The 231,420-nt window shown below is 36.9% G+C and overlaps 6 protein-coding genes, 1 non-coding gene and 1 pseudogene across 14 annotated transcripts; 3 read left to right on the forward strand and 5 right to left on the reverse strand.

Annotated features, from left to right (window-relative positions):
* Nucleotides 1-24,258: 24,258 nt before the first annotated feature.
* GPRC6A (G protein-coupled receptor class C group 6 member A) lies at nt 24,259-43,854 on the forward strand. 3 transcript variants are annotated; one of them, XM_032407398.1, is made up of 6 exons: nt 24,259-24,452; nt 27,216-27,519; nt 29,511-30,347; nt 37,152-37,364; nt 40,350-40,473; nt 42,740-43,854. In XM_032407398.1, the coding sequence occupies exons 1-6, from the start codon at nt 24,259-24,261 to the stop codon at nt 43,852-43,854; spliced, it is 2,787 nt and encodes a 928-aa protein (XP_032263289.1). The 3 variants fall into 3 exon arrangements, with proteins under 3 accessions (XP_032263289.1, XP_032263291.1, XP_032263290.1); XM_032407400.1 differs by having other exon boundaries at nt 29,511-29,822; XM_032407399.1 differs by lacking the exon at nt 37,152-37,364.
* Nucleotides 43,855-66,381: 22,527 nt separating this feature from the next.
* On the forward strand, nt 66,382-74,964 carry FAM162B (family with sequence similarity 162 member B). The gene is made up of 4 exons (XM_032407382.1): nt 66,382-66,605; nt 66,748-66,856; nt 70,329-70,437; nt 74,121-74,964. The coding sequence occupies exons 1-4, from the start codon at nt 66,425-66,427 to the stop codon at nt 74,217-74,219; spliced, it is 498 nt and encodes a 165-aa protein (XP_032263273.1). The 5' UTR covers nt 66,382-66,424; the 3' UTR covers nt 74,220-74,964.
* An 11,676-nt stretch (nt 74,965-86,640) lies between these two features.
* Nucleotides 86,641-136,272, reverse strand: KPNA5 (karyopherin subunit alpha 5). 3 transcript variants are annotated; one of them, XM_032408002.1, is made up of 14 exons: nt 136,022-136,272; nt 130,686-130,819; nt 129,183-129,284; nt 128,965-129,064; nt 127,847-127,941; nt 124,751-124,882; nt 122,734-122,822; nt 110,324-110,423; nt 100,331-100,494; nt 98,302-98,380; nt 96,566-96,691; nt 95,415-95,542; nt 92,553-92,731; nt 86,641-89,227 (listed from the first exon to the last, which is right to left on the reverse strand). In XM_032408002.1, the coding sequence occupies exons 1-14, from the start codon at nt 136,023-136,025 to the stop codon at nt 89,040-89,042; spliced, it is 1,620 nt and encodes a 539-aa protein (XP_032263893.1). In that variant the 5' UTR covers nt 136,026-136,272; the 3' UTR covers nt 86,641-89,039. The 3 variants fall into 3 exon arrangements, with proteins under 3 accessions (XP_032263893.1, XP_032263894.1, XP_032263895.1); XM_032408003.1 differs by lacking the exon at nt 110,324-110,423 and having other exon boundaries at nt 100,331-100,453; XM_032408004.1 differs by lacking the exons at nt 100,331-100,494; nt 110,324-110,423 and having other exon boundaries at nt 136,022-136,271.
* Nucleotides 136,273-138,316: 2,044 nt separating this feature from the next.
* Nucleotides 138,317-166,102, forward strand: ZUP1 (zinc finger containing ubiquitin peptidase 1). 4 transcript variants are annotated; one of them, XM_032408009.1, is made up of 10 exons: nt 138,317-138,559; nt 139,862-140,434; nt 148,373-148,483; nt 150,367-150,488; nt 152,174-152,342; nt 155,266-155,454; nt 155,892-156,057; nt 160,245-160,396; nt 161,467-161,687; nt 165,590-166,102. In XM_032408009.1, the coding sequence occupies exons 2-10, from the start codon at nt 139,876-139,878 to the stop codon at nt 165,635-165,637; spliced, it is 1,737 nt and encodes a 578-aa protein (XP_032263900.1). In that variant the 5' UTR covers nt 138,317-138,559; nt 139,862-139,875; the 3' UTR covers nt 165,638-166,102. The 4 variants fall into 4 exon arrangements, with proteins under 4 accessions (XP_032263900.1, XP_032263897.1, XP_032263901.1 ...); XM_032408006.1 differs by lacking the exon at nt 165,590-166,102 and having other exon boundaries at nt 161,467-162,518; XM_032408008.1 differs by lacking the exon at nt 165,590-166,102 and having other exon boundaries at nt 138,327-138,446; nt 161,467-162,518.
* Nucleotides 146,598-147,922, reverse strand: LOC116634671 (annotated as a pseudogene).
* LOC116634825 lies at nt 151,926-152,063 on the reverse strand. Its single transcript, XR_004300056.1, has one exon. It is a non-coding gene; the product is annotated as a U4 spliceosomal RNA (small nuclear RNA).
* An 850-nt stretch (nt 166,103-166,952) lies between the features above and the next one.
* On the reverse strand, nt 166,953-180,927 carry RSPH4A (radial spoke head component 4A). The gene is made up of 6 exons (XM_032408005.1): nt 180,072-180,927; nt 178,449-178,683; nt 173,270-174,010; nt 172,004-172,154; nt 170,804-170,921; nt 166,953-168,497 (listed from the first exon to the last, which is right to left on the reverse strand). The coding sequence occupies exons 1-6, from the start codon at nt 180,749-180,751 to the stop codon at nt 168,254-168,256; spliced, it is 2,169 nt and encodes a 722-aa protein (XP_032263896.1). The 5' UTR covers nt 180,752-180,927; the 3' UTR covers nt 166,953-168,253.
* A 25,100-nt stretch (nt 180,928-206,027) lies between these two features.
* On the reverse strand, nt 206,028-206,459 carry LOC116634296 (transmembrane protein 230-like). The gene is made up of 2 exons (XM_032407419.1): nt 206,366-206,459; nt 206,028-206,311 (listed from the first exon to the last, which is right to left on the reverse strand). Exons 1-2 carry the CDS (start codon nt 206,457-206,459, stop codon nt 206,028-206,030), a joined length of 378 nt encoding a protein of 125 aa, XP_032263310.1.
* Between the last annotated feature and the right edge of the window lie 24,961 nt (nt 206,460-231,420).

A 231,420-nucleotide genomic window follows, 5' to 3' on the forward strand; every position in this document is an offset into this window, starting at 1 on the left:
GAGTCCCACATCTGGCTCCCTGCTTAGCAAGGAGTCTGCTTCTCCCTCTGACCCTCCCCCCTCTCGTGTGCTCTTTCTCTCTCTCTCTCTCATTCTCGCTCTCTCAAATAAATAAATAAATAAATAAATAATCTTTAAAAAAAAAGGATCTGTTAGACTCTTACCAGATAAAAATCACTAATTTGGACAAACTTCACAGGCTTATTCTTAAAATATGAACCATACTTTTGTAATTGTCCTGTAAATTTCAATGAATTATATCTTGATTCCTTCTTCAAGTCTCATTTCTTCCTCCTTCAAACTTGGTTGTGCCATATTAATTTAATTTTTTCTTTCTTTATCTCTCTTTTGTGTTTATTGCATGTAGGATGAGAAGGAAATAGTAGGAAATGGGGAATGAAGAGGAGAAGGGAGAGAAAGGGTTAAGAAATGATTGAAAAGACTGAAGGAGTCAGTAAAATTAAAAAAAAAAAAAATGAAAGATGAAATTCATCCAGTTAGTTAGAAGTTAGGAGACGGAGCTGATGGCTCCAGTCTCCGTATGGGCAGAACCATTTTTTCCAGAACTGCAGATCAATGTGAAAGGTAAATTAATTTGGAGAAAATCCAGGAAAGGGCTTTTCTAGGCAGCTACAACCGGATTACATCTGGGCAGTGATCAGGGCCAGGCAAGGGAGTGTCTGGTTGGAAATGCAGTGAGTGGCGGGCACTAAGGTGATTTAAAGGAAGAATCAGTATTTCCTGGTGACTAATGGGTAGGTCTTGCATGGAACAGAAAAGTTATTTCTCAGATTGCAGTCTTTAGGAGCTATCAAGGAAAATAAGAAGGACTTTCCGTGTAAAATAATTGCTCAAATAGTGGCTCTGGGCCCCAGAACTCACTATAGGCATTGCCAAACACAATGTTACCAGACAGAGAACTCATGAAAAACAGCTACCTCTTTTCCCACCATCATTCCAAAAACAGACATGTGTCTTAAGCTCAGAACAGGGACTTCAGCCTGAACTGGGGCCCAGAGCTAATAACAGCACTGAACCATAAGTGTCTCTATTGAGAGCTGCTGAAACCCAGCCCAGTGTCTAGACATTTCATCATTTTCCTCAAGGCTGTGAGAAGATGCTCTTCTTGATTTGTAACTCTCCATACTGTAAATCCTACTGAGTGACTGATGCAAGTATGTTTATTTGTTGTTCTATATGTTGTTTAGGAAAATAGAAATGCATTACACTCATAACTTTCCTCTAGGTTAAAATTGTTTCAAAATAAAATTTTAAAAGTGTGGTAAGCTTTTTTAACTTTAGTAAAAGTTGACCTATACTTGTTTATAAAAAAAAATATTTACATAATTCTAGGGGTGTCTATGTATACATAAAATATGTTAAAGCCAAGGATATATGTGTTTTTATTACAATGCTACTGTTAAAAATGGTAAGAATACATTTAAAATACTTCAATATTCACTTCTCTAATTAAATTAAAGTCACTCTATTTTTTATGGAAAGTTTACTTTGTTCAACCTTTACATCCAGTGTCTCCAGTAACCTTTATCCTTCACATATAAAAAACCACTTAGCTCTCTCTCCATTTCCAATTAAAAGATAGTCTAATGATCTTTTCTAGATTAATATAAAACTAATTATATGTTTGCAATAGTGAAGAAAGAAAATAGGCTAGGTTAGTCTGTATATAAAAGTAAGTAATGTGCTGCTTTATGTGTATCTGAGATCTTCTTATATTGTATTATATATTGCATATATTATAATAAATATAATAAATAGCAAAAACATGACTTACAATTCAAATTAAATATTAAATGTATATGTTAAATAACAACTGATACATAGTAGATATCTACCAAATATTTGTTATAAAAATGAATAGAAAGTAGTGGCAACCCTCTATCTTCTCCTTCATTCAACCAAAAATAATTTATCATGACCTGGGGGTTCAAAAATAAGGAAGACATGACACTTCTCCATTCCATACTCTCGGTGTAGTGGAAAAGGCAGATATATTAGAATACAACATGATGAATATTAAAAGGGTGATAAGCACAAAGTGCTTTAGGAGCACAGAGCCAAGAATGACCAGCTCAGGCAAGGGCAGCCTTGGTCCAAGAAGGACAGGCAGAAGGTTTCATAGAGAATATAACATTTGAACTAGTCTTGAAGGGCTGGTATGCAATCACAGGTGGAAGACAGAAGGAACAGAATGTGCACAGGCACAGAGGCAAGAAAGACAAGGCTGGTTGAAGGAATCAATAGCTGGGTGCAGTTGGAGGATAAGGAACATCATGGAACATGAATGATCATGAGTTAAGATCAGATCTTGAAGGCCTTGTTCAAGCTAACAAATACACATGATAACTAATAATAACACATCACTGAGGGGTTTTAGGAAAAAAGTATAAAGAATGAGTGGATTGTGAGGCAGGGAAATTAGGAAGACCATGTGATAAAACAAAGGCCTGGCCTAGGACAATGGCAGTGAAGACAGAAAAAAAGAGGTGATTCAAGAACATAATAAGCATTGATACATGGTGATTGTGACAGATTTTTACAGTATTGGCCCCTTCAGTGATTCATGAATCCTTCATTTATGCCACTGAGTAATCCCATCCTATGTTGATTCTGAGCTTGGCCATTAGCAGACATCAAGCAGAGGCTTGAAAAGCATTTATGCATTGGGGTTTCACTTCTCTCACTGATGCTGAAAACCCTGAGACCATCACCATGTGGCCAAGCCCAGACTAGCTTGCTAGAAACATGTCATACCCATTACTCTAGTTACCAGCCAGAATTAACCAATAACTAGAACCAACTACAAGACACGTGAGTGATGTTAAATGAAGCCATTTTACAATAACCAGCCTCTGGCTAACTTACCAGCTCAGTGCAATGTCATAAGTGAGGCTTAGGAGTAAGCTCAGCCCAAATTTCTGGCCCATAGAATTGTGCACTAAAAAATAATTATGGTTTCAAGCCACTAAATTTGGGGGTGGTTTGTTACATAGCAAAAACTAAGTGATACAGTAATGGATTAGTTGATAGTTTATCTCCTTGGATGCCACAAAAAGTTGGTTGAACTGTAGAACTTAGGAGTAGCAGCAGCGAGTGGGAAAAAGTTTGAAGAGTGAGTGTGGACTGATTTTGTTTGGTTTTCATGGTGTTTTTTTGTTTGCATTTGTTTTTTAGATGAAGAATAGAACTCAAAGGTGAGGGAAGTTTTGAATAATCAAACTTACTTCAAAGGGTTCATATAAAGATCAAATGCAATGATATACACAAAAACACCAAAAGAAAAATAATTGTTACCTTATAGGTCTGTATATATGTGGATTATACGTACTTTATTTTCTATTTGACTTTAGGAATTCACACATTCCTGTGTGAATGTGGCTATACACATACAGAGAGAGAGATATACACACATCCCATTTTGGGGAGAAACAACTTGGGGTGCCCCAGTACACTTTAAAACAGCTCCCTAAAGTTTCTTACTATAGGAAGGATATAATTTTCACAGGCATGATTCTTCTACTTCCAAACACAGAGAATTGTGCATTTCCTTCTTCAAAATGAAGTGTCCACACAGTGTCCACACAGAGACACATGTTATGGGTGTGTGAACCCTAAACCCTCCAAATAAATTAAGCATGTTTAAGGCTAAACAAACTCAACTCTATTTTTGAATTTTTTAGTTATAATACTTACCGCATATTTTCCTAGTGGCCTTGGGGCTGGGGTGCCTATTATTCCAAATAATAAGTTATATAATCAGATATGCTAGTTTATCAACATTTAATTTCAAAACACAATGTGTAGTCTACAAGAGGAAGACAATAAACTGTTTCATGTCATATCAGTGTTCACTTGGGAGAAATGGGCAAGACCAGAATGTTTTTCAGCCTTAATATTCCTATCATAACAGGGCAAATAATTGAAATTAGAAGACTTATATTGTAAGCATAAAGTTTTAGTCATGTTTTACCTACTGTCATGGCTAATATAGAAGAAACTAGGTGATCTAAAATTTAAGGCAGTATGCATGATTTCTCATAAATTTGTTTTTAATAGTTTGTAATCAATAGATGGTTCCAAACTTTTCTTCTCAGTGTACTTCTGTATATCACTCCTTAATTGTGAAATACACTCTAAATGTTTCCTTTATTTAGAATCCCTCTTCCACGAATATTGAAGATTGTAGTTTTTATTTCTTCTCAGTCTTCCCATTTTTTTGTATTTTATAAAAGAGACATGTGAAGATGCTGATTGTAATCATTTTGTTGTATATAATAATTTGATTAATAATTATTAGTAATTTTGCTGAATACATTGCTTTTTAAATACAATATTGAAATCAGTAACTCTTTTCAGAACTCATGTAATTTCTCTAAGCTACACAAGATTAGTTTTGCTTAAACTGTTAATTGTGTAACTATGCCTACTAACTCCAGGCTGTGGTTCTAAGATTGTGTATACAATGCATTTATTCCTCATGCCTCACTCTGTCTGAAGGCTTTTGAGCTCAACGCATCATCTTTACGGAACAATTTATCAATTGGAGTTGCTGAGTAAATGCTACTCTTTCCATAACTGTTTGTTTATTTATTTATTTATTTATTTTTTTATTTGGGTGCCAGTAGAGGATAAATAATGAGAGAATGGCATAATAAATTAGGTCAAGAGAAAAGATAGTTGGTTATATCTAACATAAGGATTAAGATGATACTTCTTGAAGTTGGACCATCTGCACCAGCGTTATCCAAAGTACATGTGAAATATGCAGATACCCACCTCAGACCCGGGGAATCACTGCATAAAATGGATTTCAGCAATTCAGTGTCTTGTATTATAAATTTCTCCCATTAAGACAAGGAAAGTTGGCCTTTAGAAGACGTGAGGAAGGATAATGTGTCCCAGCCTAAGTCATAGTCTAAAATCTTAGAGAGATAATAGAGGATGCTTTCAGGCAGATTATGGCTCATTCGGAAAGACAGTGTGGAGGAAAGAGTGAAAGGAGGGAGGAAGGAAGAGTGAAGTGGGCAGGCTGAGGAATGAGAAGATGATCACAATCTCCCAGTAGCCTCAGTGGTGTTTTCCTGGTTTTTCATACCATGGTTGATGTAGAAAATGGCAATGTTCTATACAGCACATTGGGGTAAACAGATGAGTCTGCTCCTAGAAAGGAGGAAGCAGACCAGAGATTCTGAACACTGCAAGAGACAGGGGATCAATGCCATCTCCATGCAGATACCCTGTTGGGAAAATGCTCCAGGGAACATCCATCTCTCTATTGGTGTTCATCACTGCATGCTCTCAGCAAAGGCTGGCACTGGCTTTATCTTCTCTACTTTGAAGAATAGGAAGGTTAATACCAGGATGTTGCAGGACCATTTTCCAGCTCCTTGTAAAGAAGGACATGGGAGAGTTTCCCCATTTCCACAGTCAATTATGGAATCCTATTAAGTGGATATAATATTACATGTAGGACATTTTTCTTGATTACTCTATGCTATTTACATTTGAATGAAATAATTTAATTGTTGTATTAGAAAGCATGTACAATTTATATATCTTGTCTTTTCAGTTAGCTATCTATGATGATATGAAGTGAAATTTTAAGAGAATTTTTATTACTTTACATAAAATATGAGACTATAATATAAATAACAAAATATAAAATAAGAAAGTACAAAATATATAGAAAGGCGATAGAACTTGTTTTAATCCTTAGATGAAAATTACTTACATGTTGGCATCTTAAAAAAAAAATCGTGTATTCCAGATTAAAAAAATGAATAAAGATGAGGAGAAGAAATCAACAAGAGATAAAGAAGTAAAAAACCAGCTTTGATATTAACTTTTATAAAACCAAAAATAGCTAAAAACATCAAATGATTAATATTTCAAATAAAAAATGCTTATTGATCATTTTCCTAAATTATGTAGTACTAAAAACGTGAGTTTCCATATATACATGTCAAACTAGGTTGAATTTTAGTTCAACATTATATCTTTCAACGTTAATCGGGTGCATCAAAATAAATCAGAATATATAACTTTGAAAATAATGCATCAACTTAAAAAAAATTAAATGGCACATAGTACTAAAAGTAAACTATAGTAACATTTATACTAACATGGAAAGCAAATAACGATCACACATTTTGGGTTGATCTACTTGTAATTTCTGTTTACTCATGTCTCCAGAAACCTAACTCATTGACAAGTAGGGCCACTTAAAATCAGATGTTGCATCTTAAGTTGCATATTAAGCCTACTCACCAACTGACAGTAATGTGAACTAAGCTTCAGTTTTATGAACTGAATAAATAGCTACTTCATCCTTACAGCATAGATATTATAACTACTAATTTTTAACCTAAATCACATCAAAAAGGTGGTTGATGATCTGTTTCTAACTATGAGTTAATTTTGAAGGGAGACATGAGAGACATAAAAAGTAATTGATCCCTCCAGAGATAGTAGGGCAATTATCAAGGTCATTATATGACTTGCTAGTGGACCACATAAGGAAAATTAGACTAATGGAAAATTCTCCTACAATGTTTCCATTAAATAATCTATGGATTGCCAGCTGCTTTCAGAATTCACTTAGAGTTAGAAATAAGAAAATTGAAGACGACTATAAAAAAAAGAAAATTGCAATGGTTGAGACAGGAAGTGATCAAAGGTAAAAAGAAGAGTTTTAGTTGAGTCAGGGTCATGGTAAGGACGATTTCTGTTTTGACCCTGTTCCAGTGTACTGGTAATTACAAACCTATGGAGAGAAAAGGTAATTCCACAGTGCCAACATATGGCATATGTTGGACTTCCAATTGTTTCATCATCCACTTTGATGTGAATGAATCAAATATTAAGCTAGAAAAATTGGTACTCATGAAAATTTGTGGAAATATGAATGCATGTCATAGATAATAAAATCCTAGGTTTAACTTTTTTCAAAAATTTTTAAAGATTTTATTTATTTATTTGAGAGAGAGCACAGAGGGAGAGGGAGAGGGAGAAGCAGCCTCCCCGCTGAGCAGGGAGCCTGATGCGGGGCTTGATCCCAGGACCCCGGGACCACGATCTGAGTCGAAGGCAGATGCTTAACCAACTGAGTCACCCAGGCGCCCCTGCGTTTAACTTTAAAGTTAAGATTATAAAGTGATTTTTAAAAAACTCATGACCTTCCAATGTCTTAAGATTCACTGCACCAGAGAATGGAAGGATATGAATAATATCTTTACTACTTCATTCATTGAGCAGTAGGCAGGATGTGCTCTCTGTAGTGTTAACTGTGGAAAACCCTGCAGGAAATGGAGCTCCCTCCCTGTCAGGGATGCACTTTAACTCGTGTAGAGAGAGAAGAATACATCCAGGCTTGCTGAGTAAGCAGGCTTCTTAGTTTCACCCAACAAACCATCTCTGCACAACAGATTAACGACACCCAAAGAAACCTGAACTCACATTCACCTGTGTACAGTCCTGAAGTCCAGCAAGGAAATAAGAAATGCTGATAAGAATATGGAGAATGAGACAAAGGGAAATGGAAAAAAAACAAAAACTAAGTGTTGATATATTTGAATGCAAATTCAAGACCCAAAGGAAATAACCAAGATAAACTGAAAGGAGTAGATTTTGGCACAACTAGAAAAACACATGGTGGAATAATAGCATATTGAATCCTATGAGCCAGAATAGAGGAGCATTCCTCAGGAATGAAAGAATAAATGTAGAGAATTTATCAATATCTATATTATTAATAGCATATAACACTTTGCTCATAATGTTTATTATAGGAATTCATTAACTTATTTGGTTTCAATAATAACATATCATATACCAAACACATTATGGGCAATATGTTAAGTACTTTATACCTTATGTCATTTTATCTTCACTGGTTCTATGAGGTAGGTGCGAATATGGCTTTTTGACAGATGTAGAAACTGAGACTCAAAAATGGAAGTGACTTGCCAAACATCTCATGATTAGTAAGTGAGGAAACAGGAATGAACCCAGCCCTGACTGATGTAAAGGTTCATATCTTAATTATTACAATGCCAAACTTGTTGGACCCCCCCACCAACACAAGCACCAGGCCTGTCTCATACATGCTTGGACCAGTGTTTCTCAGTCCTACCAACACACGTCCCCACCCCAGGCCCCATTTTATAGCAAATGTTTTGTAATATTCTCCTTACTACACCAAAAGAAAGTTACAGTAAACTATATACATATATTTAGTCAATGTAATGTACTGGCTCTAATATAAAGAGTAAACTAAAGAAAGATTATTAATAATAAATAATAGGCATTTCAACAGATACATGCTCAGGCATGACAATGCTAAAACACTTTATTAAGAAATTTGATGTTTGCATCTAAACATAGAATCACCATAACGGAAGAGTAATACACACACAGAGCTTTTTTGGTCACTAAAATACATAAGAGGTATTGCCATTGGTAATGCAATTTTCTGAGATAGTAAGCAACTGTTGTGAGATTTCTATGCAAAATATGGTCATTATATTAGCATAAAACAAAGTAGAATTCAAGACAAGGAATATTATCCGAGATAGAGACATTGCATATTGATAAGAGGGGTAATTCTTTAAGACCTTAATATGTATGCATCTAATAACAAAACTTCAAAATTTGTGAAGTAAAAACTGAGAACTAAAGGAAGAAACAGAAAGTCCACAATTATAGAGATTTTGGCATTCATCTCTTAATAATTAGTAGAACTAAGTAGACAAAAAACTAGTAAGGATATAGAAGATCTGAACAAAACTATCAAGCAACTTGATCTAATTGATATTTACAAATCACTGTACCCAACGATTATATACACATTTCTTTTCAAGAGTATGTGGGACATTTACGAAACATACTAACCTATTAAGAAACAACTATCAGCATACTTCAAAAGGTTGAAACCTTACAGGGCTTATTTTGAATAGAATTAAATTAGAAATTAGCAACAGAAAGATATCTAGAAAATCCCCACATATTTGGAAATAATACATTCCTAAGTAATACATGGGTCAAAGGGGGAAAAAAATCACAAGAGAAAAAAAATATATTTTAACTAAATGATAATAAAAACATAATCTATAAAAATTTGATTTTGAACAAAAATTGGTGAGATTCAGCTATTGCAGTACTTACAGGAAAATTTATAGTTTTAAAATGACTGTACTAATAAAGAAAAAAGGGTTTAAAATCCGTGATCTAAGTTCCTATCTCAAGAAGTTAGCAAAAGAGAAGCAAATTAAAACCAAGTAAGTAGAAGGAAAGGCATAATAAAAATATGAGGAAAAATTATTTCAATAAAAAACAAACAAACATTAAAGAATATTCAGAAAGTTGCATATTTGAGAAGATTAACAAAAGTTATAAACCCCTAGCGAGAATAATTTTTTAAAAGAGTAAGATAAAACACAAATGACTACTCTCAAGTATAAAAGAGATCCTACTATAGATCCTGGATATAGCAAAAGGCAGTATTTATGAACAATGTTTGACCAATAAATTTTAAAATCTAGACAAAATGGACAATTTTTTTCCAAAACACAACTCATTAACGCTGATTCAACAAGCAATGGAAAATCAGAATAGCTCTATTCTATTTTTAAAAATTGAAATCACAATCAAAACTTTTTCCATAAAATTACAAGTCTGAATGGCTTCATTAGGGCTTCCCATCAAATATTTAAAGAAAAAATAATGTCACTCACACAAATTTTCACAAAAATAGAGGAGGAAATACTTTCCAATTCATTTTATAAGTTCAGCAAAACCCCACTACCAAAAGCTGACAAAGACATTACACAAAAATTTTCAGCAAAATTGAATCCAACAAGATATTATTTGGATGACCCATTATGAAAAAGAGCTTTTATTCTGGGAATGCAAGCATACTTTGACATTCTAAAATCAACCAATATCTTTCACTACCTTAACAGAATAAAGAAAAACAAACATCTCAATAAACACAGAAAAGGCATTTGACATAATTCAACACCCGTTCAGGTAAAAGCACTCAGCAAACAAGGAGAGTTGGGATTTAATTGGGCTCACAAGGGAGGAAACCATTAGAGAAAAAAAATTAATAAAAAATTAGCTGAGGCACTGCTTTGCCTATTGTCTCACAAAAGGAATTGCATTGGTAAAATTGCTTTGCAATTTAGGTTTGCAAGCAGTCACAAAGGTGGTGAGGATGATGATGATGGTGGTGGTGATGAGGACAATGATGGTGATCGCTTTCTATTTGGAAAACTGTTTGTTCTCAGGATTCAAAGCCTTACCTACTGTCTTTGGCTCAAAAAAATACAGTACAGATGTCTGCACATTCAGAAAATTCAGATGAGCTAAGGTTTAACATACTTTTCTTTCTAAAGCTAAACTATACTTCTGGAGGCCCCATATCTGCTCAGCGGTAAATAATGTAACCTTATTAATTCAAGGTAAACTCATCTACTCCAATAATTAACAAATATTTACTGAGTATTTATATGTGCCGAGCACTTGAGATTCATCAGTGAAAAAAACAGAAAAAGATCTTGTCTTTAAGAAGTTTCTATTCCAGCCAAGAAGATAGACAATTTAATAAAATTATGAATAAACAGGTTGTATAATAAGTTAAAAGGACATAAGTATGGGAAAAAGTCAAAATAGTACCAGATAAGTGGGATCAAGAGTGCTGGGGGTGGTGGGAATGGGGGAGGGGGGTAGGATAATTAATAGCATTAAATAAGGTGAGCAGGGTAGGCCTCATTGAGATGGTGACATTTGAGCAAATACTTAAGGGAGGTGAGGGAGTTAGCCAAGTGGCCATGCGGAGGGACAGTATTCTGGGCAGAGGAAACTGCTAGAGACATTAGCAGGAACATGCTGAGTTGTTTTTCAGGAGAGCAGAAGGCCAGTGTGGCAGGAGATGAATGAGCAAGGGGGACAGAAGCAGAGAGCAAAGTTAGATAAATAATAGGGACTGGATCATGTAATGCCTTGAAGATCACTGTAAGAACTTTGGGTTTTACCCATTACTGAGTTTTGGACAGAGAAGGGACACGATCTGACTTATATTTCAGTGTTCCCTCTGGCTGCTGTGTTGAGGATGGACTGCAGGGAAATGTTCTGGGTATCTATTGCTGGCTAACAATTTACCCCCAAAAGAGTCTTATAAAACAAGCACCATCTTATTATATCTCTTGATTTTATGAGTCAAAAATTCAGGCAAGTCTCATCTGGGTAATTCTTCCGTTCCATGTGGCATCAACTGAGGTCATTTAGTGGTATTTTGCTGATGGAGGGGCTGTTCCGGAGAGTCCAAGATGGCTTCTTCACTCACGTGTCTAGTGTTTTGGACAGTTGGGCTGAGACCGTCCACTGGAGAACCTACACATAGCCTCGCCGCCATGCAGGACTGGGAGGACTGGAGTTTTACATAGAGCTGCCAGGCTCCCTGACTGTTCCAGAATCAGGAAGTCGAAGCTGCCCATTTCTTAGGAGTCGGGCCTGAAAACTGGCATAGTGTCACTTCTGTGACTTTGTAGGGATCAAGGAAGTTACAGAATTAGCCAAAATTCGAGGATAGGGGCCACAGATTACATATCACATCTCTCTAAGAAAGAAATGTCAAAGAATTTATGGCAATCCCTACAGTCTATCCTCTGACCACAAATTACTTATATTCCTCCACTTGTAAAATACACTCCTTCCTTCCCTAAATCCTTAAGTGTACATTCTCTTATAACACCAGCTTCAGGCTCAGGTCCAGCATCTCATTGTCTAGATCACAACCTTGCCCCATCTTCTGCTTCCCCCAACCTGTGAGAACACTATCTAATAAGGGTGGGGAATCTGCTTTGATATCATCATGTATTTTGTCAAATCAACTTTACAAGGCAAATACTTCTTGCTCCATTGTCTCTGGGCTTCATCTTTGCATTCTTTTCTCTCACAAGCCCAAGCCCATCAGTATCATCAAAAACTGAAAGTCTTGGCTTTAAGACTATAATGTCTTTGCTAATTTTTTTCAAATCTTTTTTTTTTTTTTTTGAAGCTTATTCAGAAACATAAATCCTTCCTTTTTGTTTATCACCATGAGAAAATTAATGTCACAGTGCAGAATGGACTGCCTGGGGGGAAGACCCAGGGCAGAGAAGCAATTTAGGAGGCCATTGCAATCCTCTGCACTTAAGACAACGTGAACCCAAGATCCTGCTTTGGACTGGGTCCATGATTTGTTCTCTTGCCCAGTGATAATGTTGAAAATGATTTCTTCCTTAAGGTATACTGACTCGATCCCAAACCTATTTTATTATTCTGTGGTTTACCATGTCATAAAGCTCTTGAAAAGGTCCCTAACATCAAGTAAGTGCTCAGTGCACGTTAATCATTGTCATTATTAGTAGTAATTTATTTCTTGGAAAACTAGGAATTTTCAGTTCTTTCAGTAATTGTAATATGTCATTCTGCAGAGTTACCAGTAGGTGGGGATGTTGAACAATATTTTTCTGGGTTGTCACTTGTTCCTGACTTAAAAAAAAAAAAGGCCTGCGAATAAACAGCTGCCCTATTATATTGCAAAATCTATTTTTAATGAAAATTTTTTTCAAAAATTATAAATAAATTTTTAAAGGTTTCAAAATAATTCTAAAAATGATTGGATTCAGCCTAGAAGGTGAACTCTGGAGCTCCTGTAGAGAGAGCCTCTCACTGCCTCAGGTTGTTTCAGCCTCTCGCCTCTTGACTGCTTAGCGGATTCTAAATCAGTATCTCATCTCAGTTTTGGGCTCAGGGCTTCGAGAGTGGATTACAAAATACAAATAATGAATAACTGCCTGTGTCTGACTCACTTACTGAAAATATTAGAGTAGAGCCTGACTTGACTTACTCTCCTTACATTAATAACAGCTATTAAGCCACTACTGGTGCTAGGTGCTAGGTGCTAAATTAGGTGCTTTCCACACTTGGTAATATTGCATCTGCAGAGCGGCCCTAGGAGAGCAGGATTATTAGCTCTATTTTACAGATAAGGGAACCGAGAAATTAAATTACTTGGCTAGGTTCATTCAACTACTAGGTGGTGGAGAGAGAATTTTAACTCACCCTTGTTGACTCATATTTCATTTTTCGTCTGCCTAATAAGACATCAAAATTCATTTACCGATTTTTAAAAGAGAGACTAAGTTTGGCATGTGTGTTGTAGGTCATACTTCTGTTGAAATATCTAATTGATGGCCTGTTTCATCCTTGGTTTCAATTCTGACTGAAGAGCCTAAAGATTAAGTGAAACTAGCAAATATTATCTCTCCATCGAGGAAACTACAGCGCGGGACAGCAAATGTAGCTTCTGTCTCAGGGTGGGGGTTTGTTGGCATCTATGGAAGCTGCTGGTTTAACAACAAAAGAACAGTTTTCCTGATTTACCCAGAGAGTTCTTTCCTTGAACTTGTCATCCTGACCTAAATGAGACACTATTTTTCTCTGAAACTTTAGGGAATAACAATGGAGAGGTATCTGAGAAGACAAGAGACAGAATGTTAGAAAATATTTTAAATTCATGTGTTTAGCAGACTTTATAAAGAACCCCTTAAATCAATAAGAAGACGGACAAAACTCATTTTCAAATGAGCAAAACCCTTAGAGCATGCACTTCATGGAAGATATCTCCATGTGGCCCTATCCCTCTAGGGTGAATAAAGGCTGAGAAGTGAGAACCCTGGGAGCTTCAGAGGGAGAGGAGGGGTCTGATTACTTAGCTCAACCCAGTGTATCCCATTTTATTTAGATCAAAAATCCTTTTATCAAAGGACAACTAATAACATCTTAAGGAAGTTTAGGAAACACTGACTTAGAGATTTTATTCTTTTTCTCTTTTTCTAGTAACTCACATAAAATTCTCTATTCGATTTTCCTAGTTCCCATACTAGGAAGTCATCAGACACCTCCCTTTGCTAGGATTCTCTCATTCACTGAAATGTTAATTCACCAGTGTTTTGTTTTTTTGTGTGTGTGTCCCCTAAAAGATGTTTTTCTGAAGTGGAGTTAAAATTTTTGTTTACTTTATAATCACAAGAAAATGCTTTCATCATTTCTTGTTTACTATAATAAATTATAGTGGTTTAAACTAACCAAGAAAGTGAAATGTGAAAATACACTAAGAGATAGTAACAGAGTTCAAAACTTGAAAAATGTCAGCTTTTATTCTTTTCCTGTTTTCCTGTTACTGTCTTTGAGGCCAAATGAGAAAACTGTTTGATCTTTTCATTTTCCAAGATGGACATATTCTGTTATTGTTAGGTAAACACGAAGACAGAAGCATGAAGACCAAATTAAATGTTTCAGCCACACCTCATTAAAAATTATATTTACTACATACTTAGTAAGAGAGAAGACGGTTTGCATTTTACCTTTTATCCCATTTTATCTGAGTATTTTGGGATAAATATAATAATAATACAACGATACTGAGAAATATTATATAGTTTTCTTGAGCTTTTATCTACCTCAAGTTACAGTCCATATAGCCAAGGAACATGACCTTCTGAATCTGTCCCAGTATCCTTAGTGTATCTGTGGATGGAAAGGAAAGGGAAAAAAACATGAATTTTAGAGCTGGCAGTTTTTCTAGGTAATGACGAAAGCAAATTCTGATGGCTCTACTTTTTAAATATATCCAGAATATGACTACTTCTCACTTTCTCCGCTGTTAGCAGATTCATCAGAACCAGCATCATCTTGCCTAAATTATTGCAACAGCCATCAGCTCACCTCCAATCTATTCTCAGCAGAGATAAAATGATCCTTTAAACATGTAAATCAGAATATATCACTCAACTACTCAAAATCTTCCAGTAAGTTCCCATTTTAGAGTGAAAAGCAAAATCCTTCCAATGATTTTCAAGGCCTTCATGATATGGTCCCCTGTCATTTCTCTAATTCATTTCTTACTACTTTCCCCCTTGTTCTCTTTTTCTCCAAATATGCCGACCTCCTTGCTATTCTCCTTCTTCGGGTTTTTCCATTCACCTCTACCTGGATAACTCTTCCCTCCCACATCCACAGGGTTCCCTCCCTCATTTTTAAATCTTTTTTTTTTTAAGATTTTATTTATTTATTTGACAGAGATAGTGAGAGAGCACAAGCAGGGGGAGCAGTAGAAGGAGAGGGAGAAGCAGGCTTCCCACTGAGCAGGGAACCTGATGTGGGACTCGATCCCAGGACCCTGGGATCATGACCTGAGCTGATGGCAGACGCTTAACCAACTGAGCCACTCAGGAGCCCCCCTCACCTTTAAATCTTTCCCCAAAGGTCATCTTCTCAGCAAGGCCTTCACTGATTAGCTTGCCTGACCAAAATTCCAACCCTACTCTGGAACTTTCTATGACCCTTCCTGCTTTATTATTCTTTATAACCTTCTTAATACCTTCTAAAATATGATAAAACATACATTTTGTATAATTGTTTCCCTTATCCATTAGAATGTAAACTTCATGAGGGATGTTTTCCTTTTTCCTGTTTTGTTCACTTGTGTTTTCGAAGCACCCAGAACAGTGCCAGAGACATAGTAGACACTCAGTAAGTATTTATTTAATAAGCACAGTTTAATATGCTTCTCTCCCAAGAAAGGAAAGCATCTACAGGCAAATGAAAAGTAACTTTGATCAACTGCCAGCTCACTGTCTGAGGCTAATTTAGATAAAGCATGCCTCAGAATAGAATTGCAAGTACAAATGATCCAAGTTCTTCCTACACTTCCCTAAAGCACTGAGTTGCTACATAATCAGTTTGCCTTTGATAGTACCTCAGGAAATTTGATAATAGTCTGTCAGCACATGATTCAAAGGGGCACATGCACCCCAATGTTTATTGCAGCATTAATAACAACAGCCAAATTATGGAACGAGTCCAAATGTTCATCGACCAATGAATGGATAAAGAAGATGTGGTGTGTATCTACAATGGAATATGACTCAGCCATCAAAAAGAATGAAATCTTGCCATTTGCAACAACACGGATGGAACTAGAGGATACTATGCTAAGGAAATAAGTCAGTCAAAGACAAATATCATATGATTTCATTCCTATGTGGAATTTAAGAAACAAAACAGATGAACATAGGGGAAAGGAAGGAAAAATAAAATAAGATAAAAGCAGAGAGGGAGGCAAATCATAAGAGACCCTATAGTTAAGAGGACAAACTGAAGGTTGCTGGAGGGGAGGTGGGTGGGAGGGATGAGCTAAATGGGTGATGGATATTAAACAGGGCACTTGTTGGGATGAGCACTGGGTGTTATATGTAAGTGATGAGTCACTAAATTCTACTCCTGAAACCAATACTACACTACATGGTAACTAACTTGAATTTAAATAAAATGTCTTAAAAAAAGTCTATCAGCACAACTATATATATAACTCAACCTCATCTCTTATTCTCAACTCTCATTTTCTACTTCACAGACTTAAAGAATTACATACCTTATTTCTACAGTATTTGAGGACAAATTGATGGATTCAAAGAGCTAAATTGAAACAACTAATCAACTGACTCTAACAAAGTAGGATTCTATAAAGCAGTCATAAGTAGAATTATCTTTCTAGGGGCGCCTGAGTGGATCAGTCGGTTAAGCAGCTGACTCTTGATTTCGGCTCAGGTCATGATCTCAGGATCCTGGGATCGAGTCCTGCTTTGGGCTCCCCACTAATGGTGAGTCTGCTCGAGGATTCTCTCTCTCTCTCCCTATGTCCCTCCCACCGTACGCTTTCTCTCTCTCAAATAAATAAATCTTAAAAAAAAAGAATTAGCTTTCTAAATTAATTATCTGTTACACTGTCTTTTTCAATCATAATAGAGAGGTTTCTATCTATTTTTTCTCAAGAGCTCTATTATCCCTTTGTACAAGAAGCTTTGAAAAAAACTCTCAATGATTGCTTGCCAACTTCAGCAGCCAGATCTGCAATAATTCACCAACCTAGTCTAACCAAAGTTGTCTGCCTTTGTTTGAGGGATTAAATCTGTTGATCGTCTGGAATCTCAAGGGAGAAGACCTGCGCTTGTCTCTTCCACAGTGTCCTATTTCCCTCTCCAAATCACCAACCTCTTACTCTTGCTTAGATCGATGTGAGACCGGTACAGGCAAATATTTCTGTTGCTGAGCAATCTTGCAGTCTTTTCACTGGTAACCTGTTCATATGCCAGTTTCTGATTTTGTTATCTATTACCTATCATTTACTTCGGCCTGTTCCTTGCTGCTGAATTGAAACTAAGAGCGGCACACAGAGCACATATAAAAAGTTGTTTAACCTTAAAACACAAACATGTGACACTCACAACATGAACTGTGAACTTAACGGAGTAGGTTGAAAACAAATAATAAGTTGGTAGTGAACAGTCTGTTGGTCCTGCAATCAGCCAGGTGCTTACTAGGCTGCCTCATTAAGAGTGCAGAGCAGAGAACGAATAAATAGGGAAGCAGGTGTCACCAATTCCCCAAACAAGTCATCATTCTGACATTACAAACTGGGGAAAACCAATGTGAACTTGGAGTTCCTGCTTTTAGCTTGTGAATGGTCTCCACTGATATGCAGCTTTGAGTTCCTCTGAGTGCTGCAGGTTCTCAAAGCAACATCCACCCAGCTAAGAAGGGCAGTCAGGCTGTAATCACACATTTCTAGGCTGTTCTGACGTACTCATTCATTTGTTCAACAACTCGTTAGTGAGTGTCTACCATGTGGCTAGGCACTGCATAAGATACCGGGCATAATCAAGTAAAAATATGGACATAATCTCTGTCCTTATAGAGCCTTAAAATATAATGGAAGAGATGCACTGTAAACAAATAAATAATCAACAAAGATGCACTGTAAACAAATAAATAATCAGCAACAGATACTAATAAATGCCTGTGAAGAAAACGAATACATTCTCTAAGGGAGTGACGTTTAAGCCAAAATCAAATACAAGAAGGTTGAAAATCCTCTAGTGTCAATATCTGCAAAGTAGAAGAATGTCTTTATACTTTTTCAACTTTGAGCCCAACACGGCAAACTGGGTAAGAAGGACCAGGCTTCTCGCCGAGGTAAGCATCCGTTGTGTGCAGAATGTTTCTTCGGGAATGTGGGGATATGGTGGCACAGTTTGTAAATTCCTGAAAAAAAATTTTTTTTATAAATTAAGTAGTACTTATTTATCATAGAAAAAGGAGAGCCAAGTGGTTGACTTGCACTATGTCTAAACACATCAAAAAACTGATTGGAAAATTAAGACATTCATTCAATCAACAAACTGTATCAACAGCACTTGAAGTGGTGATATGGCAGATTCGTTTTTCCTTTGAATTTACAATTTAGTTTGATATTAAAAATGGCTTTCGAGTACATGCAGCTTGTTATGCAAAAGACTAAAACCTTTTAGTTTTTTAATAACGCCACTAAAAATAAAATAGAGTTTGCAATATGAGAGAGTCAATTAACACATAAGAGAAGATTGAGGCAATGACTGGATACTGAAGTAGATCTGTCAGGATTTTGATTTCCTTGCCTATTTTACCACAGGTGATGAGATGGGCAAAAGAAGTAGTTTTGTAAGTGGAACAGTAATAGCAGAAGGGGAAAAATAAAATGCTGCCTTACCATTCCATGTGAGACTATACAATGTAGATCTAAATGGTAACCTAATATATTCAAGTTCTTCCCTTCAGCAAGAGGGGAAAAACACACACACACACACACACACACACACACCCCTTCAAGTCACAATAAAACATTTTAATAACAGTATCTTTTATATGATTTGTGGAAAAAATACAATGAAAATAGCTCTGAAAACTGAACACCTGGCCTGTTCTGTGGGAACATTATAATCAAACACTAGAGACTGCCTCTCCTGTTTAGCTTCACCAGGAAATAAATACCCTTCACTTCATTTTGTGGTAAGTTGGGGAAGTAAGTCCAGGGTTTTTAGGGTAGTGATCTAGTTGTGTTCTCCTCTGCAATGGGTGAGAAGTGACTTGTGGATCATAACGGCTCACATAATCTTTTGACTGGTGGTATTAAATGGTGATGTGTATCAAGCAAATGATGAAGCTGTTGGTGGAAGACCAGTGAGGATGGTTCGAGTTACAAATGGGTAGCAACAAAGGCTGGATCATTATCTCAGAAAACATTCCTGGGTTTCCTGGGAAGCAAGGCTTAAATAGAATAGACAGTGTTTTTAATTTTCCTGGGGGTAACAGATCAATTTGATGATCTGATAAAAGCACCAAATGCTCTCCCCAGAATAATCCACATATGCATGTTCACTCAAAATTTTTACACAATTTTAAGGGATTCATAGACTTCCATGAACTCCATCCATAGACCTCCAGGGATGCCCTAAGTAGGATAATATCTCTTCCATTTCATATTAAAGGAAGTTAGAGACCTAATGTTAAAACTATATATGAAATGGAAAAAAAAAAACGCTAGGAGAGAAATTTTAATTATAGACAGCCATACAGCAGAGAAGATGATGTAGGATGGAACAGAAGTGTTGCAGTGATAAGTGACAACTCAATATGGAATAGCACAGTGAGGAAATACGAGACAAGGTGGGTAAATACAAGGGAACAGGGGAACTGATAGGGGAAAGATTGTTAAGAGGACCAAATTTGACTGTTATTTTATAACCTTGCTAAGAACCATCTCTGATCTTATTGATCTATTTGAAATCCAACTAAATGAGATAAATTTCTTAGCTATGCAGTCAATGGGGTTCACTGGGGACTTAGGCCTTTGCCACGTAATTTTACCCTTCGCTGAAGTTTTACTGAACTCTGTGATTTACAGAACAATGGTATTCATCTAGCACTCCCTGCTGTTTATGCAATATGAATTGATATTTTGATTTTTGCAAGTGAATGATAATAATAATAGACTATAAAAATGCTGATCATATCTAGTATGTACTCTAGCTCAGATTAGCTTACTGAGGCTCATCTGCTATGAGCTTATTGACGACTTGTTAAAAAGATCAAACTGAGCAATACACTTGTAATGCTGCTAAATGCATCACAAAACTGTATTTTTTCAGAAAGACAATAAATTATGAGATGTACAAAGACCTATCAAACCCTATCTCAGCCCTACAAAAAGTGTCCATCTAGTTGAAGAGATAATAGTTAAGCACACAAAAAATGAGGAAACAGTAAGAAAAGTAAGTAAACATGAAAGACATTAGCACACTAGATGCCAGTTGAAAGCGCCTGATCATTGGATTCCTGGCTCAGCCCTGAGCGTTGTGTTCCTAAGGCTGCGATCTCCTGTTACAACTCACTGATAAGGGATTCTTGTGAAAGAGAAGCACACAAGGAACATAAAAAACCACTCAAATTTCATGTTGATCAAATAAAATGTCATTTTGGTATTGTGCTTTGAATACCTGCTTGTTGTAGCTAAATATATTCTTGTTAGTGCAGCCCTGAAAAAAAAAAAAAATAACTACCAGCGATGGACGATGTGGACTAATGGATCAGAACTCTTAAACTCTGTTTGTCTTCCCCCCAGGCTGTAGATACTGGCATCTACCTGCATAACATTGGGGTGGGCTTCTTTCCTTTCAGGGTGAGCACGCTGAGCTGTTCTGTCAGGCTGTCTCTGTGTGCGGTCACTGCCTGGCTAGTGTGGCCCAGAAGTCCCCCCACGAACCCCTGCCATGCTGGACCTCCCTGCAATTCCTCTTGCAGATAACCGAAATCCACTGTTTAAATTGATTCCTTTAATTTTGAAGATGGTTCTGTTTTTAAGATCTCATTGCAGATGCAAATAGCACTGTGGTGTCATTATTAGTATGAAATGTAATGAAGCATGAAAGAGGGCTGTGGAGTTGGGGTGGACGGGTGGAAAGCTGTGGTAGCAGGAGAGAAAGCTCACATGCTAAGAGCTGACAGGTGTCAAACTTACTGACTAGAAGTTTCTTAGAGTGCTGATGCCATACTGTGAGCCTCAGGTCCCAGAGGGCCATTTCCAGCTTGACCCAGTCTTCACAGCAGCCTTTTAGCTTTGGGGGTGGGGCTGGGGGTCAGTCCATCACCAGTGCTACAGACAAATGATGACAGGACAGAGCATCCCTACTCACTGAGTATATGTCCCTACTGTACTTGTCCAAGCAGGGCAATGGTGTCTCTATGAGAATATGTGGGTGGTGCGATCACTTCCATACTATTCCCTTTAAATAATATTAACCAGATAGCGCTTCACATCAAGATAGTAACAAAGAAACACAGAACCTTGAGATCAAAAGGAGGAAAGAACTACTGCCATCAGTAATTCATCTCTCAAACCTTCTTCAAGAGTTTTTATCCTTCAGAAACTGTTGTTTAAAAAAGATCTTTTGGAATAGCAGTAGTTATTGCTGTCATGACATGTCAAACATAAACAAGTGTTTGTATTTTTTTTAAAGATTTATTTATTTATTTACTTGACAAGAGAGAGAGAACACAAATAGGTGGAGAAGCAGGCAGAGGGAGAAGCAGACTCTCCGCTGAGCAGGGAGCCCGATGGGGGACTCGATCCCAGGACTCTGGGATCATGACCTGAGCCGAAGGCAGACGCTTAACTGACTGAGCCACCCAGGCGCCCCTGCAAGTGTTTTTAAATAGCAGAAAATATGGAATAACTTTAGATTCAAAATTATGGCTAAAAGTGCTGTCCCTAGTCCAAAATTACACCTTGAAAATGACAGAAACCACGACAGTGAAGAGAATAGTAATAAATAGACTCTGTATCTTCCTTCAAGCCTAACTCAATAATGATTTACCTTCCAGGGAGACAATAACCAACCAGTGGTACTATGACAAGCATCATCACTACTACCAGGCATGCATTTATGGTGTTTGAGAAAGAGCTCTGGGCAATGCCAACTGTAGAAAGCACTCCAAATTTAAGAATTAATAACTTTCAGTTTGGTTTTGGGAAGGGGAAGGTGGGAGCTGCTATGTTCCGAATGTTTTGTGTCTTCCCGAAATTTACATAATGAAATGGAACCCCAAAGGTTGTGGTACTGGGAGGTGGGGATTTGGGGATGTGATTACATCATGAGGGCAGAGCCCTCCTGACTGGGATTAATGCCCTTATAAAAGCAGCTTCGAGAAAGCTCCCTGGCCTCTTCTACCACGTGAGATTTATAGCAGGATCTCACCAGATATTGAACCTGACAGTGCCATGATCTTGGACTTCCCAGCCTCAAGAACTGTGAGATAAATGTGTGTTGATTATAGGCCACCCAGTTTACGGTATTTTTGTTATAGTTGGTCCTAATGGACTAAGACAGGAGTTAATTATTGAATGCCTACTAGAATACAGGAGCTTTACAGATCAATTCAGCTCAAGTCTCAAAATGTATCTATGAGAAAGAATAGCCTACCTATTTTATAAATTAGAAAATTATTGTTCAGAAAAGCGTAGTAACTCATTCATGGTCATATGCTAAATGGTGGGCAGAGCCAACCAGTCTGTCAGATTCCAAAGTTTGAGCTCTTTCTGCCACATAACACTGCATTTTATAGGACAAGGGCTTGCAAAACCTTTTTTTCCCACCTTTAGAAGGCTCCTTTATAGAAACAGATTTTCCAACTTTGATTATATCTATTAAAATAAGAAAATGTGATTTCTCTTTAATTTTTATCAGATAACAAAGTCCCTAAATATTGTTAAAATTGCAACCTAAGAGAAATCATTGGTCCAACTTTGTCACTGATTTTTCAAATAAATGTCAGGTTTGAGCAATAGGGTCACAGGAGGGTCATACCTTCAGAATCACTCTGAGTTATTTAATATCTATTATATACTTTTGCTGGACAATGATCTGAACTTACTATTTTTTATTATATTTTTGCCAAAATCATGTTTGAATTTGTAACTACAGCAGATCTTACAGGTTATCTGAGAAAAAAAAAACTACATTGATAAAAACAAATATATCCATTGCACACATACATATACACAAATGAATAATAAGATTAAGAGGTGCAAAATGCAATTAGTATACATTTGAAGAGACTTCAAACCCATGTATATTAAACTTTCTGAACAACTGAAGTTAACTGGTTTGGATCCTAAGAGAAATCCTGCCAGTGGTAAAACGTAGGACTTAAGGAATGTTGGACACTGTGTGAAGAGCTGTGACCTCTCCACTTTTCAACTGGTGTAACTCCACGTGTCAATGGAACCTAAGGCTAATCTGGATGATGGAAAACACTGTAATAGCCATTGTATTCTTTTATCTTCCGAAATTCTTCTAAACTTGTCTGCGACCCATCAACAACCTGGCTGTATGGGGTTTGGAACTGCCTGCCCATGATATATTCCTTCTTAATCCAATGTCTGGAAAAGATTGATTTTAAAAAGGAAAGTAAAAAATTTTTAACTTTTTCTTAATGGTTCCTAACACTGAGGTGTATCTATCCCTGAAATCCATTAAATCACATTAGTTCAGATTCCTAAGCATTTAAGAACATGTAGACTAAAATTCATTCCAAATTTATAAAAATAAAATCCACAGACTGTGGCAATGTCGACAATCTGTGACAGACCTTTCTTGTTCAAAACCAGACACTATCAGGTAAGTTTTGTCTCAATTTTAACTTTGCCCATTATCACCAAAACTACTTATTTCTAACACATGTATACTGAAAGTGATAAATACTTACACTTAATTGAATTTCTTTTTTTTTTTAAATGGAGCTTTACTGGAAAAATAAAAGCAGAATGCTATTTTCCTAAACAGTTTATAAACAACACTGAAGCTTTTGGGCCTTGAATACAAGGAAATTTCCAAATACTTTGGAAATGCAAAACTGTTCATTGCTGAAGTGGGAAGCCTTTCCCAAACTGCTCCCTCTTGAAGATTGTATATTCTACTTCAAAAGAAATGGCAACATGACCCAAAGCCCTGGGCATATCAGTGAAGTAAGAGTACTATCCCAGCGAGGACCTGTGTTTCTAATTCTATGACTTTTTTCCCAGCATGACTGCTAGTGTCCATCTCCAACAATGGAATGTTAGAGTCTGATATGTTCTTATTAGTGAAGAACTGTTTTGACTATCATCAAGCACCTGAAAACTGAATGTTTCCAGCCTTTGACCCTGCCCTATATCTTACATGGTGTTTACAGGTGAAATAGAAACCACGTTGTTGGCACTCTGTGAGCTTAGTGATTCCTAAGAACTCACATGAACGGAACAAATGAGATCGAAGCATGGCACTATTGATCATACCGATGACCTGCTTTGGGAGTACTCTTGCTACTTCCCAGCCTTGTCAGACCCCTGATGACTTTGTGGCTGCCACTTCTCCAGGACATATCATGATCGGAGGTTTATTTGCCATTCATGAAAAAATGCTGTCCTCAGAAGACTATCCCAGACGACCAGAAATCCAGAAGTGTGTTGGGTGAGTAGAGTCTCAAAGAACACATTTAGATTTCCAGATTATACTATGAGACTAAGGCATGTAAGCATTCACTTGTATTAACATCTAAATTATTTTAATAAAATTTAAACTCATATATTTTTAAGTTGCATATAGTTAGTCTGGCAATCCTTCCTTAAAAGAGAAATATATCAGCCCTGTATGTATAATCAACCGCTAAGTCACTTGAGAAAACCAATTAGGAGACACTGTAGCCTGTCCACAACAAACATACACAGCACATTTCTATTTATATTATATATGTGTATGTATTTATTATATATTAATATTAATGTATATGAATTTATATTACATTATCTATTTATACTATGTATTGTTCATGTTTATATCCCCCACAACATGCATTTTGTTTTAAATGTGAATGTATTATTTAGTTGTTTGTTTAAAATGGGCTACATTTAAAATTTCTCTCTACACTAGCATTTTTGTCAATGTTGCATTCATTTCATTCTTGAAATTATCAAATTCTTTCATGATAAGTTAAGGCCTTACTTCAACTTAATGTGTTCCTTCTTCTTTGATGAACACTTTCCACTGAAAGTTTGACTGTAGAAAAGACACGGCACAGTGTACTATGGAAAAGTAAAGCTGGCAGAGGATGTTACAAATGGATTTTCTTTAAGGAGAGCAGGATATTTGAATTCTAATTTCAGTCTGGGAACAAACTACAAAACATTTTGTAGACTTAGGCAAATCACTTAAACTTGTTGAGTTCCAGTTTCCAATTTTCTCTTCTGTAAAATAAGGGCCCGGATAACTTGGGGACACAGGCTGCATCGGCTTCTGTTGCTATCGCAAATGTGATCACCATGCTTCCTTCCCCTCAGAAATCCTGCTTTCTATCTTGATGATTTTGTATGTAAATTTAACCTTCTCTTTCCCCCTCCCTTTCTTCTTTCTTTATCAAAAAGTATTTACCAACTCCTCTAAGAATGCTGTCAGATAAAATGTGATTCCACATCACACTAACATTCCTTCCTGTCATTCACCCTAGAAGTTGGGAGCTTTGAGCTACTGTCTTCTTAAATGTTGGTTATCAGGAATACCAGCAAATACCTCAAGATAAATAATGAAGATTTTCAGAGCACTAAATTGGTACCCAAAGAATGACTGCAGATTTGAGGCCCACAATTATAGGCCAACAGTTAAGGATGGAAAATATGAAAAAATCATTGATCTAATAAGCAAATTTATTCTGAAAAAAAAAATTACTAACTTGAACATCCTTTCACCTTATTGACACTCCTTAAGAGAAACAGTATTCATTCAGCACCAAACAACTATTTATTAAGTGCCTACATTAACTAGGCCCTATTCTAGGCACTGGGATACAGAAGTGAATACACCAAAGAGGTTTAGACTCTCATGGAGCTAACATGGGGGGACCCTGAAAATATACATTTTAATTGTTATACAATGCATTATTTTTATTATGATTCATTACATTTACTTTTCTTTCTTTCTTTAAATTAAAAACTTAATGCTGATTTGCCAAACTTCACTTTTAGATAGTCTCCAATGACAAATAATATTATTAAAATACTTTATCATAATTCAATGAACTAAAAGGACACTTAAAAATATCAAAACCCTGAACAATAATATTCTCCTCTATGAATGGATAAAGAAGATGTGGTGTGGTGGAATATTATTCAGCCATAAAAAAGAATGAAATCTTGCCATTTGCAACAACATGGATGAGTCTAGGCAGTATAATGCTAAGTGAAATAACTCAGAGAAAGACAAATACCATACGGTTTCACCCATTTAGGAAACAAAATGAACAAAGGAAAAATAAAGAGAAAACCAAAAAGCAGACTCTTCACTATAGAGAACAAACTGATGGCTAACAGAGGGAAGGTGGGCAGAGGGATAGCTGAAATAGGTGAAGAGGATCAAGAGTATACTTATATTCAGCACTGAGTAATATATGGAATTTTTGAATCACTATATTGTACACCAGAAAGTAATATAACACTGCACGTTAACTGTACTGGAATTTAAAATAATAATAATATTCTCCTTTATTCATTTAAAAAACATTTGAATCTTTACTATATATTAGGTACTGTTTGCAACCTTTTGTATATGGTGGTGGATGACATAAACTTAACAGTAAATCAGTAAACAAACAACTCAGTGCCCTGAAGTAATCACAAATCAAGAAGTCAACTGGGAAAACCCACCGAAAGAGGAAATAGCTATGTTTCATAACTAAAATAGTGTGCTTTATCTAGGGGAAAGCTATAGAGCTTTTACCCACAGCCTGTTTTATATGTGATTCTTAAGAGTCTTATTAATCTGGTTTCCAACCACAATAGTTTAGAAGCCAAAAAAAAAAAAAAAAAAGCCAGGCTAGTGAGTCTAAGGAGTAGATATAAAATGGACAGCAATAAAATGGTGACACCTAACTATAAGACATATCTTCATACTGCAGAATACTAAACTGAGTATTCAAATGATCCCAAAATTAGTCAAGAAAAAGTTAAATCCTGTTCCACAGACTCTATTTAAGAAACTATATACCCTTTAGAAAGGTTTCCATCAAGAACTATTTTTAAATAAATGGAGTTTAGTGAAGTTTACCCTTTAAGAGGTAAGCTTTACTGATCCAGAAATTGTCTATTGTAAGGCAGAGGTGTGAATGATATGAGTTACCATCATGTCTATAGAAGAGTTATGTTCTGATTTTCTAAAAAAAAAAAAAACCTTGTTTCCCAACAGCTTTGAAATATCAATTTTTCTTCAAGCTCTTGCCATGATTCACAGCATTGAGATGATCAACAATTCACCACTACTATCTGGAGTCACACTGGGGTACGAGATCTATGACACCTGTACCGAAGTCACAGTGGCAATGGCCGCCACTCTGAGGTTTCTGTCTAAGCTCAACTGCTCCAGAGAAACCATGGAGTTTAAGTGTGACTATTCCAGCTACATGCCAAGAGTTAAGGCTGTCATAGGTGCTGGCTACTCAGAAATAACGATGGCTGTCTCCAGGATGCTGAATTTACAGCTCATGCCACAGGTGGGTTTTGTCTTACTGCCAACATTGGTTTTGAGCATATTCTTTATTATGAGAGGATCAGGGTAACCTGGGAAACTAGTTATGGAGTTGCTTTTACTTTAAACTTTCTTTCTCTTCAGTCAAAGAGGGCATGGTGCCTATTCTGGATAGTATAGTGGACAGAGCAGTAAGGGAAGATAGTCTCCCTCAATCCATCAGATCGAGTTTCTGAAGGTTCTCAGCAGGATTCAGATAAGACCAAAATCTCTGATTGCCTCAACTGCCTTGTTTCTGAAATAACATCAGTTGGGTGCTATGAAGAAAACTGAAGAGAGACTGGGCGGTAAGGGGACATGCAGGTCAAGGAACACTTCTTGAAACTCAAATGAGAAGGGACAGCCAAGGGAAGATGGGGAGGAGAGGACAGCATCTACGCTGAGAAAACAGTAAGTACAAAGTTCAAATGCTGAAGAATAACAAAAGGTCAATATAGCTAGATCAGGTGTATAGAAAAGAGTGCGGTAAGAAGAGCATTTGCAGAGATAAGCAAGGGCTGGTCATTCAGCATCTCTGAGACTCTGAGAGTTCCATTATATAGCCTAGTGAAGTTGATTTTTAAAAAAGTTTATATTCAAAATGACAAAACAAAAGAATTACTCCCCCAAATAGCTCAGAGATAAGGCTTTGGCTCAAATTTTCTAGACTCTCTATAATGCTGGTTAGGTGATAAGTAAGAAAAGTAGACTATTTTTAACAATGATTATGTCATGTAAAAATGTCATTTCCATGACTGACAACACTAGACAACACAAAAGGAAAGGGGACTCTCCGCAGGGGACACTGATTTTACTGAAGCCCAGGTGTCCAATGTAGATGAGCCCAGCAATGCCAAGTATAAAATGTAGGTCTGCATAGCAATGTCAGGAAACTAAGATTTAGGCACAAGATTTAGACACACATCCACCGTGTGCCAATATCCATTTAAATTTTTTCCTTGAATCTTCATAAGAATCTTATTATTTCACAGGTAAAGAAATACTAGCTTTACCAAATTTATTGAAGTCAGGATTCTGACAGTTTGTCTGACTCCAAAGCCTACTGTCTTTCCACCATACCAGGTGGCTGCTATAAATAGTGGAAAAAACAATCACTGAGCAAGTGACACAGTCTGGAAGGTAATAATTCCCCCTAGAATAAAATTCCCAGAGCTGTAAATCAAGCAAAGCTTTGCACATATTAGGTAGGTCTCCCAAAATGCTGATGCTTGTTTAAGTACATCAGGGGTCACAAAACTATAGCATGTAGATCAAATGTGGCTCTCAAGCTCTTGAGCTGTCAAGTAAGAATGGCCTTTACATTTTTTAAAAGGTTGTAACAAAAAATACTATATATATAAATGTATATCTGTATACATATATATATGTATATATGACAGAGACCATATGTGACCAACAAAGCTTAAAATATTTTATATCTGGTCCTTTATAGAAAAAGTGTGCTGACCCCTAGGCTAGATGATTATTTGGCTGGATGATTTATTTTACCTAGAATAAAAAATCATCAAAGTTGTCAATTATACAAAATGTTGAATACACCAGGTGTCCCAAAATGCATTTTGCTTATTTGACCAGCTGCATTTTTCCTGTATTTATCTCTAAGTATTTAAATAATATTCACTATTGGCCTTGGCTTGAGATATAAGATAGATGTAACTAGATACAGAAATGTAGCTGGAGACAGAAGATAGAGCCTGAACCTTCAGAGAGCTTGTACTGTACACAATATGAAATGATTGAAGAACAATGACTCTAAATAGTCACCATTTAAATGTCACGATTTAAGCTATTTATAAGTAGAAGCTATTTATAAAGTAGAAGTTCATTGAAGGGGAAGAATGTAAAGGACCAGAGAATTTAGGAAAAGATTACAGAAATTCACCGAAATGAAAGAGAGTCTGAACAGCCACCTGGAGTTCCTCAACACCGTAACTAAAAGAGTCTATCAATTTCCAGGTGAGTTATGAATCAACCGCAGAAATCCTAAGTGACAAAATTCGCTTTCCTTCATTTTTACGGACTGTGCCCAGTGACTTCTATCAAACTAAAGCAATGGCCCACCTGATTCAGAAATCTGGATGGAACTGGATTGGCATCATAGCCACAGATGATGACTACGGACGACTGGCCCTCAACACTTTTGCAGTTCAGATCGCAGCAAATAATGTGTGCATAGCTTTCAAAGAAGTTCTCCCAGCCTTCCTCTCAGATAATACCATCGAGATCAGGATCAATGAGACACTTGAGAAAATCACAGCAGAAGCCCAAGTTAATGTCATTGTGGTATTTCTGAGGCAATTCCATGTTTTCAATCTCTTCAGTAAGGCTATAGAAAGGAATATAAATAAGATCTGGATTGCTAGTGATAATTGGTCAACCGCCACCAAGATTACCACCATTCCCAACATTAAAAGGATTGGCAAGGTTGTGGGGTTTACCTTTACAAGAGGGAATATGTCTTCTTTCCATTCCTTTCTTCAAAATCTGCATATATTTCCCAGTGAGAATAATAAGCTCTTACATGAATATGCCATGCTCTTGTCAGCCTGTGCATATGTCAAGGACAGTGATTTGAGTCAATGCATTTCCAACCATTCTCAGGGGACTTTGGCCTACAAGGCTAACGAGGATATAGAAAGGAACTTCTCCCTGAGAAATGATTTCCTGTGGGATTACACCGAGCCGGGACTTGTTCACAGTATCCAGCTTGCGGTGCTTGCCCTTGGTTATGCCATTCGGGATCTCTGCCAAGCTCGAGACTGTCAGAACCCCAACGCCTTTCAACCATGGGAGGTACTAACTCACACAGCCAAGAAAATTCCCCTACAGTCATTTTTTTCCTTGAGTTGATTTGCAAATATTTATATTAACTGCTCTTAATCGTATTCCTTTTGTAAGTAGATACCTTCAGTGAATAACCTGCATTTCTATCATTAGCTCTTTGTTCTTGAGGATAATAGAGTTGTTATTTTGCCTTCACTACTACTACACTGACCCACTAAAGTGGTGTTCTTTTATTTTCCAAGAAGATCCAGTTGATAGAAGTATTTTCCGTGAGTTTATGGATTTGTATCTGATCTTACAGTTTTTCAATACTTCATATGAATTATTTCTTTTAGTGCTCTTGACAAACACAAGACTGGGCATGTTTAATGGTCCTTTTTTTTTTTTTTTTTTTTAAAGGTTTTATTTATTTATTTATTTGACAGAGAGAGACACAGCCAGAGAGGGAACACAAGCAGGGGAAGTGGGAGAGGGAGAAGCAGGCCTCCCGCCGAGCAGGGAGCCCGATGCGGGGCTCGATCCCAGGACCCTGGGATCATGACCTGAGCCGAAGGCAGACGCTTAACCATCTGAGCCACCCAGGCGCCCCTTAATGGTCCTTTTTATTATCACTAAATATTATCAATGAGGAAACTAAAGCTAGAAAGTACTAGAAATATGACTCTAGTCTGGGTCTTCTGCCTCTATACCCTTTGTTTTTCGTGGTGTCTCTGGTAGTTTATAGTCTTCAAAGCCTTCAGCTACAACTCTTAGGACAGTCTCCCTAGGACTCCAGTCTTCCTCAAATGAACGTTGTGAGATCAATCATAATAATTCCTATGATATCTCAGGTTGAAATGAGCCACAAATTGCGGGTAAAGGAAGTCTTTGCTTTGCTTTGATTAATTTGTAGAAACTCAAATTCAAGCTTAATGTGACCCTTTTTAGTAAAAATTTTACACTGTGCTTTTTAAATGCCGATAAACAAGACATTTAAAAGCAAATTGTTGCTTTATGATGATAAATTTTACTCATTAAAACAGATTTCTCAATAGTGTGTACTCAAAGACAAACTTGTCTGTCTTGATGCAGAATTATGTTCCAAAAATGTATTTATTATAAATGTGTAAAGGAAAAAGAAGGTGAAAGGAAATAAGACTCAATTCTTACCATATACATGAGTATCCAGGACAGGCTATGTCTACTTTTGTCATTTTTACTTTAAACACAAACACAAGCTCCAAGGTCTGAGGTCATCAGCTTACATTTGGGTGGATCATGTGACAGTCATAGGGTGTTTCAAATTGCTCATTTTAAAGCTAGTTCTGTAAATGCAAGGCAGAAAACCTAATGAAGATGGAAGACTAGAGATGAAGATTTTTTTTAAGTTAAAACTATCTTTTTAAAATATATACACTTATGTCTAGCTATTTTAAGATGTCTGTTTGAAAACACACTCTTTGTAATGTAAAATTTTAATGAGGGATTGGTAAAAACTATAAATTAAGTGAACCACAATAATGAAACCACTACACAAAATTTTAGGAATGAGAGGTTGAGAAGGAGTAATAGAGAGAAATTAGACATTCCTGGAGACAGGATAAAGGGAAGGAGACATAAGGAGGCTCGTAAGGAAAGAAAAATACAAATAGAGCTATTTATCCACTAAAGATCTGGGAAAGTATTTTAAATCAGGAATAAATCTCAGACTTGAGAAAGTAAAAAAGACTTGAGAAAGTATAATCTAAGCAGAGTCTCCTAAAATGTTTTATTTAAACAGTAGGAGCCTGGGGTTGTTCTTTATTCCCCTGGGAGCCTGGTTATCTAGAAACAAATGAAAACAGATTGGAAAGGAGGAATATGTGAGTGGTTTGCTCCTTTGATCACAATGTGAGTAAACCACATCTGTGCCAGATTCAGTGGGACAAATAATGCTGACAATTGTCTTTTTATGAAGAAATCTCCATACACTTTAAATTTAAAAGATCAGCAACATTTAGGGTCACTAATCAAAGATACATTCTTAAAGATTATTTTGACCCCTGGTAAAATTCACTCATATTTAAATATTACTTTCTAAATAATTTTACGTTCAAATAACTTTAAAGGAGTTTTTCCCAATATTTGGGGATCGCTCTTACTTTGGCACCACATTTGATGACATCCGTGAGCAGTATTCAGGAATGGCGCAATCAGAATTGTTTTACTTCAACAGACTTTTAATGTTACTCAGATGTGCATGAGGATACCACCTCCTTGTTGTGACCGGTGATTTGGGGGTTTTTGTTTCCTTTACTTATGATGAGGTAGAAAGTAGTAAGTGATGTATGTGGGATGACAGAATGTCTAATAGTCAACTTTCTAAATCATACATTGATTTAGCAAATATTTATTGGATGTCTCAATGTTCCAGGCATTGTGTTGAGTGTTGGAAATATTCCGGAAAACAAGACAATTCTCTTCCTAAAGGAGTCATCTGTCTACTGGTGTATACAATCAAACAATTAAGGAGCTGATTACAATGCAGAATGATGCATTACTATGTTTCATAGAGACACAAAACGGCAGAGAAGCACATAACTGAGGCAACCAATCCAGTATTAACAATTCAGAGAATATTCTCCAAAGATCATGACATCTCTGGAGAATATGATGGATGGGTAGGAGTTAGCCAGGACAGAAATACTCCGAGAAGGGAGAGAAAACATGGCATCTTCAGAGATAAGAAAACAGTGCCAAAGAATCGGAGTTTTTTGTGGAAACTACAGGTAAATGAAAGTAGAGAGATTAGTGAAGGATCCATCATTAGGGCCCAATCAATCACAGCATCTCAAATTTTGACGTGCAGTTGAATTGCCCAAGAATCTTACTATCATGCATATGCTAATTCAGCCGGAGTTGGGGGGATACCTGAAAGTCTGCCCTTCTAACACTCTCTCAGGTGATGCTGATAGTACTAGTACAGGGACATCCTTTCAGTAGAAAGTCTGCAAACTCTGTTTAAAGGTTTGGATTTGATAGAGCAAAGGGGAGGCAATTAAAGATATTTTTAGACAGGAAAGTCTCGTGATCTGCTTTCCACTGCAGAAATAGCATTTCCACTGTGGTGTGCACTGACTAGAGGGACACAAGACTAGAGGCAGAGGGACCAATTTGGTAATCCAGGCATAAAATAAGGATGGCTTATCGTCCAGGTACAAGTACTACAAGTACTGTGTGTGACAATGAGCATGGAGACATGCATACATGGATGTTTAAGAGGAAGGATGAGGAGGATCTGGAGATAGATGGGGTGTAAAGGGCGACAGACAAAGAGAAGCAAAGATGTTGCAAGTGATTCCACATTTGGACAATTGGTACCATTTGTTGAGATGGAAACAGAGAAAAGTAGAGATCTGGTGGGTATGAAGCTTTCTGCTTTGGAGATGTTGAATTCGAAGAGCGTCTGAGACATTCAAGTGTAGCAGTGGCGGTCAGATACTAGTCCAGAAGTCAGAAGAGACATGGGCTGAGAAGATAGTGATTTTGCAGTGATAAGGAGACTAATAACTCATAATTTTTTTAAAGATTTTATTTATTCATTCATTTGAGAGAGAGTGAGTGAGAGAGCATGAGCAGGAGGGAGGGGCAGAGGAAGAGGGAGTCCAACCCGGGGCTCAATCCCAGGACCCCAGGATCGTGACCTGAGCCGAAGGCAGAAGCTTAACTGACTGCGCCCCCTGGGCACCCCAAGAGCTAATAACTTTTACGGGCTACTATAGTAGACATTGACATGTATCCCCTCTAATCTCCATAATATTCTGGTAGGTCCACAGGTTCACGCTCCTTACACTCCGTCCTAAAGAGGTGGCAAGAGGAAATGTTACTGGGGACCAAGACTTGCAGCCGTTTAGAGATGGAGGGGACCTCCACAATTAGGGTCTGGCCCACAGTCACCCACACAGGTAGCAGTGAGACTGTCCCAGCCTTAGTCCAGGGTGCTTTCCACTACAGCATAGAAAACTTCCTGAAAGGAAAAGACATGGGTTGGGCACCAGACAGAGAAACAAAGCCATGTCCTCTGGGCCTCGAATTTACTCACCAGCACAGTTTCATTAGGGAGATGTCGTGGACATCCGAGAAGTCAGGGGAAAAGGAAAACAACATTAACCACAACAGCTTCAGCAGTGTGGCCTCCTGGCCTTGCATTCTCAAAGAACAGGTCATTGCCCTCCACAGGGTGAATGCTATAATCATGGAAAGGCAAATCCCACTGTTTAAGATTTATGGTGTTAATTCACAGTGACTTTCAGAGTCTCCATGAAAAAAATAAACAATTGACAGAAAAAGCCTTCGATAACTTCATAACCAGAGCACCGATGTTCAAAACTTACCTTAACTCGGAGCAAATGTTCTGTCTTACTTACCAGGTCAGGAGGGCACTGTTTTGTTTGCCTCTACCGTCTCTCCTGTGAGGACAAGCATACAGTTATGCTAGTTTATGTACATCATACAGCGTTATCACTATTTACAGAACGGGTATGTGTCAGGACTTTACCCTGGAAAACCTAATTAAGTGCAGGTAAAGCCAGGTGGAAATTATAGTTCCAAACTCGAGAGTTGAAGAGGATCTGCTCCCTAAAGAAGTGAGTTTTCTGGGGCTCATGTGTGTGAACTGCTGAAGGAAGGAAGAGAAGAAAATATTGCAGCACACAGGTAGAGGTGGAAACATTGACGGTAGGTCCTTCCTTCCTTTTTTAAATTTTTGTTCCCATCATATTTTTTCTTCCAGGCAATTGCTGGAAAAAGCTTTTGTGTGTTAATTCCACCCTGTTAGATCTGATATCCTGCTTCTTTAAAGTAATACTAATCAATTTAACATTCATTAAAAGAACTAAGAAATCTGTGGGGACACATAATAAAATCAATATACATTGCTTAGAGATTTTACCGAAGTGACATTTGGTCACTGACTTGATATCATAACTAATATATTTACCTTAAAATATAACTGGATTTTCTATGTTCTAATGACAAAATTGAAGGAAAGAAACATTCATAAAAGATCAACTGTGAAGGAATAGAATAATTCTATTCAAATAGAGTAATGTCTGCCCCATTCCACAGATTTTGCGCACAACACAAGCCTCATAGACTTAGAGGAGTAGGCCCAGCGTGTTTGAGAGGGTATTTACTTAGCTGTCATTATATATCAGGTTAATGGTGGGGCAGGGTGTTCCTCTTTCCCAGTCCAGTATTCTTCCTCTGCAGCACAAACTCAATAGAGCTGCCCTATTTGTCAGTAAAATATTTCCTGTCCTATCTGCATTGCATACAAGTTCTTACTGTACAAATTGGGTAACAAGACAAGTAATTTTTCACTGCATTTCTTTCCTCTCAAGCTAAAAAATAATCATTTTATGAATTACATTGGAAATAGAATTTAGAGGTCACTTTACTAGACACTCAATCACTGCAACAGATTTGAAAACCATTGGAGATAGTAAGATCCATACCTCTCACCAAATGGAGTAATAAAATATGGACTTAGAGGGCAGGCACCAGCAGTACCTTCCACCCACCAGCTCATCTTCTCTGGTGGGGAGACACCCCGAGAACAGGGTGCTGTTGTCACTGGACTGTCTCCCACATTTGTACCTCTGTCCCCATTGTCCTCATTGTGGGGGTGGTGAGCATAATAACCACTGGCTCAGATTACCCACTCAGGCTTGGCCAAGGATCCAACTGTAGCTAGAAGGAAAGAATGAATTCTATAGCTCCAGAAGACACACTGATGACTGCTTTTGAGTCAGAAGGAAAAAATAAGAAGATATTGAATTAATATATTGTTAGATGCAATGGAAAGACCTGAAAGTCAAAATGTGTGTTCCCAGGGCGCCTGGGTGGCTCAGTTGGTTAAGCGACTGCCTTCGGCTCAGGTCATGATCCTGGAGTCCCTGGATCGAGTCCCGCATCGGGCTCCCTGCTCGGCAGGGAGCCTGCTTCTCCCTATGACCCTCACCCCTCTCATGTGCTCTCTCTCTCTCATTCTCTCTGTCTCAAATAAATAAATAAAATTAAAAAAAAAAAAAATGTGTGTTCCCAGATAAGGCCCTTCACCCCTTGGCTGGTGGTGCTCATCTAAGAAAAGAGGAAGATGATCCTTGCTCACTGTGTTTCACTGAGTTGTTACGGGATAGAAGGATATCACACTTCTGAGTATTAGCAAGTAATATATGAATGTCAGGTGGCATCATTAATTGATAGACTCAAAGTATTTTTATTTATTTGTACAATATCCCTATTAGTTAATTAACAGTATTAATAGATATTAATCAAACCTTTACTAATCTGTGCCCAATACGGGGCTAAACTCTTTATATGTTTAATTACATTTAATCCTTACAATAGCCCTATAAGGTAGGTTTCATTTACTTCATTTTACAGATGGGGAAGCTGAGGCTTAGAAAGAACTGTAAGTGTCAAGACCACATCACTAATGAGATATAGAACCAGGATTAAAGCCCAGGCAACTGTCCCATAGGACCCATCTTGAAATTCTATAACGTGGAAAAAGAAGATGCTCAGATCCCAGTTTGATAATCTAGAGAAGCTGCCCGCTGTAAACATTAGCTTGATTCCTCAAATTTACAGAGCAAGACTTTGGCAGAAATAAGGCTAGAATTCTCAAATTGTTGCCAGGTAGTTAAGAACCTTCTCAACTAGTTACCACACTCATTGATCCAGAATGTCTTTTTTCTACCTCTTAAGTGATATTCCTTAGAAGGCAGTGTCATAATCGGGATATGGATACATATTTCTATTAGTGTTTGTTTCTATTTTTATATTTTATAGTTACTTGATATACTAAAAAATGTGACATTCACTGATGAAGGGAATTCATTTCATTTTGATGCCCATGGGGATATGAATACTGGATATGACGTTGTGCTCTGGAAGGAGATCAATGGCCACATGACTATCACCAAGATGGCACAATATGATCTGAAGAATGATGTCTTTATCATCACGGACCAAGAAACAAAAAATGAGTTCAGAAACCTTAAGGTAATTTTGTGGTAGCCTGCTTTATAGCATTCAAATCAAATGAGTACCTCAGTTGCAAAAGTGCCACCAAAACCTCCAATGACCCTGCCTGTTTACTGTCCCAAACTTCCCTCCTCAAATTCTCTGGTCAACTTGTGCCTCCCTCCCTTGTACAAGCTCTCTTCATCATCCTCATTTGACCAAAGCATTATCCTGGTTAAATTCAACTCTCTACCTATTCAATATGGCCCCCATATAGCTGAACTTGGCAAAACAAAAACAAAAATAAAAACACCTTGTTGACTATTTTCACTTTAAATTCATGATCTCTAACCTCCAGTGGGCCCTTAATGCTGCTGGACAATCGGACTATTACCCTAGTCCATTAACTCACCCACCTTCCTAGATAGCTATTCCATGATTTTTCTTCTCTCCTCTGACTCCAACACACCTTCCCCATCTCCACTTTCAGTTGACCTTGCTTCATATGTCACTAACAAAGCTGAAAAAATCAGAAGAGAATGGCAGTGTCACCCTGCCGCCACATCCACCTTCCTTCCGGCACTGTGGGTGGAATGTGTTCCTGGCCAAGGTCAGCTCCTCCCTTGACCTCTGGATCCCAACCACTTTCCACCTATTCGATGATACTGCTCGGCGATTCTCCACTCTCTCCCATGTCCTCAAGAATTTTCTTTTCTCCACTATCTACATGATGACATAAATATGCTGTTACTCCTTTCATCTTCAAAAAAAAGGAAAGAAACTCCATTGATCCCCCATTTCTCCTTCTATATACTGCCCAATGCTTTATTTCTCTTTATAGCAAAAGTCCTTGAAAAATTTAAATACATTCAATGGCCCGAATTTCTCTCCTCCCATAATTCTCTTGAATTCTCTTCAATTCTTTCTATCCAGTTCACCAATGTTAATAAATCCAAACATCATCTTACTTCACTTACTGGTTAATTGTTCTCTCTGTAAGATGCTTTCTTTCTCTGTTTCCACAACACCATGCTCCCTTAATTTTCTTCCTCTGTCTCTGGCCACTCCTTCTTAGTCTCTTTTGCTGCTTCCTCATCATTCCAGCTGCCTATAAATATTGGCTTACCCAGAGCTCAGAACTGCTCCTCTCCTGTGTCTGCACTTTTCCTTAGTGATCTCATCTGGGCTCATGGATTTAAATAATGTCATTCATCATATAGAAGGCAGATGACTCCCAGCTTTTTATCTTCTAAATTTCAACCCAAATAAATATACAACTGTGTAATTGACATCTCCACCTGGGTGTCCAATAGTCCTCTTGACTGAGTACCTCCAAACCTAAGCTCCCAAACCTACCTTCATTTCAATAAATGGCAATTTCCTTTTAGCGGCTCATGGAAAAACCTGGTGGAATCCTTGTCACACTTCCTATCCAATCTAAGTTTCACTTTCAAACCCATAGTCCAAAACATCAGATAATCCTAAATCTTTTGATATCCCAAAGTTATTAATACCAGACTTTAGAGTGTCTTTGCTGTCTCTTGGGGGTGGGGAGAGAAAGAAGGTCTCCCTTTTATCCCCTAATGACGTCCTGCCTGCTGAAAACCCAGATCAGGATGTAACCGTGTTGAGAAGAAGAAAGCCACTGCTTGTGGACACAGGGCTACCAAATCTTGGCTACTTTTCTCTCTCAGCCATATCATTTTCATCTCCCAGAGAAAAGACAAGTTAGCTTAGTCCTTGGATTATGTTCCTGGCTCAGGAACAGCTATTAAGAGAATCTAGACAAACCCTCATTTACCCATTTTGCTTTTGTTTCCCGAAGGTAAGGGTGAAATAATAAAAGATTTATTTCACAAGATATGCCACGAGATAGGGACTGTGAATGGAAAAAAGGCACAGCTGAAGTGCAAAGAATTATTAGTTAAATTGGAAAGGCCTTCATAAAAATAAGATGCTACATATGATTCACATTGTGACATGCACAATTATAACCTAAATTCTCAGGATTTTTAAAATATTATTTATATATCTAGGGTTGCCCTTTTCACTAATACTTCAATGGTTCTAAACTCGAAATTTCCACTGGCTTTCTAAAAGATTTTATTTATTTATTTATTTATTTATTTATTTATTTATTTATTCATTTATTTAAAGAGAGAGTGTGTGTGTGTGAGAGTGGGAGGAGGTGCAGACGGACAGGGAGAGAGAGAATCTCAAGCAGACCCCCACTGGGCGAGAAGCCTGATGCGGTGCTTGATCTCATGACCCTGAGATGATGACCTGAGTCAAAATCAAGAGTTGGATGGACGTTCAACTGGCTAAGCCACCCAGGTGTCCCTCTACTGTTTTGTTTTTGAAGACTAGACTGGACAGAGTCCTTGGACAGCATGATTAATAACCTTCTTCTAAAGAATATAAAAGCCCAATAAGTTACTATTTTCTTGTATAGTTGAACTCTTTATGCAACACAAGATTGGAAATTTCCAAGCCATTGTCTTCTTCTTTTGTTCCATCATTACACATCTGTCCCTCTACTAGGGATTTTCTGAAAGAGTTAATTTCCCTTATTTGCTTACAGAAGTTATTAATGCAACAAAAACTACTTCTTCCTAAGGCAGTTTCACTGTCTGAAATATTTTCTGTTTTTTAAACTTGTTCACATTCCTCCAGATGACAAAACAATTCTGTTTGCTATTTTTTTTAAAGAGACTAAAATACTATTTAGTAAATGTATCTTTAAATTAAGTCAAGGTTGGAGCACCTGGGTGGCTCAGTCAGTTAAGCATCTGCCTTCAGCTCAGGTCATGATCCCGGGGTCCTGGGCTCGAGTCCCGCATCAGGCTCCTTGCTCAGCGAGGAGTCTGCTTCTCCCTCTCTCTCTACCCCTCCCCCCTGCTCATGCTCTCTCTCTCTCTCTCTAATAAATAAATAAAATCTTTTAAAAATAAATTAATTAATTAAGTCAAGGTTACTTAAGATAAATCTTTTAAAAATCTATTTGAGATTTCTTTCACTTTGCAGCAAATTCAATCTAAATGCTCCAAGGAATGCAGTCCTGGACAAATGAAGAAAACTACAAGAAGCCAGCATATCTGCTGCTATGAATGTGTGAACTGTCCTGAAAATCACTACAGTAACCAGACAGGTAATTATAGTCACTACAGCATGTGCAGTGACACACCTGAACCATTTCTCCTAGGCTGATTTTTTTTTTACATGAGTCCTATTTTGTTTTATTTTTTTTTTCATTAAAAAAAGAAGCATTTCATCCTGCTAGATTAAATTCCAGTGAAATTTCATTTAATCTTGGAATTTGCTCTATTATATCAGCAGATGTATAACCAATACATAATAGAGACATAAAAGTAACTTTACTTCCAAGGGAAGTTGTCACCCCCTCAACTGGACTTCCTCTCTCGCATCTCTCAAAACCATGTGAATTCTGTCAATTTTTGTCCATGTATCCCCCACATAGACATGCCTGCCTTGTAACTGGGGCACAGTAACTATAAACAAATAAATGCTGAATTAGCTAAACAGAGCATGATAGAAACCCAGAGGTGTGTATACCCTGGAGATCTCATTATTCCTACCAAGAAGCAACGGTAAAGCCTAAGAAGAACCTTCTGTGAAAGGAAGGGATGAACCGTTGACATAGATGAGATGCTACTGATTGTTTGACAAACCTATCTTTAACAATTTTACAAGATAGAGCAAAATATACAAATTAAAGAACAAGAATAAGGTCAGCAGCCTTCAGGGTCTTAAAAGGAGCTATCAGCACTTTCCCTGGAGTTAAGCCTACTTTAAAAACATCGTGTTCCCTTGTTTACTGTTGCATCCCTCTTCATCTATAACAGCTGAGAACCTGAGAACTGGAACAATTCTCAAATGCTTACTCTTTTTTCTCACTGGCTCCAAGGGGAATGTATCGCAATGTTAATATTCCAATAGTCATGTTCTGTCATTATCTCACAAAAATGCCACTTGTCCCAACCTGAGATGGGCTCCGCTGTGTAAATAATTAGGTATTGGGGGTTGGATTTTCCAGGTAATATGGTGTCTAGCAGCTGTCTGCCTAGTGGGATAAATAAAAACGAGAGTATGTGGCATTTCTTTCCCATAAAGATGTACACGAATTTTCAAAATATAATTTGGGGTTGTCTTTGGACAACCAGGGAAAGAACAAGTGTAGAAGACTGCCTTTCCTTTGGAGGAAAAGCAAGGATTTAGGGTGATCTAAGAGGACATTCTCTCCTATTGTTCTCCATGTCTCCAGGGCACAGCTCTTGTACAGAGACAAGGCATTAAATGTTCGCCAAACAGGTGAAGAAGAGAGCACATGCTAGCAGTGGCAGTTAGGGGAGGACGGAGAAGAACGGGTATTTGTAGGGAAACAGGGCTTAGAAAGAGGAAGAGGCTGGAGAGGTAATGAAGTGTATAGACAGACACACAACCTGACTTTGAGGTTAAGGAAGAAGAAAACGCGGGCCCCGTATAAAATTGAATGGGCACTGTGGAGTGTTCTCAGATGGATGCCCAGAGAGGGGCTTCTGGCAAGAGATGGGACCCCATCTTTAGGGGGCAAGACTGGAGAGCAAATGCAATCACATTCCCAGAGACTCCGCTCTGATATCAGCTCTTCATGCGGCCCTGCCACCAGAATCAGCAGAAATCACTTCCAAGCTTATTACTGCCTGTGTGAGAGACTCAATTTTACTGATCTCCTAGACAAAAAAAAATTAACTTTAATTCTTCATTCACTGTCACTGGTTACAATCTTGCTTTATCTCATTTTTAGGGAGCTTTTAGGGTGACCCAGCCATATTTTCTCTGCTTTTAAAAGAGCTGCTTCCTTATTTACAATAGCAGTTCTCACTACATTGAGTGTCTACTGTGTGTAACACTCCATGCAAAGCATTTTATATTTATTCTGTCACTGAATGCAGAACCCCAGTGAGGCAGAGTCTTTTTAAAAATTTTTTAAAGATTTGGAAATAGACTCAGAAAGTTCAATTTACTTATTCAAGATTATGGGAGTCATAAGTGATAGAGAAAGGGACTTGAGATGCATCCAATTCCAAAGCCCTTCTTCTTAATAGAGTTTGAATAGCAAGTTTCTAAGAGGCTAGTATCTATCCTGAATACACTGATTTCCTAAAGACTCACAGCCCAGCTGGCTTTTTCTTTTCTTTTTCTTCCCCTCTTTTTCTTCCCTCGCCCTCACACTTTCTCTCTTGACTTCTTTTGGGTTCTGTGCATGCTTTATTTCAGTAAGTAACCAATATGACAATGATCTCTATCCCTTTTGTCCTCGGGACTATAACTGAGGAGTCTCATTTGTAGCATCATTGTGGACAATCACCTGGTTTAACTGTTTGCAATGTAACTGAATCTCCTCTGTCTTTTAGATATGGATCACTGCCTTTTATGCAACAACGAAACTCACTGGGCCCCTGTAAGGAGCACAAGGTGCTTTGAAAAGGAAGTGGAGTATCTCAACTGGAATGACTCCTTGGCTATACTGCTCCTGGCCCTCTCCCTACTAGGAATCCTGTTTGTTCTGGCCATTGGCATAATATTTACAAGAAACCTGAACACACCCGTTGTGAAATCATCCGGGGGATTGCTGGTCTGCTATGTGATCCTTCTCTGTCATTTCCTCAACTTCGCCAGCACGGGCTTCTTCATTGGAGAACCACAAGACTTCACATGTAAAACCAGGCAGACATTATTTGGTGTGAGCTTCACTCTCTGCATCTCCTGCATTTTGATGAAGTCCCTGAAAATTCTGCTAGCCTTCAGCTTCGATCCCAAGTTGCAGAACTTCCTGAAATGCCTCTATAAACCCATCCTCATCATCTTCACTTGCACAGGTATCCAGGTTGTCATTTGCACCATCTGGCTGATCTTTGCAGCACCTGCTGTGGAAGAGAACGTCTCCTTGCCCAGAGTCATCATCCTGGAATGCGAGGAGGGATCTGTCCTTGCATTTGGCACCATGCTGGGCTATATTGCCATCCTGGCCTTCATTTGCTTCATATTTGCCTTCAAAGGCAGGAAATTACCTGAGCATTACAATGAAGCCAAATTCATAACATTTGGCATGCTCATTTATTTCATAGCTTGGATCACATTCATCCCTGTCTATGCAACCACATTTGGTAAATATTTGCCAGCTGTGGAGATTATTGTTATTTTAATATCTAACTATGGGATCCTGTGTTGCACATTCTTTCCCAAATGCTATGTTATTCTTTGTAAGCAAGAGACTAACACAAAATCTGCCTTTCTCAAGATGATTTACAGTTACTCTTCCCACACTGCGAGCAGCCTTGCCATAAGTCATGTTTCACTGGACTCCACTAACAGCAGCATCACAATGACCGATCCCAGCTCTGGCAGCAGGTCTGCAGCCTGGCAGGAAGGCAAGGATCTTCAGGCACAAGCATTTGCACACATATGCAGAGAAAATGCTACACGTGTATCTAAAATTTTGCCTCGAAAAAGAAGTTCAAGTATATGAAAGCATCCTTAAGAGATGGCATGTCCTAGAATAAAATGTGTCTAGGATCTTTGTATTTAAAATGTGCATTTATTTTCCAACAAATATATTCTATGTGTTTCTTCACTGCCACCATGTTCACCAATGCTCCCTCTGTCCAACCACCTGTTTAACAAAGAAAATAGAGCCCTCGCCCTGAAACCGCCTTCATTCCTCCATCTGCCTCCATCTTCACCCCGTTCCTCTTAGGCACATTTCTATTCAAAAGTAGCCCAGAATACATCATCCATATTATGTCCTCTGTCTCCTCTTCTCAAACCTCTTCATATGGGTTCTCCTTCTCTCCTAAAGCATCTTTATCTTCCCACTTCCCCTGCTTGGTCCAGTTGAACAAGCATTTGAACAGTTACCATGTGCCAGGTGATAGGCTAAATACGAAGGTACAAGAAGGATCAAGGCATCCTTTCTTACCTCAAGGAGTTCAAAATCCTTGACAGTTACATATTGACATCTTCATTTCAGTGTGGGGAATTCTAAGATTGCCATGTGCATGGGGCACTGTAACAGTATAGTGACGTGGCACTTAGCCACCCTGGGGGATGATGAGGAGCTTCGAAGAAAGCTAAATAAACGATATGACATTTAGGTGAAGTCTCAAAAGATGAGTAAGAGTTAGTTAATCAAAGAAAGTATAGAAATCTGGTCCAGATAAAGGGGGAAAGCCCGGGGCAGCAGCAGAAAGTGCCAAGAAGGTGTGCTCAGGGGAGTACAGTCATTTGGTATTTATAGAGAGGAGTCCTGCTTTGTATGTAGAGGTTAGGTCATGAAGGAATATCACAGACTGGAGTCCTTTTATAGTAAGTTTAGGTCTTTATCTTGTGGGCAGAAGGTCATCAAGATGACAGGTTCAAAGTTCCATTTTAGGAAGATCACTCTGAGACAGGGTAGATGATGGAGTCTAGTTGGGAGAGGATTAGGATCTACACTAGGCAATAGAGAAAAGAATATGAATATGTATTTAAGCCATATAGGAAGTGGTAATTTACCTGAAGTAGTTGCAGTATAAGCTTCTAGTTTAGTTTATTGAAGGATATGTGCAATGCAGGAAGAAGACTGGTATAGAATAGAAGATGGAATACTGAATTTGAAGTGCCCGGAGTAATTTCAAGATGTATCAAGTGTTCATATGGATATAAGACTCTGAGCGCAGGGGACAGGGCAGGGCTGCTGATAAGGATTTGAATGCCATGTTCACATTGTCACCCATCCTTATAAAACGGATAAGCATATAATTTAACATTGTCTCCAATCTTGACGTCCTCTTTAACTACAACTTTCTCTCTCCCTCCTCTTCACAACTGAATGTTTGAAGGAATAGTGTCATTATTGATTTGTGACCCACTGAGCCCACTAGAATCTGGCTCCTAGTTGTACCACTCTGCCAAAATAGTTCAGAGAACAGTTGCCTGTGACTTTTTATCTGTCGGATTCAATGGTCATTCTTAAGCCTCCATCTTCCTTGAATCTGATAGGCATTTGTGGTATAATTTCTCCGCCTTGAAATTCTCCTTCTTCATTCCCTACATGATTTTCTAAAGCTTTCAGTTATTCAAAACTCTTCAATCTGATGCAAAGGCTCTTTTGGTAATCCCCAGAGTTCTACCCGCAATCTAAATCTCTTTTCTCTCCACACACTCTCTCGCTACAATATCATCCATCTTCATACCTTAACTTGGACCCAGATAACTTCCCAAACCACATCTCTGGTCCAGGTCACTCTAACCAATCCACCTACTTGTCCCTTGTACTTTGACTTGTCAAAGTCAACATGCCTAACATTTAATCCATTACTTCCTTCTCCCGGCTCCTCCTCCTATTTTCCACTTCTCAGCATGTTGCACCACCTTTGGACTCATCACAACCCTGCGGTTCATCTTATTCATCTCTGATCCCACCATCTGCTGCACCCTTCTATGCCTTTAATTCATCATCTTTTATTTTCTAACTCCTGAATTTTCCTCAAAACCTTGTCTAGATCTCTATCCCTGTCATTACCTCCTTAATCTGGGCCTTCCTCTCCTCTTGCATAGATGTTTACAACAGCTTCCTAATTTGACTCTGGTCTTTCATTTTATTTCAAAGACAGAGAACGTCTCACTAAGGCTTCCACTCATTTCCACCTGATGTATTTCTAGAGTAAAAACCTCTCTATGTTACTCAGTTGTCTTAAAACCTGCAGTAAGTCAAAACTCCTTATCTTGATGCCCAGGCTTTCCACTTCCAGTACCAGTGGCTGCCCCTTTCTAGCTGGTACATTACCATTGAGAAATGGCCACCTGCTTGTGATTGTCTGTACCCCCAGCATGCTGCTCCATGCCTCACAGTCGGCCTTTCCTCTTGGCCTATGATGGATGTCCTTTCCACCCCTGTCCTCCTGGAACACTCCAGCTAATCCACCAGACACAATCAAGCTTCTCCCCTTCTACCAGGCCATCCTTTCTGCCGTTGTCATGACACCTGCTACACTTCATCACATTCACTTGTTTTTATTTTAATTGATTCAACTAACACTTAACAAGTGCCTACTATATACCAGGCATAATTCCATGCACAGGGAATATACAGTGATAAGAAAACAGACAATTCTTTCATCTCAAGGAGTTTATATTCTGATGTTTTCACCATTTTGCAGTGAGCAATCAGTTCTCTTTTTGGAGTAACGCTCTTGGCTGCCCTTTCCTCTCTACTACCACTGCTATCATCACCCCAGTTTAGGCTCTCGTGGTTCCATACCTCTGTTGTTGAAATAGTCCAAACTAGTTACTATCCAAGACTCCCCTTCCATTATATACAATACATCACCACAGATTGATCTCACTCAAGTTAGTTCCAATACCATCATTCTCCTATTCAGAAAACTTTAATAACCTCCTATCACTTTCAGAATTAAATTCCCCTACCTTGCTAAGCAAGATCTTCCACAGTCTTACCCTGACATAGATTGAATGTTAAAAAAAAACACCCAAGATATTAATCCTAGTTTACTGCTTAACCCAAATGTATTCACATATAATACGATGATAACATCTCATAAAATTGTTAAGGCTAAAATATCCTGATGTACATGAAAATGTTAAGAAATGAGTACTCTGTTTGTTATTTCACTGACTCATTGCTCTGTTGATATGAAAACTGTTTCTCCTATTGACATGAGAGCAAAGCTGTAGGAGAGCCTCCAGATTCTTGAGTGTGATCACACAAAACACAAATCCCAGCACTGTTGTGTCAATAGAACAATGAAAGGAATATTGTTTCATAAGAGTTGTAACTTTTACTACAGTTATGTAGCTTTCAACAGTTATTCCAGATTAAAAAAAATGCTATTTAACATAAGAAATTAAGTTCTGAATTCCTTGATACTAAAACTACATCTTTGCCATCATGTAAAACAAACAGCAAGAGAATGATTATGGTACTTTTCATTTTTCTGTCAACTTTTGAGGCTCTTAAATTCAATTGAGTGTAAGTTAAATAATTTGCTTACTCCTTTTGGAATAAAGTGGGGTTTTTTTCTATTATAAAGCCAATATCTAAACATTATTAAAAAATAAGTAAATAAAAATAAGCCAAAACTGACACACAAAAAAAGAACCTATAACTCTATGACCAACCAACAGTCCACCATTATATAAGTAGTCAACTTTTTACAGGTTGTTTTAATCAAGTCCAAATCATTATTCAGATAGAAACATTCCCATTGGTCAAGGCAAAGTGATCTAAGAGTGGGGGATCATTTAGAGTTCATTGACAGACTGGTTCATATAGTTATCCTCTTACCCTGATCACAGAGATACACTTACTAAAATATTTTATTGCTAAAGTGCAGGGTTAAGGGAACAATACACATTACACCATAGTCTTTATTGGCAGGATGAAATCAGAAGCTGGTCAGCCCAAGCTGTGAGGATCTCAAGAGCAAGGTCCAAGTATAATTGTTATCTGTGCATTCATACAAGGTGATCCCCAAAATTAATAATCAATAAGTGCTGAATAACTTTAATGTTCTCACAAATATTCTTAATGTCTTGATCAGCACAGTAACTCAACAATTTTTTTTCCCAACCTTCACCTCTCATACTAGAGTCTCCACAGCTCTTGAGCTGTCTTTAAGCCAAACCTTCAGACAGCCCCTTACTGCCATTATCAACAACATAAGACTTCCAGAAAGTTAAAGTAGAAAGCAGTTAATTGCAGAATCCTTAAAACTTGGGTTAAAAGAAGATGAAGAATAAACATATGAACAATTGAACATAGAACATAGAAGTGGTAAGTGGAACTTCCCCTGTGACATTAAAAAGAAAGGAGTGTGCCCTTCCTCTACTTCCGTCCCCCCCTTCCTGCTGGCTCTTTTGCAGAAGTGGAGCCGCCATCTTGGACCCTGAGATGCGATCTGCCAGCTGAAGAGGGCAGAGCAACAAGACTGAAGAAGCCTTGGTCACCAACACTCTGATGTTGCTTTCCAGCCCTGGATTTCTCCTGCTTAGGAAAGCAAACAGCCTGTTAAATTCATGTGTGGGCTGCCTGTCTGCTCTAATAAATGGCCAAGTCACAAAAACAATGTGAAGAGTTGGAAGACTGAACACAGCAAAGAGATGCATTCACATCCAAGAGCCCCTTGTAGGAAAATCTCAGGTGATTAAAATTTCTTACATTTTACAACTTCTGCTCTTACATAATTTTTCTGATACCTGGCATTACATTTCCACCCAAATTCAGATTATGAGAAAATGAAATTTTGAAAATTCCAGACCTACCTGAAAAGAAATTAATCAAATATTTTCTCATTTTTACAAATAGCCATCCTTTCATATCCATAAATATGTGAACTTGATCTGTTTCTTGCTTGTTAGACATCAAAGGTGTGACTAAAAATGTATAAGCCGAAGTGTAAAATCTAGTCTGCAATTAACCAGTGGGTCTGTGTTAAGAATATTTCTCACCTAAAGAACTATCAATTGTAGATACTAAGGTAAAATAGAAAAGCTAGAGCCAGGTTTCGGGAGTTAGCAGCGTAAAACAAATGGAATCTGGCATATTAGAAAAATTGCTATGTCCTTATATGAGACTGAATAGAAGCGAGAATATCTAGTGAGAGACCACCATGTTGGTAAAAAGCACAGGAAAACTGTTGGTGGGTACAATTTATTTATTATGTTTGCAACCATCTATTTCCAAGATCTAAAGTGGATTTTATGAAAAGAAAATGTATTTAATAAAATTCTTATGAATAAGTATTGGAGTGGGACAAGGCAGATAACTGAAATCAAGGCAAGGAATAGTGGTTGCTCTTGTACTCTGGACATCGTGACAGACAAAAGAAGTGGACACCATGGCCCTCCACAGGCATAACCTGCAATAATCCTGGAAAGTTCGTAGCCTAGGAGGTTCGTTTTCTGGTTTCAGCTCCTTCTGTATTTGCTCCATAACCTTACAAGGCCCCATTCCTCTTCAGAATTCTTTGAGTAACTATCCACTCTACGTGCCCCTGTAAGGGCTGTCAATCACCTGGAGCACCACAGTGGTGGAAAGGTGGCTCACACTGAGACGTAAGAGTCCTTCTGGGTCCTTTCTACCCTTGGAGGGAGACTCTCCCTGATTTCAGTTTGTGAATGATAAGCCTTCCAACCATCATCTTTCCTGTCACAAGAAGGAAACCAGTTTGACACAGGAGATAATGAGATTAAAATTAAAAGCGAAGCAGAGCCAAGTGACAGAGAGGAAGAAGGAAGGGCCAAAGGAAAGAGGGGGGAGGTGAAGGGGAGGGAAAGGGGAGAACGAGGGGAGGGGGATGAGAACATTTGAGTACCTTGATCTAGCAGTGCCCAAAGCTGAACTATCCTTAGACTTTAGCTGTGCCCAAAGCTGAACTATCTTAAACTATTGGCTACAAGAGGCAAAATTTTCCTGTTTTTCTTCAGCTTATTTTTTGGGATTTCTGTAATTGAAGCTAAAGAACCATGACTAAAACCCTTGTGCTTCACATCATTAGTTACATGTTCCCATCTGTAAAATGAAAGGCATGGAATAAATTTATTTCAAATTTCCCTTTTCAGCCTAAAATTCTATAGTTCTTTTTTTTTTTTTTAAGATTTTATTTATTTATTTGACAGAGACAGAGATAGCAAGAGCAGGAACACAAGCAGTGGGAGTGGTAGAGGGAGAAGCAGGCTTCCCCCTGAGGAGGGAGCCCGATGTAGGACTCCATCCCAGGACCCTGGGATCATGACCTGAGCCAAAGGCAGACGCTTAACGACTGAGCCACCCAGGCACCCCTTCTATAGTTCTAACTAGATGAATATGTGAACTCCTTCAGGACAGTGATACTATCTCACCTAGTTTGGTATCCAGAATTTCCAATACTTCGTAGGCTCTCAATAACTATTTCTACTCTCTAAGCCTATCCTTTATGAAAAATTTTTGCTTACTTATTTCCCATTTATATCCCCAATAAAGCAGTGTCGGATACCTGTTCCCCAGTCTCCCTCTCCTGAGAAGGGAGCTAAATAATGTAGTTAAATTACTGAATGTGTTTAATCCCCAAGTGAGAAATACACATTGTACTGCAAATCTGATTCCATGGGAAATACAAAACTCCAAAAGAGTTATTTATTGTTGACATAGACCAAGCTAGAGAGAAAAATGATTAATCATTCCATTCATAATGAACTTGAAGATTTGATATTTCTTGATTTCTGTTGGTGGGAAACAGAGAATATTTTAAAGGATTTACTGGATTGGTAGATTTAAAAAGTATAATCCAAGTTTTAGAACTTGTGCTCATGCTTCTGTTAATGTCAGGGCTTTCTTTTCTTTCAAATGTACCCCCTTCCCCTCAAAAAAAATATATTTATATATACACATCAGTGCTTGTAATGAAGTTCTAGGGGAAGCCCAGAAAACAGAAGCTACAAGTCAGATGCACAGCCAAGGCTTCCAGTGGTGATCGAGGGAGGAAAACTTGACTGTCCTATCTTCGTTGGGCGTGGAAGAGATGAAGTGCTATAGGAAAGCAATGCCTGTCTGATTCTCAGTTTCTATACAATGTAAGCGTTTAATAAATCACACGCCAATTTTTATTTTCTAGTAATTAAGCTCTTCTCTATAACCATATACAAGGGGTTTGGATGGGAAAAGTGAAGGGGGAAAGGCTGGTCACAGACCAGTCTTTTCCTCACAGCAAACACCCTCTGGAACATTGGGAAAAGGCATGCCATACACATACTGTCCTCCCCAAAGTTCCTTGCCAGCAACACTTTCGTGTTTCCTTGTCCTTGGTATTACCTTTGTGAAATAACTTTAACTTCTTGAAGGAACATTTGTTGATATTTTTGCCAAATCTTAACTGTACCTTAGTTTTCTTATGTGAAAATCCAATGATAAAAATGCTTGTCCTCTCTACCATATAAGGTTATTATGAAGATCAAAAGAGATAATGGGCATCAAAGTGCTTTGGAAGCTATATATCACTACTCAAAATATTATTACTACCCTCATCACTGTCATTATTTGTTTTCACAACAAGCTGGTGAGGTTGGTAACTATTACCAAGGAGGAAATTAGGGAACAGTGAGATTAAGTGTCTTGCCTAAATTCCCACAGCTATTTGGTGGCCAAGGTGATATGAATTCACACACCCTAAGTTGCTACTAGACCATAAAAATTCATGTACACTGAACATCAGGAAGAGAAAAGATCTCCAGAGTTGTATATGAACACCTTTTTTTTCATGCCTTTGACCTAACATGCCTAAACTTTTGAAGAAATATGTTAAATAACTTTACAGGCATCCGAATCAAAATGCCAAGGTAGAACCATAAACCTGTTTCTCCAGTGAATCAACCAAAACCAGATATGGAACAAGAGGTAAGGATGTGTTTGTTCCACAGAATGTTTACCCAACCATAAAAAGACAGATATTCTCAGACTTTCAAAATATGTTAAATTTACTAGTTTGGAAATAGGAATTATTATTATATGCTGTAGAGGGAAGGACAATTCAGAGCAACTTTTTAGAGGCCAATTTGTCAGAATGTATCACAATTAAAGCAACAGTTTCTGACTTAGCAATTCTTCTGTTACAAATTTAGAACTCAGATATAAATTCTCAACTACACAGAGATATATTTATTTAGAGGATGTTCTTTATAACAAGCCTTATAATAATAAAACATTTTTAGAAACTTGAAAAAATTAAAGGTCCATAAAGAATTTGCTAAATAAATTATAACACATTTATTCAATAAAAGGCTGTTCCACCATTTGAAAAAGTGAGGTAAGTTTATAGGAACAAATATTAAACGACCCTGCCATCCATTATGAGTAATGGAAACCAGTTTCAGAATAGTATAATTTTTGCGTAGATAACAAATGCAAAGATTGGAAAAACAAGTATCTAACTGTTAATACAAGTTTTCCCTAAAAAGTGTGTGACTGAGAAGACTTTCACTTTCTATGTTTTATTGTCTGAATGTTCATTAAAATGAGCATGTTTTATTTCAAAATAAAAATTTAAACAAAAATAATTTTTTAACCAGTCCATTCATCGATTTGGTGATATCCCAATGAAAATCATAAAAATATGTTTTATGTGATAAAAACAGAAAAATAAGTGGTAACGAATATTCTAAAAAAGAATAATGATAAAGGTGGGAGAAGTGCCAAGCATCACGAGTCCTTCCAGATAAAGTAACAGTAATTAAATGATGCAATACTGACACAAAGACAAACAAATAAGTTAGAATTTTAAAACCCAGATAAACCAACTTATATATTATGTTGAAGTGTTCAGTGAAGTAAGAATCACATAATTCCAGGGCGCCTGTGTGGCTCAGTTAAGTGTCCAACTCTTGATTTCGGCTCAGGTCATGATCTCAGGGTTGTGAGATCGAGCCCCCACGTCAGGCTCCCTGCTGGACATGGAGCCTGCTTTAAGATTTTCTCTCTCCTTCTCTCTCTGTCCCTCCCTCCCTTTTCTCTCTCTCCCTCTCTTAAAAAAAAAATCACATAATTCCAGGCAAGTAAACATTATTTAATAAATAGAGAGGGAGGGGCACCTGGGTGGCTCAGTCGTTAAGCGTCTGCCTTCGGCTCAGGTCATGATCCCAGCGTCCTGGGATCGAGCCCCGCATCAGGCTCCCTGCTCCGCAGGAAGCCTGCTTCTCCCGCTCCCCCTGCTTGTGTTTCCTCTCTCGCTGTGTCTCTCCCTGTCAAATAAATAAATAAAATCTTTTAAAAATAAATAAATAAATAAATAGAGAGGGATAATTATAGTGCAATATAGAGAAAATTGATTTAGATCTAAAACTTATACCCCAACTGAACTCCCTGTCAATTATTTGGTTATAGAAATATAGAAAGAACAAAAAAGAAAAGAAAAACATTAGTTACAAAAAATAAAGTTATGCTAACATTTCCAGACTTTCAGTAAAGTATGAAGAAACATCCTAACATTATATTACTCAGACTTTTTAGTTTGTTTGTTTGAACTATTTCCTTAAGTCAATTTCCCAGAATAAAACTCTTGGCAAACAAAACACACACATTTACATGGTTCTTGACAGGTGCTGGGAATCAAATTCAGAACATGTTTTGACAAAGATGAGAGTATTTACAGACAGAATTAAACAAGATATCTGACCATCCAGAACATCATACATTCTATAAACTACAACATATAAAATTACATACAACCTGTATCCACCACAAAAATAAAATAAATTATAACATGTCTTTGTAACTAAATATTAAGATGCCACACACACAAAAATATATATATAAAGATGAGGCTAAAGATAAAAAATGGTTTACGAACTAAGTGAAAAATTTTCAATGTTAATGGGTACTCTAATTAGAGTTCTGTATAAATGTAGATAAAGATTCTCAAGAAGCATAGAGGGAGAGAAAATATTCGTGTTGAGAATGTGAGAATATGGGATAATTGCGTGTTACCTTTAATTTTATTATAACAATATATAATATATTTAAATAACCTAATGGAGTATATTGAAATGTTCAGATGATAAGAGTAAGATTGTTCTCACCAACCTGTAATTCCATTGCCACTAGTTTGGCTGTGACTGAATACCTTGAAAGTACAACTGCTTTCACATCAATAAATACCAGTTTCAATTGTCTAGAAGCAAAAGTAACATGAAAAAGGCGCGATGCCTAAAACCACATATATTTTTAGTGGAAATACTATCACAGAATGTCTATTAGATTAATTCTGGGGCAGAAGGGGCATGACACTATGCTCATAATATGATTCCAGGAACGTCACAAAACCACTTGGTAGTTCAGGCTCCACACTAAGCAAAATAGCTATGGTAGCCTCATTTTTTCTTCTAACACAAGACAATAGTCTGTACTTAGAATTTTTACTACCAAAAGAAAAAGAAAAGAGACACAAAGTACATATATTTGAGCTGCAGAACAGATTGTGAGTTAGCTGAAGGCAGGGACAGAACTCAATTTCTTCATATCCCAGGAATTCAGTAAAGTGCCCCTATTTTGCAGATGTGTTTGTAGAACATTTTGACATACTACTGCCACCTGGTGGACAGTTATGTTTTTACTTTTTATTTATAGACCATAGAATAACTGGAACGGAGACTCTCATGAACACTTTTAAATAAACATCAATAATGATGTTTCCACTTAGACCAATACTGATTAATACAGGTATTAAACTATATATTTTATTTGTTTACTGAACATAAGAAATTAGGAAATGTTAATGTAAAAATCTTAAAAGCAAAGATTCTTTGAATTGATTCTTTGAAAAAAATACAATTTTTAATATCGGCAGGGAGATAATTCCTCATTTTCAACTCTCACACATTTTTCTTCCTTGGAGATAAGTGATTATAAAAATTGTCCTTTCTTCACAAATATTTTAATTATAATGCATACGAACAAAATTTTCATTGAAATATTTTAAACAATTTCACCATTTATTCATTCAGCATTTTCCGGTGCTTACAATACGCACCCTTGATGCAAGTAACAAGAAAATTATTTTGAAATATTTCAAATATGTTCTATAATTCATGCCTTGGCTCATAGATTATTATAATAAGCATTAAATACCCTCAGGTCTTCCTAGCTTAACTGTGCTAACTCAGAACTAAATTCAAATATTTCTCTGATGCCAAAGAAATACTTGTGTTATCAACATATAAATGAACATTTAACATATAAATGAAACAATATTTAAAACTGCACAATTTTTAACAGTTTTTATTCTAAGTTTTTTTTTTTGCATCATCTAAGTTTGATTTCCTGGGACAAAGCCTCAGTTGCCCAGTCCTGATCATAGCTAAGATTTGCTTCTAGGAATTATGTGAGGAGCTGGAACATCAGAAACAAGGAAGACCTGGTGAGAAGTACAAGCTTCTTTAACATCAGGCCAAAAGCATGCTGCAGGTGCTAATGCATTGGTTACTGGCATGGAGCGACTCTTAGCCATTACCAGCCGAGCTGATGATGCTGACACCACCAGAGAATTTGCACTTCCCCAGATGCAAACTCCACTCTTCCTGGAGCACTGGAAGATGAGATGAACAGGAGCATAAGGAATAACCAAACAGAAGACTAAATGGGTCTGAAGTATATATTCTCAAGTGATTTGCCGCTGGATTCTTGATGAGCTACTAAATACGCCTTTGTGTTTGCCTCAGACTAAAGGAGAAAAGGAGAAACCTGCTAAGCTGGGCATCCATTAATCATGGTGTACTAATATTTAAGATTAAAAACAAACTAACAGTTGCTTCTTTAATGTCTGAGAGTTTTCTGCTCTTTCACCTCTATTTCAAATTTCCTTTTAAGAGATATTTACATTCCCTGTCTCCAATTTCTCTCCTCTGGGGAAATATATTTTATCATCCAAACAGGAACATTTTGAGAATGAAAGAAAGCACTAATAGTAAGTATTCAGGACAACAGGCATCCCAACCCCTTCAGGGATTCCCATCCTCTCCTAAACCCACTTCAGTCAGGCTCCATCCCCCACCACTACACAGGAAGTGCTCTCGGTAAGGTGCCATGTTGCTAACAACTAAAATCACCAATTCTTCATCTCAATTTTACTGACCTTCAGTAGTATTGAGTTCAGTTGATCACACTTACTCCTTAATACTTTCTTTACTTGGGTTCAGAAACACTGCACTCCTTTTTCCTTCTTCTTTCAATCAAAGTAGATGCTTGTTTCACTTTCCTTTGCTGGTTCCTCTTCTAATCCTCTATCTCTTCAAGTGGTAATGTTCCAGGACACAGTCCTTGGTCCTTTTGCTATCTACACTCATGCTCTTGGTGATCTCAACCAACCCCTAAGTTTTAATACCATTCATATACTGAAAGATCTCTCCTTCATGTCCTAAACTCTAGACTTGTATATTCATATGTCTACTTCACATTTCCACTTGGATATCTAATAGACATCCATGATGGTTAATCTTATGTGTCAACTTGGCTAAGCCATGATACCCGCTCAGGTAGTTGGTCAAACACCAGTCTAGATTTTGCTGTAAAGGCATTTTTTTAGATGACATTAACATTTAAACCAATAGACTTTGAGTAAAGCAAATTACTCTCTATAATGTGGATGGACCTCATCCAATCAGCTGATGGTCTTAAGAGATAAAGACTGAAGTCCCCCAAAAAAGAGGGAATTCTGTCCCCAGTCTGTCCTTGGACTCAAGCTGCAACACCAACTCTTCCCTGAGTCTCCAGTCTGCTGACCTCCCCTGCCAATTTTGGACTTGTCAGTTCCCACAATCCCATAAACCACAAGCAATTTTCTTAAAATCTGTCAATCTTTCATCCTCTTTCTCTCTGTGTCTCTCTCTGTCTCTCTTTCTCTCCCCCTCTCTCTCTCTCACCCTCTGAATATATATATACATACATATGTATTCTATTTCTCTGGAGAACTCTAATACATCTTAAACTCAAAATATCCAAAACTGAACTACATATCTTGCCCCTGCCCAAGCCCTTTTCAACCTACAGTCCTATATTCTTTTTGTTGTTGTTGTTAAAGATGTTATTTATTTATTTGACAGAGAGAGATAACGAGAGCAGGAACACAAGCGGGGGGGGGGGGAGAGGGAGAAGCAGGCTTCCAGCCAAGCAGGGAGCCCGATGCAGGGCTCGATCCCAGGACCCTGGGATCATGACCCAAGCCAAAGGCAAATGCCCAATGACTGAGTCACCCAGGCACCCCTACAGTCCTATATTCTTCTCCATCTAATGACAACTACATCTTTCAAGTTTCTTGAATTGAATCTTCTCTTTATCTCATACTCCACCATCATTCCCTGTAGAAACTCTGTTGACTTTTGACTGAACATTCAAAATATATCTACCCTATATAAAACTGCAATCTGTCTTCTATCCTGGCATTCTGAATCCTCCTTAATGTTATATTTGAAAATACTTTTTTCATACAACTTTTAACATACTAATTTTCCTATTTACAATGTTTAGTTTTTACTCTGTTTCCTCCGAACAGAATAAGAATCTCAAAAGAGCAGAGGTCTGCATTTGAGTCACTGACATCACAGTACTTAGGACTGTTTTGTCACACAGTAGGCAATCAACAAATATTTAAAAATAAACAGTAGAGTTGAAAAATAAACTTGAGAAAAATCTCTAAAAGTAAGTTAAAAGACAAAGAGGTGGAAAACAGTAGAAAAAAATTAGAAGACCTCTCTAAGAAACCCACATCTACATGGTTTCCAGAAATCAAGTACAGAGAAAATGATGGATGGAATTTACCAGAGAAAGATTTCAAGATATTGCCCATTACTCTCATTAGTAAGTAACATGAGTTTTTGAAAACAGAATCCAAAAAATGCCAAGTGCTTTGGATGAAAGAGATCCATGCCAAAGCACCGCATTTTGAAATTTCAAATCACCAGAGCCAGAGAGAAGATTCCAAAAGTTCTTTAAGGGGGAAAAAGAAAGGGCTTACTTTAGAAGATAAAGAATCTGAATAACACCACACTTCTCAACAGCAACACTGGTGCTAGAGTTCAATGGAACAATCTTTAAAATCGTAATTTCTTTTGTATTAGAATTTTATGCTCAGCCAAGCTTTTAATTAAAGATGAGGGTCCTTTTAAGAAATTTACTGGTTAAATGAAATTTATTAGTATATCAAAAATAATATAACAAGCAGCTTTTAATACAAGCACCCAAAGTCATGATGGTGTACTTAAAGGAAGAAGGAAATTTGGACACAGAGACAAACACACAGGGGAGAAGGACAATGTGAAGACAGAAACAGAGATTGCAGAGATGCATTTATAAGGCAAGGAACACCAAACACTGATGGCACCCACCAGAAGCTAGAAGAGGCAAGGAAGGATTCTCTCTTAGAGCCTTCAGAGAAGCGTGAACCTGCCAATACCTTGATTTTGAACTTTTAGCCTCCAGAACTCAAAGAGAACAAATTTCTGTTGTTTTAAGGCACTCGGTTTGTGGTAATTTGTTACGGTAGCCCTTGCAAACTAATACACCACCCGAACTTTAAAGACAATTGTCTTAGTCCATTCGGGCTGCTACAACAAAAATCCCATAAACTGGGTGGATTACAAACAGCAAACATTTATTTATTGTAGCTCTGGATGCTTGAAAGTTCAAGATCAAGGTGTTGGCAGAGTCCCTGTCTGGTAAGGCCACTTCCTAGATGACCATCTTTTCCCTATAGCCCCACATGGCCAAAAAAACAAGGGTGCCCTCTTGGACCTTTTTAATAAAAGTACTAATTCTATTCATGAGGGCTTCACCCTAATGACCTAAAGACCTCCCAAAGGCCCCATACCGCCACCGTGGTGGTTAGGATTTCAAGAAATGAATCTTGGGGGACACAAACATTCAGACAATAGTACCAATATTAGATTTCATGGTGAAACTTTAAACGTACTCCCATCAAATTCAGACACAGAATCCACTATTATGCTTTCCTATAAACATTGTTCTGGAGTTCATAGCCAATGGTTATAAGGAGGTATAAAAGTGGGAAAGAAACCAACTGAAATGCCTTATTTTGTTGATAATATAATTATATAAATAGAAAATTCAAGAATATGTGCAAACCAACTAACAGAACTATAAGAAAGTTCATCAGGATCAATGGATACAATGGGTAATAACCCATCAGACATTATTATTGATGAAATATTCATTTCCCAAAGCAACAAAAACTATAAGGTACCTAGGAATAAATCAACAGAAATACAGTATTGCCCTTATGGAGAAATAACTATATTTCTGAAGGATATAAAAGAAAACCTGAATAAATGGAGATTTCTAATCACGAATTAGAAGACTTGCTATCATAGAGAGGTCAATTTTCTACAGATTAATTTCAACACATTTCCAATAAAAATCTCAACAGGATTGACAAACAGATTTTAAATGTATGTGGAAGAACAAAGAGTTAAGATACTCTTGAAAAACAAAGGAAGGGGATCCAAGGTAGCATGGCAATGATGAAGGGACAAGCAATCCAACCAATAAAACACAGAAATGAAAGCCAGATCTATGTTTTGGCCACATAAAAATCAATGCAGAAATATGGGTGGCTCATTAAATAATGGCAGGAAAAAAATGGCTCTCCTTACTGGAAAAAAATAAATTAGATCCCTAACTCACAACATACACAAAACAATAGGTGCTAAATATTCCCATGTCTCAAAGCAAGGTGCTGGGCCATCCACGAAGACATGAAAAAGAAATCACCACACAGAACTCTGCGGTTTACAGCGGACATGTGGACATACACACAGATGCCCACCACGAGTGCTGCCTCTCTAAGACGAAATAAAAAATAACAGCAAATATGTTTCCCACTCTCCCTTGCTGCTGCTATGCCACCATATGAAATTTTGGTTTCGCAGTGACAAGTGCAGGGAACTAGGCAGAGGCAATGTGTTCTGGGGATCACCAACAACAGTTGCCCAACCGGGACAGAGGCAGGGTGGCTCTGGGTCAGAGAAGGCAGAGCTGCCACCAGGCCAGTTCTGTGTGTGCTTCCGAGAGCAGTTACTAGAAGCTTAGCTGCACTCCTCCAGCATTCCCATGATACCATGAGCTTTACACTATCCATAATAATCCTCCCGGTTGGGCGCCTGGGTGGCTCAGTTGGTTAAGCGACTGCCTTTGGCTCAGGTCATGATCCTGGAGTCCCAGGATCGAGTCCCGCATCGGGCTCCCTGCTCAGTGGGGAGTCTGCTTCTCCCTCTGACCCTCCCCCTCTCATGCTCTCTCTCTATCTCATTCTCTCTCTCAAATAAATAAAAAAAAAAAATCTTAAAAAAAAAAAAATAAATAATCCTCCCGGTTTAGACAAATTTGACATATGCAAAAGGGCACAGAATCCTTACCACCTACCTTACGAATATTTAAGACGTTGGACAAGCCAGGAGAGATGGATGTGTTTAAGAGAGAAATTTTTGGAGAAAGCTGTTTGAGTGCTTAGGAATTTCCCTCATTCCCATACGGGATTGGCAGGAAGGGGGTGGAAGAGAAATTCTTTTCTCTCACTTCAAACCCAGGGAGAGAAGTTCTGGAAAAACCTCTTGGAGAACTTGACACACGTACCCCAGAGTTTGACCCATGACTAACACATTTAAAGGCAAAAGGTTGTGAAGGAAGCCATCTGTCCAGCAGCAGAGAAGAGAGATGTTTGCATCAGGAGCCAGCCCTACCCCCACCGAGCGGTGGCCGGCTGTGCACAGTACCTTTCAGGAACCTACAAACCGCCCCCCCCCGCCCCCACTGATAAAAAGGGTCAGCTTCTGACAGCCAGTGAAGATGGAGAGTACCTACATCAGATCACAAAAAAAAAAATCTGTCAAGTAAGACCTTTCTTGTCCCTTGCCTCTCCTCCCACCCCTTCTTTCCAGATTTGCGGGAGCCCTGGGGGACCTGGTGAAGGGGATGAGAGGTAGGGCCAATCAGAGGTGGAAGAGAAGCAGAAAGCAGGGAGGTGATAGATAAGAAACTGACCACACACTCCCATCCCTGGGGCAGTCTTTCAGCTTGAAACAGACCTGAGCTCCAAGAGGGAGGCCAGTTTCGTTTTAAATAAAGCCCAGAATATTTATCATTACATTACATTTGACATTTAATTTCTAAAATGACACCATTCCTAGATTCAGAAATTTCATTTCTGGGGCGCCTGGGTGGCTCAGTAGGTTAAGCGTCTGCCTTCGGCTCAGGTCGTGATCCCAGGGTCCTGGGATGGAGTCTTGCATCGGGCTCCCTGCTCTGTGGGGAGCCTGCTTCTCCCTCTCCTCCCCACTTGTGCTCTCTCTCTCACTATCTCTGTCTCTCTCTCTCAAATAAATAAAATCTAAAAAAAAAAAAAGAAATTTCATTTCTGGTATATACCCCAAGACAAACTATTACACATGCACCCAAGGAGCTATGTCAAGAATATTCATTGCAGCATAGTTTATAATAATAAAAATTCAAAAAACAGGAGACTGGATGAAGAAATTAATGAACAAATAAAATAGATGACCTTTAACCTCTATAACATTCTCGTAGGCTATTCAGTTTCAACCTTAAAAAATTTCCCTAGGTTGGGCGCCTGGGTGGCTCAGTTGGTTAGGCGACTGCCTTCGGCTCAGGTCATGATCCTGGAGTCCCTGGATCGAGTCCCGCATCGGGCTCCCTGCTCGGCGGGGAGCCTGCTTCTCCCTCTGACCCTCCCCCCTCTCATGTGCTCTGTCTCTCTCATTCTCTCTGTCTCAAATAAATAAATAAAATATTTAAAAAAAAAAAAAAAAAAAAAATTTCCCTAGGTTTTGGTTCTTTAACCCAAGCCTGACCTCTTGTTGGAGAGCTCTGGTAATTTAAATGAGTTGTGCTAATCATCTGTACCAAATTCTGTTGTATATCTTTATTATCATGATCATAAATAACAATTGTTTCCATTTGTAGATGGTGGTGTCATGAGAAGTATGAAAAAAAAGACTTAGTCTCTGCCCTTTTAATCAGCTCTGCCTAGATATTACTATACTTCACACTGGAAATCAGAAAATCAGTATGAGTAGCCCCAAGTAAAAAGGCTTGAAAGAGGAAAAAAAAGAAAATTCTTTGATAAGTTGGGGTTTTTTTATCCCTGAATAGGCAAAGCACTCAAACAAGTCAGTTCCCAATTTCTGAGAAAACATGACCACCTAAGTCAAGAGAGAGATAAGCAGCTGAGAGAAGCTGACTAAGATTTGTACAAATGCATGTAGGACAAAAGATAATTATCTTACAGGAATTTGGGGTGGCATCATTCACATTATGATTATGAACAGCCTTCTTTAATTGTAAGTATATAGGAAAGATATTATATTGCACATTTATAATGGGTCTGATTCATTTTGCAAGACCACTTCTCTATATGTGTCTGAGGAGGGTGGTGTAGACGGGGAGCTGGAGAAGCATTCTTAAATCATCTTAAAATTCTATTAAAGTATGAAGATTTGAATTACATAAAGTCATATTACGCCTCAAGGGTAAAAAGTCTGTAGCAGATTTAGACCTTGGGACTGTAAAATGCTGTGTCACAAGAGATTGTTACCAGGAATTTTGGAGTTTGAAATTGATCACTGGAGGACGACTAGAGGCTGCTTCATTATAAAGTGATTAGGCAATTGCCTACAATCTGACACATGCAAGAGTCTTAATAGATATCGAAGTAGACGACAAAAATAACCTTTCAGCCAAAGAATGTGAGAGACATGGCCATTGCAGATGCCCCTTCACTGTCCTGGGGCAGTCTGCCTAAACAGTACTTAATAAACATATATGCGTTTCAGATTTGCTATTTCCAGAACAAATAAAAGCCATGTATTATTGAATAGTACAGGAGCAGTTAATCCTACCTGCTCTCTTCTGAATGCATTGCTCAGACTAACGTTTAGAACAATGGGACAACAAGCGTCTCATCCAGCCAGAACTCAAGCTATGTCCGGATGAGCACTGGTTACACACACAGTGCCTACCCCGCCATCCAAGCCAGAACTAAATTGTGATGTTAACCAACAGCTGCTGCACATCCGTAATAGCACACAATAATTCTATGGGACCTACCTACCTGTGGTCAGTGACATTTTAAATGTCTAGGGATATGACAAAGGCAGAGAACTTGAATCAGACTTCGCAAAATATCAGAGCAGGAGACTTTGAAAGAGTCCTCCCTGTCTCATTATAATTTTTTTAGGGTCTTCTTTGTAGTCTGTAGATAGGGATGTGGAGTGTGGGATTAGAGAGGAAATAGGGAAGAGACTGGCCCCATGAAAGTTTTACATGATTGCATCTGTGTTTTAGAAAACTATCTCTGGAGGCTAGGCAGAGAAAGGATGAGAGAAAGAATTGACTAGGGATGGGGAAAAGGCTTTGGGGGTCATTACAATGGCACGGTTGAGAGAGAATGAAAGATCGAACTACAGCAATGAAAATGGGAATTAAGAAGAATAACAAGAAGATCTGCATGTAGGAGCTCATTAATGGTTTTTCAGATCTCATTTTGAGTTTCTGCTTGTGCTGTAAATAGGTATGCTTAATACCTATTGGGTTGCTGGGCCGCTGCCTGGACCAGGTACTTAAATAAGGTTGCCCGAAGCACTGGAGACTCCAGTGAGTTGGGTCTACAGGTAAACTGTCACCTTAGAACTTTCCCTACAGACAGACTGGTAGGGGACTGGAAAACAAATTAGCTAAGGTCCAAGCCCTCTTTTGGAAGTAAGGCCTTTTCTGATGAGGGAATATCATCCTAGCCAGAGTGGGGCTTCTCAGGGACAGCTCAGTGGTAATCTTGGCATCTCCTGCCTTAGCCCAGTGGGAAGCACACAGTAGCTCTCGCTAATAAATAATAATAATAAAATAATTTAAAATTTACCCACACTTTCCACTCAGTCTACATAATAGCCTTATTTAAAATATACTCCTAGTTTTAACAGTTTTAACAGTGTAACTAAATTAACCATAAGAAATGGAAACATAAACCATCCGAAGAAATGGAAACGTAAACCATACTAATCAAAAACAAGCCCTGAAGGAACGAAACTGAAAACAGTATATACAAATCAGATGAACCACGGGATTGAAAAGTAATATAATATAGTACACAATGGGTAAACTAAAACCACCACGGATTAGTAATAAGCTCTGTAAGAGGCAAAGAGTTTTATTTGCTTACCTGCTGCAACCTCAGATCCTAGCACACGGGAAGCACTCAGTAAATATTTGTTGAATGAATAAATAAGCCGTCCTGGTTTTTAAAAAAGAAAGAAAGAAAAGAAGGAAGGAAGGAAGGAAGAAATATAATTAGCTACAATTAGCATTTTCTTCTATTAGACATTGATGTATTTTTTTTTTAATTTGGTCCAATTCTAGAACTAAAGAAAACATCTCCCATGCAGCTGTATTTTTTTTTTATGTAGACCACTGCCAAATAGTGATATTTTAATCCCATAAGGAATGGAGAATAGAATGCAAATTGTTCTTTTTCTCATGATAGAAGCTCTTATTCTTTTGCTCTGTCATTCTGCAATTCTAGAGAAGCTGGAGATAGAAAATCATGTGTAAATGCTTGACATTTAGTTCTTTCCAGGGAAATAAACTTACTTGGCTATTTTAATACTCCTTGGTGAACTATTAGTGATGGGTTGTTTCCCAGAGATGTTTTTCTCAGAAACATGAAGAAAAATAAAATCTTAAAAGGAAAAGGAACATGTCTGAGCAATGGGAGAATTTTCAAGTAGCATATTCCTGGAACAATCAAATATGATCTATGGCAACATACTTCGTCAGGCAGGAATTCACTCAGTTCATCATGTAGCACATCCTCAAATACTTCAGTCTTTTCTTAAACTAGCCCAGACAGAGTCTGTTTTATTATTGAAGACTTGCACTCATTTATTCACTTAACAAATACTTATTAAGGATTTACTAAGTGCCAAAATTTTCAGCTACATCCTAAGCATATAGTGTTAAATAAAACATAACCCTTAACCTTCCAGGAGGGCATAGCCTCCGACAATTTGCTCCATGAGATTTCACAAGTTAAAATGCCCTTGTGTTTTGGGACTAGTGAAACAAAAGATGTGAAAGGAAGAAATGATAACATCTTTTGAAATGTTATTACGTGCCAGGCACAGTTAGAGGGGTATCCCTAGCCAAGCTTTCTAAATAGCTTCCCCAATCCACCCCTGCTTACTTTTTTTTTTTTTTTCCATCCTGCGTTTTGTTTCTTCCTCTACTAATTTCCACTTGACATTGTTCAAGGCTCTATCCCCAGCTCTGGGAAGTAGCCAGCAGACAGTACCGTTTTTTGTAGTCATTGCATGAATGAGCTTGAGACGTAGGAATACTTTTACAAATGAGACCAAGACTGATCACATAAATGATTTGCTTATGATTGTGAGACTCTTAAGGCACAAATCAGGGGCTTCAACCTTTGTATGAAGGCAAAGCCTGTGTTCTTTCTACAACCACTCCTTTAAATGCATATTTCTGTACCGACTCTCCTCTTTCGTTAAGCACTGTTAGGTGAAAAACACTTGGAGGTTCAGGGATCTTGCCTTCAAGAGCCTGACAGTCTGCTTAGGAAGAGATCCAACTAAAAGTGTAAGGCAGTGTCTGGCTCTGGAAGGAACCTCAGAGACAATAACAGGAGGAGGCTGAGCTGGGCCTGGTGCTGGGTCCTGAAGAGCACCCTTACCTGGCTGGGGTCTGTTGCCGGAGAATAGGAGTAAGCAGAGTAAGTAAAATCCTTCAGAGTAGACAGCTTTCCTACAAGCCCTTTCCCTGAGTCCCTGTTTCCATTTAGATGCCAGAGAAGAGCGGATTCCCCCCACCCCTTTTTTTGCAGAGGGAAAATGGAGGAAGGCAGAAGAAAGGCTCATTTTGAAGAACGTTTGGAGAGTTTGTGGTCTTAAGAAGAAATGAAGAGATGGAGAAAAACAAATTGCAGCAACTGAGGTTGTTTTGCCTAGGAAAGAGAAAAAGTATGGGAGTGCAGGGTGGGATGAGGAGCCAACTTCAAAATCTCTCTTCATGGGGAATTCAGAAGTTTGTTGCATGTCCTCACACTTTCTTGGAAAACATCTGGCGTGTCTTGCCCTTGAAGGACTGTTGGTTCTTTTTGGAGGAGAGGGTTTAGATTTACTCTCTTGATACCAAACAGTGGAACCAAAGGGTGAAGGCCTGATGGAAACGCGTTTCTACTCGACACAAAGAAATGCCTTTAAAGGGAGCTGCAGCCTCAGGAGGTGGTGAATCTGCTCCGAGAGTTTTCCAGCAGAGACAGGTCTCCCCCTGCGCCCCGCCCGCCAGGGAATCGGCCCCCAGGGTCGTGGCACCGGGTCCAGGGTCTCAGGCCGGGGGCGGGGACCGGGAGCGAGCGTGCACGTGCCCGAGGCTCCAGCTGCGCGTCCCGGGCTCCCCTGGGAGCGCCGCGGGGCGGAGCGGGCCGGGGAGCGGCGGCAGAGCTCTGCCGGCGGCTGGGAGCGCGGGAACAGGGCGCAGCATGTTCGCGGCTGTCGGGGGCCTCGGGGGCCTCCGGCGCCTCCGCCTGGGGCGCATCTTACGCTGGGCCCCGGGAGCGCACGGAGAAGCCGCGCCCGGGCCCATCGCGCCTCTGCGGCCTCGGGGTCTGCCCCGCTACTGCAGCGGCCGGGCGGCCAGCGGCTCTGAGCCCCAAGGTCCAGGTGAGGCCGAGCTGGGAACGACCTGAGAGGGAGGGGGTGCGGAGCGGCGGGCGAGGAGCCGGGGCTGGGGTGAGGGAGGGAGTGGAGGCGTGAGTGCGCTCTGAGCCACTGTGCCGTCGGTCAGTCGGTTCCTCCTCAGCAGGAAAGGTCCACCGGGTCCCCGCCGAGTACAAGCCTTCGCAATTCGATAAGAAAATCCTGCTGTGGACCGGGCGTTTCAAAGCGATGGAGGACATCCCGCCTCGGATCCCGTAAGTGTGGCCTGCGCGGCGGCCAGGTTTCGTGCGCGTGGGGGGTGCGCGGTCGATGCACGTCCCGACCGCGGCGCGCCCTGGAAAGAAGGCGGCCGCAGCGCTTCACAGCACCTACCACCTTAAGGAAAGTACCTCCCCAGCCTCCCCCTAGTGCGGTTCAACGTCAAATGCCTTGACTGAACAGTGGGCACCTAAGCTTACAAGGAGATTGGTGAAGTTGAGCGAAACCCCAGAAGTTCGGTGGGCACTTCCACCATCGCCCAGATACCAGCCCCAGGGAGCTCAGAGCCGCAAGGCAGCGGAGTGCTCAGGCCACACGGAAGGCATGGTCCGCGCGTGCACCTCGGGTGCCTGTGGGGTCCCCAGAGAGGGAGAGGGGCTCTGCCCGGGGAGCAGCTCCCTGCTCCACCCAACGAAGGCTCGTGGCTCCTGGGAGGACTAAAGGGCCTCTGGGAAGAAGCCGCACCCACGCGACCTCCTTTTTGGGGCGGGAGAAGCCTGGTGTCCCTGGTTCTGCAGCCCACCGAGTGCCGGCTTTACTCGGGTTAGGACCCTCGGAGCGTCAGCATCGCTGGCCTCTTCACCATCCCGAAACCGAGATAGAGGCTCGCTTAAATGATAAAACTCAAGCTGACAACTTCACCCCAAGGGTAAATTTAACCTGTAAAAACCATCTTTCTACAGTTTCAGTTTATGCAAGCCCAAAATACTTCCCAGCATTTTTTACAAGGGAGTGGATTAAAAAAAGGGAATGAAGGGAACTAACAATAAAACCAGTCTACTACTTTTTAAGCTGATCTTTTAAAAAAAATGAGACTAGAACTATAATATCAAATAAGGATTTCAGATGTCCTGTATATAATTTTTATACAATGTAATCAATGCCTAGTAGAATGAATAACGGAAACTAGGCCTACATCTTGTTCTGCACGTATTACCTACACTTTTTAAAATTTAAATTTAAAGTTACATTTGTTTAAATTGAAGTATAGTTGACACACAATGTTACATTAGTTTCAGCTGTACTTGTCTACACTTTTATTACTTTGTAATTTACTAGGTACCAAAAGCGTATCAAATAAATGGAAAAAAACCATGTGATGGGAAATGTTCGGTCAATAATGAATTCTCAAACATTTTATCCCTTTCTTGGATCAAATTATTTAATGAGAAAAGGACATGGAATTTGAAATAACACAGAATTTGAAATCTGTATTCAGCATTTATTCAACCACAGAGACACTTTTTAATATTATAAAACAAATACTGTTTTCTTTGAGATCTGTAGACTCTGAACTACAGACTCAGCCCAAAGCAGAAATTATCCTCAGAAAAGCTAAAATACCATCCTTAATTTTTTGGAATTCTGAGTTTTAGTGCTATAACAGAGTAACCAATACTTCAATAATAAATAAAAATAAATAAACTGATAACTAAAAAAAAGAATGTAAAGAACCTGCAGTATTGTAAATTAATGCTTGTCAAGAGGCAGTAGGCCCAATATTGCATTAATATAGCTCTATGTGTGAAGAGAACCATTTTATGGAAATAATTTAATTTCCCCAGGATCACAGTCAAAAGAAATGTTATAAACAGGAGAATTTAACTTCAAATAAGATGTCTAAGAAAGGAATTATAGTTTGGTATTGGAAACAAAGTATTTGAATATTTTTCATTGTGCTGTTTTCTATAATTTTTTTATTTTTTTATTATTTATTTGAGAGAGAGAGAGAGTGAGCACGAGAGGGGGGAGGGTCAGAGGGAGAAGCAGACTCCCCGCTGAGCAGGGAGTCTGATGTGGGACTTGATCCCGGGACTCCAGGATCATGACCTGAACCCAAGGCAGTCGCTTAACCAACTGAGCCACCCAGGCGCCCTGTTTTCTATAATTTTTTAAAGTATTGCTGTTGAAGAGGGATATGCCTCCCAAACTAAGTTTTAGACTTACAATGTGAACAGCTTTCACTTAGTATGCTCTTAATGGACATGTAATTAACAAGTGACCTATAATTTTTGTATCATACACTAATGATATTTAATAATAATGCTTTTTCTTGTTTTTTCAGCACAAACCTAATTTGGTATAGCAGATCAAAGCCAGATGGATGGGTAAAAAAGATCATATCTTCTAGGCTCCATCTGGAACAAAAGTCAGCAACAAGTATAATCTAATAAAGTCTTCATATTCACCTGTTTGCAACTAACATCTTAAAACGTACATTAATCTGTCTCAAATTTAAGGAAAACAGGCTAGATATTGGCTTGCTGTGCTCTTTAAACTGGTGGAAAAGTTAAAGAAAAAGTTTTTCATTTTTAAAAGAAATTGCAACTTGTCTTTCTGAAATTTTTTTTCAATGTAACCACATTCTGTTTAAACTTGACATTAGATAAGAAAGGATACTGCTGCATACATTCTCAAGAATCATTCTTTAATCATGTGTATCTATAAACTACCACTTCGTATTATTGCAAATTGTTAAAGTTTATTTCAGTATAAAAGGCTACAGACACGATTAGGTTTGTAACCCTGCTTTGTTAAGTAGCATTGCTAAAATCTTAAACAACTTGCCTGTAACTTTATATTAATAAATAAGTCTCCCCAGTATTCAAGGAAGTATATAAAATTTCAGAATAATAAGAAAACGAAGGTGACTTTGTCTTTTTCTTCGACAAATCATTGTAATTTTGATCACTTATTTTGAAAACTTCATGCAAAAGCCACAAAGGAAACACGTTTTCTCTAATAGTGGTCCCCACCGAATGGGGATAGGATGGGAGGGGGCAAGAAGGGATCGGGAGCCCAGTGAGAAAACAAAATGAGGAAAACGAATTTTAAAAAAACAACGTGTTTAAAACTAAAAAGGAGGGGTGCCTGGGTAGCTCAGTCAGTTAAGGGCCCAACTCTTGGTTTCAGCTCAGGTCATGATCTCAGGGTCATGAGATCGAGCTCTCCTCAGGCTCCAGGCTCAGCGCACAGTCCGCTTGAGATTCTCTCTCGCTCTCCCTCTGCCCCTCCCTCCCACCACCACACTCTCTCACTCTCTCAAAATAAATAAATAAATAAAATCTTAAAAAAAAAAAACTAAACTAAAAATGAAGCCCACTTAATAACAGAAGGGCCAAATGAACACGAGTCATAGACATATATAGACTTAAATTCTTACCTTTACCCTGATCTGTGACAAAAAAATGAGAGTCAGGCCATAATTTTTAGTAGTTATATTTTGAGCAGTTAGAAACTAAATATACTACACTGTAGTTTCATGGTGACTAACATTAATTAAGACCTAAATATACCTGTAATTTGAAATTGGGAACATAATGGGCTAGCCTTTGGATGTCTTCCACATCGGTAGTTGGCATTCAGGGAAATTTGGGGAATATTTACATAACAAATGATTGTCTATCATGCCAGTGAGAAAAAAGCAGATTGCTTCAATTAATTAACAGAATACACATCTTGGTTTAGGCCAGAAATGATAGATGCTGCAAGAAACAAGGCTCGGGTGAAAGCTTGTTACATAATGATTGGACTCACCATTATCGCCTGTTTTGCAGTGATAGCCTCTGCCAAAAGGGTGAGTATCTCTTTAAAATAAAGCTGGAATGGTGAATTTTAAGAAATATTATGAGCTTTGTTCTCAATTTGGGGATTATTGCTGTGTTTTCAGTGTAAGCACAATTTCAACTTAAACACCTTGAGCCACCCATAAATATCTATCCTCCTGGAAACAATTTTTTTCATGAAAATTTGAGTCCACAAATGCAAACTACATGGGCAGACAGGAGGAACAAAAGTTTGTTTCCATTTATAAGATGAAAACAAAAACAGGACAGTTCATAGCCTGGTTAAAATCTGCACAAGAAGTTTGTTGTGTGAAAGTTACCCAGACTAGATTGTTCCCTAAGTCATGAACTCAATCAGAGCTGTCGTATAGAATCATGAAATCGTCAGAAATGGCAAAGGTTGGAAGTGATCAAGGCCGACTTGTTTGTCTGTATCCTGTATGTGAGCCCTTTGCTTGTCATCTCCAGTACGTGTTTTCTAGAGACAAATTAAGAGCTGATTACTCTAATTGTGTTTTTTGCTTCCCCAAATCCTTTCATCTGGTGATCAGTTTTTACCATGAAGAGCAGCCCCACAAATATTGGGAGACATCTAACACATCCCCATGAGTCTTCTCTGCTCCAGTCTTAATTTCCCTATCCCTTACAACTTCCCTCTATTTTGAGCTCTCCTCTAAACACACTGCAGTTTATCAGTGTCCCTCTTCACTGTGGCATTTGCAACGGAACCCATCAGAGCACCACTGCAACTTCCTTGTTTGTGAACTGCGTCCTGGAAGCGCAGCCAGAGTTGGAACTAAGTTTTGGCAGCCGCATCACACAGAAGAGTTTGCTTGGATCCGTACATCTTCACTCTCTGGGCGTGTGTAGCCGATTACCATTCTCCCTCTTACTTTTCAGGTTTTTGAGAGTATTTGAGCCCACTCATTCACATAGGGACTGAGGCTGTAAGCTTACTGATGTCATGTACATATCCATTCATTTCTATTAGCATGGCAGAGAACTTGTGCTTTGAAATGATTCTCATCAAAGGGGAAATTTCTTAAATATTTCTTAAATATTCAAACATAGAAATAAAGAAATTTGGTCATCTCTTGTTTATAACCTACTGTAGATAAAATGACTGTCCACCAAGGTGATGATTCTCTAGCTCCTAAATGACAGACTAGAGCCTGACATTGTCTGGACCCTCCTTGTTTTATAATATCTTCTCTTTGTTCATTATGCTCCATCCACACTAGTTCTATTTTTTTTTTTTTTTTGCTTTAAAATATTTTATTGGAATCCTTTCGATAAAAACAAGTATTTATGTTAAAGAAATTTAACATAAATTTTGTAATGTTCAATTAACATAAATTTAAGTAATAAATACTTAAGCATCTCAAAATTTCTGGGCAGTTTCTTTCCTCCAGTAAGTTGACAGCTGCTCACACAGGGTAATGCAGGAAAGCTAGATGGAAGCTCCTAGGATCTGCCCAACACCAGATAAGAGATACCCTCTGCGTTAACAAAACCCGTAGTAGCCAGGGAGAAAGGACGCAGCTCTTCACTTCTCATCACAGCCTGTAGTTTCAAGTGGCAGCAGCCATTACCTAGGCATCACAGACATCTCTCCACAGCATCTCTCCCAGAGGGCGAATTCCAAACTTCAGCCCTTCAGCTACCTAGGCTTCCTTCTTTCCCCTCGCCTTGCCATAGCTGGCTTATTCTCACTCCAGTCAGAGACCTTCCCTGACCACCCCCTCTAAAATGGCCTTGCCCAAGTGCTCACTATTTTATCATCTTCCCAGCTGCTCATGAGTAAGCCATTATACATCAGCAATCCTCTTGACTCCACTTTAAAATATACCTACCATTGGACCACTCCTCACCATCTCTCCTGATACCACCCTGGTCTGAGATAACTAACATCTGTTGCCTAATGGATTGCACTATCTTCTAATGGGTCTCACGGTCTCCCTCTTGCTCCTCTCCAATTCTTTTGTTTTAAATAATCAATGCATATGCTTTAACTGAGACTGTGATAGATGGAGGTGGAGAAAAGTTTAGCAATTTGAGATATATTTGGGGAGGTAGAAAGGGTAGAACTTTGAAGTAAATTTGATGTGGGAAGAGGAAAGAAAATGGAAGAAAGAAACCAAAAAGCCTGGGTTTTTTACTTCAGCAACTAGGTGGATGGTACCACCATTTGTGGAGATGTGTAAAGCTGGGGAGAGAACTGGTAGGCATGACAGGCAAAATACACTAAGTTCCGTACTGTGGGTATATTAAGTGTGAGGGGCGGATTAGGCATTCAACAGTATCTATTAATTTTTTTTTATTCTGCTAAGGACTTTGTACACTCTTCAGTCTAAGGACCTATATACAGTTTCCCTCACTTCTGAAAAGTCTAAGCAGTCATAACTTCAAATAGGGCCCCTTCACCCATTCTGTCTATTCTTTCCACCTACTATGCATGTGTGTTGGAACTTCTAATTCGATTCTCCATGTCTCTTAACTTTTTTTTCTATTTTTGGTATCTGTATCTCTGTACTGCACTTAGATCATTCCCTCAGACCTATTTTCTAGCTAGAGGTTTTTTGTTTTGTTTTGTTTTTTTTAAGATTTTATTTATTTATTTGAGAGACAGACAGACAGTGAGAGAGAGAGAGCACAAGAAGAGTGAGGGGCAGAGGGAGAAGCACACTCCCCACTGAGTGGGGAAACCAATGTGGGGCTCAATCCTGTGACTCCAGGATCATGACCTGGGCCGAAGGCAGACGCTTAACTGACTGAGCCACCCAGGCATCCCTCTAGCTAGAGTTTTTACATCCCAGTTATGATGCTGATCATCTTATCTTTTCAGAGGTGATTCCCCCCTCCGCCCCCAGATAAATGCCTGGTTTCCTTGCCAGTTCCTTGGGCTAGTAAGAGAAATTCTAGTCATTTCAGTGGAGTATCTGATACTTCCAACCCCAGATCCAAACTCTGGACTCACCTTTTGGGGGTAGAGATTAAACTCCCAGCTCACAGCTGTTAAAACCAGTATTTTTGGGGCGCCTGGGTGGCTCAGTCGGTTAAGCGTCTGCCTTCGGCTCAGGTCATGATCTCAGGGTCCTGAGATCGAGCCCTGCATCAGGCTCCCTGCTCCGCGGGAAGCCTGCTTCTCCCTCTCCCACTCTCCCTGCTTGTGTTCCCTCTCTCGCTGTGTCTCTCTCTGTCAAATAAATAAACAAAATCTTAAAAAAAAAAAAGAATTAAAACAAAAAAAACCCAATATTTTCCCCTAATGCCCCCTGCCTGAAACCATTCCTTCCCATCCTGGCCTCAGTCCTTCTTATTACCCACCAATTCTTGCCTTTTGAGTTCTTTCCATTTCGGATACCTGAGGATTTCCCTTTCTTGATTTTGAACATAACTATTTGAAAATATTTTTGTTATTTTTTTATCCAAAAAATATGTCTTTGTGTGCCAAGAGAGCCAGGGCAGATTTCTGATGTCAGTTGTCCTATTGACTAGAAGTCTCGCAACTTACATAATTTTTTTTCTATACCAAAGGATTATTTTTCTTGGATACTATTTGTGACAGATGTTTTAAGTTACTTTTCTCCTTTTCACAGAGTATCTGCTATGTATGTCTATCTGAAACACAAATCCTTTCCAGCGGAAATGATGCTTTGCTTTGTTTTTTGTTTTTTATTTTTTTATTTTTCAGGCTGCAGAACGACATGAATCCTTAACAAGTTGGAACCTGGCAAAGAAAGCTAAGTGGCGTGAAGAAGCTGCATTGGCCGCACAGGCTAAGGCCAAATGAAATTCTAAGTGACACAGTGTTAATCAGAGGATCATTACTATTATCAAAAACAATAAAAGATAGGTAAAATAGAATATTTAACAAAATAATTGCGATGGTTTTATTTGGTAAAGAGAAGCACAAAGTCTTTTTATTTTTACTTTTTAGTAAAATCTTACTGAAGTGGAACTGTATTCAGAAAAGTGCACAGAAGTGTATATAGCTTGATACATAGTGATCACATAGTGATCACACCTGCATAACCACCTCCCAGGTCAAGATGCGGAACACCAGTAACATCTCAGAAACCTCCTTTCTGCCTTCTGTCATTCATTACCCTCCAGAGGTAATCATTGCTGTGTTTTGTCACCATAGGTTAGTTTTGCTTGTTTTTGAACTTTATGTAAATAGAATTACACAATATGCACTTGTGAGGATGGATTCTTATACTCAACATTATGTTGTGAGATCCATCCACAAATTTTGTGTAGCATGAGTTTATTCATTTTTATTTTGTTATAGTATTCCATTGTATGAATATGAGTCAGTTTATCTGGGTATTTGTTCCAGTTTTTGGCCAAGACAGATAATGCTATAATGAGCACTCTGTGTATGTCATTCACTAAGCGTTCTTTAAAATCTAAACTAATTTTCAACCAAAGTACCACTATATTTGGGTAGGACTCTTACATTGATTGAGAGGAATGTAAAACTATCAACTTTAGATTTTGTTAAGTTAAATATATATGTTAAGGTTTCTAGGGTAACAGGAAAATATGAACTCTCAAACAAGTAGAGATTTAAAAAAAAAATAGATGACTGACTATAGTCAAAAGGCAAAAAAGGGGGAAGGGAAAGAAAAAGAGAATAGAAAAAAGAGAAACAGGACAAAATAACATGGTCAAAATGAATCCAGATATACTGGTAGTCAGAATAAAGGACACTACTAGAACAATAGAATACTGTATAGACCGTTATGAGAGCTAAGATTTATAGAATAAAAAATGGGAATTTTGTCAATGGAGAAATGAAACCAAATGGACACCTAGCTTCAATACATTAACTTTGCTAAAGCTGGTTGATTCATCAGTGGAGAATTAAACCAAACTATCAGCCAGTTATTTTATCTTTTAAGGCAGAATTGCCTTATGGCCAATTAGTTAGGCTGTAAAAAGATTTGAAGGGAAAATGTTTATGGCAAAGATGTTTACAGAAAAATTACCTATAACAGAGATCGGGAGCAGGACTTCTGTTGTTAGTCCTCTTTTGTTTTAGTCACATCATTTTATTAACCAATCTGTTCCCTGTCACCTATTTTAACAGTAAATCCCTAGACCAAAGGTTTTGTGCTCTTTCATTCTATAAACTGACTGCTTTTTTGGATGATGGCCATTCTCTAGTGCACTGTACAGAAGATTTCACCATGAAAAGCTGTGATTGAACCTTCAATCTTATCACATTTTCATCTTGGCATAATAAGGCTGCTATGTCTTCAGCTTTCAGCATTAAAGTCCATTGTTCCCACCATAACAACTGAAAAAGAAAACATTTTCAGTTAGGTTTCAACTGGTTATGTTTTATTTAAATTCAGTCATATTATAAGCTGAAAATAAAATTTGTAATAACTATTATTCTGGTTTTTTAACACATAAATATACAAATTCTCACCTGAACTTGAAAAATGTTATACTAATTCTAAATTTGTATGCACAAAGTAATGTAGCATCTAAATACATAAAAAACAGAACTACAAGGAAAAAATGGACAAGCCCACCATTATCTTGGGAAATTAACACATCTCTCTTAGAAACTGACAAATTCCACTGACTAGTAAATATATAAAAGATGTGAATCAATTAATAATACACATTCTTTTTTAGCATGCATGGAACTTTCACTAAAACATCACATACAAAACCATAAAGCACATTTCATCAACTTTTGAACTTCATGCAATCATATCACAACTTAGAAATTAATAGGATGATGTTTTTATTCACTTGTTTATTTATTGTCATAAGGTTTTTAAAGTGTGATTTTCTAAATGACTCATAGGTCAAAGAGTAAATCATGATAGAAATTTAAAAATGCTTAGAACTGAATATTAAGAAAAAGCTATATATCAAAACTTGTGGAATGTACCTGAAGTGGTAATTCAAAGTAAATTGTTAGCCTCAATATGCTTTTCTTAGAAAAGAAAGGTTTATAACAAATGTATTAAACATCCCTAGAAATTTGAAAAAGAAATATAGAATAAATCCAAAGGGAATAAAGGATTGGAAATTACAAAATTAAGAGCAGGAACTAACAAAGTAAATAAAAACATAGAATATAGAGGGTTGATTTAACTGAATTTGGCAGAGTCTTCAAGATAAAAGATAAAAAGTATAAAAAACAGTTTAGAAATGATAAAAGGGATGAAAGCCAAGGTACAACAGAGATATTAAAAAGAACGTTATGAATTGGTATGCCATCTTCTGCTCTGGCCAAAATGGAGTAATAGGGATAAGATATACTCTCTTGTCTGAAACAACTAAAAAATTGGACAAAAACATGAAACAACAATTTCCAGACATTGAGCATCTAGCAATGAAGGGCAGTGATCTGTGAAATAGAGAAAATAAGTTAGTTGGGCCTGGTAATTGCTCCACTTTACTGCCTAAAGAGTTTCAAGACTACATGGCATAGACGGGAAACCTGGGTGGAACCTAGAAGTCTCTCAGAGTTGAGGAAAAGAGTCAGGAGGCCAGGAAAGATAAGACAATTAGATTTCACAGGCTAGGGAACCAAAGTGAGAGAGCTGTACAGAGAGCTCTAGAGATCTGCAGCTGAGTGTTGATGACAAGTGACCACTACACATGGTCATGTAAAGAACGACGTGAAAGAACAAGGTGAAACCATTTTTGGAGCTCACACATGGCCAAGAATAGTTTGAGTTCCACCAGCCAAATTAGAAACTCTCATATTTGACAGAGAAGCAGAGTACTTAGAATGGTATTACCTCAGTAGTAAAATAAAGGCTGTTCTGTGCCTGCCTTACAAAGTTTAAAAGCAAAAAAAAAAGTTTAAAAGCAAGACCGTAAAGTATCAAATTGTCTTCAAGTAACTTCATTGTGTCCCATAACAAAGCTTAAGAATAGATGTAGGAAACCCAATATCTAATAGCCAACAAAGTCACATTCACAATGCCTGGTATCCAATAAAAAATTACCAGACATGAAAAGAATATATGCAAAATGGAAAATACAAACCATAATGAAGAAAAAGAATAAAAAGAAACAGACCAGATGATAGAATCAGCAGATAAGGACAACATAACAGCTATAATCATACTTGCTGTGTTCAATAGAGTACAGGAAAGCTTGAGTATAAGAAACATGGGAGATATGAATCAGACCCAAGGAGAACTGCTAAAGATAAAATATACAAAGTCCGACATGAAAAATACACTAATGGAATTAAGAACAAATTAGACACAACAGAAGACAAAATTAGTGAGTTTAAAGACCTAATTACCCCATCCCCCCAGCCAGCTCCCCTCCAGCAACCCTCAGTTTGTTTCTTATAGTTAAGAGTCTCTTATGGTTTGCCTCCCTCTCTGTTTTTATTTTATTTTTCCTTCCCTTCCTCTATGCTCATGTTTTGTTTCTTAAATTCCATAAATGATGGTATTTGTCTTTCTCTGACTGATTTATTTTGCTTAGCATAATACCTTCTAGTTCTATCCACATTGTTGCAAATGGCAAGATTTCATACTTTGTAATGGCTGACTAATATTCCATTGTGTCTTTATCCTTTCATCTGTCGAGGGACATCTGGGCTCTTTTCATACTTTGGCTATTGTGGACATTGCTGCTATAAACATTGGGGTGCATGTGCCCCTTTGAATCACTATTTTTGTATCCTTTGGATAAATACCCAGTAGTGCAATTGCTGGGTGATAGGGTAGTTCTATTTTTAACTTTTTGAGGAAACGCCATACTGTTTTCCAGAGTGGCTGTACCAGTTTGCATTCCCACCAACAGTGTCAGAGGGTTCCCCTTTCCCCATATCCTCACCAACATCTGTTGTTTCCTGAGTTGTTAATTTTAGCCACTCAGGAGGGCACTTGATGTAATGAGCACTGGGTGTTACACGCAACTGATGAATCACTAAATTCTACCCCTGAAACAATACACTATGTTAACTAAAATGAATTTAAATTAAAAAAAATAAAGACAAAGCAATGAAAACTACCCAAACACATAGAGAAAAAGAAGTGAAAAAAGCATCAGTAAGCTGTATCACTATTTTGAGAAGCCTAGTATAAGTGAAATTGGAATTGAAAAACTATTTGAAGACGTAATGGTTGAAATGTTTCCAAAATTGATGAAAACTATAAACTCATAGACCCAAGAAGCTCAGCTACCTGCAAGAACAAGAAACATGAAAAAAGGCAAACCAGGACACATCATAACCAAATTGCTTAAAATCAGTGATGAAGAAAAAAATTTAAAAGCAGCCAAAGAAAAAGTTAACATTACTTACAAAGGAACAAAGATAAGAATGATAGAAAAATGTTGTCAGAGAAAGGCAAGTCAGAAGACAGTGGAGCAGCATCTTAAAAGAACAAAATACATCTAGAATTCTATACCCAATAGAATTGCCTGGGTGACTCAGTTGGTTACACATATCTGACTTTTGATTTCAGCTCAGGTCATGGGCTGTGGAACCTGGTTAAGATTTTCTCTCTTCCGGGGCGCCTGGGTGGCTCAGTCGATTAAGCGTCTGCCTTCAGCTCAGGTCATGATCCCAGGGTCCTGGAATTGAGTCCTGCATCAGGCTCCCTGTTCAGCGGAGAGCCTGTTTCTCACTCTGCCTACTTGTGCTCCCTCCCTGTCAAATAAATAAAATCTTAAAAAAAAAAAAAAAAGATTTTCTCTCTCCCTCTCTTAAAAAAAAAAATCTTTCAAAAATGAAGGTGAAGTTAAGACTTACTCAGGCATACAAAGGGTGATGGAATTCACCACCAGCAAACAGAATACAAAAATATTAAAAGTCCTTCATGTAGAAGGAAAATGATACCAGATGGAAATCTATATCTACACAAAGAATTGAAGAGCACTAGAAATGGTAACTATGGGGGCAAATATAAAAACTTTATAATTTTTAAACCTCTTTTAAAATAATAGACTAAAGTAAAAATTTATGACTAAACCATGAACGTATTATGGGATTTATAACATATAGAGAAGTAAAATGTATGAAAACAATAGGACAGAGGCAGAGAAGGAGAAAATGGAAGTATATTTAAGTTGCTTATACCAGTATTATCAAATAGAAAAATAATGCCACATATGAAATTTATAATTTTCTAATAGCCATGTTAAAAAGTAAAAAATAATCAGTAAAATTAACTTTAATGGAACTTAATCCAAAATGGCCAAAACAGTATTTTAGCAAGTAATCATAATATAAACATTATTAACAACATCTTTTGCATTTTTTCCTTTTTAAATTTTTGAGATCCAATGTAGATTTTACATCTCAGTTCAAAGGCTAAATTTTGATCGGAAATACTTGGTCTATATTTAGACTTCATAAAATGTATAGAAAAAAAAAAAAAGATTCCCTTACCCAAGTTGTTCCAAATATACTTAGGTTTTCTAATAACCAAGTGAAGTTATCAGTTTTTATTTTTAACTTGATTAAAATAATATTAAAAGTTCAATTTCTCAATGGTACTAGCCACATTTCAAGCGCTCAAAAGTGCAGTGTGATATGTGATATGCTTCCATATTACTTAAGAGTAGCCAAAATTAAAGATGCCTATTTTAAAGCCTAAAGCAACCAATAGAAAATGAAAAACAAATATAGATTTACAGCTAATAAGTCAAAAAGGAGATGAAATGGAACCCTAAAAAATACTTAATCCAAAACTAGGTAGAAAAAGAAAAAGCAGACCAAAAAAAAAAGGGGGGGGGGACAAAAAGCCTGATGGTAGGTCTAAACTAAATCAATAATCATGATAATTGTTAATGATTTATAAACACTCCAGTTAAAATGCAGATATTATCAGTATAAAAAAGCAAGACCTCTTTGTTGCCTACAAGAAATCTTTATAAAGGAGGAAATTAATTAAAAGTTTTTACTTTTGGGGCACCTGGGTGGCTCAGTCGTTAAGCGTCTGCCTTGGGCTCAGGTCATGATCCCAGAGTCCTGGGATCGAGCCCCGCATGGGCTCCCTGCTGCGCGGGAAGCCTGCTTCTCCCTCTCCCACTCCCCCTGCTTGTGTTCCTGCTCTTACTATCCCTCTCTGTCAAATAAATAAATAAATAATCTAAAAAAAAAAAAAAAGTTTTTACTTTTGGGCACCTGGGTGGCTCAGTTGGTTAAGCGACTGCCTTCGGCTCGGGTCATGATCCTGGAGTCCCTGGATCGAGTCCCGCATTGGGCTCTCCGCTCGGCAGCGAGTCTGCTTCTCCCTCTGACCCTCCTCCCTCTCATGCTCTCTCTGTCTCATTCTTTCTCTCTCAAATAAATAAAATCTTTAAAAAAAAAATAAAAGTTTTTACTTTTTAGATGGAAAAGATATACCATGGAACACAAAGTAAGTAGGAGTAGCTATGGTAATATCAAAGTAGATTTTAGAACAAAGAATATTATCAAACATAAAGAGGGTTATTTGATAAAGGGGACAACTCATGATAACCAACGTGTGGAAACAACCCAAATGTCCATCAACCAATGAATGGATAAATAAAATGTGTTATATCCATACAATGGAATATTACTCAGTAATAAAAAGGAATGAACTATTGATATATGCTACAACATGGACAAACATTGAAAACATTATGCTAAATGAAAGAAGTGAGTCTCAAAATAAGACGTTCTACAATTGATTGTGATAGTTACACATCTGTATGAATATAGAAACCACTGAAACCATTGAATTGTGTACTTTAAGTGGATAAATTGTATGGTATGTAAGTAAATATCTCAATTAAAAAAAAAATTTTTTTTAAAGAAAGCAGCATGTCCTTGATACCTGAACAGGGAAAATTTAATGTAAAAAGATTAGTAATGAGGGATTGGCTACTAGAGGTAAAGAGAAGTCAGGTAAATAACAGAAGCAGTTGTAGGGAACAACCACTATGTCCAAGGAAGGAATGAACTTGGAATAGGGCCCTCTCCTCCAAGGCTAAGATTCAGACCTCGTTGGTATGTAGCATTCCTGGATGGCAGCTAGGTTCTTTAGGTGTCTCAGGCTGAGGCTGGCAAACAGAAAACTGTCCACTGAGGTGCCAACAAAACTCACCAGGAAGTTGCTCTCAGGGGTGCTGGAGGAACTCCCTAGAATGTTTGCTTGCAAGGTGCTGCTTAATTTTACTGAGAAGTTGCCCACTGGGGTGCCTGCAAGGCTCATTGCAAGCCTGCTGGAGCACCAGTGAAACAAGCTGGGCAACTACCTACTGGCTGTTTGTGCAACTTGCTAGAAAACCGGATGGAGGGGCGGGGCACCTGGGTGGCTCAGATGGTTAAGCATCTGCCTTCGGATCAGGTCATGATCCCTGGGTCCTGGGATCAAGCCCCGCATCAGACTCCCTGCTTGGCGGGGAGTCTGCTTCTCCCTCTCCCTCTACTGTTCCTCCTGCTTATGCTCTCTTACTCTGTCAAATAAATAAATAAAATCTAAAAAAAGAAAAGAAAAGAAAAGAAAAAACCAGATGGGTCACTGGTGTAACTCTCCAGTGAGCTGCCCATAAGAGTGCCAACTGACCTTGCTGGAAGCTGATTGGAGGTGCCAATGAAACTTACCAGGAAGCTGCCTGCAGAAGTACCACTGCAACCACACTGGAGGTGAACCCCGGAAGACTTCTGCACAGTGGCTGAGCATCACAGGAGCAAAAACTAAGAAAAGCACACTTGCAAGAGGTCAGGACACTTCTTCCTCCTTCATGTCTCTCCAGTACCTTGTACTGACACAGCTTAACATCGTGCCACTTGGCAAAGGAGAAATGTTCACAGGGTCCAGTACCAATATCACAAAGTAGGTTGAGGAGGGGTGCATTTAGAGCTTAAAAGCAATAAAATGGTAAATGACATATTGGGTTTATCTTAAAATAGGTCAATACTGGAAAGTCTATTTTTCAACATATTAACAATGGAAAACCATATGCTTATTCATGATGCAGAAAAAACACCGGATGAATTTCAACCCCATTCGAGTTAAAAACAGAACAAAATAAAAACCTTACACTAGGAATAAGAATACTTTTTAAAGCTGACAAAAACTATCTACAAAAAAACCAGTCAATTCTCATTACTCACGGGAGTTATCGTATAAAGTTGCTGCAAACACTGAATTAGCAAGTACTAAATCATTACTCCTTGGGGAAATACAGGGTTAGATTCCTGAGAGCCTCTGGTAGCATTTTTGTCAACTAAATACATAATCTGTTCTATGTGTGTTTCTGCTTAAAGACTATATATATGATTCATTAACGCTGAACTCACAGCCTACAGAAGCGTAACTCATGCCTAAACAAAACCTAGCTAACATAATGTGTTTTTTGTTAAGACACATCCCTGTTTTCTTGTACTTAGGAACACTAGACAGCACTTCAGCATATTTGGAGGCCATTTTAAACAGAAAAAAAAAAAAAAGTGCAAGAAACGTAGCACTAAATAGATCAGGAAAGGATAGTTGTTTATAGTATGAAAGCTGAAATAAGAAAGCAGAGCATCGTTTTGTTCAACCTCAGCTGGGAACATGTGCCCTGGGTGACTCAATTTTTTCACCACTCTACACAATGTCCACAAATAACCTTGAAAATGCCCTGAATATTGATTTTGGGTAGGCAAATTTTATAATAAAGAATCTGCAAAAAGCAAGAGAAACTACACTGACTACATCATATTTTGTGGTGCAACATTAAAGATGTTAAAAAAAATAAGAACAAGTTTAAAATGCCTGCTACTATTACTTCTAATCAATATTGTACTAGAGATACTACATAATAAAATAAGAAAAAGAAACAAAGATTTGAAATGAATGCCATTATTCAGTTACTATTGTCTACAGACACCCCAAATCATCTATAAATTGGAATTAATTTAGCAAGGTTGTTAGACGTGATTAATATATAAAATTCAATTACATTTCTACACCCCAGCAGCAAGCTGGAAAATTTTAGGTAACAAAAGATAATTGTTTTACGACAATGAAAAACATAAGGGAGTTTTACCTTGGAGTAAACTTTAAAAATGTGAATGATCTTTGTAAAGAAAACTACAAAATATTTTTTTTGAAATACAGTAAGGAAGCTCTAAGTAAATGGTAAGCTATAACTTGTTCATGGATAGAGTTAGTATCATTAAGATGTTAATTCCTCCAAAATTATCCTCTAGATTTTCATCCAAAAACCCTATGGGGCTCTTAACCGAATTTGAGAAGTGAATTCTTTATGTGAAAATGCAAAGAGCTATGACAATCCTGAAGAAGAACAAAATAGAAGACTTACCTTATCAGATAATCATGATGTAGTCACAAAATGGAATAGTATACAGCAAAGAAAATGAACCACAGACGTATACATCAATGTGAATGCATCTCAAAAGATGTTAACATTGAGCTAAATAAATAATGGAATATGTAAAATATCCCATTTTATACATTTCAAAAACAGGGAAGGGAAACTATTTTAGGGATACATAAACATGAGATAAAACAATGAGGAAAAGCATAGGAATTATTAATATAATCCAGAGTAATGGTTACAAAGGACTCATAATTTAAGTTGGGTGGTGAATATGTAAGCATTCATTTTGTTATTCAAACTGTCTTCTTTCACATTATTCTCTTTGTGTATATTTTATAATAAAACAATTTAAAAGATGGAATGCTCAGAAAATGGTGAGTCACGTCAAAACCCTAAATAAAGTGTACTAAATTTTGTCATGCTATTTTAGATTTTAAAAACATGTTAACCATAACTGAAAAAGAACAGGAGAGATCCCTCAAAAGTAGCCTGTAAGTTTAAAACATTCAATTTTTAGGGCGCCTGGGTGGCTCAGTTGGTTAAGCGACTGCCTTCGGCTCAGGTCATGATCCTGGAGTCCCTGGATCGAGTCCCGCATCGGGCTCCCTGCTCGGCGGGGAGTCTGCTTCTCCCTCTGACCCTCCCGACCCACCCCCTCTCATGTGCTCTCTCTCAGTCTCTCTCTCTCAAATAAATAAATAAAAATCTTTAAAAAAAAAATAAATAAAATAAAATAAAATAAAATAAAACATTCAATTTTTAAATAACAGGCACCTTTGGGCATTATACATTAAATTCCCTCAACTGCCTACTGTCTCCAAATTAAAATGGTTGTGCATTAACTACTGAGCATTCCAAGTTGTTTATTTCGTGGGGTTGCCCCCAATCAACATTTTAGTTCTGGTGGTGCTTTACAGCCAGTGCAATTATTTCAAAGTTCTATTTCATAACAGAATGGAAAACTGAAATGTTAAAGTGCTATTAATAATGATATGATGTATGTTTCCTAAAACTTAAGCTACTGAAACAAATACAAAAATTGTTTGATGTGCTAAAAGGGAGAATCATGTGCTCACTGAACTTAGTCAACTCTTTGATATGAAAGGAAAGGAAATTAAAGAACTCTTAATCATAGGAAACAAACAGGGTTGCTGGAGGGGAGGGAAGTGGAGGGATGGGGGAATTGGGTGATGGACATTAAGGAGGGCAGTGATGTAATGAGCACTGGGTATTATATAAGACTGATGAATCATAGGCCTGTACCTCTGAAACCAATAATATATGTTAATTAATTGAATTTAAATAAAAAATGTTTAAAAGTTTTAAAAAAAAGAACATATATAAAATTGAGCAAACACATCATTAAAGGATGTACTTAGGAATTTCTGGGAAGGGAATGCCACTGCATATTTAAGTCTTTTGATTGACCTGTACATTGTATCTTCATACATTTTCAGGAATTCATTTGTCACTAGAATTGCAGACTGCCTTATTGAGAGTAAGGTACCCTAAAAATAACCGATCCAATTACTTTCACTACTGATTAACATAGTTTCAAATACTGAAGGAAAAGCCAGGCAACGCAAAAAACAACATAGTAGCAACAGAAGAAAACAAAAATATTAGGCTAGGGAGGCTTAGGCTTGGCTACGGTGTGGACCATGTATCCCAGAGTTCATTAATAAATTAAATCGGACATTCCCTCTGATTTCTATTTATCAGGGTAAAACTCTACCCCTTAAATAAATGCATTATATTGCATTAAAATAACAGAAAAGGAAAAAATAATCTCAAAACATGTGAATGTCTGGTAACTTCCAAAGCTTGAAGTACAAAGACAAATTTGATATATAGCAGAATATATGTTCTAAAATAAAAGCAACATACTGTTTTATCGGATATGCTACAAACAACAATCTGACTGGTTTTAGAAAGTGGATGGAATTATAATCAATGAGGGCATCGTTTTTGTTCCATTAGGAATACACCATCCTGAGAACAAATGAAACAGACACATTTATATAAATGCAACTGTAAAATAGTATTTTATTATTTTTAATATAGTGCTGTAACATTTCATAATATTGCATACTGCTCAAATGTTGGTTTATTTAGTTAGGCAAGAATATCCTCCCCTCATCCCACTCCCCAATTCAGAATTTAAAGACACATTATCCTTGTAGAGCCCTACCATATTGGCTCCTAATGTCACATTTCATAAAACAGTAATGCTATGAACTAAAATGAGTAAAGGTTAACAACAATTACTTTGATTTCACAGTTTCACAAAGCAGCCAGTAGATTGTTGAATTCAGAACAGCAACAAAAATTCACTAAGACTTTGTATTAGAGTTACCTTTTCCATAATGCTCCTTCTTAAGAAAAAATATGAGGCAAAGGTAATGCTTCTTTTAGTCCTTTATTCAATAAATCAACTTTACCTTGCAAATAAGTTTTACAATTACCAAATGATGTTATTTCTGTGCCAGCAGATATTTTATGTGTGTGTGTGGGTTTGGTTTTTTTTTGTTTTTTGGGTTTTTTTTTTTTTTGCTTTCTTGTTCTGGTGCTACCAGTTAAGTGAACAAAATGACACTAAAAATTAAGTTCTAGGAACACCTTTCAAAATAAAACTTGTTGAAGAAAACCAGGCTAGTGAGTCAAGTACTTACAAATATAAAACAAGCATAATTGCATAGATTAACTAGTACAAATTCAAATTCAGACAAAATAAAACAATGAATTTAATTAAATAAATGTAAAAGGCTCTTTCAAGTGTTTTGTTTTTTGCATTAATGTTGCATGCGTTTCCCCTTTACAAGATGTTTTAATTTTTTTTTTTTTGGCACAGTTTCTCTTAGGAAAGCAAGATAAAAAAAAAGAAATTTTTTTCCATAAGGGTAAGTGAAGATTAATGAAAATATATTTTGGAGCATTTTAAATATTTTATTTGAAAAGAGTAGTCATATATAAAAAAAATTTTAGTAACTAAGTATTTGCTAGTCTTGGTTCAATGAAGTCATCATCATCATGTCCATAGCTGGTCCCAACTATTAGACAGAAACTTCCTCTTGCATTCAAATCTAATCAAATTAATTACCCAAATAACAAATCTAAGAAATTAAATATAATTCTAAATTTAGATGCTTAAAATATAGTCATACTCTGTATTTAGAGATATAAGGTTTGTTTTACTGGCAAAATTTAAAAATTATCCCCTCAAAAATCATTTTATATGTGTGTGGGTATGTACACACATATATATTATTTTTCCTTCTATAAGAACCATTTTGTTTGAAAGACTTGGCTTAGATATTTATTAATGTGACTACAGGGTCCTCAAAATAAAAGCAGGCACAGCTGGTTAGTTTATGAATTATGCTGCATTATCAAGTTCGATTAGAAAGAGTGGAATACCCTGTCACCTGATACTTAGAACCATCTGTACCACAAAAAAATGTTTATCTCATAAATTCACCATCAATTTGGTAATCTTTGATATAACTACCCTGTTCTTTTGACTATACATAATGCAAAAGAAAAACTTTTTATACTAAACTTTTTAACTTCCACTACAATAAAATGGGCACAGATACAATCCTCTACTTAACAATATAAAAGAGGTTTGGCAGATACAGTCAGCATTATGGACACCATTTAAACCTGTATTTTATAGCTGTAGGTTTTAAGTGTCTTGCCAAAAGCATAATTTCATGATACATAATTTACAAAGTGTCATACTATTTAAAAGTACTCCTATATACAATTTCTTCTTGTAACATGCCTCTGATTTCCAGCAGAAACATTATAAATGCTATCATAGATGAAATCTTTCTTTACAGAATAGACTATGAATCATATCAAAAATGCTTTAGTTCCCATCTTAAAACAGTTGTAAATAAGTATTTTAGGTATATAATTGGAAGTGTAAATAGCCTGCATATAACTATAAATGAAAAGACTGAGTTCAACAGTACCATATCTGCTTAGAAAGCTCTACCAAGTACAGCACTGTGAGAATAACACATAGACAACATTTACATATGTATCTATAAATAAATATATATATACTTTTTCTACTGAAACTTTTTTTTAAAAGCTTCATGTTTTGAAGAGGTTTTTGCTGTTAATACGTAAAACACATACATTATATTGACCAATCTGATACAAATGTAATTTAATACACTGATTTACAAGCAGCAGTATGGCCCTCCAAGTATTATGAAAAATGAAAAAAAAATTCCTAATATAGATTTCAACTATATTAAAGAATCCTTAGCAATTTTCATTAGTGTCATCCTTTAGTGTCCAAACATTAAGAGCATTTAATAAAATTTAACACATTAACAAGGTGATTTCTTCAGGATAATTTTGTCAAAGTACCTAAGTTTATTATTACACAAAAAGTGAAACTTTTCAATTACTGCTCTGAAAAAATCAGAGAAAGAATTACAGTATTATTTTTGCTATGCAGCACTACTTTAGATTCATGATGGCATCTCTCATGATGCTTTTTAAAATGAAGAGTGAAAAAATAATAAAACACTATTTCAAAAATGGTAGCATATTTGGTCAAAATACAAAATATACTAATATAATAGCATTTACATGTTAAAAACACAAATATTTAAATGTGTAATCATTTTAATGTGTTCAACATGAAGAACAGCTTTTCTCTTCACAATTGCCACATTTTAATTGATTATCAGTACAATACTTACATGTTTTATAAATAAATTTTACAGGTTTTCTCTTGTAATTTTTTTTTTTTTTTTTGCAAAGTATAACCTACAGCACAGTGATTTATAATTTAAGGTAATAGATATTTTCACATTCTAATTTAGCTTTTACACTATTTCATGCTTCTGAAACTTTTTTGTTTTTGCTTCAAGATAGAGGTAGATTTAGTAGATTGGGCGTGTCAGACTTACTGCCAAAATGCAATTATCAGCTGTACTGCTAATGTGCAGTTTCCAGATGCTAGAAAAAATTCAGAACCATATGTAATACTTTACCCAAAGTTCTCCTTTTCAAGCTTAAGTTACTAAATAATTTCATATGTATTTAATTGCTCACAAATAGTTACAAAAAATAGACAAAACAATAAAAACACAAATATAGGTACACCAAAATAAAAACAAAACTATAACGAAAGATTGCATCTGAATGGAAACTTTTTTGTTTTGCTTTTTAAAAGTGCATCAACTTTTTCTTTTCTGTTCTAAGTAAAAACACATCAAACATTCCTACTGACATTGTAACAAAGAAGATATCTCTGAAACTATCCTTTGTAGCCATTAATTTTTCCTCCACCAAGTTAAAGTTGAAACCCTTCCATTGGTGCTTCCTGCTGCTGAAACACGAACTGTTGCTGACTTTCATCCACCTGAGGTACAATGCTGGGGTCATCTTCCTCTACACCAAAGTAATGTTCAATCAGATCAAAAGCCTTTTGGTAAATTTCCTGATTTTCATGGCTTTGCAGAAATTCAATTTTATCCAGACCTGTTTTATACATATGTATATATATATATGAAGAAAATTGTTACTCAAGTTTCATCAGATATTTGAACCAAAATAATGAATCAATAGCATCTGTCAGTTCATCAGCAATGGGGTTGTTATTCTTATCTAATTTTTGCATATACTGATAGCCAACACCACTTACGTCTTAAACTTCAAGAATGACAGCATAAGGCAGTGTGGTATGAGGAAATAGCACAGGCCTGGGAATAAAAAAATCACAGGGGCGCCTGGGTGGCTCAGTCGTTAAACGTCTGCCTTCGGCTCAGGTCATGATCCCAGGGTCCTGGGATCGAGCCCCGCATCGAGCCCCTCATCGGGCTCCCTGCTCAGCGGGAGGCTTGCTTCTCCCTCTCCCTCTCCCACTCCCCCTGCTTGTGTTCCTGCTCTTGCTCTCTCTCTCTGTCAAATAAATAAATAAAACCTTAAAAAAAAAAAAAAAAAGATCACAGACTCCACCTTGCTAGCTGTGTCATTTTGCCCAAATAAGTTTGGTTTCTCTATACATTAGTTTCTCAATTTTAAAATGACAGTTTTAGAGTATGTAACTCCAAAGGTCCTTTCTAGAGTAATTATGCTATTTATAAAAAGCACAAAAAGGATAAGCACCAAAACAAACACAAATGAAGAAACTAAAAGGTGAGCAAACTAACACACACACACATTCTCTCAGAGAAAGAGCCAGAGGAGATCAATATGGAATGAGTACTATTTACAAATCCATGTAGCTACTGTATATATACCAAAAGTACAAACTATAAGTGAAACTGAAAAAGCCTATTTTTACAAAATAAGCAAAATCTAGAGCACTCTATTTTATTGCTTACAAGAAGAAAAATCTACACTAAGTCTGGGTGATGCTGAATATATTTTTCATTTAATTACAGGTAAACCTCTTCAGTTATATCATTGCAGAATAGTACTGGAAGTACCAGCCAGAGCAACTAGGCAATAAAAAGAAGTAAAAGCCATCTAATTAAAAAAGGAAGAAGTAAAACTGTCACCATTTGCAGATGACATGGTGTTATATATAGAATATCCTAAAGACTCCACCAAAAAACTTAAAACTAATCAATGAATTCAGTAAAGTAGCAGTATACAAAATCAGTACAAAAATCTATTGCATTTCTATACAACCATAACAAACTATCAGAAAGAGAAATTAAAAAATAATCCCACTTACAAGTGCATCAAAAAGAATAAAATACCTAGGAATACATTTAACCAAGGAGGTGAAAGACCTGTACATTGAAAACTATAATGAAAGAAACTGAAGACAATATAAATAAATGGAAAGATATTCTGTGCTCATGGGTTGGAAGAATTAATATTGTTAAAATGTCCATACTACCCAAAGCAATCTACAATCTACAGGTTCAATATACTCTGTATCAAAATACCAATGGCATTTTTCACAGAAATAGAACAAACAATCCTAAAATTTATGTGAATATATATATATATTTAAAGATTTTATTTGTTAGAGAGAGAGCACACAGAGGGAGAGTGAGAGGGAGAAGCAGACTCCCCAATGAGCAAAGAGCCCGACGTGGGGCTCGATTCCAGGACCCCGGGATCATGACCTGAGCTGAGGGCATGAAGGCAGACACTTAACTGAACCACTCAGGTGCCCCTATATTGAAGTACAAAGAACCCCAAATAGCTCAAAGCAATCTTAAGAAAAAGAACAAAGCTGGAGGCATCATACTCTGATTTCAAACTATACTACAAAGCTGTAATAATCAAAACTTATTGGCATAAAAACAGATCAGTGGAATAGAATAGAGAGCCCAGAAAGAAATCCACATATAAAATCAATTAATTTACTACAAAGGAGCAAAGAATGTAACATACAATGGGGAAAGGGCAGTCTCTTAAAAAAAATGGTGCTGGGAAAACTGGACAGTCACACACAAAAGAGTGAAACTGGGCCACTAATGTATACCGTACACAAAACAAACTCTGAATACGTTACTTGAATGTAAGATCTGAAACCATAAAAGTAGAAGAAAACATTAGTGATAAACTATTTGACACTGGTCTTGGCAATATTTTGGATTTGACACCAAAAGCAAAGGCAACGAAAGTCAAAATAAACAAGTGGGGATTACATCAAACTAAAAAGCTTCTGCACAGCAAAGGAACCCATCAACAAAATGAAAAGATAACCTACAGAACAGGAGACAATATTTGCAAGTCATATACCTTAAGGAGTTAATGCCCAAAATATATAAAGAACTCAGCACCAACTGAACACCAAAAACAAGCAATTTGGTTAAAAAATGGGCAGAGGATCTGAAAAGACATTTTTCCAAAGAAGACAGATATCCAACAAGTACCTAAAAAGGTGTTCAATGTCAGTAATCATTAGGGAAATTTAAATCAAAACTGCAATGAAATAATTACCTCACCATCTGTTAGAATGACTATTATCAAAAAGACTAGAAATAACAAGTGTAGATGTGGAACAAATGGGACCCTGGTGCACTGATGGTAGGAATGTAAATTGGTGCAGCCACTATGGAGGTTCTTCAAAAAATTAAACTACCCCCAAAAAATAGAACTACCACATGATTTAGCAATTCCATTTCTGGGTATTTATCCAAAGAAAATGAAAACACTAACTGGAAAAGACATCTGCACCCCCATGTTCATTGCAGCACTATTTACAGTGGCCAAGATATATAAGCAACGTAAGTGTTTACTGATGGATGAATGGATTTAAAAAAAAAAAAAAACGGTATATATGTATATAATAAAATATTATTCAGCCATAAAAAAGAATGATATCTTGCCATTTGTGACAACATGGATGGACCCTGAGGGCATTATGCTAAATAAAATAAGCCACACAGAGAAAGACAAATACCATATAATCTCACATATCTGTAAAATCCAAAAACAAAACAAAAAAATAACAAGCTCATAGATACAGAGAACAGACTGGTGGTTGCCAGTGGGGCAAGTTGGCAAAATGAGTGAAGGAAGTCAAAAAGTACAAACTTCTAGTTATAAAGTCATGGGGATATAATGTACAGCATGAGGACTATAGTTAATAATATTGTATTATGTATTTATAAGTTGCTAAGAGAGTAAATCTTAAAAGTTCTCATCACAAGAAAAACATTTTGTAACTATGTATGGTAATGGTTGTTAACTAGACTTATTATGGTGATCATGATAGTTTTACAGTATATACAAACACTGAATCATTATGTTGTACACCTGAGACCAACCTGTAATGTTATATATCAATTAAAAACAAAAAGACTTGACTATAATGATACATTTTGAACTGACTGCTTACCATATGCTTCTTCAATGAGAGCACAGTATGGATTAATGCCTATTCCATTCTGCTTAGATTCTTGTTCTCCAAGACGTAAAATATTTTCAAGTCCATTTAAAGCCACTTGGACTATTTTAGAGTCCATAACAGTCAATAGGTCACAAAGTGGTTTAATGCAACCTAAGGCTACCAAATACCTTCAGAGTGATTAAAAAAAAAGTAGAGAAAAAAAAAAATTTAAAAAGACTTAAGTATTATTTATAGCAAATATTCTTCAGTGAAATGTTCTACAAACAATTAAGAAAAGTATTTTTATACAAACTCAAACATTAAAACATTTAAATTTTCACTGACATAGGAACCTGAAAACTTCTTTCTACTCTCCTATTTTCATTTAACATAATTAGCAATAAATGAGATAACAAATATTACAAAAATATACATACAAGCAAATTGGTACTTGGGCTGTTTCTGCATGGCATATGAGTAGTACTAAGAATAACAGTGGCTTCAAGGTGCTACTATTTAAAGGTGAGCCTATGTACACACACTGGGGTCATATGGGAGTAGGTAGAAATGAAGAGGGAGAAGGGACATTCAAATCAAATTTCCCACAAAAACAATCATAGCTGATGCTCTAAAATACCACCTGTGCTTCAGAAGCATATAGAAGGCTTCTAGAACTAACATAACACAAAAAAAAAAAAAAAAAAAAAAAAATGCTTCTAGGAGCAAAACACGCTATGTTGCGAATAATTTTAATAAACAATGTTCACAAAAGTTATTCCACTCGTTTTTTAATACTTTGTCCTTTTCTAGTTTTTATTAGCTCTTTTCCATTCTCTATAATATAAAGTGACTGATTTATTTCCTTGGAAAAAAGTCCATTAAGGCTAAAGGAAAAAAAGATGTACTGAAGCCAGACTGCATGGCTTCAAGTCCCAACTCCACTCCTTATTAGTTGTGTGACCTGGAGTGACTGCTCTGTGCTTCAGTTTCTCCATCTTAAAATGGGGATAATAACAGTACCAAGCTCAGAGAGTTGCTATAAAAATACAGTTAAGCATTCAATAAAAGTTAAGTTTCCACTTTCCTTTTTTAAAAAAAAAAAAAAGTACATACCTTCACTAGAGCACTCACTTGCCAAATACTATACTATAACTAATCAATATATTTGTTGAATGAATATCTCATAGCTGTATGAAGTCAAAGGACATAAAGTATATGACAGCATTGGATACTCTCCTGGCACTCAATAACTGAAATGACTTAGCACAACAACTGGCAATATCAGACATTCAATAAATATTAGTGGCATGCATGCTGAAATCAATCTGAGATCAAGATCTCCTCCCATATATGTAGAATTAATGAAATGGTGAAAATGGTTAGAAAAAATAATGATCTCAGTTTGGACACTTGATTCATATCAATAAATTTAAGTAATAATATATGGACTAGACATAATAATGAATAATTTGAAAAAATACAACTATTTGTAGGTGAACAAAGAAACTTTGGTTCCCAAAGCAGATAAAAATTATATTAGTTTATAAAAAAATGCAAGCTAGAACAGGGGGAAGATCTTGTTTTATTACTCTTTATATTCATAACATAATGAGATGGAAATGTAATGGAAAGAGGAAGAATGAAAAATAAAAAGCAGAAAAGATGTTATCAACATATAGAAATATAAATCTAAGACACCAAGATAATAGCACAAATGAAGGCAATAAGACAAAGATCTCACAACAAGTTATTTCAAAATCCTCTCAGTGATTTTTAAAATAGCTAGTAGCCTTATTTCTTGTTTTATAAATTAAGACATAAATTAAATACTCATTAGAAAATACTTCCTAAACAGTCACTTCAAGAAACCTAAAAAGTCCTGAGTTTCACAGACACATCCATAGAATAAGAAAATTCTGTAGGAAGTCAGGCTTTTATACAAGTGCGAAGTAGAACCTTGCTATGGGGGAAAAGAGAATAAAAGCACAAGATAATAAGAAATTTAGGAATCAATTCTGATCATAAAAGTTGTGATGATTACAAATAACGATAATAGCAGCTAATCTTAGTAGAGAACTTAATGTTTAGGCACCATGTTAAGCACTTTAAATGTATGAATCCCATTTAATTATCAAGAGACTACCATAAGGTATTATCTGTTAATCAAATTCATTTAAAAAATGAAAAAACTGTGGATTAGATAGGTAAAATGGTTTTGTCAAGGTCACACAACCTTTACTGAGGGAACAGGATTTTAAAGCAGCCTGACTTCAAAGCCCATGTACCTAGTATTTATGTTGTTAGTAAAAGAAACAAGTAAACAACAAAAGGCCTATCAAAAAAGCTACCATAAAAAAGAAAAAAAGAAAACTAGTATAGAGAAAGAAAAGATACCATCCACAGGTAAGGCTAACAACTGACTAGGAGAACATCACTATACAAACAAATGTCTATATCAGTATTTAATTTTATTTTTAATAATTATTTTAAATAAGTGGATGTTCAAATCATTAGTCATTTCTATATAATAAAGTCACATGCACGTGACTCTAATGGTATAAAAAATATTTAATGTCCCTCAGAGTATATTTTGCAAATTAATATAAACTGTTCTTTTTCAGATTTTTAATCTCTGATTTTTCATAAATAGTCTGCCAAGGCAAGTGATGTTAATTATCCTTTACTGAAAAAACAAAACAAAACAAAAACTACTGTGAATGAATAATACAACTGATGTAACAAATGCTTTCATTTCACATTAAAATGACTTACAAATAATGCTTCGGTTTCATCAACAAATAAAAAGTATGTAGTACTTCATTTTGTCCCATTTACATTTAAAAAAATAAATTAAAAAACTCTGTATCACACCTTATTTGTTCCGGAGTACCTCCTGATGTTGCATTAGTTATAGCCCAAGCTGCTTCTTTCCTGGTGCGAAACTCTGCTTTCTGAAGAATCTCAATCAAAACAGGAAAAATATTTGCATCTATAACAGCCTGAGGAGGAAAAATGATAAACAGTGCCAATACTGTTTTAAAAATGTTATTAAGTAGAGAAATTTTAAGACCCATTGGCTTTAAAATGTCACATCACGCTTTTTGGAAATAAAAATCGTTGGAAATCTTTCTAATCTTTCTTTCTTTTTTTTTTTAAAGATTTTATTTATTTATTTGACAGAGAGAGAGAGACAGGGAAAGAGGGAACACAAGCAGGGGGAGTGGGAGAGGGAGAAGCAGGCTTCCCGCTGAGCAGGAAGCTTGATGGAGGGCTCAACCCCAGGACCCTCGATCATGACCTGAGCCGAAGGCAGAAGCTTAAAGACTGAGCCACCCAAGCGCCCCTCTTTCTAATCTTTCAACAAACTTTCATATACTTTCAAGACTGGAAAATATATTAACAGAATATTAATTTTAAAGATGATAAAGCAGGGGCACCTGGGTGGCTCAGTTGGTTAAGCGTCTGCCTTCGGCTCAGGTCATGATCCCAGAGTCCCAGGATTGAGCCCCAAATAGGGCTCCCCATCTGCTTCTCCCTCTGCCCCTCACCCTGCTCATGTTCTCTCTCACTCTCTCTGTCTCTCTCTCAAATAAATAAAATCCTTAAAAAATAAAAATAAAAAAATAAAGATGATAAAGCACAAGGTAGATACTTGATCAAAATGGATAAGTAATTTTTGACTCAAGAAGCCTGATAAGACCCTAATAAATCATTACTTAAAAGTTTTGAGAGGAAGATTATTACCTAACTTATTTAAAACTAATAAAAATCAATCCCTTTTTAAGACTAGCCATACGTGTCCAGCACCGTGGGCAATTTTATACACACACCCACACACAATTCCTCCCTAGACCACTATAAATGAATGTTATTTTAGAGGACAAAAGGCCATGTTCTGTAAAATCCTTCTCAAGAATTTAAGTAACTCATTTAAAAAAAAAAAAATCACTGATAAAATGCTGACTTTTGTCCAAACTGACTTAAGAGATCTTCCTGTTTTCTTAGATCTGAAAGGTATTTACCTGAATCTGAGCTCTATTTCCAGCAGTGATGTTAGAAACAGTCCAGCAGGCTTCTTTTCTGATTGATTCCTTTGGGCTACTCAATAAGTGTAAGAGACATGGTAATGCAGAGCAATTCAGAATTACCTGAAACAAAAATCAGAAATGGAAACAAAGTTTTATAGCAAAAAACTACAGAAAGATAGACTGATTTATAAAAATACAAAAATCACTCTTGAAAAACTAAATTAAGAAAAAAGAAATTCCTCTCAAAGTAAAACTTAGGTACTTGCTACCTTCTACTCTTTCCACTTCGCCAAAACTTGGTGCAGTAAAGCACTCTGTCAAACCACTAAAATGAGAATAAGCGGGACACCAGAGGTGTGTCCTTCATGTTTACGAATACACTCAAGAATTCAACTGATACAATTCAAGAGAGATTTAGTGACTGGTCAGGATCCAAACTCTAGTTTTGCCAAATGAGATGATGAAAAAAAGATGATGAAACAGTTTGAAAGTACCTAATTCCGTAACTGGTAAGAAACCTCAATGTATAGAGTAAGTCAACTTTCTTCATTAAAATTTTTTACTGTTCCACTTTTCTTTTGTAAAGAAGTATGTTCTGCTTTGTCCCTTTACATTCTTCATTCCATGGCATAATTAATTATGTTCCTATTTTCAGAATACCCACAATGATTTACATTAAATTTACTTAGTGAAGAATGTATGAAACAGTGTACCAAAATTCTATTGAAGAGTGTTATGTTTAGAAGGGCATTCTCATTTAAAGAGATATTTTAAATTAGTAACTATCAAATTACTAAGGATCAACTATTTAATAACTAATATATCTAAATAGGATTAAATAAGATTAAACCTGTAAGATAATATGTAAATTAGAATAAAGTTTAAGTTATGGTGGCAAGCAAAGGAGAATCTAATGTGTTAGAGTTTAAGTTTCTATCTTCAAGAAAGATTGCTCCAGATCTAAAGTCAATCTTGACATTACACCTTTTCTGGTATCTCACCATCCTCCAAAAGACAGAGAGACAGACAGACACACACACACATAGTTACTAACCAGGAAAATGTTTCCTTTCTATCTTTCCTTCCATTCCCATAATCTAGGTCTTCAATCTACTATAAAAGGACCTCCCGCTTCCAACCAACCCCATGTTTAAACTATTTATAATTAATCACCCTTTCACTAACAGTTCCTTCTCCGGTCAAGCTTAATGTCTCTTAAATACAACCCGCACATGTCTGCCTTTGTACCTATGTTCACATAAATCTCTTCTAGTTTACTTAAGTTCTTCCCCAACTTTAAGATAATAGCTTTAATTCCAACTTCTTCATGGAATCTACAAAGATTTCTAGGCATAGTGATTTCTTTTTTAAACTTCTATAGTGTTTACTGACCAACCAACTCTCAGCAAACATACACTAACTTGGGTAATTTGCTTTGCTTTAATATATATTTTATCTTCAATTTTATTATAAATCCCTCAAGAGCCAACCTCCTACCTTGTACTTCTTTATATCGATATAGATCTAGGATAGTGCTTTCACATACAGGTATTCAAGGTTGAACACTTATCATCAAGAATATGCTGTCACATTATAGATGCCTATATAGTTATGGTAATGCTAAAGTCTTGATTAATATGTAACCAAGTATGAAGTATCTACTATGAAACTAGATAAATTTCTTAAAATCCATTATCTTAACAATTTATCATATTAAAGTCTGAACTCACCTGTGTTTGAATATCATCACCAGTCACAATATTACCAACTGCTCTTAATGCAGGTGATACAACTTTATAATCATTGTGCCTAAAAATAATAAAAATATGAACTTACATACTATGCAAGAGTTAAAATTTACAAAAAATTTGCAAGAATAATACAAAATAGTCCTGTATACTCTTTACCCGGAGATCCCACTCAAGTTTCACTAATTATGCCAGTAATACTTCTGTAATAAAGAATCTATATATTAGACCCAACTGTCATGTCTCTAGTCTCTTTCAATTCAAAACAGTTCCTATTTTTTCCTTTATTTCCTGATCTTGACATTTGTAATGATCATAAACGAATTATTAGGTTTTGTCCAATGTTTCCTCATGATTAAGATACAATTTATATACTTTTAGCTAAGATATCACAAATGCAGCCGTCTTTTCATTACATAGGATAGCATCTGATACCTGTTTTGTCCACAATAGTAGCACTGAACTCGTCACTTAAAATGGTGTCTGTCAGATTTCTCTACTTCAACATTACTGTTTTTCCCTTTATAATTAATATTTTTGAGAGGATATTCTTTTAGACTATGTTAAATCCCATTCCTTATCCCACTTTCACCAACCACTACTTTCACCACTTCTTGATGTGTATTGTCTGAATTATTATTAATATTGTTGCCAATGATAATTTTGTAATACCATCATTATATGCTTTTTCAGTCTATCTATTGATGTACCTACTTATTTTAGTGTGGACTCATGGATTCCTATTTTATTCAATACTCTAATATATCACCATAATTTATTTTAATGCTCAAATCATCCGAAGTTTGGAAGTTTGAACGGTTGGAGTCCCCTTAAGTGGGTTTCTGAGTCCTTTTGATATTTCTCCATTCTTTGAGCACTTATTACTTTATGGGGTCATCTTATTTTTTCTCAATGCCAGCCCTAGAATCAGCCATTTATCCAAGAATTTTGGTTTCTGTTAATGAAGAGTAGTTTTTAAAAACCAAGATTTGGTGTGTTCAGCTTTTTAGTACAGAAGCGTCACTGCTCACAGGGCCTTTAAGAGCGCATGTGCGCGCACGCACACACATATCTATTTATTTCTACATCTCTTTATGTTGAAAGCCATGAGTTCACATTGATATCTCCAGTTCTAATCTAATACCATAAGATTATTCTGGCTTTCCTCCTTTCCATATTTGTATCTCCATTCTCTTAGAATAAGAAACTGGCTTCTGATCCAGCTAGGCTGTTATCCATCATGTGTTGTTCCAGCCTGCTTGCTATTCTGCTCTAGTGGGTGCCATCCTCAAGCTTGAGCCCTGATCCCCTCATTGGACCTGCCTGCCTACCCTCCTCAGATGTTGTCTTTGGATTAGAGCCACAACCCCTTATCAGACCTTTCTTCTTTGTGCCATCTGCTTTGTTTGAGCCTACCTAATGGCTTTTTGACAAAAGGAAGTAGTATAATAAATCTTTTTAAAGAAAAAGATAAACTATCTTTTTAAAACAAATTCTCTTACAAGTTTTTAAACTTCTTTTATAAAAAAAATCTGTTCTTTTTAAAGAAGGTAGCAATAATAGCCTAGCAAGTGAAATACTAAAACAAGTGAAATACTAAATGTTTTCACTACATGGACTTGTACACAAATTAGTTACTGTAATGAACAACTAACTAGATTACTGGTTCTGTGAGAGCAGGTACCGAGTTCTGTACTTCATTAACAATATGTTGTACAATACTCTAGCAGGTAACAGGCATTCCGTATATACCTGTTGAATTAAGTCCCTGCCATTCATAAAAAGATTAAAACTAATGAAATACATTCACAAAATTATTAGTTCCAACTAAAGGATGAGATACAAATTTAAAAAGGTCAACTTTTCAGCATTACAGCTATTCTGAAAAGTGGGGTTGATGGCTTTTCAATTCTTCTGAAGATAGTCACTCTCGAGATATTTATAAAGCCATTACTCTAACTGCTAAATTTAATACACAATCATACAATTATTAATCATAAATTGTAGTTACATCAAAAGTTCCACCAATCTTCGACAGACTCCAGAATCAATGACTGCTTGAATTTTATCATTGGGTCCATCAGAAAGATAAGAAAGGGCCCAGCACACATCTGCTAATACATCTGGGTCACTGCTAAACAACAATCGTGACAAGACATTTAAGCAAGGTGAAACCTGGAAGAAAAGAGCCAATATTTAACAATTTTCTCTAAGACTGAGTTTCTTTAGGAAAATATAGAAACCCATTTTAAAACAAAACTAATGCTATAAAAATACCAGAGAAATTAAAACATTCTATTGTTTTAAAAAATTATGATCATATATATGAACATGTAACTGATTGTTTCCAATTAATCTTTTTTTTAAAGATTTATTTATTTATCTGAGAGAGAGAGAGAGGGCACAAGCTGGGGGAGGGAAAGAGGAAGAGAGAGAGAGAGAAGAGAGGAAGCAGACTCCCCGCTGAGCAGGGAGCTCAACACAGAGCTCGATCTCAGGACCTGAGATCATGATCTGGTCTGAAACTAAGAATCGGACGCTTAACTGACTGAGCCACCCAGGTGCCCCTCCAATTAATCTTACATTAAGTAAGATATGTGGTAATTTAAAAGTTTTAAGAGTAATGAAATACATATTTGAGATCCCCTATGTTTAAATCACACACATAACACACCCAAAAAAGGCATACCAAAGCTAAGAGAAGTAAAGATGTTTTAGTTAGGTGTTTAATATGATCATGAAATATGAACCAACTGAAATAAACCTCACCCTACTTATTACATGTACATTATTGGAAACAAATAATAATCAGTTGAGGACTAAAGGTGTAGAAAATACAAAAAGAAATCTGAAGGATTTTTAAATGAAAGTCACTAATAAACTGTACTTCTTAATGTACTGAAACCCTGAATCAAAAAAAAAAAAAAAAAAAAGAAACCCTGAATCTTCAATTACAAAAAAAGGAAAAACCACATACATGACAACAGGTTTTAGTCCCTCTAGCATTAATATTACAACTACTTAGTTGTGAAATGAGCATATCACTTCACCTCTCTGAGACTCAGTTTCCAAATCTGTGAAACAAAGGCCGAATTAGACAAATTCTATGATCCTTCCTTTCTCAAATCAGACAGTCCTAGATTCACTAGCTGTATGACCATGGGAAAATTACCTAACATCTCTGAAATCCAATTTCTTCATTTATAAAAGAGGGATGAAACAGTACTGTTAAATTAGTAAGAATGCATGTAGCATCTTAGAACAGCACCTGACATACAGTAAGCACAGAGATGTTCGCTCTTTTTATTGCCATGATCAGTATTGATTCTATATTCCTTAAAGTTTTTTTTTAAGAGTTGTTTTTTTTAAGGGCGCCTGGGTGGCTCAGTTGGTTAAGCGACTGCCTTCGGCTCAGGTCATGATCCTGGAGTCCCTGGATCGAGTCCCGCATCGGGCTCCCTGCTCGGCAGGGAGTCTGCTTCTCCCTCTGACCCTCCCCCCTCTCATGTACTCGCTCTCTCTCATTCTCTCTCTCTCAAATAAATAAATAAAATCTTTAAAAAAAAAAAAAAAGAGTTGTTTTTTTTAAGATTTTTATTTACTTATTTGACAGAGAAAGAAAGAGAAAGGGCACAATCAGGGGGAGCGGCAGGCAGAGGCAGAGGGAGAAGCAGCGGGGAGCCCGCTGTGGGGCTTGATCCCAGGACCCTGAGATCATGGCCTGAGCCAAAGGCAGACGCTTAACCAACTGAGCCACCCAAACGCCCCAAGTTGTTTTTTTTTTTAATCAGCAACCTAAAGTATCCCTCAGATAAGAGCTGTATACTAAATTTAGATGTGCCACAAATAAAGAGTAATGACAGCTTTTTTAAGGTTCTAGTACTTAAGATGAATTTTCTCTTTACCTCTATTTTAAAGATTGCCAGTACATAAACTATAACCTTCTGAAAATACTTATCTATTTTCTCTGCTGGGCCCTTCTGTACAGATGACCCCAGGGCCCAGGAACAAAAAAAACAGTTTGCTTACAAAATAGATGTGTTTGTAAGTTAGTAAAACAAATCTGCACAACTGGATCCTTTCCAAACAAACATGCCTTCACCTTTGCCAATGACCTCCTCTTCCTCAAACAGAGAAATGTGAGAATCATTTAAAGCAAATATAAATTTTTGAGTTAAAAAAATCAGCATACTGATCCGTATCTTTTTACTGATTTAAAAAATGAAACTATTACAGCATTACAGATTTCTAGTTTTTTTTTTTTTTTAAAGATTTTATTTATTTATTTGAGAGAGAGAATGAGAGAGAGAGAGCACATGAGAGGGGGGAGGGTCAGAGGGAGAAGCAGACTCCCTGCTGAGCAGGGAGCCCGATGCGGGACTCGATCCCGGGTCTCCAGGATCATGACCTGAGCCGAAGGCAGTCGCTTAACCAACTGAGCCACCCAGGCGCCCCACAGATTTCTAGTTTTAAGGGAGCAAAATAAAAACACTTCTGAGCCACTGTCTTCTCAGAAACAAGGGAAAGAAGAAAGAGAAATACAAATCCGATCTCTGAGGAGTGCAGCAGACATCTGTAATCGTGCCCATAAGATATCGTGGACAGGATTATAAGTGAGGAGAGAAAGGTGACACCTCTATGCCTGCAGAGGGAACTACCAATAAGAAGAAAGCTAATTTTAAAAAACGAAGAAGAAGAAGAAAGCTAATTTATCCTCCAATCATCACCCCAAAGGGCCTCAAGAATCAGAGGTGCCAGCTATCACAGAAGGCACAGGAGAGGAATGATGCTAAAACAGAAAGAAAGCTTAAAAAGCTAAATGAGAAAGAGGTTAGACTACAGGTAGGTGTCTAATATTCTCAATGCCAGCAAAGACTAGAGGTTTATTTTAAGGAGAAACTGAAAAACAAAAAGTGAACTACAGAAACTGAACTTGAGGTATCAAAGACAAGTTTGAAATAAAGCATGAGAACAGAAATCACAGAGATTAAATAAAAGTTTACATACTGACTGATGAAAACCTGTAGTCCTCTTCCAATGCCCAGCTCCCACATCTCCAGTAGTATTATCTACTCTACACCTCAACCCAATCTATTCACTTTGCAGCAGGAGACTGGAAAATCTGTCTCTGGAGAAACAGAATGGTCTCAGAAAACATACAGAAATTCTGAATTCCTCAAAGAAGACATCGTTCTGCCGCCCAATTACTCTATAATGAAGCCCATGAAAGGACAAGTCTATACACCCACCTCTATACCCATTTTCCATTTAGCTTTTAGTGTCTGCCTCCTAAGTATGTCCAGAGTGCCCAGGATCACAAGTTATATGAGGAGATCTCCCAGTAAAAAAGAGACTAAAACAAACAAACCACAAACAAAACAAAAACATACAAAGAAACAGAGACACCAGAAAAAAGAAAACTTCAAAAAAATTATAAATCCTCAGGTAGATAATTTGCTGGGTCCATAAAAAAAGCTGTAACACCTATATAGAAAAAGTCTATCTAAAGATGAGCAATCAGAGAACAAAAAAAATTCTTGAAAATATGATTGTGAAGATAAAAATTTCAAAAAAATGTGAATGATAAAATCTCTCATAGAAAATCACAGAAAATTTACCCAACAAAAGTCTTAAGCCCTATTAATGTGAATTACACTGTAAGTTTGGAATACATAAGTAAACAAAAAGAGACAAAGATTCCTAACTCTAAGGAGTTTATATTTTAGTGGAAGAAAGATTTTTTTAAAAAAATTAAATAGGTAATAAATTTTTAAAAACATGTATTATGTTAAAAGATGCTAAGAAAAAATAAGAGTAAAATGTGGAGGTCAGTGGCTGGGGTAGTAAGAGATTACATTATTATGTAGGGTAGTCAGAGTACAGCTCATGGAAAAGGTAACTTATAAGCAAGCACTTAAAGAAAATGAGGGAATTATGTAGATATTAAGCATTAAATTGTAGGCCAGTGGTTCTCAAAGTGTGGTCCATGGATCCCTGAGGGATTCTTGAAACCTTGGGGGAAGCAATCTTTAATGCCAAAATTTTCATAATTATACTAACACATAATTGGTCTTTTTCATTTTGTTGACATTTGCACTAAAGCTATAAAAGCAATGGTGGGTAAAACTCAGCATAAATCAAGGCAGTGGTACCAAAATGTACCACAGATCTTTGTATTCTTTATGTTCACATACTTGCAAAGAGGCCGGCGGGGGGAAGGGGGAGGGTGCCTATTTAAGAATTACCTTGTAGAAGCAGTAAAAATTACTAATTTTATTAAATCTCAATTCTTGAATACATGTCTTTTGAAAACATTGTGAGATGAAATGGGAAATATGCATATATATACACACACACACACATATATATACATATAAAATATATTTTAAAAATATATTTGCTGGCCTATTTGAGAACCAACTGCAGACGTTATCATGATACTTCACCCCTACATCCTTCAGCATGTATCTCCTAAGAAAAATGGCATTTCTTTACATTCTTCTAAGACATTGTTATTGTCACATCCAAAAATTTTTCATTGGTACAATAATATTATCTAAGATCTAAAGCAAATTTAAATATTTTAAGCTAGAACTTAATTTCAATCCATGATCTAATCAATAATTAAACACTGCATTTACTTGTTATATCTCACTAGTATCTTAAAAAAATCAGGTTTATTGAAGTATAAACTACAGTAAAAATAATTCTTTTCAGGTGTACAGTTCTAATGAGAGTTTTGACAAATACATTCAGTTGTATAGCTACCACCCAATCAAGATACAGAATATTTCTATCATCTTTAAAACTACCCTCCTGTCCCTTTTAGGCAATCACGGATCTGATTTTGTTTCTATAGTTTTGTTTTTTCCAAAATATTATATTAACGAAATATACAAGATATAGCATTTGTGTGTGGCTTCTTTTGTTTAGCTTAATTCTTGTGAAATTCACTCATGTTGTTGCATGTACCACTAGCTTCTTCTTCTTTATTGTTGAGTTATATTCCATCATACGAATGAAACATAATTTGTTTATCCATACACCAGCTATTATACGTTTGGGCTGTTTCCAATTTTTGGTGATTATGAATAAAGCTCTCATAAACATTTATGTACAGGTCTTTTTGTACACATACTATGTCCTCTTCCTTGGGTAAGTACCATATTGCTAAATAGCACAGTAAGAAACTGTCTTCTTACTAAAGTGTCTGTGCCATTTTACATTCCTATCAGCGATGTTTAAGAATTTCAGTTGCTATCCATCTTGTCAGCACTTGGTATTATTAGCTTTTTAGATTTTAACCGTTCTAATAGGTGTGTGCCGTCTTTTAATCTTGAATAGCTCCTCAGCCTATCTGTGTGCTTTCACACCACTGATATTCTTAGAGTCTGGACATTTATTTCACAAACCGTTCCTCAATTCTGATTTGTCTTACTGTTTCCTCATTATTAGATTCAGACTAAACATTTCCAGCAAGAGCGTTACATAAGTGATGATGTGTTATTTTTAGTCATGACACATCTGAAGGCACATAATGTCAGTTTTCCCTTTATTAGTAATGTTAAACTTAATCATTTGGTTAAGGTGACTAAACTCCACCAGAATTCTCAGCAGTAAATAAAACTCCCTCCTATCCTCTTTGTAATTAATAAATACTCTGTAGGGCAATACTTTCTAACCATGTCAATATTCTGTTCCCAACGATCTTTCACCTAAATGTCATAGAACTCATTGATGATTCCTGCCTAAATCAATTATTAGCATGGTAAATGACTTTTCTAATATGAAGTCCTTCTACAAGTATTAATTGGGATTCTTCTGTTAAAAAGAGCTTTCTTTCCCCATTTTTAGTATTAGGATAGACTCACAGATTCTTTTTTTTTTAAAGATTTTTACTTACTTATTTGTCAGAAAGAGAGAAGAGAGTACGTGCACACACAAGCAGGGGAAGCAGGAGGTAGAGGGAGAAACAGACTCACTGCTGACCAGGGAGCCCGATGTGGGACTCGATCCCAGGACCCTGGTATCATGACCTGAGCCGAAGGCAGACGCTTAACGACTAAGCCACCCAGGTGCCCCTAAGGAAAGGAAATACTTTTAACACATTGAATAAAAAGAATCTGGGGTGCCTGGGTGGCTCAGTCAGTTAAGCATCTGCCTTCTGCTCAGGTCATGATCCCAGGGTCCTGGGATCGAGTCCCACATCGGGCTCCCTGCTCAGCAGTGAGTCTGTTTCTCCCTCTCCCTCTGCCTGCCGCTTCTCCTGCTTGTGCTGTCTCTCTCTGTGTCAAACAAATAAATAAAATCATAAAAAAAAAAAAGTATTTCCTTTCCTTAATTCATCTTGATCCTCAAATAGTACCAAATTTGGCTAAAGGAACCCCTACCTGAATATACTTCAGAAGTACAGCCAATAGGATTTACTGATGGAGTGAATGTAGAGAATGAGATAAAAGAGAAAGCACGCAAAAAATGTTAAAGTACCTCATTTAATAATGGAAGATGAAATTCTATTAACTGATATGAAAAACTGTTGGCACAGAAGATTCTGGGGGAAGAGAACAGGAATTACATTTTAAATATGTTAGGTTTAAGATGTCTATTAGGTATCCAAATAAAGATGCTGAGTTTGGAGTTAAAAAGATCTGAGCCAAGCACTGAAATCTGGAAGTTGCTGGCATGTGGATGACATTTAAAGTCACAGAATGGGCAATATCAACAAGAAATTGAATGCAGATAAAGATAAGAAAAAGCCAAAACCATTCACTTTGTACTCTCAACTTTAGTAGGAAAAAGAGAAGAGGAACTAATATATGAAACTGAGAAGGAGCAATCATTGAGGTAGAAGGAAAACTTGAGAGTAGTGGCCTGAAAACCAAGTGGAAAAAAATTACATAGGAGGAAGAAGTGATCAAATATGTCATATGAAGGCAATAGATCAGGTAAGATGAAGACTGAGAAATCACCACTGTGATGTAGCAAGTCATTTAAGATGAGGTCTAAACATTGACCCCTGGATTTCACAATGTGAAGACACATGTGCCCTTAGTGAAAGCAGATTCAGTGCAGTGACTGAGGGAAAATTCTGACTGGAGAGGATTCAACAAGAATGAAAGGAGAGAGAGTAGACAATGAGAATAGACAAATGAGGAATTTTGCTATAAAAGGAAGCAAAGAAATGGGGTGGCAATAAACATGGGAGCTAATAGGGCTTTCAGGGACTAAGAAAAGATTTAACATGAGAGAAATAACAGTATATTTCTATAGTATTGAGAATGATGTAGGAGAGAGTAAAACAATTACCAATGTTGGAGAGGAAAGGAGTGATGCACCTGGAGCGATGACCCTAAATAGGGAAAACAGAAAGCTATGTAGTGTCCAAACAAAGAAATTGACTTTATAAAGAAGCATGGCTAAAGTAACCAACAATGACAGGAATGTATAGCAGTACAAATGATGACAAGATGGCAAATGTAATGATGGTAGTAATCTATGGAAGTTCTCTTCAGAGTGCTTCAATTTTCTCAGTGAAGAAGCAGGGTCATAAACTAAGAGTGAGGATGGAGAAGGAAGTAGAGGTAGGACGGAAGAGAAAATAAGAAACAGTCTCCTAATTGAGAAATCCTTTTTTTTTGCCAGCTGTTAAAGTAGTATCTACCATTATAAATGTGAATTGGCCTGAAATTAAGATAACCACATGGCTTCTCAAGATTCATATAACTTCTGAAAGTCCTTAATGTTCCATTAGATGTCTCATAAAGACAATAATTTTTTAAAAGGAAGCTTAGAAAAATGTGGTTTAGACTACCAGTTTTACAAATTATAAATTTTATAAATTTCAATTTTTTTCAAATAAGCAAATTCTTCAGGAAAAGCATCTCTATGAGACAGTTTTTAAAAATGAGTCCTTTATAATAAAGTAGATGATTGTTATTATAAAAATTTTAAAAAATCTTTACTGCTTGTCTATGGCTAAAGAACTCTTAAAAACCATGTAATATAATTACACAAAAAGATCTCAAAATTTAACAATGCCTAAGAAAAATTCCAATACTAAGTAGAAAAAAAAGAAAAATGAAATATGGCATTTTAAACTAATTATATATTTACAACTATTATCGCATAATTATTATCTCAACATATACACATAGAGATGCACACTATTTTAAAAGCAAAGGGTAAAAACCTCCAAATTCTTAAAAGGAATGTATTTTAAAGAAATTTAAAATGAAAAGCAATGCATAAACCAAAGTTCACTGAGTAAAAACTCAATCAAAACACAGTTATCCCATACCATTTTTTAAGAGGTAAAATAAAGAAATTACTATAATTGCTAAAACCATGAATCTATATATAATTAGCAAGCCAATTCTACATATGCAAGTTTAAACCTACAAATAGCTGGTGAAGGATTCACCATCATCAGTTGAATTGACCCTTATTATCTCCTCAGACAAAATATGAACATTTTTTTCCTTTCAATTCTATAATAATCATTGCTAAATGATGTTTTTATATAGAATGTTTAAAAAAAAAAAAGGTCATCAAGGGATACTTGCATACCACATAAATATTCTTTTCCTTGTATTATACTCAGTTCAAATACTCATCCCTTATCCCTCTAATATTAATGTGAAAATTATAAAAAATTCTTTTAAACTAAAGCCATTGCTGCAATATTATTTCATAACTTGCTTCCTTGGGGAGCAGTGGTATATAGTTTACTCAAAACTTTTCTAAGATATATATCTACTAAACCAAATTTCTGATTAAAACAGTAATTTGGGGGGTACCTGGGTGGCTCAGTAAGTTAAGCATCTGACTCTTGATTTTGGCTCAGGTCATGATTTCATGGGTCATGAGATCAAGCCCCGCACTGGGGTGGGGGGGGCCCATGGTCAGCATGGAGTCTGCTTGAGATTCTCTCCCCCTACCCCTCCCCCCATGTGCATGTGTGCCTTTTCTCTTCTCTCTCTCTAATAAATACAAGTCTTTAAAAAAAAAAAATTTTGTTCCCTCTTTTATTTTTAGCATACTTTACAATGCTTTAAACTAGCTTCTTAGTCATATTACTTACTTGTCAATAAACATGGAATAGAATAGGCATGGATGGTTATGGAAAAATTTTATGAATTATGATTGAACCCATAACATGCTATGGGGTGTGGTAAAAGATCAACAGATGATGGTACCAATGAGATTTTAAAATCATGTTGGTGGTTCAGATGAAATGTGGCTAAAATGATCATGCATTTTTCAAACTGGAATGGGAAAAGTATAAATGAGAAGGCATACCAATTCATGCATCATATTTTTCAATTAGGAATTTATTATTTTTTGCCCCAAGAAACTTTATCACTAAATCCTCACCAGATTTTGAGCTCTTCTTAGTGCTACAGTCAATGTTGCCCTTTCATTCATAGATACTGAATTCAAAAGAAGTATAATGATAGCCCAAAAATTTACCTACATTCTGTCTTTTTAACATCTTATTGGTAAGAAAATAGAACTAGATTGGAAACTTATTAATAATCTATTCTTTTAGCAGAATATGAGCAGATGGGGAAAAAGATATTCTAAACAGATAAAAAGTACACTGAGAAAGCACAAGCCACTGTGGACTAATTACTTTTCCAATTTTACAACTAATAGTGGACCTGGATGAATTACCTTAACGCTTTTGGGGCCTTCAATTTCATTTATAGGATATAAATGAGAAGAACTAGACTAGAAGATTTCTAAAGTCAACACTAACATACATAAACATCAAGTGACAGTGGTTGCCGAGAGGCAATCATGAGGTAAAATAAGAGTAGAAAGGGAAACTTCCTTTCTATTATATATCTCTAGACTTTGTATATGTGCAAATATTGTCTAGTCAATAAAGAAAAATTGCTAAAAAACGGCATAACGTTCCTTCAATCTCTGAAAGTCTATTATAAGGAGACTTAATTAAAAGTTTATGTATATAGATTCCTTAATTTGTATATTTTACTCATACCTTACTAAAGTTTGGAGGAGGGTTTTTGCCTCTACATAAATTTGAGAGGGCCCATACGGCATTTCTGGTTGTTGTAAGTCTGTTTGAATTTGTTAATAACCTGCCAAAAAAAAAAAAAAAATAGAAAAAAGAAAATTGTCACTTTACATTCATTTCTTCTTTTTAGCTATTTTATATCATAAACTATAAAAATTCTCAATATACTTTATAACACAGTCAACGTGGTAAAGGAAAAGGTAATTTTAAAAAATCATTATAAATATATATAAATATATATTTAGCAATTATATATATATATATATATATATATATATATCACTGCTTTATTTTTAAAATTCTGAATCTATGATCTGAATGGATCCTTAGAAGACATAAAACGTGTTCAAAATAAAGGGTGTCATGGAAAACTGACTTATCTGCTTCTGTATACTTTATTTTTTTTAAACCTTGACAGAATTATTGTTTTAAGTCACAATATAAAGTAATAGATAATGCAATTTTGAATATGAAATCTTTACACTGGGGCTTTAGGGGAGCAGAAAAGGGAATGCATAAAGTCTTACCAAAAGTAGCCTAAGCATTACAAATTAAGACCAAATTATCCCAGTAAAAAAAAAGAAAAGATACAAAATACTGGGTTTGGTACTTAAAATTATTTCTATATACTTTAAAAAGAGTATTAGGATTCTGGGAGAGAGAAGAAAAGATGGCGGAGCAGTAGGGGACCCTATTTCAACTGGTCCCCGGAATTGAGCTGGATATCTACCAGACCATTCTGACCACCCACGAAATCAGCCTGAGATGTAAGAAGATCTGGATCTCTACAGACAGAATATCACAGGCGGTTGGTTTCGAGGTACAAAGCGGGGAGCCGTGATTCCGCGGGCAGATATCGGAGGATAAACGGCAGCGGGAGGGAGCCTGGCTGTGGGGATCCTACACCGCCGGTGAGCGACAGCCTCGCTCACTGGGGACAGGGCACAGACTCGCAGATCGGTAGCGGCGGGGAAAGGACTTTAGGGCAGCCCCTGGGGCGGAAACCCTAAGCAGCGGGGTCCTGCGTGCGAACTGGGAGCGGCTGGCGGTTTTAGAAGCACAAAGGGCAGAGACGTGCCCCGACCTGGAAGCAGGACTGGGAGCGCTGCGGAGGGGCGCACAACCCAGGCCGCTGCAGTTTATAGCAGCACAGACAGAAACGGAGACAGTGTGGCCTGGAGAGCTCACTGAAGAACAGACTGCGATCTCTCTGCTCTGAGGCAGAGGGTTGGAAACGGTCTCTTCTGCTCTGACTCTCGGAAGAGACGTGGAAAGCCGCCAGGGAAAGCCGCCAGAGAACAAAAGCCCCAAAAAACTAATTCCCACTGAGCCCATCCCCCACCACAGGGGGGCAGGGCAACTCTGCCCAAACAGGGTTGCCTGAGTAACAGCGCGGCAGGCCCCTCCCCCAGACGACAGGCTGGGAAAACAAGAGGCCAGTAACCCTAAGGTCCCTAGAAAACAGGTGCATCTTGCTTGGGTTCTGGTCAATAATTTGGACTCTATACATTCCCTCAACCACCCATCAACAGAATGACTAGGAGGAGGAACCCCCAAAATAGAAAAGACTCAGAGATTATGACTTAATGCTGCAGATTTACAAATGGATGCAGATATAACCAAGATGTCGGAGACGGAATTCAGGCTAGCAATTGTGAAGACAATAGCTAGAATGGAGAAATCAATTAATGGCAACACAGAGTCTCTAAGGGCAGAAATGAAAGCTGAATTGGCAGAACTTAAAAATGCTATCAATGAGATCTAATCCAACTAGATAATCTAACAGCTAGGGTAAGTGAGGCAGAAGAATGAATAAGCGACCTGGAAGACAATGTAATAGATAAAAAGGGAAAAGAGGAGGCCAGGGAAAAACAACTCAGAATCCATGAAAATAGAATCAGAGAAATAAAGTTACACCATGAAGCATCCCAATGTCAGAATAATTGGAATCCTGGAGGGAGTGGAGAGAGAGGACTAGATGTATTTGAGCAAATCGTAGCTGAGAACTTCCCTAATCTGGGGAATGAAACAAACATTCGCGTCCTAAAGGCAGAGAGGACCCCTCCCAAGATCAAAGAAAACAGGCCAACACCCCGGCATGTAATAGTAAAACTTGCAAATCTTAGAACCAAGGAAACCATCTTAAGGGCAATTAGGGGGAAGAGATTGCTTAAGTACAGAGGGAGGAACATCAGAATAACGTCAGACCTATCCACAGAGACCTGGCAAGCCAGAAAGGCCTGGCAAGACATATTCAGGGTACTAAACGAGAAAAACATGCAGCCAAGAATACTTTATCCGGCAAGGCTTTCATTTAGAATGGATAGAGAGATGCAGAGCTTCCACGACCGGCAGAAACTGAGAGAATATGTGACCACTAAGCCGGCCCTGCAAGAAATATTAAGGGGGGTTCTATAAAAGGAGAAAGACCCCAAGAGTGATCTACAACAGAAATTTACAGGGACAATCTATAAAAACAATGTCTTCACAGGCAACATGATGACAATTAATTCATATCTTTCAATAAGTACTCTCAACGTGAATGGCCTAAATGCTCCCATAAAACGGCACATGGTTGCAGACTGGGTAAAAAGACAGGACCCATCCATATGCTGTCTACAGAGACTCATTTTGAACCTAAAGATACATCCAGACTGAAAGTGAAGGGATGGAGATCCATCTTCCATGCCAGCGGACCTCAAAAGAAAGCTGGGATAGCAATTCTTGTATCAGACAAAATAGATTTTAAACTAAAGTCTGTAATAAGAGACACAGAAGGACACTATATCATTCTTAAAGGGTCTATCCAACAAGAAGATCTAACAATTGTAAATATCTATGCCCCCAACATGGGAGCAGCCATCTACATAAGCCAACTGTTAACCAAAATAGTCATATTGATAACAATATGTTAATTGTAGGAGACCTCAATACTCCACTCTCAGCAATGGACAGATCATCTAAGCAAAAAATCAACAAGGAAACAAGAGCTTTGAATGATATACTGGACCAGATGGAACTCATAGATACATACAGAATATTCCACCCTAAAACAACAGAATACTCATTCTTCTCAAGCGCACATGGAACTTTCTCCAGAATAGACCACATACAGGGTCACAAATCAGGTCTCAACCGATACCAAAAGATTGAGATTATTTCCTGCACATTCACAGACCACAATGCTTTAAAACTGGAACTCAATCACAAGAAAAAATTTGGCAGAAATTCAAACACTTGGAAGCTAAAGACCACTCTGATCAAGAATGTTTGGGTCACCCAGGAAATCAAAGAAGAACTTAAACAATTCATGGAAATCAATGAGAACGAAAACACATCGGTCCAAAACCTATGGGATACTGCAAAGGTGGTCCTAGGGGAAATACATAGCCATCCAAGCCTCACTCAAAAAAACAGAAAAATCCCGAATTCACCAAGTAACTCCACACCTTAAAGAACCAGAGAAAAAGCAACAAACGATGCCTAAGCCACGCATTAGAAGAGAAATAATTAAAATTAGAGCAGAGATCAATGAATTAGAAACCAGAAACACAGTAGATCAGATCAATGAAACTAGAAGTTGGTTCTTTGAAAGAATTAATAAGATCGATAAACCACTGGCCAGACTTATCCAAAAGAAAAGAGAAAGGACCCAAATTAATAAAATTATGAATGAAAGGGGAGAGATCATGACTAACACCAAGGAAATCGAAACAATTATTAGAAATTATTATCAACAACTATATGCCAATAAACTGAGCAATCTGGATGAAATGGATGCCTTCCTGGAAACCTATAAGCTGCCAAGACTGAAACAGGAAGAAATTGACAACCTGAATAGGCCAATAACCAGTAACGAGATTGAAGCAGTGATCAAAAACCTCCCAAAAAACAAGAGTCCAGGGCCTGATGGATTCCCTGGGGAATTCTACCAAACATTCAAAGAAAAAATAACACCTATTCTACTGAAGCTGTCTCAAAACATAGAAACAGAAGGAAAACTTCCAAACTCATTCTAAGAGGCCAGCATTACCTTAATCCCCAAACCAGGCAAAGACCCCATCAAAAAGGAGAATTTCAGACTGATAACCCTGATGAATATGGATTCCAAAATCCTCAACAAAATCCTAGCCAATAGGATCCAACAATACATTAAAAGGATCATCCACCATGACCAAGTGGGATTTATCCCCGGGATACAAGGGTGGTTCAACATTCACAAATCAATCAATGTGACAGATCACATTAATAAGAGTAGGGAGAAGAACCATATGGTCCTCTCAATTGATGCAGAAAAAGCATCTGACAAAATACAACATCCTTTCCTGATTTAAACTCTCCAGAGTATAGGGATAGAGGGAATATTCCTCAAGTTCATAAAATCCATCTATGAAAAGCCCACAGCAAATATCATCCTCAATGGGGAAAAGCTGAAAGCATTTCCCCTAAGATTAGGAACACGTCAAGGATGCCCACTCTCGCCACTATTGTTCAACATAGTACTAGAAGTACTAGCAACAGCAATCAGACAACAAAAAGAAATAAAAGGTATTCAAATTGGCAAAGAAGAAGTCAAACTCTCTCTCTTCACAGATGACATACTTTATGTGGAAAACCCAAAAGACTCCACCCCCAAATTACTAGAACTCATCCAGCAATTCAGTAATGTGGCAGGATACAAAATCAATGCACAGAAATCAGTTGCTTTCTTATACACTAACAACGCAACTGTAGAAAGAGAAATTAGAGAAACGATTCCATTTACAATAGCACCAAAAACCATAAGATACCTTGGAATAAACCTAACCAAAGAGGTAAAGGATCTATACTCTAGGAACTATAGAACACTCATGAAAGAAATTGAAGAAGACACAAAAAGATGGAAAAATATTCCATGCTCATGGATCAGAAGAATAAACATTGTTAAAATGTCTATGCTACTCAGGGCAATCTATACCTTCAATGCCATCCCCATCAAAATTCCAATGACACTTTTCAAAGTGCTGGAACAAACAATCCTAAAATTTGTATGGAATCAGAAAAGACCCTGAATCACCAAGGAAATGTTGAAAAAGAAAAACAAAGCTGGGGGCATCACGTTGCCCAATTTCAAGCTATACTACAAAGCTGTGATCACCAAGACAGCATGGTACTGGCACAAAAACAGACATACAGACCAATGGAACAGAACAGAGAGCCCAGATATGGACCCTCAACTCTATAGTCAAATAATCTTCGACAAAGCAGGAAAAAACATGCAATGGAAAAAAGACAGTCTCTTCAATAAATGGTGCTGGGAAAATTGGACAGCCACATGCAGAAGAATGAAACTCGACCATTCTCTAACACCATACACAAAGATAAACTCAAAGTGGATGAAAGACCTCAATGTGAGACAGGAATCCATCAAAATCCTAGAGGAGAACACAGGCAGTAAACTCTTTGACATCGCCCACAGCAACTTCTTTCAAGATACATCTCCAAAAGCTAGTGAAACAAAAGCAAAAATGAACTTTTGGGACTTCATCAAGATAAAAAGCTTCTGCACAGCAAAGGAAACAGTCAACAAAACAAAGAGGCAACCCACAGAATGGGAGAAGATATTCGGACAGATAAAGGGCTGGTATCCAAGATCTATAAAGAACTTCTCAAACTCAACACCCAAAAAACAAATAATCAAGTCAAAAAATGGGCAGAAGACATGAAAAGACACTTCTCTGAAGAAGACATACAAATGGCTAACAGACACATGAAAAAATGTTCATCATCATTAGCCATCAGGAAATTCAAATCAAAACCACACTGAGATACCACCTTACACCAGTTAGAATGCCAAAAATGGACAGGGAAAGAAACAACAAATGTTGGAGAGGTTGTGGAGAAAGGGGAACCCTCTTACACTGTTGGTGGGAATGCAAGTTGGTACAGCCACTTTGGAAAACAGTGTGGAGGTTCCTCAAAAAGTTAAAAATAGAGTTACCCTATGACCCAGCAATTGCACTCCTGGGTATTTACCCCAAAGACACAGATGTAGTGAAAAGAAGGGCCATATGAAACCCAATGTTCATAGCAGCAATGTCTGCGATAGCCAAACTGTGGAAAGAGCCTGGATGCCCTTCAACAGATGAATGGATAAAGAAGATGTGGTCCATATATACAATGGAATATTACTCAGCCATCAGAAAGGATGAATACCCAACTTTTACATCAACATGGATGGGACTGGAGGAGATTATGCTAAGTGAAATAAGTCAAGCTGAGAAAGTCAATTATCATATGGTTTCACTTATTTGTGGAACATAAGAAATGGCATTGAGGACATTAGAAGGAAGGGAAAAATGAAGAGGGGGGAATCGGAGGGAGAGATGAACCATGAGAGACTATGGACTCTGAGAAACAAACAGGGTTTTAGAGGGGAGGGGGAAGGGGGGATTGGTTAGCCCGGTGATGGGTACTGAGGAGGGCACGTACTGCATGGAGCACTGGGTGTTATACGAAAACAATGGATCATGGATCACCACATCAAAAACTAATGATGTACTGTATGGTGACTAACATAACATAATAAAATTTTTTTAAAAAGCATGGAAAAAATAAAACAGAGAGTATTAGATTACATTTTTTTAAACCATGAAAATAATATGTTTCAGGAAGTAAGGAATACAGGGTCAAATTGAATGAAGATCAGCTACTGAGAAGAGATGTTTGTTTTGAACAGACTGTATTTTTGATCTGCAACCTGTTACAAGTATAGAGAAACTAGGTTTTAAAAAAGAAATCCCTATTCTGTAGTAACCTCAGCAAAAATGGTGGAGACAGTAACTCTGGCAGCCTGTCCCCCCACAGAAACAACCAAAAAAACTTGTAAACTTTGTCAGAATCAACTTTATCAGAACTCTCAAAGATAGTCAAAAGTTTATAGGATCCAAGAAAACTGTTAACTAGGAAAGGGCTGCAGTGTGGTAGGAGAGATTTCAGGCAGTATAATTTACCCTTGACCTACTCCCTCCCAAGTCTGGCAGCAGTCTTGAAGAAGCAAGCTAGAATTCCCACTGTGAGTTCCGGGTTCCAAAAAGGAGCTAAGGAAACTTGTTTCCAAGGAACTGTGTTTGTTTTGATCTGTGTGGGTGCTGCCAGAAGGATGGATGCAAGGGGCTTGCCTTTGCTTTGTCTTACTGGGAACTCTTTCATTAAGATCACCTGATAAATTCTCATCAAAAACCATGGAGGGGCAGGCGCCTGGGTGACTCGGTTGAGGGTTTGACTCTTGATTTTGGCTTGGGTCATGATCGCAGGGTCATGGGATTGAGCCCTACACTGGGCTGTGCACTCAGTCTGCTTGTCCCTCTCCCTCTGTTACCCCCTCCTGACCCCCAGAATAAGCACAGGTACACACGTGTGTTCTCTCTCTCGTGCTTGCTCTCAAATAAATAAATAAAATCTAAAAAAAAAAAAAAAGAAAGTGAATTACTACTGATTTTCCAGAAATAAGAATATAAGTATAAAAGAATACTACAAGCAATAGTAATCCAACAAATTGAATAGCCCAGAAGAAATGAACAATTAGAAACACATAAACTACCAAACTGATTCAAGAAGACACAGAAAATCTGAATAGGCCTACAACGATTAAAGATATTGATCAGTAATCAAAAACCTCACAATAAAGAAGAGTCCAGCACAAGATGACTTCACTGGTAAATTCTGCCAAACATGAGAAAAACTGAATCCTTTTCAAACTCTTCCAAGAGATAGAAGAGAACATTTCCAAACCTGTTTTATGAGCCAGCATTACCCTAATACCAAAGCCAAAGACATCACAAGTACAGACCAGTATTTCTAAAAAATACACATGCAAAAATCTTCAACAGAATCTAAGGAAATTTAATACAGCAACATATTAAAAGGGTTACATACTATGACCTAATGGAATTTACCCCAGGAAGACAAAGATAGTTCAATGTACAAATAATAAATAATAAAATACACATTAAAAGAATGAAGGGGAAAAAAAACCAAACATGTGATCCTGTCAACTGATGCAGAAAAAGCATTTAACAGAACCCAACACTCTTTCATAATATCAACAAACTAGGAATAGGAGCAAACTACCTCAACATGATAAAGAACATTTATGAAAAATCTGCAGCTAACAACATATTCAATGGTGAGAGTGGAAGCTTTTACTCAAGATCAGAAACAAGATGAAGATACCTGCTTTTGCCCTGTTATGCAACACTGTCCTAAAAGCTCTAGCCAGAGCAATTAGGCAAGAAAAAGAAATAAAGGCATCCAAATTAGAAAGCAATAACTGAAACTGTTACTATTCACAGATGACATGATCTTATATAAAGAAAATCCGCAACAAAACCCCACTAGTGCTAATAAATGAATTCAACAAAGGTGCAGGCTACAAGATTAAAACACAAAAACCAACTGTATGGCTATACACTATCAATGAACAAGTCAAAAAAAATTTCATCTAAAATAGCATCAAAAGAATAAAACTTAGGAATAAATTTAACCAATTCTGTACTCTGAAAACTAATTCATATGGAATTGCAAGGAGCCCTGAATAGCTAAAACAATCTTTTTTAAAAAAGATTTATTTATTTGAGGAGTGCCTGGGTGGCTCAGTTGTTAAGTGTCTGCCTTAGGCTCAGGTCATGATCCCAGGGTCCTGGGATCTAGCCCCGCATTGGGCTCCCTGCTCAGCAGGAAGCCTGCTTCTCCCTCTCCCACTCCCCTTGCTTGTGTTCCCTCTCTCGCTGGCTCTCTCTCTCTGTCAACTAAATAAAAATCTTTAAAAAAAAAAAAGATTTACTTGAGAGAGAGAGAGCATGCACGAACAGGGGGAGGGGCAGAAGGAGTGGATGAGGAAGACAGAGGGAGAGAGAATCTCAAGCAGACTCCCACTGAGCACGGAGCCCAATGCGGGGCTCAATCTCACAACCCATGAGATCATGACCTGAGCTGAAATCAAGAGTCAGACACTTAAGTGACTGAGCCACCCAGGCACCTCAATAGCTAAAACAATCTTGACCAAAAAAAGAAAATTGAAGGACTCACACGTTCTGATTTCAAAATTTACCACAAAGTTACTGTAATCAAAACAATATTGTACCATTCAATGAGGAAAGAATACTCTCTTCAACAAATTATGCTGTGATAAGCAAATGCCCTCACATCATTTTAAAAAATTAACCCAAAATGCATCAAAGATGCAAATGTAAGAGCTAAGACTATAAGACTCTTTGAAGAAAACATAAGGGCAAATATTCATGACCTTAGATTTGGCAATGGTTTCTCACATACAACACCAAAAGCATAAGCAACAAAAGGAAAAAAATATATAAATTGGATTTCATCAAAATTAAAAACTTTTGTGACTCAATGGACACTATCAAGAGTGAAGACAGCCCAGAAAATGCAAAAAAAAAAAAAATTGTAAATCATTAATCTGATAAGAATGTATTCAGAATATATGAAGAATTCTTACAACACAGCAACAAAAAACAAGTAACTGAATTAAAAATTATTCAAAGGACTTAATAGACATTTCTCCAAAGAAGATATAGATATAGTCAACAAACCCATGAAAAGATGTTCAATGCAAATCAAAGCAAAATGAGATACCACCTCACACCTACAAGGGTGGCTTAAATCAGAATAACATAACAAGTGCTGGTGAGAATGTGGAAAAATTGAAACTCTCATACATTGCTGGTGGGAATGTAAAATGGTGCTGCTGCTATGGAAAATAGTTTGGTGATTCCTAAAAAGTTAAAGATAGAGTTGCATACAACCCAGCAATTCTTTTCATAGGTATATACCTAAAAAGAATTAAAAAGTACTGTTCAAACAAAATCTTGCACTTGAATGTTCAGAGGAATACTATTTAATCAAGAGGTGGAAAATAAATGACCATCAACTGATGACTGGGTGAACAAAATGTGGTACATCCATACAACAGAATGTTATTCAGCCATAAAAATAATGAAGTACTCATACATGTTATAATATGGATGAACCTTGAAAACAATATGCTAAGTGAAAGAAGCCAGATACAAAAGGTCACACAATGTATGATTCCATTTATATGAAATATCCAGAATAGACAAATCCATTGACAGCAGATTAGTGGTTTCCAAGAGCTGGGGCTAGGAGGAAATGGGACATGACATCTTAATAGGTATTGGGGTTTCTGTTTGGAGTGTTAAAAGTTCTGGAACTAGATAGTGGTAATAGGTACAAAACACTGTTTAATGCCAGTGAACTGTACATTTTAAAATAGTTAAAATGATAAATTTTATATGTTATGTATATTTTACCATATACAAAAAAAATCTGTTCTACAGGTTTTCCTATAGTCTTTGAAGCCTCCTAAAACCATAACTCATTTAGAAATAAAATAATTACATTGACTTTCTATATCAGGGGTTGAGAAACTTTTTCAGTAAATATTTTAGGCTTTGTAGGCCTTTCTCTGTAGCAACTATTCAACTCTGCTGATGTAGCAAGAAAGCAACCGTAGACATTAAGTGAGCAAATGGGAGTGATTGTGTTCCAATAAAACTTAATTTACAAAACAGGAAGCAGGCCAGATTTGACCTGAGGCCTGTAGTTGGCCAAGCTGTGTTGTTTACTATTCTTTATCTGTGTTAATGAGGTTATCATATAAATTAAAGTCAAATTAAATTAAAACAACAAATGTGTCAGTATATGAAATCGACAGTAAAAGATTTACATTTGCTGAGAGATTTACGTTTACTGCAGTTATGTTTACTGAGAATCAAATGAAGTAGAATAAAACAAATTAAAACTCACTCAAACAGAATTGATAAAACCATACATTAATAGAAATTTTACATTTACTTAAGCAATAACTAAAATGTGAATTTCAATGTGAACAACAGATAATCCATAATCTTAATCTTAATAAAAGCCAATAACTTTCTTCCTTTTGCCCAACTAAAGTGAGAGCATCTGGTAGCTAAGTTGACATAATTTCTTTTTTACTACTTTTCTCAATTTGTTAATGAAACTTTCAAATTTTCTAACTTTTTAAGCCTACTCATTTTCTGAAATTTATTATATTTGTAACTAGCACAACATAGCTGAGTACTTTTTCTCCATTAGAGCTTTATTTTTTAGTTTGGTTTCTTTGGTCATGATTAAAACTCCTTAGAACATTTAAAGGAATTAGAACTAATAAATGCTTACTTACTATTTCAGAAACCATTACCAACTTGAGATATTAACAAATAAGAAAATGAGACAGAGAGCAAAAGTAAAAAGAAACAAAGTGCTCAGTTAACCTATGAACCATATAATCAGGCCAGAAAAATCTCAAATTGAAAATTTAAGAGATACTTTTAATAGTATGAATTTCAAAATAACTCTGATATTGAACTCTAAATCAGTATTTTCTTTTACAGCTCAGCTAAATTTTCAAATACTGTGGAACATTAACTTTGAATAAGCCCAAAGTTAATGACATTATAGCAAGTGGTTCAGTGGCCTGCACATAGTTAAGTATTCAATGTTAGTTGAGTGAAATGCTGTGAAATCACTTGGTCCATGGAAAGTTACTCTCTCTAAAAGAATAAAATATCTTTTGCAAACTCGTAACTAAAAATTTATTCTTCCTTTCAATTCTTCAGCTTGAAAAGAATGGCTAATAGCATAGAAATGATAAAATTTTCCTTTTAACCATCTCCTCAATTAGTTTTTTCTTTTTCACTACTTGCCAGTAGCATCTAGTCTAAAAAAAAATCCTCTTAGTGAATGTTAACAAAGATGAATAAAGGAAATCCACCTTTCAAATAATTTTACGTATTTTCTGTAAAGGTCCTTACATTATAGGGTAACTGCTTTTTTAAAAAGTGTGTAATGTATTTGAAAAAGAAACTACTAGATAAATCATTTAATTCTAATTCCAAAAGAAAAATGTCTTATGATCTTTGTTCTCTGAACATTTCAACATCAAATATAAAAACCTGATATCCTAAATATATCATCTGTTCATGTACTAAAGATTCCCTTCTTCAGCAAAACTTAAATTTTTATTGTATTAAAAACTACTACATATCCTTATCTTGTAGAATTATTATTTCAGCACAGTAAGCATCAAGTACACAATAAACACTGTTACGTATAACTTAAGAAAATATAAAAGACAGAAATGATAAAATTGGAATTTTTTTTGTTTGCCTTACCTACCTTTAAGCTATTGCTCTTGCAGATACAGCTAAACATACCCCAAATTTAAAAGCACCACTGAAGAACATAATTGTGTATGTAGAATTATAGTGTAGAATATATAGTTTTCTTCTCTAAAACTAGTATTAATTTAATTGTGATAAAGTACTTACTCTAAAAGAGGTGGAAGTATTTCACAATTCAAAACAAAATCTCTGCATTCTGCATTGTCACCAGCAATATTACCAAGTGCCCAAACAGCCTTAGAAAAATGAGAAAAAAATATTCTGTTACAATATCTTAAATAAGATGCTCTCTCTTAAGAATGAGATTTTAGTACAAAATGAACAAATAGTTTCCAAGATGTTAAAAAAAAAAAGTGCTAGTAGGACAGTAAAGAAAGTTTAAAAGTACCATTTACTAATATTTTTAACCAACTAAAGGATAGGGCATTAAAATTTTTTCATTACATACTAGTGAAATGTTTATTCTGTTCAACAAAGAGATAGTCTGTCTACTCTGAATCTACATGGAAAGACAAAATATATCAATTTAGTGAATTTTGCAATTACCTATTCTAGAGGTTTGCTCCTATGCCAAGTAATCCACTCACTGGGAAGGGACTCATTTGTAAAAGAAGGGAAGGAGAAACAAAATATAGGAAAGCGAAGTAAAGCTACTACAAGAATTAGCTTTGATTGATCTCTGAAAATAAGTTTAGAATTAGTCCAGGTTCATTATAATTTTTTAAATAATTTAGGTAAAATATCAAATTATTCACTTATTAAATTTCAATTAAATGACAAGTTATGCAAAATATCATTTCATTATATGCTCGCTTCAAATTTTTCAAGTAAGTGCAAAAGTAGACATAAGTTACTTTTTCAATTGGGAAAATTTTAACATTTAAAACATGGGTTAATAGGGGCGCCCGGGTGGCTCAGTCAGTTAAGGCTCAGACAGTTCATTCAGCTCAGGTCATGATCTCAGGGTCCTGGGATCGAGCCCCGCATCAGGCTCCTTGCTCAGTGCAGAGCCTGCTTCTCCCTGTCCCTCTGCCTGCCTCTCTGCTACTTTGCTCACTCTCTCTCTCTCTCTGTCAAATAAATAAAATCTTAAAAAAAAAAAATGAGTTAATATTTTTAACATATTTTTACTCTAGGCCTAAGTTTATTTTCTATCTTTTAAGAAAAATCTTTTACAAGACAGGCGCCTTAACCAACTAAGCCATAGAGCCCACCTTAAGAAAAGTCTTTTTAAGTAATGACATTTCTCACCCTGTGAAGTCTAACATTCTGTTGGTGGGGAAATTAGTATGTATAACTTCTTTGGAGGTCAACTTTGAAATACATAGTAAGAACTTGAAAAATTTTTCTTTTACCAGGGTTAAAGTCATTTTTCCTAATGAAATAATCAAGACACACATACAGATTGATAATGATGTTCTTTGTAATATTAGTAAGCTAGAAATAACTCTAATATATAACTGAGAAATATATAAAAAATTATGGTTCATACCTGACTAGATAATGAGTAATCAGTAAAATTTTCTTGGAAGAATAAATAATGCCATTAGAAAAGGCTCCCAATATCAATTAAGTGGGGGAAAAAGAACTCCGTGTGTATATATATATAAAACTAAAACAGATGAATATATATATATAAGATATATATAAAACTAAACAGATGAATGGAATGGTAGATCAACAGATCAATTTGCCATAAAAATAGTTCAAAACAAAAATACCAAAACATTTTATTTTATTTCATTGGTACAAAGTACATGTGATTACATTTTCCCTATGAGAATTTATGTCTATTTAAAAACAGTTGCATTGAAAATAATGTGATATTTTAAAAAGAAACAACAAAATAATCTATGCACATGCAAAGAATAAGGAGTCAGACCAGCCCAGGTTTAAAACTTGGTTCAGCCATTCACTGTGACTTTGGGTAAATTACTAACTTTCTGAGTCTCAGTATGCTCTTTTATACGCAGGAATAGTAATTTCTGATACCTGAGATCACACTTACAGAGAACCCAGGATTATGCCTGAGACAGTTCATTCTGGCTTCCTTCTAATTTGACACTGAAGAGAAATTACTACATTTTAACAAATGCAATGCACATGCAACTCTGAAGAGAACATTAAAATCTAGTAAACATAACCATTCAAATTAGAAACATACCTGCTCTTGCACATCTTCATGCTCTGAATTAAGAAGTTTGATAAAAATTGGAACAGCCCCAGTTTCAATCACTACCTTGGTATGCAGAAAAGTTCCAGATGCTATATTAGTTAATGCCCATGCAGCTTCAAACTAAGGAAAAACAGAAGTAGAATAAATGAAAGCACCAACGAATTGTCAGAAAGAAAGGGAAGAAGGGAGGGAGTAAAGAGTTAGCTGGACAAGCCTGAAAGAGTGATTTATGATTAATAAGATTAATCAGATTTCATAAATAAAACCCCTTAGTTTTAAAAAAGGACTCAATTTGGAAAAATAAAAACTGAGAATATAATGAAAATTTTCAAAATCATGAACAATAAATGAACATATCTGAAATTATATTTCCCAGAACTCCTAATGCTTACTATTTAGTGAGCCAGGTGTCCTAAAGCAAGCAGTTTAAAAATAAATGAGACACTACTAATAGAGCAATAGTACATTTATGGAACTTAGAATCGTAAAAGGTACTTTTGTTTCCTTAGGGATGGATCATCTAGTTCCAACCTCCTCATTTAAGAAATTAAGAAAAGTAGAAGGCCAGAGACTTAGATGATTTGTTCGAAGTCAAAAAGTTCACTATTAGCAGAGCCACAGGCAGGACTTGTATTCCTGTAAGCAGCAGAACCTCTGAAAAGCCACTCATGTCAATCTACTTAAATTTGGATATACTTAAATGTGATGGATTTGTAACGGAAGAAACAGAAAATTCAACCCATGGCTCCCAAACGATAAACTAGTGAATAACTGAAAATGATCTACAAATCCACAGGCAAACTAAGGAGTGACTATAACTTTAAAAATATTTGACACAGACAACTCTTCACATGAAAGGTACATATCACTATGATTAATAATATAAAAACACATCCAAAAGCATTACTGAAAGGCATGAAAAGTAGTTACTATTATGTGTAAGACTAAATTTTTAAGGGAGGAATTTATGTTGAAAAAAAAAAAAAGACCATAGTACTAACCAATTATAAAGAAACAAACTAAAGAACAATTAAAAGTTTACTCCATAAAATTCTCCTAGGTATCCCCAGGAGAAAGCATTAAAGAAAAATGGTGAATTCACAAGCTGACAAAACAGATAATTAAGAACAAAAGGAGTGATATGAGTAAGTGGGGAATTGCAGAAAACTAGAGAGCATGACTATGATTTTTCTATAAAGAAGGGAAAAAATGAAAAAATGGAAGTAACTTTCTAAAGTGGGGGGGGCGAGGCACAACTATTCAGCCCCACTAGACCTTTACTGTGTGGCAGCAATGCCAACTCTTCTGATTTGTCAAAAGGCGGCAAAAATCTGGATTTTCATATGAAATTCTCCAATATTTTAAAGGCCAATATCTAATTCACATTTTTAAAACATATGCAGGACAAACAAAACTCGTTTGTAGGCCAATATGGCCAGTAGGCCATCAGTTGGGAGATCTCTTCAACAGACCAATAATCTGAACTAACATATTTTATATGAATGTGGGTAGTATGGCAAAGCTATAGCTATCCCAAGACCATACTGTTGAATTTCATTAAGTTTTAACTTCAGTGATTAATAAATGCCAAAGTCCCCAACGTTCTTCTTGAATACTCTATGCTTTTTGCACATGCTGTTCTCACAACAATTAATTTTCCTCTTTTCAGGTTCATCCAGAAAAGGTTCATCCTCATGACTAGCCACACAATACTACATTTGTGAAGTCGTCTTCAACTTCCCCTACACAGATGAGTTATTACACTGTGCTCCTAAAGCACTTTGTTTATAGCTCTGTTATAGCACTAAGCATACTATGGCATCACAGATCTGTTTACATGTTTGTCTTTCCCAACAAAGAGTGAAGAATGTCTGCAAAGGAACAATATTTTAATTTTGTAATACAATGCCTTACACACAATATATGGCTAAAACTAACACTCAATTTTATTTATTCATATTTACTCATTTCCTCTTTCATTCATTTAGAATTAAAAAGCCAAATAATAAACTAAATATCAGGAGACCTGGGTTTTAGTCTGGACTTGGGGCTTAAATATGAAGCAAATGGACTAGAAGTCATGACCTCTAGCCCTTACAGAGCTAACACCTAAAGACTTTGAAAACTAATGGACAGTATCACTATATATAACATAAAGTGGCTTTTTCCTCAGACATCCTTATTGTAAACACTCTCAAAATTTTTCAGCATAAAAATCATGATAGGTAATATTCATGTGTGCAACACATTCCTTTGCTTATTATCTAAAATGTGAGGAGCTTTCCCAAATTACTCAGATCAGTGGAACACTATTCTAAGTTGTAATTTCAACAACTATTATTCAAATACCAGTAACAATCTTCCATTACTGACAATAGCACCGATAAACTATGTGCAGGTCTTGTGCAATTCCTGATAGATATAATTCCACACTATATTCCTACTTAAGAATATATATAGCAATGAAATCAGGAAAGCAATCTTTCTTTAAAAAACAATAAATATTTGTGAACTTCAGTAATTTACTGTTAGCAGCCAATTATTTGGAAGACATAACTGACACTACAATATAACTGAGAAGTAATGCTCATTTGGACAAATCTAACTTTGGTCACATTTTTAGTAGATTTTATTGATTTCATTTTTTTGGGTTTTTTGTTTTTGTTTTTGTTTTTTTTCCAAAAAAAGAACTAATCAGACTAATGTCTTAAAAGGTAAAAGAGTTTATATTAAAAAGTTACAACTCTAATTAACTAAGAGCCAAAAAAAAAATCTACCCATTAACATTTTAATTTGAGGTTTTCTAAAACGAAAAAGTTATTAAAGGTTGACAACTACAAAATTTTTAACATTACAAATGACTTTATATAGTTTTCCCAAAATTGTTTTAATGAAATAACAGTCCCTAGAAAAAACTAGCATTGCAAACATGACTAAGGCAAGACAGGTGGCACTACCTTTTCCTTTAATTGCCAAGTATTTCCTGAATGTTTACAATATATTTAGTATTGTAGAAGTTCACTAGAAACTTTAATCATATGTTATTTCTGGAAAGAGATTAAGAAAGAAAACTTTAGAACTCACCTGTAAAGTACAATTTTCATTTCTTTCAAGAAATTTCACAAATCTCTGTACAACTCCTGGTTTCTGTATAACCTGATCAATTGGTGGATTAGGTTCTAAAAATTAAAAAAGAATTAAGTTATTACATAGACACAAAAAGACAATAACCTGGTCCCTGTGTCAATTAACAGGATGCACAAAATAACTCTTTCCTAGGTTTCAATGACCAAGTTTAAAAGCCTTAGGTGGATTTAACTGAAGTAAACAAATGTTCTCATAATTGCAATGTTTACTGAAAAGCAAATTCTTTTTCATTAATCACAGTAAGAAAAATTTTAAAATATTTTCTACACAAATATTTAAATATTATAAGTTGAAGGCTATTTAGAATGTCATCTTCACAACATGGAGTATTTCAGCCTAATACTCAAAACACCAACTGACAGATAATCTTCCCCCTAATCTTTTATTAGTATACCCCACTTTCCAGGGATGTCTCCTTCCCTATCAGCCATTACCTAATGCTTCTCAGCCAAATGATATTCTATTCTGTCGGGGTATCATTCTATTCTGTCAGGGTATCATTCATTATTCACAGAAATACTACTGAACTATATAGGATTCTTCATAAATTTTCATGAAATGCAGAGGCCTTTTGAGAATCATAAAATCTCTAGGAAATTTTAAAACAAAGATATGCAAAATTAAAACCAAGATATTTCAGCTACTGGCAATCTAAGTATCTATCAACAACTCTTCCTTCTCTCTTGGCTTCAACAAAAAGTATGCTCCTGTGGTTCTCCAGGAACTTCTCTGTTAGTGCTCCCTATTTATATAACAAAAAGGATAAAAAAGACTTCTTTTAGGGTTCCCTGGCTGGCTCAGTCAGTACAGCATGTGACTCCTGATCTCAGGGTTGTGAGTTAAGCCCCACACTGGGCATTGGAGCCTACTTTAAATAAATAAATAAACTTTATAAAAAAATAGACCTTACTTACAAGTATATTTTAAAGAAAAATTAAGACCTACTGACTTACTGACAATGAAAGTGTCTTAAAATAAAAAATATCTAATAAATAAAACTCTATTATAGAACCTTTTAATATCAAATAAGCAAGCATATTGAAAATAATTCTTGCCTTTAGAAAGCAGCTTTCTAAATTTCTGTGTTGCTGTTAGCTGCTGATCAGCATTGTTAGAAAAAATCATCTGAACCATATCTGAGGTGATAACTTCTTCCTAAAACATAGAAAGTATAACTTATCATTTAAATATTTTACGTGAATAATTGTTGCTATACCTACTACTTCTGAAATATTGTTGAAGTATAATTTGAAATACATTTTTGTATATCTACCTCCGGAATGGGCACAGTGGAACTGATATCTGGATCCTGGATAGGACTTTCTAGCATAGATTCATCATTTCTGGGCAAAGAGACATTTCTGCGTTTGAATAACTGTAATAAAGAGAAATCACTTTATACACTGGGCTTTCCATAAAACACTGAATTCCCATAGACTTATATTTTTCATTTAAGTGAACAAAACAAACTGATCATTTAAAATTCTAAATATTTAGTATTTCTCAATCACTGTACCATGAAGACCTAAATTATCTTTGAGAAGTTAAACTCTCCTGGTTTGGTTAGCTCTTACCTGCAGATTGCTTTGGGTCATTCTTAATCTCAGATCTTTAACAATGGCTGGTCCCATAAGTGGAGTACACATTTACGTTTTATAGCATTTGAAAAAGCACATATGTTCACACTGGTATATGAGAAGTCTAAGAATTTTTCTAAGAAAATCTTAATAAAAAAGCAAATTAGTTACATGGGAGAAATACTGTGGTATATTAATAAACACATATCAGATTAATAAGGAATAGAGAACTCTGAGGAAATATGGCCCTATCCTTTTTATTTCAGGAATGAATAAAAATTAAAAAAAGGAAAGAGAGGAGGAATGAGGCACAGTGAGGTCACTGAGTGGGATTTATGGATACATTTCCTATATCAAAATAGAGAAGAAAAAAATCTGGTATATTCTTTTTGATAGCTAAAGAAATACTGCTCTTCTTCAACCAGTATACAGTTCTTTCTAATCATTCATTCAACAGATTTTTTTTTTTTTTTGAGTCCCTACTATAATAAAGTAGGGACTGTGCTAGGTACTATAGATAGGGAGATGACGAATCATATTTCTAAAACAGGCCTTTCTCTACTTTCATCACTGCTAGTTCTTTCTACACATCAGTTTTTAATTCATGCATGTGAGGACTACACCCTCTTAATTATAAATACTTCTAAATTTAAGTATATCTTGGAATGAAAAATATTGAGATGCACTCTTTGAACTGTTTTTCTATTCCTTATGTCACATATATAAAGTTCAAAACAGAGAAGGCTAAGAGAGCTAGATGGCTGATGAGACTATAGAAGGAATAGTATGAGTAGCATAGGAAGAGGACTAATTAGGAGCAAGAACTATGAAAAACACAAAGCAACAAATGAATACAATGTTTTTGGCGGGGGGGGCAAATTTTACAAGGACAAATGGAAGTGATCTACATAGGCTCAATAGTAAAAATTTCTTAACACTGGGATAAAATATGATTAACATAAAGGTTTATCAATAAAACAGAAAAGCTGTTCCCTTCAGTGATTAGAAACAGCACAGGATTCTGATTCATGAATTACTCCTGGAGTCTAGTAAATTAAAGAACAGATTTATTTATATTCAATTTCCTAAAAACACTTTTTCATTTTAAATTATCTAAAAATAAGCAATAATAATGTAACTTCTAAAATCTATATATTGATGCTTCTGTGTTAAACATTTAAATATTTTAAAACACCTACCTGCTCTTCCCTTTTTTGTTTTCGAAGCTGTATTCCTTCTTCTTCTCTTCGTCTACGCATCTCTTGGGGATTTAGGGCTTTATTCTTGTAACTTTTCATTCTATAGTTATCTTTCCCTGGACTAGCCATGGCATCTTAAGGTTAGGAAAGAAGAAAACAGATACTGATATTCTCAAAACAACATGAGATGTTTACTAGGAAAATTAAGTTCATGCTTACTACTTAAATAGACTGACAAAATCAATTCTGAAAATTATGTACAAAGAATACATTTCCCTCATTCCCATATCAAAATTGGAGCAAAGTGACCAAATATTTTTGGACTAAACTATCAAACAAATAATAGATTTTGGTCTGAACACAGATAAAGTCATTACCCTAACTTCACTGATTTTAAGATACACTCCCCAATGCCTGGTGTTTTAACCTTTCTGAAGTGGGATGCATCTTAAAATCACTGTCACTCAGGATATAATCAATCATGAAATAGTTGGGTAAAAAACTTCTACAGCTCCTGGCAAGATCAAAAGATAGCCAGAGTGAAGTATCTTATTTTCAATGGAATATGATCTTAGGCTTCAATAAGCATCCCTCAAATATTTTGGGGGGCCTGGCTTCTTTAATTTACTTAAGGTGCTGTCTTCAGAACTAAGGCTGCATAGGTCATGACTTCAGTCATGACTGCAAAAATAATCTGCAATACTAGGGTATAATTCTTTTTAAATACTGAAATACTTGTATACTTTATTTTAAGTAGTTTTATTATAAATGTATTTGAAAACATTAACATTTATATAAACATATTCTTATAAGTATATTTATAATATTTTACATAACATTTTACATTTAAAATAATAAGACAATTTTACTTTTAGAAACCAGAGAGAATGTTGTGATCAATTAACACTTAGGAAGTAAACAGAAGAAAAGGAAAGGCTGGCATTTATCTGCCATCTCTGATGTCGAAGACAGACTACTGAACTCGTAAATTATACTCTAAATAGTAAAGTACACTAAAACATATGCATTAAATCCTGAGAGAGCATAGAAGAAATAGCAACTAACTGTGCCTTAGGGAGCTCTGATGGTTATCTTAAAAGAGCAAGAATTTGTCAGGGAAGAGGATGAAAAGGGAAAATCGGGAAGGAAGAAGCATTTCAAGCAGAGGGAATATATGCAAAGGCAAAGGGTTCTTGCAGAAGACTGGCATAAACACAAAACAGTAAGAGATTAAGCGTGCCTAAACGAGAAGATTTGTGGGAGAAAAGGCAGGAAGTAAAGCTAGAAAGGTAACTAAGAACACATATGGTTCCTGCAATCAGGCTGAGAAATTTGGATTTGGTCCTAAGTAACAATTAAAAAAATTGAAAAGAACATTGTTTCAAACTTTGATGATGAAGACCTGAACTAAATTAGCAGCTGCACTGAGACTGGTTGATTTCCGAAACACTGCAGAAATTGATTCAATAAGAATTAGAGACCAAATAAATGTAAGGAATATGTGGTCAAGAAGAAAAAGGAGATTAGGATGACTCCATGGTTTTTAGCTTGATCTATTTCAGTATGGCAACAAAATAAGCCAAGACAGGAAATAAAGATGGAGTATCAGAGTGATGGTTTTGTTTGATTGCCTGCTTGTTTTTGAGGTGAAAACAATGAATTGTTTTATTTTTAAATTTTTTAAAAATATTTTATTTATTTGTCAGAGAGAGAGCGAGAGATGGAAAGAGAGAGAGAGCGGCAAGCCCAGGGAGAAGCAGGCTCCCTGCTGAGCAAGGAGCCCGATACGGGACTTGATCCGAGCACCCTGGGATCTCGACCCAAGCCAAAGGCAGATGCTTAACCGACTGAGACACCCAGGTGTCCCTATTTTTTAATTTATATACAGTAAAAAAAAATCACTCTTTTGGTATAAAGTTCTATGAATCTGACAAATGCACAGGCATAAAACTATCACAATCAAGATACAGAACAGCTCCATGACCCCTAAAAAACCTGGTCATGCTGCTCCTATTAACCCCTCTCCCACCCTTAATACCTGGTAACCACTGATTGGTTCTCCATCTTCACAGTTCTGACTTTTCTTGAATTTCACCATAAATGGAATAATAACAGTATATAGTCTTAAATTGGCTTCTTTTATTTAGCACAGTGTATTTGTGAGATCCATACTGTTGGCATATATAAATAATTTATTCCTTCTTATTGTTGAGTAGTATTCTATTGCATAGATACTCCACAGTTTATCCATTCATTAGTTGAAGGACATTAAGGTTGTTTCTAGTTTAGTGCAGTTATGAATAAATCTGTTATAAATATTCATGTACAGGTTTTTGTGTAAATATAAGTTTTCATTTGTCTCGGGTAAATATTTAGAAGTAGGACTGATGGATAACACGGCAAGTGTATGCTTCACATTTTATAAGAAACTGCCAAACTGCAAAGTATTCCATCAGCAATGTATAAGACTTCCTGTTGCTCTATGCTCTGCCTACACTTGGTATTGTCATATTTTGTTGGTAATTGTAGCCATTCTAATAGATGTATAGTAACTTTCATTTTAAACGTGTTATACTTATAAAATAGGGCACATACAGGAGATTAAGACCTAGGACGGTTAAAAGTATGGGTCAAGGGGCGTCTGGGTGGCTCAGATGGTTAAGCGTCTGCCTTTGGCTTGGGTCATGATCCCAAGATCATGCTCAGCGGGGAGCCTGCTTCTCCCTCTCCCTTTGCCTGCCACTCCCCCTGCTAGTGCTCTCTCTGTCAGATAAAATCAATAAAACTTAAAAAAAAAAAGTTTGGGTCAAAACTCAGGATCATCCAAGATCATGCAGAGCTATAAAAGAAAGATGGCCAAGGGAGAAATCTTGAGAATGTTTGTTTACCTTTGAGTGGGGCAAAGGAAACCAAAAAGAAATAGGTGAGAGAATCAGAAGAAAGTAAGAATCATGAAAAAGAAAGGAATTCAAAAGACAAAGGAGTATTTCATTTGTAGTAGTACTAAAAACAAGCCACTCAATTTATTCATTCATTGATTCATCCAGCAAATATAAGTGCCTACAATAAGCCAAGTACCACATGAGGCATAAGATTTGATAATTACTGGTAAAGATAGGGAGAAAAATTTCATTAGTGGTGGAGCTAAAAGTAGAATGGAATAGACTGAACACTTCAGAATGATTTAAAAAGTATTTTGTGCCTTTGAATCTAACACATGTAAATTCTAGCAATTAAAGTATATTTATAATCAACCAAAATCCTTCCTTATAAAGTATTTAATGAATTGATTTCAACAATATGTGTAGACCTACAAATACTTATCATTAGAAACAGTTCAATCTAACTTTATTAGTAATAACAATGTTCAGCATTATTCCCTAAGTATTTCATATATAAAAATTCTGTCTCATTAATAAGAGGTTAGGCTCTGGGAAGAGAATAACAGAGATGAGTTCATTGTAGAGCAAACTGGGCTTCAACATTAGTTGTTGAATTATGCTCAATAAGTATAAAATATTTTAGCAAAATGAAATGTTCACAGCAATAAGCCTCTTAATATTTATCACCTACATTAGACTTTTCCAGGCCATTGGCCTCTAACAGCTTCTGATCACATATCCTCATGTATGCAAAATATATTTGTGCATTCATCTTCAATGTTTATTTATATACAAGTATTACTAATCTAATAATCTATCCCATTAAAAAAGTAAAGAAGGGCATGTGTTGTGATGGGCACTAGGTGTTATACGCAACTGACGAATCATTGAACACTACATCAAAAACTGATGATGTACTATATGCTGGCAAACTGAACATTAAATAAATAAATAAATAAATAAAATTAGTAGAAAATTTTTAGAAAGGAATACTTTTAAAAGGTAAAGAAACAAGTTTTAATATTTTCTCCCCATACCTGATTCAATTACCTTGTGCCTCCACAACCTACACACTGGACACTTCTTCTAAAACCATTACTCTAGGTGACCACATTAAAACCTTTAATATAAATATGTTAACCAAATAAAATCTACCCCCAACAACTCATATATCATTTGTTCCTTTTTCTGAGGTAGTACTAACTTATTTAACACCTGCATCCTCACTGCAGTTGCTTTAAAAGGGACATAAAGTCCAAGAAAAATCATTTCTAAAGGTGCCTGACCCAACAGGATTGTTCCCTTTTCTGGAAAATAACTTTAAAAGACCGTATTTCAAAGGTTGCTATCTCATACAAGTTATTTTAAATATAAGAAATGCTATTCAGATACTTCAAATCCGCAACAGAGGGATTTTTTTCTTTTTTCAGTCAAAAGCTTATTTTTCACTCAGCTCTTTCAAAAACTGTTTTGAGGTTGGGAAAGTAACTGGAATTCGAACTTCTTTTAGTATCTATTAACAGAACTTCTTGTGTCTCTAAAGACTCCATTTCTACGGCCTGGGTGCATATTAGTACAATTAGACATCGGTACCAAAGTGCTGACTAGAACCCCTACAACCAAACAAGCAGTACTTAAAGACAGAAAGGGGAGAGCTGTTTCTTGTTTACCAAGGAAGAAAGTCGCTTTATGAATCACTGAGTGTAATTAAGAGACATCAAATCAGAGGTTTAAAAAAAAATTGTAAAATGTTTTAAAAGCCTAACAGTAAATACTGATGTCGTATTCTTTTGAAGTATCACTATCCCGTTTCACAGCTTTCAAATCCTTCATCTCTTAGGCATTACCGAGGAAACACTTATTAAATTTTCATCTTGGAAGGGAGCTGACAGGCTATTAGAGAGAAGCATCTAACCCACCCCTGCCGGCGTCCACACTGAGCCTTCCCAGGCACCTGCAACCAGGTGGAGGAAGGCAGCTGGCGGAACGCGACGGTGCGACAATTACCACCCGCCCCAGGGCCACCACTGCCGTATTCTGGACACTGTGGAACTTCTAATATGCTGCGGGACTCACACAGACGCTGAGTCCCAGGAGTGAATGGCAACGTTTGACAAGACCGGCTACCGAGAACAGGAACTACTAAGGCGCGGAGAAGCAGAACGGCAGGAGGATGAGCTCGGCTGCTTAAGCCTCCTTCCGAGGGCCAGCCTGGCTGCCTGCGAGGATCTGTATTCCCCGCACCTTCGCGTCAGCAAGGAATAGGTCCGGCTGCCACGCCCCCGCCACCGCGGTCTCCCTCAGGGGAACCTGAGGAAAAAGACCTGGCAGCATGGCCTGGTCCTCAAGCCTTCGCAAGGAAAGGGGTAAATAACAGTGGCCCCTGGAACCAGTAACTCCCAAAGGGACCAAACCCGAGGTTCACCCAAACTGGCCTGTGTCACTCCCACTTACCCATTAATGTGGCAATACACGGTGTCTTAACTTCCCAGCTCCCGGTTGCGGCGTCCGCTGCAGGTAACAGTGGGGTCGCCACTCCGCCCCTAGCGTTGAGCGTAACGACAAGGTTCGCAACTCAAGATGGCGGCTACCTGCGCCCCTTCCCCGAGACCCCGAGGCTCGGCTCCCAGAAGCCCTTGCATGCGGCGACCGCAGTGGTGGCGGCTGCGGCTGCACCGACCGGCGGAGGGGCGGAGAGAAGCGAGCGCCCCAGCTCCACACCGAAGGAGGAGCCGGCAGCTGCGCTAACTCCGGGATTTTAATAGGGCGCGGTCGCGGTGGCAGCACTGTGTCCTACTGCCCTACTCCTCTGTGCATTCATTCACTCATTCGTTGGTTTAGTTTGTTTATTCGGTCCTACAAAATAGTATTGATGGAGGGCCTAATCTGTGCTAGGCACTGTTTTAGATATTAGAGCTGCTATAGTGTACACAACGGAAAAATTCCAACCTCGTGGAGCTTTGCAGAGGCTCTTTCCTTCTTCAGCTGCTTTAACCTCTTCCTGTATGTCCTGCTCATTTGTTTCAAGCTTTTCAATTTGCCATTTATTTAAAATTTGGATTCTATAACATCTGTGGATTTTTAACAAAAAGGTAGTCACTGATATATGAAATAAATACTTTCAAATAAAGAATTCTAAATTATTATAACACACATAGCTTTGTAATCCACCCTAGAGTTCAACAAACAGCATTGAAAAGAGACTATCTTCTAGAATATAGAAGATAAAAAACACATGATTCCTGCCCTGAGGAAGATCCTGTTTTCTATCTCTTGTTCTTTTAGTTTTCTTTTCTGAGAAATTTCTTGGGTTATCTTCCAGCTCTGGATTTAGATGGATAGATGATAGAGATAGATAGATAGATAGATAATAGATAGATGGTAGGTAGATAGATAGATAGATTCTGCTATTGTATTTTTTAATTCTGCTATTGTATTTTTAATCCCAAGAGCTATTTCCTATTTTTGATTCAGGAATTAAATATCTTTTTTTTTTTTTGTCTCTCTGAAGATATCGATTGTAGTTTCCTTGAAGTATTGTTTTTTCCCTTCATTCATTGTCTCTGATTCTTCAGAGTGTTTTTCCTTTTTGATCATTTTGGTTTTCATCTTTCCTGCCACAGCTGTATTCTAAAGCCTGGTGATCTTTGAGTATCCATTCATATTTAAGAGTGAGACACTAAAGAAAACTATTGTAAACTTGTGTATCAGCTGATTGTTTACTTGCCAATTGTTGCCCTCCCTACGGAGTAATAACATGGGATCTTGGCTGTTTCATTGGAGGACTTTCTAAAAGCCCTTATCTGTAGGTCTTTTCTCTCAGACCAATGATTTTCCCTGGAGAAGAATTTTCTAATCTTACTAGAAGGCACATATCAGACATCAGAATGTGATGGGGGGGGGGGGATGGCCTCATAATTCAGTATTTAGCTTTCACTATTCCCCACTTACAGTTCAACACCTTGACACCCCCTCCCCCCAACTCTTAGCTGTGCATTTCTGACTTAATTGCCTTTCTGGTTCGTTTTCTTCATGAAACCAAACCTATACCCTTCTGTTTTGGAGGGAAAGATCAGTCACTTGGCAAGCTGGTAATGGAGGAAATCTGGAGGTAGGGTGCTAACTGCTCCTTATTCAGACTTTTCAGCAAAATGTTCCTCTTTTCAGGCCCAGTTTTAGTATGTTTTTTAGAAGTATCTGGTCTTTAATTTTTGAACATTTCCAGAATTCTGGTGTATAAACAGATTTGTTTTTGTTGACTTCTCTTAGGCAAGTTAGTTACTACTCATCCATCCTTTTTCTAGCTTTCAAATGTTATTAAAATCTCATTAGCATTTATTTTTATTATTTTTATTCTGTCATTTTAGTAGATTTTGAGAGGCAGGGAATATAGATGTACATGTTCAGTCTGCCATATTGAACCACAAAATCCCTAACATATTGTACATTATCAGATTATGCCACTCTCCTGTTTAAATATTCCAATAGTTTTCTACAAGAGCCTACATGATTTGGCCCCTGTCTTGATATACCGTGGCAGTCAGGCCCTAGGGTATTGTGTACTCGTGTAATGTCCTAGTACCCGTCATAGGAACTCATTCTGAAAATTCTCAGAGCCTTGTGTGCCTCCTAGTAAATTTAGAGTCATCACCCTGAACCGAGGATGCAAAAAAGACTACGACTCCCAGAAAACACTACAACCCAGACCGGCGTGGAGCAGTGCATGCTGGGAGTCTTTTCCTTCCGGTTGACAGAGGAAAAGCTTTTTTGAATGTGATAATGGAAGTGAAAGTATTTTGGAGGCGCTGGTTCTTGTCTTGGTTAACTGTGAATCTCTGGGTGTAGGGAGGGCCTGTCCCAGTCTTCCAGGCCGGGAAAGGTAATCGGCGCTGAACGTGTACTTCTCTGCGGGAGAGCCAGACGGCGTCCGCGGCCGACCCGAAGGGGAAGCCAACCATAAGGCAGTGTGGCCGCGGCCGGATCTTTGGGCCGGTAGGAACTTACGGTCCCTTCCCTTATTCCCCCGGCCTCAACTTTGACCCAGTCAGTGTCTGGGCCGGTTTCGGGTCCTGAACATTGGCGCGGACTTTTGGGCAGACTGGACCTTGTGGCATTCGGCCTTTACGGCTTCTCTCACCTCCTGCCCAGCCTGTCACCTGTCATAGCCTACTTACATCTCTCACCCACTTGATCTGATCAGAGTGTTTGGGAGTTCAAGCGTATCCCTCTGTCTAGCTGTGTCCCAGCCTCGGGAAAAGAAGAAACTGACGTTCTTTCCACTGGTGGTTTGGGAGAATTTCCTTCTAAAATCGGAAACTATTTTCACTTGTCTGAAGGGGAATAAGAAACATAAGGACAATGTAGCTTCTTACAAAGCTAAATTTATTCAAATAATGGGAATAGTTTCCTTATTTTTCTTTTCGTTTTTAAATAGTCCTTAGCTGAACGACATAGGAAGGTTGTGGCTGTGATTGCTTTTTTAAAAATTCTAAACAAAATCACCTTTTGTCCGTACCCAGTACTTTATTAGTCCATAAAACCCTAAAGTGACTGCTGATTTAGTACAGTTCATTTTATAGACCAAACCTCAAAGACATGAGCTGTCTTACCTAAAATTCTGAAACGTGAGATTGCAATGCAGTTCTCTTGGTTCTGGAATCTGTGTTCTTTGCTACCATGGTCACTCATTTTATTTGGGTTGAGAGGACAGCGTTTGGAGTTTGACTGAGTTGGCATTTTGGATGACCATTTTCTGGCCTTGGTGACCTATGGGAGCCAGGGTTTCCTCCATATAGGATGATAATAATGCTACTTAAATTACTTTGATATATCTAAAGCTCTTTAACCGTTAACTCCTGTTAATAAGATGTATTTATTTACCCTCCCCATTGTTAACAACTTTAAGTTTCTGTATTTAGATTGACCAGTTGATAAGATTTCTTTTCGTTTTCTCTTAACTGACTTACCATACTTGGGCAATTTTATAAACATTATTTTCTTCTCTCCCTCAGACCAGACATGCTTTTTGAAATATATTAAAAATTATTTATTTTAACTTGAACTATTATTGCCTTTATTTTATTGAAACCCTAAACTTAAAATACAGTAGAGAAATTTTGGTTGAGATTTATAATGAAGTTTGTGCATTTGAGGAAACGTTAAGTACATCGAAAATATCTTCATCCAAATATTCCAGCTTTAAATACTTGTTAAAAATTTGTTTCAAATCATTTTATAGAATGCATTTTTTTCTTCAGTCTTTCAAACTTAAAATAATATTATATTCTTTTCTAGCTACCTGATGTACTATGCTTTCTTGTGATATTTGTGGTGAAACAGTAACCTCAGAACCAGACATGAAGGCTCACCTCCTAATTGTTCACATGGAAAATGAAGTTATATGTCCATTTTGCAAGTTGTCAGGCGTGAATTATGATGAAATGTGTTTTCATATTGAAACTGCTCATTTTGAGCAAAATGAACTTGAAAGAAGCTTTGAGAGGATCAATACAATACAGATTAGAACTTCAGATAACAGGAAAGACACCTTACAGTGTAGAATGGAAGTTAATTCTAGTGTCCATTCAGCTTGTGCATCTAATCATCAAAAAATTTCAGCTCAAAGCCTGCCTAATGATGGTACTTTAAAACATAAAGCCTTTTATTCGGAGAACTTAACTGAATCTAGAAAATTCCTTAAAAGTAAGGAAAAAGAGTGTGACCCATCTAAAATAAAAGGATCAATTTATGAAACAACGTATAGTCCTCCCGAATGTCCGTTCTGCGGAAGAATAGAAGATTGTAGTCAAGATATGGAAAATCATGTGAAAACAAAGCATGCTGATCTTTTAGACACTCCATCAGAAGGTAAGATACTCATTTTATGTAATAAGTAACAGTAGTGTCAGTTTAATATGTGGTGTCCTAAAAGTTGGTTTGTAAATCAGATTACTGCAAATGTGTTTTTTTTTAATTCAGCTTATAACGTTGTTCATTTGCTATTATTACAATATAAAAATACAACTGTGGAAAAGAATTTTTTATTCAGATAATAAATGTTTCAACCACACTGAGAGTAGTTTTAGAACCTTTCTGAGGAGGAATATACTAAGAGTCCATTTTTCAGAGGGCATTCTCTTAACACTAGCCCAGTGGCATCTGAACTGTCTTGGACTCTGATTTTCTGTGGTTCTGAGTTTCACTCCCTTATGATCAGAGAACACACTCTATGATTTTAGTTCTTTTAAATGTGTTGAAACTTGTTTTATCTACCAAGATATTGTATATGATCTATCTTGGTACATATTCCATGGACACTTGGGAAAGAGAAATGTATTCTGCTGTTGTTGTCAATGGTTGAGTGTTCTAAATTTGTCATTTAGATCATTTTGTTTGTATTCAGATCTTCTATATCCTTTCTGATTTCCTGTCTAGCCTTTTTTGAAAGGAGGTTGTTGAAGTCCACGGTTATAATTGTGTATTTGTCTATTTTCCCTTTCAGCTTTCTCAGGCTTTATCTGTTTGGAGGCTCTGTTGTTGGTGAATACAGTACATTTAGAATCATCTCTTTTTCTTTACTGTTGAATTTTAAGAGTAATTTGTTTATTTTGGATATGAGTCCTTTATCAGATACGTGTTTTGCAGATATTTCTCTCCGTCCGGAGCTTGTCTTTTCATTCTCTTAACAGTGTTTTTCACAGAGCAGAAGTTTTAACTTTTAATGAAGTGCAACTTACTTGATTTCTTCATTTATGGATTGTGCTTTTGATGTTGTATCTAAAAACTCATCACCAAACCCAAGGTCACCTTTCCTATGTTATCTTCTAGAAGTTTTATAGTTATGAATTTTACATTTAAGTCTGTGATTCATTTGAGTTATTTTTTTAAAAGGTGTAAGGAGAGTCTAGATTCACTTTTTTAAAATTAATAAATATTATTTTTTAGAGCAGTTTCAGGTTCACAGCAAAATTAAGGAAAAAGTACAGAGAATTCCATGTACTCACTGTCCTCATATACTCACAACCTCCTCCACTATCAATATCTGTACCAAGTGATACATTTGTTATGATCAATGAACTTACACTGACCCATCATTATCACCCAAAATCCATAGTTTCCATTAAGGTTCATTCTTGGTGTTGTATATTCTATAGGTTTTGACAAATGTGTAATAACAACTACCCACCATTTTAGTTATCATGCAGAAGAGTTTCACTTCCCTAAAAATCCTCTGTGCTCCATCTAGTCGCCCCTCCCCAACCCCAACCCCTGGCAATCACAGATCTTTCTACTATCTCTGTATTTTTGCCTTTTTCAGAATGTCATTGGAATCACACAGTATATAGCTTTTTCAGATTGATGTCTTTTACTTAGTAATATGCATTTAAGTTTTTCTCCATGTCTTTTCATGGCGTGATAGCTCTTTTTTTTAGGGCTGAATAATACTACATTGTCTGGATGTACTACAGTATATTTATCCATTCACCTACTGAAAAACATCTTGGTTGTTTCCAAGTTTTGGCAATTAGGAATAAAGCTGCTTTAAATATCCACATGCAGGTTTTTATATGGACAGCATGTTCTATTCACTTGGGTAAATACCAAGGAATGTGATTAATGGATTGTATAATAATAGTGTGTTTAGTTTTAATAAGAAACTGCCAGGGGCGCCTGGGTGGCTCAGTCGTTAAGCATCTGCCTTCGGCTCAGGTCATGATCCTAGGGTCCTGGGATGGAGCCCCGCGTCGGGCTCCCTGCTCAGCGGGAAGCCTGCTTCTCCCTCTCCCACTCCCCCTGCTTGTGTTCCCTCTCTCGCTGTGTCTCTCTCTATCAAATAAATAAATAAAATCTTTAAAAAAAAAAAAAAAAAAAAAAAAGAAACTGCCAAACTCTTTCACAGTGGCAGTGAATGAGATTTCCTGTTGCTCCACATCCTCACCAGCATTTGGTATTGTCAGCGTTCCAGATTGTGGCCATTCTAATATTTGTGTTGTGGTATCTCATCTTAATTTAATTTGAAGTGTTCTCTCATAAACATAAATGAACATCTTTTTGTATGCCTCGTTACCATCTGTATGTCTTCTTTGGTAAAGTGTCTGTGAAGGTCTTCAGCCCACATTTTAATCTGGTTTTGGTTTTCTTATTGTTGATTTTTAAGAGTTCTTTGTATATTTTGGATAACGGATCTTTAGTACATGTATCTTTTGCAAATATTTTTTCCCATTCTGTGACTTGTCTTCTTATTCTCTTTGACAATGTCTTTTGCAGAGCAGAAGTTTTTTATTTTAATGAAGTCTACCTTATCAATTATTTTGTAACTTCATCATGCCTTTGGTGTTGTCATCGCCATATCCTAAGTCATCTAAGTTTTCTCCTATGTTATGTCCTAGGAGTTTTGTGGTTTCACATTTTAAGTTTAGGTCTCTGATCCATTTTCAAGTTACTTTTTGTGAAGGACGTAAGGTCTGAGTCTAGATTCATTTTCTTTGCATTTTGATGTCTACATGTTCCCGCACCATTTGTTGATAAGATTTTCTTTCCTCCATATTTCTGTCTTTGCTTTGTCAAAGATTAGTCGACTGGGCTATTAGTCTATTTCTGGGCTCTCTGTTCTTTTCCATTGATCTATTTGTTCTTTTTTCAGTACCACAGTGTCTTGATACTGTAACTTTATACTAAGTTTTGAAGTCTGGTAGAGCCAGTCCTTTGACTTTGCTCTTCTTCAATATTGTATTGGTTATTCTGGATCTTTTGCCTCTTCATATAAATTTTAGAATCAGCTACTTAATAGCCACAAAATAACTTGCTGGGATTTTTTATTGTGATTGTCTGGAATCTATAGATCAAGTTGGGAAGTATAGACATTGTGGCAATATGGAGTCCTCCTATCATGAACAAGAAATATCTCAACATAGTTTTTCTTTGATTTCTTTTATCAGAATTTTGTATTTTTTCTCATGTATGTCTTTATATTTTGTTAGGTTTTTACCTCAGTACTTTTTTTTGTATTAATTTGCCCAGTTGTCTCTTTCAAGGAATTGGTCCATTTCATCTAGTTTACAAATTTGTGGCATAGTTCATAATATAACTTTATTATCTTTGGAACATACATGGGATATGTGATGTCCCCTTTTTTATTTCTGGTGTTAACAATCTGTGTTCTCTTTTTTCTTCGTCGTTAGCTTGGCTAGAGGCCTTTGGTTTCATTGTTTTTCTCTATTGGTTTTCTGTTTTCAATTTCATTGATTTCTGCTCTATTTGTTTTTTTAATTTCTTCTGCTTATCTTGGATTTAACTTGTTCTTCTTTTTCTAGTTTCCTGTAGTGGAAACCTAGGTGATTGCGTAGAATGTTATAAATTTCCTTCTAAGCAGTGCTTTTGCTGCATTGCACAAAATTTAAGTTGTATTTTAATTTTCATTTAGTTCAAAATATTTTAAAATTTACCTTGAGATTTCTTTGGTACATTATTTAAATGTGTGTCTAATCTCCAAGTATTTGGGGATATTTCAGATCTTTCTCTTAATTTTTGTTTATTTCCCTTGTAGTTTGAGAGCAGACTGTTTGATTATAATTCTTTAATTCTTTAAATTTCTTAAGCTTTAATGGCCTAAATTATGTTTGATGGCCTAGAATGTGGTCTGTCTTGGTGAATATTTTATATGAGCTTAAGTAGAATGTGTATTCTGCTGTTGGATGAACTTGTGTATAAGCATCAATTATATTCAGTTGATTGATGGTACTGTTGAGTTCAGCTATATCCTTACTTACTTTCTGCCTGCTGGATTTGTCCACTTCTAAAAGAGGAGTGTTAAAAATTCTCTAACTGTATAATAGCAGATGCGCCTATTTCTTCTTGCAGTTCTGTTAATTTTTGCCTCATGTATTTTGACACTCTGTTAGGCCCATACACATTAAGGATTTTTATGTCTTTTTGGAGTATTGAACCCTTTGTCATTATGTAATGCCCCACTTTATCCTGGATAACATTCCTTGTTCTGAAATCTGCCCTCTCTGAAATTAATATTAGCTGACTCCCAGATCTTTGTTTGGTTTTGGTTTTGGTTAGTGTTAGCATGATGTATCTTTCTCTATCCCTTCACTTTTAATCTATATTTGTATTTTTTTAAGATGTATTTATTTATTTTTGAGGGGGGGTGTGAATAGGCAGAGGGAGAGAATCTTCAGGTAGACTCCCCACTGAGCACAGAGCTCACGTAGGGCTCCATCTCACAACCCATGAGATCAAACCAAGTTGGATGCTTAACCAACTGAGGCACCCAGACGCCCCTCTATATGTATATTTATATTTAAAATGAATTTCTTGTAGACAACACACAGGTAGGTCTTATATTTTGCTCCACCTTGATAATCTGTCTTTTAAAGTGTATGTTTAGACCAGTGATGTTTAAAGTGATTATTCCTATAGTTAGATTAATATACCATATTTGTTATTGTTTTCTATTTGTTGCCCTTGTTCTTTGCTTCTTTTTTTGTCTTCGACTTTTTTCCTGATTTTGTGGTTTAATTGAGCATTTCGTATGATTTTATTTTCTCTCCATGGGGAAAAACAGTTCATGCATGTAGTCTTTTGACCCTATTTGGCCACATAAGAATGATCCTTAGGCCTAGAACACTTTCTTCTCAAGAGATAGAGTTCTCACAGCCTGTGTGTGGAAATATCTTTCCCTGTTTCAGGCAACAATATATACTCCTTTGTTTTGCTTAAGCATGTGTGTCCTATGGCACCTGAACAGCCTTAATGCTAAATCTATCCTCTGCTGGAAGGAGATGACATCCTTCATTCTGTGGTGCAGGAGAGGTGTGTACAGACCAATTGCCCTGTGTTGGCTGCTGGAAGTGACCCACTGGCCATGGCAGACTAATGTCTAATACTGAAGAAGATCTTGCTCTTTCTCTGTTTACTGTGCGTCACGTGTTCTGTCCAGTACTTGACAGCATTGTTTTCCGTGGCGATTCTGATATCAAGATGCATTTGGACTTCTACTCCTGATAATAGGCAAGAGATGTCACTTGCTCAGTACTCTCCTTTCTTAGCATATCAATTATACTTGTTTTTACTTTTTTAGTGCTTGGCCTAGAGTTTGCGGTATACATTAACAACTAATCCAAGTCTGCTTTTGAATAACGTTGTATCACTATATGAGTACAAGGACCTTATAATAATAAGATATTCCTAATTCCTCCCCGTCCCTTGTGTCATTGCTATCATTCATTTCAAGTAAATGTAAGCACACATGTATATACATATATACACACACACACACACACACACACATAATTTAATACGTTGTTGCTATTTTTATTTTGAATAAACTTACCTTTTGTATCAATTAATGCGAAAAATAAAAGTTTTTATTTTATCATCTCCTGTTTCTTCCCTGATGCTCTTCCTTTAAGGATATCCATGTTTCTGACCAATATAATTTTTCTTCTCTCTGAAGAACTTCTTTTAACATTCCTTGCACAATTTCCCTCAATTTTTGTCTGAGAAATTCTTTATTTTTCCTTCACTTTTGAGGGATAATTTTGAATGGTACAGAATTTTAGGTTGGTGGGGTTTTTTTTTTCTTCTGGAAAATTTAAATATTTCACTCCTCTCTCTTATTACCTGAATGACTTCTGAGAGGTTGTATGTAATTCTTATCTTTGTTCCTCTATAGGCAAGGTGTTTTTTCCCTCTGGCTTCTTTCAAGATTTTTTATCTTTGATTTTTCTGAAGTCTGAATATGATGTGCCTAGATGTAATTTTTCGTATTTACTGTGCTTGGTGTTTTCTGAGCTTCCAAGATCTATAGTTTGATGTCTGACATTAACTTGGGGTATACTCTCAGACCTTATTGCTTTAAATAATACTTTTGTTCCTTTCTTTCTTCTCCTGGTATTCCCATTTTGTGTATGTTCTACCTTTTGCAGTTCTCCCACAGATTTTGGAGATTGTGGGTTTGTTTTTTTATGTTTATGGGGGGAGGTTTTGGGGGGAGGGTCTTTTTCTCTTTACGCTTCATTTTGGGGAATATCTCTTCTCATCTCACACTCAGAGATTCTTTCCTCAGCCATGTCCAGCCTGCTAATAAGCCCACGTGTTTGATCTCTAGCATTTCTTTCTTTTTTTAGGATGTCACTTCTATTAACTTTTGAAGATTTATAGCACTTAAATTATGTTTGCTTAAATGTATGAAGGTTAAAAAAATTTTTTTCATAAAATACAAGAGCACCCAATTTGGTCATCAAGTAAAAGTAAAAACTGGGTTTCCTTTTAAAATTAGTCCAAGGTAGCATTTAGGAACTTAGTTGTAGGCTGCAGTGTTGACACCATGACAAAGCCAAGTATAGGGTTGGGTCTGGTTTTGTTTGGTTGTTTTCAGTAGCCAGTGCTCCTGGATTAAGTTCTGAAAATGGTCCAGTTGTAAGGCAGAGATCTATTTGGATTCCACCAGAGATATGTTCCTTGAGTTGGCTGCTGCAGGATGAGGCACATTTTCTGGGACCCATGTCAACTACCTACTAGTCATCAAGGTAAAAAAATTCATCGTCTCCTCCTTGGTATTCCATTCCATGGAAATCAGCTCAGTATTGCAAGATACTTCAGTTCCACCAAATCCTTTCACAAACTAGGATCTTTCTTATGACCTATCTGTGACAATTTCCAGTGTAGCTCCAAATTTTTAATAGTTGTGAGCAAACCATTCCAGGAGGGACATATTCTCAATCAGTTCATGTTCCTGTCCTGTCAGTGAAATGAGATTTATCCTTCTCTTATTCTTCAGTTAGATAGAGAATTTTCTCCTCTTCTGTGCCTTGGCAATGAAGAACATTTCTCATAATATCCAGATTTTCATAAACTGTTAGAATCTCTGCAGCTCCCACTTGCAAAGCCTTTAGTGTATCTTCATCTCCAAAACAGTACTTATCTGTCTTCTGGCTGCTTTCACCAAAATGTTGAATTAATATCTCTGTTTGAATGAATTTTACCTCAGTAGATAACTCAATGGCCTGGTTTCCATTTTCACCACCATAGGATATATCAACTAATTTTAAATCTTTTGACTGCAGCATCTCTCCAAACATATCAGATTGACTTAGTTCAGTTTTAAGGTCAGCTGATCCACCTAAAATGAGACCGGTCACATTCATTTTGTGGAAATAAACAGCTGTCTAGCAGTCTCAGCTACTTTCTAAATATAGTTATTCCACTTCCAGACCAGGCCTTACATGTATGGATTGCTCGGCTCAGTGCTCAGGGTCCCTCTTCTATGCCCAGTATCAGTCAGGTCTTGGTTTTTGCAGATGTACTGCTTCTGGCCTGGGCAAGCTACACCTATCTACTTGCCATGCTGCTTGATGGATGCAGCTCTTTGATCTCCTGCTCCAGCTAGGCAGTATGATCCCAATTCTAAGCTTTATGCTGAAGGCTTTATGCTGAATTTTGTACCTCACCATTTAGTTTGGAAGGAGGGTGCTGATAACTTAGCCCCTAAAATTCATGCGTAGACTGGCCCCTACTTACCGTTTTGATTTTCCTTTATACTTTTCTTTTCTTGCTTTGACTACAGATCCGAATATTTATTATTAATTTTTTCTTTTATTATAGTGGTAAGAGAGATGTGTGCTTATGCTCAATCTTCCATTTTGACCCCAGAAGTATAAAATAGCTTTAAATCCAACTACGAAGAGCTTTTACTTATTTCATAAGGTTAGTGGGCAGTGGACAATCTTTGACTTAGGGTGAAAAAAATCTAAAAGTTTTAAAAATAAAATCAACTGAATTATATCTCTAAAACAGACCATGATCAACCACTGTATGACTGTCCTATGTGTGGGCTCATCTGTACAAATTACCATATTCTCCAGGAACATGTTGACTTACATTTGGAAGAAAGCAACTTTGGACAAGGTATGTTGATATGTTTAAAAATAAGAATCTCATGATTTAATTTCTGCTTCCTAGGATATATCTAATTTTTAGGGAAAAAAGCATACTGGTTAAAAATAAATTTGTCCCTTTAAAGAATTCTAATGTAACTTCAACTTCTTTTTGGAAGTTGTTTCACAGAAAAGTTGTATAGGATGAACTGTTTTGAGCAGTAACTAAATTAGTGATTTTGCCCTCAGAGTTTTGCCCCAGAACACTAGTATTTAGAAGACAATGAAATATGTACACTTTAAGAAATCTGTTTGCTGGGCGCCTGGGTGGCTCAGTTGGTTAAGCGACTGCCTTCGGCTCAGGTCATGATCCTGGAGTCCCGGGATCGAGTCCCGCATCGGGCTCCCTGCTCAGCAGGGAGTCTGCTTCTCCCTCTGACCCCCCCCCCTCTCATGTGCTCTCTCTCTCCTCTCATCCTCTCTCAAATAAATAAATAAAATCTTTAAAAAAAAAAAAAAAAAAGAAATCTGTTTGCTGAGGTTGAGGCCATTCTTTCAACAGCTAGAAATAACTGAATTTAGCATCAGGTCAGCAAAAGTTGTTGTTGAACTAGGAAGCTGCCATATGGCACTTATAGTTTTTTAAAAATATATGAACTGTATGATTTAAATGTTTTTCAAGTTCATTTCCAGTTTGCCCAGTTTCTTATATTACCACTTACTAGTTTTGTAAGTGACTATATAATTTTTTCTCTGTTCGTTATCTTTTTGAATAGTGACATTGATCATTGTGGTGCCTTAGAAGTAGGATTCTGTGAGTTTCAGAGTCCCATTGAAACAATATAAAGTAGACCCTAAGAGAAACCAATTGTGTTCTACTGGATTTCATTTTCTTAAGGTACATTGATATCTCCTGTTAATTCAGGGGTCTTCAGTACCCAGTATTAATGATCCTAATACCAATCAGTGATCTTCATGAGTAATATTTCTTGCTCACTCAGCCTAATCCCAAAATGAGAATCACTGGAGCAAAGATGTAACAGTCCTCTTCTCCAGTGATTCTCTGCTGACTGCTGTGGAAAAATAACCCTCTGAAGCTGAAAGTCTGATAATTCTTTTGTTTATAATAGGCTTTGTATGGGTACATAAATTATTCTATAAGCCTATGATAGATAATGAAAGATATGTCCTGACTAAATCACTGTAGATAGTGTCAGAAGTATGCTAAAAATCAGTTGTAAATTGTTTATCTCTGGCAGTGGAAGTGGGGACCAAATAGGAAGATGTAGTAGAGACTGAGAGATTTGAAAGGAAAGAAAGAATATTCAAATACATAATTCAAATATCAAATTGGAAGTCAGGAAGACCAGATCCTGGCCAGAAGCCACTGACTAATATATCTGTGGGATATTGGGTAGAGAGGAAACAGGGCAACATGTTGCAAAGTTGTACCATTTGTTTGAGACCAGACTGTAATTAAGCTATACTTGGCAGACATATTTTTATGCTCTTCATTATTTCCTTTTCTCCCCCCAGTTTATTTTAAAAGCCAATCTTCCTTACTTGTATTAATAAGGAACACCAATGAAGAGTATTACTTGATTTCTCTAAGTTCTGGTTTCCTTAGGAAATAATACCTACTTCCTAAGGTTGTTATGAGGATCAAATGAGATAATTAATGAAAAATGCTTGTCACAGCCTACCTATTCAGTGAATATTAGTGATTTAAGTGGAGGTTCTACCCTGTAGAAGCCATTCAAGTTCTGCTAGAAACAGTGTGTCCGTGACATCATAGTCATGAGTAAATATCAAAATAATAGCATTTATTCCATTTAAAAGATATGAGTTAACATATAATAGGTGAGATTTGAATTCAGTAGTTATTTTATTCTAAACATTAAAAATATCTAATAGGCATAGATAGAGTCCAATGTTCTAGAGATCTAGAATTGGCTCACCAGCTCCAACAAGAAGAAGACAGAAAGAGGAGATCTGAAGAAGCACGACAAGAAATGGGAGAATTTCAGAAGCTGCAGGTACAAAAATTAATAACAATTGTAATATTTTGCTTTGGTAGAGTTCTTATTTTTCAAACATGCTGTCAAGACTGCAGCCTATTATTTTTGTCATTGTTGGTATACAAAATACTCTTTTTACATACACATTTTATAATTCATAACAGCTACCACTTATAAGTACTCATTCTGGTCATGTACTGGGATAAGCACTTCATATATAGTATCTTAAGATCATCACAACAGCTCCCTAAATGACAGATGAGGAAGTAAAGACAAAGTGCTTACGTAGCTAGTAATTTGTTCAGGTTCAGACTGTATTAAATGGTAAAGCCTGGATTCAAACCTATGTTAAATTGACAGGGCAGATTAGGAAGCAAGTACTCAGAATTTAAGTGTTTGTATAGATAGATACTTAAAAGAGAAACTTAGAATTAATATCTCCTGTCTGAATGTTAAATTTTTTTAGTGATTGCAATTCAGGCATTTAAAAAGAGCCATTTTTAATAGAAAATCCAATTTTGGTGGTATTTGAGACTTTATCTTGGGTTGGTGGTATCTGCTGAAGTAAACTGGCAGCATCTAGTATATTTTTAATGCATTTAAATTTTTAATAGATTTTTCTACTTTTTTCAGTCATAATTTTCTGTGAACTACTACCTGTGCTAATAATGCTCAGAGTTTCTAAAAACTTTTTCTATGTGCTAATAGGGTATCGTTTGAATAAAAAGGGCTTATGATTGAATAGGTTTGAAAGTATTCAGTTAAACAGGTTTGTATACTGCAAGATTTCTCAAAACCTTTAATATGCTAATGTGCATTGTACATACCATAATTTCTCAGACCTACTTCTGAGTTTTTCTTTTCAGATATGTTACACATGACTATGTAATTCTCATTGTAGAATATCTAATGTAGGCTATTTTTCTCCTTGGTGATTCATTTATTTGCAAAACATTTTCCCACCAAGATTCAGAGGAGGAAAAAGAGTTGGCTTTTCCTCAGTTTTCTTTGTCTTATATAATTTTGAACATTATCAATACAAAAAGTTTCCAGTATTTAAGGGAGTTTGTTAAGTAACTTTGCAAGTTGTTTAGATCTCAAAAACTTTTTCCATAGAGGCTGTGTTATACATTGGAGATTCTCTATCCAGTGTGCAAAAAAACATAGTTAATTTACTATGTAGAATTACTGCCTGAATGAATTATGGATTAAGTAGGCCTTCATAGGCTAGCCTGGAACCAAATAATAAGTACTGACAAGTTTTCTTAAATAAATCAGTGGTATGTTCAGAACTCATCTGCCTTTTTCCATACCTTTAGTAGGAAGACAGGATTCTCTACCTTCCCTAATACAAAGAAAGCAAATCTCTTGCCCTGGTAGTTGTTAACAGAGAAAGGCTGTTACTAACTTAGGGATTTGTGTGTGTATGTGTTATTTATCTTTAATAAAAATCTTAAGAAAAATCTTTAAATAAAAATATCTAATAAAAAATCTTAATCTTGTATGAAAGTCTATAAACCAGAATGTTTCAATTAGCAATAATCGCACCTCGGATAAACCTCATTGGCTATGATCCTGCCACTGCGCAAAGCTATAAACCAGAATGTTTCAAAGTACATTTCCAAATAAATAAAATTGTAGTAAGTTTCCATCCTCATCGAGGTAAAGGGACATAAAAAGTAAGTCATTTTTATATTTGATAGAGACAATATGGTTTAGATAATTCTGGAGGATACAAACAACAGCAACTACGAAATATGGAGATAGAAGTCAATAGGGGAAGAATGCCTCCATCTGAATTTCATAGAAGAAAAGCTGATATGATGGAATCGCTAGCTATTGGTATTGATGATGGAAAAACAAAAACTTCTGGTGAGTACTTAAACATCATTATTTTAGTATTTCATGTAACAGTGAAGTAATAATCAGGATTTTTTGAATTTTGCTTAATTTTAATTATCCATAGTTTGTATACTTTTAGGTGAGACTATTCAAATAATTTTTTTAAATGTTTTTGTTTAAACCTCTGCACTTTTATTTTTTCATTAAATAATTCACTTAAAAATAATTTACTTTTATATTGTGTTCATTTACTTGACATTTGAAAATGAGCCTTTTAGAAGTTTTTATTGAGTGATTACTATGTTCTAGATCAATGCTGTGTGATAGAAGTATAAGCGAGCCAAATATATATATATACGTATATATTTTTTTAATTCCAATAGTCACATTAGAAAAAGTAAGAAAGAAGGATGAAGTGAAATTAATTTTAATATTTTAAACCCTATGTGTCCATAATATTATTATTTCAACATATAATCAATATTAAAAACTATTAAATATTTTGCAATCTTTGTACATTCTTCAAAATCCAATGTGTATTTTATACTTTACAGAGTATTTTTATCTGGGCAAGTAACATCTCAAGTGCTTAATAGTCACACTTAGATAGTGCCTACTATATTGTTTTAGTATAGATTTAGACACTAAGATCTTTATATATATATATTGCATCATTTAACTCAAAACAGACATTCACTTGTATACTTTTACATTTTTCTGGATTAGTTAATTGTGATTTAGATAGATTAAATTACTTTCCCAACGTAACCACATAGCTATTTATTGGCCCAGCTACTATTCACAATCATATCTGCCTTGCTCCAAAGAATGCCTTTTCCATGATGTTTTTTAAGGTATCTTTTTAATATACCTATTAGTGTAGTAAAAAAATTTATATGAAACAGCTTTGTTCTTGCCACAGAGATTCCTAATCTTACTGTTTTGAAGCTGTAAACCTCATATGTATTTTAAATCCCTTGTGCATCCCTTTCTGATTCTAATCCCTCCTCATCCACAAGGAGAACCGATATCCTGAATTTGGTATTTATTAGTCTCATATACTGTAATGCTTTTACCATATATGTAGGTGTCCATAAATATATGTAATATTTTAATGTTTTTAAACTATGTATAAATTGATATACATCTGTTTCTATTTGGTCTGCTCAGATATGTTGATTCTTATAGCTGTACTTCATTCATTTTGACTCTGGTATAGTATTTCTTTGTATGAGTTATACACAACTTATTTACCTGTTTTCGTGGTTGACAAACATTTAGGTTGTTCATACAAATTATGAATAGGTTTTTTTTGTTGTTTGGTTGGTTTTGTTGTTGTTTTTTAATCCTTAATGCCCATTATCCATTTACCCCATCCCCCACCCACCTCCCCTCAGTTTGTTCCCTTTTGTCAAGAGGTCTTTTTTAAGAGTTTCTCTGTAATGCATCCAGAACTGGAAATACTAGGTTAAAGGGCATATACATCTCTAACTTTGTTAAGGTTATTGCAGAATTGTTTTCCAAAATGATCATAATCTACATTTGCATCATTGTATTCTCACTCACACTTTGTATGGTGACACTTTTTAATTTTTGCTACTCGTTTTTGAAATTTTAATTTGCATTTTCCTAATTACTCCTGAGTTAGTTTCTTCAGTAAAAAACCTATTCCCTTCCTTTGTCTGTCCTCTTTTGGGTTGTCTTTTTCTTATTGATTTGTGGGAGTTCCTTCAATATTCAGGACACTAATTTGTTGATTATATGAAATACAAATGTCTTCTTCAATATTTATAATTTACCTTTAAATTTGGTATATGGTATCTTTAATTAGAGTTTTAAATTTGAATTTAATCAAATTTCTGCCTTTGTCTTTATTTATATCCTAAGTGTCTTGTTTAAGGAAATCCCCCAACTCTGAGGTCATAAACATATTCCTTTATATTTTCTTTAAACATTTATACTTTGCTTTTTATATTTCTACTTTTAATTCACTTGGGATTTATTTGTACATAAGTGTGTATGAGAGAGAAGGAGCGAGAGAAAGAGAAGGTGTGGATTTAATTTTTTCCCCTTATTTATAACAGTACTTTTAAGTTCTTATTACTGATGTATCTCAAGCAATAAGAAAGGAAAGCAACTCTGTACTTTCCCCACTTATCTGTAATTTCCTATGCCATATATTTTCATATCCATGAGTCTGTTTCTGAAGACCATCTTTATATTTCTTCAAGGGTTTCCGTGTAAAAAGGTTTCTGTGGGATAGGACATTCCAGCAGATGTGGAATATGATTCATTAGGTTATACAGGAAGAAAATACTAAAATTTCTATTTGTTTTTAATTTATGTCACTCTTTAATTTCTATTTATGCATATGTTTAAAAATTACTATAGAATGTAGTAGAGTATGTATAATTTAATACTAATATATCTGTAGAAGATTAAAGAATACTGCTCTGTAATGTACTATGTCCTTTTTGTAAACTGCTTTGAAATTCAGTGATTGTGTGGCAAAGATTTTTATTTTTATTAGTTATGCAAATGTTAATTGAAGCAGCTATTAGTTAAAGCTATTATTTCTGTTTAACAATAGATTATAATTTAACAAAAGATATTGGAAAATATCTAAAGAAATTTAGGGGCCAAGGATAAAAAATTTTATTTTGAGGAAATTTTTCTTTGGCAGTTATATATGTTGTGGTTGCTAAGACCATATTACCTAGACAGTGAGGCACCATTGTCTTAGTATAATAAGTAGTATGCTAGTGTTAGGAAAACTTGCATAGTAGTAATAAGACGTGAACAAAGGTTATAACAGTAAAAAGATAAAGAAGATGGAATTGACAGGATTTAGATGGGGCACTTGAGGGAGAGACTAATATTAGAAATATATGAGACAGCCATCAAAGATGATAGGTTATCCTTGTAAATCTTTTAAGTCTCTTTTTTATTTTAGGAATTATTGAAGCACTTTACAGATACTATCAGAATGCGGCCACAGATGTGAGGCGCGTGTGGCTTTCCACAGGGGTGGATCACTTTCATTCATCTTTTGGTGACAAAGGTTGGGGTTGTGGTTACCGAAATTTCCAGATGCTGCTTTCATCATTACTGCAAAATGATGCTTATGACGATTGCTTGAAAGGTATGTGAAATACAATTCTCTGAACGTGTCCACTGATACGTAGTTGGCCCTTGAAAAACATGAGTTTGCACTGCATATACGTGGGTTTTTTACAGTCTAATATTGTAAATGTATTTTCCTTATGATTTTTTCCTTATGATTTTCTTTGTTCTAGCTTTATTATAAGAATACAGTATATAATATGTATAACATATAAAATATGTGTTAATCAACTGTTCGTTTTATGTTTATTGGTAAGGCTCCCAGTCAACAGTAGGTTATTAGTAGTGAAGTTTTTGGGGAGCAAAAAGTTATATGCAGATTTTCAACCGTGCAGGCTATCAGTGCCCCTAACCTCCCTGTATTGTTCAAGGATCAACTGTACATACAATATGGAATGAATTAATATATAGTACTTTAGTAACTATCATGTAACATGTTTGCTTGTATAATTTTAGGTATGTCAATTCCTTGCATTCCAAAAATTCAGTCTATGATTGAAGATGCGTGGAAGGAGGGTTTTGATCCTCAGGGTGCCTCTCAGCTTAATAACAGGTTACAGGGAACAAAGGCCTGGATCGGAGCATGTGAAGTATATACACTTCTGACCTCCCTAAGGGTAAAGTATGTACCTGAAAACCCAAGTTAAGGTTATTGTCATACCTGGGAGGTTTTCTTTGTTGTTGTTTTTTTCTTTTATCAAAGGACAGTTAAAAAATAAAATTTAAGTGGCACTAAAAGGCTTATACTAAAAACGAGCAATTCAGTCCCTATCTTATGTTCTTCTCTCTTCTCAAGTCTGATTTCTCAGACGCAGCTGTTACTTCCATTGTTTCTGAATAATATGCTTTCAGGGCTTTTTTTTTTTTTCTTTTCTTTTTTTGGTTTATCAGTTTTAGACATTGTTGCATTTCCCTCACATTTCTTACCTGTGTTCACCCTCAATCCTTTTATTTGGTTAATAATTAATAATTGTATTAATATTATTCATTTCTGATTTTATTTCCTTTCCTGAAAAGCTTTTAAAAATTTGCCTTGAGTTAAGAATTGTCTTTTCTTTTCCTTTTTACTATTTGACTGCATCATGGTCTCAAACTTTTTCACAACCTCCACTTATGTAATCTGAGGCACTCCTATTCCTGGACACTTCTTCCATGAAGCCCTCCATTGTCTTTGCTCTAGTCTCCTAGATTCCCTTCAAAGCTGTAATCATGTAGCATTTCTTCATTGTTTTCTTGAAGTAGAGCCGGGACTTTTTTCTGGATTCCATGTCTTTATCTTTTTTGGATTGCTCTTCTGCTTAAACACATCTTTCATTAGCTTCCTAAGAAAAGGTGCCTAGTCCTTATTACTTAAATGATAGTTTGGGTGGCTGTGTTATTCTAAATTCAAAATCATTTTCAGATCAAATTAAGTTCTTACTCTGTTGACTTCTAGCAATCAGTGTTACTATTGAGAAGGTAAGATGTTATCTGATTTTCATTCCTTTTATGTGTAACCTATTTATTTTCTCTGGAAGTTTTTTGCATCATCTCTTAGTCCTGCTATTATGAAATTTCACCATGAATGTGGGGTTTGATTCATTGTATTAGGCATTTGTTTTTCCTTTTGAATCTAGAATTGTGAATTGTAAGATCTCAGTATAGTGGTTAAGAGCTTGGACTTTGGAGTCAGACTGCCTACAATTGATTCTAGTTTTCCTGCTTATTGGCTGGCTGTATGACTTAATTTGTCTGCAGCCTAGTCCCACCGTTGATAAAAAGAACATGTAAATAGTAACTGCTTCATAGAGTTGCAGTGATATTAAGTGAGATGATCAAGTGCTTAGAACTGTGACTGGCATGTAATAAGAGCTCAGAGTTAACTGATAATTATGATTCCTCCATTTTCTTTATTCTTCTTTCTGGAACTTCTGGTAGTTGGCCACTGAACTCCTTTGACTTTTTAAGTTTATTGGTCATGTTTCATTTTTTATCTTTGCTTTTTGTTTCGCTATGTAGATTTTCTCAGCTTTATCTTCCAACTATTCTATTGAAATTTGTATCTTAGCAATCATGTTTTTAATTTTAAGGGGCAATTTCATAGCATCATAGTCTGTTATGGTTGCAGATTTTTTCCCAACATTTTCTTTCTTTCTATTCCTTGCATTTTGTGGGTTTTTTCCATGTTAATTTGTTTTCACTCTATTTATTTTAGTCTTTTGCATTTTGAAGGCTTTCTTCGAACTTTTGTAAATCCCTAGTTGTCCATTCCTAAAGTGAGGATGAGGCACTAAAAGATCAGAGGTCCTATAGGATTACATGGAGCTTGCATATGAGCAGACTTCATTTATAGAGTTTTAGGGGAAGCTTTCTGTTTGTTTGGGGAACTCTGAAAATTTTAATATAGGAAGAGATCTTTTCTAGGGGCCATTCAGAGAAGAATTCTCCACTCTCCTGACTAGAGCTCCTGCATTGATGGAGGGGGTAGTTAAGCAGTGATTTGCCTTCTTTATGCAAATTTTCAATTCATTTCACATTATACCCCCATTACTACTCTCCCCAATACCTAGTGCCTCTAAGCTTCCAGCCTCTCTGGGATTTTAAGACAGTTGTCTGGTTTTTTTCATTCACTTTTATGTTTCCTTTTCTGCTTTCATTTTCCAAAAGTGCAGGGCAGTTTGGTCTGTCTCCATTCTCTTTGTCTTTAGCTGTTTGAATCATTTTCTCCTTCAGTATTACGTTGTTGGGCTTTCAAGAGGGAGCAGAGATAGATGCTTATGATCATCTTTAATGGAAAGTTTGCCTTTAAACTTCATAGCTCTGTGTTTTCCTTTATGTTTGTTTCACATCATTTTTACTATATTAATTAATTAGATTCAGAGGTGAAACTATTTCTTAACTTTTAAATAGAAAAACTTTGGGGGTGCCTGGGTGGCTCAGTTGATGAAGCGTCCAACTCTGGATTTCAGCTCAGGTCATGATCTCTAAATCAAAAGGACTATTTTAATGTCCTCTAACTTTATTTTTTCTTCTTGCCAGTCTGTTCACACTTTCAGATTACATATATCATATCATATACTAAGTTTTCAAGTCATGTTTAAGGGAAGGAAAATATCTGTCTAAAATACCTGATATATCCAGCTGTTTTCTTGGTGCCTGAAATAGTTTAATTTTTTAGTAAAGCCTCTTTAATACTATGCTCTGAATTTTTTTACTACTTGTTTAAATGTCTTCCTTTCGCTGTCTATGAATTATATTCTGTAGGGTACTATTCAGATTCTAAATCTAAATATGCAGTCAATTTCAAACCCAAAAGTACTGTAGCTACTTTTTAAACAATTTATCCAGAAGTTCATTTCAGCATTTAAAACTCAGTAGTAATCAGTTGAATGTCAGCCTCAACACTAAACTTCCTGAGGCTAAGGATAGCAACCATTATAATTTTGGTATATTTGGAGACTTTGTCAAGAGAGACAAGGAAGGACAGGATATCTGTCCTATACTTTAAAGTGACAGAAAAGCTTTTAGTTGCTTTTGCTTATAACCGAACTTTTATTATTTTTTTAAAGATTTTATTTATGAGAGAGAGAGAAAGAGAACATGCACAAAAGTGGGGGGAGGGGCAGAGGGAGAGAGAGAATATCAAGCAGACTCTTTGCTTGGTGGGGAGCCTGACATGGGGCTGGATCCCACAACCCTGAGATCATGACCTGAGGAGAAATCAAGAGTTAGACCCTTATCCCACTGAGCCACCCAGGCACCCCTTGCTTCTACCCGACCTATTAAAAATAGTTGCTGAGAAGTGTCAGTAGTGCTTCTGGTTAAAATAATTTCATTAATTCAAGGCTGACTTCCTCTTGAGGAAGGAATACCACTGTGATCTAGTGCCAAATAGCAAATAGATAAATGTATGTATGAGAGGAGTACATACAGGGTTTTTCTGAGATCTTTGCAGGTATTCTTTTCTTGTCTGTTACTGGAATTTGTGAGAGCCAAGAGGAAAAATAGTCAGGATATTTTTGATAGATGTGAATGGCTATTGCAGAATTAAAATTAGAAGTCAGCTTCTAATTGATCATCAGGTTTAGAGACTTTAGAATGAAAGTTGTGTCTCAGATTACATGTAGATGACTTTTAAAAAACCAAGTATGGGGGCGCCTGGGTGGCTCAGTCGTTAAGCGACTGCCTTCGGCTCAGGTCCTGATCCCTGGGTACTGGGATCGAGCCCCGCATCGGGGTCTCTGCTCAGCGGGAAGCCTGCTTCTCCCTCTCCCACTCCCCCGCTTGTGTTCCCTCTCTCGCTGTGTCTCTCTCTGTCAAATAAATAAAATCTTAAAAAAAAAAAAAAGTATGGTCCTTATTTACTCTTCATAGAGATTTTGTATGTCAGAAAATGTAACTTTTAGGGCGCCTGGGTGGCTCAGTTGGTTAAGCGACTGCCTTCGGCTCAGGTCATGATCCTGGAGTCCTGGGATCGAGTCCCACATCGGGCTTCCGGCTCAGCAGGGAACCTGCTTCTCCCTCTGAACGTCTCCCCGCTGTTTCTCTCTCTCTCTCTCTCAAATAAATAAATAAATAAAATCTTTAAAAAAAAAGAAAATGTAACTTTTGTATCAGTCATCAATCTTATTAAATCTTATTTAAATAATTATTTCTTCATAAAATGACATTTTTCCAGATACATAATGAAACTTATATTCATTTTCTTCTTAGGAAAGTATTGATGAGATAAAATTAGTTCTAAATTAAAATTTTTTTGTATTTGATAACTCCATTGGTGAACATGTTTTAAAAACTATTTTCCAAACCATTTTGTCAATTTTTTAATAGATGCCGCATTGTTGATTTTCATAAGTCAACTGGTCCTTTGGGTACACATCCTCGTTTATTTGAATGGATATTGAACTATTATTCTTCAGAGAGAGAAGGGAGTCCAAAAGTAGTGTGTACATCTAAACCTCCAATCTATCTTCAGCATCAAGGTTGGTATAACTCATAGATGATAAGTATAGCTTATACCTTTAGAGGATAACTAATTGACTTTTGCTTCAGGACAGATTAAGATTCAGATAATAGGGAAGAGGGGAGTATTGTGACGTTAGTCTGATTTTCAGAGCTACATTGTCATTATGGTACCTTCCTGGGTATTGAAGGGTGCTATCCCTTGTATATTTCAGGGCCACCTGGTTCACTTTCTTGTTCATCCCTTACTTCTTTATTTTTTAGGTCTTCATCTATGTCACTTCAGTGAGGCCTTCCCCTATCACCTTATTTAAAATTCCATCTTGTTATCAACCCCTCACCACTGGCATTTTCTGTCTCTCTTCCCTGCTTTATTTTTTTGCATCTAACATAATAATATGCTTAATTACTTAACCTTGTTTATAGGGTATTCCTTCCTTTTAGAGTGAAAACTCCATGAAGACAGGAATGTTTGTTCTGTTTGCTTCTGTATAACTAACTGCCTGGAATAGTGCCTGACACATGGATACTTGATAAACTTTGTTGAATGGATGATTTGAATCAACAGGAATAGGAGCAGTAAATGTTGGGAATTTCATCATTTAGGAATACAAGCTGTAAAGGTTAAACCCTCCCCATTGAAATTCTAGTATATATAAATTTACTTTTGTTAATCTTTTGGATTCATGAGAGATTTTGTTCTGTGGTAGATAATTTTCAAATGCTTTCATGCATTTGAAATAATGCATTTGAAATAATTTGGATAAGAAGAATCAAGGGATTAAGAAAGAAGAACTAAAATAATATGGCACAATAGACATAAAATTTTTTGCATTGAAGCCTTTAAGAAAAGAAAAATTGAACAAATGAAAACTGAAGGTTAGGAAATAGAACTAAAACTATTTGTGTCTTCAGAGTGAGAGTACCTGTCAGAGGGACTGACTTTATTTCTGTTCTAAACACACATGTGCACACACTGCATACAGAGAATATATATATAGTGTGTGTGTATTTAATAACATGTCTATATGTATAGCAATAGACAGGAGACACACACATATATATAGTTTTTTTTTTAATTTTTTGATAGGTCATAGTCGAACAGTTGTTGGAATTGAAGAGAGAAAAAACCGAACATTATGTTTACTAATATTTGATCCCGGATGTCCTTCTCGAGAAATGCAGAAACTGTTAAAGCAAGACATGGAGGCTAGCAATCTCAAGCAACTTCGGAAATTCGTGGGAAATTTAAAACATAAGCAATACCAGATAGTGGCAGTAGAGGGTGTTCTTTCTTCAGAGGAGAAAGTTGTAAGTATCTACATATTTGGTTATGTGAAGCTTGAACCAGTTGAACTTACAAGTTTAAAGTTTTTAGTTATAATCAATGTTAATCCCTTTGTATCTCATTCTGCATTATTTTGGTTTTGTATCATTTAATTTCTGGAGTGGACATCTTTGAATTTCAAATGCTACCTAATGACTTCCAAATACTTTACTCAGAGCTTCATAAAAATATTTACTCTTATATAATTGTTAATAACATATATGGTAAAGAAAACCTCACTTAATCCCCGGAGACCTAACGCATATTGGTCTTAATAATTATGGTTTATTAAGTGTGATTCTTGTAATTATTGAGACTCCATCTTATGCATTTGGGGTTACTGGATATACACAGTTCTAGAATTTAAGTTCAGTACAGTTGCCTCTTTATCCCTTACAGTTAAGTGGTGACTGGTATGTTCATAAGAATTTCTAGGGATTGAAAATCCTCCACTTGGTATAAACTGAAGCTATGTAATGGCATATCAAGTCTAGAAAATGCACAGTTCCCAGAATCTTAAAAGAAAAAAAATGTCCCTATTAGACTACTCCACATGATTTGTTTCTCTCTGAGGAGAAAAGAGAGGACTAGAGAGGAGCATTTATGAAGAGTAACAGGATTACAGGGGAAAGCACTAAAATTACTTGAAATGAGAGAACTAGAGTTCATCTTTTCAGCCTCAGAACTTGGAATATAAAGGCAAAGATTGTTTCAGAGGTTCTTCAGTTTAATTATATCTCAAAGGTTTCTTTGCCATGACATAAATGCCAAAATTGCATTCATTTTTTCACCCTATCATTAATTTGGCTGCATAAAGTTAGAGATTAATTTTATTTATTTATTTATTTATTTATGACTTTTAAAAAGACATATTTTTATTTTATTTTATTTTTCAAAAGATTTTATTTGAGAGAGCACGCATGCACACACAAGCAGGGGGCGGGAGAGGGAGAAGTAAGCTCCCCGTTGGGCAGGGAGCCCCAGGACCCTGGGATCATGACCCAAGAGGAAGGCAGATACTTAACTGACTGAGCCACCCAGGTGCCCCTATATTTTTATTTTATTTTATTTTATTTTATTTTATTTTATTTTATTTTTATTTTATTCTTAAAGATTTTATTTATTTATTTGTCAGAGACAGAGAGAGAGCACACCAGGAGGAGTAGCAGGCAGAGGGAGAAGCAGGCTCCCTGCTGAGCAAGGAGCTCCATATGGGACTTGATCCCAGGACACTGGGATCATGCATGACCTGAGCCGAAGGCAGATGTTTAACCAACTGAGCCACCCAAGTGTCCCTATATTTTTATTGTACTTCCAGTGTTGTTAACATACAATATTATATTGGTTTCAGGTGTACAATATAGCGATTCAGCAATTCTATACATTACTCAGTTAAGTGTGCTCTTAATCCCCTTTACCTAGTTCACCCATCCCCGCATCCACCTCCCGTCTTGTAGCCATCTGTTCTCTATAGTTAAGAGTCTGTTTTTTGTTTGTTAGAGGTTAGTGTTAATAGTTATAAATACCAAGATGCTTGTTCATCAACAGAGCATAGGTGAGGTTAAATATTATCATGGAGCCTAGCTGAACATTTTAGTTAACTTTCTGGTTTTAGAAACTGAGACATTGGTGTTAGAATACTAAAAATGTGCATTTGCTACTGTTCTTCTTCTTTTTTTTTTTTTTTTTTGAGTCATGGAGAGTAGCTGTGTCTTTAACCAAAAAAATCAGAACTTGGCTGACTGTGTACAATGCCGCCAGATAGAGAAGAAATAATAATATGATTATAACTGTAATATTGATAAAGTAATACTTTATAATGCTTGCTTTGTGCTAGGCACCATCCTAACCATTTTACACAAATATTAACTAATGTAATCTACACAACTGCCCCATGGAGTAGTCGCTGTTATTCCCATTTTACAGAGGAGGATGCCTAAGCTCAAAAAAGTTGTATCCTGGGCACCTGGGTGGCTCAGTCGTTAAGCGTCTGCCTTCGGCTCAGGTCATGATCCCAGGGTCCTGGGATCGAGTCCCACATCGGGCTCCCTGCTCGGCGGGAGGCCTGCTTCTCCCTCTCCCACTCCCCCTGCTTGTGTTCCTACTCTCGCTATCTCTCTCTCTGTCAAATAAATAAAATCTTTCTAAAGTCACACAGCTGCTAAGTAACAAGAGGCAGGATTCCAATTCAGTCTATTTACATCCAGAGCCCTTCTCTATATTGCTTCTTCTGGGAGGATACAAAGTCTCATCATTTCATGTTTGCTAATTAAGCTTGTATGTGAACAATTCACTTTTATTGAAAAGATAGGACAATATATTTTGAAAAATGAAAAGAAATCATCAGTTAACATTGTTTTCGCATATTGCTTTCAGGCTTAGGTTTTTGTTTTTTCCTTTTTTTAAAAAAAATCACTGTGTCTTATAGTTATTCTGCCATTTTTAACAGTGCTTGTATACATTATAGGAATTCAGCAAATACTGATGTACTGATTGATCTGCATATCACCAGATAGAAACCTGCGTCTTTTACTAAGGGCACATTAATGATTTTACTTTTTATTTCAGGGTGATTGTTTTTTTATAGCTCATTTTAAAATGTCTTTTTCCTCCTAAGTGATAGCTATAATTTTAATTGTAGGAATTTCAGAACAAATTTGGTATTTTAAAGTATCCCAAAATGTAGACATTTGTAACTGCATTTTATGTTTTGTTCTTCATATTTGGAGTTAATTATAATATTTTAATCATGCAGCTCTTATTCAAGGAGAGGATTCGGGTTTCAAAGAATTGTTTTTATCCTGACAGCTGTCCTATAATTACCATAATACATTTCTGCCATAAATACATTTTGAGTATCTAATAATTCCAAACTGTTGTATATGTTTGAACACTTGTTTAGGTGAAAGGATTTATGTTGGAAAATATCTCCTAATGCAATTCAGTTAAGTAACGCAACAAACCTATTTAATAGCCATTTTCCTCAATTCTTTTCATACATTGACATGTTGTAGTTAAATTCTGTCACTGCATTCTTTGTTTTCCATTATGTAATCTTGATTTAACTTTGTTTTAAATTAGCTTGGTATAATATACCTTGATTTGTAACTCAAGTTGTAAAAATAGAACAAATGTTTCAAAGGTCTTTTAGGGGCACTTGGGTGCCTCAGACGGTTAATCATCTGCCTTCAGTTCAGATCATGATCTCAGGATCCTAGGATCCAGCCCCCTTAGGCTCCCTGCTCAGAGGGGAATCTGCTTCTCCCTCTCCCTGTTCCCCCTGCTTGTGCTCTCTCTCTCTCAAATAAATGAATAAAAATCTTAAAAAAAAAAAAAAAGTCTTTTAAAGTGACATTTTTAAGACCATAATGAAGGAGATAATTTTCTTAAAGGTTCTCTGCTCACTGCTCTCTCTATCTCTCCTTCTCTGTATTTATACATGTCTATGACTGTGATCCATCATTTTTACTTTTGACTCATTATTCCTTAAAACAGTGAATTTTCTTTTTACTTTGTTTTGTGTTTATCTGGTATTTTGTTTAATTTTTTTCTTTCTTTTTTTTGGTTTGGCTTTAAAAATGTTTATTCCTGGGATGCCTGGGTGGCTCAGTCAGTTAAGCACCTGACTCAATCTCAGCTCAGGTCTTGATCTCAGAGTCTGTAGTTCAAGCCCCACGTCAGGCTCCATTCTGGGTCTGGAGCCTACTTAAAAAAAAAAAAAAGTTTATTTCTAATTTCCTAGGTTTGAAGTTGTAATTTTTCTTAAGGAATTTTCATTATCTTGAAAAAATTTCTAGATTTTATTTTTTATATTAGATAATTAATATATATTCTAATAATGGACGTATTGCTTAAAATTAACAGTTCTTTAAAATTCCTTTTCAAGGCCAGGAGACAAGCTTCTCAAGTTTTCACAGCCGAGAAGATTCCTTGAAGAATTAAGCATTTCAGTGATCATGGAATTTTACTTTATTTTCCAAATTCAGATATTAAGGTCCCTAATACAGCTTACGAATCTGAATTCCTTACTCAACTTACAATTTAATTTCTAAAACATCTAAATCACACCTCGTGTACCTCATTCTTTAGTAACTATTTCAATAAACAATTTTGTTTGCATTATGAGTTCTGTATTTCCTCTCATATCTATGTGTTAGAAACTGGTTTTGTATGATAATCATATGTAATATTTATTGGGTCCTTGTGTTAGGTATTCTTAGTATTTTCCATGTATTAATTACTGTAATCTTCAATTCTGTGAGACAAATTCTGTTAGTCCTGTAAGGAAGCTGAAGCTCTGCAAAGTTTGTAATTTGCCCAAGAAAATGATTGTAATCCAGGGTGTGAACCCAGGCTGTCTCACTTCCAAGCTCTTACATTTGGGCATTCTGCTTTCTTTTGTTATAAAACATATATAATGAAATTCCCTCCTCCTCACTTAGAAATTACCTTAATATTTAACAGGTATAGCTCTAAAAAGAGGGATTTGCTTTTGTTAAATATTTATACTCTTACCCATACAACTGTGAATTAGAACTTTGGGTTTAACATGTCCTGTAGGAAAGAAACTTTCAGATTCATGTTGGATGTGTCAAGTAAGATTGCAGGCAGGAATCCTACTTCAGCCAATTTGAGCAGAAGGGAATTCACTGAAAGATTATCAGAAGCTCAGAGAATACACCAGTAACTAGGAAACTGTGCTGGAACAAAGGCAATTCTAGAGGCTAGAATGTGATCTGATTCATAGCGGAACTATCAGGTTAGGAGCCGAGGTCGGATGTCTCTGCTCAAAATTCAGATTCTAGAAAGGCCACATCTGATTGGCATGAGACTTTGCCATGGGACAGAGGCAGTTTCTCAAAAGGAAATCAGAGTAGATAAGGAAATGGATATTATACAACAACAACAAAAAAGCAACACGAAAAAGGAAGAACATACTTGAATACGGTTTTATGAATATTAGCTACTCCATCAAATAGTAAAAGCTGCACTCCAAGAATGAATAATATTGCCAATTAGAAAATTCTGGAAACCATCTTTCCTAATACTCTGTCCCTCAGACAGGTAACCAGGTTTCTACTTTACCTTGTTTCAAGCCACCATTACCTTTTATCTAGATAATGTAATAATCTCCTAACTGGTCTCCCTGTCTTGATCCTCTGTCAGTCAGTCTTCCACGTGTAAACCAAATGTTTTGAAATACAGATGTGATTTTGTGACTTCCTGGTTGAGTCTTCTTCATTGCTTCTGGATAAAGTCCAGACATTCCACACAACCTGGGCCTTGCTTACCTCTCCAGGCGCATCTCTCACCACTCTCAAAGTTCTACTCCTTCCAGCCTAAAATCCTTTGCCAAAAAAACAGTTGATGCTGCCTAGGACCCTTCATGCCATAGTTCTCCACCTCTTGGAAGTGCTTTCTGCAAGGCTCATGTCTGGATTAAATGCACCTTCTAAGTTTTTGATAGCAGTGTTTTTCAAAGTGTAGATAGATCAGTGATCTGAGAACTGCCAGTCCTTGACAAGATAATTACAGAAATTAGAATTGCTGTGATATTTTATTTTACAAAAATAATGGCATTGGATTATAATTTTTATTTTTAAATTGGTACTTCACAGACTTTGAGAAACACTGTTCTATGGTACCCTGTGACATTTTTATCACAATACCTGCTAAGTTGCAATCTGTTCCTATTTTCTATTTCTCTTTTCATATTCCCCTTCTTGAATGGAAGCTCTAAGATTTCAGGAGCAATGTCTACTTTTTAACAGTAGTCTCAGAGTGCCTGGCACATAGAGGACTTAAAAATACTTTTTTAGTGAATGGAAATAATAATTAGTTTTAGAGAAACAGTAGTAGAAAAACTGTAGTCTGAAGTCTTTGGATATCCCAGCTAGCCATCTCTGTGCAGATCATTTTTCCCCAATCAGATCAAACCAATTTCTATAGGATAAAGGAGTCAGACAGAACATTTTTTAAGAAGTAACAAGTAACAAGTTAAAATTTTGAGTGTTCCCAGCCTTTGAGCAGGTGATAGAATTATAAATCCTGTCCTCAACAAAACAAAACAAAAAACAACCCACCCCCCATACAAACATACATACACAATATTTGCATATAGTATCACAGACTGGTTAAAAAAACATGCTCTGATTCAGGGATTATCAATAATTTTGGTCCCAGCACCCACTGACAAATATTAAAGTCCCCAAGAAGATTTTGTGGATTACATCTTTCCATGTTTGCCATATTAGAAATTAAACCTAAGACTTTTTTTTTCTTAAAGAATACACATTATTCTATTAGCTATGGCCATTAGAACAGCGATATAAGAACATGTCATTTAGCCTCTGGGAAATCCATCGAGCGTCTTTCTAGAAGTACATATTAGCTATTGCACATACGAAATTCCAAACCTGACATTTTCAAGGAACGACATTTTGCACATGAATAGTTGCCAATTTTATGTAATTCTACACTACATATTATATATGTAAAATCGGGTCCACACAGTGTATGTGTACCAGTCTCACACAAGACTGGGCTGATACTATTCTTGGTCATAATCTTCCTCATCTTCATCTTCCTCAGTTTCTTCCATTTCTTCAACTGGAAGAGCAGCTGCTTTCTCCTGTATGGCTTTAAAAGCCTGCTCTTCTTCCACACTAGGATCGTCCATTTCTGTAATTTCGGCTCCACTGGGGTATTCTTGGTAAACTGGTGGTAGAGCTGGGGGTGTATAGTTGTCTGGACTATATTTATGACCCCAGCCTATGTAGAAATTTTCGAACTTTCTATAAAGTTTGAAAAGGAAGTAGATGATCATTATATCATTTTTCAGTAAGAAAAGTTGATCCTTCTCTTCTGTAAAAGCTGGTCACTCTCAGTGTCATAGTCCAATAATTTTAAAACACTCCATTTGAAGTGCTGGGGATGAACTAGCCCTCAATGATTCTTCTACCACAGGACACTACTGTGATCCAAAGTGCTTAAGCTGGTTAAGAGGCTGGCCAGACTCTGTCAAAATGTACCCTACACCTAGACCACCATCTTTAATCATTTAACTGCTATTTTCAGGAAAAACAAAACAACTAAGTTAAAAAGTTACTAATCCTCTTTAGAGTTAGGAAGACTTAAAAACTTGCCAACCTAGCAAATTGTTGGTATGGCGGAGGATGCTTGTGATTGGTTACAAACGTGTGTGTGGTGTTTCAGGCCCACCCAATATGCAGTTGTTAGGCTTTATCTGGCAGGCCTTGCGGGAAAACTGCTGTTTCCATGCCAAACTCGATGCCCAGCCAGTGCATTGCAGTCTCTAAAGGAAAGTTCTAGTCAAGGACTCTGACCCATCCGGCCTGCCATGCTCTTTGCATAGTTGAGTTCCTAGCACAGCTGCCTTCACTCTAGGTCTTATCGGAGGCCTTCAGCAAAGGTCTTCAGGTGCCTCTGCCAAGGCCTCCTTACGGGGTTGTGGAAGGGGGGCACCTTAAAGACACTTCTCTCTACTCTGACTCAGTACTCGATACTTTTTCACTTCTAGCCCTTCCCCCCACCCTCCACCAGCTCCCTGGGCCCTTGAGGCCATAAAATTGCAGAAGCCTGATACCTGGGGACTCCTCAGTGAGATGACCTCTACATCTACACTGACCCACCGGCCTTCCATCGGTGTGCCATTCCATGAAGGAAAACGGGACAGGAGCAGTCAGAGTTTTCTCTTGCTTATATTGTCACAGTAAATGATCAAAAGCTTAATTCATTTTTGGCTTGTGACTTTAATGGCATCTCTCACATTTGGCCACTCAGCTCTCTCTCCAGCTTAGCTGAGCTTCTGACACTGGGTTCCCAGATGAGAAATGGAAGCATAATACAAATGCAAGTGTATGTTCTGGGTGAGGGATAAAAGGACACTGAGTATCGGGGCGCCTGGGTGGCTCAGTCATTAAGCGTCTACCTTCAGCTCAGGTCATGATCCCAGGGTCCTGGGATCGAGCCCCGCATCAGGCTCCTTGCTCCGTGGGAAGCCTGCTTCTCCCTCTCCCACTCCCCTGCTTGTGTTCCCTCTCTCGCTGTGTCTCTCTGTGTCAAATAAATAAATAAAATCTTAAAAAAAAAAAAAGGACACTGAGTATCCTCTTGATCCTAATTCTCTTGAAAGTGATAGCTAAAATAATACATATTTTAAATTATTTTTCATCAAGATATCCAACAAAAATTATATGAGATTCAAACTAAACAGTGCATAGAACTATCTCCATTAATCCTAGAAAATGAGTAAGTCTATTACTGAAATAATCAGAATAAAAACCATATTAGGACAGAAGTCTGAATTACTCTAGTGTTCTAAATTTGACGCTTTACTATGTAATATAGATGTCACTTGACTGAATCTTACAGCACACACACTTGACATGCCAAGATGAGTTAAAACAAGAGTAACCCCCTTCCTCCTTCCTGAGCATTCCTGGCACCAGCCTTGGCTCCAGAAACAGACACCACTGAGAAAATCACTCCAGTGAGAAAATAGCTTCACAGATTGTGGTGGTGTAGGTTCCCTGGCAGTGGGCAACTCGGCAACAGGAAGAAGCTCGTTGTAGGCAGTGACATTGTACCCGCTATGGAATCTGGGGACTTCATCATCTGCCTCCAGCCTCTTGCTCTCTCTTTATCTCAGCCCCATTTTGTAAGCTGTGAAATGGAGGACCTCTCTCCCCAGAGTTGTGATAAGAATTCATGGGGAAGATGTAAGTACAAGTACTGAACGTGACATCTGGCTCACGGCCTGGACCTTCCTAGGTATCCCTCCTCCCGACCCCTTACTCTGGGTAGACTGCCCCATACTCTTTTTTTCCCCCTCCCATCCTGGTCTGGGATCTCACCCCAGCTTTTTGTGAGTGGCTGCCCTGAACAACCACCCAGGGCAGCCTTGTCTGTTACTGTGGGGTTACTCTAACTGCCTCACCCAGGTTTGTGCTTCACCTGGGGAAGCAGGTGAGGGAGGGGAAAAGGAAAAAAAAAAAAAAAACTGGAACATAACAACATTCCAGCGATAACTATAATTTCCAGCACTTAAATAATCATGATAATGGCTTTGTATACTTACTTGCCATTGGAAAAGGCATACGCTCCAGGCCAAAGGTTGGATCTCAGGACTGCAATAGCGTATTGAGGAATGAGATTTGAGGACCGCCGTGTTGTCCAAGGTGGTATATTCTGGATGTCTGTAAACCAAAGGGAAATTCAACAGCTTAACTCCTAAATAGATAGGGATCTACTGTGTAACAGAGATCTTTTTACAAATATTAAAACACACATACTTGACATATAAAGAAAAATGAAACATCAGCAGCTTAACGTAAAAGCAGAAGGATAATTTATGAACACCGTGGAACAACAAAATTGGATTATTTATATGCCTGTATGTGTGCAGGTGTGTGTCCATCTGTGCAACAGAAAAGTTTTATTAAGAGGGAGGAGAACTATGTGGTAGAGAGAATATTATTCAATGACCAAATAAAAGATCAAATTATTATTATGAAAGAGAACAAGAGTTACAAGCAAAACTGCTCCAAAACTGAATAGGAAGAAACAAGACTAAGGAGGACAAGAGTAGACTTAAAAAACCCACAGTACCTCAGATGACTATGTCATGTGTTTATGGCCATAGGTTATGGTCTGCAGAATGCAAGACAACTGTCAGCATTTCCCGTAAGAGCTGCAACCAATTTACATTTCTTCCCCGCATCTCCCCTTCACCCTCTGTCCGAGAGAGTTGGTGGTCAGGCCAGCTATATTCTCTAGTCCCCACTATCCCAAAACACATGAAGGGGAAAAGGGATGAAATTTTGGCTCCTGTTCACTTTTTATAGGTTTCCAACTCCCATTTATTACCATATAGCATACACAGTATATTATATATACATGCATAAAAACATTATAGTATAGGGCGCCTGGGTGGCTCAGTTGGTTAAGCAACTGCCTTCGGCTCAGGTCATGATCCCGGAGTCCTGGGATCGAGTCCCACATCGGGCTCCCGGCTCGGCGGGGAGCCGGCTTCTCCCTCTGACCCTATCCCCTCTCATGCTGTTTCTCTCTCTCTCTCTCTCTCAAATAAATAAATAAAATCTTAAAAAAAAAAAAACACTATAGTATATATATGTATACTGTATATAGTATATTATATGTACATACATAAAAATATACTACATTGTATATGTATACTATATATACTATATTATATATACATAATATCTACATATGTATATAATACACATGGTATATTATATAGTTTGTGTAAAATTACCTAAATCTTCAGAGATTGGTGTCAAAAGAGGAGGCCCCACTTCCTGTTCCATATAGTCAGGCTCTTCTCCTTTTTCTTCTTCTTTTTCTTCATCTTCCTCTTCTTCCTCCTCCTCACTTTTTTGTGTGGGATTGAACCAATTACAGCGACCCTGGGAATGAGTATTGCAAGATTTAGTAATCTAATGAGGACCTTAAAATATTGGAATATTCATTTGGATTAAAGCAATTATCTGCAGGAGGTCCTACTGTATGGGAATTTGATCAATCACTTATTCATTCAACATCCCAAGTACTAGGTTTTTGATCTAGCTTGTTTCAATCAAAAAATGGTACAATTTATTTCATAAATTTGCCAACTTCTTAAAGTTACAGAGCATTTATATTTTGAAATCAGCAAAACCTTAGTGAAAAAAATGATGCACTGTACTAATTTGTAACAAATAATTTACGTGAAAGTGGTAGGGTACTATTATTAGTAGCAATAACAAATTTTTAAATGTGATATTAAGTTAGGTAAGGAGGTTTGGGGTTATTACTCATTTAAGTAACTCTTATCCAGAGATGTCTAAGAGTCCCTCTTCCATAGATCCAAGGGTAATGACTTTCTACCTGCACACGAGGCCGTATAGCAGGATAATTAAGAGGATGGACGCCAGATCCATTCTGCCCACTCACATGTGACTCTGTTGCTTATTAGCTATATTCCCTTTTTCACATTTTCTAAACTCTCTGCCTCAATGTCCTCATCTGTAAAATCAGGATAATATTAGTCTTCCATACGGTTGCGAGGATTACATGAGATAATACATATCAAGTGCTAGTAAGAGCACCTGGCAGAGGAGGTACCAGTCCAGCACTACTTGTTTTCATTTCTGTTATAATATTTTATTTTTCTTGGTATAAAAGCTCCATGTATTACAGAAATAGAATAAAAGAACCGTTCCCAAAATGGGAATGCATCTATCTATATTTAATGTATAAAATAGAATTTCACAACACACATTCATCTAAATCCTCACATAACTTGTCAAATTCTCCATAGAAATATTTATTTTATTTCTATTTGGAAATAAAAATTTGCTCAAAGATCCCAGATCTACACTACCTGGCTGTTTCATAGTACTCTGTGTTTTTATTTGATTTTTCAATGGTTTCCTTGTGTAGGATCTGAAGAACTTTGTTTTGTATATATCTGTGCATGGTAGGGAGAATTTAACAAAAATTTGCTGATTGGCTGAACAATTGAGAATTGCAAAACCCCTACCTGAGAGAGAATGTGTTGGACATGATGAACCCAATTGGATAGGGATTCCACGAGATCAATCACTTGGATGCCTTCAAAATCGGGGTTTTCTTCAAAGCTATCTCGCCTGCCTTCTACCTCTTCCTCCTCCTCTCCTTCCTCTTCACCAAACTGATAGAATCCCAGAGGGCTGACATGGGTCCCTGCTGAAATTCTGGCAATTTGTGCTCGTAAGTAATTGCTCTCATTTCCTGGGAAAGGTGGGTAGCTTACAATGGGAGTCTCTAAATGCCCAGTGAAAAATTTCTTGATCTTTCTTGCAATAACAATTTGTGCAGGCGTAACCGATGGTAACTTCACCCATGGTCCTCCTGGTTCATTGCAAACAAAATACACATATTTGTTGGCCCCTGTTCTACTTTCTTCTTTTGGTATAGGCTGTGGGGTCTTGTAAAATGTCCTTGGTAATTCCTCTTCGTCATTTTCATCAGCTTCGCTGTCTCCATCGTCCCTCTCTTCAGTTACATCTTCGTCTTCTATGTCCTCTTCATCTTCTCCCTCACGGAATTCTACTTCAGCTACAATATAATTCATTTCCAGACCCAAGATCTTGCCCCAGAAGCGGCATCTTTGGATTGGGTGGGTGTCAGTAAGCTGCTTGAGGGCAAGAAATACACGATAAGTCTCATCGGTGCCCAAACCAACTCCAGCTTGTTCAAAATAAAAAGCTGACTCCATTACATTTGGGAGAGAGTTTTCTGCCTGGGGATACAAAAACACTGTGGTTAATGTTAGAAAACTGCTTGCTTCCCTTTTCCTTTCTCAACATCTTGGTATTAGCTCTACCTTCTCTCTCCACCATGTCTTCGACATTTCTTACAAGTTTAGATCAAACTCTGACAATTCCTCTATTCCAATTTTTCTCTCATTACTTATAAATGTAACTTTTACCATTGTGTCTTATACTTACCAATATAATAGTTGCCTTGTATGTGTGTATCTTAGGGATAATTTAATAGGTACTATGAATAATAAAAATTCAACATCTTCTTTTTATAAAAAATATTTCAGTGGTCCCTTTACTATCCTGAAATAATAAAATATAATCTATCTCCCTACATATATTTAGAAAAAGTTTATATATGTTTGTATATATTACTATATTTTTTCTTAGTAATAAGTATTTATTATGTACATATGATAATATTTAGGGTAAATAAAAATCAATATAGCCCTCTATATAAGGTAATATATAGGATAAATAAAAGGAAGATATAATAAAACAAGTGCTCAGACATGACTTCCCTTGAAAACATAATTTAGTCAGGTGTTTGCCCCTACTTATAATAAATACTTTTAGATTTAACATAAGGAAGAAAATAAAAAATGATTTTATAAAAAAAATAGAAGTGAAAAAGCAGTCTCAAGTGGACCCTAAGAAACATCTGTGAGAAAGTAGAGAATAGCTTTAAGTAAGATAGGGATCACTTGCAAATTTTAGATAAATTTAGACAAATTTTAGACATTGAAGATGGAGAATTGAGAGCACTTTGCTGTTCTAACAAGTGATCTGCTCTTGTTTATATTATAATTTTGGTGTCAAAATAAGCATGATGACTTTTTACAATCCTCATCTCTTTCATTTTGGCATGTGTTGCACCACTCACTTTCTTTATCTTTTTCTTTTTTATTTGAGTGTATTGACACACGATGTTACATTTGTTTCAGGTGTAGCCATAGTGAAGTTTATACATTATGCCATGCTCACCACAAGTGTAGCTCCCATCTGTCACCATACAATACTATTACAATATCATTAACTGTATTCCCTACACTGTATCTTTTATTTCTGTGACATTCATTTCAAAACTGGAAGCCTGTGTCTCCCACTCCCCTTCACCCATTTTGCCCATCCCCCTACCCCCCTCCCCTCTGGCAACTATCACTTTCTTCTCTGAATTTATGGGACTAATTCTGCTTTTTGTTTGTTTGTTTATAAATTTGTTGTGGTTTTTTAGATTCCACATATGAGTAAAATCATATGGTATTTGTCTTTCTCTGTCTGATTTATTTCACTTAGCATTACACATTCTAGGTCTATCCATGCTGTCACAAGTAGCACAGTGTCATCCTTCTTTATGGCTGTGAAATATTCCCTTGTCCTTATCCATTTGTCTTTCAATGGACATTTCGCTTGCTTCCATATCTTGACCATTTTAAATAATGTTGCAATTAACATAAGCATGCATATATCTTTTCAAATTAGTGTTTTTGTTTTCTTTTGGTAAATACCTGGTAGTGGAATTATTGGATCATATGGCATTTCTATTTTTAATTTTTTGAGGAAACTCCCTACTGTTTTCCACAGTGGATCTCACTCTTCATCCTACTCTGCCCTCTGTAACTATTTCTTCTTAGTCTCTAATTGGCTCCTTTTCCTTAATTGAGCCCTAAATATTCATGTCCTCAAATTTCAGGCATCATTCAGTACTTTATGCTTAGAAGAGTGCTTCCACACACTACAAGTGTTATGTGGTTGTTTAAAATCCAGCTCTCTTACTTTGACTTTTCTCCCATGTTCTACACCTGTTTCTAGGCACCTATGAGAAATTTCAGCTGAATAGTCTACATATACTTCAAATTAAGATTGCATTCATATTTCTTGCAAAACCTTCTCTTTTTACCAGTCTTTGCCAATAACATCACCATTCACTCAGTTTCCCAAATTAATTTCATCATCCTGTTTCTTCTGACTCTCTAGACTTTCATATTTAACTAGTTAGAGTCCTATTGATTCTACCATCTAAAGTGTTGTTCGCATTATTCCTTCCTCATTAGCTCATTTCTACCATACTAGTCTCCGTCCTGACTCCTTGTCCTGGCACAGAAGGCTTCGAATGCTCTCCTTGCCCCTGTTCCAATCTTTCTTCTTTCATTCTCCTCCATGTTATTACCAGAGTTACCTTTCTAAACCAAAAGTCAGACCATTGCTATTTTCTATGAAAAGCTTCTATTGACTTCCCATCATATAGAAAAAAGAAATTTCTTATCAATGCACAAGAGCAGGCTGGCTTAAACACCTTGTTTGCTTTGTTTCTATCATTCCCTCAAATCCATGTTCACTTCCCCAAACACTGCATAATGTCTCCTGACTTTGTATTGTTCTTTTTGCTCAGAATTTATTCCTTATAGTCTTTATCTTGTGAACTTCTACTTGTCCTTCATGACCCAAGTGAAATATCACCTCCAGTACAAAGTCTTGCCCAATTCCCAATAGTGGAGTTATTTATTGCTCCATTCGGTTTCATAGCTTGTCAAAACAATATAACAATTGCTACTATCCATTAAATTCCCAGTATGTGCCAAACCCTTCATATATAGTACTCTACCTCTTGAGTTGTTGCCATGTGATTATCCCTGAGGCTTGAAAAGGTTAAATCACTTACTCACAGTCACACAGCAAGTAAGTGATTGAGCTAGGATTCTAGTTCCAAGCTCCTGTTTTTCCCACCAAACGATGCTATCTCTATTATTGTGCTAATCAAATAGTTTTATAGGCTTTTTTGCTTCTTTCACTAGACGTGAGCAACTTAAAGTCAGAAAAGTCTTTTTTATGTGTATTTCATTTCATGTGTATATTTTTTTTCATGTGTAGCTGGCATGCGGTAGGTAGTCACAGTGTGAATCAATGGGTGAATGAATAAATGAAAGCTAAAAACTAGGAACAGGAATTCTCATGCGGTCAAAGACAGGAATAGAAACATGAACACTCTAAGTCTTAAGTCTGAGACAGAGTTGGTCACAAAGCTCATATTTCAACGCTTCCAAGAGCTATGTGTCTTCCTGTTGCTGCATCTTTCTACTGTCTGAGGTAGAACTTTGAATCTTCATCTGATGGCTCAGCTCTTCCTGGCTCTAAATCGTACTCCTCATTAGGAAGAATTTATGAAATCTGGCTAGGGGGTTCAAGTTCCAGGACCAAAACATCTTATTTGTGTTCTCACTCCTAGTTTTTAGGATGCAGATCCCTACCATGTCAGACCATGCCTAGAGAGGGCCCAAAACTCCATTCCTATACTGGAGTGTGACTTCTCTTTGATAAACTCCTCCCTGAGGGTGTCTGCCTATCTGCCTGATCCCCACACACTGATTGCCCCCAGACTCGTCATCACTGTGTGTGGCTATTTAACCGCATGTTTAGAGTAAGATATTTTCAGAAAGGGTTCAGCCAATGTCAACTCCTTGACAACTATCACCTGCGCCTTCTGAGCACTCCGTATCCCACTGTGTCAGGTCGGTCTCCCCACAAAGCTTGCAGAGCCCTAGAAGATGAAGCTGCTGTCTAGATCCCCACTCTCCTATGTTTTTCTTGACTGAACTCTCCACCTTTTTCTGAAAATATCTTAGACCAAACATCAAATTTGCAAGTACACAGACAGCTTTTAAGTAGTCTAGTGGTAACACAGCATGGAAGCTCAGTAGACGTATAGTATAAATCACTCAGTAGTATAAATTACAAGCATGCAGGTATTCAGGAAACAGAATACTTGATGCTATTTTAAAAATATTTGGAGCAAAAATTTCTGTGGTACAACTAATTTTATTCTTGAATGATAGTTTTTTATCTCTGACACCAGCTTTCTCTGTAAATATTTTCAACACTTTGTCTATAGTGATTAAAATAAATATTTTATCCCTCTCCTCTTATATTATGTCCCATTGATGTAAAATGCATAATATCAAGACATAATATGAGGAAGTTGCCTTGGAAAATAATGCAAATAACATTAAAGGTACTTCTAATTATTCTAGTAAATTAAAGGGGCAAATAAGCAACTTGTTTTAAAGCCCAACTTTTAACTATCTGACAATTCATTGATTCAATAAATATTTAATAAGAAACAGCTTTAGACCCACATCTATATCAGGTACTTTGGAGAATATAAAAGGTGAATCATTTTCTCTGATATCAAGGCGCTCAACCCCACAAACATATAACAAACAACCACGCCTATGAAATATTAAAACACAATGTAAAAAAAATAAGAAACCCTAAACATGGATATGAATGGTGTGAAATGAGATTGCAAGTACTATTTAGGAAACTATAAAAGACAGCAGATAAGAATTTCAAGCCACACCCACTCATCTCAAATAAAACCTTAAGATCAAACTATTCAAATTTATAGACTTGACTTACTATTTCATCTTCCAGTTCTTGGTCAGCTCCTTCCAAATTTCCGTGGAGAAAAAGAGCCTTTTGCTTCTCTGCTATTTCATATATTGGAAGCATCTCATTCTCATTTTGGAGTGTATCTAATTTTTTCCTAAAATGTGCCATCTTCACATCTTGGCTGATACTTTCAATGATGTCCACAGCATTTTCAGGACGCTCATCTAAGACCTTGGTCAGCATATCAGAAAGATGATCATATCTACCCGAAAAGAGAAAATTCCAGATAATATCCATGTCAAACAACGTTCGAACAAGCATTGCATGTTTCAACCTGAAAATGCCTTTGTGTCAAATTATAAAATATGTTTATTAGATTTTAATTCATATTTATAGCTTTTTTAATTTGGAAGATTTAATAATTTGTTTTAATAGAATGGCAAAAAAAGAGGATGAAATTCTTTTTGTAGGCTTTTTATTCAATAGAGTAAAACCAATATCAGAGCTTGTATTTTAGTAAAAGACTGTTTTAGTTACAACAAAAAAATATTTTTCATGACTATCAAAATAAGGTCTGCATATAAGAGAGTTAAAGTCATCTGTTACTGAACAGTTTTTAAATGCAGGCTCTAAAGTACTTAGAAGATAATAGTGAATATTATAGAAGATATTAATTTATGATCTCAGAGACTTAGCATTTGGCAATAAAATAAAATTTAGATATTTAAGTAATGTCAGTTCCAAAATAATTCAGTAAAGGAAATTTTTCCATTTTGATGTTTTGTGTTCAGTTTTAAATTGTTAGTGAACTCTCAAGTATTTATAATGAGTTATTCTGGAATTTTAACACAGTTTGTAAATTCATGCTTGTTATTTAACCCAGAGAATTATGACAATAAGTTTATATGACAAATTCAAGTAGAATCCACTACTGAGTATAAATCACATCCTTGAAACTTAGTTAATTGTAGTTTAAAACAGGGCTTTAGAAAAAATCTTTTGAATTGTCAATCTCAGGGTTTCTGGAAGATTTCTCACATTAAATATTAATTTAAAAAATTCTTCAGACCTTAAAATTACTGTGACCAATTCTCCTAGTTTGCCCCAGACTGAGGGGTTTTTCAGGATGCAGAACATCCAGTGCTCAAATCAGGACTTCACTATCTTCATGATCTCTTTTAAACCATTCCATAATTCCTAGGTTTTATTTCTGTGTGCCAAGGGTCTTTAAAGAAGTTAAAAGAATCCCCACCAAAGACCTATTTTGAGTTCTGTGATGCAAAGAGTTATTAAGCCACTAACTCTCTCCTACTAATGCAGACTTTTCAAATATATTTCTTTTTTTTTTTTTTAAGTTTTATTTATTTATTTGACAGAGACAGCCAGAGAGGAAACACCCCGGGGGGGGGGGGGGAGAGGAGAGAGAGGGAGAAGCAGGCTTCCCGCTGAGCAGGGATCCCAAAGCGGGGCTCGATCCCAAGACTCTGGCATCATGACCTGAGCCTAAGGCAGACACTTAACGACTGAGCCACCCAGGCGCCCCTCAAATATATTTCCATTCACCCACAGAAACACACTCTCACACAAAGATACTCACACCCCCTTTTCTTTGCCAAATTCTCCTCCCTCCTTTTTCCCTTTAAGACTTACAAATTTAAGCCAGACTTGCTACTGGTCTTCAGCAGGTAGGCCTTAGCACTCTGAATGGCAATCTCAAGCAGGCTGGGGGCCACTTCAGAGACCCCAGGCTCAGCGTGATCCAGATCATAGTTACTGTTTGAGTCCTCCTCCTGAAAAACGTTAAATCTCAGCTCTTTTTGTTCAGAGTTGTTATCGCTCATATCTTCTGGTCCATACAGGAGACGTTTGGTTTGCTGAGACTGTTGAAAGGTGTTTCCCTCTGATTGGCATGTTTGAGGAGCAGTCGATTCTCCTTTATCAGATGATTGTTCCAAATGGTGGGAGCGAGGTGTCCCAGCTTTGGGATTCACATTCACAGTGGTTTTGTCTGACTGCCACGGGGTCGCAAGCTCCTGTCCGGCCAGAGCCAGGGTTGACGGAGTGGAAGAGTCCTCCTGAGGAGGGGAAGGTGGAGATGATGCACCTGGTCCCGTGAGGTCATCCAGAGGAGTGCTGGATCTAGACAGTGGGCTCTGAGGAAGGCTGCTTCTGGGTTGGGGTCCAGTTTCCGGCCACTGCTCCGACTCCAGGGGCTCAGATAACGCAGACTCGGGATCTTGGGAAGAAGCTGCTATTTCTTCCCATGGCCGCCCTGCTTCTCCCGGTTCTTGGTTTTCTTTTTCTTGCTTCAGGGATTCCAAGTCTTCCATGGAAGGAGTCAAGAAAAAACAAAGTTCTGGATGAAGGGGAAGTGCAGATATGGAAAGAGGCAACACAAGGCAGTCGCTTTGCTGAGGTCGGCTAAGCGGTTTCTGGGTCCAGGCGGCTCGGCAAGTTGCAGCGTCCTATCTCCATAGCAACCCCAGGCAAGGGTTCCTCGAAGGGAAACCACGCACACCTGTGGCCAGGATTCTAGGGAGGAGACCAAGTAAAACGAAAATCCTAGATTTGTGATTTGGTGAGGTCTCTGCTCCTCTTCCTACCGCAGCCAATCGGGCCTCCAGTTGACCAGTCGTGGTTGGAAACCTGAGAACTGGTCCGGCGCCGCGAGAACAGAAACAAAGGAGGAGGAGCCGGGAGAGTCGCGATCCAGCGCGGGAAAACATTCAGGGTCTGATAGTTTTGATTCAAGGTGCGCGGAAAGGGGTGAGTCATGCATTTAGTGGAGAGATAATGCATTTACAGAGCGAGTGAGTGAGTGAGTGAGCGTGTGCGTGTGCGTGTGTGTGTGTGTTTGGTGCGACAGAGACACAGACAGACAGACCTTGGGAATCCGGGGCTGTACGTGCGAATGAGATGGCAGTGTGCAGACCAGAGAGTCCAAGACTCACACTTAGAAGGCAGAGATTTCTCATCTGCGCCATCCAAACTCGAGAGACTTTTAGAGGATAAACAAGGAAGTCCTGATTTTTATTCTTCCCCGGCTCATGGAATCTGCCAGATGAGTAGGCAGCATATTACCTTGAAGGTGAAGGCAATGTAGAAGGTTATCCTATATAAATAACACAACTCATGGGTTACCTGTTTTCTAATGATTGAAGTTCAAATTAACCCTAAAACTATATTGGTGTAATATAATCATTTTTGATAATATAAATGTGAATTCATAATTCTGCAATATTTAAGGTTGTGACTATCACCTAATTCATATTATTCAGTGTCCAACGTGAAGAAGTTATAAAGGATGGGACCATATCTGGTCTGGACTATAAACAGTATATTCATTAGACTTTAATGTTCATTTGTCCTGTATTTCTTTTTTTTAATAAATGAATACTTGGTTTTTGACACTTTACATTGATATAACTTCCAATTATGCAAGATGTTGGTCATTAATTTTAACTTCATGGAAGAACATAATCCTTAGCTCTCGCCCACTCCCAATTTGGTGGGAGAATTACGGAACCCTTCCATAAAAGTGTGGACCTTTTATCCTTCACAGAATACATGTGTCTGCACACAAAATGTTGCATATAATTTCTGCTGGTTCAGGTACTCCTTGAAGTCAGACTCCCCAGATTAGAACCCTTGGAATAGACTCAAAAAATGAAAGAAAAACTAGAGTGATAAATTAGGGGAGAAGAGCAACTGAAAGAAACACCTAAGAAAACGTCCTTTATTTTTCCTGCTTTATTTCCAGCCCAAACATCTATCTAGACTCTGACTCTAGTAATCCTAAAGTTGCTTCTCATTCTTAGAATAACTATCAAAGCTCCTGGCCTACTTACCTTTCCATTTTCATCTGGAGCCACTCTCCCTTGTGTGACTACCCTGATTTTTCTTTCATTCACTCAAATGTTCCATATTTCTTCTGACCTCAGAGCAATTGCAGAGGCTATTTCCTTTGCTTGAAAAGTTTTCCCTGTTCCTCCACTTAGTTCTTTTCCTTAGGAAAACCTTCCTTGATCCCATGGACAATTTCATTTTCCCTTATTATGTGCTATCATAGTACCCTGTACTTTTCATTCTTAGCATTGATCACAATCTGCCGTGGTAATGAACTCCTAGTGAGTTTCACCTCCAGAGGCTTCCCTGGGTTCGTGAAGACCAGAGAAAAAGCGTCTTCTGCTCTGGGCAGAGGGATAGGGGAAAGTAACCATTCTCAAAAGTGCCCAGAGCTCTCTGTTCTCCTTAACAAGGATTGCCCTCCAGGAAAGCTATTTTACCAGAGCCTAACTAATTTTTGCAAGGGTTTTGTTGGGCTTTTTACTGAAGCCTAACTGACCTGAGGGGAGATACCCAAATCTAGCCCACTCTAGCCTTTCTATATCACTGGAGGTTGGAGAGGGGAAAGGAAGCTGAGAAACATTTGTGAAGGCCACACCCTGGCAACATGGATGGATTTACAAAGGACTGAGACCTAATTATAGGATTATGGAATGCTTCTCCTTTCTCCACACCTTACCACCAGGGCAGTGGGCCTTCTGTATAACAACAGGGGGTTACACCGGAAGAACTGCAAACCTGAGATCCATTTAATAAGGAGTCTCTGGAGAAACCCAAAGGCAACAGAGGACACAGAAACAAGGACACTAGAGAAAATTTTATCCTCTGAAACCACAGCTGCAGCAAACAGTAAACACAGCCTAACTCTTAGCTAGATAAATATAATACCTCACACTAAGGGTCTATGTATATCAGTTCCTTTTACCTGATACATCCTTCCAGCTTTCCACAAAAAATTACAATGCATGCTAAAAGACAATAAATAGTCTGAAGGGAAAAACTAGCATCGGAACCAGATTCAGATATGGCAGAGATTTTGGAAATATCAAGCCTGAATTTAAAATAACTATGATAAATAGGCCAAAGGCTTTAATGGAAAAAGTGGACAACATGGAAAAACAGCTGAGTACTCTAAGCAGAGAGATGGAAACTGTTAAAATCAAAAGGAAATACTAGAAACCAAAATCACTGTAAAAGAAATGAAGAATGTATCTAATGGTCTCATCAGTTTAGTGGACATGGCTGAGGAAAGAATCAGTGAGTTTGAAGAGAGGTTCATAGAAACTTTTCAAACTGAAAAGCAAAGAGAAAAAAGAATTAAAAACTAAAAATAAAAAGGAACCGAATATCCAAGAGCTGTAAGATAATTACAATAGATGTAAAATACACTTAAGGGAAATAGCAGAAGGTAAAAAAGAAAGGAACAGAAAAAATATTTGTAATAATAATGGCCAAGAATTTTCCAAAATTACTAACAGACACCAAACCACAGATCCAGGAAACTAAGAGAGAACATGCAGGATAAATACTGAAAAATCTGTATCTAGGCATATAATATTCAAATTTCAGAAAAGCAAGACAAAATCTTGAAAGAAGCCAGAGGAAAAAAACACTTTACCTGTCTTTACAGAAACAAGGTTAAAAATTACATCAGACTTCTCTTTAGAAACCATTCAAGCAAGAGAGTGAAGTGAAATATGCAAAGTGTTGAAAGAAAGAATACCCCACCAATCTGGAATTCCGTATCCAATGAAATTATCCTTCACAAGTGAAGGAGATATAAAGACTTTCTGAGATGAAGACTTGCTCCCTGCAGACCTGCCTTGCAAGAAATGTTAAAAGAAGTTCCTCAGAAAGAAGGAAAATGATAGAGATCAGAAAGTCAAATCTACACAAGGAAAGGAAAAGTGTTAGAGAAGGAATAAATGAAGGTAAAAATCAAATCTTTAATCTTATTCCTTTTAATTGATCTAACAGGTAAGAGTTTGGTCAAAATACTTATACAATAATTATTGGATAAATATAGCTTATGCATAAGTGAAATGATGGCAGACGGATTTGTGTTCAGTTACAAAGAAAGGAAGAAGTTCTCTGTGGGTGTTAACAAGGTAAGCTACTTTGGGTTATACGTTGATTGACCGCTGGTTTTATCTTCAGAAAGTCCGCAACTATGAGCCTTATGATCAGATGTCTGTTCTGCTGACTTGTCAAACAATGCTTAAAAGCAATTGCTGTTTTGCCCACTCCAAAGGTTTTGGCCCAGTTCAAACAAAAGCAGGTAAGGTGGTTTCTCTACAATGGCCATCCCAACCCCCTTTTTTTTTTTTTTTTTTTTTTTTATTTATTTGACAGAGAGAGAGACAGTGAGAGAGGGAACACAAGCAGGGGGAGTGGGAGAGGGAGAAGCAGGATTCCCGCCGAGCAGGGAGCCCGATGCGGGGCTCGATCCCAGGACCCTGAGACCATGACCCGAGCCGAAGGCAGTCGCCCAACCAACTGAGCCACCCAGGCGCCCCGCAACCCCCTTTTAAAATGGATTGTCATGTCAGTTTTTCACCTTTCCCCTTTTTGATCTAGATCTTTCTCTGAAAGCTTCATAGATCTCAACCATTGGAAGGCACTGCTGATCGACCATCAAGCATCAGTGATCCCGTGTCACCATGAAGGCTCATTCTCAGTGTGTCGTGTCCACGTAGGAGGGAAAGTGATTGTCTTAGGAGCCTTAGGCCACATTTGAGCAACGTTAGTGCCAGAGCAGAGAAAGGCTTTACCGTCAGATCCTAAGGCCAAATATCTTCTGCAGTTTCTGGAGCTTCCTCATGGAATATCTCATACGCTTTAGAAATCATTTCAAAATGCTAAGTGACCATTACCTGGGTGGCATCCTTATAACATTGAGCTATATAAAGGACACACAAAGTTTTACAATGATAAAAATTCCAATAACAATAATAAACAAAATGTTGAGTCCAAATTGGAGGATTGATCTAAACCAGGATGCAATTCCTGAGGACAGTCAGCTAAAAAGAAATCAGTGGACACTGATTTAACCACATGGATTGTGCCTGGGTTTTATATAGTTCTATTTCTACTTCACCAGAGCTGTTTGCCCAAGTACAACCGGAAGTATTTATCCCAGAGCAAACCCCACGTTGTTCAGCTCGGAGGGAACCAAGAACAATTCCATTAACGAATATAACTTGTGCAAGGGAGTCCAAAGATTTTTCTTGGATGGCTATTGCTTTAGCAACAGATTTAACAATGTCCCTCTGGATTTCAGAGAGATTTCTGCTCGTGTATTCATTTATGGGCAGTATCTACCCAAGGAAAAGTAATCTGCCAAACCTGGCAGCTTCGCGGGGTTGACACCAGCAGTCACTGATCACCCTTGACTACGCGTGAAGCCAGTGTGTCACTGTAGTCTCTGAAGTAAATTTAAAGGGATGCCCAATGCTAAGTATCTGATTGATTATACAAATGAAATAGGTGTAACCAATAATCCAATTGCACAACAACCTTTACTTCGGCAGGGACCTAAATAGTGTGTTCCCTGTAAGTCCTTTTGCCAAATACAGGTAAAAATATACCCTGAGGAAGCACACATTATGGAGTCATTATACACTGTAGTTCAATCGATAAGGTGGACCTGTTTTAGCAGGGAAATTAACTTAAGAAAGGAAATAAGGAGTGGCAGTATTTTAAAAATATCAATAATCTGAGCATGTCTGAAATGTTGAGTTATCAAAAGCTAAGGAGTTCACCAGTATTGTAAAGCAGATCTAATGTGAAATGGATTAAGAGCAGAGTCAAAATAATGTTCATGAGTATACAGGCCCGGTCCAGAGTCTTGAGTGAGCTGTCCACATTAGGTGCCATCTTCATTGTCCTAGTCAGTTTGGTTCAGAGGTCTCCAGCGTTTGTACAGAGCCGGATGCCAGGCAGAGCCTTCTTTAGCTGTGAGATGTATATCCAAGCCTCGAGTCCCTGAAGTTTGCCTCCCATTTGGGCAGTGAGTGAGGAGGACCTGATAGAGTCTCTTCCAAGGAGATTCTAAGGCAGTTATTGTTCTTATTGATTTCAAATCACAAGGGTGGGAGAAAATTAGAAATGTTAGTTTGGAAAGTCAAAGCCAGATATTTGAAGAAACTAAAAGAATTTAGGATCCAGTCCAGCTTACAGGTGTATAACAGAACCTGAAAGACAATTAATAGGGCTAGAATCTAATATAGATGAAGGTACAAACCTAACTTATCTATCTAAAATTACACCAATTTTTTTATTTTTATTTGTTTGTTTTTTTATTTTTTTTAAGGGAATTCTTGTTTTTTTTTTTTGAAGATTTTATTTATTTATTTGACAGAGAGAGAGACACAACGGGAGAGGGAACACAAGCAGGGAGAGTGGGAGAGGGAGAAGCAGGCTTCCCGCGGAGCAGGGAGCCTGATGTGGGGCTTGATCCCAGGACCCCTGGATCATGACCTGAGCAGAAGACGGACGCTTAACGACTGAGCCACCCAGATGCCCCACCCCAATCTTTTTAAATCAAAGATCATGACAAAACTAATCTGTTTAAGCTTGGCCTGTTTATTTATATAAAAGCAGCAAAGATAGTGATTGGCTATATAAATTTTTTAAAAGATTGCTTTGTTGGAACTTTGTAAGCAAGGTTACTAGGCCAATTTTTGCAAATAGTTCTTTAAAGCTGTCTGGTCATACCTGAGTCTATGCACCTACCTCGCAAACACTAACGTTTTAGTTAAAGCCTTGGCAAGGTAGCCAGTTTTTTAAAAATTGTGTCCTGTGATAAGGGGAACAACTTCTCATTGAATTTATGTAAACAACTAACACTATTGTTTGAATTCTAGAGGGGTCAGGTAGAGAGGAAAAGATAAATGTTTCATCTTTGTTTACAAAGGTTGATCTTACCAAATTGTTGAAAGCTTAAGAGAAAAGATTTCCCAGGGTGCCTGGGTGGCTCAGATGGTTAAGCGTCATGATCCCGGGGTCCTGGGATCGAGTCCCGCATTGGGCTCCTGGCTCAGCGGGGAATCTGCTTCTGCCTCTCCCTCTCTGGAGCTCTGCCTCTCCCCTTACTCATGCTCCCTCTTTCTGTATCTCTGTGTCTCAAATGAATAAATAAAATCTTTAAAAAAAAAGAAAAGAAAAGATTTCCCTAAATCTGGAAAAACAAAAGATTAAAAGCCAGTAACACTTTTGAAAAAAGTTATGAAAATTATAATCCATATTCATCAGCTCGTTAATTGCATCAGTCCTATGTAATTAATATTTGTTCTGCTTGAGTACAGTTTTTTCATTTGTTTTGTTGACCTTGCCTGATTATCAACAGTGATAATTTTAAGAAATTTGTAAGGTTTTCATTAAGTCTTATGTAATTTGCCCAATGAAGTGGGTCCCTGGATATTGTGGAAGGTATACCCTAAATGGGAAACACATCAACATTTTGATAACCCATTGTAAGTGGCAGCTGAATGAAGTCCAGCTGCAGATGTTCAAAAAGTCCAGAGAGAGGAGGTCTGAGGCCTCTGAGGACCAAGTTAGTTTTTCTTAAATGCACTAAGGTGAGTGAAGAAATGCAAAAGCCAAAAATGGTTTTGCCAGGGAGCTGGGAAGGACCAAGTGGCCATCCTAGGTTTCCCATAGCCCTGACTGTTCATTTAATTTATAGCCATTGTTTACCTATCTTAATTTCTGTGATTCAAGAGCAGACTGTTGTTATGTTACAGGGACATCAGGATGGCAAGAATGTGGTAATGAGGGGCCATTTTTTGTAGAAGCAGAATATACTTTACCCACATGTGCCACAATCTTTATAGATTTTATTGTCCATTGTTAAAGATCTAAAGAGAATTCACTGCAATGGAATTGACAAGAAAGTTTGGTTATTTTTGAGACACACTACATTTTAAGATAATAACTGGAATTATAAGTGATAAGTAGATTTGGGGAATCTTGTTAAAAATATTCAAAAGGCTTTAAAATACTTGGTCATATAGGATCATAAGTCTGTGAAACAATACTCAGTTATCCACTTAACCATGGTGACAATTAAAGACTTTGCGTGCAAATACAGAAAGTTAATATAGATATAGGAAGCTTAACTCTTTCAGTAGAAAATCCTCAGTTTTAATTAATCAAAAAACTGCCAAAGCCATTTTTTAGAAAAAACCTTTTACAATCTTTTATCAACAGCAGACCAAGGGCCCAAGAAACTTGGTCTTTTTAAAAGCATCCCAAATTCTAATTTTGCAACAGCGTACTTTTATTTTAAAATAAATTCATTTTAATCTTAGCCAGCTTGACCACACGTTAAAATTCCTTTTTAATGATTTCTTTTCCACAGATCTTCTCAAGTTTCTTTTTCCATTTTAATTTTGTCCTAAGTATCCCATCTTCAAATAACCAGCTCACTATAGGACAAAATTACTTTATTTTTCCTCAACAAAAATGAATTTCCATTCATTTTTCCATTCATCCTACTTTTGTTTTATTTTATTTTTATTTTTTGCATACTGAAATATTTCCCTTATTTTTAGTAGTTTTAATTAAATTTATTAAAGTTCTTAACTTTTAGAAACCTTAACTAAGAAGTAAACAGTTTGTGAGCTTTTACATTAGCATTCTGTGAATTGGCAAACTGATAAATACTTTTTATGACTTCTAGAAATATGTGCTTTTTTATAGTATAATCTTTCAATAAAGCATAAAATGTGTTCACAAACAGATCCAAATATTATCTTTAGTTTCTTTGTAATAGAGCCAAATGTAGATAAGCCTATGTTCAGATATTAATGTTTCATTATTTTATCTTATTTAAAAATGATCTAGACATTTAATACATTTAATACAAAAAAAATTTGCTAAATTAATTTAGCAAAATTCTATCAAGTTTCAAGTTAAAACAGAAAGATTTTGGAAGCTATTTTTAAGTAAAAGTTTCATCATACCAAATTATTGTCAACAAATTTTGTAAGAGAGATGACATAAGCTATTTGTAGAGGCCGCTTTTAGGCAATAGGCTTGAGCAATGGAAACTGGAGCAGAGCCAAAGGGCCCACAGCGACCACTGGAGCTGATGCGAACAGGCTCATTAAGTCATAGGCCCTAACCAACAATAGGCTACTTACAACCAAGCACCATTCCCGAGATTACCAAAAAAGGGAAAATTGCCTACATTCCCATACTTCCTCACTACACCCTATAACTATAGGCCCCCCGCCCCCAACCTCATCACAGTCCCTCCTCTGCTGTCCTGTTCGCTGCTCCCTTACAGTGTATTCAATAAACTTCTATCCCCTGTGTTCTGCCCGGGGTGACTTCTTTCACACCTGTGCCACCGGCCCCCACCCAATCAAGACACCCCACATTTGGTGGCCCACACGGGGACCTTCTGCTGGCCTGGAATTCTCCCTGGATTTTCTGAATTGACAAGAAAGTTTGGTTATTTTTGAGACACACGACATTTTAAGATAATAATTGGAATTACAAGTGATAAGTAGATTTGGGGAATCTTGTTAAAAAATATGCAAAAGGCTTTAAAATACTTGGTCAAATAGGATCCTAGGTCATTGTGAAACAATACTCAGTTATCCACTTAACCATGGTGACAATTAAAGACTTTGCATGCAAATACAGAAAGTTAATATAGATATAGGAACCTTAACTCTTTCCGTAGAAAAGCCTCAGGGACTTCTCAGGACTTTCCATTAGTGGATGCACTCTAATACTTTGGGAACTGATGACCCCCAGCCAAGATTGCTCCTCAGTGGAGACTTGAAGCCCCTGGGGGAATCTGCTGGACCGCCCTTGCCCAAAAGGGTGAGAAATTTCCCCTCTTGCCATTTGGAGGGATCCTGCTCTCCTTCTTCTTTCTCTTCTGGCCCTTCGGCAGCCAACCCTAGTACTCCTCAGGCAACTGAAGATCTCTGGCCAGGGCAGCTCCCCAGTGTGTTTGGAAGGTCTGAGGGCCAACAGGTCAGACTATCCATGCCCATGAGGACGAAGGACCCCTTTCCTCTAACCTTTTCCACTCTGTCTCCTCTGAGGTCTCTGTTCCCAGTGTGTGGCACAGTTGGCAAGAGCCACCCATCCTGGGTAAATCCACCCTTTACAGACTCAGTTGGGACCCTTTCCTGACGCTGGCTAACAGCTACCTCGCCTCTTGGTGGAATGCCCCTTTGAGAATTGGCAGCCCGTCTTTCCCACTATGGGACAAACCCCCGCTATTCCTTCTGACTTGCCCTTGGGTTGTATTTTTAAAAACGGGAACAAATTTGACCCCAAAAGCCTAAGAAAAAAATGTCCCATCTTTTTATGTCATGTTTCCTGGCCTCAGTACAAACTCCCAGGTCAAGAGGTATGATCCCCCACGGAACCCATTCTTATAATACTATTTTCCAGCTTGACCTTTCTGCTGGAACTCCTCAAATGGTCAGAGATCCCATATATGCAAGCCTTCATGGCATTGTCCCCAAAATCCCGACCGCAAATATTAGAATGTGTCTTGTTCCGTTTCACAGCCCATCCGACACTGCGGACATTCTAGATGACCCCTCTTTTATTCCACCCCATCGTCTTCCCCTACCCCTGAAGACCCAGGTTCTCCCGTGGACTTAAACTGCCCACTTTAGATTTTCCCACAGGTACCCCAGGTAAAAATTGACAGTGGGGAACAAACTGATTGACTTTTAGTGGACACAGATGCAACATGTTCCGTATCAAAGCTGATCTTCACAGTGTCTTCACCAGGAATGATTTCCATCGCAAGAAACCATGTCCTTTGCTCACCCATGAGAAGCAACTCCTCATCCGTTCAAGTTTGATCCTGAGATTGCAGCAATTCAATCACATCTTCAGGCTCCGCTTCCAATTCTGGTTCTACAGACCTTTAATTTGTAAAAAATACAGTACCTGAGAAACACAAAAAAGTGAAACACAATAAGGTGAGGTATGCCTGTCATGGCTATGGGAACATTAAAGAGGTAATAAGCCTAGAGGACAGGGAATCTGGATGGCAGAGGGCTTGGGATGGAGCGGTGCTGTTAGAATATATGAAGAACTGGCATTCATTTAGATATGCATTTTAAAGATTTCTGCCTCTCTTCTTCTATCATTAATAATATAATTGATCCTCATCATTTTTGTTCATTTCATGAAAATATATACATAGCCAAATTTCATAGTATCATAATATCGGCATCTGGCATGTGACTAATGACATAGATCCGCCATTCGAGTGTCATACAGAGTAGTTTCACTGACCTAAATACCTACTATGTCCCTCTTATTTAACCCTCCATCTTTCCTAACTCCTGGCAATCACCAATCTTTTTACTGTCTCCATGGTTTTTTCTTTTCCAAAATGTCATGGTTGTGATCATATAGGATGTAGCTGTTTCAGATTGGTTTCTTTCACTGAGTACTATACACTAGGTTTCCTGCATGTATATTCATGACTTGATAGTTCATTTCTTTTTAGCACTAAATAATACTTCATTGTCTGGGTGTACCACAGTTTATTTATCCACTTACCTATTGAAAGATATCTTGTATTCGAGATTGCCAAATTCTGGCAGTTATGAATAAAGTTGCTATAACATCCATGTGCAGGTTTTTCTGTGGAGAGAAGTTGCCAACACCTTTGGGTATATACCAAGGAGTGTAATTGCTGGATCCTAAGGTAAGAGTATGTTTACTTTTCTAAGAAACCACCAACTGTCTTCCAGGGTGCCATTTTGCATTCGCACCAGCAATGAATAAAAGTTCCTGTTGCTCCACATCCTCACCAGCAGTGCGTGTTGTCAATGTTGTGGAACATCTTTCCATGGCTTATTTTTAAAATTGGGTTGTTTTGTTATGTTGAGTTCTTTTTTTTTTATGTTATGTTAATCACCATACATTACATCATTAGTTTTCAATGTAGTGTTCCATGAGTCATTGTTTGCGTAAAACCCCCAGTGCTCCATGCAGAACGTGCCCTCTTTAATACCCATCACCAGGCTGACCCATCCCCCCACCCCCTGTTATTGTTGAGTTCTAAGACTTATTTGCATATTTTGCATAACAGTCCTTTATTAGATATGTCTTTTGCAAATATTTTCTCCAAGTCTCTGCCTTGTCTTTTTCATTTTCCTGACAGTGTCAGGTCACAGATCTTTAATTTTAATCAAGTCCAGCTTATCAATTATTTCTTTCATAGATTGTAACTTTGGTATTGTACTTTAAAAGTCAGGACAAAACCCAAGGTCATCTAAATTTTCTCCTACGTTACCTTCTAGGAGTTTTATTATTTTAAGTTTTACATTTAAGTCTATGACCCATTTTTGAGTTAATTTTTGTGAAGGATGTGAAGTCTATGTCTAGATTCATTTTTTTTTTTTTTTTTGCATGTGGATGTGCAGTTGTTCCAGCACCATAGCAGAAATATGTCAGTTGCCTATATTTATGTGGGTCTCTTTCTAGGCTTTCTATTCTATTCTGTTGATGGATTATTTTCTTCTTTTACCAATACTACTGCACTGTCTTGATACTGAAGCTTCGTAGTAAGTCTTAAAGTCGGGTAATGTCAGTCCTCCAATTTTATTCTACTCTTTCAATAGTGTTGGCTATTTACTTCTCCATATAAACTTTAGAATCACCTTGTGAGTATCCACATACTTGCGGGCTAACATCTGTAAAAGGCTGTGGTAAGAATTTCAGAACACCATGTGGTCAAATAAGTGGTATTTATTAGTAGTACTATTGTTATTATTGATACATATTATTAATACATTAAGATCTTAATCTTATTTTGAATTTTGTATTTGGAGACTCTCTCTAAAATACTTACACCTGATTACTTTAATGACACAAATTGTTATTATTTCAGCATTCTCACTTTTCTCTCTTATAGATCTACTAAAAGTAGTGTTTTTTTATAAGACACAATTTGATTATTCAGGATACTTAAAAGTAGTTCTGAGCATAAAAATAATACAGTCATAATAAACATTTAACTGGTACAGGTATAATGTGAAAAAAAATTAAAACACATACAATTTGAAATCCATTAATCATATAGGAATATTACAATAGTGCATATATATTTTTTTAATTAATTAATTTTTTTAGAGAGAGAGTGTGCAAGCAGTGGGGAGAGGCAGAGAGAGAGAGAGAATCCTAAGCAGACTCCACACCCAGTGTAGAGCCCCATGTGGGGCTTGATCCCAGGACCCTGAGATTATGACCTGAGCTAAATTCAAGAGTTGGACACTAACCAACTGAGCCACCCAGGTGCCCCAAAAGTGCATATTTCTAAGCCAATTGGTAAAAATGCATAAACTTATTTAGCCTGGAAAAAACATTTTCCCCCATCTAACTTATCTTTTTTTTTTAAAGATTTCATTTATTTATTTGAGAGAGAGAGAGAGAATGAGAGAGCCCAGGAGGGGGTAGGGTCAGAGGGAGAAGCGACTCCCTGCTGAGCAGGGAGCCCGACGTGGGACTCGGTCCTGGGACTTTAGGATCATGACCTGAGCCGAAGGCAGTCGCTTAACCAACTGAGCCATCCAGGCACCCCTAATTTATCTTTTTTATAAGCTAGGAGTGAATATGTGTTTTTTTGGTTTGTTTTTTGTGTTTTGGGGGGAGGGCGAATATATGTTTTTATGAATATATTTTTCAAAGAAAACAAATGGGATATTAGGTACTGTTCTATAACTTACTTTTTTTTACATGTAATAATCATTCAACATCTTTCTAAATTTTGAACACGTGTGTGTATATATATACATATGTATTTTATATTAAATAATTCCACAATCTACTTTAATGGCTATTGAGGAAAACTTACTTTTCAATTTCTTATTTTTAAAACAATGTAAACACTAAACTGTACTGCAGTTGTATCTGTTCAGTTCTTGAGGTAGATATTACATGTTTGTGTGTGTGTTTTTACATATATGCGATAAATTTCTAGATGTGAAATTTTTCGGTCAGCAGCTGTGCATATTTAAATTTTTAATTTGTATTGTTAAATGGTAATTAATTTATAATCTGCCATAATTATTACATTTTTAAGATGAAAAATCTGGGCCAGCATTATAATTGGTGAGTTATTTCAGTTGTATAGATATGAAAGGATAATGCTAATACTTATAATCTCAGTAAGATAGCTGGTTAAATAATATCTACCTAAAATATTTTGACTCTGTGTAAAGAATTTTCTGTTAAATTATAAGTGCTTCATTTTCCAGTTAAATTTTCATATAGAGAAGCAGGAAAACCAACAACTTTAAAATATATTAAAAACTATATTTAGAAGTTATATATAAATTACCTTGATATGTCAAAGAAAATATGATGAAAATACAAGCAAATACTATGTTTCAGTATTTTGGCCATTCAAAATTTTGTATTTATGTGTGTGCCATATGATACCCTCTTTATGACTTAGCACTTAGATAAAGCACATAAGCTTTGAATGAACCATTTAAAATTGGAAACTACTGGGGCACTTGGGTGGCTCAGTCGTTAGGCGTCTGCCTTCGGCTCAGGTCATGATCCCAGGGTCCTGGGATGGAGCCCCGCATCGGGCTCCTTGCTCAGTGGGAGTCTGCTTCTCCCTCTCCCACTCCCCCTGCTTCTGTTCCCTCTCTTGCTGTGTCTCTCTCTGTCAAATAAATAAATAAAATCTTAAAAAATAAAATAGAATTGGAAAGTACTGAATGGGAGAAAATATTTGCCAATCATGTATTTGATAAGGGGTTAATACCAAAAGTATATAAAGAACTTAGACAACTCAATAGCAAAAAAACAAATAATCCAATTAAAAAATGGGCAGATCTGAATAGACATTTTTCCGAAGACAACATCCAGATGACCAACATGTACCTGGCTAACATCATTAATCATAAGGGAAATATAAATCAAAACCACAATGAAATATTACCTCACGTTGTTAGTATGGCTATCAGAAAGACAAGAAATAACAAGTGTTGGTGAGGATGTGGAGAGAAGGGGACCCTGGTGCACTGTTGGTGGGAATGTAAATTGGTGCAGACACGGTGGAAAACAGCATTGCAGTTCCTTGAAAATAGAACTACCAGATGATCCAGTAATTACACTTCTGGGTATTTATCCAAAGAAAATGAAAACATTAACTTGAAAAGACATCTGTACCCACATGTTTATTGGAGCGTCGTTTACAATAGCCAGTATATGGACGCAACCTAAGTGTTTATTGATTAATGAGTAAAGAAACTGTAGCATATTATTTAGCCATAAAAAGGAATGAAATCTTGCCATTTGTGACAACATGGATGGACCTTGAGGGCATTATGCTAAGTGAAATAAGTCATGCAGAGAAAGAGAAAACTGTATAATCTCTCTTATATGTAGAACCTATATTTAAAAAAAAACAAAACAAAAAAACAAAACTCAAGCTCATATATACAAAAAACAGATCGGTAAAAAAAAAAAAGGGACAAATTGGTAGTTGCCATAGGAAGGAGGGGGGTGGGGTGGGAGAAATGGGTGAAGGGGGACAAAAGATTTTTAAATTTTTAATAAAAAAATTTTAAATTAAAAAAAAGGGGGGCCCCTGGGTGGCTCAGTCAGTTAAGCATCTGCCTTCAGCTCAGGTCCTGATCCCGGGGTCCTGGGATCGACCCTGAGTCAGGCTCCCTGCTTCTCCCTCTCCCTCTGCAGCATCCCCTGCTTGTGCTCTCTCTCTCTCTCAAATAAATAAAATCTTTAAAAAAGAAAAGACAAGAAAAGAAAAAAATGGGACTTAAGACCCATTTCAGACTTCTGACCTCGAGAAACATAAGAAAATAGATTTGTGTTATTCTAAACAATTAGATTTGTGGTAATTCATTATAGCAGCAATAGGAAACAAATACAGCCAGTAAGTAGTAAATAGTAGCTTTCTAATAGCTCCTTGAATATCATTTTAGAATGAACTCAGCATAGGTATGAAAAAATGGACCCTATTCTTCCCGACACTTTATAAGGAGAAGAAGCTACCTTACCAAATAGTTCTTTCCAAAACAGGTTAGGAGGGTGGCGGAGGGTTTGTGCAGGAAGATAGAGAATAGGTCTCCTGCAATTCCAAAAACATTGAGTTAGAAAAGAAGTAGATCCCATAAAGAGTGTTCCTTTTTTTAGGAACAAGAGTCTTAAGAGGGAAACACAATCTCTTAACCAGTTGTATCAACCATCTGGAATTAATAAAGCTCTCCCCTGAGTTCTTTAACCCCTTTTGTGGAAGATATATGAATTAATAGTCCTGTATTTATCCCTTCCTCTCGAAAGATAGTAGATAGATAGATAAATAGATAGATAGATAGATGATAGATAAACTTGGAAGTTCAATGTAGCTGTGTAAGAACATCAGACCGAAAGCATCTTCTGGGCTGACAGCGGTGCCAGGACCCCAAACAATCTTGCACTCACTCCCCATAAGCTTCTATGTTATCAGTGAATAGGTAGAGAATTAAACGTCTCACTTTTCTAAAATACTACTATACCTTGGTAGCAGATCACTGAATAATGGCAGAACAGACCAAAACGAAGCTGATAACTAGTGCTATTCTTTAAAGACTTTTCACACCTGTTTGTTGAACCAAACTTTCTAGATGTGCTGAAAGACTTTGAAATCCAACATAGTGATACCTTTATTGTTTCTTATCCAAAATCTAGTAAGTTATATAATTATTTTTAAAGCATACGTCAATATATATATATTAATAATCACTAGAAAATATTATTAGAAATAATTTGGGGAAATATTTCCCCAAAAATGTCCCAAGAGAAGAAGGGATGTAAGAATGTATCTGTGTCCTGATCAGTTTTAATGGAATATGTCACCTCATTTTCATGCACAAACCATTCTTTCTTAGCTTGAAGGGAGCCCGAGAATTTCCAATCATTGATTATCGACTTGAAAGATCTTACAGTGTGAGCTGTATCTACTCTAGGATGGAAACATTTTCTTCTACTTTCCACCCCGAATCCAGCTCTATATGCTCCTGTTTCCTTCTCAATGTCTCTGGCTTGTGGATTTCATCATAGATCTCGACCTACATGGCTCACATAGAGCGTATAATTCTAGCTGTAGTATTTTTGGAGCCAAAATACAAGTCATTGAGCCTGAAAACAACTACCAAAGACATATCACCATCATTTCCACTTTAGCTTCCCTCTGTCAAAAACCTCATTTCACAGAAATACACCCTTTTCTTGAATGTCATTCTTTAGAGTCACACATTTTTTTTCAGTAGTTTAATGAGTGAGGAACACCATATTTATACCAAACTTTGTATTAGATAGGATTTGAGATGGTTGCCTGTATTAAAATGATTTCACTTAGTAGCCATATATATTTTTCCCGTCTGCCCTCCTGATCACAGTAGAGAGACGGATCCTAGCAAAGCCTCAAAGTTTAAAGTTTTAACAGAACGAATGAAGTTAAAGTTTGCAGAATTCATTCTAGAGCACTGAAATCCGTTTTGACTCTTCCAGTCCTTGAGATTTCCCAGGATTCGTGCAACACATTCCTTTTCTAAAAGTTAGTCACCAGAGGTCATTTCTGTTATCTGCAATAAAAAGAAACTTCATCTATGTAGGACTTGAAGGGAGAGACACGTGGAAGGGCAGAGGCAGAGGGAGAGAAGCAGACTTCTCGCTGAGCTTGGAGCCTGACTCGGGGCTCCATCCCATTACCCTGAGATCATGACCTGAGCTGAAACCAAGAGTGTAACGCTTAACCAGCTGGGTCACCCAGGTGCCCAGGCTGTTTTTTGTTTTGTTTGTTTGTTGTGCTTGTTTTTTTTTTGTTTGTTTTTTTATGACTTGCCTGCTTTAATTATTTGGTTCCCAAAGTTTGAGAGGTAAAATGGGGAAAGTAGGTTGTAATTTTCTTATATTTGGTGCAAAGAAACAACTGTTTCTTATCTGATTGAGCTACACTAGTTCTGAAGGGAAAAAAGATGAATCCTGATAGCTATGTGCATAATACATTCATCCCCCCTTCTCCATGGGGGATATGTGCCAAGACACCCAGTGGAAGCCTGAAACCACATATGGTACCAAACTCTATATATACTATGTTCTTTCCTATACATACCTATGATAAAGTTTAATTTACAAATTAGGCACAGTAAGAATTAACAACTAATAATAAAATAGACCAATTATAATCATATACTGTAATAAAAGTTATGTGAATGTGGTCTTTTTCTCAAAATATCTTACTGTACTATTTTCATCCTTCATCTTGTGATGATGTGAGATAAAAAACTGCCTACATGATGAGCTGAAGCAAAGTGAATGGCATCAACATTGTGACATAGCCTCTTAGGCTACTACTGACCTTCTGATAATAGTCAGGAGGATCATCTGCTTCCCGATCACAGTACCATGAGTAACTGAAGTTATGGAAGATGAAACTGTGGATAAGACAGTGGGGGGCTACTGTAGATTGCAGCAAATTACAATTTGCCTTGAGAAGTAAAGAGTTTGACAGTAATTCAATGGCAAATTGTCCATCTTGTGGCTTGTCCTTTGTTTTTCTTCTCATTTATTCCATCTTCTAGTTTTCCATTTGACTGCTTGCTTATTCTCACACAGGACAGTGGACAATGAAAGGGAAGAGAAATACATATCAATCATTATGGAATGCAAATATGCTGGATGTTTCGTTCTTTCCCATCCTAGGCGAGCACCATCACTTTAATATTTTATCTGTATGTGTCCTCTACCATCAAGCATAACCTCCTTGTAAATGCTCATCTTTGGCATTTCACACACTCCCTTGGATCTTGGGAAGTGCTGGGCTCTCCTTACGCTTGTGCACTGGGTCAAAGAAGTCTGTAACCTTCTGGTAGTGTTGGCTTGTCACAGCAGGAATGTGACAGATCTCTGTGGATCAGATTTCTATGGTTCTTCCCCCACTTCCTTCTCCTTCCCAAGGTGTGTAGAATGCTCAAAAAGAGCATGCTCTAGCTATGGAGATCTGGAATTTCCATTAAATAGCTGGTTCAGAAGTGGATTATAGACAAACATGAAGAAGTGCCACATCCTCAAGTCCTCTGGAATTCCAAGGATGAAGCATGTCTAACAAATACAACACCTGGAACTACATTTGCGTATTTTCAACTTTGTGTTATGAAAACACCTTTAGAAAAATGTTCGATGTCTTATTTTAACAGTTAAAACCTCTCAATAGTTTTCATGAAAAGTACTTAATAAAAATTAAGATAATTACATATCTATTTAAAACATCTAAAGTCACCTCTTTTAACTTTCAGGTTGTGTATATATGTAGAAACCCTAAAGGTGTGATGACATCTTTTTATTACTTTTCAAAAGTTAATGTTGAGGCACCTGGGTGGCTCAGTTGGTTAAGCCTCCAAGTCTTGGTTTTGGCTCAGGTCATGATCTCAGAGTCATGGGATAGAGCCCCGATTCAGGCTCCACACTCAGCAGAGAGTCTGCTTGAAGGTTCTGTCCCTCTGCCTCTCTCCCCCCCATTCACTGTCTCTCACTCTCTCTCTCTCTGTCTTTCTAAAATAAATAAATAAATCTGTTTAAAAAAAGTTAATGTTAAAACTTGTGACATCAGATATAAAAGAAGAACTCTTGGAAAGATTTTTCACTGGTAAGGTAAATTTAATTTATTAAATAAAAAATAGCAACCATTCTGTTTTGTGGCTTTGATGGGTTTTTTTTTTTGTGTTTATTAAATATAGTGATAATATACATGGGTTTACTGGGATGATGAAAAATAAAACAAGAGGCAATGAACTCAATTTAGTAAATCAACATAAATATAAAACAGAGCAAATTAGCCCTCTCCAACTGAGCTGGTCCAGCATCTTGAGTGGCTACTTTGGGTTCTTTCTTGAACTCTCTCAAACCTTAGTAGGAGAAGTGACCTTATCCACAGATTGCTTTTTCTCAGAGGTTCTGCTTGCCAGATACATCTCCTGGCCTCAGATCAAAAGGTTTGGGAGCGGGTGATTTATTTCCATCCGGGGTTTAGTTAGCCATTCATTGATGCAGCTGGAAACCCTTGTGGCTTTGATGTTGTAAGCAATATGTTTTTTAGGAGGAAAGTTCCATGCTCAGAGCAGAAAACACAAAATATGACATATGTTTCAGTATTCAGGACTCCATACCATAAAGGGGCCCCTTAAAGGAATGGATAAACAGGATAAAGGGTTGCAAAATGGAAATAAAAAATAATTTAGAAAGAATTTAGTGACTTTACAAAAGTCTCACTGGTTTTAGGAATAGATGAGGTAGTGTAACAAGCTACTTCTAATTATTTCAAGAACAAGCCCAGGAAATAAATATAAATTGAATTCTGTCTTGGTGGGACCTGTACAAGGTATTTTCATATTGTGATCTTTTTATCCCCAATGTGCACTAGAAAGTAGATATTCTTACGACCTCTTTCTGTAAGAGGAGACAAGGCACACCGCGGTTGAGTGCTGTGACCTGTGACCGGGGTTACCAGAACTACATTATGACTGTGGTAGGCCTTTGAGACACTTGGCTCAGTACCCTGACCTTGTATTTCTGACAGTCGAGAGTTGTTTGTATTTGGTTTTATCAACCAGATGGAAAAAAAATATATTGGTTGGTGTAACATAGTCCAGAAAGATAAAAGAATCTGGATATTGCACATGAAATTTTACTGTCCTTTAGGTCTTATTAGATTTTGGAATTTCTGATTTATTTATTTTGTTTGTTTTCACCAGTGTTTGGCAGTTCCTGGTTTGATGATATTAGAGGCTCGTATACTCTTAAGGATGACTTTATTATTTTTTTTTTTTAAAGATTTTATTTATTTAGTAGGGAGAGACAGAGGAAGCACAAGCAGGGGGAGTAGCAGGCAGAGGGAGAAGCAGGCTCCTCGCTGAGCAGGGAGCCCGATGTGGGACTTGATCCCAGGACCCTGAGATCATGACCTGAGCTGAAGGCAGATGCTCAACTGACTGAGCCACCCAGGCGTCCCTCTTAAGGATGACTTTAATATTCTCTTTACCTATGAGGAAATGAAGAAAGTTTGTTGTGTGTTTGAGTGAGTTTTGCCTCTAGCAAAAATTTTGTCAAACTAGTTCATAACAGACATAAAAAATATATATCCAAACACATTTTAAGGCACACTGACATTAGCATTCTAAAATCTTTACCATTTTTGAACGTTTTATTTTGAAATAATTATAAATTCAACATACAAATTTGCAAAAAAAAAAAAAAATCCTGGAGATCCCATCCATCTTTTACCTTTCCCATGGTAACATCTTACATAACTATAGTGCATGATCAATACCAGAAAACTGACATTGGTATGGCCACAAGAGCTAATTCAGATTTCAACAGTTTTATAAGCACTTGTGTGTGTGTGTGTGTGTGTGTGTGTGTGTGTGTAGTTTTATACAATTTTATCACATGTAAGCACCACTGCAATTCCTGGCAATGGTAATCTGCTCTTCGTCTCTTCAATTTTATTTCAAGAATGCTATATAAATGTTATCACATATATAACCATTTGAGACTAGGTACATACTTTTTAAAGTATATTTGCCTAAGGCCTTTTTAAATAAACATTTTTTAGGTTATCAATGAGTAAAACTTGGCTAGAAATTTCAAAAATGCATGGGTTTAATTTATTCTTAGGACTTCATATGTCCTTATATTTAAGTTAGACAATAGTAATTTCTTCATTTATTCTCTCATCCCACAAACTTATCCAGTGCTTACTACATTCTGCTTGCCTTTCTAAGAACTGAAGAAAACAGACAAAAATCCCCATTTTCCTACTGCTAACATACTAGGGGGGGAAAACAGACACTAAACAATAAATATAATAAATAAGCAAATTGTTTAGCATATTGGAAGGAGAGAAATGCTCTGGAAAATGAAAAAGTAATGTTGGAAAGTGGTGATCAGAAGTTAAGGGAGGGGTGCTCAGGTTGTATTATTTTTTTTTTTTGGCATGTTGCATTATTAAATAGGATAGTCAAGGTAGTCCTCATGAACACATAGGTAGGCAGAAATGAGTGCAATTTATAGTAGAGTTTTTTCTCATATTTCTACTTGATTCCCTAACATTTTCTTCAACTTGTTTAAACTACAAAGAGAAACACTTTGAGCTATCTCTGCCCTGCAGACTCTTAGTCACACATCTAGTTACACTGACGATCCTTCGTCACACATCTAGTTTACTCTGATATGTATGTTCTCGCTTCATCATGGGATTCATTGTGATCAACTGAACCCATTATAGGACCTCAGAAACACTGTGTTAAAAATCAGCAAATATCTTAAAAAACAGCTGACTAACGAGGATGTGGAATCCATAGTGAAACAGGCTACTTTCAAAACATGAAAGAAAACCCCAGAGCAAATTATGACACTGAGATCCACTCTCTTGGAAGGGCAGAGAACAAGACTTTCTCTGAAAAGCTAATAATAAAGTGATATGCTTTGTTTCAAAATTAAGGACAGTGTCCTACTCTAAGGGTGTCCTTTGGAATAGTTTTCTGTCTGTAGATGGGTGATGCTGCCGTCTCCTGTCCGCCTGCATTCCTTGTGCCCGATGACCTGGCCTGCCCAGACCGTTAGCCTGGACGACCGGCTGTCAGTCACCGCTGGGAATCTAATCGTTTCAAAGGGATGCTCTTACAGGAAATTGACCTCAACTTTGAATTAACAGAAGAAGAGCCAAATATATATAATTTATAATTCAGCAAGAGTTGTCAGATATGTGACCTGGTGAACTACAATTTTTTTTCAGTTTTCTGTTATTATTTTTTAAATTTTTTATTGTTATGTTAATCACCATACATTACATCATTAGTTTTTGATGTAGTGTTCCATGATTCATTGTTTGTGCATAACACCCAGTGCTCCATGCAGAACGTGCCCTCCTTAATACCCATCACCAGCCTAACCCATCCCCCCACCCCCTCCCCTCTAGAACCCTCAGTTTGTTTCTCAGAGTCCATAGTCTCTCATGGTTCATCTCCCCCTCCGACTCCCCCCCTTCATTTTCCCCTTTCTACTATCTTTTTTTTTTTTTTTTGACATATAATGTATTATTTGTTTCAGAGGTACAGGTCTGTGTGAACTACAATTTTAAAGTTACTGCACACACTGTGCATGCCATGTTTGGAATTAAAACAACCCTCCAATTTCTAACACCACCTTCTATAATATGACCATGTTCTGATACTCCTTTGTCTTCATTTGCCTAACTCTTCTCTCTGTGATCCGGTCATCTCTGGATCGAAGTTTACACTATTGACCGTATTTGGATCTTTGATTCCTAACTTGACATTCCTTCACTACCATTTTATAGATTAACCGTTCTCTATATTCAAAAGGTATTTCCTTTCCATGACTGAGTCCCTTTTGTAATATTAATTATGCATATTGAAGTTGTGCTGGACGTTTTACCAGTTACTTTTCAATGGACTTTTTTTGTATATTCTGTGGTTTCTAATAAGAGGGAGGATTATGAAGATGCTATCAAAGCCCAAACAAATTATAACTCATATTTTCTGTGTTCATTTAGCACAATCTCAAGCTAATATTTAGAAACGTACCATATTTTACCATCTGTTACGTGTCTGGTCTAGGTACATAATATAGTACCAATGGAAGACCACCAAACTCTTTTTTTAACTTGGGTATGTTTTGTGCATCCTAAGGGTTAGCACATTTGAGAGTATCTTTTTTCTCCTTTATGAATTGCCAATATTCTTTGTCCAGGAAATGCACTCTTTTATCTTTCATAAATCTGAGTCTGTTCAGGCATCTTTCATTTTCTTATATTTCACCTTATTGCACTTTGCAGATAATTGCATTTTTTACACATTGAAAGTTTGTGGCCACTCTGCATCCGACAAGTCTATCGGCACCACTTCTTCACCAAAAGTTGCTCACTTCATGTCTCTGTGTCACATTTTGATAGTTCTCACAATATTTCAAATGTTTTCGTTATTATTATGTCAGTGATGACGACTCACTGAAAGCCCAAATGATTAACATTTTTTAGCAACAAAATTTTTTTTTTTTTTTTAGTTTTTTTTAGAGAGGGAGAGAGGTGGGGTGGGGTGGGAGGAGGGGCAGAGGGAGAGAGAGAATCTCAGGCAGACTCCATGCCCAGCACAGAGCCCGACACGGGGCTCGATCTCAAGACCCTGAGATCATGACCTGAGCTGAAATCGAGAGTAGGATGCTAAACCGACTTAGCCACTCAGGCACCCCAATTTTTTAACTTAGACATAGTGCTATTGCATACCGAGTAGACTACATAGCTTTTATATACACTGGGAAACCAAAAAATTCATTTGACTCCCTTTATTGCAATACTTGTTTCATTGAGGTAGTGTGGGAAGGAACAAATTCACAGTATCTCCAAAGTATGCCTGTATTCTTTATCTACAACACTTCAGAAAGTATTTCTTTTTATAGGATGATATCCTTTATTCTAAAAAATACTAAAAATACTACTGTTTCATCAATTATCTTTAATCCGGAACTACAGACATATAACTGCAGACATATCCCCACATTCAGTCCTCTTCTCTAGATCCTTTATTTACTTTCTCTAGGAAGCCAGATGTACCATGAAGCTAATGATACTTAATATAGGCCCTTTGCTGTGCACTGCACTTAATTTTGAATTTATAATTTTGTATTTTCTTAAGAGACCCCTCCAAATTCCATAAGCCTTAGGTGCCACAAATCCTGGATCTGCCCTCTTCTTACATAAGACTCAAGAGGAAAAGGCTCATATGAATAAAAAGCAATCCAGTGTCCCGATTTAAACTAAGAGATGACTTTATTGATGAGCAGCCCCATTTTCTTGGGTTGCCAACTCTCCTAGGTTAGCTTGAATGGAAGCACTTCACTTGTGGCTTTAGTCAATTTTATGTGCAGTCTTCTATAAAACCCTACCTTACAGTGAGGAATTAACACTTTGGCGAACACCTATGTGCAATGTTGTTAATATAAATACTATATTTGGCCCATACTGAAACCCCAAACAGTAAGAATTATGTCCCAAACTCTGTCTCAGAGTATTAGGATAGTTTGTCCAGGATTATACAGCTAAAAAGTTGGCATCTGGGATGTAAAACCACTTTTATCTGACTCTAAAGCTCCACACAACACAACTGTATTGTTCTCTTTATTTCTCCTACGTAGATATTTGATTTTACCAAGATATCCATAGGCTACAAAGTTGGAGATAAGCATGGCCGATAAAATACTCAGAAATTTTCCAGATAAATTACTTACTAATATGAAAGTAGACATCTTGCATTTTTCCATTTGCCACAAAATAAAATTATCAATGAGGACTACTTAAAAGAGATGTTCAGCTCTAAATAGGGTGGTGGGGGCAACATTTTGTTCTACAGAATAACTTTTCACTTCCCCGCACAATTAATAATGCTATTCTTCCACTACACATACCCATGTGGAAAAATCTGTCAGGGTTTTTAGCCAGGGCCAGGAAAATAAAAACGGAGCACTTCCTAGCTTCCTATTTGGCTAATTATAAGCTCAATGAACATTTTGGGGATGAATTTATAAAACCTGGCCATAGTTTTGCTAAGTATCTACAAAGCTGCGACTTCCTTAGTCCTGAAGCATAGATTTCCACAGCCTCTGCCGAATGCCTTATGGCTCCGCTCAGCCCCATCCCTGACTCCTCGTCTCGTGGCTGCGGTTGGGGGCTAGTCATCACTCATCACAGTCCGGAAGGTCACTGTAGGAGGAGCCCTGGCAGCCTCGGTGGGCTCTGTAGGCGATGAGCAGGTGGTAAAACCCGGGCAGGAACACCAGGATGCCAATAATCAGAACCGGAACGGCCCGATTGGCCCCCACTTTGCTGATGTAGCCCGCCAGCAGGAGGCAGCCCACAGTAACCAGAAAGGTGCCAATCAAAAACTGCGCAGTGGCACAGGCAATGGCCTTATAAGGAATCTTAGTAGAGCTTTTCTTAAACTTTAATAAGTGAGATCTCACTACACATCTTTGCAATTTAAAGCTAGCTTCAGCAGGTGAAGTTTCCTTCTGACGGTGAATGTGTCCAGTGTCAGTGCTGAAGAGCTTTGAGTATTTCACTTTGCTACTGGGGATCCCGGCAGCCACGTTGGTGCGAGTGGGCACCATAACCGGCAGAGTGGATGGGGAGCTCGCCCACTGCAGCGGGCAGAGGCCTCAGGGCCCCCGCGCCCACCCAACGGCTGCCCCGAGCCACGCGGAGGCTTGCCTCAGCATCTCCCATTCATCTAACTCCCCCTAAAGAATTGTTTCTGCAAGACTGCCATATTTTTGATGGAATTCCTCTTTTATCGTGCAAAGTTGCAATTACTTTGATAGTCTGATGGTATATTGGCTCCTTCATTTTCTTAGGGCAGTTCTAGTAAACTCCGATTCCTTTGTCATAACAACTATTTAGATTGAGTAGATTAGCTTACATTCAGTAGATTTCGTTCAGTCAATCTCAGAATTTCCATTTTCCCAAAATGTTCATCATCATCTCCTTTGTTTGCCTCTCTTCTCTTCCATTGGTCTAGCATGCAGCACACTTAGCTAATTTGATCAGCCTCCAATGGCCAATTAGGGGACAGGAGATATGTGAGTGTTACAATCAAACTTGGCTGAAATCCTGCTCTGAAGGAAGCCTGCTTCTTCTTCTCCCACTCCCCCTCCTTGTGTTCCCTCTCTTGGTGTGTCTCTCTCTGTCAAATAAATAAATAAAATCTTAAAAAAAAAAAGAAAGAAAAGCATAAAAATAGAATCCTACAGTGTGTTACCTTTTGTTTGGCTTTCTTCACTTAGTATCATGCCCTTGAAATCCATCCAAGTTATTGTGCTTTGTTCATGCCTTTTTATTCCTGGGCCGAATTTCATTGTGTGGATATGCTATAGGTTTTTGTTTTTTTTTTTATCTCTTCACTTATTGAAGGACATTTGGGATACATCCAGTTTGGGGTTATTACAGACAGATGCTATGAAAATTATTATACAAGTTTGTGTGTGAATTTAAGTATTTATCCTCTAGGGTAAATACCCAGCAGTGGGATTGCTGAGTCATATGCTAAGTTTATGTGTAAGATGATAAGTTGCCAGAGTGTCTTCCAAAGTGGCTGGACCATTTTGTATATTCACCAGCAATGTGGGAGAGATCCATTTGCTCCACATCTCTGCCAGCACATGGTATTGTCAATATTTCAAAATTTATCCTAGTAAGTATATAGTGGTATTTCACAGTAGCTTTAATTTCCATTTCTCTGATAGCTAATGGGGGTACACATCTTTTTAAGTGCTTATTTGCCATTCCTTTATCCTCTTTGATAAAGTGGCTTTCACATGTTTTGCCCATTTTCTAATTGGACTGTTTGTTTTCTTATTGCTGAGTTTAGATAATTAATTATTCTCTGGTCAGAAGTCCTTTATCAGATATGTGATTTGCAAATACCATCTCCCAGTTTATGGCTTTTCTTTTATCTCTTAACAAGGTCTTTTGCAGTGCAAAAGTGTATGTGTGTATTAAAGTTTAATTTATCATATCTTTCTTTTATGGATCATGCCTTTGGTGTCATGTCTAAGAACTCTTTGCATATGCCTAGGTCAAGAATATTTTCTCCTATGATTTCTTCTAAAAATATTATAAGTTTATGTTATTTTATGTTATTTATTTATTTTAAAGATTTTATTTATTTGAGAGAGAGAGAACATGAGCCGGGGGAGGGGCAGAGGAAAAGTGAGAGGGACAAGCAGACTCCCTGCTGAGCACAGAGTGGGGGTGGGGAGAGCTCCATCCCAGGACCCTGAGATCATGACCTGAACTGAAGTCAGATGCTTAACTAACTAAGCCATCCAGGCGTCCTGTTTTATATTCAGATCTACAGTGCATTTAGGTGTTAGATTTAGGTGTCATTGTTTTTGTCCACAAATGCCCAATTATTACCATACCATCTGTTGGAAAATCTATCCTTCTTCTGTGGAATTGCTTTTTCACCTTTGTCAAAATTGAGCTGGTATACTTGTGTAGCTCCGTATATGGAATCTCTATTCCATTCCACTGGTCTAAGTTTCTATCTTTTGCCAATACCATGCTGTCTTGATTAATTGCTGCTGTATATTAAGTCCTAAAATTGAGACTTAACTTTTGTATGGCTACAGAAAATCGTATTTGGATTTTGGTAGGAATTTCATTAAACCTATAGATTAATTTGGGAAGAAATGATATCTTTACTTTGATGAATCTTACAGTCAATAAATATGGTATATTGCTCTATTTAATTTGGTTTTCCTTGGTTTTTGTCATTATAATTTTTTATTCATCTGCATGCAGACCCTGTACACGTTTTGTTAGGTGTGCACCTAAATATATATATATATATATTTTTTTTTAAGATTTATTTATTTATTTGACAGAGACACAGCGAGAGAGGGAACACAAGCAGGGGGGTGGGAGAGGGAGAAGCAGGCTTCCGGCTGAGCAGGGAGCCCGATGCGGGCCTCGATCCCGGGACTCCGGGATCACGACCTAAGCCGAAGGCAGACACTTAATGACTGAGCCACCCAGGTGCCCCAATATTTTCTTATTTTGTAGTAATTGTATATGGCATTATGTTTTTAATTTGTTTACAATTTTTCATCATTAGCATATTGAATACGATTGATTTCTGTGAGTCAGGAACTTGCATTTTGCAACTTTGCAAAACTCACTTATCAGTTCTGATAGGTTTGTTTTTGGGTTTTTTTTTGGTTAATTTCTTATAATTTTCTACATAAACCATCATGCCATTTGCCAGCTGGGATGGTTTTGTTTCTTCCTCTCCTGTGCTTTTATTTCCTTTCCTTGCTTTATTGTGCTAGGTACGCTTTTCCAGTACTATGCTGAACAAGAGTGGAGAGAATGGATTTCTATCTCCAGTTATTAAACAGTGCTTGGTGACACGTATTTGGATTTTTATCTCTCGCATCAGAGCTAATCAGCACTATGCTATCCTACTGACTTCTTTGGTGTGGTTCCAGAATCTGCCTCATGGCCGTGGTTTAGAGTGGCAATTATTAATGAGCTATAGAGTATTGTATTAGATTCCTAGAGTTGCTATAAAAAGATACCAATATGCAGGAGATGCCTGGGTAGCTCAGTCGGTTAAGCATCTGCCTTCAGTTCAGGTCATGATCCCAGGGTCCTGGGATCGAGCCCCGCATCGGCTCCCTCCTCCTCTGGAAGCCTGCTTCTCCCTCTCCCGCTCCCCCTGCTTGTGTTCCCTCTCTCGATGTCTCTCTCTCTGTCAAATAAATAAAAAATCTTTTAAAAAAGTAAAAAAGATACCAATATGCAGGTGGCTTAAAACAACCGAAATTTATTGCCTCACAGTTCTGGAGGCTTTAAGTACAAAATCAAGATTTCCCTCTGAAGCCTGTAGAAGAGAACACTTCCTTGCCTCTTCTGGGTTCTGTTGTTTTCCAGCCATCTCCAACATTCTTTTGCTTGTTGATGCAAACCCAGCCTCTGTCGTCACCTGGTCATTTTCACCCTGTGTCTCTCTTTTTATAAGGACACCAATTTTATTGGATTAAGGACCCACCCTACTCCAGTATCTGAAGATAACTAATTACATCTATAATAATCCTATTTCCAAATAATGTCACATTTTGATGTAATGGAGATTAGGACTTCAACATATCTTTTTGGAGGACATAATCAAGCCATAAAAAGTGTCACTTTTTTTTTTTTCTACTGTCTCTCTTATCCCCTGAAGGATGCTACAGAATTCCAGGTGCTGTTTGTACTCGACTATTTTGCCTTGACCGCAGGTTGACTCCTAAAGGAAGCTAAGTGACCTACACCACTCAGTTTCTCTTCCTGAAATTTTAATTTGAATTCAACACTAGCCTATCTCTGTTTGTTGTTTGAACTGAGGTCATTTGAACATAGTGTATGACTGCTATCATGCCGAAGCAAAGCCAGTCTTCAGAGACGGAGGAAAGAAACATGTGTCCTTTCAATGAAGAACACAGAGATGAGAGACCATGAAACTCGAAGACAGAGAGAGAATTTTTAAAAAGTGGAAAGATATATGAATCTTTGACTGCTTCATACTTCTAGGTTCTAGTTCTTCAGGAAGTTCAAGACAACTCTTTTTTCTGTGTTCCATGAGTCATTTTAATGAATTACCTTACTTTGTCCAAGCTGGTTAGAAGTAGCTTATTCTTACTTGCAACAAAGTGCCTGACCAAGACGAAAGAGTTTCAAAAATGACAGAAAACCTCAGATATATGTTCTCCACAAAGATGTAAATAAATGTTTTATCTGAAAACAAAAAAAAAGCCAATTGCACGGACATGGAAAAATATGTTAGTTGGAAAAAGAAATGTAGTGAAAGGAAAATTCAAAGTATAGAAAAGTGAGTTAATTGAATCAGAGTTCAGAAGTTTCCTAGAAATGAAATAATGGGATCACAGGATGTGACTAGTTTTAATACTCTTGATTCTGTTTCAAAATTGCTATGAAGAAGATTTGAACTGATTTGTGTTTCCACAAAAATACAGGAGAATGTTTATTCCTCCCTACTCAACATGGAACATTCCCCAATTTTTACACTTTTGCTAATCTTGAATTAATGTTTTGTGTTTTCCCAATAAATTGCAAGCTTTTTTTGGTCTTGTCTAACAAAAATTTCTCATATTTAGGAATTGTTTCACAAATTATATTAAAATACGACAAAAATACAAAAACATTGATAAAGTATACATTCACAGCCCAGTGAATATTCACCAAGTGACCACAACTCTGGAACCAGCACTAAGACCAAGAAACAGAATATTCTCAACACCTAAGGAATTCTCTCATTTACTTGTTCTGTTACTATACCATCCCCCAAACATAGCCACTCTTTAAAATCCCAGATTTTAAAATCCCATGCAGTAAGGTGTCTGGCTTTTTTCCCCCAATACTATTATATTTCTGAGAGTCATTTATGTTTTCCATGTAGTTGTAATTCATGCATCCTTACCGAGGTATGGTGTTTCCTTATAGGAATTGCCACAATTTACTTATGTATTTTACTGTACATAGACATTGGGTTGTTTCCCTTTGTGACTGTTATGAATGGTGGTGACTTGAAATGTTTACGAATATAAATTTACTAAATTTTCTTCTTTTAAATTTCTTCCACTGCTTTTATGCTTCAAAATTTTTCTCCATTTGGGAATTGTAAAGAGATTCATCTATATTTTTCTAGTTATTCAAAATGATTTTATCTTAAATATTTAACTATTAAATACATATGGAATTAGTGAGTGATATGTTATGAATACAACTAATTTTGTATCCAAACATTTAAATGATTGAACCATTTGATGACTAATCCATCTCTGATCCTTGAATCTTTAGTGCAAATGTGTGATCTGGTAAAGTATTAAAAAGATCCATGTGTTTACATGTGAGCTGCCTATTAATTTTGACAATCACACTGATTTTAAACCAAATAATTAAAGTTTAATTACAAGAATAAAACATTTTTAATGTTTTGATCCTAAATTTAATTGTAGATAAAGGAAAAAATACAGGGTGCCTGGGTGGTTGAGTTGGTTAAGTGTCTGCCTTTGGCTCAGGTCATGATCTCAGGGTTCTGGGATCGAGTCCTGCATTGGGCTCCCTGCCCAGCGGGGAGTCTGCTTCTCCCTCTCCTTCTGCCCCTCCTCCCTGCTCATGCTCTCTCTATTATAAATAAACAAATCTTTAAAAACAATACACACTAAGGAAACTCTCTCAAGACATTTACAATTCGTGTTGCATTCTGTTTTTTTCTTTTTTATGCAGGCTACCCACGCAGACTCTCTTTCAAATAATTTAATTTGTGAAATTTCAAAGTGCTCAGCAAAATCATGGTAACTAATCTAAGCACAATTTACTCATCTTTTTTATCAATAAAATTTCATAATTAACATTTGCATAAAAAGCACAAACTTATTTGTGTATTAAAGTAAGCTTCCTGTTAGTAGAGTTTTATATGATTCTTTTGCACTGATTCTAGTCCTCATTTAGATCCCAGATGAACTTCGAGGGAAAATCTTTCATTTTGCTTTGGAGTATTCTGTCAAATCTCATTTTGCTCCATGGTCAAGTGACGTTTCCAGTCTGCAGGGGTACCTAGGAGGATAAGCACATGAACAGCAGGTAGGTGAAGAAATAGAACTAACAGGGTAAAAGTCTCCTCCAGCCCACTTTAATCCTTCCTCCAAGCCAAGTTAAATATCTGTTAGTTCTCTGTGGGGTTTGACACTTCACTTTTCCTTATACAAGGATGAGCTCAGAAACAAACTTAAGACTGTAATTACAGTTTTACAGTTATAGTCCACTTCCTTAACTGTTAGACTTCCACCAACCACTACCATTAAGTTATTACCTTCTAAAGTAGAAGGAAAAGCAAGACTAAAATATATAAAGAGATTAGAATTTTTAAATATATTTTACTAAATGCCAGGTGCCATCTTTGGCAAGGGACATCCATCGGGTAATATAATTCTTCATACAACCTTACAAGGTGAATATTTCTTCATTTTTAAAATGGAAAAAAAAGAGACCCAAAGATTTTCAAGTAATGAAGTCAAAGTCCCAGAGGGTTCCCAGAGAAGGCACCGATGCAGTTTTACTTCATGAACGTTTGAAATGACCTGAAGCCAATTTTTAAATGAAGATTAATAATTTGGTATCTTCAGCTTTCAGATTTTCCTTTGTAAACATTATTATTGGCATTTAAGCCAGTCAGGAAACTATTAAGGACATGAGAATTGCTTTATATCTGATCTAGTTGAGCAATGGGAAGTGAGAGTGAATGAAGGAAACTTACATTTATAAATCAGGTTCCAGTGTCAGGCTCTGCACTAGAGAACTGTTTTGTTTCCTGGGACACTTCTCAGAGCCATTTTGGTTGGGATTGTCGATTCTTCTTAGGGCCCCAATGATAGTACTAGGAGAGACATGTTGGAAGCACTCCTTATTTAGCTTAGGAGCCAAGGACTCAAGAGAAGTTTCAACGCTTTTTCTTCTATAAACCACTGAGCATCACCTTTGCGCAGGAAAATTCTTTCATTTACTTGTGTCTTGATTACATCTTTTAGAATATAATCAGAGTTGATTTGTGGATCAGATGCCATGTTCTGAAATGTAGCCTGTTCCACAACAGCATCCATGTCCTCTTCACTCAGTTCTTTCTCAAAAAAACTGCTAATTTGAAGCACAGCACTTCTGAGATCCTGAAGGAATCGTAGGAGAAACTAGTCGGCGTATGAGAAATGCATGAGTTACTGCCTAACAACCTTACCACATTGGGGAAAACTGAAGGTGTGGGGGCTTATTCTAAGTCTAAAGTTTCACAAGAATGTGTTAGTTCCTTGTTCCTTCTATGAAAATGATGGCTCTGGCTGTCAGCTGTGTTATAGCTTCCTACTGCTTAATTTTATAAGGATGGCTCATCACTCATTCGTGCAAGAAACACTTGTAGACTCTCTTACATGTTTCAGAGCTGTGCTAGGTGCTAGAGAAGTTCAAGAGAATAATAATATGCTATTTGTGCTTGTTAAGAGTTCACAATTTCATGAGGAAAGAGTAAAGCAAGTCATTAAATATAATGGGCCCAAGGAAGAAAAGCTCAGTCTAGATAGTTTTGCTGGTGATTCCTGCCAGGCATTTAAAGGAGAATTAACACCAGTCCTCCTCATACTCTTCCAAAAAACTGAAGAAGAGAATAATTCTAAAATCATTTCATAAGGCCAGCATTACCCTGATACCCAAAGCGAGACAAAGACACTGCAAGAAAAGAAATCTGATTTAGGCCACTTGAATGACAGTGCAATTCACAGGAGAAGTAGCTTTTCTTGGAGGTGGTAAATTTTATTTTGGGCATGCTTTGTTTGAAGGCCAAATATTAGACATGAAAATAGGTACATACAAGACAGATACAATATAGATGTGCTTGAGCTGGCGATTTGGGATTCACCAACTTATTTCCCAACGTGCTCTAATCTGGTTTACTGTACTTCATTCCAGGCTTCATGTCACTAGATTTAATGGACATTTTAAACTCTCTTTTTCACTTGACTTTTTGGCAGCCTTAAAGATCTTAAAAAGATCTTAAAGCTCTTTCTTAACCCACCTGCTTGGCTTCTATGTCATCACAAATTTCTCATTTTCTTTCTACTTCTCAGACTGTTCCTTTTCTGTTTCCTTGGTGAGCTCATCCCTCTCCACCCAAACTTAGTATCCTAAGGTCCCTCAGTAATAGATTCTAGTCCCCCTTCTCTTCTCCCCTCCCCTTTTGTCCCCTTGTTCCTACTTCCTTCTCCCTTTCTTCCCTCCCTTTCCATTCTCAATTTTATCCATGTTCATAGTCTCTGGTTTTTTAAAGATGTATCTACCTATTTTAGAGAGAGAGAGAAAAAGTGGGGTTTGGGGGCTGGGGGGCAGAGGGAGAGGGAGAGAGAGAATCCCAAGCAGACTCCACACACAGCGCAGAGATTGACGGGCTCGATCTCACCACCTGAGCCGAAATCAAGAGTCAGATGCTTAACCAACTGCGCCCCCCTGGTGCCCCCAGAGTTTCAATTACATTCTACACAGTGTTGATGCCCAAATGAATATCTTTGTTATCAGTTATATTCTATATTGTGATTATGCCCAAATCAATAGCACTGATATTTTAGCCCAGCTCTTCCTTGGCCTTTACACCTGTATTTTCTATTTATTTCCAAATGTCTTCATTTGGATACTTGATACTTCTAAGGCATCTTAAACTCCATGTGTCAAAACCAACCTGATAATCTTCTCCCTTAACCCTTATCTTGCTTCTGTGATCCCTAAACATCTTCACGAATGACACCATTATCTACACTGATAGATGAACCAGAAATATGGGAAGTGCCCTTGACACCTCTCTTCCTCATTTTTTCCTATGCATAATCCCTTTCGCTCTTTACCTCCTAAATATGTTTTAGAGCTCTGCATTCTCTTTAATCTTAATGATACCATTCTAATCCAAAACACCATTGATTTTCAGTGGATTAGCTCACTGGTGTCTATCCTTCTTATTACTCTTCAAGGACTTACTGCTTTTAAAGATGAAAGAAATCACTATCAGTAACATATCTAAAGACCTTGCACAGTCTGGCTCCCATGCACCTCTCTATCTTAATCCTTTGTCACTTCCACCTTGTTCTTTAACTTTTTCCTTCACTTCTTAAAAGATGTCTTGCACTTTAGTGCTTCAGGCGATTTGCACTTTTTTTTTTTTGCTTAGAATTCTCTTTTACCGCTCCTCATTTTGTTAACTCATATTTGTTAGCTTGTAGTTTTCATGTTACTTTTTCCAGAAAACATTGCCTATCACTTTGACTCTACCAGTTTTCTTCATTTCATGTACTGATACTGTACCTATAGTTTTCCTTAGTAACACATATCACAGTTTTGGATTATATATACCTGCTGGTGAATACCTGTCTTCCCTGTTGAACTATTAGCTCTATAAGTAAAGGGTTTAATCTTCTTTGTCTCATGATTTAGTACCGGTTGCAAGGTAGGCATTCAATAGTTTTTTAAATAAATCAATGAAGACCACACAATAGTGAACTTCAAATGCGCTTTACTTGGTTTATGGAATGTTTTAAGAGACCTTTGATTGGATGCCAACATGTAAACATTATGTAAAAAAAAAAGAAAGAAAGAAGGAAAGAACGAACTTGCATCATAGGGCATACATCCACCTCTGGTTAATTCAGCATATTTCAGGGGCTTGTCTGCCCAGCGCTCTGCAGTGCTTTTCTCTTGTTTAAGGTGTGGTTGCTCTAGATATTTGAGTTTGCCTTTATTGCTACAGATGGTTACTTGAAAAAGAATCATAAAAGATGATTGTGTAAAGTGCTAAGAGAACCCTGAGGAAGACGAGTAATTAAAGGATGGCAGGACATTAGAAACCCCCCAGAAAAGCCTGAGAAGTCTTTAGGTATGAAGATAACTAGAATGTAGTTCACTGAAACCAAGATAAGCAAAGGTTTCAAAGAAATAAAAACAATAATAACATTTTCCTCTTACCTTCTTCATCTCCTTATACATCATGAACAGAATATTGAAGTCATGTCTGTGCTCATACCAGCCTCTAATGTGATCAGACCAAAGGCTTCCACCCACTGTGGGGAACAATTACATGATTTTAATAGAAACCTCTCTTTCCTAAGTATGTAGAAAAGGAGCAATGCAGAATAAAGAAGCCCAAAGTACTAATTTTGAAGATTTCTTTAAGGTAAGCCCACTTCTTTTCTTTACTTCTGCCTCTTGAAATCATGTCTTTATTTCTCTTCTTATTGTCTATTTTAAGATCTCTGGGTAGCAACATTAGCTATCTATAAAGCGACAGAATCTTCTAAATGAATGAGAGCCCTAACTCCACATTCCACGAGCCTCTTGCATCAATCTATCCTCCCTTGTAGTAGAGTGAAAATTCTATAGCTCTGATATAAGGCCTACCACGGGTCCAGGACAGAGCACATTAACTAAACTCTCCCTGAACATTAACTATTTTAAGCCACATGGATCTAGCTTTGGATCTAGCTAGTTTGAACTGCTAGCCCGTTTGTGGTTCTCTTACTATCCAGTCAAAATATTTCTTAAACAATATGCCTTTGCAACCCTGATAATCCCCGAAGTGGTGCTAGTGAGAATGGAAAAGCCACTGAGGGACAGATTAAGTTGACAGACACTAGTAACCACTAATGTGACTCTCACCTTCAATTATTAACCTTCTTCATCTCTGTAAAATATGTCCCCTAAGTTTGAGAATTTGGCTGAATGGCAACATTGCCTCATAAACATTTTGCAAGACAAAAAATTCATGGTTACCTTTTCCATCTAGAAATCTTTCCATGAAATCTTCTCTGTTATCTGAATCTTCTAATACACTTCAAGCTCTATTACAAAGCTGTCATCATCAAGACAGTATGGTACTGGCACAAAAACAGACACATAGATCAGTGGAACAGAATAGAGAGCCCAGAAATGGACCCTCAACTCTATGGTCAACTAATCTTCAACAAAGCAGGAAAGAATGTCCAATGGAAAAAAGACAGTCTCTTCAACAAATGGTGTAAAGAAATTGGACAGCCACATGCAGAAGAATGAAACTGGACCATTTCCTTACACCACACACAAAAATAGACTCAAAATGGGTGAAAGACCTAAATGTGAGACAGGAATCCATCAAAATCCTTGAGAAGAACACAGGCAGCAACTTCTTCGACCTCAGCCACAGCAACTTCTTCCTAGACACATCGCCAAAGGCAAGGGAAGCAAGGGCAAAAATAAACTGTTGGGACTTCAGCAAGATAAAAAGCTTTTGCACAGCAAAGGGAACAGTCAACAAAACCAAAAGACAACTGACAGAATGGGAGATGATATTTGCAAATGACATATCAGATAAAGGGCTTGTATCCAAAATCTATAAAGAACTTATCAAACTCAACACCCAAAGAACAAATAATCCTATCAAGAAATGGGCAGAAGACATGAACAGACATTTCTGCAAAGACGACATCCAAATGGCAATAGACACATGAAAAAGTGTTCAACATCCCTTGGCATCAGGGAAATCCAAATCAAAACCTCAGTGAGATACCACCTCACACCAGTCAGAATGGCTAAAATTAACAAGTCAGGAAACGACATGTTGGCAAGGATGCGGAGAAAGGGGAACCCTCCTACACTATTGGTGGGAATGCAAGTTGGTGCAACCACTCTGGAAAACAGTATGGAGGTTCCTCAAAAAGTTGAAAATAGAGCTACCGTATGACCCAGCAATTGCACTACTGGGTATTTACCCCAAAGATACAAATGTAGTGATCCGAAGGGTTACATGCACCCCAATGTTTATGGCAGCAATGTCCACGATAGCCAAACTATGGAAAGAGCCAAGATGTGCATCAACAGATGAATGGATAAAGAAGATGTGGTGTATATATATATATATATATATATATAATGGAATATTATGCAGCCATCAAAAAACATGAATTCTTGCCATTTGCAATGACGTGGATGGAACTAGAGGGTATTATGCTAAGTGAAATAAGTCAATCAGAGAAAGACAAGTATCATATGATCTCACTGATATGAGGAATTCTTAATCTCAGGAAACAAACTGAGGATTGCTGGAGTGGTGAGGGTAGGAGGGATGGGGTGGCTGGGTGATAGACATTGGGGAGGGTGTGTGCTATGGTGAGCTCTGTGAATTGTGTAAGACTGATGAATCACAGACCTGTACCTCTGAAACAAATAATACATTATATGTTAAAAAAAAAAAAGGGAAAAATGAAGGGGGGAAATCAGAGGGGGTGACGAACCACGAGAGACTATGGACTCTGAGAAACAAACTGAGGGTTTTAGAGGGGAGGGGGTGCGGGGATGGGTTAGCCCGGTGATGGGTATTAAGGAGGGCACGCACTGAATGGAGCACTGGTTGTTATATGCAAACAATGAATCAAGGAACACTACATCAAAAACTAATGATGTAATATATGATGACTAACATAACATAATAAAATTAAAAAATAAAAAGAAATAATAATTTTAAAATGTGGAAAAAAAAAAGACCCAGCAGACTCAGAACAGCTTTCTACCTTCTGCCTAAAAGAATTTAGATAGGGAGCTACATCAGGAATAGAGCTCTTACCACATATAACTTTTTCTATTAGAAAGACTCTTGATGGCATGATACACATCTGTTTACCACATATGTGCTCTCCTCATCTTCCTGTGAATTGTCTTCCTCCTCTTTGATTTCCGAAGCATTTTACCCCCTTCTCTTTAGCTCAGGATGGTTTATAAGACTCAGTTGTCAGACTGTCTTTGACTCTTCATGCCTTTGTGTGTCTCCCACACATATGTAATTACATTTCTCTTCTGTGAATCTGTCTTATGTCAATTTAATTATTAGACCAACCAAAGAACGTAGAAAGCAGAAGGGAAAAGTTTTTCATCCGCAAACTAGAATGAAGCTGCTCACCTTAGGAGTTCTTTGAAATGAAGTGTGAACTTCTGATATAAAGGCAAGTGAGAATAATTGTGTGCTGCTGAAGGAGAAAGACATGGATAAAAACTAAGTTTTCCACAAAGAGATTTAATGATTCATCAATTAGTAGAGCTCCCAGAATCAAGAACTCATTAAGGAGGAGGGATTAGGCTGATGTTGACCAGTAGATTGTCCAAAGGTCTAGTGAAAAGCCTGGATGCATTTACCATAAATAATGGAAGGTAAATGCTTCAAGCGGTTAGGTGCTACTCAGAGATGCTGGGTAGGGTTCAAAGTCTCTGCTTTTGAATTATAGCAGAAAATAGACATGTATTTGTTTGCTGTTGCACTCATGGTACTCTAATGGCCAGAGATCAGTAATACAATGGATTGAGTTGCTTCTTCTTCAATAGCACAAGTATTGGTGTCTTTAAATCTTTGTGATGTTTCTTATGAAACAGAATGGAGAATAAGTGTAGTGTGAACAGTTGAGAAGTTGAGAGAAGAAATCCATATCTGCAAGAAGAAAAATACATGTATTTTGAAGGATTAGGCACTTTCCCAAATTCTACAACATGCTTGACACAAGTGTAATACTCATTTAACTACCAGTCACCATTTACCTGCCATTAAACCCCTCAATTGTGTTACTATTTTCAAAGTCTTCATACCACTATATCACAGAGAGATAGGTCCTGGGGTCGGCTCCTCAGGTACTGTTCTGTGTCCTCTTTTTCAGAGGTTCTACACTCTCTCCAGTTAGTTTGTCTTCCAAATAGAATGGAAATAAAGGATAAACATTCTAAGGTTTATTCAAATTCCCTCTCTATGTACTTAGATTATTGACCTTAGATGCTGCTTCTCTTCTATTGTTACTTCTCCCTGAAGAACAAACATCTCTTCACATATACTCAGATAAATCACCACTCGCTGGCATTTGTTAATGTTATGGCATGCACACTATCAGATTTGGAATGACTCAAGCCCTTCCTAACGCATCTCCTCACCAGCCCCCTTCTGTAAACACTTCACCAGGCAAAGGTAGCTTGTGTCTCTCACTTAGAACGACTCTCAGGAACTTTAGAGTTCATCTTTGGTTTCATTAAATAAAAATTTAATTCAAGGAAGGCTTTAATCCCTTTTATTGGAGCAATTTTACTGTTAAGAAAATAAGTGTTTAATATGACAGAAATTTGACCTTGCAATTATTCAGAAAACCTTTTCCTCACAGTGTTCTCTAAATTAAAATGTAACACAATCCATGAATCAAAAGTTGTCAATCGCTAGAAAAGAATAGTTATGATTCCCTAAAATAAATAGCTTGAGGAAAGTAAACTGAAACTTCTGGTTATGTAAATTTTCATTATTTGCCAAACTTATGAGGGTGATGAGTGGAAAAATAATCTGCTTAAGGGGGTTAAGCACAACCTCTGATCTATTATTGACTGACTGCTAAGCTATGTTGGCCGTGTCTTAAATATAACACAAGAATTTTTTTAAAATCTGAGTAGTAACATCAGAGTGTGCAAAATGCTGGGGATAGACTCCATAGAATTAGTTCTAGTAAGTCACTACACAAAAAAATTAAAAATAAAATAAAGCAAAAAGCAGAACAACCACTTCCAGGATAAGATCAGAATCCTAAAATGTCCAGTTTTCACAAAAAAAGCACCATATACCAAAAAACAAGAAAGTATGATACACATGCAGTAAAAAAGAGCAATTAATAAAAATTATGTCTGAATGGACCCAGACACTGGACTTAGCAAACAAAAGAGCTATAAAAAATATATCCTATTTGTTGAGTCACAAGATCTCAAGAAATGTTTGATTTGACAGAAGAAAGAATCAGGAAACATGAAGACAGATTGATAGAGAAAAGAATTACAAACACTGCAAAGAACAGAAAGACAAAGATTGAAGAAAATTGAACATATAGCCTCAGAGACCTGTAGAAAATATCAAGCATGCCAACATAAGTGCAAGGAGGAGAGGAAAGGGCAGAAAAAAATCTTTGAAGAACTTGTGACCAAGATCTTCCCAAATTTGATGAAAAATATTAATGTGCACATCCATGAAGCTCAACAAACAAGCAGGATCAACGTGAAGTGATTTAAAGCTATACATATCATAATTAAACCACTGAAACATACATTTTTAGGGTTCTTTTATTTCTGTGAAGGATGCTTTCAATGTTTTGATGAGGATTGTGTTACATCTGTAGATGGCTTTGGGTAGTAGGGACATTTAATGATATTCATTCTCCCAATCCACAAACATGATATGTCTTTCCATTTGTTTGTGTCTTCTTTGATTTCCTTCAGCAAAGTCTCGTAGTTTACATTGTACAGGTCATTCACTTCCATGGTTAAATTTACTAAGATTTTATTGTTTTTGATGCTACTATGAATGAGATACTTTTATTTCTTTTTCAAAGATCTCATTATTAGTGTAAATGAATGAAATGGATTTCTATATATTGATTTTGTATCCTGCAACTTTACTCTGATTATGGATTCATTTCAAGTTTTTTGATTGACTCTTTGGGATATTCTCTAGATAAAGTCATATCATCTGCAAATAGTGGCTATTTTACTTCTCCCTTTCTGACTTGGATGCCATTTATTTCTTTGTCTTACCTAATAGCTCTAGCTAGTGCTTTTAGTACCAGAAGAGTGGTGAGAGTGGGCATCCATCTTGCTCCCGATCTTAGAGGAAAAGCTTTAAACCTTTCACTATTGACCATGATATTAGCTGTGACTTGTCATATATAGTCTTTATTATGTTGAGGTATATTCTTTCTGCACTCAGTCTCTTAAGGATTTTTAGCATGAAAGGATGTTGTGTGTTTTCAGTTGCTTTTTCAGTGTCTATTGAGATAGTCATGGCATATTATCTTGATTTTATTGGTATATTACATTTATTGAGTTCTGTGTGTTGAATGAAACTTGCATCCTAGAGATAAATCCCACTTGGTCCAGGGGTATACTACCTTAATGTGTTCTTGAATTTAGTTTGCTTTTTTGAGGAGAATTTTTGCATCAGGACTATTGGTCTATATTTTTTTTTTGTTTATTTTTATTTAAATTCAATTAGCCAACATATAGTACACCATTAGTTTCAGATGTAGAGTTCAGTGATTCACCAGTTGCATATAACATCCAGTGCTCATTACATCACATTCCCTCCTTAACGCCCAACACCCAGTTACTACATCCCCCCACCCACCTCCCTTCCAGCAACCCTCAGTTTGTTCCCTATAGTTAAGAGTCTCTCATGGTTTGTCTCACTCTCTGATTTCTTCCCATTCATTTTTCCCTCCCCTCCCCTATGACCCTCTGTGTTGTTTCTTACATTCCACATATGAGTAAAATCATATGATAATTGTCTTACTCTGATTGACTTATTCCGCTCAGCATAATACCCTCCAGTTCCATGGAGTATTTTTTCATGTGTCTGTTGGCCATTCATATATCTTCTTTGGAGAAATGTCCGTGCATGTTTTCTGCCCATTTCTTGACTGGATTATTTGGTTTTGGGGTGTTGAGTTTGACAAGTGCTTTATACATCTTGGATACTAGCCTTTTATCAGATATGTTATTTGCAAATATCTTCTCCCATTCTGTAGGTTGCCTTTCAGTGTTACTGCTGGTTATGGGTCTGTTTAAATTTTCTATTTTGTTCTGTTTCAGTTTTGGTAGTTTGGTGTTCTTGTCTGTTTTGGTATGAGGGTTAACAGTGGCCTCATAGAATGAGTTGGAAATGGGCCTTCCTCCTGGATATTATTAAAGACTTTGTGGAGGATTGGTACTGTTTCTTTAAATGTTCGGTAGAATTCACCTGTAAATCCATCTGATCCTTGGGGTTTTGCATTGGGTTGATAACTGATTCGATCTGCTTACGCCTCATTTATCTGTTCAGATTTTGTATTTCTTCTTGATTCAGTCTTGTAGGTTTTTTGATTCTACAAATGCATCCATTTCTTATAGATCATGTAATTTTCCGGCATATAATTGTTCATAGTCATCTCTTATGCTTCTATGTATTATTGCTGTAGTATCACTTGCAATGTCTCCTCTTTCATTTCTATTTGAGTCGTCTGTCTTTTCTTCTTTGTTAGTCTAGGTAAAGTTTTGTCAATTTGGCTAACCTTTTCAAGGAACCGGTCTTAGTTTTGTTGATTCTTTTTATTGTTTTTCTGGTCTCTATTTCATTTATTTCTGTTCTGATCTTTTGATCTTTATTATTTCCTCCTTCTGCTAACTTTGGGCTTAACGTGTTCTTCTCTAGTTCCTCAAACTGTAAAATGAAGTACGTTATTCGCTCTCTTTCTAATCTGTAATGTGTGATATTGGTATTAAATATCCATGCAGAACTGTTCTGGCTGCATCCCATAAGAATTGATATGATGTTCTAAAAAAGATTTGATATGTTGCATTTCCATTTCATTTGTTCTGAGATCATGTTTTCTTTTCCTTATGATTTATTTTTGACTCATTGGTTATTCAGAAGTGCCATTCAGTTTCTACATATTTGTGGATGTTTTCACTTTCTTATTGTCAGTATCATACAAAGTCAGCAAAGATAGTTGGTATAAATTTAATCTTCTGAAATTTCCTAAGATTTTTGTATCCTATTATATAGTCTAAACTGCACAATAATGAGATAAATGTGTATTTTGCAGATATTGGATGGAATGTTCAACGGATGTCTCTTAAGTCCATTTCTTCTGAAGTATGGTTCCATTCCAATGTTTCCTTGTTGATTTTCTGTCTGGATAATGTATCTACTGCTGCTAGTGGGGTAATGGAATCCCTTAGTATTACTGGGTTGCTGTATATTTAGCCCTTATGATCTGTTAGTATTTATTTAATATATTTCAGTGCTTCAATGTTGGGAGTAGAAATACTTGTGGTTTTTATATCTTCTTGATGTATTGACCCTTTACATTCTTATAATGACCTTCTTGTCTTTTGTTACCACTTTTGACTTGAAATCCGTTTCGTTTGATCTAAAATAGCAGCCTGCACCTGTCTTCTTTTGGTTTTCACTTGTTTGGAAAGTCATTTTGCATCTCTTCACTTTGAGCTTATGTATGTTTTTAGAGCTGATATAAGTCTTCTGTAGGCAGCATATAGTTGAGTCTTCTATTTTTTTTTTTATCACTCCAGCCGCTGTGTGCACTATTAATTGGTGAGTTCATCCATTAATTGGGGTACATAATTAGGGTAACCATATTAACATGTAAGGACTTTCTAGTCTTCTTTTATCTTTTGCTTTCTGGTTATTTTCCATCTATATTGTTTCTTTTTCATTCTGTTTCTATCCACCTTTGTAAAGTGGTGGGTTTTGTCATGATTTGCTCAGTCTTCCATTTGTGTGTGTGTGTATGTGTGTGTGCGTGTGCATGTATGTGTCAGCTCCAGATTTTTGTTTTGTGGTTTCCTTGAGCATTACGGAAAACTTGCTCATCCTTTTTCTCCTGCTGGCAACTCATATTCATTTGTGTCTGCTCTCTGAGTGTTGCCTTATGCTTACCTTAAGGTTTACATAAATAATGCTAGTCTTTTATCTGCTGCTAGAAAATCATATTCATTTCCCTACAATGGTTCCACACTTTTACTCCTCCACTTTTATGTTTCTGATGTCAAAAATTACCTCTTATTATGCTGTGAATTCCTTAAACAGTTGTCGTCCCCACTATTATCTTTAATACTCTCCTCCTTTAACCTTTATTCTATAGCTGTTTAACAAACTATTCTTAAACTGAGTGAATCTTTCTATTTGATGGTCTGTATCACCTTTATCAGAGTTTGTACGATTTCATTTTTGTGTGTGTCACTAGTGTCTTTTCATTTCAGCTTGAAGAGCTCTTTCAGCCTCTCTTGCAAGGCAGGTCTAGTGTAGCGAACACCCTCAGCTTCTGTTTGCTTGGGAAAGCCCTTATTTTCCTTCATCTTGCACATCTTTGGTGGACAGAGTATTCATGACTGCCATTTGTATCTTTCAATACTTTGAATCTGTCTCTCCTTTGTCTCCTGGCCTGTAGTGTTCCTGCTGAGAAATCCGCCCAGAGGCTAAGGAGTGAAGTGTTCCTTTGTGCACTAATTCTTTTCCCCCTGCCTCTAATTCTTTACCATTGGTTTTGGACATTTATAATGTTTCATTGAGAAAGACTTTTTTGCATTGAGATAATAAAGTGTTCTATTAGCTCTGTGGACTTGTATGTTAAGTTCCTTCCACAGGTTTGGGAAGCTCTCAGCAATTATTTCTTTAAATAAATGCTGCCCCCTTCTTCACTTCTCCTTCTGGTATTATTCTTATATTGGCTTTTTCAAGAGTCTGATAACTCTCATAGGGTTTCTTGACATGTTGAAAGTCTTACTCTCTCTCCTCTTCCACTTGAATCATTTCTAAATTCCTATCATCCAGATAGCCTATTTTCCTTCCATCTGACCTGCTATATTTCCAATGCTTTTCCAATTTTTCATCTTGTTTGTTGAGTCCCTCAGATCCAGAATTTCTTTGGTTCCTTTATATAATTTCATCAAATTCTTTGGTAAAGCACTCCTGTTCATTAACTTTATGCCTCAGTTCTCTGAACTGCCTTCTAAATTTTCTGTAGCTCACTGAATTTCTTCATGAAAGCTGTTTTTAATTATATATGAATAGGATCACAATAGTCTTTGTCTTTGAATTTAGTTGTCATTTTCTCTTTGTGATACCATCATACTATAATTTTTCATAGTGGATGAAATGTGCCTTTGTCATCTCACTTGAAGGTTCAAGCATCTTTCTTATTTGGGAAAGGCTTTGTTGACTTTGATTCTAACAGTTAAGCACATTGGCAATCAGAAACCTTACTTTTGTTTCCCAGAAGGTCATGATATCGCACAATATTTCATTTTCTCTTGCTGGAGCTGACTCATCACTAAAATTAGGAGCACACCTAAGAGAACTGACATTAAAAAAAAAAAAAGCTGGCAGCAGAGTGGCAGGGCAGTTGTGGGCGTTAGCACTTGGGTCATGGGTGTGCCCAAGGCTAGTGGGATGGGTGGGTGGGGTCTCAGAGGTCCCAGACTTCTTGAAATCCCAAGGTGCACAGCAGGAAACACCTTCCTTTAATTCTTAGTCGGCCTTCTCCCCTTTCTCTCCCTTGTGCCCATCACGGAGCTCTCCTCACAAATCCAGGTGCTGCTGAAGAGCAACAGGCCCCTCCATGCACCTGAGCAGCCAGGGGGACTTCAACTTACCCTTTGCCTTCTACCTCCTCTGCCTCCTCTGCTAGGACCAGCACTGCCCCTGCTGCTGCACCTCCCTTGGCCCCATAGCCTCTCTGATTCCCAATCCACCCACTTTGGGATGCAGATGGAAGGATCTCTCAGTGTCCTTGTATGCTCTCTAGAAGCACTTTAATCAGTCATGGATGTCCAATGAGGTGCAAATGGAAGGGGAGAGAAAATGAACAACTTACACTGCCAAGATGCTGACGGTACCCCTCCTACTCTCATTTCAATCGGAATGAATGAGAAATGTTGAATGAGGAATTTCTTCTGTACGAATGAGGACTGCAATGAGTTTGAAATGCAGTACCATTGTTACCTGGAAAAATCAGGCATATAGGAAAGGGTAGGAAAGAACCTGAGAAAGGCCAGGTTCCAAGGACAACCACAGGAGCTTGTTTCTCTCTACAAATATATTACTCATATTGGAACAGTGAGAACCCTTCCAGGAAGCCATGACTTTATCTGAGATCAATCCAGTCTAGAGCAACTTAAAACACACCATAATTACCCAAACTCCATTTCATATCCATTTCATATCTCTTATCACTCTAGCTCTGGTTCCAGGATAATGGCACAAATCCCCTCCAGTCCACCTTTCATTCATCTATAAATTCTGGACAAATACCAAAAACCCCACAACTAGCCACCGATACCAAAGAGTGCATGGGAGACAAAACTTGAACAAGTGGCCAGTAAAGGGAATAAGGTTTCCGGGTTTGTTTATTTTTGTGCCTTTTGTTTCTGCAACAGTTCTTCCAGTTGTGGGGCTGTCCTCACACCAGAAAGTGTTTAGGATCCCTGGCTTCTTCCCACCCTGGTAAGTTGTGACAAACAGAAATGCTCCCACATATTTCCAGGCCCCACCCAGAACCAGTTTCCCAGCACCACTTGGGGTCTGTGGGTAGCCAAGGGCCCTGGCTCAACACACACCCCACCAAACTCTGTCCTCGGCGGGCTCCACTCCAGTGCTGTTTGCCATCGGGTCACCAGGCTGCTTTAGTTGAAATCATTTCATAGGATGTTTTCCTTTGGGTTCTTCTGAGAACACAGACTGAGATTTGCATGGGGACTGGGAAGGGCCCTCAGGAACACCACCTCTGAGGGCATGATGGCAGGTACTCAGGGCAGAGGGAGAAGTTGGACTGCAATGGGAGAGCAATAAAACCCACAAGTGATCAAACAGGGAGCTAAGGAGCTGGGCTGCCCTTCCAGTTGCTTTAACTGGAGGCAGTTTTGCTGCCAGAGTTGGAATGCAGGGCATCAAGTGTGCAACCACAGATGAAGGATGTGCCACCTGAACTGCTACGTTTGGTTTGTTCCTGGATTCACTTCTTTGATGAAATAATGACAAAAGGAAGATGGAAGAGTATTGGTCTTAGCCATTCAGGCTGCTATCACAAGACGGCACAGACTGGGTGGCTTATGAACGACAGACACTTCTCACAGTTCAGAGGCCGGGAAGTCCAAGATAATGCCACCAGGATTTTGTGTCCAGAGAGAATCCCCTTCCTTCCTGGTCTTCTCACTGTGATCTCACACAAGTGACAAGGGAGCTCAAGGCAGCTCGGACAAGGGCACTGGTCCCAGTCATCACCTCCCACAGCTCAGCCCCCAGCATCATCACCATGGGGCTGAAGATTTCAACATATGAATTTCTGGGGGACACAAACATTCAGCCTATGGCACCACACTTCTTCCCTACAATTTCATTGTGTGAGGCAGGGGGATGAGGTGGAGTGGGAAATGTGGGGAGAACAACAGCAGTGTTAACTCACCAATTTGAACATGTTCATTAGTTGTCATTTTTAAGTAAATTTTTCATGTTCAGAAATTATTGTAATCCCCATCTTACAGATGAGGAAATTAAGGATCAGAGATTATGTTAATGATGTGCAAACTCTCAGTTATTAGAAGAGCCTATTACTTTAATTCTCACTCTTTCCACCAGAGCCATCTTATATATGTTCATACTATGCAAGGGATTAACATTCAGTGGTGAACTAAAATATTAAGTATTAAACATTAAATCTTCACTTTTTCCTTTTGTGTTCAAGCTCTCTAGGGCTGGCTCAACGTATTTCTTTATCAATTGAGCACCTATGTGAGGAAGAGAGACATTTCAACCACACTTCAGAAAATACATGGACACAAAAACACTTCCTATCTCAGATAGAATCCAATAAAATTAGTTGATAATAGCAAAAATAAATAAATAAATAAATAAATAACAGACACTAAATGCAAACCTTAGAGAATGTGCCTAAGACTCTCCTTCAATGTCATTTTTCAAAGGCCTTAGCATCAATATTTACATTTTAAAACAAACACTCTTGGAAACAGATCCTAATGGCTAAGGGCCATTTAAAGCAATAGAGATGAATCAATCTGACCTTTAAAACAAAACTTTTTTTTTTTAATTTTATTATGTTATGTTAGTCACCATACAATACATCATTAGTTTTTGATGTGGTGATCCACGATCCACTGTTTCTGTATAAAACCCAGTGCTCCATGCAGTACGTGCCCTCCTTAATACCCATCACCGGGCTAACCAATCCCCCCTCCCCCCTCCCCTCTAAAACCCTGTTTGTTTCTCAGGTCCATAGTCTCTCATGGTTCATCTCTCCCTCCAATTCCCTCCCCCCCATTTTCCCCTTCCTTCTCCTAATGTCCTCCATGTTATTCCTTATGTTCCACAAATAAATGAAACCATATAATTGACTTTCTCTGCTTGACTTATTTCACTTAGCATAATCTCCTCCAGTCCCATCCATGTTGATGTAAAAGTTGGGTATTCATCTTTTCTGATGGCTGAGTAATATTCCATTGTATATATGGACCACATCTTCTTTTTTTTTTTTTTTTTTTTTAAAGATTTTATTTATTTATTTGAAGAGAGAGACACACCGAGAGAGGGAACACAAGCAGGGGGAGTGGCAGAGGGAGAAGCAGGCTTCCCGCCAAGCAGGGAGCCCGATGCGGGGCTTGATCCCAGGACCCTGGGATCATGACCTGAGCCGAAGGCAGACGCTTAACGACTGAGCCACCCAGGTGCCCCTGGACCACATCTTCTTTATCCATTCATCTGCTGAAGGGCATCTTGGCTCTTTCCACAGTTTGGCTATTGAGGACATTGCTGCTATGAACATTGGGGTGCATATGGCCCTTCTTTTCACTACATCTGTGTCTGGGGTAAATACCCAGGAGTGCAATTGCTGGGTCATAGGGTAGCTCTATTTTTAAAATTTTGAGGAACCTCCACACTGTTTTCCAAAGTGGCTGTACCAACTTGCATTCCCACCAACAGTGTAAGAGGGTTCCCCTTTCTCCACAACCTCTCCAACATTTGTTGTTTCTTTCCCTGTCCATTTTTGCCATTCTAACTGGTGTAAGGTGGTATCTCAGTGTGGTTTTGATTTGGATTTCCCTGATGGCTAATGATGATGAACATTTTTTCATGTGTCTGTTAGCCATTTGTATGTCTTCTTCAGAGAAGTGTCTTTTCATATCTTCTGCCCACTTTTTGGCTTGATTATTTGTTTTTTGGGTGTTGAGTTTGAGAAGTTCTTTATAGATTTTGGATACCAGCCCTTTATCTATAGTGTCATTTGCAAATATCTTCTCCCATTCTGTGGGTTGCCTCTTTGTAAAACAAAACTTAAATGTCAGAAGATACATCCAAATATCAAGAAGTTCTTTTAAAAATATTATCCCAAAAGTCTAGGTGGAAAATGTTCTAGATCCATACTTTCTAGACAGTGAGTTCCACAAGAATCAGTCTATTAAAGATACCACCAAATTTGGTGTATAATTCACTTTACTAAAGATTATATCACATCTAAGTATGTTTGGATTGGTATGGTCAAAGCTATAACCTATTTTTTTTTAAGATTTTATTTATTTATTTGAGAGAGAGAGAAAGAGCAGAAGCGGTGGGGAGGGGCAGAGGCAGAGGGAGAAGCAGACTCCCTGCTGAACAGGGAGCCTGATGCGGGGCTTGATCCCCGGACCCTGGGATCATGACCTGAGCCAAAGGCTGATGCTTAACCGACTGAGCCACCCAGGTGCCCAGCTATAACCTATTTTTTGATGTCTGAGGCATGTAGCAGTAACACATAGTCTAGTGATTTCCAGGCCCTTAATTGCTTTAGCTTAAGTATCTTCTTGAAGCTGGTATGGTTCATTCTCTTTGTCTTCTGAGCATCTTCATCTACATAAAAGAGCCCCCCTCCACATGGTTCCACCTCCAGGCCTTTCTCGGTATTCTTAGGATGGAGACCAGAGAACCCTGAAAGCCTTATGGAACTATCAAGGACTTTGGTAAGGTGAGTGAAGCACTGATATTGGTTGCAAAATTTAAGGAGGCACCAAAAACTCAGTTATTAAGATAAATAATATTTAACACAGTATTTTAAAAAAATAAAGATTAATGTAAAATCCAAAATAAATAAAATATCCAAATTTTAAGTAATTACTGATTTTCCCTTTTACCTCAGGTGCCAAAATGGCTCACACAGCAGTTATTTAAAATTTTGTTTTGATATCCCTTAAATATTCTTGAACCTTTTCCAGCATTTTTCCATTTTTATGAATGGAAGGTGCACTAAATTGTGTATTCCCAACCTACCTCACCCATTTTCTTTCCAAGTCCTTTGCCCAACAAAAGTGAAATGAAACAGAAGGCTATCAACTTCATAATATATCAGCATTCTGCATCTCTTACTCTGATATAGGTCCTAAAGCAGCAAAGAACCTTATGTTCCC

This window comes from Phoca vitulina, unplaced genomic scaffold (assembly GCF_004348235.1).
Source record: "Phoca vitulina isolate PV1807 unplaced genomic scaffold, GSC_HSeal_1.0 scaffold9, whole genome shotgun sequence".
NCBI lineage: Eukaryota > Metazoa > Chordata > Mammalia > Carnivora > Phocidae > Phoca > Phoca vitulina.

Bases quoted from the DNA above. Each gene is read 5' to 3' on its own strand.
- LOC116634296 (XM_032407419.1), bottom strand. From the start codon at position 206,459: ATGGTGCCCACTCGCACCAACGTGGCTGCCGGGATCCCCAGTAGCAAA. The intron at 206,312-206,365 runs GTCAGAAGGAAA...AAAGATGTGTAG, and splicing joins TGACACTGGACACATTCACC to TGAGATCTCACTTATTAAAG.
- FAM162B (XM_032407382.1), top strand. From the start codon at position 66,425: ATGTTCGCGGCTGTCGGGGGCCTCGGGGGCCTCCGGCGCCTCCGCCTG. The intron at 66,606-66,747 runs GTGAGGCCGAGC...CCTCCTCAGCAG, and splicing joins CTCTGAGCCCCAAGGTCCAG to GAAAGGTCCACCGGGTCCCC. The intron at 70,438-74,120 runs GTGAGTATCTCT...TTTATTTTTCAG, and splicing joins TGATAGCCTCTGCCAAAAGG to GCTGCAGAACGACATGAATC.
- ZUP1 (XM_032408006.1), top strand. From the start codon at position 139,876: ATGCTTTCTTGTGATATTTGTGGTGAAACAGTAACCTCAGAACCAGAC. The intron at 148,484-150,366 runs GTATGTTGATAT...AATATCTAATAG, and splicing joins AGAAAGCAACTTTGGACAAG to GCATAGATAGAGTCCAATGT. The intron at 156,058-160,244 runs GTATGTACCTGA...ATTTTTTAATAG, and splicing joins CTGACCTCCCTAAGGGTAAA to ATGCCGCATTGTTGATTTTC.
- GPRC6A (XM_032407398.1), top strand. From the start codon at position 24,259: ATGGCACTATTGATCATACCGATGACCTGCTTTGGGAGTACTCTTGCT. The intron at 27,520-29,510 runs GTGGGTTTTGTC...ATCAATTTCCAG, and splicing joins ATTTACAGCTCATGCCACAG to GTGAGTTATGAATCAACCGC. The intron at 37,365-40,349 runs GTAATTTTGTGG...TTCACTTTGCAG, and splicing joins ATGAGTTCAGAAACCTTAAG to CAAATTCAATCTAAATGCTC.
- RSPH4A (XM_032408005.1), bottom strand. From the start codon at position 180,751: ATGGAAGACTTGGAATCCCTGAAGCAAGAAAAAGAAAACCAAGAACCG. The intron at 172,155-173,269 runs GTAGGGGTTTTG...ACTCATTCCCAG, and splicing joins TCCAACACATTCTCTCTCAG to GGTCGCTGTAATTGGTTCAA. The intron at 170,922-172,003 runs GTAATTTTACAC...TTTGGTTTACAG, and splicing joins ACCAATCTCTGAAGATTTAG to ACATCCAGAATATACCACCT.
- KPNA5 (XM_032408002.1), bottom strand. The intron at 124,883-127,846 runs GTGAGTTCTAAA...GTTTTTCCTTAG, and splicing joins ATGAAAATTGTACTTTACAG to TTTGAAGCTGCATGGGCATT. The intron at 100,495-110,323 runs GTATGAGTAAAA...CTTTTCTTCCAG, and splicing joins CTCCTCCAAACTTTAGTAAG to GTTTCACCTTGCTTAAATGT.